The sequence below is a fragment of the Solea senegalensis genome, linkage group LG4, assembly GCF_019176455.1.
Source record: "Solea senegalensis isolate Sse05_10M linkage group LG4, IFAPA_SoseM_1, whole genome shotgun sequence".
Classification (NCBI taxonomy): Eukaryota; Metazoa; Chordata; class Actinopteri; order Pleuronectiformes; family Soleidae; genus Solea; species Solea senegalensis.
Genome location: NC_058024.1, coordinates 10,875,363 through 11,097,431, shown reverse-complemented (window position 1 = coordinate 11,097,431; position 222,069 = coordinate 10,875,363). Strand labels below are relative to the sequence as shown.

Genomic DNA, 222,069 nt, shown 5'->3' with positions numbered 1-222,069 from the left:
ACTTGTTTTATTCATTAAAATATAAATATAATATTTATAGCTATACTTGCCACACCATGTCTGTCATTGTTAAAGAGCATAATAAAAAGTATTTCACCATGAAAGCATGTATTTTTAATGTGTGACAGTGTCCTGTATCATAACTGCGTCTCTGCCGTTTTATTGAACCGAACCGCATAGAAATCGAGTTAAAACTCGGGGAGTTATTGTAGTTGGGTGACACCTTCCTCAGTAAAGATAAATGCACTGGGGGCGAACAAGAGACCCATCCAAGATGGCAGCCGCAGTATTCATCATATTTAAGGTTTACTAACATCTAAAGTGTTTTTTCAGCAAATGCAGAGCAGGGGGCCAGAGCAGCGGTCGAGCGAGTTGTCTTTCAACACGAAAAACATGCATATTTGGAGATTAGGCAAATTGGACAATCTAAATTGACCATACGTGTGAAAGTGGATGGTTGTTTGCCGACCTGTCCAGGGTGTCCTCCGCCTTTTGCCCCATGTCAGCTGGGATTGGCACCAGCGCCCCCCCACTTTACCCCGTTGTGGAGGATAAAGTGGTAGAAGATGAGACACACTGGAGCTTCCGTCTGCATGACACCTCCTCACCTGCTCCTACACTGCTGCCTTAGGTTTGCAAGCCAGATAAGATGGCTTTGTCCCACAGATTCATTTTCCCTTGAATCAGAATCAGAAAACTTTATTGTCATTGTCCAACTCGCATTGCAAAACAAAATTTGAAAAAAACATTCAGAAAAGCTCTGACACTTTATTTAAAATTCCTAAAGATGAGGAAATGAAATACAGAAGGAGATAAAGATGAGCAGACTCCTGCTGTGGGGGACAAAAGCAGATTCTTTTTTCTCTCCTTTGAACAGGAGCTTTGACAATGGAGCATTTCCTTTAGCATTCGTACAAACACTGACTTTCACCTGCCTATGGATGTGCGTCCTTCAGAGGACACGTCCGCATCATTTCAGAGCAGACGATGTGTAATTTCCCATGATTTGAATCCTCATTTTTTAAAAGCTTTTTAATTAAACATTTTTTAAATCATTCAAATTTGGCAAGATATCTTCTACCTTTTTTAGACTGACTTTAAGTGGCAATGCGAGGACATTTCCAAGAACACAACAGCAACACATGGTGTTCAGAAGACATGGCGTTCTCCTGCTGAAATTAGACACTTATCTGTAAATAATTCTTCACTTTGCCAGCGAGAATTGAGTATTGGACTCATGACTGTTGCTCTGGGAAATAATTGCAGACAAACATCAGAGGCTTCTTTGTGCAGAGAATTACTGCTTTTCCTTTTTTGAAGATTGATGTGTTTGTTGCAAAGAAAGTAAACATGTAGGAGCACTGCTGGCATGGTCCGCTGATAGATTAAGTCATAACAAGACTCTCCAACATCGTGGTAAAATTTTTATTTTTATATATTTTTTTTAAACAATACAAAACACATTTCAAGTTCTTCCCATCAATACCAGGATCAATGTTGCCTTCAAGTTAAAATTTCTAACTTCGGTGGCAAATACGTTCCCTTTTCATCTTCCACTTCACAATTCATGTCGTTGTGATTCTGTGCTGCGGTGTTTTGGGTGCCTCCCTCATGGGTGTTTTAAGTCTGGGATTCCATAATATGAAAATACTTACAGCTGACAAAACTAAAGAGTTTGATTTTACATAAATGTCACTGATTATGTGCTCTGTCGCAACTGTTCCCACACTAGTCTTTTGTAACTCCCACTTTAATTGCACCTATGTTTTGCTTGATTATTTTAATTCAAACGACTGAAGCGCACAATGCAATCTACTCATGACTTTCTATGTGCTCTCATAGCGCGGACACATTTGCAACATAATTAAGTGTGAATGCGCTTTTATAAGTTCACGTAACTGTTTTTTTTAATTTATTTTTTTTAACCATGATATATCTGATACAAAAAAAACTGACAAGTTAAACCTCACTAGAACAGAGCTTAGAGTATCGGCAAAGAGATACATCAGAAATAATCCGCTAATTCGCACTCCCAACACGAAAGCCAATAAATACTGCTGCTGCTGCTGCCACCTTGTGGTAATAGTTGCACCCCTATAGTCATCAGCTCATAGGGAAGTGGTGCTACAATACACTACATTTTTAAACAAATACGGCTAACATATAGAGTATAATACACAGCTATATCAATTTAAACCTTTACAAACTGATATAATCCCTTTATGATATGAGCTGTTTTATCTCGGCTGTAGGAAATGTAAGGTTAATGAATATCACATGCAGTTTTTTTTTGTCTATGGACCGAATTTCCCTGTGGAGATCTAGTATTGAGATTACATTTCATTTACTGTTTTATAGCCTTAAAATAATGCGTTTCCACCCTCGTTTTGCAAAAACAAAAAGGAGTTGGTGAAAATGAGGAACATATGATTCAGATCCAGAGGCTAAATGTCATTAGAAAAACCTCTAGACTTGCAGGAAATCTGCCCATTAACTGCTATGGATTCACAACGAGACACAGTATTATAATGAGTATCACAATGCAGTGGAGAAGAGCACCATGTTTTTTTCCCCTGGGTATAAATTTCTTGCAGATGTGTTTCTCACACTCGTATATTACTGTGCTCTGATGTTTTTGGATCAAACCTTCAGTTTGCTTGGTTTATGCTCCTCTCTCATCTTTTGTCCACCATTCACCATCTTTTTTTTACTGTATCTGTCGTTACTACTGTATCACACAAAAGTCATCACACAATCTAATGTTATATGTTCTTCATATATTCTTTTATTTTTAAACTTTAGCCTATAGACATCCATATATTGAGAAGGGTGTACTGGCAATTTGCTTTCTGTATTTGATTTCATGTAAGCCCAGTCATTCTCACAGTGCCTGCAGTTTGTCAAACATACCTCTTCAATATTTTACTTGACTCTATTTTCACTGATATTTTTTTTCTTTTGCACTCTGCAAACTTCTCTACCCTGGTGAGAAGTCTGGGGAGGTCCAAAAAAAAAAAAAAGATTCTCTGAACATGATTGCAATTGTTACTGATTTATACATCTTGCTGGATCACATTGTACATGAGGGACTATGCGTCAATATCAGTGGAAAATAACAGACTCCAACAGTCCTTGAACACTGCATGGAGACACAAGGCATTAGCTTAGACGAGGAGAAAGCTTCCTTGACTTGTTAAACAAATTGAAAGTTAAGTTCTTTCATTTGATGGTGGCTGACACTGGACTATCGGCTGCATTTGCTAAAGTCGTCGCCAGAAACACATCAATTGTGTCCGATTCTAATGTAAAAATACTTTTACTTTTGCCTCTGACGGCTCATAATGCGTGTCACTGCAAATTGCTGTTTTTACTATTGAAAACTATGATTGTTATTAGTTATTATTCTTGACAGTTTGGTCAAATTTCCTCAGGTGAAGCCATATTTTATTGCAATATTTCACGCATGCATGTATCAAGTCATATGTGGCAGCAAATGCTCTGATGGTAGTCTTGAGACATAAATACTACCTCAAGTGCCTTGTGGAATAAAGCTAGTGGGTGCAGAGTTCGTTTGATCTTTTGTAGCTTATGTTGCAAACAAGTCCATTGGTCATGTTGTTAAAGTAGCTGTTGTAGTAAGTTTGGTGTAGAAAGTGGTCATTATTCCAAATTACTGTGTAGTGAGTACTGTATGGATTGTAGTTAAAAAAAAATTGACGGGGTTTTCTAGGTTCCACCTGAAGTCAAATAGGAAGTGACAAAATCTATTGAAGAGAGAGACTTTGTTGGTTGGTACTGTATTTCTTTGGTAAAATTCCCCTAACTCTTTATGGATAACGTCAGAAAACCTTTTCCTGCAGAGATCATGGTTTCAGTTGCTAGTTTCAGGTCTTCAGTAGAGTATGATTTCAGTTTTGTAAATTGTGCTAAAAAAAACAAATAAAATGTGGCACATGAGTGGACACTTATTTTGACTATTTTGACACAATTCTCCTTTTCATTTGAATTACACATTTTAAATGAGTACAGTGTGACGTGAACACCAGATTTTGCATGTTAAATTTGAAATATAGTTTGAAGCATGTTTAAAATAACATTTGTTTGCCAAACATTTGCCAAAAAATGGCAACTATATACAACTATATACTTTTTCCAACTCTCTCCTCTCTGGTGACAGCATGAGTGAAATTACCTTAATAACCACATGTTGGTTTTGACTTGCAACTTCTCAGCTTTCAGAAACCACTGGAATTTTTCCGATAGGACAAACCGTGATAATAATTATTTATTAATTCTGATAATTATCACAATGACAATGTTACATTTTTCGACTACAGTTTGGGGAAATTTGCTCATGACTTCTTGGACACTACTGTAAACAGTGAAGTTAATCCACACCAAACAAAATGTATATAAGAGTTGAAATGCAGAGAATATAAAGTAGAGAATATATTCAGACGTTTGCATATTGTGGGGGATGCCAATGCAGCCATGGCAGTTTTCTTACCTCCTAGTACTTTGCCGGATTTGTCTACTGTACGTCTGAGATTGATCTCCAGCGGGATGTGAATAACTAAATGACAGTCTGTGGCTTTAACTGCCAGAGTTAGGCCTCGTAATTTCAAGAGTTATGCTGAACTGTGGATCAGTCAAGGGATGCTGTTTTTTTAATGACTTCCGCGTCTGATCTACAGTGAGGAAACTTTTCGGAGAATTTCAGATGGAGTTTGGCGTGCCGCTCGTTACTGTGACAGCACTTCCAGTTTGGAAAGTTGTGGAATTATGATGAATATACACTGTTCAGCTGTGTCTCAGTTCAGTGAGTGGGACCACACAGCTGGAGCTTCAGTCAAGTGATTGATAGGTTTTGTTTCCCGTTCATGAAAACCACTTAACTGCTTGGACTTGGAGCCTTGTAGAATTAATTACCACTTGTGGCTGCAGTTGCTCTAGCAAAACTGTGCTAATCAATTTATTTTAAAAGTCACCGACTATTGATGTACATGTGTCACCTGCCAAGACCTCTAAAAATGTTCTCCAAATCTGCGAGATATCATTTCCTCCCGGGTGTTGCAATCTCAACTTTGCAACTTGCTCCATTGATTGTGACCTTTCCACACATTTTACCAATTATCATAGTTTTCTGCAGATTTCTTCAATTACCCCAGCTCCCCCGTGTGACACGCTGAGCATTGTGAGCATAATACGTACATATTACCAAGTATTTCTTAAGGAGCTGTTTGAGGATTCAAACTGGGTTAATCATATAATGAGGTTAAATAATGCATGATGTTTAAAACACGTCCCCTAAATGCTACTGAAATTTTGAAGGGACTAATGTCATCATTTTTTTCTTTTACGACGTCAGGATTTTAAAAACACTGCAACAACAAAAAAATCCCTCACAAGAGATCAAATCATTTTATATCGATGGAGACAAAGAAGAAAGGGAAGAAAGTTGCCAGTCGTTAAACCAAAATGAACTAAGTAACTTTACCGTTTATTGGTCTCAACCTTCATTAATCAGGAGTTTTCTCTGACGCAATGACTTTAATGGCTTCCTGTCATATGTTGAGCATCTGTCTTGTAGCCTGTGGCCTTTAACAAGAAAGAAAGAAACTACTTTTATATTATATGAACTAATATTAATTCCCAGTAAATAATTTTGGCCTGACAACAATATTTTTGGTTTTATGTATTATAATTAAAACAAAGTTGTAACTGAGACATGGTAGCTAATTCTCCCATCATGGGGACATGAGGGAAAAACAGATTACAACCACAAACAAAAGGTCCACTCATATAAATAAAATCTACAATGTTTTAATAATCTGCTTTGTCTTGATCTTGCCTTTAGGTCGTCTTTAAAGTCTGGAAACTGAAGTTTGAGAGAAAATCAGCATATTTCTTTTGTTTAGCTTTTGCAGACTCAGGAGCTGCTGCCTTTGTTTGGCATGTTTGCATCATTTATGCAAATGCAGACAAAGGATTTCAAACACTAAAGTCACAAAATCACACATTTCAGCTTGTCGATGGAGGCATTAATGGACCTTTGTGCCGTGATGTAAAAATGCTGATTTTGGCCATAAACTTTGGTTTGGGGAGAGAGCAGTTTACAGCTCTAACACTAAGATAAAGTGGCCAACATATTTTTAATGACATTGTAGATTTAAGCAGGAGTAGGTTTTATTATGTTAGCCTTTCTTAAATTGCTGAATTTTTTATTTTTTTGTCTTGTGTCCCTGCTGGCGTCCATGTATTTAGTGAGTGCGAGTGTCCATGTCTTCTCTTTCGTCATCTTTGTCTCAAACAAGTCAGTGCCAATCATACTTGGCTGGTATATTTTAAATGAATGCTGTTGTTACAGGCACCATAATGTCATAACGTCTCATTTAAATGATAATTTAGTGTCCCTATGTATTGTGTGCCTATGCAGAGCAGGGACAGAAATATGGGTCATATAAAAAATGAACCATTTACATAACAAAAGACCCTCGCACTGGGACAACGCAACAGCTATATTCAGTTTTTGACTAATTGAAGTCCAAAGTCTTGCATCAGCTTTCGATTTGATGAATGAGGGAGCAGCATGGGCTGTGTACTCTGCTGTGTGCCGACATGCCAACAATGTGACAAATGGCTGTGGGCCTTGTGACTACAAAGCACAGTAAACAGAGCTGGAGCTGCTGCCGCTCCACACTGCAGCCCCGGCTTTCCACAGGGCTTCCTCACACATCGTTCATCTCCTTCATGGCTTGATGAAACTGTAGAGAACGTGCAATAAGGATGGCGTAATAGTTCATACTGTACGCTGGAAGACACAGTTGGTTTTTGGCCTCGTCTCTGAAATATGGCCCTTGTGCACTGCAGTTTCTTCCCTTGGATCACTTGTGGTATGAGGTTATGTTGTCTGATGTTGCAGATTTTAAAATGGAAATGGACACTTTCTGGCTGAAACTTTAAAACGGATTGCATAGTGTAATGGTGACCAAAAAAGCAGCACCATCTATGTTAATATCTGTTCCATGTGTGTATTGCTTTCACTCTTTACCACCAGGACGGTGTTTTTTTTGCAGAAAATCCATTTAGGAACTACCTTTTTTTTATTGGTTTTTCGAAAGAAGAAGATTGTTTCTTTGAAGATATTTGAACCTTTCCTCGTGCCCACTCAAACCTGACATTATTTATTATTACTCTTACAATTAGTCATGTGGTGTTTACCACTATTGGACGAAATGAGTGATAAACCTCAGGTGGAGCTAGAAGATAATGGGTAAGTCCGCACATATGGGGGCAATGGTAGGTCAATAATTTAGGTACAGGTAGAGCGAGTCATATTTCAACTTAAAGGTTTTGAGTTCAATTCCCGGCTTCCCGCTAGTCTACATGCCGATGTGTCCTTGGCCAAGACACTTAAAACCATTATGTTCATTATTGTTGTGTTGAGCCCAACATACTTCCAAACATCACTTTTCAGATGCTTTGGTGTCATGATTGTCCGCAGTTTAGCTTGTATACTCCATTTTCACAGTAAAACAACATAACTGTCTTATTTTTCTGCTCGGCTAAGAGGGCATTCAAAGTGGATCTAAGGAAATAGTTTTTTGTAGATAAGTTTGGTTGTTTAACGCATAGGACATGGTTTGAAGCTATAGGTGAATTTTTGTTTATCTTGATGCACTTTAATGTCGCTAGAGTAACTCTGAAAAGATTACTCGTGGAAGCCAATTTATGCTCTTGGTTTGGGTAATTAGTTGGGGTGCAATATTTTGCTCAATAATACTCAATGTATTGCAATATTGTGATAATATCATATTGTATCTGGCGATTCCCTGCCTTGTGGACCAACACAAAGTCAGAGCTCAATCCTACGTGCATTTAACTTCCATGTGTTGAGTTTAAGAGGATTATTTGACATGTTTGGGTGTGTTGACTGGCCACAACATTAAAACAAGAAACTTTTTTATTTCCCTGTCGGGTCTGTGTGTGTGGTTCGTAGTTGCTGTTCATGTTTACTTCACTAAAATACATGCAAAATGGCTGAGAAGCAGCGCGGCATGCTCGGACAAACACCCTGTATAAACACGGCATAAACAAATTTGACTTGACCGCAGCCATTGTTGCTAAGCAACAGGTTCCCTGCGTCGCTGTGTGTTTCGTCAAAACAGACAAACAGGCAAACAGATGTTTGACTGAAGCAAACCATGTAATATGAAAACAAACACGGGAACACGGGGAAGTGTTGTGTTTTCTCCAACATCGTCGCTCTCCAAATGAAACGCTCGCCAGGAGGCAAAGTCAAACTCAGCTAGTAACACAGATGTCGTCCATTCCACTAAACACAGTCGCCGATGCAGGGAGCACCAAACCCGCCGTGAAGCCAATCTCAAAATGGAGAGCTGGTGGTCCATCTCAGTGGGTGAGACGCTGTGACCCACACAAAGGTTGATTTTGCAACTTCCATTTCAGTTCCTACTTACTTTTACATCGACACAGTCCATCGATTAGAATGAGATCTGGCATATCTGTCAGAATAACAATTATTTCCATAACTGCGTCATTGCTTCAGCATCAGTGATAAGACATGATTTTGCCTTTATAAAATGCCTATTAAACCAGTGTATTCACCAAATTAGCCTGCAGGTTGAATAAAATTAGGCTAATTAGAAAAGCCACTGGAGACTGGAAATGGAGTTAAAAAAAACAACCCTAAACCTGTCATGTGCTGTGCGAGCTGAGGATAATATGAAGTGGACTGACTTTGGACAAATCGTGGGCTCATAAATTTGGTGGAACGTGATGGCTTGTGTTGGAATTCAGAACTTCAAAAGGAAGGTGAATGAAAAATGTGAGGAATGGTTGAGCAGCACTCTGCTGAAAAAAATCTTTTCTTTTCTTTCACCAAGTACTTCGACAAAAGGACAAAAATCTGTTGTTTGTTCTGAAGTGACAGACATGAGCATCCTTGCTGAGCTGGTGTCCTCTAAGATGACTAAATCGACACCAAATCCTCTTTGCTGAAGGTTAAATTGAAGAGAAACTGCACTGCAGTCGCAATGAACTAATGTATTGAAATAATTTTCAAGATGTTGGCATTTGATGTAGCCTGGAGGCCCTGATTTCTGCTCTGCAAGTCTTGATAAGACACATTTACACTAAACACAAAGTGATTTTGTGGTTATTTGTATTTAATCTATCCCTATCCTTCTTCACCTCTCTCTGGTGCACACATGTAATAACTGCTCTCTATTCATGACACAACACTTCAACACTGGAAGAAACTGACCTTAGGCTTGAGGTATAGACAATACACAATATTGGACTTTTTGCCGATAGTCAATATGGCAATATATCAGGAGTGCTTGGGCCGATAACTGATACTGATGCCGATATATATGCTTTTCCCTGCGCCCAACTGTTGAGGTTATTCAGTCTCTTCTGTAGCAAAATTAACGTGATTTTTTCATACACATGTCACAGCAGATGTAGATAAAAAAAACAAACAAAAACATTAGTTGTAGAGGACACTAGCACAGAAGTTAAGGAGGTGGCAACTTATTCAGCCTAATGTCATTAGTCATATCCGGCAGATCTTGGTGTGTAATACATTTTGAAGCGAACATTTGCCGATACCGATTTTGTACCGATAATATCGTGCATCACTACTGAGATATAGTGTGTATGAATCATGGTAACGTCCTTCTACCATTTGGTGTTTTCCTGGGCTCTGCGAAGCGGATCGGCACTTCCGTTTGCTGATGATGTCATCAGTAAACCTCACCACTCCTCTCACCACTCCTCTCACCACCGTAGCGCCTCCTGTCCTAGTCTGGGCACATCAGGTTGCGTACATTCAACCGCAGAAGAAGAACTACTCTCGTTGTGGCTGCTGAGATGCAGAGCATCCACCGTGCCAGAAGGGGAGCTGTGTATCTGAGAGCTGGCCTATCTATTACGTCACTTCCAGGTACCTGGCCAATCACAGGACAGTGTGAAAGCTCTCGTTGGCTGGCCAATCACAACACAGTCTGCATTCTGGGTGGGTGATTTTGGTCTGAAACAGCGCGGCTGACGAGAGCGTCAGTGAGGAGATATTTTGAGCTGCTCGTTTGCAGCGATTAGGAGGTTTTTAACCATGAAAACAAGTTAACATATGTAAGTAGACCTCCATAACCAGCATATATGTGCGATACAAGCATTCAATGTCACCTTTAATTCAAGGTGCAAGTGACTTTGTACCATGCACTTGCTACTCAGTATTTTACCTCAAACCGTTATGTATGACTTTAGACTTTTTGATTGTAGTAACATGGCCAACACAATATATGTGTCATCTGTTTGCTTCCTTCCTGTTCCTGTCTTTTGTGAGACATTTAAAACTTTTTTTATATATATCCATAGTGTACATACAGTATATAAGTAGGACATTTGAGGAAGAACATGGAGTAGATGGAATGTGAAAAGCTTTGTGTGCTATTGTCCCGAGTATAAAAGACACCATTCCTGGCTCTAAATGAACAATGCTCTGGAGTGAGCATGTCTATCTTTTGAGAACAAGGGCTCTGCTTCTCCACAGTGTCATTTTTCATTTTTCTTATCTTCTGCACCTTGAAGGCTGCTTCAGTGGAGAATTCTGCAGCAGAACGCTCCAGGAAGGCTTCAGTGGTCTCCTGAGAAAGAGCCTTCGTTTAGTATTGAACAGTTCAGTAACCATGTCTTTGAGCTGTGTCTGAGGCCTCTCCCTTTCTCACTAAAACTTCCAATTGTAAGCTTTCGTTGCCAGGGAAATAGTAAGGGCATTTTCCCCTGGATCTCTGTGGATATCAATGCTTTCGCTCATCAGAGCCTGGACCTGAAATTGCTCTCTCATAAATGTCACACAATTGAAATTCTCCAGGATGTGTTGACAGTCAATTTAACGGGCGGGGGAGAAAATGAAGAGGAAAAAGATTTGTCAGGGCTGTTTACTGTCTTTATGCGACTGACAGTGGAGAAATGGGAAATGCCTTCTACGCCGTGGGGCGGGATTTTGCTTTCCGCTGACAAATTTCACACTCAAGTTGCACACGTTTAAGTGAGCCTAAACCACTTGATAAAAACAGAGAAAGAGCTATTGCCAGCATCAACTGCAAAATGGGACTGGTTATATCGTCAGCTATTTCTTATCTACTGTATGTTTGCACACAGTTTATCTAACGCCGCCTTTTATCTCAGTATGAACTCCATATGTGGCTTCATCATATAAAACCTGTGTGTTTGTCCAGCTCATGTCTTGGCTGTTTATGTCCAGAGTGTGTATGTATAATGCCGCTTTTATATTTCAGCTGTGTCTGCTGAAAAGCCCCAGTGGCTTTCTGCATTTTAATGTGTCATCTCTGACCTGCTTTGAAATGGCAGAGGGTAAAGGACTGAGGAGAGAGGATCAAAGACAGTCACCCTGAACACCATTCTTTTGGGTGATTTTTTTTTAAGGAAGGAAATGTATTTTTAACATGTCTTTTAAAAAGAAAGGACAGATAAAGAGTTCAAGTCATCGTCGGATCTTCTGAGTAACCCGTTCCTTGAAGCAGACGGGGCAGCTTGGGCACCTTCAGATTACTTTTTCATAAAGTGACATTTTTAAAAGTGTGGAGTGACAGAAATGGAAAAATAAAAGTTGCTTGACAGGAAATGCGCAAAATAGGTCATGTTATATTACGTGTTACTATAGAAATTCAGAAATTCAGTCATCTAACTTTTAACCCCCAAAACTTGATTATTGTTAAGTTTAGCACAAGTTTTGTTGAGCGATAGTTATTATTACACTTAATTATCATTAAGTGTTGCATAATGGAGAATAAATCAGTCTTCAGAAACAAACTGCGTTTAGGCATTTGGACTAGATGTTCAACTTACCCACATCTGTGTTTTGTTTTTTTTATTAATTAGAAAGTGTATAATCCTACAATTCAAACATGAGCATTTTACAGTATAAAAATAGTCTAAAAACTTGCACTGCCAAAGTCACCTCAGTGATATATCATCACAGCGAGATTAACTGAGTGCCTCTGGGCCCCACATGTCAGACCTTCCATTCAGCACACCGTCCTGAAACCTGAGCATCACTGACCTTGATACTGTTCAACAAAAATGTTACACTGCGTTCATGATGTCAGCCAGAAATGTTTTGTGATGGAGTCTCCAGTGGTCGGTGGGGTCTGCTGCTGTGTCACGCCCAGACACTTACTCATTCCCTGCAGATTCTCAGATATCTTGAACATAATCTCATAATCCTATCATGGCAGCAGGGTTGGGCCTCTCTCGGCAGACGCGTGCATGGACAGCAGCTTAGCTGGCTCTCATACACTTCTGTGGAGTTGGTGGAGTGCATTTACGGCTGGTGCCCTACATAAATAGCAAATTGCAGACGTCATGTCTTTCCTGCGGAGGGCAGCATTGCACCTATCGGTGTGCAGGCTGCAGAAAATTATTAGAAGAAGATGTACACCCTTTTTACCCCTGGTGAAACCTGTGCCAAGCTAAACTTAATGGACCCTCACAAACTCACAAAGTATAATGCAAGCTCAAAACTGCAGGCATAGTCAATTAAATGATATCACATCGTTTTCAAACATTGTACATGAGCAGCATTTTTAAGCTTTTTAAATGAAGAGCTGGGATGAAGATGGGTGCGAAGAAGGCGTGGCTGGGGAGATGAGAGGATTAGAAGAACTGTGATAAAGGATTGTGATTAAAAACTTCAAACTGTGGAGGGCAGCATTACACCTCTCCTGCCAGTAATTATCATTATTATCATTATTATTATTATTATTATTAGAAGAAAGGCATTGTCCCCTTCTTGTACTGCACAATCTGTCAAAAAGTCTTGATCCGCACCATTTTATCTTTCCTTCACTATCGGGGGTCTGGCAGTGTCAGGTCTTCAAGTCAAAACCCCGACATGTACATTTAATTTTTTTGACATTTCTATAAAATGATTAACTGGCCCAATCTGTGCTTTTCTTCACAGACAAACAGAGACTGCATCAAACACTGTTCAGCTGTGGCAGTGAAAGAGACACAGGACCAGATGAGGAGACAGAGAGAGAGAGAAGATGGTAACGACGACAAGAGGAAGAGCAGGTACTGTCACTGTGCCCACAGTACATCAGCACAAACCTGATCACATTTTGTGTTGCTACAGCTGAACACGACTAATAGATTCATTGCACAAAGAGATTGTTGTGTAATATACTGTATATTCAGGGACAGTAAGGATTAGAAAATGCAGTTGGGGATAGTTGAGTGTTCTCACTGTGCGTGTCTGTCTTTCTCTGGTTTATTTCCTTTTAAATTCAGTAATGACTACTCATGCTTTTGCATTTGATGCGTGTGTAATAGACCTCGCCTGCCTTTGATCTGCCCTCTTCAGTTCATTTCCCAAAGTGAGAGACGTTGCTTAAATATTCCAATGAAAGCCCAAAAATTAAATTAATCTCTCACATTTGAAATGGTAGTGGGAATGTCCTAAAAAAATGAGTCATGACATTTTGTTATCCTGAGCGCCACAAGATTTGGAAATTGCACACACGTATTTATGTGCATAAAGTATGAAAAACACAGTTTTAAAAATCTCTCTCACAGCTCAGGTTTCTCTGATACTCGGCGAGTAAATAAACATGTGGTAGGGAGGCTGACTTCAGTGCACTTTAGATGGCAATGTAAAAAAATATATATAATAATGATAAAAATGTATGCCTGAAAGCATACATTTTCTTCAATATGAGCTATAAATTGAATGCTTGTGGTTAAAAAAAAAGATAATGAATACTCCTGCTATTGACTTTGATGTGTGTGCTGTCGACCATGTATGCTTTTGATCCGCCCTCTCGATTCATTTCCTATGGGTGTAAAAAAAAAAAAAAATGGATTTAAATAATTCAAAAACTATAAAAGTCAGGGAAAAAAAATGTTATAATTGCATGAATGAGCTGAGCGTTATGATGTGTGAGTTGTTGAAACGGGTTGAAAAGTTTCGTGGAGTAGATGGTGACCAGGTAATATTTCAGCACTGAATCAGCATTCCCAACTAATTAGTGTTATTGGTGTTATTTCCCTCTGAATAATAATGTGGCTCACTCATCGCTACATTCACCCTGATTTTCTACATGTGAAGTATTAAGTGTTTCCTTTCATATAAAGTTCTGTGAAGTTTCCTTCACACCCCCTACATTTTGGAGAGCTTATGAAACCTTTTCGCTGTTTTTATTCCATCATTCGTGGTTTGAACTGTGCTTTTGTTGGCTGGGGTTATTTTGCCTTTAAGTCAAAGTCCTAAATCTCTGTCACCTACTTGAACACGGCACTAAGATAATCATGAAAATGATCATTGAAAATGTGACAATAAAAGAAAGGGGTTAAGTTTAGTGGTATCCCTTAGTTGTGTATGTTAGTTTTACAAAACAGTATTCTTATCATTTATGATATATTATGTGATGAAATTCATCACATAAATACAGTGTGAAGTCAAGACTGAATCAAATATATCAAATCTACTTTGTCATAGTTAAAGAGTGAAGCTGGGTTTTCGTTGGTCACAGTGACCTTGACCTTTGACAAAACGTAATCACTGCTTCTTTAAATCCCAAGTGAACGTCTGTGCCAGATGTTATGAAATTGCCTCCAGGTATTCGGTTTAAAAATGAGCGCTTCCTCCTGTGCAGAGGCATCAGAATGTCTTTCTTTATATTTGTCACGCAAAAGCAATCCCGTCTCCCCCGTATTTCACTTTGCAGAAGCAGTTGATTGACTTCCATCCTTGCTATCACAACAACAGATGTTGTCATTTGTAAACACTGAAGTTAGTCACGACGCCATGAAATAAGGAGTGAACGGAGCACTTAAATAGCAAGCATTTCAATAAACACATTCAAGGCATCATTAGCAACCTCATTACACAACTCGTAACATGGTCAAACCACACATAGCTTCATCTTCTTTAATTAGTGTGATGAACCTTGTCATGTTAGTTTCAACTATGCGTGTATCGTGCAGTAAATACTTCTTAAAAAAATCAATGGAATAGTTTTCTCACCGAACAGATATAACTTGTGAGCCTGCAGTAATCCTTGTCATGGTCAAAATCAAACAAAGCTCCAATCCCCCTCTATGTTGTTGCACTTCATCCATCAGAGACCACAAATGTGTTCATTTATGGGGCGCCGAGAAGCCGAGCCCAAGGTGAGTTCTCACCATTTGAAGCAGTCTGACCCTAATCAATGATTTGTGGCCGCTACAGCGGCGGCCATTTCCCCTTCTCACTCCTCCGATTCGTGTAGAGGCCTTGAGTAGGCGTGCAGCGGGCACAGAGGATCTTACAAGGTGGTGACAGTGAGAGCGCGGCGCCGCTTGCCCATGATGGCAATTAATGAGTCTCGCAAAGGGTAATGACATTGCAAAGTTGTAACCGAGGGAAAGGCAGACAAAAGAAGGATTCCCAGGTAGACGCTGTCACATCGATGCCTCCGCGGAACCGAGCGGCGAAGCGCGCCTGAACTCTCAGCCGCCAGTGTGGATGGAGACGTGGCAGCTGTGTGATCTCATTTGTGGTGACTGAGACGCCCGCTTCTCCCAGTGGTGCAGGTTCGTGGCAAGAAAAGACATCTGCCATGCTGCCTGATCATTTCCTGTGAGGGGTTTTTATCAGAGAGCTGCGAAGAAAAAGAACAATCTTGTTACAGATTAATATATGAGATTCGGAAGAGCCACATTTGTCCATCTTAATGAAGAATCTGCTAAATATCTATTGTCGATTTTAACCCATTACTAAATGTTATTGTGTGTGTGTGTGTTGACACAGTGTGATGATGAATGGGTGTGTGCAGAAACAATGGTCATGACCTTTACATGTTGCATCATCAACGTATTAATAATGCATTCCGCAGCACTTTGCTCGGTGCCATTACTATGTTTCATATTGTGAGTGGAGAAACAACAACAGCTCGTTCTCCTGCTTCTGTTCACCAGCTTTGTCTGTCAACCAGACCTTAAGGGCCTGTTTAAAAATTAATGAGCAGTGCTTACACTGTAAATAACTGCTGGTAATGCACCAAGGGTTATTTGAAATGTAAAACCCACTGTCATGCCTTGATTATCTATGTATCTGCCCTGAGCACGGAAGCACTGTTCCATGCAGCCTGGTTCCTGGCTGACTTATTAAGGCTCGCTGTCACACGCAAAATTTGCTGAATGAGTTTCCCTTAAGTTGAAAAGCAGCGAGGGTTATTGCAACAGCGTTTTTTGAGGGCACTTCATGTACATACATAATGCGACATAGTTCAGAGGAGGTAATTATTTTCCCGACTCCGAGGACTTACTCGGGAAGTGTGTCATCGGCGCGTGGATTCTTTCTGAGAAAGCTGAAACATCCGTTCTTTCATTTTCATGGAAAACATTTCACCTATGGCTACGTTCATTCATTCTGCTCGCATCTGCTGATGCCGGTAAAGCTTTATCCAGACACATTCGCAGCAGAGAAGTACATGCAGGAGGGGCCAGACAAATAGCTCCAGGACTTTGCCATCAATCAGTGTGTCAGCTCTCATTAGTTTTCCCCTGGATGTACCCTTAAACAAGTCCAACCTTGTGTCTTTGCAATTGTGTGTCTAGTTCCAGAGACCCGGCTCCTGCGCGGTGAATAATTAATTTGGGTAAATTGTGCTGTTGTAATTTGGATTCCTGCTACACCCGTCTCGTGGTCACCCTTACTCTATATTGAACTGGAAGTCTATTTTCTGCCCCATATCAATTTTTCATAGGCAGCCATTTGTCCTTAGGGGACAAATGTCATCTCTACACTGGATACTGAGATTTCACCTGTCCCCACGGCTTTCTGCTGACATTTCCTGGACACTGAATGATGTGAGGGAAAAGACTTGGTTGTACTTATTCTTATGTAAACACTCGCCCTATTTCTTTCTGACACAGTCGCGCTGCTTTGAACCGTCTGGGCAGGGCGTTTTGAGTAGCGTACGTGTGACAGCCACAGAGCCCATAGTAATCACTATTTATATTCACGGTAGTGAAACTTTAAATTTTCAGCACCCTTTGATGACGTGATCCGCTTTACCTTCACTGCTACTGCAACGCGCCTGACTGTAATGAGCACCGACGAGTTACAGTGAACACACACTTAACTCTCCTATGACTCTCCTGTGCATTACACAGCTCGAGACGCACAACTTCAAGTTACCTGCGTGTTTTCAGTAAAGCACATATCAGTGTGCAACCGCAGGTGTTTGCTACTGCATACGGCTATAACGACCGGGGAAAGTCCCAGATGTAACACCGGCGGGAGGAAGAAAATATTTGCTACTACTAGTTAGCCTTTTCTTTTTGCATTTTATTGTGTGTATTTGTCACTAATGAATCACGTAGTCCATTGCTGGCTGCTGCGTTTTCTGCCACCGAAGTGCTCCCCGGGCAACAATTTCCCATCATTCCATGCTGCTGCTTCTTCTGTTATTACTTTGATTAAGAGACTCCTAGTGGCAGAAATTACATACTGTGCATTTATAGTGTGACGGAGCATTACAACTTAAGATATCACCAATATATATTTTATTTATCAAAAGCTGCAACTGCGTTCAATAAAGAAATGATACAAAATCACTAAGTATGCGATACTGTAAACATTGAAATAAGTAAATAAAAAGCTACTAAACTAGTAAAGTATAAACCTTCAGATGTGATTATTTATAACATCATACAGGTTTAACTTGTACAGCTATATTTGAATATAGAGTACTGATGTCATGATTTGTGAGTGTATGTGGCATTTCTAGTGTTAGCTGGTGATACAGTGTAGCTCTGGCTGAAAACAGTCAACAATGCATTTAATGATTAGGTGTCTGCCTCCTGCCGAGCCTCCTGTGAATTTGGTCGGTCTGTTTGCTACTGTATTTTGACATTTTGTCAAAACTTAAGAGTTCAACATTTTCTCAGGATGCAAACTTTAAGAAGTCATTTGTTTTCATCCTGTATACTTTCCATTTATTGTAAAGTAATGCCATAAGACATTAAATAATCAAAAATAGAGCAAATACATCTTGGCGATTTGCTAATTGCATTGATTCAAATTGCCATTTTGATTTGAAAATGATTACTCAAATGATTTAAAATCCTCAAAATCATGTTATGTTTTTTTTAGAGCACACTTTTCCTATGTATTGCATTTTTTTTCAATCTTGTTTGAAAGTGATACATTTCACCAGCAGCCTCAGTTGAGCCTTTACAGAGCAACACGAATGAGCTTCAGTGGCACCTGATTATCAACCTGCTTGATGAGTCTGGGCTCTGCCTCCCGCCCATACGCAGTTTGGAGGAAATAAATGAATGAGGTTTGCTCCAGATGGTCGTGCCCTTTAGAAGTCTCTCTCTTCCCTGCAATAGAGAGAGTTGGCTCCAACTCCCCAGGCAGAAAACTGGGATCAGTCCAGGCGGCTGCTGTTAATGAGCCTCGGTGATCTCTCCTCTGTCATGCCGTGGCGTCTGGCTCTCCGTGTACCTCACTTCTGTATCCTGCTATGTGTCTGTATTGGATCAGACGGGGGATTTCCAAGCACGTTAGCACCGTGTAACTAGCACATTCCACTCTGGCCCATTCATGCTATAACAACTTGCTCTAATTGCACCTGTACGCACGGTTCAACGGAAGAGCAGTCAATCTGTAAATTATATTCAAAACCTGCACAATTTTTATCGACGCTCACACACGTGCATTAATCAATACGTTTTTTTTTCTGGCCACCCAGTACTCACCTTTTAAGCTCTCACTGCAACTAATGATTATCCTCATTTTCAATTAGCCTGTGGATGGTTTTCTTGATTAATCAATTACTGGTTTGGTCCATTAAATGTCAGAAAATATCAGAAAATGTCGATTAGCGTCTCCCAAGCCTTTAGGTATCAACCAATGGGTTTGTCGTAAAGAAGCAAAGATGAATAAATAAATAAATGAAATGAATAAAAGAAAATGTTCATTTTAAAGAGGCTGGCATTTTTTGAAGAAAAATTAGTTGTTGATTTATTCAGTCGTCAGTTTCTAATTGATTCATTTATTGATTAATGTCCAATGATCCCTGAAAACGGCTTTGATGAGGGTAGTGAGACTGAATCAAAATGGTAATTACAGTAACCACATGCAACACCTTGTGGTATTTAGTGTTTTTGTAGTATTGGTAAAAATATGATGGCAATGATTTTGTAATTCAGAAATGTGTGGTTATAAGGAGGTAATATTCCAGTTATACTGTGTTATTTTTCCATATCGAGAATAGATTTTCCTTTCACATTACCAATCCTTTACTTACATTTACAGTAGAAACATGTTGGTATAACCATAATATTACTCCCCTTTACAAATTATAACCAAATTAATAACATCTTGAAAATTTTTAAAGTTTTATGATGCTGCAAGACAAAAACAAGTATTAACTCATAACAATAATAATAATAATTTACAGCTGTAACCTATGCCTGTATAACCTGTGGAAGACTGTGTTAACCATCTGTGGACATATTTGTCTCTCTCTGGGTTTTAGTATTTGACGTCGCCTGCATCACATCTCTGATTCCGGCAGTGAAGTAGTGACTTCTACAGAGTAATAAATTATTGACCATGTTGGAGTTCTGGGTCAGGTGTGCTGAATTAAAGTGGGGACATTTGTTCTTGTCTGTGTTGGGATCACTTCCTTTTTTTCCCTGTGGCTCTGTACTGTCCGTGACGTGACGTGTCCTGATCTTGGCTGTTATTGATTTGAATTTGCACCTCTGACTGCTCGAGGAAGTGCAGCGAGACTGCAGCGTGCCGCTCCATAGTGAAGAAAAGTTAAATGTATAAACAAATCTGCTGTGTTTAAATTTTACGCACTACAGCTTTAATGTCAGCCGATCAGCTCCACATGACTCTCTCTCTCTCTCTCTGTGTTTGTGAGTGTAGTGGTGTGTCGCCCAGCAGCATTCCCACACTGCACACAGGAAGTGATTTGTTTTGTGTCAAGATTGTTCCAGAAACATGACTGAAGCTTAGAGGGCTTAACACATATGATCCTCCCAAATATGAAATAAGTTACCTCTCCACATTAGGCAGGCCTCTTAACTGCCTGTTCCTAAATCTCTTAAAATGTGCCTGTTTTCCCTGGCTCTTAACACAAAGTGAGATGTTGTTTATTTTGCTTGTGTCTTATTGCTTTTCATGCTTTTTACTAGGGCTGTCCCTTTTAACCCTTAGTGTTCATGTGGCACAGATCTGTACACAACTCCTTATATGGACATCCTGGGGGTGTGTGTTTATAGGTCACATATTCAAGCTTTAAAAAATGCAGTGTTTTTGTGCTGTTGAGTCTAATTGTGCAGACGTCACAAAATAAACCATTTTGCTTTTCTTTTTATTCATAAAAACGAGCCAAGTGATTCTTGAAGTGTAACGTATTTCCAAATTTTCCAGGTTTTTAAAATGTTGGGTACTTTTTGCTCGGGTGTGTTTTTCTAGTTGGTAAAAATTAAATAAATATTTCATCAGATTGCCGATAGGTTGTGCTGAAAAAAAAGGATATGATAAACTCTATATTGTACATTCTTATAGCCTCTGTGTGTTCAAACATGTGATGGAGGAAAAAAAAAAGCCGAAATGCTCTGTGTTCTTAGAGTTCTAGTGGAACTCTGCAATATGTTTACCCTAATGTAACAGCTTCAGACTCATTGTGATGGTTAAATGGCTTGTTGTGGGGGACTTGTTTCCATATTTTAGTGGAAAACCAGCCTGATCGGGGCCGTCGGCCCTAATTCGGAGGTCTCGTGAAGTATCGAGTCTGGCGAGAAAACACAAATTGCTTTACGGCACGACACACATATGTCACACAGCCAGGTACCAGCTGTAAGATCAAGGCAGCGACAGCTTTATTGTTGCCGTTCATCGTGACGGGGCTGGCGAAAAAGAAGCAGACAAAACTGTTTTGGAATGACTGAGTGAGGGGCCACACAGGAGTAAACATCGGGACCGCCTTCTTCTGAATGGCGAAAATTGAAAAACACAGAAGCATACAGAACATAATATGCCGACTTGGCGTTTTGCTGTTGCAATTTGGGATAAACACTCTGTTCTCTATGTATTTATGTGTGCGCCGGCTCCGAGGAAAACAAATGTACATGGCCACGAGAGGGGAAGGGGAGTTTTACAACAGTGAGGATAAAGTGGTAGACACAACTCTTACCAGTGTACCTTGATTGGGACTTTTACATATATTTGATTATTTCAAATTAAAATAAGTCTAATAAGCTTGAGGTAAAACAGTGTCTACTTCAGAACTGTTGATGCAACAGCATTTGCAAAGATTCTTGTGAGTTAGTTGCCTTCTCTTTTCCACACTAAATGTATATTAGGGTTTTGCAGACAAATTAACCAAACGGCAGAGTTAGCGTATGCAAACGGTCTAAAATGATAAACATGGAGTGATTGTTTGACTCAGAAAAAAAATCTCTCAGCAGCTTTATTTTTTATTTTACTTCCTGACTAAGGGACTGGTTGTCAGTGTATTCTAGTATTGTTGTTTGCCTACACCATGCAATGATCGTCAGCTGTTTTTAAAAGTGTGACACTGCTCGACTCGGAGTATCCACTGATATGCTTCCGGGCGAAATCTCTCTTTCTCTCCCCGTGTGCTTGTTTCCCCATGCCCAGAGATGGCTCGCTGATACTCTGGGGGTGGCTAGTCAGACAGAGATAGCAGAGAGGCTGTCACCAGAGTAGTTTTTGGTGGTAAGAAATGATTCATTATCATCCACCTTTGAATCTGGAACAGCACATACTGCACTCCCCAACAAAGGTGGGGACTGTATATTGCGTCCCACTTGTCACTGCCTGTTCTGGCTTGGTTCACAGAAAACATGATGTCAGTATAAGACAGATTTACTGTAAGATTTATACTTCATGCAGAACGACAAATTGGGCACAAAAGAAAATTTATTGTGTGTTGATTTTTTTTAGTAAATCCATACTTTCTCGTTCCTTTGCAACCTTGTCCTTTGAGAATTGTCCAGCTGGTGTTAAGAGAGAGGCAGCACTGCACTATCCCTCACACCGTATTCTCCAGTTCACCTTATAATATGATCAGGTCTGTCTGAATAAATATCTGGGATATTTTCAGAAACATAGCTCGTCACCAGGGCTGATATCTTGCCTTCTTTGTTCACACACGTAGAGCCTTGCCCCTGAAACGACAGTTAGAGGGAGAAACATGTGTTGCCACAGCAAGCAAATACAATTTCAGAGACACAATAAGACAGATGTGTGACTTAAGGCAATAACAGAGGCCACACCGCAGACACATTACCGAGAGCTTCTCTGATTAAAGCTGCAAACGGCTATAATAATATGACAAATGCTAGTGAGGTTTCATACAATCAGGCTCATTATGCTCCTTTACATTTGCATTCCAGAGTATAGCGGGGGGAAAAAGCATGAATATGATCTTAAATATACATTTATTGTGTGGAGGAGGCAGAGTAAATGCAAAGGAAACGGCTTGAAGTTTACGTGTGGAAAAAAGCTCCGTAGGTTTCGTCCACCAGAAAAGGGAAGGCTCTCGTTTGGTCCCCTGTGAAGCAATTTGTTGAAACAGCACATAAATTACACAGCCAGGCTCGGTTGTCACTTATTACAGACGGGTCAGGTCCTGATTGAAAGGTCTGGATATAAAAAGCAACTCTGATTTGTCTCCTCCTTCTACCTTGTTACTCAACTGTGGTATGAATCATTATTAGCACTCTCTGTGTACAGTCTCTGTGTATATATGTATGTATATATGTATGTGTATATGTTTATATGTATACATATACATATATATACATAGGGTGCAACTCCATCGGTTGCAAAAAAAAAAGAACTCTTTCTGAATGTAAGTCTATAGGAAAATTAGCTTCTAATTCTAAATAACTACTAGATTTTTTTAGCATCAGTAAACCTTTTCCTGAGAAGTTGATGATCTCAGTCACTAGTTTCAGGTCTCCTTCAATGGCATGGATTGTTTTTAATTATGCTGAGATGCTGAAATTAATTTCTTTTAATTGTGACTCCTATATTGGTGTCATAACATTTTGATGTGGCAATGCTCCATCTTGGTGTTTAATCTATCACAGTGACTATTGAACAGCTAACTTAAAACTCCACTTCTGAGTAATTACCAAAACATTTAGGCCTCCCTGTGGCCTAGTTTTCTCCTTAGTCACACAAACACTCGCGCACATCCAGACGAGACAGAAAAGTGTTGCTGTCCGCTTTGAAATTTGCGTGACACTTTTGCTTCCATGGTAATTTGATAATTGATGTGTTGCTCATCTGTCTTTTACTGCAGCGTCACTTGTCCAGACTGTATCCAGGAAGCCATGTTGGTGCAGGAACAGGCAGATTGGCACATGCAGGCATTAAGCTATTTATTCATATTTCATATTCATATTTATTCATTAAAAGTTAAAAAACTACAGCTTTGATTCCAGACATAATGACTGTATACAAACCTGTTACACCTGCCACAGGACACACTCTCCAACGCACAACAAGACCCACAGTATGTAGTAGAAAGAGAAAATGCCACTAGCACTAGTTTGAAGGTGAAATATCCACAGGCCGATTATTGACACAGTGAGTTAATCACAGAAAAAACAACTCTCTTATTGATATGTTTGGAGATAAGTGAATCAACGAAAATGGAAATTGAAATGGAAACACTGACCAATGCAGCTTTGAGTGCCAGTGCATATATGTCATAAATTATTAACCCTCTTTGCTTGAAAGTTTCCTGCGATTAAACAGATGTTCAGTGTGAGACAACATGCATGACGACTACACATTTTTCTCAGCTGTCATCATGCAATCATTTACATTACATTACATTACATGTCATTTAGCAGACGCTTTTATCCAAAACGACTTACAATAAGTGCATTTAAACATTTGGGTACAAATAAGAGCTAGAAGTAAGTAAGAGCTTCAAGCAAGCCAAACTGAAGTGCTAGTCATAAGTGCGATGTATACGGTTTTTTTTCTCCCGTCGTCGTCGTCTTAGTCGAGGTAGAGTCGGAAGAAATGTGTCTTTAGTCGGCGGTGGAAGATGTGGATGCTTTCTGCTGTCTGGATGTTGATGGGGAGCTCGTTCCACCATTTGAGAGCTAGGACAGTGAACAGTCTCGAGTTCTGTGAATGCCTCTGCGATCCTCTCAGTGAGGGGGCAGCGAGCCGGTTTGCCGATGAAGAGCGGAGTGGGCGGGCTGGGGTGTAGGTTTTGAGCATGTCCTGGATGTAGGATGGACCGGATCCGTTTGTAGCATGGAACGCAAGCATAGACAAATGTCTACATGTAATATGCTTTTTGTTGTGAAATAGCGCAAAAAAAAAATAGAGTGCTGTGCTCTCAAACCATGTTAAAGTGGTTTGAGAGCACAGTTTTTTTTTTTGTTTTTTTTTAACCTTTCATGTTTCCAATTTAACTGTTGCTGAATGAATGCGATTATGCAAATGACAATAGGACATCAAAAGGTAGCTGTGTCATTCTCTCTTCACAGTCACAAGGTGACAATTTGGTTGAAATTCACGCCCAAACCGTCCTCTGTGTCATAAGTGCAGCGCATTTGACGACAAGCTCTGGCTCTTTGTCTGGAATACAATAGGTCCCAGAGCCAGTACTTGAAGAAAAGCTGACAAGGAGTCTTTCTGTCTTACACACACACACACACACAGAAATACACATTATTTCATACAGTACTTTGATTATTATGTTCCAGAGCAACTGAGACTAGCGTGTCGCAGGCTTTGTTGTGTTTTTTTTTTTCAAGTCAGCAATAGTAAGCTGCGGCTGATTGTACTGCACTCAGGCATCTAACAAAGGTGCATTTTGTAATGAGTGAGATCTTAATTTGCAACAAATTAGAAAACCTTCCTTGCTAAAATTAAGACATAGCTCATGAGAGGCCAAGATTTATTGTAATTATATCACAGCTAAAGTGTTGAACAGTCGTACAGGTACCTGCTATGTTTGCTGATGGTGCAGACATTGGTTACAGTTGACCATGCAGTCCTTATTTCTCATCTGAAACCTTGCATCGGTACTGTATATGTTCACCTCTTATTTGGCAAGCAGACGTTTCTTTGTTATGGTTGGCGACCTCTCATCATCGCACACTCCCTTATTGTGTGGGGTGCCACAGGGCTCTATTCTTGGCCCAACTCTCTTTTCTATTGTGCATGCTAACCTTTAGGGGCTGCAATTAGGAAGCACAATTCTTCTTTTCATTGTTATGCAGATGACTTGCAAATCTATTTGCAGATGAAAACAAGTGGCGATGATGCCCTCAACTCTCTGTGCAACTGTATCAGTGATGTTGTTGTATAGTTTGTTCGCCTCCAGCTGGCTCAAAATGCAGCTGTTATACCCCAAGGTGTGACCACATCAACCCTGTTTTATATGAACTTTATTGGCTGCCATTTCATCTTAGAATTGATTTTAAGATGTTACTCTTTGCTTTAAAAGCGATCAATGCCCTCGCTCCACCTTTATATAGCAGAGAGATTTTAGGGATACGTGAAAATGGCAGGGTTTATGCTCTTCTGTTCAGTGGCTGTCCCCAGGTCAAGATATAAATGGTGGGGTAACAGTTCCTTTGCTGTTGCTGATCCTAAGTTCTGGAACAGGTTACCCCCTGATTCACGTTCTATCACTGACATGGGCGTTTTTAGTAAACTCAATGCATAATTATTTAGAAAAAAAAATCTGTAGCGCGGTGACACTTTCCGTCTATTCTTAATTCTACATTTTCTAACTTTGATTGTTATTTTATTGGTTTTCCTTACTGTTGTATTACTCCTGCTAACTTAGTGAGTGTTTTATTGAGCACCTTGCAGATATTCTAATGTGCTACATAAATAGGCATTAATAAACATCGACTGATTGATTGATTGATAAAAACTACGATTATTTTGGTAGTAGGATCACCAAAGTTTTCATAAGTCATTGATTTACAAATATAGGTTATGTTAGAACTTATGTTGGCATGCTTAACCTTATCAACACTGAAAACCCATTTTCACATCCTGGATAACCAGTCAACCAACTGACCAACAAATTAGGCCTGTACAATATATAAAAAAATGTTCTGCCGTTACTATGGCAACATGTGCAATATACAGTTACCACAAAGACTGCTTGAACTGCGATGAATGCAGGTTCTTCCATGTGCTGGTTTAGTTTGACTAAGAACTGACAGTCGGGTACCATTATTATTATTTTATAATTTTCTCCTTAATTTGTGAGCCATTTGTTTCCTCCTGCTCGAATCATTGCTGTCTGTTGACAGGAAATTATCACTTACATGCAACAGCAGGGACAAACTCCGGTGTCTGTCTGTGCAGTCTTCTCTCAAACAAAGCTTGTCTCCTTGTGATGAACACCCCCATGTCAAGAAGATACAACACAAAATGCTCAATGTCCTCCATTGTTGCTCTTTGTTAACTGTTTCACATTCTTCTTCTTTGTGGAATGGATTGGCCGTGTTGCAGTTGTATGGCGTGACAAATATTACATTAGTAGTTACTTCATTTACGCCCACACACACTGCGTGGTTGAAACGCAACTCGGATCAGGGTGTACCATTCCAAACCGCACTGTGGTAAGCTGAACTGTACTGTGCCGCTTAGTGGAAACGAGGCTTTGATTTACACGGCCGTCTTACTGCATCTCTGAGCTTTCATTCAGAATAGCTCCGAGGATAAAACTAGGTTTTTGATTATATGCCAGAGTATATGAAGAAACTGCTAATTTAAGTCTGTAGTCCCTTGGCAGGTGACGGACGATGCATCCAAATTTTAAAACCACACACACAACACAAATTACAATACAGTTCACATGATACAACAATAATACATCATTTAATGGCTCGGTGCTGTCTGTTGGAATGGGCAACAACTGTGAGGCAAATGAAAAGTCTAATTTCTCACACACTGGTCAGTCCACTAATCCATTTATAGTTCACCATGGACGTCCATGTTCCACTCACTCAACTGATTGACAGCAGCTGCACGTCGTGGCTGTGAGAGTCTTACTTTGGTACCTATAGGTCCAAGATGTTTTCAGTGGTTTACAGTTATCATTTCAGTTATTTTAGCTGTTGTTTTTTACTCTTTTTGCACAATGACTCGGCCTAGACCAGGGTTTGTTTCTTCTGTGATGCGTGTGTGGTTAGATTTGTCCACCTTTTAGCCGTATCTTGTGTCAATAATCCAGTCTTTCCTTTCACTGAAGCAAAATCTTTGAGATTCTGTTGTGTGTTACAGATGCCTCGGCTTTTCTTAGAGATTTGGAGGGTATAAAAAATATGGATATGCAGCCTGTCAAAAAAAAACAAACAAAAAAAACACTCATTCCTGTGTTCTGGCTTTTGAGAGGGAGGGCAAGCAGAGAAAGTAGTGTTAGATGTTTGTTGCAAACAGTGATGTGAAAACTACGATTATTTTGTTATTGATATATGCATCTGAATGGAGCAGCCCCCCACTGAGTAAACCTGCAGCAATATGGGACGCCAAGAGCCACGTGCTATTGCGTTTACACAAGATGTCATTGTTCATGCAATGACTAAACCAAAAATATCAGCCGTCCATGTGAAGAAAAGGCACATTTCGAACAGCTGTCAAAACTTTAGTCATGAATACAAAGTTCAGTATTTGCAGACGTCATAGAGATATTAATCATCTGTTTTTTACAAAGACTGATTTACTTTATTTTAATTTACTTTTTTTTAGGTAAAATCCTGAAATGTTAAACACTTAATCAACAATGAGGATTTATTTAGCAAAAATTTGCAAGTATATTCATTTATAATTTCAACCACATTTCATCCACAGCATGTTCAATATTATTTTTATTTGTTTTACCTTTTTTGTTGCAAGTTCAAATTATTATTATTATTATTATTATTATTATTATTATTATTATTAGTGTTGTTGTTGTTGTTATTATTATTGTTATAATTGTTAATATTATTATTTTATGAAGTTATGAAGTGAAACACAGACTTTACCGATGTGCAAAGTTTTAGTTTTTATGCATGCAAAGTTGGATTTCCTCCAACGATAATAATAATCATAATAATAATACTAATACTACAGTAGGGCTTCTGCACCACTTGGTGATTTAGCCCTAATTACTGTGTTTTGTTCCCTCCCACTGCCAGTGAAGTTTCTTTTCTTGCCTTTTAAGGCGATAATTCTTCCAATAAACAAGATCCTACTGAGCTAATGTGATGTTTCTGAACGGCCTATAATTATGACGAAAATGAAAGCTCTGATTCCTTTCGGACCCTCTCTCCCTGTTAAGAAGGAGAAACACGCCTTCCCCAACCTTGTCACTGACAGGCAGTGACATACACCAAGTTTAAAAGTCACGTTCTTACCCGAGTGATTGAATCCATCTAATATTACCAACGCTTTCCCAGGTTGTTCAATATCAGGAAGTTCATAATGTAACACTTGGTGTCCCACCGGATTAGGCGGTAATTACATGAAATGAATACTTTAATTATGTAGACGCTTCTGATAACTGCATATTTGCCCTTGGTGGAGTTTGTATTCCTGGATCCTGGATCCACATTCTCCACAGATCATGAGACTGAAATCTAGTCTGCGCCACGTCCTTTCTATTTTGGGGGGGTTTGGAATCTCACAAGGGAGTGGACTATATTGATAATGATGTGCATACTGCAGGCGTACCTTCCTCTGGGATTTGTCCTTACATGAATGGGCCCTGGAGTTATTATCTGTAACGATAATGACTTCTCTCTCTTTGCGTTACTGGTCAAGGTCTTTAGAATGAGGCCAGAAACCATGTTCTTTCCTTCTATTATCTGGACAAAAGCTCTGCAAAATGTGTTACACCTCCAGCTTTTTATCACATTGGCACTAACATAATATTTATAATGTTGATGAATGTATGTGTGAATTAATACACTTTTGTTCGGGCAAAGTTAAGTAGTTAAAAGATCTGAATAAGACTAAAACAGAAAACAATCATCCTTTATTAGTCCCACAATTGGGACATTTATGGTTTTACAGCAGCAAAAAGAACAAAAAGTAAAAGGTAATAAAATAGTTAACATGTATTATTAACACTTATTCTTAAGGAATAAGAATATAGAAATTTCATTATTTTTTGAGCACCTCCGAGTCTTTGCGTCGTGTCGTTAAACTTAAATGCTAAACAAATGCATAATTCACTCAAAGCTCTTTTACACTGCAGTTTTCACCCATTCACACCCGTTCACTCACACTTTCACACAGCATATATATCTATGGTACATCTTTCATACCATACTGTCAGGAACACTGCAGGGTTAAGCGTCTCGCCCAGAGACAACCCCGCGCATGTCCACTTGCAGAGCCAGGAATCTGACCCGCAACCGTCCAGTCGAAAGACGACTTGCTCTACTGCTGAGCTACCTTCGGCCAATCGGAAAACCGTTACAAAAGAATTAAAATGAGAGTCGGAGTCAGGCGAGCTGCAGAGTACAGGATATGTACTTGTGTTGTTTTTAAACATCCATTTGAAGCGATTTAATGATGAATGCTACATGATTTCACATCATTATGGAGCTTATTGCCTAATTTGACTCCTGTGAGTTTATTACAGTGGTATTTGGTGTTAGTTTGCATTAATTTCTTTGTATAAGTTTATTTTTTAACTTGGTTTGATATTGATTTGGAGAATTGTTTGCTTACTTTTCAGTGGTAGTCTGTCGTTGTTAGCTTGTGCCGTTCTTTATGAAAGAGTGTTTTTAATTTGATGAAGAGTGGGTTAGCTGTGTCTTTAGAATTGGTTCTATGTTTAATGTTAATGTAATGTACACTGGAGTCCAGAATTACGGATATGTGATGCATTTCTCGATTCTACAAAAGATAATCTAAGCTAAGTATAGGATCCTAAACAAGAGACTTGCCAAACCAATGATGCTTCATTACTTTGAGCTGAAGCAAACAAATTGAGAAACAATTATTTTCCGCAGTGCAATCAATTCGCTTGTAATCTCTTCCACGAAGAGCCTAAATTTAACAGTTGTTTGCAAATCAGAACTCATCTTTTTTTTTCTTTTTTTTTAATGCTGGGTTCCAAGGACATATTTTCTTTGAGCATTTTCTTTGTGCAACTTAATTATCTCCAGTGCTTTTAATTTACTTTTATCTTTTACTGAGTATCTTTTCTTCTCAGAATTGTTTTTCTTTGCAGAGAACTCAATTAAAACAGGTATTTTAGGCGCAAAGTTATTATCTTGTTCAGATAAAGGAGAAATGCAAACAAATTAATTAAATTTGAGCCGAGGGCAGGACTCTGGTGACATCAGTGAATGAGGGGCAAGACCTTCATTTTTGTTTTGTTCCAGAGTGACAAGACTTTTAAATAAGTGAATAATAAGTATTTTCATAGAGGAAGAAAATAGTTTGATCAAACAAACCCTCACCTTTGGTTGAACCAGCTATGGTTTCCCTCTTATATCCAATTCTGCAGCAATGCCGCATATAAAAATGACTAGTTGGGTGTTTTTGTTTCTCCCTCCGGAGTGAAAACTGGACATTTCTGCAGTGTCCTTCAGAGTTTTTCACTATCTTGTGTCATATCAATAATCCAGTGTGTGACAGCTCTTCATGACAAACTGACACACAGTTTTACTTTGTCTATAGCAGCTTTGCCGCAGCAGCAAAAAAGAACACACCTTCACAAATCCTCCATCTTCTGAGCTCTTAGCTCACTCACCAAGAAACATGTCTCCATAAAAGCGGCTTTGTCAATATCCTGTCTCCTCTTGAAGAAAATAAAAGAAACCAAACTCTGCCAAAGTGCATTCATTTGATCCAAGAGAATTTGACCTTGTAAATGATTGCACGTTTCCAGCTATGGTAACTTGCGTTTTTTGGTCTCAGCAGACACACTCAGTATGTTGCTGTGCACAGTTAAGTCGCCATAGTTGCACTAATGCCGTTGTCTCTGTGTACATGCAATCTTGAAATCTTCCTACCATGCGTTCATTTTCAAGTATTCTTCATGATGACGGAGCACAAAGATGGTCTCCTCATTAGTCCAACAACACTACCAGCCTGGATTATTGTTTCCACATATTAGCTATGAGTAGGAACTGCTGTGCATGCGCAGAACATCCAGGCCAGCTTGAGTCCGACCATGGGTACACATGCAGGAGTAATTTGACTCGCTATCGCAATTACTGTGTGTTAGTCCAAAATTCAATTCAGTACAAAATCAGACTTTTATAACATGTTTTTTGAAAGTCCAATATCAGTCGGACTTTATACTGGGTTTATTTTTTTTAAAAAACCCTCATTTTATGATGCCCCCCTCCCCAGTTGTACACTAGTATTTTCTGACCCAGGGCAGGGATTTTGACATGTGTTGTCTGAAATCAAACAGCAGAATTTAAAGCTGCAGTGTGTCATTCATCTCTGCTGAGTTGTGTTGTTTACGATGTTTATTGTATGCTTCGTCCTTCACATGAAACGGTCAGGGGAAAAAAAGTGACGTAACAGATAGGCCAGCTCTCAGATACACAGCTCCCCCTCTGGCACGGTGGATGCTCTGCATCTCAGCAGCTACAACAAGAGTAGTTCTTCTTCTTCTGCGGTTGAATGTAGGAGGCCAGGAGGCGCTACGGTGATGAGGATTTCTGACGACGACATCAAATTAAGGAAGTGCCGATCCGCTTCGCAGAGCCCATGAAAACAATAAAACCCTATTTTCTCAGCAGTGGCTGAACTGTTTGTTCTGAAACTTTAGTAATGACGCAGATACACACACAAACGCAGCGTTAATTGGAGCTTCCGGTCTATGCTAACCGGCTAACCGGTCATTGAAAACTTTAAGTGTTTTCAATGACTGTGGTTAAGGCTGCAGTGCATGAGTGATTTTGGTTTTATATTTGATTATAATATGATACAATAACCAAACAGAGGCAAAACAATTGCCAGTGACAACAACACATATCACCAAACGCTGCACACTGCAGCTTTGAGTGTGTTTCCATTTTGTCTTCTTCTGACTTGTCATCAAACTTCTGTGTGCACATGACAGATAACAAACACACACAAAAACACAACAGCACTTTACTGAGATGCACATGATTGTGTGGAGCTTAAGCAGCATTATGTGAACTCACCTGTCGATGATTTGAATCTGACAGACATTTGCTTTTATTTAAATGTTACTGAAGTATATGAACTAAGAAGAACACGTTAACACAGCTAATGTTTAATACATAAACATATTGAAGATTTACATTAATAAGTAAACATGAGACAAGAGGGTCTCGGACACATGACAAGTCAGACCATACGTTAGGCATCCTGTATAGGACAGGAAGCTTGAGGGTCTGTCTAGGACATGGTTAGTTAGGAAAATAGATGTCTCTTGTTTGACTAAATGGTGATATTGTCCAAGGTAAAGATCATGGGACAGTATGGTATATCTGGACCCGACTTGTTATTCAAGTTGTTGCATTATGGAAACAGGAGAAAGGCGGGGGTCGAAACATGTGATGCCTGCAAATAGGAATGCTAGAGAATCTACATAATGTTAGTTTTGCTCTTCTGAGGCAGAATTGTTTGGAGATTCGGCAACAACATATTCTCCCGAGTTGCTGCAGCAGCTTGGTTCTGACGCCTGACTTGTAACTAAATAAAATTCCTTTGTTCGGTACAAGTCCTGTGTCAGTGGGGTCTTTTTCTGCATCATCAACTCATCACCTATCATTCATAAGAAGAAGGAAGCCTGACAAAAATGACATTACACATTTCAGTTTCAAATGCTTTTTTTCACTTTTTGAGAGTTGAAAACATTGATTGAAAACAGGTTGTAAAAAGCGACCACGTTTTACAGATTAAAAATATAAATAAATCATTCCATATTACACACAAATCGCCAATTTAATGCCATAACATGTTGTTACGAATGTTGGTAGTGATGAGAGGAAAACACTTGAAAATGTTTTGACAAGGGGGGAGTGGTCTGAGTCACGCTGTCCTTTATTGGCGTGGAGAGAAAAAAAAAAAACACGCACGCACACTCACTTTGGAGTTGAGTGCTGGGACGCCGATAGCAGCCCTTTCATCCACCACAGTGCAGATTTGTGTGGCTCCTCAGCCTGACTCCTCTTCCTCCTCTTCCTCCTCTGCCCACTGTCGTGTCTCCTCCTCTGCTGAACAGGTAACGCATCACTCTAAGTAATTGTGCCACGCAATAGAGTGCGATCTTTGTGGAGTTCAGCGTGTGTGTGTGTGTGTGTCTCCTGCCTGCCCGCACCTTTCAGATCGCTCAATACAATTTTTTTTTTTACCTCATAGGTACTGTGTAACTATGCAGAAGGAGATTAGCCTCTTGAATTGCCTTTTATACGTTCACATAGTCTTTATTTTAATATTTGACCATTTAAATGAAGTTCAAGCTCCAGTTTATTCCCTGCGCCGGTGGAACGTCGTGATCCGTTGCGCATTCCATCAGGCTGCTGCGCGCAGTGGAAAATAAACCCAGGTTATTGGGTTGTTGTCGTTGGGTTGTTGTCTTGTCTTTGTATCTTGCTTGTTGGGGAGAGGTTAATGCTGGTGTGCACGTTCATGCGAGGATAAGTCAGCGGTCGAGACGCACAGGAGGTGTGCACGCGGCATTTCCAGAAGAAAGGGGGTAAATGGAGAAGTGAAGCGCGTCTTTACCCGGACTTAACACGCATTCCATTACTGTGTAGATGACGGGACTGAAGCGCAGGAGACACCTGCAGCAGGACATCACAGAGAATCGCCTCCATGTGTTTATCACTTACAGTCTTTATATACGGGAACGATTATTCGCAGGTGTCATAATTAGAGGCAGGACTGTAGTGACAAGTGAGGTGTTGTATGCACGAGGCGCTCTCATGACAGACGAACTACAGCCTTATACTGATTTGAAAGTTTAGAAACATGGATTGGAAAGACAATTATCAAGGTGCATAGAGTCATGTGAAGCTCCAGTACAGCTGCTGTGCTGACTGTGTGTGTGTGTGTGTGTGTGTGAGAGAGAGACACAAGGTCAGTGTTTTCTGGCATAAACACCGGTCTTGTCAGGACTTAATGGAGACTAAAACATGGTCCCAATGAGACAGAACCTCATTTCCGAGAAACTGTGTAAGTTTAGGGCTGAGATTTGAATTCTGGTTAGGTTATGGATAGGGTTAGGCATGTATTGGTTGTGGTTAAGGTTATTGATAAAGCTTAATTTAGACTGTCCAAAGGAAAATAATAGGTGTGTGTGTGTGTGTGTGTCTGTGTTTCCTGCGCTGAAGAATGTTTGAGTACCTCACTTCTGTTTTCAAATGTTTTCAGCCATTCATGTTACTGTATTTGTTGTGTGTGTGTGTGTGTGTGTGTGTGTGTGATATACAAGGATGACAAAACAACAAAAATACCCTCAAACCATGAAAATGTTTTTTTAAAAGCCCCTGCCATTGCATTTGAAGTGTGTTCCTGAATTCCTACCCTCCTACTTCAACACATATCGGTGTAGGGCTAAGTGGTAGGAGCAAGTGGTGATATGAGATTGAGCCGGTAAGTCCAACCCAAAAGTGTCATACCGATTCATTCCCACACTGACACCCACGTTGCTTACAGGAGTATAATGGATGTAGCCCTCACTCACTCATTCGTTCATTCACTCTGTCCTGCCCACAAGGGCACTGAAGCACAATAAATGCGTCATTAAGCCATTTCCATTCAAATACCATGCCCACTCCAGTTGCATTTGCTGATCACACTTCTTCGTCACTTTGTCAAGTAAAATGATGATTAATATGCCTCTTTGTGGCTTAATTTCCATGCACCGACTTAATAAACCTGCCACGTTCATGTAGCCCCGTCTATTACTCCCAGGAGGGTGATCAGGAGCGCTCATACTAGCCCCCTCACATTCTCACTGCCACATAATGGCAGAGGCGAGCAGACTTCAGCCACCAGGTTCCTTTTATTCACAATGCGGTGCATAAACAAGTCACATCATCAGTGTGCTCTTTATTCTTGTTTCACAAGAAGGCCATTGTAGTTTAGTCTGCATAAAAAAATTTAAAAGGGAAACTGCTGATGCACCCACATAAAAATCCATCTGTCTTCTGCTATTTGCATTTTCAGCGTCTGCAAAAATGAACACAGTGTACACGTATGTAATGTTTCCTAATGTAAGGTCGAGAGGAACCTCCAGGTATTCTTCTGTAGTCTGATTCTGGCAAACCAGAGCAAAGTGACGACTCTGTTAACCCCTGGCATTTTATTTCACCAGAATGCTGTTTCTTTAATCAAACACTTCAGGGAGGGAAAATACTCATGTGTACACAGCAGATACTCACAGTTTGTCAGTAGTGTTTGTCAGTCCCTACCTAGCAGTGTTTGCCCAGATTAAAATTGTCTATCCGAAATGACAGAAATGTCGGAAAAAGTGTCTGTGAGAGCGACACATTTAGCAGCTTTGCTCACTTAAAGGTCCAATATGCAACATTCTGCATCACAAGATATCACAAAAAAAAATAGGAAACTATGGCCAGGAAACTATGGTGGCCTTTTTATACCATAAAGGGTGGCATTCTTCTTGAAATGCACACTGTCGCTAATTTTAAATATGGAGTTTTGACCAGTACAGTCACCATAGCTTAATAACTGCCGTTAGCATTGATCAGTTTTGTTTTGGTCTGACACGTGACTCTGATGACCAGTAACAATCAAGTCTTGCCCCACCGTACATTTAAATGAACGATAGATGCATAGATGGCCCTTGGTCGAGGGATCAGTCTGCTGTGAGGCAACAACACTAGCCACCACAGCACCGTGTTACCCTATATGCTGATACGGTGCATTCAAATAAACACATAAATAATGCTTAAATATGTGCCCACTGTGTCATGTGAAATTACAATCCATTTCCCCAAATTCTAAAATGCTTTGACAGCGCCTCTCCTGCTATTTATGTGTGAGAAGCGAGAACGTTGTACACTTTGAACTTTGAAACCGGTTTGAGTTCACCACAGTAACGCTGCACTGCATGGTATGTTGCCAGTGTGAACACGACATTTCTTCCCTTACTGGGAGAAGTAAATATTGCTACAGTCACTTTATCTACGTGATTAAGTTGCACCTTATTATCCTTCTGTGGCGACACAGAGTTTAGGTTTTACAGCCGCACATGGAAATACACATAAAGGGTCAGTTTATTTGAGCAAATATTTGAAAGTTAGGTCGATCTTTTTGCCAAACATGTTAATGTAAACCTGACACAGCACCTGATGATCTGTAACAATGCATTTTTATTCATTTGAATTATGCAAGGCCATAGTAAAAACTCTTACTGTACACTTGGAAATAAAACAACACAAAGTATATTTTCTGGATTTAGTTTGAAGAAGGAAGCCAGTGTGAGCTTGTCAGCACATCCTTACACATTCTCGGAGCAGCAACCATGTTTTCCTGGGTTATCACTTCATGTTGACTGGGCTCTTCTGGGTTTTGTGCTTAACCGTAGCAGCAGCAGCAGCAGCAGTCTGAACAGGTATGTTGTGTGAGTGGCTAATCTTCACAGGGGTGATAGAGATAACAGTGATGTATGGAGCAGATGGGGTGGTTTAACACCCAGAGCTGACTGTTGTCTAGCGAGGTCAGGTATGTGATACCAGAGTAGTGCTTCAGCCAGCGCCTCTCATGCCTGGGATTTGGCAGTCATGATAGCTGCAGGTGGATACGAGCAGAGGCGGCCTCTGCATTCACAGCTTGCTGATGCCTTGATAAATGTTGCGCTGCTGCTCATGCATCTGTCAGTTGCTTCTGCTCTCCAAGTAAAATACATCCTTGGCCCACAGCCACACAGACAGCCACTTCATACTGTAACACGGTTAGGTTGCATCTTACTGTTATGTCTCACAGAGGAAGTGATGGCTGTGTTATTTTTTATTTAGATGCCGCACCTGGCTCAAATTAATACCTACGGAGCCCCAGACATGACATGGATGAAAAAAATAATAATTTGTGGCTACTAAATAGGTATAACGTGTGCACAAAATACTAATTTGTGGACACAAAATACTAATTTGTTCCCACAAAATAGGTATAATGTCCATCCATCTTGTACTGCTTTATCCTCCACATGAGGGTCAGGGGGTGGGGGCATAGGGCGATAGGTGGGGTACACTCTGGCCAGGTTGCCAGTCCATATAGGGACACATATAGAGACAAACAACCATCCACTCTCACATTCACACCTACAATCAATTTTAGAGTGTCCAATTTACCTAATGTAGTTGATATTTAATCATTTTAATGATATGGAAAAAAAAACAGGATGGAGCATCGCTAACACATAACTCTGATCACCAGTATTGCTCTGCATGCAGGCTAATGTTTTTTTATATGTATATATATATACTGTATTTATATTTTGAAATATTTATCTGAGTTGGCCGTATGGTGTTTGTAGCGACGTCAGATTGTTTATTTGTCATACACCGGACAGAAGATAGGACTGGAGATAAGGATTTCAATTAAATTGGACTGACCACACCTGTGGGACTCCACAGGCTCGGTATTAAAGAAATTGTAATTTCTCTTTATTAAGAGTCATCTCTTGGCCGTGGAGGCTGTGGTTACTTAATGGAAAAAATACAGAACATACACTGGAGACGCCATACATCATTTGTTAGCTGTCGCGTAATTTGATTGTTGTCGCTTCAAGATGTGTCGAGACAGGAAGTGTGATTTTTTTTTCTTCTAAGGTGTGATTATTGATTGGCTGCTGCCTGTCAGGGGAGTCAACTGTGTTGAGAAGGAAATTAGTCACTTTGAAGGAATTTAATAACTTGATTTAAAAGTGACAACGTCAAAACACCAGATGGGCCAGTCTGTTGATGACACTGATATACAGTATACTCTGTATATACATTGATGCTGTGTTTGTAGTGATTTACACGGACACCGTAAAAGAGGCCCATTATATAAATGTCAGATATAATTCCATTCTCAGTTTTGTGATGTTTTCACTGCTGTTTATTGATATTTCAGGTCACATCGACTGCACCAACCGATTTTTTTAATTGGTGACAATGGAAAATATTTGGCCTTTTTCTTTGACTCTGATGACAGATTGTGTTGAATGACTAACTGATGAATGGACTTAATTAGATTCTGACCACAGCTGTCTTGACCAGCGTTTTCACCCACACCCTGTTCCTTTTCACAGAATGACTTCTATATCTAATTATTTTGTTTTTGCCTTGGAGAATGTCCAACAGTGAAACACACCGATTAGAATTCACTGTCGATACATTTTGGCCATTCATTTTATTTTTGAAAAAAAAGCAAAACCCACTTTAATGGGCTTTTTTGTAAACCAGGCAAAGTTTAATTAAGGATATAAAAAAAAAAAAAACAACAACAACTAAATAATACACAAGAATATTAAACAATCCTGTTCAATCTCATGTATTGATATTTTAAAGGCCAGTTTTGCACTTATTGGCTACCTTATCATAATTAAGTTCACTTAGATAAAGGCCATGTTCTGATGTTCAGCCACAGTCGTCACCAGAGATTCAGGCGGAGGCTGAAGGTGCAGCGTGAGGACATGTGGCCGGGCTGCAGGAGGGCAGCTAAGCAGGACAGAGTGGTGACCTTCACTCCCTGATAGGCACTGACACAAGCTTGATGGAGGCTGCGCAGCCAAGAAGAATGTTGAATTATTCCTGACATGGAGCTGCAAAGCCTGATAGGAGCAATAACACACTATAGTGTTGGAATTAAAGGTGCAGGGTGTAACATTTAAGAGTTTCAGTGGCAGAAATGCAATATACTATGTTGCATGTTTATTATATAATCACTTCAGAATAAATCTTGTTTGGTTTGCATAGCCTTAAAATAAGTACATTAAATAATGGCAGTGAGCCATCATTTCTGCACTGGCATGTTTCTACAGGCAGCACAAACAGACAAATCAGCCATCAGACTTTTTGTCATTGGACATTTTCTGCTCATTTCTTTCATACGGAACCTCTGCTTGTTGACTGTTGACTTCAGCAGCTGGAGAATAACAAGTGAACCCGTGCCATGCAGCACATGAAGTGTTCACAGCAGAAGTTTGATTTGTTTTTATCTGTAATTTGCTTTTCTCAGCAGAAACTTTACCTCTCTGTGATCTGCCTTTGTTTAACAATTCCTGGAAGAGGAATCCCAGCTTATGAATAAATCAAAGCCCTCACTTTCACTGCTTTGTATGATAGCGATTACATGGTACTCTACCATGTACTGATACATTCACTGCTGGAAACTGCTTTCATCTTTCATTTGCCACCTAAGAATAGTCAAGCTCCAACAAAGTGTTGGATGTAAACTTATAGACGACTCCATAAATAATTCCTCTGTTGTAGTTTTCCACCAGGAATGTTTTTTTTTTTTTTTAAATCAATTATTCATGTAAACCTGGATATGTACCCATCACTTATTGTATCAGGATTTTCCACAGACAGAGATGAGAGTTGCTTATCTCTTATGTAAGATGGCCACATTCACTCACTGGCCACCCATGAGTTAATGCTAATCTGAGCCACACAGTATATTTCTCCTTGGAAAACAGCTGTTTTTTTCTGTTTGAATATGTACCAATAAATATATCATCTGATTATTTTGATTGCTATTTTTTATTAGAAAGCTGATTGCAACTGTAGTAGACTTAGTTTTTTTTTTTTTGTATTTTTGCACCTCTGTTCCAGTCTCAGTATCGTGAATTTAGATTTTTATAGTAAAATATGAGTTTATAGCTGCAGTCGTGAACAGGATTACCCAAGCAATATTGAAAGTAAACAACTGCATGCTTTGCAATAGTCATTTCAGGGAAAACAGTTTTGTCTGCAGCCCAAACACAAGTAACACACACTCTGACTCCACATATAACATCAATATGCCAAAGTTTGGAAATTTACAGACAGTTTTTTTCAGTCTGAGGTGTGAGGAAAGATGTTTGAGGATAATACCTCAAACAGGAGGAGCTGCATGGGCTTAGTTTCACCCAATAAAATCTCTGTTGGGCCGGCATGGCCAACACATTAGAAATGGTGCACGTTTGTAAACACAGACTTGGCTTTAACTCGAGCAACAGCTGCACAGCACTGATATGAAGCATGCAATATGAACCTACACATAAACTCACTGCAAACTCTTAAACAGATGCTATTCAAAACATGCAGAGTATCGGCTCACCATGAGAATGAAATTCCAAAATAAGTATTTTGGCTGGTATTTTTTATGTCCTTTTTAAGTCCTCTTCAGTCGGTAGATGTGTGAGATTGGCAGTCGGTGAGTCTGATAATACAGTACCTTGCCCTTGCATGAAGTGTTGGTTTATCCTGGCTGATTGGTGCTGAGTCCTGTGCAGCTATTTGCCTTAGAGCCATGTATGGATTTTACTATTTGGAATAGGAAACCTGTCTGCCATCGGCATGTACATATCTTATCTTCTGCCTTCACATCATTTTCCTGCCAATGTGTGCAGCTAGTAGTTGCCCATGCGGAATGTGAATCAAACCACATTTACAGGGGCCAAGTGACTTAAGAACAGCCATGACCCATAGGTGGGAAAGACATTTGTAATAAAAGCTTGGTTTTAAATGGGTGTGTTAAGTTTGGCTTTACATATTGTGCTAAAAGACAAATTTCTCACTCAGTGCATTTACAAAAGACCAGACCTTTTGTTATATCCCAGTGGAAAGTTAAAAAAAGTAAGATGATTTTTGGCTGCTTGTATAGTTGTATGTATAGCTGCACGTATTACAGGATATAGATTTGTTAGCTTTATTTTTTTTGAAAAGGAGTAGCCATAAGAGGATGGGGACTATCCAATGTGTCTGCTGTGCAAAAGCTCACAAATAATCACTTTGTCTGGGTTGTAAAATTCCCCAAATTTACCAGAGAGCACGGCTGAGCAGCTAACATTAACATACGCTCAGCTCTATAATCAAATCACACAAAATACGAATCTCTGGCATCGGTTTGACTGCAACCCTCCTAAAGAATGTGCATTTTTCTACATTTTATGATGATGTCCAAGAAGTTGGGAAGAGCACTGTTTCATTTTTGGCTGCTCCAACAGTAATGATAACATTTTGTAAAGGTTCCTGGGTGAGCAGGGGACCAACATGTTCGCCCTTCTTTAATTCATGTATCTGCTATGTAATGTCAGTTAATGTTCTTGATATTATGTTCCGTTTCACTGTATTTTATTTGCTGAAATAAAGTGTTGAAGCATCCTTTTTCAGCACTTCCTGCCTATTGTCACAACAGTTGGCTATTATTTAAAATTTCAATAACGTTATGTGATAGTCATTCATAATGTAACACTATCGGTAACAAGGGACGTCATTGGCAGCAACAGAGGGTGAGTCACTTTGACCTGTCTTTGCACTAAGGGCGGCTTCACTAGACGGTGTACACAAATCAGTCTTTGGATTTACTCATTTATTCATTGAGTAAATAATTACCAGTTTAATTGACATACAAATAAATCCTTCACAATACCTCTTTCCTATCCATGTGTGGGTCATGTAAGTCCACAGAGTAATGTAATATTAAATGCTCCTTGGCTTGAGAAGTATCAGTTACAGAAATAAGGAGGAAGTGTGGCCACACTTGCTTGCAGCAGCATTGTTTAATCCATTCCTTACTCATGTTGGCCTCTTGCCCTGGTAATACATATCACAAATGTATACTTCAGTATGTCCTCTGTAGCAACCAGCTCAGCTTTCTTGCACCTCCTCATATCCACAGTAACAATAATAATTTAGTAGAAATTACTTTTCCTTTGGCATCCCCATCCATCAAATCCTGCTTTTAGTCATATCTGATGGTGACAAATCATGTAAGTGTGTCTGTGATGTTTCATGGTACCATGTGCTCCTTAATGCTTGACGCACGTAGCGTTGCTATTTTTAATGTACACGTATTCAGTGCTGGGCCTCTGCTTCATTGGAAATGGGGCTGTTTTGATCGAGTTTGACATTCACTAAATGATTGTGATGGCTTCTGACAATCAGCTGCTTTCTTTGTACCGGTCTTCAAATGAAAAAATATTAATCTAATAAGTAGCTGTAGACTGGGGTATGTGTGTGTGTGTGTGTGTGTGTGGGATGAGGTATGAATGTGTGTGCTATTTTTACATCTGGGTTAATTCACCTAACCCTTTTTGCAATGCAATCTTATGTTGTGATGTCAGTAACTGCACATCAGCGTTGAATGCAATGTCAGAACTCCACTCAGTGCTGATGTGCAAGGAGGAGGTAATTGAGAAAGGGAACGATGGTTGGGATTGAGAATCTCATAATGATATCTACACTACTGTACTGCAAGCCATTTCCACAAATGGTCCCTAATATACCTTTAAACTATGTGAACACAATGCTTAGCTTGCAGAGAGCCTGAATCGTACATACAGGTGTATAGGGCTGCTATGTTGTGTCAGCATAATCAGTGGTGTCAATTATAAGAACATTGATGCTGGATTTTAATGTTGACATTTGTATTATTGTGAAAGAACAGCTGTGCACTACAGGAAGTATCACTTCCATTGTCTGCCATGACTGAAACATGGAAAGGCTGCACATTTCACCCAAAGTCTGGGAACATTTAACCAAAATAAAGCAAGTTAAGTTAAAATACAATACTTTCTTTTAATAAACATCCTGTTATCTTTTCAGCTTCTACCTGTGGCTGTGAACCGTGGCAATAAAGTGCTATGCATATGAGATAAGTTAACGTAGCACTGAATGATGCTACTTTACCTTAGCTCATCAATATTCTATTACTGTAGTGCTTTTATTGTCAAATGTGGAGAACACACACGTCCATTTTTCTGCTCTCTAACTGTTTTGAAGATGAATGAGAGACTTGAGGTATACGTCCTTAAACTGTTCTCTCTGCAATTGTAGCTAACAACAACAACAACACCACAACACATTACCCAGAATTCCTCACAACGAGACTCCTTAAAGGAACAGGCCTAACACTCGTGTGGGGTGTAACTGAGTTATTTTTGTAGTTACGTCTACATCCTTATGATGCATGCGGAGATGTCTTGTGCTATGCTACATGTGCATAACATAGCTTACACACTGTGGCTTTCTTTTTGGAAGAGTGTTTTGAGTTTGTGTTTCGCAAATCAGCATGGTTACTATTTGTTAGCTCCCACTAATCCACTTTGTGTTAGTGGGAGGAGATAATGTGTAATCATGCTACAATGACTACAACCAAAACACTGATTTTTTTCTCCTCTGCCACGCCTGCAGGATGTCACACTGGGCACGTGGCTAAATCCTCGTTTTCACCGATGCTTTCGAAAGGTCGATATTGTGATGCCGTTTTGATCAATATTTTTGTTTTTTTAACAAATGGTGCTAGGTGACTACCAGAAAAATACAATGTTGCAGCCCCAGTGAGAAAATAATCACTTTCGATAGATTGACAGTTTCAAATATAATTGTTTGGGACAGCCCTACAGGTGTGTTGCAGATTCTGTGCACGTATTGTGTCAAACCTCTTTGACCATGTACATAATCCCACACACAACAATGCGAGAGTGAATGAATTCATCGAGCACAATGAGCACTTCCATTCTATCAAGCAGGATTTCCAATACCCGCTCTCATGTAATCTACCAAGTAGCATAAATGGTGAAACCTTGGCAGCCCACAGCATGATTAATGCACTGCACACTAAATGGATTTGCAATGAGCCAATAGTGTGATGAGCTGCTTATACTCACAATAAACCAGTACCTCGACATGAGTATGGCTCTCCCTGCTCTTTTATGTGTGTATTTGCATGGTGAAAATATCCCCCGTGGACTCATTCTTGTGGATGTGTTTGACCAGAATGAGTCACCCGTCGCAAATGCAGTTCCTGGCTTTCTCTTCTTTTTAGACCATGTGCGACACTCCTCAATCTCTCGAGCAGGTCACAGCGGTCAAAAGGCCTGTTAGTCCTCTGTCGGGTGTCTGTCCCCACAGCCTGGCAGCATTGACTTTGTCGTCCGTGGCGCTGTCAGTCATCTGGCGCCGTGACCTGTATGGCTTCACGGTGACTTATGCAGGCTGTTGTTCCAGCCCTGACCCGTAGCTCAGCACGGCTCTATTCGAGACATTACATTTTCCTAGATGCCTCATATCGTTTCCATGGTGAAAGATAGCTCCTGACATCTGTGATTATTCTAAACCTTTAAACTGTCTTTTCCTATTACACTTACTGAGTTGTGATAGATTAAGCTTTATCTTCATGGCCACATTGCACCTTGCTTTTTTCTTTGTACTGGGTTGTTTATGTTTTTGTCGGTCCAGAAAAAGCCTGCCCTTGCAGGAATTTATCAGCGTGCTCTGTTCTAATATGGAGGCAGAGTAAAAATCATCTGGGAGCTCTAATAGATCAAGATCTCTGCCATCCTTCAAGCCCAACGCTGATTGTGCATGGTGATTTCATTACCCCAGGAATGTTCTTATACTTTCGTCTCGGAGCAAAACTGTGTTCAACTTAAATAGCCTTTTCCTCTTAATAGAAAATGTGTCCTGAAGATACAAGGGTATTATTACCGTGTATCTATGCTCTGCTGACATACCTTTATCAACAAATATAGATTGTAACCTGGCTAAACAATAACTGGACCTCAGATGCATGTGCAATTTGTAGTAGAATTTAAGCCTCAAGTGAAATAGCAGCCCTGAATGGAAAAGTCATAACGTTTCTTATTGGAATGCTGTTGGTGGACTTGACCTGCACGGCTTTGATTGGATTAGATGCGGGATTCCTGTCAGATGCTTTTGTTGGTGGTTTGCAGGGTGGGGGGAGTGGACTGTGCTTGTCGTGAGTGAAGCCACTGCCCTGCGTGGCTGCAGAGGATGGATGGCCTCAGTGCACAAGGTCCAGGAGAGATGTGGCCGCCGTGCCGTCGGGGATAGGGGAGGGGACAATTCATTTTCAGCATCACTTCACCCAGGATGATCTCATTACTTTGTGTGAGTGGACAGTCACAGCAAAGAGAGCTGCGAGGATCTGCAGAGCCTGAGAGGTGTGTCATAACAGGCATTACAAAATATTAAATATTAAATTGATTTTCCATGGTGTCCTTTTTAGATAATTTCATGACTATAAAGTCGGGCTGTCATAACATGAATTTTCTTTTAATCATGACTGATGCGGCTTAATTTATCTAGTTATTTCACTCGCTAATTAAGTGATTGTTCTCGAGTTTTTTCCTGATGTTTGTCTTACAGTGTTTTAGTTGCATATGCCACACAAAGATCATCAGCTGTTTTTTTTTTTTCTCTGAGCAACTCCCCCATCTGCTTTTGATATATATTTAACACAATTTGATATTTGTAAATCACTTTGCAAAAAAAGTAGCACAACGTTGAAGTAACCAGATGGTATTTCACACTTTGTTTTGCCCAAAAAAAAAAAGAAATCCATTCCTCATCAACTGCTTCATCGTCCACATGAGGATCACAGGGCCGCTGACCGCAGCCAATCCCAGCTGATAAAGGGCGTAAGGCAGGATACACCCTGGACAGGTCACCAGTCCATAGAGACACACAGAATTTGTCTCTATGGACTCTCACAGAGTGTCCAGTTAACCTCTGCATGTTTTTGGACTGTGGGAAGAAACTGAAGTACCCAGAGACAACCAATGCTAGATGGAGAGAACGTGCAAACTCCATGCAGAAAGACCCTTGTGTATGTTTGTCGGAAGAAAAGAATATGTTCCAATGGCACAGTTTTTACAGCCCAGTCTTTGGCCTACCAGCAATACCTCTAAGGTCCACCATTGGGCTGTGGCCAGCAGAATATAAAACTGTTACATTTTAAGTTGCATTTACAAGCGTATAAATGGTTGATTTCCTAAGTGAGTGTGAAACATGGCACTTTTAATTGCTTTATTTATCAGTTTGTTATAATGCAATTGTGTTGTCCGCCGGAGAGAATACCAGTTAGAAAGGACTTAGGATAAGGATTGTGGCTTGGAGAAATCCCCCCTTACACCTTGGCCTGAGTCCCTGTGTCCTGAAATTTCACTGTTCATTAACGAAGGAGCCACCATCTCTGTGGCAAGAGGCTACTTTAAAAAAAAAAGATGAATTTGCTTGGAGATAGTGCCCTCCCCTGATGCTAAAATTAAAAGTCTGATTGGGAGGAAGAGCACAGTCTTCTGTGGAGGGCACAGTATATATGTTTAATGATGAGGTAATGATAAGATAATATAAGATGATATAAGATAATGTCTTCTGCACACAAGTGTATAAGCTGTGTAGTATTAGGTAGGTAAAGTGATTTTGGTGTGTTTTAGAGCTATTTTAAGACTTTTACAGTGTTTTTTTTTTAATACTATTGTGATTGGCTATTGTTTTGATCCGGATAAGGCTGTGATGAAATTGTCCCATTATGTATTTCTTCTGTTCAACGTGCACATTACAGTTATCTTGAGTAAAGATGCATAGTCTGAGGGTATGAGAGTGGAGTTCAGCGGCATTTTATCGTTTCCCCAGATTATTAATCAACTCACCATTTGACATCACCTTTTCTCATCGTGGTATAAATATGACATTAAGAAAAAAGAAATCTGAGAACCTGGAGGTGTCTTTAATTTACAGAGTCTTTTGAAAATGTGTGTGTGTGGTGGGGAAACATATCCCACCTCACTGATTAAAAACAAGACGCAGCTTAATCTCTGTATCGTATGGTGAAGTGCCCTGTGTTATAGCAGTGTGTGTTGAGGCTCGAGTTGCACCATGCCTTGTTAACTGAAAACAGAAAGATCAAACACACGCACACACTCTGTTTATGTTACAGAGCATTTTAATGACCCCTACTGAAGCCCAATGGAAACTCACAGGGTGGAGAAGGAGGTCACTGGTCTTCACAGTTTAATTAGGATGTTGCTTGTTCAGTGAAGTGAGGAACCCATGGTTCTCCTTAATTCTCAAATGAAGGTAAAAGTAGAAACGCCACACATAGTTTTGTATTCCATTAGAAGAAAGCAGTGCAGAATTTGAAATTTTTGTAATTACTATCACCAAACTATAAATTAGTAAGAGGACTAAGAGTTCCCACTGTGCCTCAGCTTTATGTTATTACAATTATTTATTTTTTTAGGACTAAACCTTAGGCAGCTCTTATTTATTGCCACTATTTACATTGTTACACTGTTGGCCAGTTAATAAGTGACAAGGCATCACATTCCATGCAGCCTCCATGTGGAAAATGTTTGCCTGCCTAGTAACTTGTAACATAAGCCGTTAAACCAATGCACTCATGTGAGAACAATACTTCCCTCTGAAACAGTTGAAAATTAGAGTATACCGTATGTGTTATATACAGTACAATATACTGTATAATTAAACACATGCTAAATGTCAGTTGTACGTGTGTTTGTGTGATGCACAGGGACCACATTCCGTTTTTATGAGTTGCAGTGTTTTACTAGTGTTGAACTCCAGGTTGACCAGTCTATAAATGATATATATTTTTTTAAAGAATCTCATTAGTTTTGGTTTTAAAACAGATTCCCAAAGTACCAAAGCCAGTTCGCCAAGAGATGAATCTCACAAGCAGAAACATGACCAGTGTGGTTTGTTTTATCTCCATTGAGCCAGAAAATGCCTTTTCTCAGTCTGTGCTTGTGGCCTGTGTTTAATGGAGGCTCCATATTGTTTTTGTGTTGCTCACTGGTCTTATTGTTAAGCTTTAATTGTGTTGAATTTTAATATACTAGTTTTAAATGTGTCTCTCTGTGGCAATGCGTTCGGGCTTACAGTGTTATTCTTTCATGAATATAAGACTTTATCATTTCATTTTTTTAACTGCGTCGCACACAGTTGTTCATTGGTTTAATTTTGTTGCACCGCTTTTATCACCTGTGTGTGAATTTGAATCAGAAACTCACCCAGTAAAGTGGCTGCGAGTTTGATAACGGGTGCATAGATGTGAAGAAGTGGAGCAGTGATGTGCCTGTGCATCTGAAACTCGGAGAACAGTTCAAGGTCCTTCTACGTAAGTTGTAATTAACAGTTAATAAGCCACTTAAAGGGCCTTATGAGAGTACATTTTAGTGTTAATAAAGGATCTAATTAACACATTCATAATTGCTTTAAATGCACTTATGGGCGCAGCATTTGGTCATTACAGCTTATTACAAGGACCTCTTGTTTTCAAAACATTTAGCAAATTAAATCTGCTAAATCCAACATGCTTTGACGAGGCATTTGTGTGGACATGTTTTTGTCATAAATGTCTAGAGATAGAGAGAGAGACTATTTTACTTTTTGCAAAAATCAAAACATTTAGAGAGAAATGGAAAGATGTAACTGCTGAATACAAGTTTTCACAAAAACACAATTAAGCATGCAGGCTATCTGCTTTTCTCTAATTTCCTTCCTTCCTTTTTTTGGTTGTATTCTTTGCTTTTTTTTGTCCAAATGTTTAGTGATTAATTAAAAATTAAAGGCTCAGGAGGGAACAAGAGAGAAACGTGACCTTGCAGCACAGAGCAGCCAGATGGTTAAGTGAACTAAACTACACAGGGTCAGAACAGTTTGAGACCTCGACCACATGGTGCAGTGGATACTTTAAACACAGGAATAATGAGAAAAGGACAGTGTCGCTGTTTTTGGTGCTGACATGTGAAAAACTTACCATTTTCGGTCAGGGTCATGTTGGTGGACAGTCATGTAGGGTCAAACACGTATAAACAAAATGATACAAAAATAAATATGCACTGACATTAGCTGATGAGGATAGTTGTAGTCGTAATTGTGGGTTTTTTTTTTTCTCACTTGCTTTAGTCAGAGGTGGCAAAAGTACCTTAAGGTAAGCGTATGGGAGCGGAAAACATTAAGTCAGTGTTTTTAAAAACAGCTGATTGCTGTGTTGCGTATGCATGTTGAAAAAAAGTGGTGAAAGCTGCATTACAAAGTGACTCGGTGAAAAAGGCACGGGTCAATTGTTTTAAAACCCACACCCGCCCATACCCATGAAGCTCCGTCACCCTGTTACACAGCCTTTTTGTGGGTCACACGTATGCATCCTGAATATACAAGGGCATTAGGACTCACACCGTTCCCTGACGTCATCAAACGTCTTTTGTCATGGTTTTGATTGAGATGTGGCAGAAATTACATACCATGTATGTAAGTAACATGTTATGTAAGATGTAAGTTTTCTTCTTACTCTACACCTGTATCTCTGCAGTTGACCTTCCCTCTCTGTTTTGTTTTGTATTGGATGTGGAGTGTGTGGAACGTTCTTGAGAACTTAAGGAATCGGAAAGCACATATGTGTGTTCAAATGTAGGAAGTAAAAGTAAAACGTCATCAGAAAAGAAATACTCAAGTAAAGATAGCTGAAAGATCTATTTAGATGTAGTACTAATGTATTTATACTTGGTTAGCTGCCACCTCTGGCTGTGGCACAACTGTGAGCAGAGCTAAAAGAGTGTCTGTCAGCTCTTGTTTGCAGGTTGAATCAGCGGAGCAGCTGAGAGATGTTGACTTTGTCAAGGTTGACCTTAATGCATGTATGGTTTGATAGCGATGACACGCTCTTTGCTGACATCACATCTCATCAGATGTCTTTTAAATTGACATGAACTCGGAGGCAAGACTCAGCAGCCTCCACACTGACACTGTTAACATAAGACCGTCCTCTCTTAAAGAGACCCTCCACCATTTTTGATCTTACCTCAATGTATAAGTGGCACAATTCCTGCGGTGAACCTCAGAATTGATCTTTTTCACAGTGACAAACCAAGTGGTCGTAATTATGTTATCATGATGTGAACTAATATGATGATATGAAAAATAGCACCTTTCATCAAAGAGGCAATTCAAAGTGACTAATATACACTGTAGATCCAGTGTTTTATGTGACAAAAAGATCCCATCTTCTTTCCAGTACAAATGTGGTAAATATTTTAGTCTAAGTCCCACTTAATTCATGCTCTGACATTTTTTTGGGTTGTCTTACATACATGTACTGTAGCTTCCTCAATGGTACAATGGGCAGATTTATTGTGTATATGTGGTTATTAATCAATAATTTCATAAGAGCCCTTCAGCGTAATGTAAAATAAAAACTGAGAGAGGAAATGACACCTCTGCACCTTCTCTGGGCTCTGTTTACAGTCGCAGAGCAGGTCATTGCGAGAGAGGGTGCTCTTATTTGCTGTTAAACATAAACAACTGCCTATGCTAACAAGAGACCTAAAATCAGGAAAGTGTTGAAAAGACGGTCAGGTAAAACGTGTGTCAGCATCAGCATAGAGTTTCAGCGATGGACAGATTGCCTTATCACATATAAAATTTGTTTGTCTGTTCATCTTATGAGAGAAGATTAGTTCCAATCTGCTGTGAAAGTTATTTCAATAACCAATTTTACCCGCTGCAGCTTTAATATCGCACATATGTACTGTATTTGTCAGGGAAATGTGAGGGCTGTTCCAAAAATGTCTTATTTATGGTGGATTTTTTGAGATTTTTTCTCTTTCTGTCCTGTTGTGGAGACCAGTGTCTATTCAGCATCATTTTTCATGACTGACTGCAAGGCACTTGGATATTCAGTGGAATTTGTTCTCTCCTCTATTTGTGCAGTGTGTCCTGTGCCGCTGGCTGCCATACAACCCCTAGAGCATTACATTTCAATTCCCATGATTAAAACTTTCCAAAGGCAGGGTTACTACTGACCTAGCAGGGTGCCTAAGCCTTTGCACTTGCCCCATGCTTTCAATTATTTTCTGTTTCTGTGCAGTCCATGAAATAAATTTAGTGGCGCATTAACATTTGAAGAACTTCCTTTACATGTGCATTTGCTGCAAGGGGTGCAGCCTCTTTATTTATTTTCACCTCAAAAGGAAAAAAAACCCAAAATGTTAATTTTGCTCAGGGGTGCCCCAACTTTAGCAACTTTATAGATTATGAGAACCAAATAAAATAAAAGACAGTGTCGGAAAACAAACTTTTAAACCTCCACCGCTTTTTTCTTTAATCCATTATTTGCCTTGACAATCACAATGAAGTGGTCTGAGAGACCAGTGCAACATTGAAATAGGTACTGTAGCTAGTGACTCCAACACTGTTTAAATATACACTATTTTGCAGGCTCCATTTAGCATACATTTCATTTTTTTGTAAGGCTTGCTTTTTCTAGCCTAAGTCATAACTTACCTTCAGACTGCGTGTCTGCAAAATCACTGTAAGAAGCAGCTTCCTTGTGCAACTGTACCCTATACTAACCTGGCATTATTATCTGTCCTGAGTGATCCAATAACATGCAGATCATTTTCACGGCTGAACACTCCCAATCTGTCCTCAGTGTAGTCACAGGAGATGCATCCAGGATGCATTTTAATTCCAGGAGTCGACAGTCCCACTTAAGGCTGTCCGCATGCGATTGGATTGGAACAATAATACCACATCATCTATCCACAATTCATCACTCTACACTTAAGCATTATGCATGTGAGGAAGATGTCAATTCAAATAGTTATCTGACCCAATCTATGGTACAGTAGTGCATCAGTCATGGGCAAATAACTCAAGTGAGAACTAGACAGCTAAAATACATGAGGTATGACTATAGCAGCCTTTGCTGTTATCTAGCATATGAAAACAATATGATAACAACCAACATAGTCTTCCGGTTTGCTGGTGAAGCTAATCAGGAAGTATGAATATACTGAATAGCCACTGGGGACAGCTCTGCTGATTGCAAAAATAACTAAGTATAAGTGTATTTGACTTCTACCCTCACCTGATTTATAACATGTAAACATTTTCTTGAGTAGTTTATGGTGCAGGCCAAATTATGATTCCCAAATCTTCGAACAGGAAGGCTGACATAACAACTGGTTCCCACTTGGCAGCCACATGAATACACAAGTACAGACAAATTATTTTATACTGCACACTTTTTATGGCCTTGACCTGGACTTAGTTTTTACTGCATAGAGGTTTGCATAACACATATCGGCATGCAAGTTCAACTTGATATAACAATAGTGTCTGATTTAAGATATGCTTCCTTTGTGTTGACACTAGATTCATCCATTCATTCCATGTCTACCACTTTATCCACGACATAAGGGTTGCGGGGCAGCTGACACAGGGCAGGGTACACAATGGACATGTCGTCATTACAGGAATTCACATTCAGAGACGAAACCATTCACTCACTCTCAATAAAGAGTTCTGCAATTAACCTCTGCAGACACGCATGTGTGGCCTTGGCACTAGATATTATTTTCAATTCTATGTAATTACCATTCAAATGGTGTGATGGCATCACTGTTGGCCTCTGACACAAAGTCATGTTGGATAAATAGCCTGATATGTTTAATTTGAGTATTCTTAAGTTAAGTGAAGTTATATGACCTCAGGTCAGTAAGGCCATTAATAGCAAATAGAAGCTAAAATAAAATATTATCAGCACATAAGTGATTAACATGAAACAAAGACAACAGTAGAGTTTGCTATGGATGGGAATGATTTTTGAATACTTACAAGACATGGACTATTAGTACGGGTGTCACAATTCTCCAAATCCTTAATTAGATTTTTGATTTTAAGGTCATGATTCGATTCAATCTTGTTTTCTTTCTCTTAGCGCAGATGGGTCTACCATTTTTAGACTTGTCTAGTTCTAGTAGTCTAGGATCATTGGTTTTATGTCCAATAAAACCAATGATAACTAACTTTTATGAGATTATAAGAAACTGAATGGATATTCCTTTTAAGTATGAAAATGATCATCACGCCACAATTGTGTCTCGGTATGTCCAGTTTCCAGTATCGCTGAGCTTTTTGGCAGTTTTGACACATTTAGTTCAACTCTGATGTTAAGTGCGTTCATCCATCTCCAATCAGCCCAAAGCTAATTAGCTAAATGTGACTTTAGCTGCTAATTGGTTGACGTTTTTGTAATTATCACAAAGTGAAAGTACTGCTGTGATCTACTTTGTCTCATTACTAAACTAATGAGTCAGAGATGGATATGACAGATGTACAGATGCTAAGCCCAGCGCAAATATTGGAAGCGGCATAAACAACTAGTCGAGCCGTGTGATGAACCCTCATCGCCCACTTTATTAGGTGCACGGGGTTATAGAGTGTCATGAGTGGTTATCAGTGTGGTCTTCTCCTGATGTAGCCCAACGTTTGACATGTGTGTTCAGAGATGGTCTTCTTCATAACTTCATTATGAGGAGTGGTTATTTGAGTTACTGTTGTCTTTCTATCATCTCGAACCAGTCTGGTCATGCTCCTCTGACCTTTGACATCAGCAAGGCGTCATCCAGAGAACTGCCTCTGACTGGATATTTTCTTTTATTGAGCCATGTGTAAACCCTAAAGATTGTGAGTGGGAATCCTGATAACCATGCCACATTATAAGTCACTTAAAGATATAATTATGTATAATTTCTGCATTAAAGTAGATGAAAGTGACAGGACTAACATTATGTATGTACACGTGACACCTACTGCAAGTTTGTCTGTCCTGAGAGAGGGGTCCCTCGTCTGTGGCTCTGCGTTAAGTTTCTTCCATGTTTCCTCTGTACGAGGGTTTAGTGTAGAGTTTGTTTTTTTTATCCCTCGATGTGAGGGTCTAAGGACAGAGGGTGATACTTGCAGAGTACAGGCTGTAAAGGTCTTTGAGGCAAAATGTGTTTGTGATGTTGGGCTACATCAATAAAATTGACTTCTTTTGTTGAGTGCTGCTCTTATAGCACCAGTCAAAAGTTGGGACACACTTTTGAGTGATACTGTACTCACTCTTTCGTGCCATCCCCTTTATCTGTCTTGGCAAACCTCCTTTGAAGCATCCTATTGAGCAAGGACACATTCTGTACTTCTAGTTAGCCAGTGTGTTGTCTATGTTTTGTTTTGTTTTCCATTTTATTGTCAAATCGAACTAGGTTTTTTTGTTATTACTTAGATGTAGAGACTCCTGGAGGTAGAATGTTTCTGATGATCAGTTTGAACTTCATCAGCTTTTCTTGATCTTGTCTGTATGCTTAAATGGTTTGAGCTGGTGAGATATTTGCATTAATAAGCAGTAATAAAGTAGCCAGTGTGGCCATTTGCTATCTTGTATTCTTTCAGATTGTTTGGTGCAAGCATGAAACTTAAAATGTTCATCAAATTAATACTGGCACATTATCATAATAATTGCCTGTTACACACGACACTGACAACCATGTGTTTGTTGAGCGACATGTTTTTAGTTGTTTTTGTATTCACAGAACCTAGTTTGAGATTGATGCTTCTACTCTGTTTTCATTCAAAACCATGATCTTCTCCCAAAGTGTCAGAATTTAGAAGATCGTAAAGATTATTGGTGCCTGTCATTACAGTTTGTTTTGTTTGTCTGCTCCGTGCTCATGAAAATGTATGTGTTGTTCAATTGTGGAAGAAGATCCCTCAGTGGGGACATTCATCATATTTGAGTGTCTTCCACAGGGGCTTTTTGTGTGTGCATCACGACGACTGTGTCATTCTGTCCACGTCACACACTCGCAGCTGAAACTACTGCTCCACCTTAAAGTAGCTCAGGAAATCAAATATCAGTCAAGAAAGAGATGTGACAGCAAATGTCTGGTTCATATTTGGACATCCTCATTCTGGATCTTTATTTTTATGAATGCTCGTGGCCATTATTGTGGTCTTTTAATAGTGTGTCACAAACACAGACATTTCAGTGAATCATATGTGATAGTATTAATACAAATCAACCATAAAATAGAGTGTAAGACAGATATCATAAGGTGGATTCACGGTTGTGATGCCATTCCCGCTCCCTGCCACATATACTCACAGCAGCATTAAGCAAACAGCTTTACGGTAGTGACACAGTGACTTTTGACGCACAGAATTCTTTCTCACTGTATTTCATTAGACCTTTTATTAGATCTTCCCGGTTATGTGATTGATTCCTCGTGTTTTTTTGCAAAGTTTATTAACATTTTAATTTGTATATCACTTCCTGTGTGCAGCGTGGATATATTTCCGGGTGAGAGGGGATCTAAATACAGCCACACGGAGACACACAGAGAGTTGTGTGGACCTGATAGGCTTAATCAGCATTGTGTGAGGGTCTTTCACAGTGGATTTAATCAAACACACTTTTGCCGATATTTAAAAGTTGCGTACAGCAGTTTTAAAATCATGGCCCATTGTCCGCCGGGTCATACCTTAAATCGAATGAAAGTTTCAGATCGCTGTCTCCTCCGTCATGCTGACTTGGTGCCTCAGTATAAGTGAGGAATTTATTAGACAGTTCCGGTGTATTAAGTAATTAATTAAAAATAAAAAATAAAATTGAAATGGTAGTTGTTGAGTTGTGGATGAAGTTTGTTGTGGCAGGTTTTGTTAGAGGACAGACTCCATTGATGGACTTAGCCAGCATGCAAACTTGCATTTGAACTTCATTGCAGTCTCCAAGCAGGGAACCATAAGCAACGTTTTCATCAACTGGAAAATAAACGACCATGAGATTCTGTCTCTGACTTTTTCTCCCATGTCTCAACAAGAAGAGAATTGTCTGTTTTTCTGTCAGCAACAATTTTCAGCCATCGCTCTCACAATCATCTGATGATCAATATCGGTACTTTACTTTAAAAAAAAAGAAAAAAAGAAAAGTGTTGAAAAGAGAAACATAATCACCGCTGCATCTCAGATTTGCACAGTCCTGCAAATCTTCCCTGACACCTCTGTCTGTGCAACTCATCAAAGAGTGCGTGCTATGGACGTCGACTGACATCCTCAATTCTACATGAGTCAGTGGTACATGACTCAACACTGTGTGACGTGCTTCGGAGTGTGGCGCTTCCAATTCCCACTCCTATTGACATCACATTTTGAAGTCAGTGAAGGCTGAATAGAGGACATCAAAACAGCAGAATGTCTCAGATTCATTGACTGTCTTTGAAAAGTCGACACAGTCTTCCAATTTGCAGCGTGAGTCCAACAAGGAAAAAAAAAAATGAATAGCCAACGGGGGGATACCACTGGTTGCAAAAAGAACAGTTTGATGGTTTAAGGGAAAAGGTGCCTTTTTCTTACCCGAGTTATAAAGTCAGTTAACATTTTCCAATCACCAATTTCAGTTCTTCAACAGCGCATGATGTCAGTGAGTGGACACCATTGTAATTAACAGCTGTTTGGTCCAGTAGGATCCCGCCGCTGATGTTTGTTTTGCAACAGGAAGACTATGTCCATGTTTTTGCAATCCATGCTCATATTAGAACTTTAATCTCTTTCCCCTCTTTTCTTATTGGCTGAAAAGAAAGCATTTGTGACCCTTTGCTGTGTTGGTCTCGGCTTAGCCAGCACCTGGACGACGACGCACCCCCCCACCATACACGCTGAGCTCTGGTGGCAGAAACAGACGGTACATGTGAGCTGTGATAGCGGAGGCATCTTTGACTGTTGGCCTATCAGAGGCAGACTGGCTGCAGGAGCTGGATGGGATTTGCAGACCTGGCACTTCATTAATCATATTCAAATCAGCATCCTACTGAACGCCTCCTGTCAGCTCCTTACTTCTCACTCCAGCTTATCTTAATATGGACAGATGAAGCCACTGTGGTGTTTGTCATTTCTATAGTCACTGTAATCATGCCTCCATCGTTCATTATTGATGATGTCAAGCGTCTTGATGACTTGAAGATGTGCATTTTGTTTACAAACAGTCCATCAAATTTGAGCACTTTGCAATCAGCTCTGGCTTTACCCTAATTTGCATAATATATGATTTTTAAATGAGCCGCCATGATTGTTGTTTTGTTGTGAATACTGCACCTCGTTTGTACCATCAAATTATCTAAATTAATAACACGAGATGATTTCGAGCAAGTCTCTCTTGTGTGTCATTCTGGAGTCAGACTGTGCTCAGTTCAGCATTTGTTGAAAATGACAAGCAGGTTTCATTGATCTCTCTCAAATGTTCAGCTGGTTTAAGAACTAATACAACTGAGATCTGTGCATGTTTTGAGCGATAAGAATTTCATTATGCTCTCAAGGACTATAAAAGTCGAACGGGAATTTGTCTTTGATGCTTTGTCTCTGTCTGCATCTCAATGATATCTGGCATTACACGGAGCTCTAAAGGTATTTGCCTCTTGTTTCTGTGTGAACAATTGTTCTGGATGAAAACTAATATCCAAAAGACTAATGCAGACCACATCCAAATGAATCCTGACCTTCAGTGCTACACATGCTGTATGAACAGGTTGCTGTGTCTGTTTGAATGTCCTGTGTGGTTTATTTGACCTTAATGAAGCCTGATGACGTAAAGTCCAAACTCATTACTATTCCTCATCTGTAATTCATTCATGTGTTTGTTGTCATTTCTGAGAATTATTTGCACTTGTTTGTGACGACTGCAGAAAATGATGTGTTCCACGTTGCATAAATATGAACACAAAGACCCACTGATACAATCATTCTGCTTGACACTCATCTTGAAATTTCATGAATTATGTTCTATGCTAATGATAATATAATATAATTATTGTTTTTTTTTTATCTCCAAGTGTAAATACACTTTGATTAAGCTGTTTACGTGTGTTCCAGACAATGCTAATTGGTTTAATATTCCCATTTTCATGTGACACGTCATTCCCTAATTGTTGACTGATAAAACCACGGAAATTAAATACTGTCAAGCACACTGTTAATAAAACGTTTGTAAAAAAAGTCCTTCATGGGCAAACGTGATTCTTTATGAATCCTGTAACAAGTAAGTCTCACACTGTTCTCACACCTGTTGAAGCCAACATAATAATTGATGCTCTTGTTTGTTGTTGCTGTGCGGTTAAATTTATACTTCCTGTGATGGAAGAATGAATACACCTTTATATTCACCTCTCGAGAGCAAAACTCAGGTTTCAGTGTTTAAACTACGTGTTTTCCACACACTTTTTAATACATTTTATGTTATGTTAAAAGTTGAGTATGTGTGCAAAAAATTATAAAGAATGTCTGTTCAATCTTCAGTTCAGGATTTTTTGAGGCATGTCAACAACTATTACTTGATGACACTCCACAGTACACAGTAGTGATATAAAAAACCTGCAGCACACTTTATCCGCTTTTTACCCATTCACTCTCAAGTAATTGCACCTGCTCCTACACGACTGTCCTTGGTTTGCTTACGAGCTGAGGTGTCTTTGTGCTGAGAATATTTTTTCTGCTTTGCAAGAATGCACAGGCTGCAGGTGAGAGAACTGTCTCTAAACCAGCTCTGTGTTTGTGTACAGTATGTCGATAAACTCTGACCAAAATGGTGAAAATTGTTGCTTCTCTGAGATGTTTGTTTAACAAATAGTTTGATACCGGAGCATTTACATTTAAAGCCCACATAGACCGGAAGCTCCAATTAACGCTGCGTTTGTGTGTGTATCTGCGTCATTACCTCGTTTATGAAACCCTAAAGTTTCAAAACAAACAGTTCAGCCACTGCTGAGAAAATAGGATGTTATTGTTTTCCTGGGCTCTGCGAAGCGGATCGGTACTTCCGCAGGTTGATGTCGTCATCATTATACCTCACCACTCCTCTCACCACTGTAGCGCCTCCTGGTGCAGGCACTAGTCCGGTCACATCCGGTTGCGTACATTCAACCGCAGAAGACGAAGAGCTACTCTCGTTGTAGCTGCTGAGACGCAGAGCATCCACCGTGCCAGAGGGGGAGCTGTGTATCTGAGAGCTGGCCTATCTATTACGTCACTTCCAGGTACCTGGCCAATCACAGGACAGTGGGAAAGCTCTCGTTGGCTGGCCAATCACAACACAGTCCACGTTCTGGGGGTGTGATTTTGGTCTGAAGCAGCGCGGCTGACGAGAGCGTCAGTTAGGAGATATTTTGATCGGCTCGTTTGCAGCGACTAGGAGGTTTTTAACCATGAAAACAAGTTAATATATGTAAGTAGACCTCCATAACTAACATATATGTGTGATACGAGCATTCGATGTCACATTTAAAGTAAAGTCTGCAGCATCGCAGGCATCCACTGATGATCCTTTCTGTGATGTAGCTGGATCTCTGCTAATTTGCCGGTTGAAATCCACTTGTTTCTAAGATCTTGCGGTATTGCACGGTAACGTGGTTTTGGATATCTGCAGTATAGTTCTTCAAGTCGTTTCAGCCATCGCTCTAGACGCCAGTGTGACATATGCTTTCAGCAATTTAGAATGGAGCACAAAAGGATGTTAAAAAAACATGGAAATGGCCCACTGCAGGACAAAGGTTCTCTATTCTTCTTCATAGAAATTATGGGCAGGTTTTGTACTTTAATTCACTCTTGAGGAAGTGGTAAATAATGAAGGGGAGTTCACTGCCAGGAACACAGAGCAGTGAAGCAGTATTACTCCAAGACCTCCACTAGGTGATGGCTCCAGCACTGCATGGTGGATAACCTTTTGAAAAGGCTACAGGGTACATAACCTTTTGAAACATTTAAACATTCATGCGGTGGCCATTAAGTGTGATGCATGTTAAATCCTCCAGAGCTGTGAGTGGTAGCGGCTGGTATTTTCAGCCACTGGACAGGCTTTAATAATTAATTTTGCGAGTATCCCCAGAAATCCCTGAATACATATTCAAGATTTTAGAGCGGAACCTTGGAGGATAAACCTGAAGTGACTCTTTATGTTTCCAATCTTGCATTGTGAATAAGTCATTGATTTGAGATAATTGACAAGTAAACACCTGTTATCTTTTTTGTCCTTTATTCCGCTGTCAGTTGTCAGTCACACACAGACAAGTTCCGAGTTAACAATTTACTGAACTCGCCTCTCAAGTGAGTTGTCATCATACCTGTCATCCAACTGTCTGAGGACTTAAAGGTGTCAGAGGTTACAAGAGCCTCAGTTTAAACAAGCTGTCTCGCAGCAAAGGTCACAGATACCTCGGCGCTACCAAATCCAATTACAGCATTGGACTAGCACTGGAATCTTAAAACAACCTGCACCTGCTGTTTGGAAGCAACACTGTTTGATCAAGGTAATTTCCACAGTGAGGGTGTGTTTGTCTCGCTGCGATTGCTTGGAGGAGAAAGCCGCTCTTCTCCATCTCATTTGCTTCCAGTTTATTTACAGGGTATATCAGGATTTGTCTGCATATTGTTTTGAATAACATCATCTCTGCTTGTTGTGAATGTGTAGCTGAGTGGATGTGTGTAGTATTACCCCTTAATTCCCACTGGTGACCACACACATGGTTTCACTCAGGGGTGTCCAAAGGGCCAGATTTGATAATGTGAAGATTCCTAGGGGCCAATGGTCCCTTCAGAACAGTAAAAATTACTTACAAATGCACTGATTTATTGTCATTTTATTTTTCATTCGATTTTCTGTCCCAGTCCATTCCTGGCCATAAATAATACATTATAAAACTGAATCTGACCGAGCGCCGTGATTGGTCCACGGGCCAGACTTTGGTTATCTGACTGGGCCGTCAATTTGAATATCAGTTTGTATTATGTGGGATATCTTCAACTTTGAACCTTAAAATTCTTCTCTATTCCTTTCTAGTTCAAAATATACATCCTACGTGCATCAGATCATGGTCCAGCAGGTGGCGCTATGGGCACAGTTTGTACTAGGATCAACTTAATGAGGCAGTGGAATATGCTTCACAATGATCGACCGCACGTGACTGATAGTACGAGTATTAATACATAATATTGTCAGTTTCCTGTCACATCATTTTTATTTCAGCTTGATATATAGTGTATCAGGAGTTGAATAAACCCCCCCGAAAATCCAAGGAAAGTAGTGATCAGTGATTTGATTTATTAAGCTGCTTAGTGTGGAGGATATAATGAGGTCTTGAAGCAGTAAGATGCAAAAACAAACAGAATATGTATCCTGCGGGAAAGATGTAAAATCCATCAGATTACACCAAACACTGGAGGAAGGTGGACCAGTGTACAAGACGCAAGGAACGTAATACTTCAAATCTCGTTTATTCTCGCCACAGTGAGTCTGGTCCAAGGCTGTTTGCGCCAGAAGTTACGTCATCAGCACTGGCATGTTTGGCGCGAGGGCTCCAAAAGCTGTTGCGGCGCTAACTTGTGCACCTCCGAATATTTGTGTGAATTGGCGTATGCAGCTCTACAGACCAGAGAGACAAACCCATGGTTCAGGAATCTTGCAGAGGAGTTTTTATGGACTAATTTACGAAGCACCACAGGGAGATAGTCACACGTAAGCGCAGTTTGTGACACAGACCTCCCACATCTATCACACATCCCTTTTACTACTTTAATGCAACTTGTGAGATGGGGAAAAAAAAACTCCAACGTGTAGTGTTGAAATCCTCTCGTGGAATATGATAAAAACGTCCAGAGCAGGTCTGCTTTCGGTTCGAGGACTGTTCCCCGGCGTGGGGGTTTGGAATCCCTGCCCCACATGACTCCACAGAAAGAATATATAATTTATATCACATTGTATAAAACTATATTAGCCATGTGGTAGACTGGCAGACCTATTGCCAGATTGATTGACTCCAGCTCCTGGAGACTCTGATCAAGGTAATGGGGTATTGAAGTACTGCAGTGAATCGCTGAAGCAATGCACTGCCCCATAAAACAACATTGTCCTTTTTTTTTTTGTCAGCCAGATATTTAATGTACCCTGCTTCCATCCTCTGACCACCTGTGCATTACAGGCCTGCATGTTTGTGAACCCTGGACTCTGTTCCTTGTATATACATACAACGATATATACTTTTATTCATTTTATTTTATTTATTAAGTAAATGGTCCTTTTTGTCTGTCAATTCAGCAGGCTATATAACCTGCATGCAGTAGCTAATAAATGATGGGCTAACCCTCTAACACCAAGTGTATCTCAGGCGACACGTTTGCATTACTGTAATTACGGGACGGTTTATGCTATCGGAAAAGTTCCAGCGGTTTCTGAATGCTGAGAAGTTGCACGTCAAAACCAACATGTGGTTATTACGGTGATTTCACCCGCACTGTTGCATGAAGCCGGCGAATCAGCGCCTTTGTCACCAGAGAGGAGAGAGTTGGAGAGTTGGAGAGAGTTTGGCCTGTTTTTGGAAAATTGAGTCAAGACTCAAACAAGTGTTATTTTAAATGTGTTATACTGTTCAAATTTCAAATCTGGTGTTCCTGTACAACTATAACTATAGTATTATTTCTAAATAAAATGTTAATACACTATTTCAAAATGCAGTAAATTGTAAATAACTATTGAAAGTTATGGTGGAAAAAAATAGCAAAAGGACATTTTCTGGCCCTTTTATGGTTAAAATAAGCAAAAAGAAAAATGTAGTCCCGACAAACATCTTGAGGCTTCGGTGTTACAGGGTTAAATTAAGTGATGTTGGGGTGGAGTGGCTCAGTGGTTAAGACTGGTACCCTGTGTGCAAAAGACATCATGGTCGCTAGTTCGACTCCAGCCCTGGCTGATTGTAGTCAATTACCTTGTAAGTCGCTTTGGATAAAATCGTTTGCTAAATGACATGTAATGTCAAAATCAAATATCCTTTAACCAGCTCTATTCTTTAAGTGAAATTTATGCCCATATCACTGAATTAAAATACATCTAAACTGTGCTTTTCCTGTATGTACGGAAAATGGATGGATGGTAAAGGTTGTGTTACTGTGTTCGTGGTGGTTTTGTTGATACGTGTCATTATTTGATCGTCTCATGTGGCACATTCTCATTGCTGAGCATGAGCAGACTGCATATAGCAGTAAAGCTCTTTATGGTGAGGCAGCCGTGTGAGTCAACCTTGTTTCACTTCTTCCTTGACGCTGTGCGACATGTGTTTGATTGACATTCCTTTTTACCGGGAACTGCTTTTGCTCTTGTTCTGCATCACGGCTGTTCCATTCCAATAAGCCCTGCCACCAAACTAATTGGGCTTGGTGTGAAACCTTAAATTGCTCAACAGGCTCTGACAGGCAAAGAGAAAACAGCCACTGGTGGAGTTGCATGTGCTTCAGAAAAAAATGTGTGTGGCACCGTTGATATTATGGGTAACAAAAAAAAAAAAAAAAATGTCAATCACTCCTCCTGTTTTTGACAGCTAGGAGATGTACCTGTGTTTTTCATCGTTCACCCAAAAGCAGAATGAATAAAGCACACAACAGTACATCACACAACACATCACACACAATACACATTTTGCATCATTATCAAGTTCAATGACTTAGATCTGCAGTAGGCAGGACTGCAAGAAAAAAAGGAAATGGAAATGTGTTGCTTCAGTGTTCTCTGTCCTGAGCTCTTCTCATCACAGGAGAATTATTCTCAAATATAAAATCGCAATTCAAAAATGATACAACTCGCCAGTTACAAAGGCGGAAAAAATCTTGTTTTTCTCTTTGATTGTTCCTAGATTCATTTGAGATACCAGTTTATATACCTAATTTGGGCAGTACGTTAATTCTGGTTGTAAATATATTTGCATATAAATCAATTCATTCCAAAAATTACATTTTTTATAATCTCTTATGAACTGATATCGTGATAGTACTTTTTATCCTTGTTTTAGAGTACGGGTTAATAGTGTGATGATGTCTCATGTTTTAAATTGAGTAGATATTCAACTTAAAGTATATAAAAAAAAAAATCATGATGTATTCCAACATAAAATTTTAGCGCAAACTAAATCACCGTCACAATTTCTGCAAAAACTACAGCAAGATAATTTTGTCAAATCATCCAGCCTCACTTCAGTCACATTATACTCAACAGTTGTTATGGAATTATTGATCCATTCAACCAAAAATGTCCCTGCAGTTGTACTTCAGGCTGAATTTAAAAACGGTAATTAATAAAAGTGACAAAAGCTACGCATACTTTTGATTTGTGGAACTTTTCTAGCTATTCCCCAACAAATACGACATTCAGTCATTGCTTTAAATATTGTTGCACAATCTCGCTCTTGAATGAATCCAGAATGTGATCCGTGTTGTTCTTTATCCGTTAGATTTGAAACCATGTTCAACCAATTATCCAATGACAATTGTGCATTTGGTCTAGGTTGATTGATTGTAATTGCTTGCCTCGTGTCTTTGTCCATTTGGAGGCTGATGGAGACAGGAGTGCTGTGGTATTTCCTCACTTAATGGCTGTGAATTCATCGGTGCGCTCAGGTGCCTTTTGTCCTCTGGTAGTCTCTTTGTCCTCGGGCTAAGACGCACCTGATTCGGCCACATTTTGCAGGAAGATGGTTGATATGTGTTTGAACCCTGTTTTTATTTGATAATAATATCTATTTGATCTCCTCCTGGCCCGACTCTGCTGCACTTGGGTTGATACAACAGACGCCGTCAACCTCTTGTGGATCATATCTCGTTTTCTCTGCCGTGCAATTGATCTCAGGCTGTGGAAAGGAAACCTGCCAGCTTTACATAATTGGATTGCAAAAGATTGCTTCTCTCTTTGAGGCTCACATAAATCTCTGCACCTATTAGAAGGAATGAAGTAAATCTTATTGTCATTTCAATTGTCTTTTATTGAAGGTATGCGTCAGAGTTGTGCGCCCTATATGTCATGCTCCCTGGTATTACAGGCTAGTCCTAAAAAAGAGTCACCAAATTTCACAGAATCTCAAACAGTGACTGATTGTGTCCGTATGCTGCAAGGCAGCATATGCACTGTCCTGTCTATAATTTGAAATAATAATAATTAGGGCTGTCAAAGTCAGCGTGTTAATTGTTGCAGTTAATACAGCCAAGATTAACGCGATAAAGTAATTTAACGCAGGTTTGTTTACTTCTGGTGTGCGCTGACCTCTGACATGAAAGCCGGAAATGATCCGCATGAAACAGTCACAGGGATTATTGGGTGCGAGGTTTCATTTTAAGAAGCTGAGCGACGGAACCATCAACACAACTAAAGTTACCTGGGTGTCTTGGCACAATTTATCGACAATGACTGGAATCCTGGAATCCTGGAATCCTTTGTCTTAACTGTCAAAAAAAAAGCAAATCCATGACTAATTGCTGAGACCTGCGCAGAGGAATTCCTCCACATCGCCAACGAGTGGAAAGTAAGTGGCAAACTAACCACTCTAGGCCCTGATAGTGTCCGTAATATACTGGCAGCTGCCTGGCGACTCAATTTGGATGACTAGACTTGGATGACTGATCAATGTGTGGCTGATCCTCTCTCTCTCTCTCACTTTATATGACAAACGTGAATGTCTACATTTCTAAGGACATTCTCAACAGTCAACAGTCGTGTCTGAAATGCACACTGTGATTACACATTCATTTAGTCATTAGAAGAAAAGCAAACTTACTCTACATGAATGAATTTCAAAATGTGAGATTAATTAGGATTTTTTTTTTTTTCTCATCTATTGACAGCCCCAATAATAATAGTAACAAGGCTAAAACCTGCGGTTAATGCGACTGCCTGTGACCTTTTCTTTTTCAGTTTCAGCAATACCTTTCAAGCTGTTTTGAGGAATCTTGAGTTTTTAACTCCATTTACTTGATACATCAATTCATCCACTGACGCCATTTTGGTCAGTCTCAGCTGTGGAGACATTGGTACCGACGGCTCCATTTATAGTCTTTTAGATCATTATTTCTGCTTTTTCAATTGTATTGTTTCTATGTATTGTTTTTATTTTGAACTATGAGCGCACAATAAAGACTTAAGTGTATTTATAGTGTGACAGCATTCTTTGTCAATTTGCTCAGTGAACGGGAAGTATTAGCACTCTAACGATACATAAATTGACTATGAATATGCACAATTTTAAAAGTAAGTCGGTCGACATTACAGAATAGGAAGATTAAGATGATACCGTTTACATTTTAGAATGAGCATGTTAAACTAAAATTACGAGTGTTGTCGCGCGGTGATTTACAGCACGTTGGTTTTAGTGCTGGAAAGGCTATAAAAGCTGCACAAGCTGAAACACAAACAAGAATGTGGAAATTGTTGATGATTTATTGGCTATCAGGCTGGAATAAGATGGCTTCTCTGGTACGGATCTGTACCATGTTCTGACCTCTGAGCTACAGTGCATCCTCCAACATTGACTCACGTAATGTTGACCACTGTATCGGTATTTATGAAGGTCTTGGGGTTCTGGTGGGGTACACTGGAGTTGACAGTCAATGGCCAATTCATCTCTGCATGTTTTTGGTCCGTGGGAAGAAGAGTACCCGTAGAGAACAGAGGAGCCCACTGGGAAAACATGCAAGCTGGGTTTTGAACCTGTGACCTTTTTGATGTGAGGTACCTTTTCTAGCTACTACTCCACTGTGTGCTCCATAGTACATTAAAAAACGACCTCTAATGAATGCATCAGCTTTGTAGAAGACTAAACTACTTGTGATAAAATTAGAAAGAAGAATGAGAAGCTGGAGAATGCACAAATGTGGCTTTTCAGATTAAAGAACTGAAAAAAAAAAATAAAAACCTCTGCTGCCCCTAAGCCTGTTTCCACCTTTGAAATAATTTCACTGCACTTTCCGCAGAGAGAGTTGTGATCATTCCCAGTTTCAGTGTGGTTGATGAGGCCTCGCTTAGTTCATTACAGTTTGTCACAGGCTACAAACACCGTGCTCAGTGGACAAAAGCTTTGCATACTAATTTCAGCCACATACATTTTCCTCCTCCTGCTGCTGCTGCTGCTGCTGCTGCTGCTGCTGCTGCTGCTGCTGCATCCCATTATCAAATGCTTAACGCTTGTCCTCGTACAAAAAGATGAAAGCACAGCATTTAACTAGCCTCTGTCTTTGACAAGGACAGTTTTTATTAAAGCGCACAGGTGGGGTGTGTGGGTGGCGAGGATCAAAGTAAAGAGTCAAAGAGGTATTTTTTTATTAAAGTGCAGTATTTATAGTGGGCATTTGTTTTGATCATTTAACTCCACACAAGGGGGGTTAAACATGCACACTGGCCTCTGCTAGACCATTGGAGTCGGAGGAGACTCAGCCTTCCCAGGTTTAATAAAGTATTACAGAAATATAAATTTAACACTGCATTTACTCTTATATGTGAACACAATTTTGTAAAATCTTCATGGATAAAATCTTCAAATCATTTAAGAGCATGATTATTGCACAGGCCACTACACCTTTAGAAGACACTGAACTAAAGCTTCACATTTTTTTAAGGTGGAGCAGAAAATCAGTATCTGGTTTGACCACCATTTGCCTCTCACAGTTCAACTTATCTGCTTCACATAGATTTGTATCAAGTTTTTGATCACGGCCTGTGGAATACCGGTCCACTCTGCGGTCGCACCCGTCGATCCGAAGCATGAGCTTTGCTTGGCTGAGCTTCCCTCAGATGGATTCCCTGGAATTAAACCAACTGTTTGATCAGCCGTGTGGGTGGCTGATCTCAGCCGATGTCTCACGTGACGACACCTGATGTGGACGGAGCGGTGACATGAGGCCTGTAGGATGAACTCTGAAAGGATGTTGTAGGAGGCTTGTGTTGGTGAAATGATCGTTCATTTCTTCGGCAACAGTTTTGGTGGACATCCCTGGAGTGAGCATTACAACGGCACACTCCGTCATACAAACTGATATAATGGTTTGTATGCTGGCTGTCAGTTTCCTGCTACTTGATAAGCTATTAGCAAATTGTTAAGGAGATGCTTAAAAGGAAAGCCGTTGTTTTCATTGTTGTGAACCACATTTACTGTCGGAGACAAACAAAGGACGGCGGAGGGCAAAGCATTAACTGTCAATCAATCAAGTTTAATAAGCATGGCGCTTGTCATACACATAAAATGTACACAAAAACCACATGAAGACAAGAGTTTTTCATGAAGAATGAAAAAAACACACACACAAAGGTATATTGACACATTAACATATAAAAAATCATATGGACAAAGAAATTTGAATTAATAACAAATATGAGATAATCATGAAATAAGGAAAAATACTATCCGCATTATGCAATGTAACCATATTTGTTTATTTTCCTGGGAACTGTGTACTTATGTCAACCTGTTCACTTCACCGTGTGGAAATGCATGAAAATGATAAATCTGCGAACATCAGAGCTCGTTTCCACTGGTCTTTTCTCTCCTGTGTGAAGGGATTTCCTCCTAAAACAGATGGGTTGCTTGTCACTCAGAGACAGACGGCAGCGAGGTAGGCGCAGGGAAAGGTAGGCAGGGAGGGAAGGGCAGAGAAAATAGGTCATTAATTCATCAAAAAGGATGAAGCTTACAGTCTTTGCTTTGCCTTTCAAAGGAACAGGGATTCATTTAATTGCAGTTTAATGACCCTAATAAGCTGTCATATACTGTTTGCGTCCATGGCAACCCTGAAACCCCCGAATCCCCGGCTTATCATTAACCTCCTCCCAATCTAATCTGGCACTGAAAAAGAATCATACAATTTTGTTATGGGAATTTTTAAAAAGGGATAAACAAACAAAACATTGTACTACATTGTTAGAACCTCTTTAAGATCTCATCCTTGTACTTATAAAACAATATACAGTGTATGACAGTGCAAAACATTAATGGTGTCATGTAATAATGCTCTACTTTGTTTTAAAAGTGAATATTTCACTAAGGCTTGACTTAAAATTGCACCACGTTCCCTGATGTAGACGTAGTGCTCAAGCATCCAGACCTAAGACATACTTTTGGCTGTAGAGTTGGGAGGTGAGGTGGTGATGATGGGTATTTACACTTCACTGGGTCTCGTTTTGATAGTATTTTCTAAGTCTGTCTGGCCGGCAAAATTATTTTCAAGACTATTCAACTTGTCTGGTTAAGGAGAGTGCATGGGGCAGAAAGATTCCAAATTTCTATTAAAGAGACTACATTACAAAGTATAGGCAAAACTTTTCCTCTGTGGTTTGTGGTGAAAGTTTAAAATCCAAAGTGTGTTCCTCTCGTGCACTGCCATTCATGTATCACCTTCCAACTGCACATTACCAAACTAAGTAAGCAGCTCACTGTGTTAGACTAACTTTATTTATCTGTTTGACTGGGACCACTTATTCACAATGAACGCTTCATTTATTATTCTCCGGGTAGAAAATCCACATTTATTGAAAAGTCCTGGCTGTGTGCATTTCCTCCAAGTAGAGACACAGATCCTGGTATCAGATTTATTACTTCAGATTATAAATCCAATTCATTTGGTTTGTCCATTTTCCTTCAATTGATGGTGGTGCCCCTCTTATAAAGTGTACTGGAAGCTGACGTATTCCTAGATAATTATCTTTGAATTTTTAAACAGCTGTTTGTCGAATAATTTCTGCCCAGAACACTGTTTGTCAATAGCTGAATTATAACTTAGTCCCTTGACAACTATTGGCGCTCTTACAACTCAGCTCTACTCTACTCAGTTTGGTATCAAGTACGTTGTTTTCCTGTACGGAATCATTAGAATCAGTTAACTCTAAAGTACTTGCTTCAGTACTTGCTGCACGACCTGAGCCAGTCTCCATCTGACAAGGTCACAGAACTTAAATAAGGCTGAACGGGTCGGGATTCGGCTAAATACACCAAACTCCACTTCCTTGCTCAATGTTGGAGGATTTTTAAGTCTTTTTACATACAGGTCCACATTTGTGCTCATGTGACACTTTAGTTTCGGCTGAAACCAGGTACCAAGTACTGTCCCTCATGGAGAAGCAAAAAAAACGAGTAGAGCCAAGCAGAGTAGTACTAAAACTGTATAATGAAAATGCACCATATGACTGCAGAGTAGGTGAAATTATTTGTAGTTACCCCAGAATATGGTGATTGCACACTAAGAATTAAGTTCATTGTTTTGTTTTTTTTTTCTATCAATTTAATATAATATAATATCATATAATAATATAGGATTCTAGGATTCTTTGCGACCAGTGAAGTGCCCAGCAGGTTGTTGTTCTGTGTAAGTGGCTCTTCTTCTAGCTGAAAAAGCTCTCGATTCAAGTGAGTCATGCGTCATAGAAACACAATGATACCATCTAGGTTTAGTGTCCTTTGTAGAACTGGACCTTGTCTTCAAAAAGGGACCTGAATGGAAACACGGTCCAAAATATCCAAATTGGATTTTCCTTTCCTATTTTATGTATTTAATGGTTTATAGCTGACACAAATCGCTGTATATTTTACTTGTTTGAAGTGTTGGCTATTTCAAAATGATTTATTTGCCCATGTGAGGAAAGAGCCGTTTGACTTAACATGCCACTAAATCTCACATGTCGTCCTCCAGGTGATCTGCTGTGAGGTTCATTAAGAATAAAGACATAATGAGGCCAACTACTGTACAGCAAATGACCAAAAATAAAATGCCTAGGGCTGCGGTCATAATCATTTTCATTTATTTCTTGACTTACACTTTGCCAACAAGTGCAGTTTTGGACTCCGGACTGCGAAAGTCTCTCGTAACAAATGAAGGGCTGAATAATGAATGGTTTTTGCAATTCTAATTTTCAAAATCGAGTTGACATTTTATTGGTTTATATTTGTTTTTTCTATGTACAACGCTAAGAAAAAAAAAAAATACATACAGTATACTGGAGACACTTGAACACAACACAAAGGTCCAGTAATTGTTAGGTTTTCATTATTTCTTTATTTTCGTATCCTCTTCATGACGTGTCCATGTCTGCTATGGGATCCAGGTGGTTGCAGTTTGTATGAATCTTCAACCTCTGATGGCACTAAACCTAAACTACACGCTGGTCCTGTCTCATGGAAATGCTTTATCAAAGTTTGAATCAGTTAGAAAACAAATGATAAACTGAAACTAAATTGTTAGTATAAGTAATTGCTTTAAGATTAAAAATTGTAGGGATGCACAATATCATCAGCACGTTATCGCTATCAGCAGATATTGGCTGTATATCGGCAAACATCCTGCTCCCTCCTTGACTTCTATACTAGTGCCCCCTACAGCTTTTATTTATTTTGCACAGTAAAGATATTTTATATCCACTGCTGCGACATATGTATGAAAAATATGATTTTAATTTCACTACAGAAGAAACTAAATGACCTTTGCAGTTGGGCAAAGGGAAAGGTGTGTGTATATATATCGGTATCGGTTATCAGCACTCACGGCATATCAGGATATCGGCAAAAAGTGCAATATCATGTTTGTTGTAAAAATGATCTTGTTGTATGTACTTTAAGGAGGACTAGCTTTTCAGAACCCGCCGTCTCGTGCTGACAGCTGGAACCAGAGCGTGTGTTTTGAAGTGGAAACTTACTACACAAAAGAAGAAAAGTGACCTTTCCCGTTAATTCAGTCACCGTACCTGTCATCGCTATTCTCACCAAATGATTCAGTCTTCCATAAAGATAATGAAAAAAGTATCCAGAATTTTTAACGACCCAAACTACATTTGTCAGTGACATGTGACATTTTTGTCAAATAAAAATGTATTTGCTGGGACAAATCGACAACGTAAATATAGAACTGGAACAAAGCAAACGTTACCGCTGTGTTTGCAGGATCACACCCAAGCAGCTTACTTCCCACATTGTCACAATGACTCAGATTAGAGAGAATATAGACAAATACTTTCAGAGGAAATTGGCATACAGTAAAATGTACAAACAACTGATTTCACTGCTTACACAATCGACTTTACCCTGGTCCAGGTTATGTCTGCTCACGTTATGTCTGTGTGCTTTCACGCTGTATTTTTGTTCCCACTGCTGGAGTTCCTGCTGCGTTGCTGGAAGCCCTGCATGCAATCAAGCTTTGACTTGTAAACTCAGCAGCCGTCTGCCTCTGAAATGTAAAACAGCCTTTGTGGGATATTGGACAAGTTTGCAGTGCACTTATTACTTTTACGGGATGTTTTTCAAGACGTCTTGCTATTTATTTATTTTTTTCTTCTTTTTTTTTTTCATATTACTTTGTGCACACTTTAGACGACTCTGGAGGTTTAGCAACTCTGTGAAATACAGAATGAATGCTAAACTTTAATTTAACAGAGCAAAGTGTTACGGTGAGGCTTTATTTGTGAGTCAAGTCCATATCCTCACCTCCTTCTGCTGACTCAGATTCAGGAACAAATGAGGTGGCACAGGAAAATAAACAAGTATGTCTATACAATGCCCCTGGACTATAGCCAGAAAGTATGTCGGTGCAACCACAAGGCAAATGGTAAAGCTTTGACATCTAAATTGACTGTATTGGTATTTGATTTAAGAGTGTGCAATTGGTATTGATGAGGAAAGACTTCCAAAAGTCAAAATGGGTAGGTATAATAATAATAATAATAACAATAATTATAATAATGATATATAAACATGGGAAATTGTTAGTTGTTAGTGTTTCAGCACAATGAAGTAAATATATTTATAGAGCGTTTTTGGTGGATTATTCTAGTTTTACATACAGTTCTGTTGTCTTGTGTGTATTTATCTTTTGTAACGTGGATAACAATAAAAGTGCATAACGCATGTAGTGCTTCAAATTCACTCAAATGGCCGAGAGAAACACAAATAAAGACTGCGGTAAGATATTTTGAAGTGCATATTTCAGTCCTGGGCTGTAATCAACAGCACTTATTTTGCTATGAACAGATAAAAGCGACTAAGTAATGCATCACAAGTGCAAGACAAGAAAACAAAGCAAAAAAAGAAAAAGAAAAACATGATTGCTGCTCACTACACTGTAGATTCTTTTTAATTGTTGAAAATGTCAACCTCCGTTTAGATGCAGTTCTGCAAATAAACCTATGATCCAAAGTGATACATTATTTTTGCTGTTTATGTGGGATGAGCCGTCCTGTTGCCATGAAACTGAAACAGTGCACTGCATGGTTAATGTGACAGAAGGAAATGTGTCTTCTTTTTTTAAAACCAAACGAGTCTCCCAGTTTTCGCTCTAATTTGTCACAGAGAGGGACTTGGCAGGCATGTGTGCAGTTGGAACACATTCAGGGGAGCCGCTTTATGCCTTAGAGAGGCTCACGGAGTGTGTGACCTTACAAACCCAGCGTGTCGACCTGGCTGTAAAAGCACACAAAGGCCACCAAAGTCCTGGATCCACTGTGTTTCGCTGCGGCTGCCAAAAGAGTCACAAAACACCAACATCCAACTCGCTGTGTCCAACCCCGTCTCTTAGGACTGTAGAGAGGGAAAGAAGCTCAGGCTATTGCAATTATTTGGCCTTTCCGGAGCAAAGAAAACACATTAATACAGCAGTGTACAATATAAATCTTTTGAAATTGCTTTTAAATTCACACGTAATTCGCTTTGCTGTACGATTTGATTTTTCTACTCCTGTTCATATTTTGGAACGCAAAGATTTTTTACACATCTGACCTTTACTGGTGCATCCAGTGAAGCCAAAGTTGACAGTCATTTGAAAGAGTGGAAGGAAGCGGTCTCCCCCTCATGTTTAAAATAACTCCGTATTGGCAGTCAATCTCTTGAAATAATGGATTATTCCCATTCACAGGAAGGTCACAATCGAATTATCGTGACTTCCTTTTAGTAAAATGTGATAATATTGTATCTGTCTTAGTGGGGTGAGCTTCTGTAATGATCAATCGCATTGGTTCCTCTAGTCTCTTGTATAAGCAGCAAGCAGTGACCCGGACAGGGAGGGGCCGATGTGTCCGAGAGAGATTAAAACAAAATGAAAAGAACACACGGAGAACCAAATGTGCTTGCAGTGGTCGAATTTACAGGCGTTTTGTGTGCGGTGGTTTAGCAGTTGTTGGATTGTCAGAAGGGTTGTTGCAGTCGTACAAACAATCGGTAGGAATGTGAGGAATAAAGGTGTTTAATCGGCTCGACTGGAAAGCCCTGGCATTCTCGAAGTTGTTGTGGGCAGCTCACTTATCACATTGAACAACAGTATTGATTTTTTTTTTTTCTTCCTGCAGAACTCCACATCACAGGATCACGCTCCTGTGGATGATATCGTTAGTGATCCTTTTTTTATTCTGTTCATTTAAAAAAAAATGTAACCTTGATGCATATACAAATCGTCGCTCATTTGACACCACAGAGGAGTGTTTAGTTTGTTTTTTGGAAAATGTGTTTGTGTGTGTCAGAGCCCTCGGTCCCTATACGCAGAGTACGCACCCGTAGGGGCCCAAGTACCTGGTGGGGGGCCCCAATATTAAGGTTAATCAAAAATATCACGATAAGCATTACATTATTTTATAAAAAAAAAAATGTTTTTTTTAATTAGTACCCTATTCCTGAATTTGGGCAAATTAAATGTTTTTACCTAATAAGTAAAAATAGGGCCCCCCCACCCCTTCCCCAAAGTGGTACAGTCTTCAAAATGATCGTCTTTTTGCAACAGAGTTATCTCCAGTTCTCTGGTAGTAGCCTGAAGTTTCCCATATTTCTTTATCAAGCTGTTTTTGAATGGTGAACCTGGCATAATGGTAACGTTGCAAGTAAGAGATATGACTCTGGCGATTAAAAAAAACATAAGAAAACAAAACTGCGAGATGACGCCCGTGCACGCCTTGCTGGTAAGTGCCGCACTGATGTTGACATGTCAGTCCGGAGCCACCTCTCCGAGTGTACACGCCAATTATGCCCCCAAAAGCTTAGCAGCGGGTCTGGTGTGTGTACTTGTATGTGTTACCACCTCTTTTCTGGCATTTCTGCCTTGTCAGGACCAGGACGCCTCATGGGAACCAGAACCTGGTGCTAATAAGGCAGGGCATCTTTTCTGAAGGACTAAATTAGTTAAGAGCAAAGATTGACTTGTGGCAAGGTTAAGGTTGGGAATTAACTGGTTATAGTAAAGATTAGGGATAACTGTGTGTGTGTAAAAGTGTGCCGATGAAAGTAACTAAAAGTGCCCTGCTTTTGCTGTAAGAGGTTGTCTGAACAGCCTCTTAACACACATGCAATTTCGTGCGAGAATGAGCACTAAAATTGCACCGCGCTGCCTAATTAGCATAAACACAGCCTCAGCTGCGCCTCTCCTCCCACCTCAGTGTTTGGGGCAGGAAATTAAACAACAGGTGAATTTTCTGGAGCCTCTGATAGAAAATAAAAATTAAACTTCAGCCTGAGCACTGACATTATGCCCACAGAGGAACACAGTCCTCACTCTGAGCCTTTTGTAAGGTTTTGAGATTGCTCATTTTGCAGACACTGTGGTATCACGGTGATGCCGGCTGTTAGACGCCCACCTAACGACACACTCTTGCAAGGCAAGATGAAAACACACCTCAGCATCAAAGATTCTTCCTTGGTAAAAAAAGACCTAACATTTCCTTGATATTTGCGGATTTAAAACCTGCAAAGATGGTCCTGCAAAGATCACAAATGAGTAGTTTTCAACCCTGCTGTGAAGCCAGTGTCGATTAATGCACAGCTTGTTGTGATATGGCATCATTAGGACAGACGCCATACTACACTCGTGATGTGAGAAATGTATTGTATTAAAACATAAAATGACTGTGATGTTCTAACACAGATTCAGGAAACATGTTAAAATACTGGCTTCACTGAAGTGATGTATACTATATATTCACAAAATCAGTTTTCATTTGCGGGCCACAGATTAGTAACTACATTAATGTGTAATACAATAACAACCCTACTTTTGAACACAAATACTCCCAAGATTTTACTATCATGTTTTTCCGTTTGGTAAAAAAAAAGGGTTTGAGCTAGAACACTCCAAAAAGAGCAAATTATCTGACATTTTTTTTAATATACTTTTGCCGTACAGCTCCAATTTCAGTGGATAAATGATTCATTTATTCTTATAAAGATAATAACACTGTTTTTTCATCCCCTTGTTGTTGCTATTACTATGATGTCTGTTATGTTTTTGCCATTAAAATAATATCACAATTAATAATAGCTTTGGGGAAAATCCTGCATGCATTAGCATTAATTGAGGTAAGAAGATTAACCCAAACAAACCGGCTCAGCCGATGATAAACGAGTTGAAACCTCTCCGCGCGCAGCCACCTGCAGTCACGGGTGCTCCAATGTTGTTAATGATCACCAGTGGCAATTTTGCTATCAATTAAATTGACGAGAGGATGTTAAAGGTGTCTCCACAGGAAGTGTGTTCTACTGTGTCAAAGCACTGACAGGGAAGTGAAAATGGGGCTCGTGAAATGCTGACTGCAGCCACATCGCTCCCCTGTATGTGCCAGATAGTGCCGCTGCAATTAAGAGGCCAGCTTGTCTAATGGGGCAGCAACATGAAGAATATGTCGAGGCCACCTTTGTGAAACGCTCGGAAGTCTGAGCTGCACATCAAAGTCGTACTGTTTTTATGAACTGGCAGGAGCAGGTTCGTAAAATTATTAATGAGTTTTTATAATTTTGGGGCAACACTCTTGATTTGGGGAGTAAAATCTAACTGTATATACAGTCCCTGATTGGTGTTAATAATCTGTTTTGTTTGACAAGTGGAGAGCAATGGAGCAACAATCCAGCTGTAATCACAGGGAGGATGCACGTATATTCAAAAACAAAAAACAGCAACTGCCTTAAGCACAGCAACATTAACCGACAATCAGTATCCGCCTTAATTAACAAACATCTGTTCACCAGACATGACAATGTGAAGACGGGGAACGCGGTTATGAGCGCAAACGTGCGAGTGTGTGGAGAGACATCGAGGGAAGATGATGAACAAGGTCACCTCACGACGATGAGGCAGACTTTGATTTGAGACAGTTGTAGAGAGTGTGTGTGTGTGTGTGTGATTCATGGACGTGGATGGATAAATGAGAGAGACAGAGAGAAGCACAGTAAACTATCCTTGTGCAGGTAAAGAAGAGCTCTTCAAGCCTGTCACTGGTCCTTTAATGTTCCACAGTGTAACAATTAGTGACATCGAATGATGAGACTGCAGATTAGAATACAAAGGAGTCTCTGTTCACCCCCTTCCTCACTCAAGTGCATCAGGGAACCACAGTGGCGTTGGCATATGAGAGGATTTTTTTTGTACTTCTTTGTTTGTGTAGTAGGGGCTGGTTTATTCATTTGGGCGACTGTGGAAACATTGCACTTAATGGCTGCCTCCGTTGAGTTGGGGCCTTTGCCTAAAGAACATGTAAAAAGCATTTTCAAATGCTATAAAAAAACATTTTTTTTTATTTTAAAGCTATTATCTAACTTCTAACCATCCTAAATATCACACTCTGGTTTGTCAAAAACGAAATGATCACAAGATACAGCAGTCACAACAATAATAGTGGTGGTTCAAATTGTAACACACTCCACTCAACAGTTAACGTCTTTCCCAGCTGTGCCATTGTGTTCAATGCTTTAATATAGTTAATTTTTACACTATTATTTTAAATTTGAATTGTTCTCTATGATTTTATGGCTTGACGGAGGCAGAAACGCACTGATCAGCCCCAAACTTAAAACCAGTTACTTGTTTTAATGATAGCGACCTGGTAGCTGGTCCTTTTTATGCTCCGGCGAGATTCCAAGGGAGCTGAGCCGATACCATGCGTGACGTCGTCAGACTGTCGGCCACTGATTGGTCAGCGTGTCGTCCCACACAAGGATCAAAGAGAACAATGCCGAACTGTAGAACCTAAAAACGTGAGTTAATCTCCAGCAATTACCAAGGAAATGTCTAAGCCTTCATCATTTAACAGAGGAGTCTGGTGTACGTAGCGACAGCACTGCCGTAAGTGGCGATCGCGACCGTTGAGCCGCATCACAGTTTAGTCACTGTGTCAGACAGAGTCTGTGCTCCGGTCATGGAAGAAGAACTGAACAAATCTTTTTTTTTTAATTAACTGATCTTAATGATGACGTTGAGGAGGTATTGTAATGGAAAACCTGCCGTGCCGTGCCGTGCCGTGCCGTTCCGAGGCGAGCTGGGAACATGTTGTTTTTGTCTGAGATGCAAAATCTAGTTCCACTAAATATTGTGTTACATTATAATATTGTAGCATTGAAAACACAATTACAGTTTGATCAAATGAACGCTGAATGCGGGAGGAGGACCTCACTGTAGCTGTCCGTATAATCTTCATGAAACCTTTGCCACGTCCTCTTATACTATGGTCTTTGCTGTCATTTTGTTTATACCCACAGTGTGGGATTTTTCCTTTTAAAACATTCTTTCACCTTCATACTTACTGCTTGGCCCATACTGTATGTGTTCCTTGTTTAATTGACAGGTAGGTGGCTTGTTAGTGTCTGACAAAGTATCCAGGTGGCTCGCTAACCAAATATAGACCAATCACCCAGAAGTGCAAGGACACTTTTCTGCAACCTTCAGCACGCCTCCATGCTCATGGTGTTCTTTGTCTGTACTACACACCATGTGCACGTTTATCTGTTTTCCTCCAGCTGCATTTCCAGTTTTCCAGTTTTCCAGCAAATGAAAAATATCACAGTGGATCTTACATTAGGAACACCGATGTCTGTGCGCACACACACACACACACAAACAGACACACTCATCCATTAAAATCACTTACTGATAAATCACATAATTAATGTAAATGTAAAATTAATGCAAAGAAAGCATTATTTCTGCTTCTGCGTATGCAGTTTTGTTCTCATTTACACCATTTTACAATAGATTTTGTAAAGAGATCACTTTTTTCACTAACACACTGAACATTCAACTGAAGCTTAACTGTAAAGATATATAAATCCATGTTTTGCAAATCAAATCACAATATATATATATATATAGAAAAAAAAATGCAATTAGACATTTTCCCCAAGTCTTTCAAGCCGAAATAGTTTATAGCTAGTAACCGCAGAGTGCAGGAACATTTCCTCCTTCAGCTGTATGGTCTAAATGGAGTCTGAGACCTGGCAGTAATGGGTGTCTTGTCTCTTGGGGTGATATTCTCAGGTTGAGACTCGGTGAGAGACAAATTAATTGATGCCACTGAGGAAATGGGGAGTGAGTTCGGGGTGCATGAGAGGGCAGGGGTAAAGGGGACTTTTGGGGATCCTGCTTTTTTGGGCTTGTGATTTAATATAGAACCATTCAACCCCTTATGATGGGTTGAATGGCTACTGAGCTACTGTGGTTACTTTCCAGCTTCCTTAATTGGAAAAATGCTGTATAGTTGTTTTTGCACATTGAGACAAAGACTCAAAACATTGTTATTGTAAATATGTTTTATACTTTCTAAAATTCTAATTAAAATGCAAAATCTGGTGTTTGTGTACACAAATGGCAAGTGTTTTTTTTCCCCTTCCCATTTTCCATTTTTTGTTTGTTATTTATTGTTAATGCACTATTTTAACATGCAGTACATTGTAAATAACTGCCAGATATTCAAAGTTATTCTGAAAACATTGTCAAATAATCACTTTTTAAGAGGACATTTTTCTGGCACTTGTGTGTTTAAAATAAGACACTTTAAGGCTTAGGTATTAAAGGGTTAAAGAATCAGAAAGTTGTATTGACCAATTACCGAGTTTTGAGAAATGACGGGCACAACACAATCAATTGATTGATCAGATGTGTTCTGTGTCAATACTCCTGTCTATGTACGTAGATGGACAGAGTATTATTTCCACCCCTATAATGTGCACATTGCATTGAACGTTGCCATTGAATGGCTGTAGTACACAAGTGCAATAAGCCGACACGATAAGATGTCCCTTTGGAGCTGCACATTTTACTTTTTTACTTTTAGTGGGTTGATTATTAACAGTCTGTTCAACCAGCAACAAAAATTGATTGAAACACAATTGTTTTTTTCTCTCAGTTTACATTTTAAATATTGAACATGACTGGCAAATCAGGTATTGAAAGAATTCTACCCTTGTAAAACAATAAGGCACTTACTTGAAAAGCAACTCATATTAGCTTATTGTTAAAGTTCAAGTGTATTAGATTTAGATGTGTTTATTTTCAGAAATTGAATGTAGTACCTATAAGTATTGTATGTGTGCATTAGGGTGTTATTACTTTAAAACTAATGTTTTCGACAGCAGCCCAAATGGACAAACCAGTCCGAGTGTGTGTATATACAGTATATTGCGATTTAAAGTGGAAGCTTATCAGGCAAACGGCTTGCTACCTTACATTACAGTGACCTAAAGTTTTAAACAGTAAACAAACTCAGCAGCACTCATTGAGGAGGCCAACATGGTTCCCTCATCACAGCATTTACGGTGATTACGATAGCACTTTGGTTGATGTGTATCTTCCTCTGGTATTAATACACAGCATGTGAGATCCGAATGGAAAAGGACAGAAAAAACCCCCCACCAAAAATTCACATTATCATTTGAATATACACGGCAGAGATGATATGTAAATAATCTCTCTCATCTTTTTCTTCTCTTTCAGACAAATCTTTAACATGCATCTTGCTTTTGTTTGGGTAAATGATACAGAGCTTTTATTGAGTGTTTTGGAAATCCATTTTTTGTTGATGTTTGCAGTGCACGACCCTTTAGCAGCAGCAAGTCCCAAGACATTTACATTCTGAAATTGAAAAGTCTCAGTTTTCAAAACAGGTTCCTTCTGTGGGTATTTGTTCACCCACTTTGTATAGTCACAGTGGGACCGTGTTGTTAGATTTTCAATATATGACATTTTCTGTGATCTATCTATCATCAGATCAGCCGAGGTTTGACTTTTCTTTTTTCTTACGTCTCAAATGTGTACTCCTCACGTTGCTGACAGCAAACTTGGGCACACGTTATATAGCTTATTATGTTATAATTATACATATTATTCTTCATGTTATGCAATGAGACGTTATGATGAGCTTCAATAATGGGAAATCACACTGCCAATGAGCCAGTCAATATTAATGTAAATGGAATCTGTGTTTCTCATGGGGACGAACGGGTGGCAGCAGAGACAATCTCTCCCCAAGGTGCACAAACTGAAGTCTGTTCCACATTATGACAGAACAGTAATGGAAACGAGATAATAATATATACCCCATTACCTAATTTCATTATCTAATTTCCCATGGAGATCAATATCAGTGTTTGATCTAATCTATCTTAACGTCTAATCAAGGTTCTAGGGAAGTAAGTGAATATAAATGTTTTTTTTGTTGCCTTACAGCTGATTAAATACAGTACATTTCCATAATTTAGATGTATTTTTGGGGGGCAAGGTGGCTGGAGGCGCTGCAAGCTTTAAGTGCCATTTATTATCTACAAACAGAAGCTTCCATTGTGCATTGTGCAAAATAACCTTGAAGGTGCCATGAGATTAGGGGAGGGTCAAAATATCGATTTGGTGATATATGTCGTCGCTTCCTTGTGCACTATGGTAATCGATTTGCCAGGGCAAATTAAGGCACTTTTAAATAATCAGTCCCTGCCAGTTTCACTTGCCAGGCGTCACTACTTGATGTCTCCTCGAGGTGGCGCTGCTCAAAGGAATAAGCTCCACAAGTATGATCTCTTCAATTGGAACGGCAGCGTACTTCCATGTCCTGCTGTTTGAATGGCGGGTGGTTGAGTGCTTAAGCCTCATTACCGCCACCTACAGTGTTGATAAATGAACATATGAAATACTTTTAATAAATGCATATATATGTTGTTATTATTTTCACATTTTAAATATTTAACTTAATTTATTATAGCTCAACTTTAAGATTCTATACGTCTTAAATCATGCCACCCATTACAATCCAAAGCTCTGATGTAACAATCTAGAATCTTTTACTTTTACATTACTCAATTTGAAAATGAATCTTAGAACTTTGACATTTTTAACTATTTGAACTATTATTTGAGATTTTTAACCTCACATGGTCCAACTTTCCAGATTTGTTGACGTTATATTCTTGTAATGTACTGCATTCTAGATCTCTAGGGTGACAGGTTTCTAGATTTAACTACTGTGGACGGCTGTGAGCTAACGTTCAAGAATTCTAAAATGTAGATTCTTGGACTTCTTATGCTTGAAAGAAAACTGTGACTCAACGTTTCTAAACTCTGGTTTAACATTCTCGTATCTCCATTTTAGACATTACATGACTCTGGCACTGACACACGATACAGAATTCTACCCATAAATCTGATACGGCAATCTCGTATCCTGATTATAGGATGAACAATTTCAGTGTAATCAAATTTTGATCGTCAGTGTTTCTTTAGTTTGAATAGATTGATTTTGCACAGTTTTACACGGGACTGTTGCGTTCTGTGAAATGACATCGTAACACAGCTGTCACCTCCCTCACATGGGATTCTAACAGCAAATCCTTTTCCTGTGAGACACAAGTGCTGACCCAGAACTCCATCAGTGAATATATATATATATATGTTATAATTTAAATCATAATGATTATTAATATTATTTTTTAATCACAATTCAGAAAGGACTGGGTTTGTGATTTAATAATTTAGGTCCAACATATTGAACATAGCGGACATGAACTCGACTTTATTCTGTAATCCACAAGTGATGTTGTTTTTAGATGTTGTTTTTTCTTCGTGTCAATCGCAAAGCTCGGTGCTTCACCTTATATTTCGTTCGCTCCATATTATTATTTTACCTACATACAATTTAAAATGTTCAACCTGGACCTCCAGTGTTTGTGGCAAGTCAATTTGTAAGAAAAAATAAATAAATAAATAACAACACATGTCAGATTTATTAGCTACAGCCTCAGAAACTGTGTTGTTTTGGATGATAGACAGCATTTTAATACACACACAGAGGTTCAAGGTTGGGAGAAGAAATAGATTTTTTTCCTGTGTGTTCTCCAACTTACAGTCCTTGTTCCGTGTGTGTGAGAGACAGACACACTGACTCTCCGTCCCTGTCACACTCATACCTGTGACGTGTCTCCCGCCATGTCTTTGTTTTCTCCTCAGATTCAGTCACTTGTCCTCTCGTTTCGCCTGCAGCTGTCCCTCACACACTCAGGCCGCTGCTTCACCACAGCTGCCTCACTTCAGACATCCTGTGAAATTACACGGTGAGAACCTCGAAAGTGTTTGGCCATTTGTTGTTAAAGGTTTCTACACAACATTCACGAACTCCCAAGCTCCCAACCTGCTGTAGTTAAAGATTTAAAAGTGATGCAGTGGTTTTTAAACAGCAAACACGCTACCTTTTTGGTTATTAAAAGATTATAAACTACTTTCAGTTGTAGCTTTGGTCAAAATATGACAAGTTTTTCTGCTTTTTCTTTTCTTTTCGGTAACTGACAGCTGCTTGACACATGTCTGTTTTTTCACCTCTGTGCCCGGGGACAGCCAGTGACCAGAGGCAAAACATTCAGTGGGACAGGGTCCAAAACTCATTCTCTCCTCACTCTATCATGGACTACATATTGACTTTACTTTGGTTGCGCTGTCTGAATGTTTAAAGTTTAAAGTAGATGGATAAGGTACTAGACGCTTTTCCACTATGCAGTTGCAGCATGGCTCGGCACGGCTGGACTCTACTTCCATAGGTGATAGTACCTGGTACCTTGTGCTTTTTTAGTACCTGCTCTGGCGAGGTTTCAAGCGAGCTGAGCTGATACTGAATGTGACATCGACAGACTGCGGCCACGGATTGGCAGAGACCGTAATATCACTGGGAGAGTCATGAGCAGGAATCAAACCGAACAATGCCGAGCTTTAAATCAGTTAAAAATCCAGAAAGTGTGTTAATCTCCATCATTTAGCAAGGAAATTCTAATATCTCAATATTTAACAAAGCCGGCGATCGTGAGCCACGTCGCGACCCCCTCCGCCATATTTCAGTTCAGACTTTGTCAGATGGAGTCTGTGCTCCGGTCATGCAGGAAGTACTGAACAAATCTTTTTCGAATGATTCAGTACACGGACAAAATTGCTGTGCTCATCACTAGTTTGTGTCACGCCGTTTTCTTGCAGCTGTGGTATGGCGACTCCGCCCACGTTCAGGAGGTTCTAAATGACCCAAACCTTGTCGAGTCAAGCCTTGCCGTGCTATAACTGTATTGTGGAAAAACTGCAAAAGTCAGCACTCAGTGCACCCCTAAACCAAGAACTCGTTTGAGCCAGGAACACTAGCTCTCCCTGAAAACATGCCCGTCAGTGGGGGCACAAGGGAAAACTTGTGATTTTAGTTTAGACAAGCCTCATTTAATGAAATCTGCACGAGACACCAACAGCGATAGACATTGTGGGGCTATGGCTGAAGTTTGTGTGACTTATGCGAGTATGGATGAAGGATTACAAAACAACACATTTACATTTAGTGGTGAAGGTAGCAGTGGACAAACAGCTTTTGTGTAACTATTATTATTTTGTTATTATTATAACTTCAGTTAAGGCTTGTGCGTGATAAAGTGGTGAACATACTGTGGAATATTGTAGAATAAAGCAGATTTGATTACATGAGCTGATAAATGGCTAAAAAATAGACACCTGTTTAGTAAGGAGTATATTTGTGCCTCAACAACCTTTCCACTACACTGAAAGACAAAAAACAACAAACAATAAACAATAAAATTACATTTTAGTAGCACAATTATTTCATATCATTATTACGTGATTGCAATTGCATTTTTATTATGCAATTTGTGTCATTTTTTTATGTTTATTATACTATATTTCAATTAGAATTTACCAAACATACATTAAAATTAAATGTACATAATTTAGTATGATGTACATTGTTTAGTTGCCAACTGATCAATTAGTCACTGATATGAAAAGCAACGCAAAATTCATCAAACACAGGACACTTAACACAAATTTGCACTTCAACCCTTTTATTAATTCAACTAAAAAAATATATCTTTAGAACAGTGCAAAAAGTTGATAAAGTTGAATTTCATCAACTTGAACGGTCATTAACTATTAACTGAGCATTGACAAAATCTAACATTTCGGTGTCTTATATCAGCAACTTTTCAAAGATGCTCTAAGCCTTTTAAAGTGCTCTCCAAGACGCCCTAAAACAAGACCTAAAATCAGTGGCTATCTATTTTGGGACTTTTTTTGGGAAACAGAAATGTAAACAGAGCAAGGTACCGCATAAACCCACTCTCAAAAAAAAGAGGAAAACAAAGGAACCCGACTTTACAAGGTTATTATTACAGTCCCAGGCAATCTCTGTATGCTGCTCTTTAAAAAAAAGAGAAAACTAAGGCAACGCGAGAGACTTAGGCGCTCTCATAAACATATATAACAAAATTTGCAAAACAGAAAACTATGACATTTTCTAAGATACCATCTGTATTCAAAGAGTTGGATTTTCAGGGCCTGAGCCCTTTTTGACAGCACTTTGCCTTCCAACTCCATTACAACTTTCTGTACCACCTCAAAGGTGTATCTGAGTTGAGGAGAGTAGTCCAGGTTTAAGTTGTAAATAGGGCCAAACAGCATGGCAACCGCCACTCCAACACTTGGTAGGTCGACCAATATGGCCTGGCCTTCAAGGACCACAAGGATGTCCTCTACCTCACTACCGCCATTTTGCCTTATGAGGAAAATTCCCACCGTGGTGTCCCCGATTCCGTCCTGGATTGCAGCATGGTCTTCACTCTACAGGACAGACAATAATTTCAATTAAGTTTTATAGGAGCAAAATATGACCAATCACCACCTGAAGGGGAAGTAGAAAGGTTTCAAAGCATTGTTACACACACATTCACAACAAGCATTGTTACACACACAGCCGGGACTCAAATTATCAACTCAAATAATCAACAAAACACTTGTCCTTGTAAAGTAATCTAAATTCTGCTGTCAATGATACATTAGTTGGACTCACCTCATATTCCATGAACAGGTGTGCTGGGTCCTCGTGAAGATATACGCACAGTCCCTTTATGATTAGTTCTCTTACAACCTCAGTGTCCTCACTCTGGAAAGAGACAGTTACTTTATTAACAGGTTTATGCAGATTTTCCAAATCAATTTGACTCAACGAGGCCAAGGATCAAACCTATTAGGTTTCTTTATGACAGTATGGAGTGTCAAATCACAGGTACGTGTGTAAAGTGAAGTATTCACAATATATGTTGTGAAGTTTAAATAAAATGTGTGTAGATTACACTACTCACTGTAATCTGGCGGACACTGGAAGGAAAGGAGTCTGGAGTACATAGGAGAGGCAATTATGAGAATTCACATGCAAACTTCAGAACAAATATGAATCTTTACTATGTGTTAATTGGCTCACAGATAAATGTTTATGGTTATTGGGTTAACAGAATTATACTGTTTTTAAAACCAGATAGACACCTCTGGTCAATTTGACCCAAACCATCTTAAGGATAAACATGTTACCAGGGGTTAACAGAGGTAGTGGGATAACTGTTCAAACTCTATATTATATTACATTTATCATTCTATCATAGTTACTCACACCGTTTACCTGACACCCACGCTTTATTTCTCCACTTTGACTTTCAGAGCACTGGCGATGCTTTGTTTTAATTAAACAGTCGGATTCCACTAGTCCACACCAGTTCTAAGTTAGTTGCTAGACGCTACCTGAGGCGACCCGACGGCAGCGACGCGCGAACGGGGACCTGACGCCGACCGCCGTTACCTGTTCCCCTCGACCGGCTCACCTTCATTCCGGACACCGCCACGCCGAACACCGCGGCCGACCGGTTTACACAATAGTCTCCGGGGCTGCAGCTGGATGGATGCTACTCGGTTTATAGCCCACAGGCTGCAATGTGCCGGGCGCGTGACAAAAATGACGTCATATACTGTGTCGGGCCGGGCGCGTCAGGTCCAAGCTCTGAATTTTTGAAACTTTGTCGGATGCGGCGCGCGCAAACTCGGATGCATGGACGTGGAAAAAGTCTTCTGTACATACAATGTCTGTGCGTGGGGCTTATTTAACAGCAAACACCACAGATTCACTTTTACTATATGTCAAACTCCCATTATAAATTACAAAAAGTAATTGATATACCGCACATTTCACACTACACAAAAACACGGTGTGCACACATTTCAATGAATATCGTGAGAAAGCATATACAGTTCTGTTCCAGGCATTAGCATAGCACTAGCTCGCGGTAGCTAACGCTAGCATTAACTTTGACTTGCTCGATGTTAATAGCAGATTAAAACGTCCTGCTTAGTGAAAACAACGATTCTGAAGTGATGTCTCCCACTTCCTAACGATAATTTATTAGAGTGAATTAAATTTACCTTAAGCAGATGACTCGTTGGTGCTTGCAGCATCAGTGGTGAAATGGCAGACCCCAAAATATTCCCTCGTTGAAAGTTTCTCGATAGATGGGGTTTCCTTCCACTGCTCCAAGGGGGCGGAGGAAAACCATAACTATTTCATTTGGTATTAACATGATTTAGATATGTAGATGTAACACCGCTGAAAATTAAGTGTGATCTTCAAGATTGGCATATGTTTTGAAGGGAAACAGAAATATTTCATGTTATTTATACAAGCTTAATATTTGTAAATTGAACAACTCCACTTTTCCCCTTTTTTCAGTGTACACGTAACTTTCTGTAACCCCGTAAAAACACAATCTTTCAAGCAGCGGTAAATGGAAAAGCTTTGATTAAAAGGACTGAACGCTGTAACAGACACTAGTTATTTATTTATGTGTTCAGTCATGCTCAGTATGTATATTTACTACACCATTGCAAGCGCTTAATTACGTGTCCACAGGCATATGCTGATGTTGGCGGACGCTGAAACCACGCATCGCCCCGCGCGTCGTTTCTCACATTTTTTTCTATGTCTGTGTTTTTGTTTCTGAGGCAAGACGACGTCAATCAAGGCTCATTGTGAGACCTCCTGCCGCCAGCACTGTGAAATGCACTGCAAAGTTGAATAGAGTGAACTTTAAAACTGAGTAATTTGATAATTTATACAATCTTAACTGTACTATGTATCATAATCCTTTCAGTACTGTATGTCTCCTCATATCTTCTTCTCTGTAAAAATTGGTTTGTGTGGGTGGAAGAGGTGGGTTAAGCAGAAGGATTACTATTAATTGATATTGTCTGTCTCATGGAGCCACACATAGATGGCCTTTGTTGTGTTAAAAAGCTTTGAAGGCCTCTTCATCCTCGCAAATTGAGTTTTGTCTGTGTCATTGAGCATAGGTCAGGCGCTTTAATCTCACTGATCCCTCTTTCACACTCTTTCTCTCAACAAGCAGCACACACGCGTTAATTGCAGCTACATTCTGCTTTGAATGCACTTGACGAATCCAAATATTTCCTCCAGTGTTTGGTCTAATCTGACAGATTTCTGAAATATTGTATTTGTCATGTTATCCTCCACACTATTCATCGGAGTAATAAAAATTGCTGATCACAGTTCATGGTCAAAGATGACCGCCATAGCAACTGAATGTGTAAAACTACTGTTTATCCAACGGATGGGAACATTCCTATGCAGACCGCCACTCACCCACACATCCACGAGGTAAGACGTGAGATAAGTTCAAATACACTCGGTCACGTTAGACTGTAAACACTGGAAGGTTCAAGGAACACTGGAGGAAGGTGAAAGTGTATGAATCGGACAAACTCCTGTGAGCTCAAAAGTACAGGGCACACATTGTGCCTGCGTGTTTTAAATCTTTTGAGAGCCGAGAACAGACTTCTCTCTTTATTAAGCTCCTTCCAAGAAAAGCTGCCACCCTAACCACTGAGGAGATTCAACCGTGGCCGCAACAAAATGCCATGAATTTTTTATGTAGCAGTTGTATTATGGGGCTTCTTCTTATGTTCTGCCGCATCTCCCCATGCAGTCCTGACAGTGTGAGGCTCCCGGCCAGAGCAAACGTGCTGTAAGCTCACACCCTTGTTGTGTCAGGGGGATAATCAGACAGCAATGAACCTGATTTTCCTCCATAGTGATGCTCGGTCAAAGCCTTGTCGAGAAATGCAGTTGCTGTTTATCCTCCACCTTTACCACAATTCACAGTCATTTGCTGTGTAACCTACCGGAGGGGAGATGATAAATTCCCCTCCCCCCATGCTGAAATACCACGGCTGTCTCCCACATTACTCAGGTGACTGACAGCTACAATTGCCCAGCCAGCAAGACGAGCAGCAAGTGTCGACAGAAGCCTGAGTAGCTGTGAGGATGCTGTGCGGTGCCATGATGCTGATGTTACAGAAGCAGCAACAATTTATGATTCTCTTTTTTTTTTTTTTCCTTTGCAGAATTTATTTTCGTGTTTTTTTTATGTCACAAACAGAGCTGTCATTGCATCGCAGTTGAAAACTATAATTTTCTGTGGTTGCTTTTTCCTCCCGAGGAAGCTTTGATTATTTCAGGGATAACATAATGTCTTTTGCATGCCGCATGTAGTCAACCTAGATGGGCTGATGGGTTTCGGTGACATTGCTTTTCAGTTTTTCCCCCCTTCTCTAATTACTTGACTTTTAAAACACTAAAAGTGTTGCAATCCAGTAGTCCTTAAAGTAAAAATGAATGTTTACAAAGCTGTCCTCAGATGTGTGTCAGGCAGAGAGATGCGGCACAGGGAATTTTATCAACAAATAGCTGATGGTCAGTGAAGCCTCACTGACTTTATCTGATTCTTATAAAATCAGATAAAGCATTTTTCCACACAGTTTGTTTTTAGATTTGAGACCCTGCAGGGCAGAGGAACAAGTGGTAATTAAAAACATTAGCTTTTTCAGCACTTAATGAGGCTGCAGTGAACTCGTTAGCATGCATCCACTGGGCAACATAAGCATTCATGGGCAGTCATGTCTCTGGTCACCTGGTTAATGGACGTAATGGAAGTTTCAATGGGGATACCTTAAGTGAATTGTGTGATTCTGAACCCGAAAAAGACAACTTTTTGCAAAATAAAAAAAATAATTGACTTGTAGAGTCTAATGGTGAATAAAAAATAAACAACTATATCCTTATATATTACTCTTATTTTACTCTTTTATTTAGGCTACCTGGACATGACTCTCCTTTAGCCCTTCTACAACAGCAATAGTGCCAGACCAAGTTTTGAACCAGCTGGCATGTTCACACTGAAAGTTAATTGGTTAGGGACCTGAATAGTTGGTTCCTAGTGTGAGCCACAAACTTGTTTTTGCTTGAGAACCAAATGCTTTCAGCCATCTTCCTTAAAGTGGAGTTGTATGCGACGAGATTTTATGTGAAAAATGGAATGTCATGAGACTAGATCTTATGAGAATTGGGGCTCTTACGCAAAACACCCTTCAATGGAAACATCTGCAAGTAGCAATTGTACTTTTTTTTTAGAAATATCGCTTTTATTTCGCAAAAAAAATGTAATGGAAACAACTACTGTAAGCACTAGACCAGAGAATGAAGAAAAGAACATTTGGGCATCCTCTGAATTCCAGCTTGCGAATGCTCAATGTAATTTTGCCATATACTGTGATGTTTGCGTCTGCCTTTGTTGTGCCTTGACCAACATCACGTAGGGTTGCGTAACTTTGGGCTGGTTCACTGAGAGGCTCAAGGTCCTAACAGAACTGGAGCCTGAACAGAAACTGTGATCAATGGGCTATTTACTACACAAAGGAAACTGCCTCACTCATTCTGGAGCCAAAACATGTTAGTGCATAGCATTCTCCTGGTATCTTTCACCAGTGAAGTAAATTGCAGATGCTGGAATTCAACCTTGCAAGAGAAAGAGAATATTGTTGATTGAGGGACAAGAGCAGGAGAACGGGAGCAATAGAAAAATAGATTAAACAATACCTCTCAGTGTACAGCCCGACGGAAATGAATAGAAGAAGAACAGTCAACCTTGGATGGGAATTCACTCTGTGGAGAAAACGCAGAGACATGAAAGGCTTAAAAACAAAATACAGTTTATCTTTTTTTCGACTCCATCACAAGTATTACTATTCAAATCAGGCTTATTTGTTGAAATTGGGATTTTTACAGCTGTTAAATGTGTCCTGCCACTTCTGCATCTCTTATGGCTCTGTGGTATTGTGTCAGCACAATTAGTTTATAATAAGTAATATGTCAAATGATTGAATTGCACTGATATCTGCATTGGCAGATACTTAAGTGGTGGTATCTTTATCAGTGCCAGACAGAAAAAAAAAGTGGTATGGAGCCATCCCTAATCACAGCCGGTGCCTTGGGTTGTCAGAAGGTGTTCTGGGAAACGGAAATTACTTACTGAGGTTATTTCACGATCCTTGAAAGTCTCATTCATTCAGTTTCACTGCTGTGAACATTATGAGTTTATATTAAATACATTTCCCAACCAGGTATTGCCAATTAAAAAATGAAAACATTAATACACAAGCTTCTCAGGACATTGGTTTTTAATCAGGGTTCAAAAGTCATATTTCTGCAGACCAGAAGATAACAATGTTTTCTTGTTCCAGATAGAAACTATCAGACAGTTTCTCTTTTGTGTGGGTGTTTGACTCCTATGGGCGATACAGTATAGAGTGGGAACAACACAAATTCATAATTTTGCTGTAGTTCTTGACAATTGAGACAAATAACCTCCTTATTTAGGTCGTACCAATAGGCACTGCACAGATACGTGTCATTCATCAAGGACTCTCGGAACTACTTTCGTCTTATTTGCTCTGTTACTTCAGCTGTCATCATTTTCACAGAAATGTGAGGCTCTTCCAGTGAATGAACTGCAGATCTCAGACCAGCTAATATATCACTCATATCACCGGATTCAATCTGCCGGAGAGGAAAGGCCCGAGACGACAAGGTTGATTCTTTTTTTTTAAAAAGCCTGAAATTTGAAACCATGCATTATTCATTTGTAGCACTTTTATGTGTGAGAGGAGAGTTTCCCTATCATTCATAATCTGTACAGCTGTTGTAATGTGACTCCATTGCTGTGGGCACTTAGTGGGCTTTCAAGTTGGCAATTGAAATAACTGTTCAGTGCATGAAAAGTTATAGAAAAAAGACAGAGATAATGCTATTTCCTAAAAAAAAAATTGTTATATCAAGGCCAGTGATAATATTCTTATCATTGAGATTGTCATCTCCCTCTTTAAAATACAAATACATGTGTTTCTATCCCTTACATAAGTAATCTTCAACCATTCAAGTGTATTACTGTGCTTATTTGAGTATACTTGATAAATGAATTTATTGACTGAAGTGTGTCTACCTCCACTACACCAGGTGGCGATATGCTGCTTTTTGGCTTGTGGTTAGTTGTTAGCATGCTGACGATCATTCTTAGTCTTCCTGCCATCCGTCACCTGTAAAATATTCAGTTATTTAAGCGGAGCATAAGCTCAGTCTCCTCATCAGTCCAAGCCATTGCACCCCCGTCGTTCACCATGTTTTCATCACTGTAAGCCTTATTCTTCTTTGTACCTGCTTCTTCTGTTATTTTCAGTGACTTCAGAGTCTGGTAAAGTCATGTTTTCAAAATTCAAATGTCAGTGTTTTAATGTCAGTGTTTCTCAATATCAAGTCAACTAGCCTGTGTGAAATCCAAAAATATTTGTTTTGTGGCATTGTCTGACTTGAGCAGTGCAGTGGACCGGTTTGCAATATTTTTGGACACGAGAAAGGACACAAACAAATGAAGAGTTATACTTTATGCTCTGTATCACAATAGCATTACTTCAAAATAATAGCCAAAAATAATCTGTGTCTAGTTGAAATATTGATTCAGTCATTCAATATCAACTATTTCCTCATTTGTTTCTGACTTCACAATAGGTCAAATCTCTATCACGCTGCATTCAAGGACAGAGATGATGTGGTTTTATTTCGGTTCAAGCTGTAAGTGTGTCATAGCAGAATGCTGCACACCCTTAGTGGTAAATGGGGAAGTAGGGAGAAGTTCGGGGGAGCGGTGACAGAGTCAGTAAACACAACAACTTTATAAATGATCGCACAGCAGCTTTTAGCAGCAGTGTAATTTAACCCTGACCTCTGGACTCTCAAGTGTGATGCACTGGGACTTCAGACATAAATTTAGAACACACCCAGAGAGGTTACACACACATGCAATGTGAGCGTATGCGAGTGAGGAAGATGGGAATAAAAAGGCAATAAACCTGCTTGCAGTAAAGTGAAGCTAAGAAACAAATGCCAGAATGTGATGGTGAAGAAACGGCTAAAGTATGGTTTATTTATCAAATAAAGTATTGAAGTCTCCGATCACGTATCATGTACAATATGATTGTTATTTATTATTGAAATGATGTCTTCTTTCAGTCTTGTAGCACGACCTTATGGTCCAGTCCCCCTTCTGTCCGATGTCCTTACATTGTTGGTGATGATTGTTTGCGTTGGGTCCCACCGTGTTGTCAGTCATCTGTAAGTCAAGTCATGGTATGAATTTAAGGCCATTGTGACCCTTGTAACAGACAAAATTAATCATGTAGTCTGACCTCTGCATTAGATGCATCGCAAGATGCTCTCGCTTTTACTGCGGCATGTTTTAGGTCAGAAATATGGCTATGAGTGAACCAAAGCCACAGGGTGTTTGTTGCTTGTTGTCGATAGTTAACTGCAGTAGCCAGCAGAGCAGTTTGCTGCTGGAGGAGAGGAACGGGGTGCACTAAGCTTTCATCTTGAGCCTATAGCTGTAGAATGGGAAGATTCCTACATAAATACACAATCAAAAGTAGTGAGTGTAGAAAAGCATTTTTGATTCAGTTTCTTCAAGTGGTAGCTTTGTTATTAAAATTATAGAAACTTGTACTTTTGAAATTTTAAATCTAGTATTTTAAAGGTATTTCTGAGGCTGTTGCACAGCCCAGGTGTTCATTGATGTTATACTCGCAAGAAACAGGTGCAGAGAACATTTGTTCATGTGTGAGGCTTATTTATATTTCATAGTAAGGTCATTGGCAATAAAAATGGTTTCTGGTGAGGCACAAAATCACTGATGTTGTAGAGGAAAAAGTGTAGTATAATGTTCTGTATGAGCAGTTGTGAACTGATATAGGCTGGTATGAAAAGTATGATAACCCCTGGGCTGAAAATGAGTCCAACTGCAGCTCAGTATGAAGCACGCCAAATATAGGATAAAATGAGCCCAATTTTTTTTTTTTTTTTAAAGTTCCCAGTTGTCTTTTAGTCATTGACAAGGACTTCAGACACTGGGTGCAGAATCCTAAGTATGATTACTGTATTTCAGGAGCAAAGCTGAAGACCTTGTGTTTCTGTGACAGGTAAAAAAAAAAAAAAAATGCTCTAGGTAGGTTAGCCTACTTTTTTTTATATTGCAGACGTTATTCAGAAAGTTCTGTGGGCTGTGGTTTAGACTCGCTTTCCCATCTCTCTGGAGTCGTCTCGTTAGGCACAAAGCCCTAAAATGCAGACCGGGAGCTGAACTAGATGAAGAGGGAATTAATGTGATTGATCCCTTTTAAATTAACAGCATGCAACGGCTTTAAAGTCAACTTTGTCAGCTCTAATTTATTTATATGAAAATGCCATTGATTATTTCATTTTTTTTTTTTTTAAGTCTCATGTAATTTCAAATTAAAATGTACTTAATCTGTGCAACACAAATTGACATTAGGGGAGATACAGGCCTTGAACTAAATCTTCTCTAGAGTCTTCTTCGAGATGGTCTTCCACACAAACATCTGCTTTTACAAACCTTAATGAAGATGGATTTGCTGTGGCTCAGGAGGTAAAGCGGAATGTCCCCAATAGCTGAGATCAATGGTTTGATCCCTGGTTCCTCCAGTTCCTGTGTTGAGGTGTCCTTGCACAAGATAGTCAAGGACTCTGCCATCAGAGTGTGAATGAAATGTGCTTTATGAAGAAGTCCAGCACTTATATTTCATTATGTTTCACTGTAGTTGATGCAGTGGCTTCAAATGTTATCCTGTTTGGGAAACTGGTTATTGCTTGTTGTGTCACTGTCTGGGATAGTGTAGCATGAGAACACTGCAGTATAACAAGGTTTCAGAGTAGCACTTAGTCCATCCATCTATCCATTGTCTACCCTCACCCCTCGAGGGCCACTGGAGAGCCAATCCCAGCTGACACAGGGTGAAAGCGGGGTGAACCCTGGACAGGTTGCCAGTAGTATACTCACTTTATCAAATTTCCTCGGGTGCATTACCAAGACTTCCCTGGTCTGGACAAAGGTTTGTCCACATTTCATAATTTTTCAACAAACTCAGATGAATTAAGTCAGATTTGGGATAGAGATGAGTGATCTTGGTCAAAATCAGAACAATAAAAACATGAACTCAAAAAAACCCTCAATATCACATGAATGTCGGAAGCTGCAATGCGTAATCTTTGGTCATTTTTGTTGCTGCTGTTGATGTCATTGTTCTGCTTCTGTTTGGTCTTCATGCACAGAGATGATGTTGCATTTTTTGTATGTGGACTGTAGTCAATGTTGCCACCATTTTTTTGGACATAAAATAACTTCCTGCGTGCAGCATGCCAATGTCGCTGGGTGACACATGCGCACACACACACACACACACACACACACACACACACACACACTGAGAAAAACAGTGAGAGTTGTGTGGAGCTGATAGACTTAATCAGCATTGTGTGAACTCAATGTTTGAATGTAAGAACCATTTGTTTGAAAGCTAAATATAAACACTAACATTTTTATTATATGTTTTTTTCCCCAATTTGGAAAAGTGTGAGTTTTACAGTCTTATCCTTTTGAATTTGGTGTCGCAGATAAAGTGAATGACTAGATCGGAGCTGGTTATTTTTGGCCGTGTTACATCTTGTTAACACCAAGTCAGAGGACACTGCATCATGTCAGAGGCAGAAGTGAATATATGTTTACACCTTTCCCCCCTTCTTCTATTTAGAATGATGTTCACACAGACTCAGTCCACTCCTTAAGCAATAAACTGTATGTCTAGCATGCACAAAGTCCTTGAAAATGAATGTTGTGTTATCACAGTATCGGCTCTGATGTACTTGGTATTAAAGCTGTGGTCACATCAGAACTGAACCAAGGGTGAGAGTGCAAAAATAACTTGACCTGGACCCAAAGCAGTTCATGTAAGCTGAGTTTGTGTTAACCTGTCCCTTTTCATTCAGTCATCACCATGGTTATTGCTTGTTTTCTCTTGCTTGACATCGAAATGATTACATACATACTGTAACTATATAAAAAGGTTTGTGTCAAGTATTCACACTCTAATTTGAATGAGCCAACATTCAAATAAACTCGACGTCATGGAGCCCTTTTCTTTAACGTCCACTTTTTTTTTGAATGTGTTTCAAAGTGGATTCAGTTTTGTAGTTTTTCATCAACTTTTATTTATTTATTAAAACCAACACATCTTGATTCATCGAGGAGCTCAAGACTCGAGATTGGACTTTCCTTTTAATCTCCAATAAATGATGCACTTAAAATACAAATACAGTCCAAAGGAACAGTGTGGATTAAACTGAGAAAATGTTTAAATTAGTCTCTGTAATTTATGCAGATATATCCTTTTATTTAGAGTTTATTATCTAAACAGACAAGAAGTCTCTTTTATATCTTTGTAAGCCCGAGTGTTTCAGCTCCTCATGCTCTAAGCACAGTTTATGGTTTGGACCTCCGTTCATTGAGAACAAATTGCATGTTTTGCCCTGTTTAATGTTCTTGAGTGATGTGTTGGTCATGGCCATTGAATTTTTTGGTTAATGGAACCTCTAAATCTCTCCCTCTCCCTCCCGTGCCTGACTCGCTTGGTCTCAAGTAGGTTCCATAGTTTTATGTGCTCTGAGGTTTTGACATGACCAGTGCTGCTGTTTCAGCAATTCCACGGAGATGGCTGGAATTTCATTTGTGCTCCTCACAACACAGCAAAATTACATTTGAAGGGTCCAACACCATCATGTCTGTCCAAAAACACAGTGTTCTGATTACTCTGTGTAATCCAGACCTCTATGTCCAGCATTTCTACAGGGACAACCAGAGTTTCAATAAAACATGTACAGAGAGAGAGATATCCAAAGAAACCTCATGTAATCTCCCGACTCTACATAGCTTTCTATCAGCTTTGGCTTCAGTCAGCATTACTGATCTTAATGTTTCCAACATGCAACAGCGTTCAATTTTTATCAATCCATCATTTGGTGAAAGTGAAAAATTGATTGAAAGAGGAATAATATAAAATAGTGGCCATTGTATTGTCATTAATCTCAGTTGTGTAATTATTGTTTCCTTCTCCCCCTGACACGTTGTGTTTTCAGCACATTTGTGTTGACACAGTTCAACCAGGGGTCATTCATGGATGAAAAACAAAACAACACAACAAAAAAAACACCACAGCATGGACCAACCACTGGCAATCTGAGGGGTTTTCATGGGTTCATGGGTGGTTATTCAGCTAAATTCATAAATTAGAGTATACAGTAATTTTAGTGGAAAAGAAGGTTAATATGGGGAAATTAGTTGAATGTATCAGTTAAAACATTAGCATTCATGTGTACACTCAAAAAACTTTACAAGTGGTACGCATTTGGAAAAGGTTCCTTTCACTAGTGCAGTGTTTCCAGAAATGTACCTTTCGATGATGACAAAGAGAATTCAATCAAAAGAAGGAACACATTTATACAGTTTTTACCTGCTGCACGTACAAATTTTTTTTTTATTTCAAAAAGTTCCTTAGAAAAGTTATGTCCATTCAAATTGTAAACTGGTACATTTTGATAAGGTGCAAAAACGCTTCCTAATGGGCTTTTACTAATGGGTACAAAATTGTCTTTCAAAAAGGCCCCTAGCTACAACCCTATTAGGTTCACATTAGTACTTGAATGGGGTTCTACTTATTGATCTACCTTCTAAACGTAATTTTCATTATTAGCCTGCACATGTGTTTTTCTTCTCCTCCAATTATGAAAACCCAGATGCTCAACATTCATCCTCTAATTGCTGGTTAGTTGTGTACACTGCATATGGTTAAGCAGAAAGTGTCCGCTGAGGTCGGTTGCCTGCTTTTGGAGGTTGTTGGAAGCTGTGAGACTCACAAACCCATGAGAATGTTACTAATGAACACCTTATCATTCACTTCGGATTGGGGGATGGTGTGCATTGTGTTGTGTTGAACTGCTTAGTTCGATTGCAAAACAAACATGTTTGCAGTTACTGCTCCAATATTACAGTTCAGATCTTATTTTGTGCTACAGCAGTGGGAGTAGAGCTTTGATTCACTCAGCTCCTCCTGTTTCTTTCTTCTCACTTGCACACTCACACAGACTTGACAGCCACTCGGTGCACATTCCAGTACGGTGTTGCCATTCAGCCATTTATCCACACACATTCATACAGTGCATTTACCTGTATTTGAATCACATATCACATAAACACTGCCAGCACTGAGCAGAGGCACTTAGAGGTTCAATTCACTTTGCTGCACACATTGAACCACTGGAGGATCCACTTGACCTCCTAAGCCCATTATCATGCCCCTCAAAAGTGTTAAAACAAAAACGTGCGAGTTCTGTGAAACAGTTTACCATAAAACTAAAACAATATGGTAAAATAGGCTAAAATAACTGTCAGAGATTAAGCATTAGGTGGTAATGTCTGTGGCAGTCGTATGCCAGTTCACTCTTTAAGAGAAACAATTACCCATACATATATTATTGAACAAATTGTTTGTCATTCACACACTAAATCATTTTGTAGAATAGAGTTGCATGTATAACTGAAGAATCAACAATGTTAAGATTGAGAATATATTGTATTTTACCATTTAACTATGAAGAGATGGATCGTCTTAGCATTTTTCAAGATCGGGCATTTTTCAAGATGTTCACACTCTTTATAATGTTTCATATTTGATGCAGATGTTTCAACAGTGATCTGAGATTTTATAAATGCAACATTTGTTTCACATTTCCTGATTTGTGGAGCTTTACCATGAAACATTAAATAGAAATTACATGAGCCTGTCTGAAGAGCTGAAAACTGCAGGCGCATGGAAAATTATGAACAATCAAGTTAGTGTAGTTTCCAAATATGACAAACAGGGCTGTGGCCTGCCTGCGTAACTCAGTTAAGTCATGACAGCACTGACAAATTAACATTTGCTTATGCAGAACATTCAATTTTTGAAGAAGGCCTGGTCTTGAATTTCAATAAATTCCCGTTGCTGAAAAGTTTCCCAAACTAATTCTCATAACACGCTGTTTATATCAGGGTTCTGTTTTCCTCAAGCACAGTTCTTGCATCATACCTGAGATGCATGTTGAAAGAATCCTCTTTGGTGTAAAAATGCTTCATCAAGGAAAAACAAGTTTACTCTGATATGCAAACTTTTTCATACACACACACACACAGTATACAGTGATCAGAACAAGTGGGCTTTTTGTGTTCAGAAGTACATATTTGTGACCTGCCTTTTTTTTTGCTTCATGAATTTTACAATTTATCTTCAGAAACGTGGCACTGCTTTTTTATGTTTGTCCTTATGTGTTATTATAATCTATACAATCGTTATTTCGGGTTAGCCTTTGCATAAATCTCATTAGGGGAGGATATAGTCGCTTAGCACTGCCTTTTGTCACACTGTGTGACGGTTACATCTTTGCACTCCTCCTCCTCCTCCATTGATGGACGATGCGCCTGAAATGGGCCCTAGTTGCTGACACAATGAATTGCAGTAAAAAAGGTGTGATGCTAAATGAGTTGGTAGAAATCATTATGAAGCCAATAGTGCTCATTTAATCATTGGTATTTCAATTGTAGTGGAGTTGCCATTTAAGCCATCCAGTTAAGCCTGCTGAGTTTCACAGAATTTGATCACAGTGAATATAACCAAGAAATGAAGCCTGGTTTAATATGCCTTGAGCATTAATTCCCATTGTTATATTTAAAAGTTATTTTCCCTGTCACTACATGGTCGGGTATAGCATCACTGTTGTTTGGAATTACCATCCCTAAATGTGTACCACATTTGAGTAGCCAACATTTTTGTTCAGCAGTTCATTTTAAGGGTATTTGCTTTTAATGCAGCAACAAAAAGGCCACAGAGGGACTTCTACCTTTTTCTAACAGGATTTACATTGGCAACACGTTACAATTATGTATGGAATGTTAGAAATAATGAGAATGTTACAACTTTCCCCCCATAACTTTTTAAATTAAGCTTATGTAAAGCTTCTCATTTCACATGAACAGCAATGCAAAGCGATTAAGGGGACAGTTCAGGTTTTTGTGGAGTATTGACACATAGTCGGTGCTGAATGTGCTGAGCTCCCGGCTCAACCCCTGTCGCAGGAAGCCAGCTTAAGGCACTGACACTTGCTTTCACTGAAGACATAGCTGCAAGCAGGGACACAAGGAAATACATATTTATAAGGGAAGCACACTTGGTAAAATGATGTCTACGGTTAAGTGTAAAATATCTTATGTCTGTGACTTTATCTCATCTCCATCGAACAGTCATTTCTGACTGGAAACTGAAAGTTGTGTTGCTCACTCTCTCACACCAAAGTCCAATCAGTAGTTTTACATCACATACTAGTTGTTGATCTGCTAGTTTACCAATGTGACCAACTGTGACAAATGAGGCAGCAGTACACTGGCTGTTCTTGTGTCACCACAGGCTTAAATTGCTGCACTTTTGGAATTTAGTGCAGGAGAATGGGTTACAAACATCAGTTCCCAGTTGGAGGCTGTCTAGCAGCAAACACTCTAAGGGTATTCAAATATGACGTCTGTCATGAATTCTGCCTAATATGTACCACACAATTAAAGCCAGTTTTTCTGTCTCAATTAAAGAGTAACGAAACCCCTAAACCACTTTTTTCAGGTTAAAACTAGTGTATATCGTTATCTAGTAATATTATTGACTGATCCAGGTCCAACGCTTGGTAGTTTTGTGTAAAGTATTTGAATTAGGTATTTTGTGTTAAAAATGGGTGTATGTACTGCCTTCTCTGGATAAACACCTCCCATTACATTTTTTGTATCAGCTGGCTCTTCCCATGTTGTCGTCACTGTCCCGCTTCGCCGTCACTAACCGTCCTCCTCTAGCCACGCCCCCAGAGGCACAGCAGTGGGGGGGGATGAACGAGTGGAAGAGGAAGTATGAAAACAAAACATCCGGTTTACTTTTCAGAATAAAATATCCCGTGATGACACCACATCGAGCTCAACATGCTCCTGTTTATTCGCTCGGTAGAAATACTGCTCCGTTTGTTGTGTTTACAACATTTACAGTGGATTTCTGTGGGAGAAGTACCCCAAAAACACCTAGTCTCTGACTCCAGCTGCCTTGATTGTAGTTCCTCTTTAAAAGTGCACAAGTACCTGCTTTAATGGCATTATTGCTATATAGGCTACCATATAATCCATATTGCATGATTATACTATAAGATAAGAGAGATTATTTCTCATCATTGAATGAGCCCACAAGTGTTGCATTTGGTTGTTGCCTGCAGTGAGGCCATCATTTTCATGAAATATAATCAAAAATGTGCCCTACACTGTTGGTGGTGCATTGCTGAACATTCATCTACAAGGTTTGACACTTTTAGTATGTTTACCTCCAGATTCATCTTCCGCATAAACTGTTTAAATATTCAGTATGTAACAGATACTTGTGTTGAAGTGGCAACCCAACCCACCAGGTGCATCTTGCATCTTATGTCCCTCTTGTTACTGAACTATGATTGGTTTAGTCTTTTTGTCTTGAAATCATTGTTTCAAAATACGCAATACTTTTCTCATGTCTCCTCTGTTCTCTCTTTTTCTCTCTCAGCTGACCAAAGGGCTGATTTTGTGTTGGCTGTAGAAGAAGTGCGAGCAGACTCCACTTACTCGGTGAGCACTCAATCCTGGGAAACATGCCTCTCTGTTGGGCTGTTTTATTTATTAAACGACTGCAACCATAGCTGTTTTTTTTTAGGTACAGGAACGGTCATACCATGTCGTCATCCCCTGTTCTTTGAAATGTGTGTGGGGGCAGATATGTATCTGCACATGTCCTGTACCATTAATTCAAAACCGATTGTTTGTTATTGTGGTCATTGCTATATGCTGTGTGCTGACCTTCTGGTTATTCTGAGCACAATTGGCTAAATCATCCAGCATTTTAATTATATAGTAAGTTGTTAATATAAAATAAGTGACAAGATACACATATACTACAGGAAGAGTAGCTGCTACCTTAGTGGCAGCTAAAGGTGATCCAAATGGAGGATAAGAATGAGGCCAATGATAAAGTTGTTTGTGTTTATACATGGCAAGAAGCATTTATTTATCCCATTAAACTGCTGAACTGGGTTTTTTTTGGGCAGTAGAATTCACGTCTGAAACTTTCCATCGTCACAGGGCATTAACTGAGTGATATTAGATCTAACACTCTTAAAAAAAAAAGGGGGAAGACATTATAAGAATTATAATAAAAATAAACATTAAATAAATAAATAATAAAAAAAATATATGCAATTATTGGGTTGTGTAAATTATTTCCTCTTGAAGTGTAGAACGCCATCTAGGTAGCTACCAGTTTATTGAGCTAGCACTCTGCAGCACTGATTCACAGTTTACACCCTCAATTAATGGGAAGGCATAGGTTTGGATGTATTGTAGCTTCCTCCAAAGAGGGTTTTCATGTTTGTTTGTGGGCAGCACAATGTAAAGAACAGATTATGATCAAATTTTCTCGGCTTGTAGGTTAAGGTCAGTGGGAGAAATGATTAGATGTTGGTAGTGATACGCTACAGAAACTTAGCGGCCTTGGCAGAGGTTTGTGCTTTCTGAGTTTAAATTTGAATGAGTTGGATATCCTGAGTGTTGGACATGTTTGAATTGACAAATGTAATCAACTAGTCAGTATGCGCTTGAAAAACTGCGTCGAGTAGGAAACATTTTCTCTGCCAGCACCTAATTTAAAGGGATGCCCTTAAAACATATAACCCTTGTAATCTGTGGTAAATTAAATTTACAGCTTGCTCAACTCAAAAGCTCATCATAAATCCTGACCCAGAAGCTCTCTCTCTCTTAAAAAAAACAAAATCTGTCCAAAAAAACAAATCCGTTGTTTTTGTTTGTCAGATCTTCTTTCTTTGCATGTTTATAATACAATAATATATTCACTTCACATCTACAATCTCTCCAAGCCCAGGCTTCATGTGAGTTTCTGTTTGCTGAGTCTATACTGAAGTGACAGTGTGTTAGCTTTCAATATTCTTCTCCTCCTCTTCATAGTCAGCGGGTAATATGCACTTGCACAGTGAATGGCAGGTCTGTAATCTGAGCTGCAGAGGTGCTCGGGCTCCCTTGTGGATTGAAGATGAACTGTAACCTGAGAGCAGCAGGCTTTTCTTGCGATTTATATTATGGCACCTTTTGTGATGACACAGATTAATGAACCAATGAGCCTGTACAGATTTTAAGTTAGCATTTTATTTAATTGCTATTAGAGGTTGACCGATTAATCTTTGTAGCTGATTAATTGGCTCCAATAGGACATTTACAACCTTTTGGCATCGGCTGTACCCAGAAGTGTCCGATGACTACACAGTGCATGAGAGCTAGTTTAAGTAATGCAGGGTCCACACCATGAGTTTAGAGAAGTGGTTAGGAGGTGCTTTCAGTGATCCTGCAAATGATGCATTCAAGGAAATCTGTACATTTCAGTATGCCTGCGTACACACATGCTATCCACTCACCACCAACGTTAGCTGTTTCTGCCATGTTTTATAATGCATTACGCCATTAGTAGTCATTCAGTTATTGGACAAGTATTCACTGATTAAACATTTGGTCTTTTGAATATTGTGAAAGATCCTGTTATTGCAGATTTTCTTAGAAATACTTTTTTTATTGACGATTTCTCCTTTGGGAATGGCAGTAAGGGGCTATCGGCCAGTTAATCTGCTAGCATCTTTTTTGTGCACTGTCATTCTCTCAGTATTTGAAACTCCTCTTCTGGTCGCCCTCTAATGACTGTAATGAGCAAGGATATGTGTTTTGTGTTGGACATTCTGGCCATGATAATGTGACATGTGGCTGATGTTTCTAATGGGGCCTTGTGTAATGTTCAATGTCACTTTTATCATTGAGAGGCAAAAAAAAAGGGGATTAATTACCTCTTGCAAGGCAGTTGAAGTTAATTTCTACAGTCACATGTTCAACAAATTACTCAGATGATAACGGTGTGACGTATGGTTCATCAGAGTTCACAAGACATCCTCCACTCTCATTTAATTCTTAGCGCAGTTTGGCTAGGTTATACTCTCTAAACATTACACTGGGCAAAACTTCCCTCATGATTATATACATTTATACTGTAAGTGTCAATATCCATAACACATTTAATCATTTCTCCACAATGATCTTAATATCGTGGGCTTTCGAGACAGGCGGGGCAAGCACATTATCTAAGCCAGGGTGTTACAGTATTAGGGATTATCTCTGACAGATAGTTTCCCTTCCAGGCACCATTAGCTTGGCCTCATCCCATTTGGTATTTCCGACACCTGCGACCACCATCCGCCGGGCACAAGAAATATTACCATTGTATTTTTTTTCTAGGGTATATAAATTAATCATGGGAATCACAAGCAACTACTTTAAATTTCTGGACTGTGACCAAGGAACACATCCTCCCCAAGGATGCCAAGGACCTATGCATCATTAAAACAGAGTTGTGCTATCTGACAGGGGGAGCAGTGCTAGTTCCCTCTCTTATATACCTTACAGAACTGTGGCCTCTGCATGTGTTTCCACATTATGCAACAGCTACTGTCTCTTGGCTAAATGCAATCAGGTTCCCCAAGTCTGACTCTGAATGCAAAATGAACAAAGGACACATGTCTGTGAGTATAGAGGAAATAAAGTTGATCAGCTTGACAGTGAAAGTGGATAGCTGACTGCAACAGACACAAATTAACATCGATCATTGGGCACAGCATGTGCACTAATGACTCATGGCTGCAGGGGCTTGTTAGACAACCTCAACCTCCTGCAGTGGACGCTAATCTTTTCCCATATACTCACAATCCACTACATACCAATGGCTGCAATTCCTCATTGAGGGTCCCCATATTGGCAAATGATCAGTCTTCTATTCACATGCATGAGACTAAAATGTTAATGATATGACATTAGCAATTAAGGGAAGATATTTAATTGAAAATACTAGCTTCACTGCAGCCAGTATATTTATGATTTCAATTTTAATTTACAGCCCACACCGCCACCCACCCACCTTTTGAAAAAAGCCTAACATTAATGGACCTAAAGAGACTCAAATTAAAGATGTAGACGTTTGTAAGTGGAAATTTGAAGACGGATACTTCTTGGAGCCGGCACACTTGCACTTCCAATCGCCACTTTCTGTGAAAAGGGTCTATCACACCGGGTTTATTCAAGTTGTGCTTGAGCATTACATAGACATGTTGTACGAGTTAAACTCATTGACAGCCTGCTAATGTGTACAACCGACTTTCAGTCACATCCTTCCCATTGGAATGCCATTGATCACAGAATTTGACAGACGTAAAAACAACAGACTTTTGCAGAATACTGTATGTCAAATAGTGCCATTAGCAACAGAGCTCTCACATTTAAGCTGTAGCTCAGAAAAATCGACTTGATCAATATTAGCACACTCGTACTTTTTCCACATGTAATGATATAAAGGGCATCTCGTTGTAACTGTCAGTCATAAATATGAGAGCGCTCACTAAGTGCAGCTCTTTTTTCTGTTTTTATTTGAATGTAATTTGACTCGTTCTGAGGCTCTGTCCTCACAGGGCACTTGGCAAGCATGTCTGCATTTAAAACATATTGATTTGGAATTAGTTACAGGTGCAGGCCTATAACAGTATCGATTGCAGATAGGCGTTTTGACAAAATGTCTGGAAAACATTTTGCATCGATTTAAAGTTTCTCATGCAGAGCCTATATATATATAATAACTGCATCTAATTGCCATATGCAGCTTCGTGTCATCCACTTAGCACCTATTCACCCAACACATAATTACCTCTGACTCTAAAGGAAGCTGAGAATAGCACGAGGTAAAACACTTTCTTGGGGAAATATTTCTCTAAGTCGGTCAGAAGGATTTGGCTTCATATTGTTCGATGTATAAAGTTTCTTCATCAGGTTTCTCCTGAACAAGGGAATATATCAACCCAGTGACTCTCATAAGGAAAGATATCAACCAAAGCACCCATTATTGATTAATCCTTCCATATGTGATTGAGACCCGTGGCAAGACTGTGGGCAGCATCCCAAACATAATGGCAGTCCGTTAAAAACAAATGCCAATATTCTTCAAACCAAATCATTGAGGTTGACTGACATGATGAAAGTCAGATGATAAGCATTGTTCCCTCTACGAGTAAATAATGGAGAGCAGAGTAAAGCTGCCTCACTTCCTACACATTGGTGTGATTTGTGGTTCGCCCTGTTTTGCCACATTCATCTGTCGCCAACGATTTACTAAAAAGAAAAAAAAAATGTAGCAAAGGAGAAAAGGACAAAGAAAAGCTAAGGAAAGCTAATGTGATGTTTTTAGAAGGATTTGTAGGCAAAGTTTGTCCACATATCTGCGCTCAGAAACCATTTGTCTCAAATGGTAATAGGAGTCTTATTCAGTAAGTGAGCTCTTTTGGTCCACAGAAAGAAAATTCAATTCACTTTTATTTGTATTACGCCAATTCATAACATACATTATCTCAAGGCTCTTTACATGCAATTATTGTTGCTCCTCATGTGACGCTGTAGATGAAGGATGGATCTACGTTTTTGGGTCATGGCTTATTTTGAGGTCATTTTTGGCACTGATGAAACTTGTGAACCCTCCTTTATTTGTTATGAAAATGATGAATTAAATAGGAACACAAAGGCATGACAATCATCTTTCTAGACTCCGTGAGACTTAACAGCTTATGAGTATCATTATTAATGATGTCCTCAGTGAGCAGCTCCTCACAAATCTCCTTAGAGATTAACCTAATGAGAAATTTTAAATTAATGAGAAAAGCATGCTCCTTATAAGTCTGTGATGTACGCAATAAAGTTGAATGCTGGAGTTCTTTCTGTGGCACAGACCTGAAAACAGGCAGTGTCGGCCTGCTCAGGCTTTCACATAAGTGCCATTCACCCTCATATCAAAATAATAATTATTTGAAGGTTGTGATCCCACATTTGTCTTACTTACCGTGTTGTTTCTTTATCAATTTATAGTGTGATTGGTTACATGAATTTCACATAAGTAATATGACACAATTGTCCCCCAAAGCATTATGGCAGCATTTGCTGCAAATTGTAGTTCATGATTTTGCCAAGTAAGACAAAAAAGAGAGCTTGAGACGGAAAGATTCAGTACACATTTATTAGTTCTTTTCAGAGGTACGTTGACAGCAAATGTCAGAGAAGCAGCCACCGAGTAATACAATTTAAAAAAAATCATTAGTATGATTTCTTTTTTTATGTTCCATACATTATGTACAGTATATCCTGGCATGACTGAGGAACTCCTTTGTTCCTCAGTCTGTGAAACTACTAAATGAGGCCGGGTTTAAGTAGGTTTAGGGAGACACTGTGAGCAGTGTCGTACCGCATGTTGCGTTAGATGTCATATACTGTAGGTTATGTGGCAGTTTGGATGTTCCATGTTGGGTTAGGGTTGATGTCATGTTATGTTAAAGGTGTGGTTTATGTTTGTGTGGAACGTTGGACATCTTGGGACAAAAGACACATTTCAGAGTCATCTGATAAAGTAGTATAACCTAATCTAACATAATACTCGACAGCCACTTTATTAGGTACACTTATTTCATTGATTGCTAGCGTTGATGTCACATGGCATCAACTAGCAGATGACAACTGACTGATGTGGTGTGTAGAAGACCATCCACAGAAGCATGACATATCAAACCTTAAAGCAGATGCTACAGCAACAGTTGACTACTTTATTTGGTAATAGTAATACATAATACAGTAATAGAGTGACAAGAATGGTCAGTGAGTTTATTTGGCATACTCAAGAGCCAGGATGGTTCAGAATACCATGGTGTGTATGTTTTTTACAACTGTGATTCTGTGGTGGAGAGGATTTATGTTATTGTCATTCTACTTTGGTAAAGCTTATAGAAGATTTAACTCAGGAGTCCAGATTTACTGTATTAAAAACTGTAGTAAAACTTGTACTTTTTTCTGTCAGGAATCAATGTCATTGTAGTTGTCAGCATCATGATATGTGAACAATGTGCTGTCTTAATGCTTTGAACAGGGTTATTTTTTTTTCTTTTCTTCACTTCAGTGTGTGTGCTTCATTCCTTAGAATCCCCTGCGATGCTGTGTATGCCTTGCACTTAACACATCACACACTTTGCTAGAGTAAAGATGTTGAACCAACAGTTTTTAGAAAGCTTAACATTGCCATTGGCAGAATGCTCTGCTCATCTGTTGCAGATGCTGTGAGACTTTTTTTTTCTTTTCCATACTCATGGGAGATGCTATACTAAAGAAAAGCCCCTAGTATCAACTGCTATCTAGTTCTTCAGCATGGTGTCTTGGCTCTGCTTATTTTGGTGTAATGAATTATTAATGCTTCACCAATTTTCCACAAGTTCCAGCCTTTTTTTTTTCTTTTTCCCCAAAAGGCTCGTTGTAATCTGCATCACCTACTTTCCACAGTGCTCATATGTCCTCCTATGTTTCCTTTTTTTTCAGGGCCAAAGGAAGTAAGGAGTTAGGAAACAGGAAACAATTCCTCACTCTTTTGGCAACTGGATGGGAAGAAGAATCTTTGACCTTGGAAAATGAAGATGATGTTGCCATGGGAACTGTTAATCCTTCTGTCACTCAAACAGTGCCTTGCTGGTAAGATGCCAAGTCAAGTTGCCTTTTATGACACACCTGCATCTCTTAGAGGGAAATAGGTTGCTTATTTTCCGTGCATGATATTGCTGTTATGAAAGGGACAAATATGTATTATTATAATAAAAATAGTAATAATAATTGTGTTCGCAGAAGTAGGGCTGGGCAATATGGCAAAATGGCAAAATATCACAATATATTTCCTCACACTGACGGACACACTAGGTGTTCAATCAAACGGTTTCAAGAGATTCCAGGGATTTGGTATATGATGACTTCATAATATAAACAGACATGGAGGCAGACTGTCATAGTCGGTTAATAGCTGTGGATGAAGTCATGGCTGAGAAGATGGAATCAGCTTGGGTTGTTCAAGTGAACGTTCTAAACAACAGTGCACAACATCCGTTTCCCAGTCAACTCGCTCTCACTGGATATTGCAGGGTTCTGCTCACGGCCCAATCACTGTTAATTCTGTAAAAATCACATCTGTGTGATTTGAAATCGGGAAGATGCTGGTGTGTCCTATGACGTTAAATTCTCATCTGTTAGTCCCTCACACTGCAGGATAATTTAGTCAGATCTGTTCAAATCAGCCTGAAATCGGAATACAACCAGAATTGTTGGAAGGACCAGATCGGGACTGAAATCTGGCCAATTATCTTTTAGTGTGCGGTTGTGGTTCTCTGCCCGGGGATGATGATGATGATGATGTCCTATAGCATGCGGTGTGTTCTCGGAAACAGATTTGTTGCTCTTGTTGGTGTAAGCACAATTAAACAGAGGCATTGTTCTTGGCTCTCCAACAGTACAAATATGCAAAAGAACATATTTAAGCCTATACACCTCAGTTGCTACGTTGGTAGCAGAGAAGGAATCATCTGATAAAGAAGATTTAACGCTTTCCATTGATGACGTGTTTTCGACTGCACATTAGAAAGAGAATAAAAGACGCAAAAGAAGAAGTATGCTGTACTAATGCCGGTCGGTGGTTGGAATGTGGTTGGAACATCCGTGTGGTGTGTGTGCACTACCCGACCCGTACCAGAAACTTGGCTGGCTGAATTCCTAGAATTCCCTGCCCTGTCTTAATCTACTAATCTATTTTGCGCTGTCCGAACCAGTTCCACACGAACGACATTTTGTTACCTTTTTTGTTTAGTTCCCTTTAATGTCCACCATCACTTTAGTTGCTCTTGACAACAAACTATGATTACAATAGGAAGTGTGAGTATCCAGCATACACGCAGAAAAAAACAGACTCTGTCATACGTATATATTTCAGATGTATTATCCAGTAAATATGCCCAGCGCTTATGATCTTTATTGACCTGAATTTTATCACATTGCTATCATGCAGCACTACTCTGCAAACAGTATATCCAGAAATAAACAAATCTGTTTTAAAGAGCTCAGCAAAGCATCTCAGGATAAACACGAGCCGAAGAGACAGAATTGAGTGGTGTTGTTTTTGCTAGTTATCACAAGGTAAACTGAAATGGCCTTGTGTCATGAGAATGGTTATAATGAGACATTTTGAAGTTGTCTTATCAGAGCAGCATCATTGTTAAATGTGACTCTCTGTTGGATTTACATCTGCGGATAAACTATTCCGTGGGAAAGAATTTGCCCTCGCTGGTATTTTTATGCCTCTTTGTTTTATTATGCAATTGTCTTGCTTTATGTCCAACCGCTGCCGCTTACATGAGGTGTCGCCAGACACTATAAAAAAAAACCTACATACTCTTTTCTCAACTTTAATTTATTCTGTACTCTGCTCTCCCAAATACATACATCCATGGAGTGAAAGGAAAAATCCGAATAACATTAGCGCTCAGTCTCCTAATACCTGCATGAGCTACAGCTGAGGAGTTCAAATCTCACTGAGCACCAGCGCTTTATGATATGGGAAAATGTGTAGCCTCCATCACCTAGTCAGATTTAGATTTTCAGATTTTCTGTGTACTGAGCTCAATTGAGCATTTTTCAAGTCACCAAACAAATACATCTTAATTTATGTAGTAGCATATGGGGTGGCCTCTATTGTATTGTTATTTATGATTTAATTTCCATTGATTTAGCATCTTATTTCTCGGGCAGCAGTCCCGCTGTGGTACATATGTGCAGCCCGCAAACACAGTCAGAGAATGTAGGGGAATGTGTACGGCATTGCTTGTGGTCTTGTACGTACATATCCCCGCTTTCAGCTCACATTTGTATGCATTCCCATGAAACCTAATTAAGTGTAATGTGTGTGTGTGTGCGTATGTATGCCAGTGGTCAGTCCAGTTGGTGTGTTTATAGGGTAGCATACGCGCAAGCCACCCGATCATTTCCCAGGTGAAATGGCCTGACTATTAAAGGTTCATTAATTTGTTTAATTTAAAGGACATTGCAACCAAGGTAAAAATGAAGCACCGCCCTCAGAGGCTTGGAAAACAAGGCCCTTTCCTGAGGCAAAGACTCCCACTCTCATTAGGAGGATGATGATGATGATAAGGGAGGGAGAACTCTCTGTCCTCATCAAGGTTAGAGACGTTTTATAAAAAGAAAACGGCATTCAATCCTCTCAAGTGCACAAAAAGAGAAATGAGATATTTTTTTGGAGAGCAACGCTGGTGTGCAGCTTGGTGTAACATATGTGGTGTCAGAGGGAAGGAAGGGTGGACAGCAGTGTGTGTGTGTGCATCTATTGAAATTTCACAGGAGTGATTAGTGCAACATCTTTTAATTACTCCTGTGTATTGAAAGTGTGTCTGGAGCTAACCAGAACAACAGACTCATACTCTAACCTGCCTATGGACAACAGCTTTACACGCTTTCTAATAATTGCATTATGACCAAAGTAAGGCAATACTCTGATGATTACAGCGCTCATTTAAACACCATAACCAAGTAATCCCACTGTTATTGTGATCAGAATGAAATAATTAACAAATAAACTAATCAGTTCAGGTAATTGCACATCCCTCTAACATAATTCACCCTGAACTCCAACCCATGTTGTTTGGATGCATAGAGCCCTATTTAAAGGATCTATAGTGTGTATTGTGGTATACATTTCGTGGCATGAGTGCCTCGGGGTATGCTGAACTCCATGTTTGATATTTGCACAGCATGTAATAGAGCCACAAAGTGAGGTGCAAGGAGCAAAGGATTTTTATTTAGTGCATAAATTATATGTAGGTGTGTTTTGGGCATAAAATCCATTTAGTCAATCAGAGTTTTGCTTGTCTTTTCCTTATCTGCAGTTCCCGGTGGGTCAGGCTGTTTGGGCATTGAGCAATGTGGACAGATGTGAAAAGCAGGAGAGACGGGATGAGAATAAAAATAACAGAATAAAGAAACTTGAAAACCTGATTCAACCTGAAAAAGCAGTTTTTTTTCAAGCTTTCTTTCCTAACTTAAAAAATGAACGTGTTATTTTGAACCAACCTAGGCATATCTAATGGGCCTTTTAAATACACATAAAAATACAGTGCCATTAACTTTTTGAGGGGTGTTTTCACTACCTACTGCTTATCTCAATGAACTATCCCCCAATATTCCCTTAACAGCAGTGGATGGAATCACACATAGATTCATACATAGATTATAATTAGCAAATTAAATGGAAAACTCGATATTGCCTCAGGCCATTTGTCTCATATGAAGTGAATGCGACTGTCTGGGCTCATCTAGTGGGAGGGGCTTAGGTGATATAACCTTCTTCCCAAAAACATAAGCATTACATGACTTGATGGTTAGACTCCTCTTTTGCCTACTACAGCTTTAAATTGAAGTCTTGTTTGTTGTAGTTTAAATGCAAAACAGCAATTGGAAAACTGCACAGTCTGAGTTTCAAAGGTAATTTAATTGTTCTTACTGTGTGTGATAATGTTTGAAACAAAATTCACAATTAACAGTGCACTCTTTTCCTCCAATACCACAAGGATGTTATGTTTTTTTTTGAAGAGGTGATCCTTAACTCATCTGTATTTTTTTACACTCGTACAGCGACCTCTGTGCTTGTAAGCGCTCTGACACTGAGGGGGGAAAAAAACAAAAAGACACATGCTATTGGGTTATCGTAAGTTAATTGCTCTCTCATCACTGTGCATTATCTGCCTTGTGACATGTGCATGAGAGGGTTGATTAAATGCAGAATGAACTCCAAGAGCCCTGTTGGCAGCTAATTACATGGTTGTAGAGTTTATATACAGAGATGAGTGATTTATTTTTGCATTAATTCAGTGTCACTGGCTCTGCACCATTGTACAGCTAATGTGCGTTTTTTTGTTTTTTTTTCTCTCTTTTCTTCAATGCAGAGAATATGCGCCACGGTCCTGTCTTTTCTCAGGAGCCCAGTGACAGTGTTTTCCCTCTGAGCACTGATGATAAGCAGGTCTTTATTAACTGCAAGGCAAAGGGGAACCCGCTTCCACATTACAGGTGAGTGTTCAGCCGGCCATTTGACTGTCTATACCGTGATTAAGAGTGTGAAACATGTGCTTTATACATGTAGAGCATTTAATGTTGGCGTGCTGCCTTGAAAGTATTTTTCTTTATTAACATTTTGCAGTTTTTCCCCATTTTATACACGCACGACAAAATGCAAGTATGCACACAATTCTGAAAACACGAAGCTCGTGTATTAACAACCTAAACTCTAAATCAGCTAATTGGATCTGCATGCATACTCTAATTTGTTCACGGAGAAATGGTAACCTTTAAAATACAACGCCGTGGAAACTTTGATAATGTGTTGTAGTATAAAAGAGGCCACCGTTTTCTATAACTTACATACTTGAAATAGCACACAGTTAGTGAAACCTGGCATGCAAAAGGAGGAAAAAAAAAAACTATAAGCACATTCTCTGTGACACACCTTTTGCAAAAACACTACACACATTTCTCTACATCAAACCCAGAAATATAACATGAAATGATTTGCCATTTCAAAGCGTTGCCTTTAAAAACACCTCACCTGTGATCCGACTCATAGAACACTCCTGTCGGACACTTAAACTCACAAATCACTATAAAAAAACCACTATAAAAAGGCAACAGGTGAGTTTATCTGTCTTCAACGAAAATGGAGAGCAATGTTACAATACGAGGTAGACCTGGAGAAGGCCTGTGACAAAAGTGATGCAGGGTCTTCCCTCACTGTCTTGACAGACAGGAAATAGCCTGCTGTGGCGATGAAGGGCTATGGCCAAATTCAGCTAGGTGAAGAAATTATGAGGTTGTTTTTTTCTGCTTTTTCTAATTCATAGTTTTTTTGTTTTTTTTTTCATCTCCACAAAAGTTGGCTGTTTTCATGCGCTACAGTAAAGTCTGTTTAGAATAAGTTCTGTAATGTATTGACTGATATCACAATGTGAGAGAAATCCAGTGTCTAATTTCTATTCTAATTCTGGTCTTGTGTGTTTGTTCAGTATATTCTTGAACTCGAACACTGACTATATCATTGGAAAAGCAGAAATATTAAGTGTTCAATTGAGCACAGCAGTGTGTAACTCTTTTAAACATATCAATCATGTGTAAATGAGTCATGTGTATGCCATATTTAGACTAGAAAATGCAATTTTGTTGCAATTTGCTCAGCAACAGAACAGGGTTTAATGGTGTCGTATGGTGACATAATTGTGCCTTTATAAATTACTATACTATGTTTAATTTTGTAAAAGATATGAGTTGTGTGGAGTGTGTGATTGTGTGAGCTGTGTGTAGTGTTTTGACAAAGGGAGCCCTGATTTCAAATCATTCTTAAGCCATCAAAAAACTTGATGAACATTGATTATCTGTGTAGCAATTCTCGTTGTGTTTAGGTACAGTAAGATGTTTGCTATATGCTATGTGAAATAGGTATTATTTGAGTTGCATGTATGAATATAAATGTCATTTATAAAGACACGGAACCCTACACTTTATTTAAAATAAAAGTTTGACACACTACTACGCTCCATGGGCTCATGAATTCAAAAAGTACATCAACACTTCTGATGTTAGTGTTTTGAATTTATTGCATCAGTGTTCATTTGAGAAAAACCGTAAGTGTAGTCTTTAATTAGATATAAGACAGGCAGAGAACATTTGAACTGCCTTCTGACATGTTTCTCTCCCAAATGATGGTTTTTTCGACTTATCTCATTGACAGGTGGAAGGTGGATGGCAGAGACATAAACACAGACTCGGATCCAAACTTCAGCCTCATCGAGGGGAACCTGTTGATCAACAACCCTCATGTCATCAATCATGGAGGCGTTTATCAGTGCATCGCCACCAACACCTTTGGGACCGTTGTCAGCAGGGAGGCAAAAATCCAGTTTGCATGTGAGCAAATGATTTATTCAGTTATGTTTGATTTGATGCTGTGGGATAGAATACTGCTCCAGCTCATCATCATATATGAAACCGTTGGCTTTAGTCTGCACATATTTCATTTTAGTCAGACTAACAATCGAATGTTCAAAGGCGTTCACTTTATTTTGTAGATTTTCAAAGGAAAATGTTATAACATGATGTAACACATTTCATCACAGTGCATGCTTTTGACTAGCTCCTAAATGGATAAAGTGTTGTGGGATTCTCCTAGAGTTACAGTCAGAAGCCTGAGACATTGAGTTAATACTCTTCTTTATATCAGTTATTGCCGTCAGAATATAAAGCTATTTCTTTTTTTTGTTACTTATTTTTTTTATTTTATATATTCTTCAGCTCTCCTTTTACATTCCATTACAAACAATATCATTTACAGGGGGTCATAACACTCGCATGCTCTTCCATATTGTCCACAGGGCAATATGTCCAGAGGTACAAAGAAGATAAGAAACAAAAAAAAATATTTCACCTTTCAATGAAAAGTTCCCTCTGCAATCTCAGTGAATATGTAATTTTTTCCATAGTGTAAATATTTCTTAAAATTTTTAGTCATTCAGCTTGGTTTGGTGACTCCTTTTAAGCCATTTTATTGTAAATGTTTTCTTTGCTGCTACCAGTAATATCTGTAATAGATACATCTTTTTCCTACAGGGTATCACAGCTGGTTTCATCCCTAGAATTGCTGTCAGAGGGTCTCTTATCAATTCAACATTAAATATCTTGTTAATGTATGTACAAATTGATAAATTGTTAAAGCTATTTCTAGTGTGCCTATAGTGTGTCATATTTTGTAGGATGTATTGGCACAAATTGCCATAAGTATGTTTGCATTAGCGATCAAATACCTTATGCAACAGAACAGCATTTTCCTCCATGTACCACCAGAGGAAGCTTGCGTGTCTCTGGTGGTGCTCGTACTACACATACCACAGTTTGTGAACCATGGCATTAGTCCATAATGGCTTTAAAATAAAATGTGTTTGTTTTTTAATTTTAACCTTAGAAATAAGCCTTTTATACTGTACGTGCTTCAGACAAGGGCATTTTATGGTTTGAAGTGAAAACCTATACACGTAAACATGGAATACATTCAATACATGACCCAAGAAAGAAGAAGAGAGGGGAGAGAGTTGTGAAAGAGTGTTTACATCATGTTCTTGTTGCAATCTGCAGTCTCACATTAGACGCTTCTAATTATGTGGAAGGAACAAAGTGTTTAAACCGCACAGAGATGGGATTGTGGCTACGTCGCTAACAATTTCAGCTTATTGTTCGATTGTCAAAAAAAATTGCTGTTGTTTCAGGTTTTTCCCTGTTTCAATCTACCGCTTCCTCTGAAACAGCCATGCAGCACCATTCAGACAGTGTAATTTAACAGACATAGTCATTTGACTGTGTTATTTGAGGGAATACTCAAAATACCTTGTCAAGTACGAATCACAGCCTTCATTTCACATCATGTGGGATGTTTTCTTTTCTTGCTATTCGAACAACGTCTCAGTGCTGATGAACCGCGCTCAAAAACAGGCCTCGCTGCCAATTTCCTCATGCTTGAAATTCCTGAATTTAGTCATTTGCGGAATCTGAGATGACTGTGCCATCTACCACCAGTAGAACAGTGAAGGAATGGGGATTTCACTGTGTCTTGATTTAGGGGCATTTTTAATCTAGTTAGTACTGATTTGACCACTTCTGATATTTGCCAGATCCCTCCTGGGACTTGGCTGCCATTTCTATAGACATTTGGACTGATATGTCTTTAATCTGCTTACTCTCTCACATGGCACACCAGCATTTAATTAAAGGTGGGAGTAATCCCATAAGCTTGATTGGTGCATCCTATGTCTGCCTGATCTGCCGCACATGTTGTGATAAATAACCGGGGAAATCCCGGCTTTGAATTGTGCAAGGCAGAGACATATTCTGAAGAATGAAATGTCCTTCTTGGGATGTCACCAGAAATTGTTAAATCTGTCAAACCCTGACGAGTTGGAGTTTTGGAGACAGTATTTTAGATTCATTTTTTCCCCCCCCCCTCCCTTTTATTTCAACAGTTCTGCAGAACTTCAGCAAGAAGTCGAGGAACATGGTGTCCGTGAGAGAGGGTCAAGCTGTGGTTCTGCTCTGTGGCCCTCCACCCCATTACGGAGGTACAGCAAGTCTGTCCTAACTCTTCTGCATAGTCTGCTGTCATTTCAAACTCCTGCTTGCCTCAGCAGTCCTAATGCTTGCTCACTCCATTTCTTATTAAACCCATGTAACACCACTGTGTCTCTTTTGTTTTCACACCTTACCAACTTCCCTTTCTGCCGCTCTCCCTTTTTTTTTTTTTCCCTTATCTGTCGGGTGAGGAACTTTTTCTTTTATGACCAGCCACCACTCTACCTGCTCAGACCCTTGCCTTCACATCTATACTTCATCACATCGCACTTCTTAACCTTAAGCTCACTTTTCTCACCTATACGATCTGTGACAAGGCTGTCATCTATAAAGTCTGCGCTGCTCCACTTCCCCAACTGTCATTTTTTCCCCACCACCCTCAATGTGGACAGGTTATCTGTGGGTAATAAAGCCTGCTGTGGCTGGGGGAGCATTTATCCTGTGGCACAGCTGTGAGTTGACTTGTGTCTGCGTGCTGCTGATTAGCAGGCCCCCTCAAATAGTCCGCACTCCTGCAGCTGTTCGTTGCCCACCAGCACAATTTCACGCCAGCGTACCAACGTTTCTCCACTCTCTGTTTCCAGCCGAATCCTGCGGCCACATGGGATTCCACACTTTAGCGATTTGCCCTCCAGCCTTCCCTCCATCACCCTCTAAAAAGCCTCCATCTCTGTATTTTTCCCCTTAAACAGAGTATAGTCACACATTTGATGGGATTTGCACTATATAACCGTGTGAGCTTGAGGTGTTTTGAAATTGAAAAACAGTTCTAAAATGTTTCAAACGATGCCAAAGCTTCTTCGATGCCTGTCGATGCACTTCTTGAGGAACACAGGGATACACCTTATTAAAGGAAGAATCATCTGAAGCTCCTTACAGCAATCAATAGGTAAGTGGTCCAAAAGGAGCCAGGCTGAGGACATGAGATTATGTGCCTGCAAGTCTTTTGTTGCTGTGATGTTCACCAACTATATAAACTATGTAGAAACAGAAATAAAAATATGGGGAATTATCTCAAAGATAATTTAATGACCAAGTATTCCTTTCTGTACAAGACAATAGTGTATTCGTCTGTCAGTCTAGTGTTCTGCACTTGTGTACTCAATCTCACGTTCTATGTGACCACTTAGTTGTACTTAAGTAGAAAATAGAGATGGAACATTTTATTTTTAAACCTGCTCAGTGCAATAAAGAAGAAAAACAAGCTAACATTAAAAAAAAATATGAAAAACTAAAAATATCCATACAAATAGAAAGAAAAAGATAGACAGACACAACGTACAGTATATGTTAACCATGTTATCTACAAAAGGTAGGCTGCCGCGGATGAAATAAATAGTGAATGAACACATATTCTGCACATTGTGAGCACAGGTGATGGTCAACGGTTTGAGTTTCCTGTTCTGGCCCTGTGAGGGAAACTGTCCCTAAATCTGAAAGTATAACCTGGGCTTAAAATGGTGATGGAATTTTCTCTGTCACTGGCCCAGAAACTCCGGAAATAGTCTTCCATCCCATATCACATCCTCCATTATTATTGATGCTTTTATATTCCAGTTTAAAATGAAACCTTTTAAATCCTACTTTTAATCCTGATGCTGTCTTAGAGTACGTTGCTGCTTTAAACTTGTCTGAACACTTTTGTAAAGCACTTTGTTCGTTGATTTTAATCCATCCATCCATCGTTCCCTTTTCTATCGCTTTATCCTCCACATGAGGGTCGCAGAAGGTGCCAATCACAGCTGACATAGGGCGACAGGCGGGGTACACCCTGCACAGTTCGCCAGTCTATCGCAGGGCCACATATAAAGACAAACAACCATTCACTCTCACATCTACGGTCAATGACCAATTTACGTAATCCCCATATTGCATGTTTTTAAAATGTGGGAGGAAGCCGGAGAACCCGCAAAAAAACCCCACACACATGGGGAGAACATGCAAACTCCATGCAGAAAGGCCCTCGTTCCAACCGGGGCTCCAACCGGGGCTCCAACCCAGGTCTTCTCTGCCAAGTGTAACGGTCTAATCAAAGATGGCTGTGGCTGAGGGTCTCCACAGAGACAGAAACAACTTGCAGTTTTCACACAGTCACAGTGTCAGTGGTTAGAACCTACCAACACTGGCCTGAGGAGTGACAAAAGTCAAACTGGCTTTTTTTTTTGAAAGGGATGTTCTGTAACACCTCTGATCCTTCACAGCTCGAACTCGCAACTTACAGGACTTAAACGGATCTGCTGCTAACACAGTGGAGCCTGGTACCACTAGGCTCCTTCGGAGGTCGTGTAGAGGCCATACCTTACATCAAACAATAACACCGAATGAAGCAGGGGTGGCCATAGTATTTTAGCTCATAAGTGTCTTGTATAGACAAGATACACAGCAAGCTGAAAGAAACACACACACACAAGTAACTACACTTGTTGTTTTCTTATGGGGTTTGATTTAAAAAAATAAACATATAGAATATCACAAGCCTTTTCCTTTTAAGTCACCTTATATATACAGGATATATTTCTGGCATAGAGACATAGAAAATCTATTTGTAATGATACCTCTTTTTTTTCTGTGTGGACGTTTTTGCTGCCCAGGTCATTTTTGGAAAAGTCACTGGAAAGCACATCTTGTTTAATCACGTATCCCTCGTGTGTTTTTTCAGAGATCAAATATTCGTGGGTTTTCAATGGACAGCGCAACTTTCTGCAACAGGATGCTCGCCGCTTTGTCTCCCAGAGGACGGGCAACCTGTACATCGCCAAAGTTGAGGCCCTGGATGTGGGGAACTACACTTGTGCTGTGAGGAACATGATGACCAACGCGACAGTGTTCAGCTCCCCAACCCCTGTGGTGGTGCGGAGGGATGGTAAGCAATCCTCGGTTCGCCTCTGCCGCCTCCTGGTTATCTCACGCCGGCTGTTGGAGTGAGGGTGAGCCAGGGAGATGAATGGCTTCGTCTTGAGCGTGACTCTGTGTTTTGCCTTCGCTTACGAGGAAGGCTTTTGCACCGTCCCAGTGCCTGTGAACCAAACTACCCAGGGTCATGCATGCGAGAAAACCCTCTGTCTGCATGAGGACACATATTTACATAAACAGAAAAACACACAAACACAGAGGAAGGGGCTTGCCACACATACTAAATCCCCATCAGAAGCTTTTATGTGAGCCACTTCAGATTTAAACTGAGACAGATTTGTAATCTGCTCAACCATGTGCTAAGCCAAATGCTGTTGAATGTGCCATCAACACACATGCGCGCTCTCTGCCAGTGTCATCCACATCATGGCTCTCTCATCCAATATGAATTACAAGAAACTGCGTGTCCATGTTTTAGTGTTTATGACTGATGCGATTTGCTTGTATCCCCCTCCCGTGCAGTAGTGATGGGCGAATACGAGCCAAAGATAGAGGTTCAGTTCCCTGACACCCTACGTGTCTCCAAAGGATCATCTGTGAAGCTCGAGTGCTTTGCCTTAGGAAAGTAAGTGTCAGAAACATCAGAACTCTTAGGCTCCTGCCAACTGCATTTTCAAAATCTGTCGCTGGACACAACACAACAGACGGACAAACGTGGCAGCAGTCCCTCCGGTCCGTGTGAGCAGGAGCATGTGGCCAGCGTGACATTTTGTGTGTGTGTGACCTCCACAGCCCTGTGCCTTCCATCTCCTGGAGAAGAGCGGATGGAAGTCCACTTCCTGGAAAGATTAAAATCAATCATGCCAGCGGGGTTCTGGAAATTCCATATTTTCGCCCAGAGGATGCCGGTGTGTATGAGTGCATAGCCGAAAACAGCAGAGGACGAAATGTTGCCAGAGGGCAACTTATATTCCACAGTAAGAAACATGTAAACTTTTTTCTTTCTCTGTCTCTCTTTCTCTTTTAGTGCCGTTTAATTTCCTTCACTTCACTTTATAGTCACGTGCATTTGTTAGAAAAAAAAAAGAGATTTATTGTTTCTTTCTTCTTCATCTTCTTCTTTCGGCCGCTCCTGATTCGATGTTGCGACAGCGAGATAGTTATATGGTGGCCGTGAAGGTCAATTCAATACAGCGGTGCAGAAAACAAAACACCATTTCACAAAAGAAAAGATTAGGGGAAAGCACTGCAACATTGTTGAAATAAAAAAATAAAAAAAACACATTTCAAAGATTATAGAAAGAGTAGGGACCAACAGACCAAACCCTTGAGTGTGATTGGACAGAATTGGGGGCAAGGCTAATATGTACAATCACCCTTCTTTCTTTCTTTCTTTCTTTCTTTCACAATAACCTATAGACCATACAGCAGTTCAAGTTGTTTTCTTTTTTCTTTCACGCATTCATTTGTGTGCATTTCAACTCTGAAAGTTTTTGCACTCGTTTAGCCACAAGTGACACTGTTTTACAGTGTTACACAAATTTGAATCCAATTTAGTCTATATGCCTATAATGCTGTGATATGGAGCATAACAGGTAGCCTTATCAGGCAGTTTTATGCTCAACCGTGCTGGAATTGGCAATTTGTAATGAGTCTGTCCTACAGATAATTTATTTCTTGTTTGTTTCTATTTTTCTAAAACTGATAAGAGCTGATTTTATTTCAGAGAAAGAGCTGCAAGCACACACTGTGACTGGCTAATTTAATCCCTGTGTGAAGTGAACCTATAGGGGACGGTTGCAGCTCGGTGTGCAAGAACTTTGTGATTTTTATTTATTTATTTTTTCATTTGTACTACTGCAAACACGTGCAAAATTAATATGTAAATGAGGCAGTGATGATAGGCTTCGTCTGGATTGACTGAAACAGACACCAGTTATTCTTGCCTCTGTAAAATGTAATAAGGTTCATTATTTCATGTTTTTATGACATTGGATGTGAAGCTTTAAGAGGAGATTAGATGAACCAGCGTGAATGGCTTTGGTTATGACCAACACACCCACAGACAATGTGACAATTAATTCTTTATAAGCCCAGTCGCATTTCCGTATGTGCCCCCACTTGACTGCACCTTGTACAAATGTATTGCCCATACAGAAGATGCTCCAGTGAATTTGTTTGCCAAAAATATCTTAATTCATTTACACGACACAAGTAGGAATAAAGAAAACAGGCCAGCGATATGACAAAGAAAGAACAATCTCTTATATTATTTTTAAAGAATAAATAAATAAGGAGGAGGAAGGATTTTTGAGCTTGTTCTCATTAAGCTTGAACCTGCAGTCGGTAAAGTGTAAAATCCCAGCGGGAAGCAACTGTTTTTGGTTTTTAGGACATTTGCAGTTTGAATTTGGCTTCATTTACTTGTTGTAGTCAGGCATCAACCATCATCCACGGCATTCTCCTCTTTCCTGCTGCACTTGCTTTTCTCTTCTCCCTCCTTTTGCTTCACCTGAGCAGCCTTTTCTCCTTGTGTTGTATTTTCTTCTCGTCTACTTTGTTTGACCCCTGTTGTTTTAATATTACAAGAGGGTCTTCAAATCACGATGAGTTGTTATTTTTCTTTCTTTCTCTTTTTTTTCTTTGCTGACTGTCTGGCATACTAACTTTGTAGTGAGCTGCGGCCATAGTAACTCAGGTGCTAATTACACACAGGCAGCAAATGCAAGAGGTGCAAATTTGCCACAGCCTTACATGTATGTAAATCTTGTCAAAGCAAAAGTGAAATATTCTTCATGTTTTTAAATAAACGTTCACATTGTTTGGAAAAAAGAGTGGTGACATTATATACAGTACATAGCGTCAAAAAAAGCACATGCAGTTTATCTGTTATCTGTCTTTTTTGTCTGAAATATTCATAATCTTTGATCTTTTCCACAGATGTCGAACATCTGCACTGGATGCAGACACTGAAAGATGCTCATATGGCGATAGATGCTAATCTGCAGTGGGAGTGCAAGGCCATCGGTAAGCCGAGGCCAACATACAGATGGTTGAAGAATGGTCAGTCGCTAGCGGCGGAGGTGAGATTCAGACACTTTATTTTCCACTTAACACACAAATGAAACAAAGTTTTCGGACTGAACAACAACCAAAATAACAAAGTTGTAGTATTGTACGTTCTCAAAGAAAACCTTTCAAACACTGTGTTAAACAACCTAGCAAAAAAATGTAGATTTGATGCATCATTTGACTCTATGCCCACACAAAATGGACCAATCCTGGAACCACATACAGTCCTTCAGTCAAGTGGATGATTTCATACAAGCCATCATATTAGAGGCAGAGCTTCTCTTGCTGTCATAGAGCAACCACCTCTGATTGCAAAGTCAGTAATCCTGCTTAGTATTATGTCCCTCTGGCCTGTCTCCATCCAGGAGCTGGAAACTGCCACTATTTGAAAGCCAGCTTGTCAGGGAAGCCTTCACTTAGCTGTGGACAGCTCCCCAGGCCACACCCACAGACCTAACCTAGAGGAAGAGACCTGAAAGGGATTCATGACTCAGCAACTGAGCACCCACTCATGCTCAGGCGAATAAAAACAAGGGCCAGGGCCATAACAATATTTTTTAGAATTGCAATATATCTCTTCTTGTTTGAAGGGGAGGATTCAAGTCGAAGCTGGAAAACTGACCATATCCAGGATCAGCCTTTCAGACTCTGGGATGTACCAGTGTGTGTCAGAGAATGAACATGGAGCTGTATATGCCAGTGCTGAGCTTAAGGTTGTAGGTAAGCACTTTTGTTTACCTTGTATCACTGACTGAGCTGAGCTGTTTCTAATCCTGAAGTTTTTTTTTTCAATTCAGGCAAGTGTGTACATTTTAACATGATGAATGCCACATATATGTCATTTTTGAAATGTATAACTTTAAAGTTCAAAGACTTTTCATTTGTTAAAATCATCTTGTTTCATTTATTTGATCTTTAAAAAAATGGGAGATCACCAGTTGAGAATGATGAAAAAATGTTATGATATTCACCAAAATAATAATATTAATCTTTTAGCTGTGCTTTCAGCTGTGCTCTTCCTTTTACTCGTTCTACTTCATCAATTTCTGTATCCCATTTCCTCCAGTTTCTTTTCAATTCATCTTCTCTATTTCTACATTTGTGTGTAATCATTTCCCTTTCGTGATGTCTTCCACTGTCTGTCTCTAATTACAAGTAGCATCTTACTGCATAAAGTTGCTTTTTTTTTCCCCTCCTCTTCCGAGTTCTGGCAGACATTTGTGAACTCAAATTAAAGGACACTGCAGTTTTCTTGAAGTATGTCCGTATGAGGCACGGATACTACTGATACTGAGCTGCCAGTGTGAACACTAGGAAAAACTAATTTTAGCATCTTGGAAAGAAATATATAGTTTCCCATGATATTATATCAATATGTCCCCCTGTTTGCCATTAAATTGCCTTTTTTCAACTGGAAACTGAAATTTGCTCACTCTACTGCTCCAAAGTCCATTGAGAAAATCACAATTTTTAGCAGGAACTGCTGCTGCCTTGTTTGGTAAGTTTTCAAACATGGAAGTCGCAAAGTAAAACTTTTGAAAAAAAAAGAAGCTTTGTAATGGCAAGTTTTAAGTGATGAAGATTTTCTAAATATAATACACATAAGTGGGTGTAGAAATTATTAAGTGAGCCTTTGTTAAATAACTAAATAACTGTTTTTCCTTGTGCCCATGTTCACGTCGCAAGTTGGTTGGTTGTGTGTCAGTACCTCTGACAGTCACACCTGAAGTTTCCTTTAAGAATACATCTGTTTATACCAATTATTATTGGATTATTATTATTGCACATTTTGTGTAGGAAGAAACACACCTGAGAGTAAATGAATAAAACAGGCTGAACTGGCTCCTCAGTGAACCGTGGCCTTGTTCTTTTCATTTCCATAATTATTTCTCACAATAAGCCTGTCTGGTGTTACAACGTGACTTACAACTTAAACTTTTTTTTGGCTAATGCAAAGCAGTGAGGAAAAATTACCTTAACATGTGTCTGCTCCTCAGCCTCTCCACCTGACTTCACCCGCCGCTCAGTGAAGAAATCCACAGTGATCCAGAAGGGGGGTGAGGTCATGTTAGAGTGTCGCCCCCACGCATCCCCACGGGCCACAATCTCCTGGTGGAGAGGAGGCGAACTGCTGAAGGACGGCAAGAGGTAGGGATTTGTACTGCATGCACCGTTGCCTGTGCCACTGATGGCCTCTGCTTTAAGGGTTTACTCTTGTGGCCATGTTCATTTCTAGGACACATTGTTATTTATGCTTTGGCTTAAAGGGAATTAAGAAGCCAGGGTTTCATTAAAACTGAAGTCTATAACTTTTAAATATAAACAAATGATTCAAACTATTGTCAAATGAGTTCACATATAGTGCTGATGAAGCCTATCAGCTCCAAATGACTCTCTCTGTATTACTATTACTCTGTGTTTAGAGTCTGTGTTGCCCAGCAACATCACCGTGCTGTTCACAGAAAGGGAGTTGTTTTTTTTTCAGCAGATTCTACTGCTCAGTTTAATGGAATATATGCACACATGCTGCCTCAATCAGGTCTGATAGCAACAAATAATGTTACATTATATTTGTCCATAAAGACCAAGCAGAGGAAAAATAATAATAACAACAACAAAAGTGCACTGCAGCTTTAAATAGCCGTGTTTGGAGCAAGGAAGTCATCTTTTTCAGACAGGTGCCTCCATCTTCACACATAAAGATGTTTTTCGGCTGATGCATGGAAGCTGTGACTGATGCCTTTTTGCTGGACATGACAGTGAGGCCACAACCCCGCTCGTCAGCTTTATACAAAGAACACAGTACGGTTTAGCTTTAGTTTGAAAGTTCAGAGAACTTGGCGTCCCCACAGCTCCACAGCTCTTCAAAGCAGTCAGAGTGCTGAATGTAGAACAGACGCCCGGTAAGGACACAGTTTGTGAGAAAGCCACAGAGGAAAAACAATCTTGCTACAGCTGTCAGAGAAACTCTGGCTTCAGCAACAGGAGAGGCCACACCGTGTCATGCTGTAAGGTGTGAGGCAACACTTAGAAACTGAAAGAAACAGCTTGGTGCTGTTGTGCCTTTGCACACAAGCTAATGCAATACAATAATAGCCAGTGGTAGCACGATGTGAAAGCTGCATTTCAGCAGATGTTTTTTGGAAAATGAAATAATAAGAATAAGTGTTAGTTTAGAATCAGAAAGCCAAAATGGCTTGGAAAGCATAACCAAATACCGATAGTTCCTATGTTGGATAACGTTAGTTTGAAGCATGAAAAAATAAAACAATCAGAAGTCATGGTATTCCAAGAAAATTGCAAAAACAATATTAAAGAGATACTCCTGAGCAAAGTTTTATCAATAATTGCTTTAAAAAGAAATTAAGTGTATTTTTATATTTTTCCAATAACCAATGACTACCTTAATTGTAGTGCATCTGTGACCACAAGGTGGAAGATCATATTTGGTCAGTAGACTTTATGTCTCTTTGCAGTAGTGTTGTCATTTCTGACGGTCACTGAATGCACCTCATAGCACCTCACTAGCTTGAATGCACTGGAGTTTATTTATGTTTGTGGAGATTTGGATTCTTACCCACAAATCTCTTTCGGTTTCAGATATAGAAACCTAAAGTCAATCATGTCAATTTGGCTGGAGCACTTTTTATCTCCCTCATTAAGATCGTAAAAACCGTTCTGAACGAGTCATGGTGTGGAATATCCCACTTGAAACTAACTCCGCGTGCTGTTTGAATTCCAGTGGTGTTTCGTGGAGTTAAACAGTTGTTTTGGTTTTTAGGAGAAAATCACACTGTGTAGGGCTGCACAATATTAGGAAATCATAATGCAATAACTGAATATTGCAATAAAGAACTTTCAGAAAATTAAGAGATACAAATAAACAAAGTGTTTGATGTGTTACGTAATGATATACAGTTAACAAAAAGATGAAGATGACTTGTAACAAAACCAAAAGAAATTTGAGGAACGTTATTGGTATTTTAATGTCATGTATAATAAAGGATGTTTCACAGATGTAGCCTCTGCTGCAGCAGCGCTGTGTTACCCGGTGCATGGGGGAGACGAGTGATAGTTTAACCTAGTTTTGAGAAACATTCAATTCATCATTTACCTGAGTCATCTTTCACTCCACTTTGAGTGAGACACAACTGGGCAGGAAGAAAGCAGAGGAGAGAAATGATGGAGACACATGCTAAAAACACACTCTGACCTGAAATAAAACAGGCATTGTTCCAAATGAATGGCGGAGGAAACACTGAGTCCATCGATGTTAATGATCGCATGACGGTCTAGGAGCAAGGTGATGGCGATAGATTTACAGTATATACCTTGCAGTCCTCGTGTAAACACATTCCAGCAAAAGAAGCCTTTAAATAAGAAACCTGTACTTGGCAGCATTGATCTGCTAATACTGATAGCTTGTAAAATATCCCATAAAAGCTACCCAGTTCTCCCAGTGTTGATATCACTTATGCCTAATGTCATAATTTTGTTTAATATAGATAGTTTGTTCAAGGAGAGTTGGACAACATTGGCACGTCTGGCATTTTCCCCTTAAAGCCATTGTCAAGCACATTCAGTTGAGAGCTTGTCTTTTGTGTAAAACACCATCAGGGAGGCCTTGTCAGTTCAGAGCAGTGTAATTAACATAACTGCATCAGTTTTCTCTGAGAGCCTTGGCTGTTTGTTCTCTTCAGGCAGCGATGGGGGTAATAGGACTGAGGAGATGAGACAAGCTTTGTATCAGGCCAGACTCTGAAAGGACTTGGGTTATGGAATCAGTTCAATGGTTTACTCAAAACGCAGCCAGTTCACAGGAAAACAGTCCCAAGCAGCAAAGAAATCCAAATAAAGTGCAAGAACAGTGTGGTCTGATATCTATTGCCTCTGAAATGTTTACCTCTAGTGATTCCCCTCCCCCATTTTCAAAACAGCAAACTGTTTATTTTCTTGTGTTATTTTTTATTTTTTTTCCTTTTTAACGTGTCCTTGATTTTTTTTAAGTGAACGTTTCCCTTTGTTCACGAAGAAACCATTCTTAAGAGAACATCTTTCAGAAATACAGGGACAGTTTTAAAATAGCTCTGAAAAACCATAATACACATAATCAGCACTGACTGACGCAAGACTTTACCACTGAGGAGACGAAGAAAAACAAAACGCTAACCAAATCGAAATATACACCTGCTTAAATCTTCAATTTCTTAAGAATATTTTGTGTTCTTCCTTAAACCGTTCGCTCCCAGCATCAAAGTCCACAGAGAAAATCCGATTTCACATCACAGCGCAGGGGAGTTGTCGATCCACTGCTGTTTCCGTGTGTTTGAAATCCTTTGTTTTGATTCACTAAACTTATTCAACAAATGAGCAATAGATCAGCATCTCCTGTGTCCATGTTGCCAAGAAACACTTATTTTTTTCTATATGGAAGTATTGCTTTACCTTCAGTGTTTTATTTTCCTCTATTTACTGCTCCCATTTTGGACACGCTGATTTCAAAGAAAACAAACAAGAAACAATCTTTAATATTACAGCCGGACTAATTAAAGAATAATCTCTGCCTTGAGCTATTCAGCTTCACGCGGCAGTGGATTATGTCTGCATGGGATTCGTTTTCTCATTTAATAACTCTATTGTGACTTCATTTTTCTCCAGTAGAACGGCCACTTCTCACACCACTCGAGATTAAGCCATCAAGTACAGAAGTGCATTGTGATAAAACGGTAGCAATATTTAGGTGAAAACACTGTGCTAATTTCACCGTTAATGTCATTTTTATTCCATATTTGATTCTGCTTCTTTTTCTGAATGTTGATAATTTGCTCCACCAAATACCAAAAAACAAAAAAAAATGTTTTATCAACGGTGCTTGATGTTTCATTAAGTTCCCTTCTTCAAATGCAAATGCTCTCAGTTTTGCTGGGAATTCATTAATTGGAGTCCATTGTGTGAATCCAGGAAGATAAACCTGAGGAGGTCACATGCAGTGCCTTTGCTGGCAGGAGTATTGAGGAAAGTTTTCAATAATAATCTTTTGTTTAACGCAGTTTCATTCATTTATTTTACTGGCAAGACATGAGCGAATGATCACAAACACGTTATCATTAAAAAAAAAAAGTGAGTTTATAAAAATTGGCTTCAACTGGAAGATAAAAAGGAACCTCACTCATTCAATTATGATTATCTCACTCGACTGCAAAAGCTGCTCTATCTTGAAAGAGCTTTCTCTTCTCTTTGGGAAACCACTATCAGATGTAACCAGTGAACTACTTTGTTGCTAAATTTACTGTACAGTGTTTTCTGGGCCAAATTATAGATGCTTTTATTGCACACTGGTTCAGTTTGCGTACTGTACAAATAGTGTGCAGAGATGCCTCCCTGCTGTGATGTTCATTTTTGTTCCACTTCTGGTCTCGGATCAATGTGTGCAGCCAGTTTTTTTATAGATGTTTTGTAACTCGCAGGACCTGCGTCAAGATGTGTCCAACGGGATTGATTAGTTATCATTTTTCCCATTGGCTGGTCATGAGGAAAGAGAGAAAAATTACCCAGGCATTACTCAGGCATGGAGTGCATTTGGACAAGAATAGAAAATCACAGTGTGGAACGGAGTTTGTCTACAAAGCAGATAGTTCTTCATGTTTGTATTTGTTTTGCAGCTCATTGCCCCCCAGGTCATGTTCTCGGTGCTCCTCCATCACTCAGGCTTTGATATTTTTGTCAATAAATCAGTGCAAAGCACCCCGTGTCAGACATGCTCTCTGGGTCTCAGCTCAGCCCAAGTGAATACATATTTATTTTCAGGAACCAACATGAAAATGTTTGTTTCTTTTGTGCTGGCTGCTCGTTGTATTTCTGTTTGATTTATTGAATCCAAAGGTCGCAGGTCATTAGCATTTATTCTAATGTTTACGGGCGCACCCATCTTCCTGTTCAGAACTGAAGCACCAACAGAACCATTCAGTGCTAAAGAGTGAAGTGAAGAAACTGTGTGTGTTGGACTTGCTCCTCTCACTTTATCAGTCTCACAGATTCTGCTTGATTTTCCACTTGAAGGTCTAGTGTGTAAACATTTGTGACATCTAATGGTGCCTCCGCTCACCCCTTCCTTTACTGAGCATATCGAGGAACTACAGATGTTTTTTTTATAGTCTTCTGGGCTGCTGTGGTGGTGTCTAAAAACATTTTAGCGCTATTAAACTATTTTATTTTACAAGCAATTACAGATCTATACACCAATTTATGGATTGTGTCCGTGGGGTTCCAAGTTGAGCCTTTCAATTCTGGCATATGGCCCTTTAACCTCATCTCGCTCCCTATTTTGAGCTTCCTGTGTCGCATTAATAAATGTTAAAATGTTAAAATATTCAAGGCAAATTTCCCATAGGCAGCTGAAAATACTGCTTTTTGAAATCTAACAAAGACAAATTGCTGTTGCATAATGATAATCTGTGTTTAAATAAAATAAATCCTTTACTAGTTCCACAGCAGGGCATGTTGCAAGTTGATTTTTTCCAAGCGCACGCAGACTCCAAGTTTATTTCTCCCGTGAGACCAGCCTCACATCTTTTTTTTTCCCCAAGTCCAATGCGTCTACGTGCACCTTTCAACATCCATGTTCCCGCTTCTCAGAAACGGATTATAGTGTGTTGATAGGATCTGCCACGTGTTGTAGAGAGATAATGCTTCAGGTGCAGATCCCATTCAGATCTCTCTTTAGTGCTGCTTTCCCCCTCCTCCTCCTCCTCCTCCTCCTCTCACCACCCTTCCCAGCTCTGGTGGCTTGTTGTGTGTCCAATTAATATGTGCATTTGAGCTGATGAATATGTGCCGTCAATACAGTGCTGACCCTACAGCAAACCTGTTCTGCCTCAGCTAAGATAATTGTTATCTTCTGATGCGTGCAAAGAGACTTTCGGAGTCGATTCTGAAGCCTTTGTTCAAAACAAAAACAAATAGGGGATGAAAGGAAGAAAAAACTTCAAACTGCTTGAAAGATTAGACCTCATATCTCAACTGGGAAGTAGTGCATTTGCTCCTTATCATTGCTTCTTATTTAATTAACAACCATTGAACTGATTAGAGAATGAGCGATGAGAGCTTGTGATTTCAGTGTTGTTCCTCTCCTCAGGCAGACTATCATGGAGGACGGGACTCTCCGAATGACCAACATCTCCAAGTCAGATGCAGGCAGGTACACGTGTGTGGCCAGAAACCATTTTGGAACATCCAGCAGCACAGGAACCCTGCTGGTGAAAGGTATTTCTACTTGTTTTCTTTTTCTCCTGAAGTTTCCACCGCTGCACCTTCTAAGCCGGGGGTTTAAACTTTTGTTAAGGGAAAAGAAATATATCAGCTCAAGCATGAAATTGATAATGAAATATATAGCCGTTTTATGTTGCCAGCAGCTTGACAGACGTATAAGTCATCTGTGGTTTTGTCAGCTGTGAGTTATTGTTCATGAAGCAGAGTGGGGCCAAACCACCAGAGTCCACACGGCTGCGAGTGAAGAATATTTGCTCAACAACATTTAATTTAAGAAAAAAAAAAGCTGCTGTACAATTTTTTTTTAATAATTACAATTATAGATATACTGTTACATTTTCTTTTCTCTCTAGTTGACAGTCTGATTGCAGTGCGTTTAATTATTCATTATTGAGTTATGAGAGGCGCTGGCTCCCTAAGTGAAGTTATTTAAAGTCATTTAATTACACTGATAGAGCAGAATCTGTCTCACTATTCTTGGAAAATTAAGCTTTATTATCTCCTCCATTTGGCAGGATTTTGTCAAGATACAGTAACAAATGACTCCCTCCCCTTCCTTCCCCCCCACACCTCTTTTCCCATAATACTGTAGAACCCACCAAGATCGTAGTTCCACCATTGAGTCTGGACGCCACCGCGGGACAGAGCCTCGTGTTGCCATGTGAGGTGTCCAGCGATTCGACCCTGACCCCCATCTACAAGTGGTTTTTCAACGGCAAAGCCATTGATTTCAGCAGACAGGAGCACTTTGAAATGATCGGAGGGGTATGTATAATACGGTTGAACACATTATTTGATATTAGGCCAAGGACGTGACCTACATCATTTTCTACAAGCCAGACCTGATATTGAGGCTCTTGAGAGCTACATTTCAGACAGTTTATTTATTTGGCAATGTGTGTGTGATAGAGCTGAGATGAAGGATGGTTTCTTTGTGTGTGTGTGAAATCCCCCGCATGTTTCTCAACCATCTAATTCTTCATCAAATCCTGTATAAAAAATATTGACTTAGATGGTAACAGACCATGATAAAAAGAGACTTACTGCAGCTATCCAATAGCAGATTTAAAGTTTGAATGGTAAACACTGGACGCCCTGAAAAGCAGAAGTCTTCAAGGGATAGTTTGATGATATCTTAAGAAATGTGCTTATTTTCTTTTTCTTTGCCAAATGTTTGATGATGTCACATCTGTGCAAGTACGCAGAGCAAGAGTTTGTTTGCAAGTGGCAACCAGTCGTGACATCACCCATGAGAGTCTGAAGTCCCGTTTTGAAGCCTCAAGATTCGCAATTAGGATGGCTGCGTGTTGAAGTTCACAAACATCACCTGCAACCAGGCTCCCATTGGATTATACCAGCTGTCAATCACACCATGTCCACAGTGTCACCTATTTTCCTCTAAATGGGAACAGAATTTAGAAAATCGACATTATGCTATCATTATTATTATTATGATAACAGATACTAGCAATTTAGATCATTAACTCCACCGAAAAATGTTTGCCAAAGTTAGTCAAGTGAGATATATATAGTATATTTTCTTATCTTCTTCTGCACAGCAACTCATCTGCCTCCATCTTCTGCCTCCCTTGTGTCTTATTCTGTTACACCAAATGTCCTCATGTCCTCCTTCACAACATCCATAAACCTTCACTGTGGCGTTTCTTTTTTTTTCCTCCAGCACAGCAGCTCCATCTTCAACATCCTTTGTCCAGTATAATCACTATCCGTCCTCTACATGGGCCCGAACCATCTCAGCCTTGCCTCTCATTCTTTATTTCCAAACCATTCAACCTGAGCTCTCCCTCGAATATGCTCATTTATAATCCTGTCCACGGTCACTCCCAGCGAAGAACCTCGGCATCTGCAGCTCTACCACTGGACTAATACAGTGCTTTATACAAACCTTTTTTCTTTTAATCCAAACCAGAAATACATACAACATACAACATTTTGGCTTTGTCTTGTAAATATGAAATAAGTTATTGTAAGTTTAATGGTGAGAGAAATAACATGACATCATCTGCACTTGTATTGTTCCCCTATAAGTTTTGCCTCCACGATGTTATTCTCCTGGCTAATGGGACGCAGTTTTAGCAGGCAGATGAGGACTGGGTTTACAGCACAAAAGAACAGCATTATTCCTTAAGCAAAACAATGAAAAGAATAGAATCTCCACATTAGTGTTGATAACTTTCTCAGGATTCAGTGTTGTGCCATAAAATCCACCCCGGATATGAAAAACATCCCTGGTGCAAGAATTGCAAGTTAAAAAAGAGAACTATAAAGGTGCTTATGAGTCTATTTTTGCCTCCGGTCTTTATGCAAAATTATGCTAATTGCCTCTTAGCCTCTCTAACTCCATACTGCACAGACGTACAGTGAGGACTGTGTTTTTACTTCCCCCTAAAATGTCAAACTGCTCCTTTAAGTATAGTTTGAAGCGATTATATGAGAACATAAAAGCACCGGGGAAATTTTTGTTTTTGAGGACGGCATTTTGCCTTTGAGCCCATGTGTCAGGATCGCACTCCCTTAATTCAGGGATGCCAGCAGATGTTGCTGTGTGTTGTATCTAAAGGGAAAACTTGTAACCTGGATGATATTTCTCCTGCCCTGAGGTGATCTCACTGTAAGAGAAAATCAATCAACTTCTTCCCACTTAAAAAAGAAAAAAAAGGAAAGGGGGAAAAAAAAAAGGGGGGGAAGCTTATATTTGTGTGATTACAACGTCTGAGTTCCCTCTGGCTGAGAGGACCAGGCTCACCAAAGTCACTGTGCAGCTCTGGCATTTCCACAGTGTGCATCATCACTACAGCTGTTCAACTCACCTTTGATTATTACACAAACTACTGATTTTGTATCAGCATGTGTCTGTGTGTACATTCTGCAGTGAAAAGTGTAAAAAGTAGCTTTAAAAATCTCGACGAGCCGCTCCTCTTGATGGTAATGGTTGAGCCGATATGACACTTGGTATCTGTATGACTCTGATCACTGGATAGGACTGATATCAGTTTTGTTATCGGTATCTACACACAACAGTGGTATCAAGCCGTCATAATTACTGGATTGGATACGGACATGATATGATACGATATATTATACACAACAAAGGATAACAATGTGTCACGTCAGTTTTATTTCTATAACCCAGCATCACAAACACAATTTGCCTCGAAAGCCTTAACAGTCTGTACAGTGAGTGACACCCTCTGTCCTTGGACCGTCACATCTTTCTGCAACTGACAGAAAGAAAAAAAAAAGAAAAGAAAAAAGTCACACATACACATAAAAAAGGCTAGAGCCCAATGCCTATTTTTGCTCTTTCCATGCAATCCATGTGATATCTAAAAATATCAGCAGTGTAAGAAAGAGGAAAGGAGAACATAACACAGACATTCCTCTCAAAAATACATATTTGACATTTTAAAGCTCATTTATTCCACAGTTTAACACGCTTCTCACGTTATGTGCTTCTTTGTAACGCAACCCTGTCTTCTTTTCTCCTTCAAAAAAAAAAAGTTTTGATACAGTCCTTCACAATCCACAATCACATAAAGACCAGGGTTTGAGAGCTGCACTCGTTTGGCACTTTGTTGGAATGTGGAATGGCTTAGAAACAGCTGAGTTGTGTTAAATGGGTTACACAATAATGACTAATGATAACATGTAGACACAGCAAACTCTGATTCAGCGGACACAACTGTAAAGTCAATTTCTGCAGCTTTCGTCACAATATGAAAGGGAGTTGCTGCGTACTGTTCACCAGTTGTTTTTGTTGTTGTTGTTTTCTTGGTGGTCCTGTGGTGAATCCGTCCAAGCTTCTTATGTGGGGGGATTTGCAGCAGCTGACTGAGAAAATAATTTCATGTTTTTCCATAACTCTGCTTTCGGCTTTGCTTTACTTCTTTGTGCATTTTTTTTTTAATTTCTTTCTCCATCTTCTTCTTCTTTTTCACATTTGTTATGTGCATGTGTGTTTTTCATTAGGGATTTGTAGGTGACCTGATGGTGAGGAACATTCAGTTGAAGCATTCTGGGAAGTATGTGTGTATGGTGCAAACGGAGGTCGACACAGTCTCAGCAGCGGCAGACCTAATTGTCAGAGGTATGTCTTTTCTTTTTCCTCTCTCTCCTCACTTACACTGTTTGTCATTTTGTATCACACTCTTCACTTCATGACACACATACTTAATCTCAGCGCTGTCAGATAACAGATGTTTCTCTGCGATGTCAGATTCCACAGAAGTCAGAAGGCGGTCACATCATGGACCCTGAGGTTTTTTTTTAGTTTTTTTTCCTTAAATTAAAATGTTTTTCTGCTTTAAACCTTTGGAATCGATGATCACTTTACATAACATCACATTTCGAACACCCTGTCATTGCTGCCAAAGCGTATGCATATCTGCGATGTCCACATATTTTGTGCAAAGCAGCTAAACTGCTGAATTTCATGTATCATTGAAATTCTGTGTTTTTAAGTCTTATATACTGCTAATTGCCCTCTGCACACCCCCCCGTGTTGGGAAGCAGCGGGAGACGAGCTTAGTGAAAACATGGCCGCCAGTTGGGACACCAGGAAAAACAAAGTTTAGCCACTCACCAAGAGGATTACCTAATAAAACATAATGCCAGCTTAAGTGTATGCTATCTCAAGAACATGGTCATTACTTTATCTTGCTGTTAGTCAACTGGAAAATTAACTTTGTGTCACATTATAAAAGCACTTACTCACGCGCTGAAGCCCATTGAGAAAATCAGCGATTTTACATCGCCACACAAAGCAGTTGTTGATCCACTGCCAGCCTCCGTCAGCAAGTTCAGATGTGTTCATTTGTGACCTTTGAATCCTTCGTTCAGATTCACCTAAGTACCACAAACGGACACAGATGAGGCAACAATTGACCAGCAGCTCCTCTGCCCTGTGAGCAAACATCGCTGATTGTTTTCTAATAGCTTTTGGTGTGAGAGAAAGTGAGCGGTTTCCAAAGTCACACACATTTGAGTTGCCTACAACACTGCAAACAAATTCTTAAGATAGCATACACGCAAGCTGATGTAGATTTGATTACGTGGCTAAAATCTGTTTTGTTTTGGTTTGGTTTTTTTCCTGCCTCCATTTGCTGCCATGTTCTCTCTCCATTTCCCCAGAGTCTGCTCATTTTCCCCAGCTGCTCTCAGCACAGTGTGCGTGACTACACGCACGTGAGTACCTCATGCAAGGCCACTCACTTAAAAATAACCAGAACTATCCCTTTAATTCACAAATTGTAGGTACAGTACATGCAAAGTATCATGTGAATCCAAGAACCTCAGGTTACTTTTGATTTTGAAGCCCTTTTTATTTCATTCATCATTATGGACTTTAGTTTAGTAGTAGGGTTTTAGTAAATAAAAGCAAAGTCATAAAAATCTTCCTGGCAACGCTTGCCATCAATAATCTGTATCTTAAGACAGATGGTGCACCTTTTACATACAGATTGGACTGTGGGTTTGTGTGTGTATTATGTAAAACAAAGCATTGTTGACAGCCAGTGGTATTCTTTCAACAGCAGGTAGTCCCACTGAGGCCTCAGTGCTTCTGTTGCAGATTTTCCGGGATTAGGAGGAAATCTCAGTTCTCCAAGTCCCGGCCTCTTTGTTTGATCTCATGTTGCTGCTTGTCATCATTTCAGTGGGATCACCAGTTAACACCCTGCCTTGTTTTCCCCAAATCCCTGGTTATTACAGTTGTGCCATATTAATCACATTAAAGCTGGAATACACGCGTCGTTGCCTTAAAGGGATAGTCCAGCTTTTTTGAAGTGGGGTTGTATGAGCTATTGACATATTATCAACTTCGCAGAGCAAGCTGCCCAGCGTCAGCCAGGAAAAGCAGACTTTTGCCGCCAAAATCTACAATGTTGTGACAATAGTTTTGCCACCCTTTTTTTGTTTTTCAGCATTTTCCAACATCTAAGTTTGAAAACCACTTACTCGCCCACACTCTTTAGATAAAATATCAATTTTAAATTGCAGCTTGTTAATCCACTCCTGCGTCCATTATTATGTTCATATACATTAATATAAGTTATTTACAAAGATTTTCTCAAAAGCCTGGCATTGCAAGGACTCATTATTAGCGAGAGGCATTTGAGCAGAATAGTAAGAGCAAGGTTACTTTACAGTTAGCAACGTGCCCCTGCCTCCGCCTCGCTGAATGCATGCATGCTCCAAATTCTGTCGGGGGATAACTACCTTGGCACGACACTTGCAATGCCAGCCTTTTGAGAATATCTTTGTAACTCATTCCCAGCCTAAAATAAAACTCAATCACACTATCTCTGTCCATCCCAAAGCTTTACTTGTGCAGCTCTCCAGGTAATTCATGAGAATGTTAGTATTATTAATTTCATGCACACATTATGCCTATTTTGTGGGAACAAATTAGTATTATATCACTTTTTTTTACCCCATGTCATGTCTGAGGCTCTGGAGAAATCCTTCAAATGAACTCACCCAAGTGACACAAACTTACTAAACGAGGCAACAGTCGACCAACAGTTTCAAATACAGATTTTCTCAGTGGACTTTGGTGTGGTATATTGAGCTGTTTACAAACGTCACTTTCCAGCCAGAAAAGACCGTCTAAAAGTGAGATAAACTGGCAAACATATTTCGAAGATGTCATAAACTTGAATGGGCCTGGATTTTATTCGGTGAACCTTTTGTTTGGCCAAAATCTGTTTGTTTTTTTTCCCATCTGTCCCTGCAAGCAGCCATTTCAGACCCTGGTCCCAGACTGGTTCAGTCTGTGTTGAAAACCTCGTACAACCAAACTTGGAGAACAAAAAAAAAAAAAAACTGAACGATCTCATCAAAATTGTTATTATGATGTGAAAACTGATTGTGTGCACAGTGTAATGGTGATAGGAAAAACGGCGCCATCTGTGTTTCTATTGGTCTATATGATGATAATATAAGCTTTTTGACTCGATATGCAGGCTGCTGCCTTTTTCTGCTTAAATGTAGCTCTCACACCAAGCCCGCTATGTTATATCATTTAAAGGGTTGTTGATAAATTAGTGAGGAGCAGGTGTTATAGGTGCCATTATAAGCAACCCTGCTGTGAACATCACCACCGCTGTGTGAATGCACACTTTCTTCACGTGAGTAAAGGAGGTACTTTTGCATTAGTTCTTATGATTCTCAGGAATTGTTTGTCTACTCACATCTTGCAACTGCTGCTTCTTTACAGCAGTGACCAAATATAAATATCACCTGGAGCCACTAGTTAGGGACAGATTTATCTCTGTTGTTACCTCTTTTTTTCTGTCTGGTTGAAGCACAAATGTTTTCATCTCGAAATTTGACAGATCACAACGCCTCTTTTTTACTCATTAGTTTTTTTTTCTCTATCACTGAGGAATTTAGTATGTCATATTCCATTTAATTTTTTATAAACACCCTTAGTGTTTTGTGCCTGCAAATGAAAAGCTAAATAGTGAATAAACATCATTGTTATTTCAATTTCAAAGTTCCCTTAAATGTCCAGTGAGTAAAATTCCATCTGATGTGGTCTCATTGTGTCATTGCAAGTGATTTCATTTGTTGTGACTGTTACCGTGCAGTGAGGCTGATTCAGGTTTCTGTCTGTTTCTGGGTTATTGCAGGACCACCTGGTGCCCCCGAGGGCCTGCAGGTGACTGACATCACTGACACCACTGTGCAACTGTCCTGGGGCCCTGGGTCTGACAACCACAGTCCTGTTACCATGTACATGGTGCAGGCAAGGACCCCCTTCTCCATAGGCTGGCAGACTGTGACAACAGGTAGCACCTGCTACACCAAATCATACTTAAGATAATGTAGCATTAGGAATAACACTGTAATTCTCAAATCTCAAATTAGTCTCATAATTGAATAGAGCTGGACTGTTTTTAATCGGTCCCACTTTGTTGTTTCTCATCCTTTGAGAAAAAGGATGCCAGGTTTTCAGCACACTTCCTAGTTATTTGTTTTGTATAGTAACAACTGAATATTCCATTTGTGCTTCCCCACATCTGCTGTTTACATAAGTCAAGCTGCAGCTGTGGAAACATTTCTGTGCATGCACAGCATCTTTATAGAATACAGTATATACGTGATATACTGTGTATTTTGGAAGAATTGTGAAACTGGCGGGACCAAAGTTTGAGCAGCTGAAAGAGTCAAATTACATTTATCTTCAGAGGTACAGTATCTGCCTGAAGCACTTGTTCCTTCACTTACAGTAAAACAGGCTTTTTAATACTTTTCATACTGAGACTTGCTTTTTTTAAGATGAAATATTATTGTCACCCATTTCAAAAATATCAATCATAAAAGAGCACAATATAACATTCTACTTCCAATTACATAACAGCGAATACAATTTTAAATAGAATAGGTAAACCAGCCGTTCTCCAGGGATGCGTGTTTGATAACTGAATCAACTTTAATCCAATGCATGTCATTCGAAACAGAAGCACACAAATCTTGAGAATCTTTTTTTTTGTGCCTATTTGTGAAATGTTTGCTCAATGACAAATGAGAATAATAACATTTTTAAAAAAAACGACATCAAAGCACATCTCAATTCTAAATTCTTTAATCCTAGTTCCTGATTCTGTGCCTGGACAGATGATGCATGCGACAGTGAAAGATTTGAACCCCTGGGTGGATTACGAATTCAGGGTGGTGGCAATCAACGGTGTTGGTGTGGGAGAACCCAGCACGCCATCAAAACAGATTCGAACCAAAGCAGCAGGTATTCTCTCTATTTGTGATTTCTCATCATACAAGAAAACTACAAATAAATAATCAGTCCCACTTAGAAAAATGTGATTTACCAGTTTAATGACTTTTTGCTTTCCTTCATTGCTTCATGTCACTGTGGTGCTTTGATTCACACACACAAAAAAAATGTTGAGATTGAATTTAATTACACTTTTAGTTATCAGCTCTCAGCTTGTGTGTGTGTGTGTGTGTGTGTGTCAGCACTCTGGGACTTAATATCATGATTATTTAACAATTACATCAACAGATGATATGACTGAACCGCACGTGCCACGAGGCAACGACAGGAGAAGTGTCAATTTGGAGCCAGTTAGCTGAGTAATTCGCGCCTGCGAGTTTGACTAACACGGGAACAAGCTTCCCGTTGTGCCTCACACATGGGGCTGACATACGGCGGCGGTCTAATAACGTTGCCGTACACGGACGCTAATGCCACTGTCAACACAAGAAAAACCTAATTCCTCTGCTGCGTGATGAACCTGCTCTGTGTAAATAAGAGCCTCTGCAGAGCGACTGTTGTGATCACCGCGTTCAAAGCTGTGTATTAGCACAATCCTTTACACCTGCCTGAGACATAACAGTCCAGACCATCGGGGTGATTACGTTTCCTTTGTGCCTCTTCAGTTCCCAAGGTTGCACCAGTTAATGTGAGTGGTGGCGGAGGAGCTCAAGGAGAACTTGTCATCATTTGGGAGGTAAGAGGATCATGGGTGTTTTTCTTTTTTTCTTTTTCCTGTCTACTGTTGTGAGTGAGTCCTCGTTGTGAGAGAGTTTTCTCTGATTCTCTGGATGAGAATGGACTTCTGGCATAGTGAGCATGTTTGCTCTGTTGTGACTTTGAATTGAGAGTGTCTCTTTTCGGATTTGCTGCCTGTCGACTTTCCTTGTTGTATAAATCGAAACCAGAACACGGAGTAGGGGGGGAAGGGGGGGATTTACAAAATCTCAATCCAAAAAACTCTAAATCTCAAATTCTCTGATGACTTTTCGCTTTTTGGATGCAGGTCAATGTAGGACCACCTTTTAAGAAAAACATTGCAATCTGTGTGTTTCATCTAAGAAACACAAATTGTACGGTGTGTAAAGGACAGGGTAGGCGAGAATGTTTGAGAAATTGAGAATATAGACAACTTATAAAAATAAATAAATGCCCCTTACATTCAAAGCTTTGTTTAAATGAATCCCCACAATGCCACTCGTCACAATTCTCTCAGTGTTTCACAGTATAGCGGTGTTTAGGTCCTGTCACCTACATCCATGCTGCACACAGAAATTGATTAGTATTGTATCCAGACAGCGAGACGCAACCGCAACATGTGGCCTAGTAAAGCAAGACGAATGTAAACCAGTTGGAGTTTGACTCAATACGCAACGGAGTGTCCATGAAAAGCTTCAGCAGTAAATTCTACTCTTGCTCAACAAACTTGTTGTTCAGCAGTTTAACGGAAGAAACGTTTCTTGTCCCTGACCACCCCTGCACTGATTCTGGGTACATTACGCTCCCTCAGTCAGGTCTGATAGTGTTGCTTGACAGAGCCTGTTTGCAAAAAGGCTGAAGTCGCCGGGCAGCTCCCATCATGTTCCAGACACTATCAGTGCCTCGAGTGGTTAGTTTGCCACTTATTTTCCACTCATTGGCGATGTCGAGGAATTCCTCTGCGCAGGTCTCGGCAATTAGTTGTGCGTCGGACGGTTTTTTAACTATCTCTCAGTCTCTCCTACAGTATCTGACTGACTGCAAGTAAAACGAGCTTGCATCAAATAATTAACTAACATTAAATAACAGCGCTAATGCTTCTTCTTCTTATTATTTACGACATCAGCCAGTACCAGAGGAGCATCAGAGTGGAGAGGAGTTTGGCTATATCGTGGCTTTCCGCCTGCCTGGCAGCAGCACCTGGATCCAGACGGTGCTGGTATCACCTGATATGTCCAGATACATTTACAGAAATGACAGCATCACAGCCCTGTCCCTGTTTGAAGTGAGAGTGGGAGTGTACAACAGCCTGGGAGAGGGGCCGTTCAGCCCTGTGGTGAAAGTGTTATCTGCAGAGGAAGGTATTGTTGATTCACCTGTGCATGCTATAGACGTGATTGTGTTAATTCAAAATACATGCATTCGCTCTTAATTTGCAGACATGAATAATTCATCCCTTTTTAGAGCCCTCTAAGGCACCATCAAGAGTCGCGGGACGCACTTTGTCAGCCTCTGAAATTGAAGTGCACTGGGAACCGGTTCCCTGGAGGGCCAGAACTGGGAAGATCATTGCATATGAGGTATGTAAAAGAGGAGTTGATGAATGGAATTGTGCTACGTGGAAAATTCCAAAAAATTATGCAATAAATGAATCCCAGAATGAGCGGGTTTAATCTATGGGACGGAGCAGTCTGGTGGCAGCTGTTCCTCAATAGCTAGCACTGCTATTAAAGAAATAATAAATAAATAAAAGAAAGTGTGAACATCATACATCACTCTCCCCCCACAACAACAAACACTCTCCTGGGATTTGGTGAAAAACCTAGATAAAAAAAGCCGTTCTGTCTTAAACCCCAGATTCTTACACAGTGAAGTATCCCCCAGTGGCCTGAAGCTTTGAGGTCATCGCCAGTGTTTGGTTCACACATTGTTATTATAAGACAAGGGATTCAAGCACCACGGTGACGCTTGGGAGCAGAGAGAGCAGCAGCGGTGAGAGTATCGTCAACATTGTACATGTTTTGATTCTATGTGTACAGCTTATTAGCAATATGCATGTGTTTAAATGTTTAATGATAATTCACAATCAGTGTGTTGCTGCGTTTTAGAGCAGCACCAAGGTTGTGTTAAAGGTCCAGTGTATAGGAATTAGTGGAGACTCCAGATTGCAACAAATGGAGGACTCCTCTGCTCACTCTTCCCTTTCTAAAGCATTCAGGGAAGTATGATAGTTAAAGAGCAGACACAAATCTAACCAGTCCTGCAGTCTCTCACTATTTCTACCATTTCTTCATTCTTTCTTTTTTTTTTTTTTTATGCAACAGGTTCATGGGGTGATGCCCTTCATCCCTTTTGTTGTGGAGTTTCTGCTTCAAAAGGCAAAAAGTACAGCATTTATGGCCTCTCTAGGAACATAACAGCACCAGATGACACCCTCTGTAAAGCAAGGCCCTTGCCTAGAGTATATATAAAATCCTTATTTTAAGGCTAAGAAAACCAAAACGTTTTTCTTTAAAGCAGGATTATTTCAATCCTGATGCAGGAGATCCATGGCATGTTTTAGATGTTTCCCTACTCCAATACACCGGATTTATATGAATTGGTCTTTATCAGGCTTTTGCACAGCTTGGTGATCTGCTGACCCATTAAATTAGGTTTGTTAGAGAAGGTTAACATGTAAAACATGCTGGGCAAACACTCCTAAATGTCACACACTAGACCCTTTTTTATTGTTTTCTCTGTATATGTATGTATGTTGAAAAGGAAGACATATTCTATGTTATTGAAAATAAATATAAAGTATTATTTAAGTCGGGAAATCCCAGCTAGCTATCTTTGCCAATATTGAGCACAGCCACGGTTTTACCCTTTAAGGAGCTGCCAGAGGATGGCATCAAATAATCTGTCAGAATCAACGTTTTCAGCTGTAACAAATGTGTCTCTATCCTGCAGCTCTTCAGGAAATGCACATATTCTTTTTTTCTCTCTCGTGTCAAAACACCTTTGTAATGTACAATAACAAATACTGTGTACGTTTTCTTTTTCCCCGCACTGGGCAGGATGAGTCTAATAACACTCTGCTCCACAATCGGTGTCAGACCATGCAGTATCAATTTGAGGCATGTCACATTTTGCAATGAATGCCTGGTGAGCCACAACTCTACAGCGTAAACAGAAAGGAAAATGTTTGAAAAACAATAAACGGTAGTAGAAGTTGATCACCAGTCGGTCACCATAACCTTGAATTGACCACTGATGAATTTGTCTCACAGTGTGATCTTGGATCAGTGTTCGGTCTCACAGTCTCTTGGACTGTGTCTCAGTGATCACCTGTAACAAAACACGTTAAAACAATAACAACAAGATACTGCATACTGCATACTGCAAATACTGCACACAACAAAAGTGTTTTAAAAGTAAGCACGGACCATGGGGAGAAGATAAATTCCATAGAGATTAACTCAGTTTGTTTGCTGAGTTTGCAATATTTGACAAAACATACAGTCCTATGATGGCTACTACGCATAAGTAGCAGGTGTAGCATGTATATGCAATATCTGTGCACCACAAGTTGCGCACATCATACCTAGAGAAAAGAGATCGTGGCAGCTAATGGCCGTAAACTGTCATGCCTATTCTAGCCAGTCACCAATGAATGTGTTCTATAACGTAATGATATGTAGCATCAAAATACTTTCTACAATCCAGGAGTAGAAAGACTAGCTCTAGACTAGAGTTATTTAGTCCTCTCACACCTCGTACAGCCCTTCATCATTGAAACGTCAGATCAGTATCAACCCTGGTCTCATTTCTCTCCTCGTATGAAGTCTTTTTAGCCAAAGAATGAGTTTTTCTTTGGGAGAAAATATGGAGAGTCGCCTTCAGCTGAAAGCTTTCATCTTCTCTCTGTCACTACAGAGCACCTTGCTACTTGCTGCGTCTATTGTTGCGTTTCAGTGGAACTTGTCAACATGAAATCATGACATGCACATCATACAAAGGACACTGCAAGCTCTTAGAGTTGACATAAGAGTTACCAGGTCATGAATATTATGGTGGAGTTTTCAACTGCGTTTCTCCTGTGAACAGGGTTAAAAAAAAAAGGGAACATATTATACACTGGCTGTGGTAGTTTCTGTGGCACCTGATGTCAGTATTCTTCTATAGTGTATTTACATGGCTAGTGTGGTGGTAATGTTGCATATTGCACCTCTAAATTGTAAAGATTAGTGTTCAAACCATAGATCATATGTTAATCCAAAAAGTGGCTTGACAGTTATACAGCACATACAGCCTGACGTTTGACTGGTAAATATAATGACAATATGTTAGCTTTGTATTGATTGTGGCATCGTATTATTGCACACACAACCTTTGCACCTTAACTACCTATAATCAGTAGGTGATTTACAAGGACGCCATCATCCTTGTTAGCAGAATGACCAGTATGGCACCCCCCCGTCTGTTATCCTGCCACCTCTCCTATCAATCACATAGTCTCTGAGCGACTGCAGGGGCAGAGGGAGATGCTTGGTTAAATATGTAAATCTAGTCGACTTGACACATTGATGTATCTGACTGCAATTTGAGCAAGTCCTGATCCATCCACGGAGCTGTCCTTGGTGCTGAAGTAGCAATCATATACTGCACTTACACTGACTGTTTTCTCTCAGCACTGCCCTTCTTCTATCACAGCATGTTGGAGAGCGCGCAAAGCAATAATAAATTAGGTTTCAAAGCATGCAAAATTTAGCAACATTCGCTGTTCTGAAAGACTTGTCTGCTGTTGAACCTAAACACACACACATACATATACTGTGCTGTGATATAAATGTGCTGTATCGTTTGGCCATTTACGTTTGTTATACACTGCAAATAAAAGCATGTCATACAGTATATATATACTCGACGCATTGCTGTTCATCAACTTAAAACAAACTCATTGGTAATCAGGGGCCACATACAGAGCACTCTGATCTCAAGTGGGCCGAACAAGTAAAATAATAGCATAATAACTTATAAACAACAAGAACTCTGTTCAATGTTTTCCCTTTTTTTTACATTTAATTGATCTTTTTTACAAAATAATATAGTATTCCTACATAGATGTGTTCCTCGGTGATACATTAGGAATTACTCTATGTATGACTACACAATTATAGTTGATTATCTTCAGTGTGGTGTTAACTTTCCTGCTCTGCTGCTGGATAGTGGTCGGGGAAGCGCAGGGGAGATATTACTGCTGGGGCCGGAACTGTGGCTGCTCCAGGTGAACACCCGTACTTCTACAGATAGATAGGGGATGAACAGGCGGACACTCAGGTTACCTGGAAGAGTCTGAGCGTTTATTTCTCTCAACAGGCTTGGAACACAACAGATATTTGCCCCACTTCATAGAAACGAATGCTAACTCTGCCCATATGCCGGCTTCTCTCTCTTCACACACATATACACAGCGCTGCTCGCTCACTCTCTCCTGCACGTACACTTGCCTGGTTCTTAAAGGGGCCACAGTGTTTTTATAACATGTTGTTTATATAAATTCATCTTGCAGGCTGGATTGGACTTTCTGGTGGGCTCTTTCTGGCCTGTAGGCTGTACGTTTGACACCCCTGACTTAAACACTCCTGCATGAACACTTGTGTTCAACAAACACCTATTCAAACATATCTCCACTTATTATTCATTACTTCATTTCTACCTAATATTTGTATCATTATATTTGTTTTGTGGCACATTATTAATATAAGCCATCCATCCATCCAGCTGACATAGAGCAATAGGTGGGGTACACCCTGGACAGATAGCCTGTCCATTCACCATTCACTCTCACACTTACTGTACAGTCAATTTAGAGTGTCCAATTTGCCTAATCCCCAAATCTGCATGTCTTTGGACTGTAGGGGGAAACCGGAAAACCCAGAGAAAACCCGCACACAAACACAAACACAGAAGGAACATGCAAACTCCATGCAGAAAGACCCTTGTTCCGACCGGGTCGCTTATTAACATTATCTTGTAATATATATATATATATATATATATATATATATATATATATATATATATATATATATATATATGCATATATGTTTAAATCAACTTTATTCTCATCACATTAAATGTCTTCCTTCAAATATGCTGATTGTAATGCATCGATCAAGATCAGGGTTATGGTGGCAGCAGTCTTTTGCCCTCACCCTCTTCCTCCACTTCCTCCTGGGGCATACAAAGGTGTTTCCAGGTTAAATGAGATAATTAACCTCTCCATCTTGTTCTGGGTCTGGCTCTCAGTTGGTCGTGTCTGGAAAAACCTCCGCATAGAGGTATTCAGAGGTTTAGTTCAAATTCACAGTGGAGAGATTTCAGGAAGGTTTCCCACGCAGGTGTGTTTTCCGTCATGCCTCTGTTAATTGGAGGTAGGCTTTCTATCTTTGTGGTTTCATTTGTGTGTGTTTGTAGTCTCACCTTGGTCTCCAGATGTGTAGCTGGAGAGACGAATCCTCCTGTGGTCATGTCCTGATCTTGATGCTTGTTGGACTTGTGCCATCTGTCTTTGATGAAGTACACTGCAGGATATGCAGTTCTCACATCATGTCCCAAAACTCCTGACCACACATTTCTTTTTAACTCCAGTGAAATAGAATCAAATGGGATAATAATGACAAAATTTTAATTAATATCAAGTGGTTTGCTGAGTAGTAAACGTATATACTTTTATATATAAAGTTGTATATACTGTATTATATACTTGTAAAAGTGCATCCTTAGGAATAGGAGGACACATTTGTGACCATATTTCCTACAAATGGCAAATTGGTGGAGGCACACACCTGCCACATGATATTTGTTCTGCGAGTCCTTAGCACTTACTTTGATACTGACTATCACACCTCAGTCATGTGAGACTTCACACTAGATGCAGCTGCAGCCATCTTGCTTTTGAAGCGTCTACTACCTAACACTGTGTGTGTCGCCATTTAAAATCACGTGTTAAGTAGGGTGTCCCACAGAGGTCAAGATCAGGACCAGTTTTATTTTGTCTTCTCTTTGGCAAACAGAAGGCAAAGTTGTTGCCTTGATGCTCTTTTTGAATATTAATGAAATCTTTAATGTCTGTTAAAAGTAAAAAGTAAACTTAAGTTTTTTTGCAGGTGGTTGGACTAGCAACATGTGAACAATTATGCAGTTCACAAACATTCACAATAGATGTTTCACTGTTTATTTAATTTACACATGTAACATATCAATATAAACTTAAACCACCCCATGACCCATTTATTTTATATAATTTAAGTGTGTTGAAGCAAGGAAACTTGCAGGGCAGTGGGTCCCCAGGACCAGGATTCACCTGTTCTTGCAGATAGTTTGAATTATCTCTGTGCAATTTGCACAAAGTGCACTGTAAAGGACCTTGGTCCATAGCAAATGCAAAATTGATTTGAATTTCAAACATCATATTCCAGATGACCCTACTTTCAGAGAATGATTTATTTTATATTTGGCCCTGAATACAAATACAAAGATCTTACATGAAATCACACATGAAGGTTAGATAGAGAAAACTAACGGTCTCTATATTGATCGGGTCCTATGGAGAAACAGCTGAACTAAGATAAATGGATGAACCCTATAATTAGTGACGGCATCCAACAGGATTTGGGGATTTTTTGACATCTTTTCTATGACATCTTTAACTATGATATTATAATCCCTAAAACATTATTTTGGATACTGATTATAGAGTTAGATTTAGATAGTGCTGCTATTTATGACAGTTTTTTTTTAAATAAAATAGCAGACACTGTCATCCAATCAGAATAGCCAATCAAACTTTATATGGGTAACTTTGTTCAGGACTGAAAGGCAGTACTCGAAAGGTAGTACTTATAAATCAAATACAGCATTTAACATAATAATAGTGTTTCTATAAAACAGCTACTGAGAGATGCTTTAGGATGTCAGAGATAATTTTTCGGTGACAAGGTAAAATATCCAAATTAAAAGGCAAATCAAATAAAACACCATTATGAAATTCGGAAATAAAAAGCATCAGAGATATATTTTACCAAGAGTGACAATTTGGCTGGTTCCACTGCAATTACACTAGAGAGGAAATTAAGTGGGGGTACACCAGTGAGCTGATGAGGCGGCATAACACCGCTACAAATGTGCAGATCCTGAAAACTGATCTGGAACGGCTCATTGACTAGTGGTCACTTGGACTTGAATAGACCAAAGCCGTTCTGCTAATGTGCTTCTGTAACTACGCAGCTTGGGTTGACATACTGTACAGTCATACACTTTTGTCTGTCGGGACTCCTTTTCTTTTATATGATTGTAAACTGTAATGGCATTGGGAAATGACTCAACTAAACACTCCCCGGGCTGGGCTATTAGAATGAGAACATTTAGAATAGGACTACAGCGGCTCTAACATATGAATCTGCATCTTTGAAAGACATGAGGGCCAATAGAAATATTCATGGTAAGTGAAGGCACTCTCACTGACAGTGGATCTGAGATGCATTGAATTAGGTGTCCTTCAAACACTAAACTGGTGTGTGACAGTGGCGATTGCTCTACGACAGCAAGGGAATCTTCCTCTATAATGCCGGCAAATATGTACGATCGAATCCCGCATCGGACGGTCCCCCTCTCTGCACTGAACTATCGATTAAAGGCATTACAAAGCCCAAGAAAATAAAATAAAATAAAATATGTACTGTGTTGTAATTACATTTTTAATACTAAACATGTGCTAGAACGAGATTAGAACGTATCACTAGTTCATTCAGAATCAACAGTGTATCTAAGATGACGGATCGTCTTACGTGATTTTCGTATTCCCGTAGCAGCTCAGCTTCAACTGTGTGACGGCACGGATAGGCACTTCCATGGAAGCTCAGCTTCTATGACAGTGGATGGGGTGGTGGGCGGAGCCTTTTCTGCCTCAGTCCTGCATGGATTTTTGAGGGAAGTTTGTAGAAAATTAGCTTGTCGTAGCCCATTTTCCTGTGTTATATACTGTAAATAGAAACACTCTTATAGCATTTCAGTTCTACCAGCAACCACTACGGGTGTATGTTTACATGAGGTATTGACTTATTAATAAGTTTGACTTTGCCTGGTGTGACACTGCCTTTGTGGACCCACCTGGGCAGGGACAGAAGAAAAAAGCAACTTCAAAACAGCCCCCAGATACTCCTACTGCTATGGTTTAATGTTTGAACCACTCATATACACATCAACAGTGCCAGCATGGCTGAAAGAATTGTAATGACAACTAAGTGCAAGTTAGAATGTTGACTACAAATGTGACTGATTCCCTGTGTGACATGTCACTTTGTCTTCAACTGGGTCCCAACAGCAGCAAATCCTTTAGATTTCATTGTGTATAATTCTGATGGTGAAGCAACATCAGTCACACTGTGTCTTTCACACATTTCAAGGTGTCACTGAGGAGAGACAAAGCCTAAAAGAAGGAAGCTGTGGCGGTTCCCCCCCCTTTTCTAGTTCAAACCTGACCCGCCACATGAAGACGACATATTGGAGAACACTTCAGTTGAAAACAAAGGCTCTAACACTTATGCCTAAATGGTATTCATTGGCCAGTGTGCATGAGATGCACTTTGCAGTTGAGCTGTCCTGCTGTGACAGACTGGCAGAGTCCTGGGAAACACTTTCCTGGCTCTCTCAACCACAGCAGGTTGCCTTGCATCTGAGGATGGCATGGAAAACATGTTCTCATTGCAGATATCAGTATTGCTTCCAATTAGAAACATCATTTCTATTTATTCCTGTTCATTAACGTCAATAGAATATCACATTAGTACTTCTTTTTTTCTACCACTTACACTGTTCAGGGTTATTCAACCCAAAACCGGCAGTCATAGTGTGAAATGTGGGGTACACATTGGACAGACATCATCCATGGCAGGACTAATATACCAACCCCCAACCCTATTTCTTTTACATGTTCACTTGTAGGCATAGGATGTCCTTTTGCTTTTAAATGGGAGATTTTTTTCATTTCAACGAGACGTGAAATTGGGCTGGAGTATTTGCAGAGAGTCTACGCACACACAGAAACAACATGCATCCTCCACACATTAAAGCCTTCTGTCAAACAGGTTTCCAACTGGTTACTTTTGTACTGTGAGGCAGTGGTGCTTATCACTATTCCACCATGTGATCCTGACATTATTGAGTGGTAGCTTGTCAGACACAAATATTTATTTACTGAAGTGAATGCAGAATACCTATATATCCAGTAGCAACATCCTAAGAACAGAGAACTAACAAAATACTATGATCTGTTTGATGAAAGAACCCTGTTAGCATTTCCTCTTTCTTGTGACTCAAGTCTTTCGCTGTTTATAAACATATTAGACCCCGGGAGACACACATTATGCAGTCAAGTCACTACATCAGAAGAATTAGAACATAAGACAAGTGTCTCTTAGTTAGTTGTGTTGTTTGTTTGTTTTTTGAAGTGTGGTCCACATCTGTCCTCCTTAACTTTAGACATTGTGTGAGTTTTGTTTTGTTTTACACTTTGAATGTGAGACATGCTCTGTATGTATGTTTTTTTTTTTAAATAATTAGCTTTATTGCTATAGAGCTTTTTGGTCAACTGTGTTTTAAACATGCTTTTTAATAAATTGGATTGGTTGTATGAGGGGGGCCACACGGTTGGTGTAGTGGTTAGCACTTTTGCAGCAAGGAGACCTGGGTTTGTGACCCGGTCTGAACAAGTGAGTGGGTTTCCTCCAGTTTCCTCCCACAGTCAAAAAAAAAGCAGGTTCGGGGATGTGGCAAATTGGACACTCTAAAGTGAGAGTGAATGGTTGTTTGTCTCTATGTGGCCCTGTGATGGACTGGCGATCTGTCCAGTGTGAACCCTGTCTATTGCCCTATATCAGCCGAGATTGGCTAGATGGATAGTTGTATGAGGTGTTTATATGAACACTGACCTCGACGAGCATGGCACTGCATGCCCTCGTGACGAGAACCTGCATGAAATATGGCTGCCAGTGACAACTGGAAGATATTTTAGCCACTTAACATAAAATTACTGACATAATGAAACGTGTGCCAGCTTAAGTGTGTGGTGTCTTATTTGGTTGTTAGTGGTGGCAGTTGGCAGCAGTTGGCATCTGTAATGCTGTAAAACTCCTCCTCGGTAATGTTTGTCTTCTTCAATTTTCTAAGGATGTAATGTAATGGCGCATTATTTTATTCCTCTTCCCTTCCCTTTTCCTCTCACCATTAGACACCAAAACAGTTGAACTATCACTGAGGAATACTGGTCCATACATGTTCATATCACAAATAGCTAACACAAACACGTACAACATGTACACACACACACATAGTGGAGGTGAGAAGAAATACCTGCTTTGCTGTTGCATGGCTAAATTCCATTTAGTGGATTCAGTCTTTGCCAAATGGCAAATGATTGTAGTGAGAAAAGGCCTTAATCACTATATTCAACAGGTTTCTGTGCCACACTCGAGCGCCGTAATTTCATTAAACACACCTGAAGAACTCTATAAACTGAAATAGACTGACTGACTGGCAATACTGAAAAGCCTGGTGAGGAGCTCTACCTGTGACGGTTACTCATGCAGACTTTAAAGCTGCAATAGGCAGAATGGCTTGAAAAAGAAGAGATTGTTGTCTTTCTCTCTCTCTCTCTCGCCCCCTCTGTGGGCGTGTCATTGTCTACCGTGATTGGACAGAATTTGCAAAAGCTATAAACAGTGCCCAGACCAGGTGCAGAAATGTTATTCGAGCTCCACAGTTCCCTATGATCTAGATCAAACCTGGTGCTCACATTCGTAGCGAGTGATCTTATCAGTAAGTTCAGGTCTGAACGGTCCCAGTCCGTAATGTATGCATCCTCAGGTCTGTATCCTTGGTATGGATTAGAGATTACCTCCTCAGTTGATCCACAACAGTTCCAGTTTTTTGGTTTTTTTCCACTCATCAGCAAGCCGCCAACACGATGTTAACATTGATGACGATATGATTTATTTTTTTCTCGTGCTGAAAACCCAAGTCATGTTACAGCAGCGTGTGTAGAGCTTTGATTCACTAAAGCTCCGCTCCCCTTTTTTAAGGGGGGGATTCTGAAGGTGGCCAAAACAGTATCATTGCCAGACGTGTCCGCAGAGCAAAATCAAATCACTGGCTGACTCGGCTGGGTTCACCCAGGATACCACAACAAACAGGAGTTGTTGATTCACTGTTGCCTCTATCACGAAGTCCAAATGTGGTATTTTGTGATTTTGGAGTTTGAAATCTTCCGTTTCAATTTACTTAATTGACACATTCGGACCAAATGAGGCAGCAATAGACCAGCAGTTGCCTGGTCCGAGTGAGTTAAGAGAACTTTATGGACTTTGGTGCGATAGAGTCAGCAGTTCTCAAATTTCCAGTCAGAAAACTCTATCTAATAGTGAGATAAAGCAGCAAATACATTATTAAGATGTTGTAAACAAAAGCAGGCAAGGGTTTTATCTGGTGAGATTTTTGGTAAGTTGCTAAATCTTTTTTTTTTTTCTTTCTTGTATCCAAGTTAGAAGCCATGGTTTCAGTCAGAACTGAATATGTTAGTACCTTAACTGCAGGTTAAAGTAATTTTAACTAGGCATACCTAATACATTTGCAATTATTCCAATTATCCATCCATCTGTCCATCTTCTGCCGCTTTATCCTCACGGGGGGTGCTGTGCCAATCTAAGCTTACTATCGCAATTATTTGGTGTTCAATTTAATAATCAAAAAATGGGGCCATTAACTGAAATCAAATCAAAGACCACAGGATGTCTGATGTTTAGACTTTGATTGCTGCAATAGTCATAGTCATGCACCGCCATTCTCCCCCGAACCTTTCACCACTCCAGACATTAACAGAACACACATAATATTACATAACATGTATGTAGCATGTAAAACTGCACACTCAAGTAGCAGTGTTGCTAAAACACAGTACTGGTGATTGGATGCACTTTAATGCCTCTGTCCCTCTCAGACATTATGGTGCGGTTTGACAGCTAAAGCACCTTGATCCCACTTTTTCATCCATCTTTGAGTATGTGCTTAGATTATCAGAGGTGGTGGGGGGAAAAAAAAGAAAACCATAACTTCTGCTGAAGCATTGGAGATATTTTCCCAAGTGCAAAAATTAAACTGCTAGTGGGGGAAAAAAACACACACACAGATGCATCTGTTATCAGCAACTCCAGGCCTTGTTGCGACTCTCAAGCAAGGTCCCTACAAACCTGCATGCTGCCAATTGAATCAGTACCCAGGCTACTCTCAAACCATCTGTTTGACATTTTCCTGTCTGCTTTTTCTGTCTCGTGTTCTCAGGTCATGAATGATCTCACTGTGAATACAGATCATGAACAAGCCCCTTATCCTAGAACTCCTCATTCCCAGTGCTGCTTATGTTCCTGCTGATTGTCAGATACCGTGTCACTGCGTAGTGTAAAAACAGCTTCAGGACCTACAGTATCTGAACTAATGTGCTCTTCACATTTAGGTCCTGTAGAATTGTGGTTTACTATATTAAAGCCCTGAAATGAGCATAAATGTGTGTCTTTCCTGCCATATTCTGTGCATACGCTGGCTCAGCTGTGCAGACAGAAGGAGGCTCATTCCTTAAAGCACATTGTGATGTTCTCATGTCGGAAATTTGCCAAAATAAATATTTTGACTCGACTCAGCTGCCACAAAAAGCAGTTTTAATAGTGAAAATGTACAAAGGCAGGCAATAGTGTTGGAACTCTCTCTTAAATGTGTTTCTTTGGGCTAGGTTCTGTTTTGGGAGGAAGGATCTCAGCAGAGTGAGGCAGAAAGAGTGAAGGTTATCAACACCTCAGCTCTGCTGTCTGGCTTAAAGGGCAGTACAGTCTATCTGATCTCAGTCAGAGCCCAGAACAGTGCTGGACATGGACCCTGCAGCCCTGCAATAAACATCACCACCAAGAAACCACGTAAGTCTACACCCACAACACAACACAAACATAGAGTATGATTCATATTGTGTGTGTCATGTATTCCCCTTTAACATACAGGAAGGAGTAGTGATCTTCCGGCAGACCCGAAAGATGTCATTTTGTTAATATAGATTCTTTGCTGTTTTGGTCTTGTCCCGTCATAGCAGTGTGTTCCTTTGTTCCAGGTCTGGTGAGAACTGTGTGCGTGACTCCCTGTCCCATCACATTCACAGCCAAAAAGAAAAAGGCACACACTTACATATTTGGATTATTACCTACCATTCAAGCCTCTCGGGCAGTGTTATGATTTGACATCGCTTCAGTTGGTCAGGTCTGGGTCCAACAGAGTTTTGGGCATATCTCAAGATTTTTTAATTGGGCTCAACTTGTGAAAGAATGCTTCAGGAAGCATGACTCATCATTTTCACATATGGATTGGCCACCACAAGTTCAGACCTTAACTACATTGCAGGAGAAGACATTGCATGAGCTTTAAATGTATATAATGCCAATGGTTGAATGTGTGTCATCAAGCTAAAGACAGGCAAAATATTCAGGTGTGTGACCTTTTTGGCTTGGCAGTGTTTAACCCATTATTCATCCGATGACAGTCACCAGGTGTCCCAAATATCACAAAATATCTGTAAACTAAAGTGGGACATGCCGATGATGAACATAAACGGCTTTTATGTTGTGCGTTGCCATTGGAAAGCGTTTAATAGCAGGCCTCAGGTTTTTTAACCTTACAGTCGGCGCTGTCATCAAAGCTCTGTCTGACTTACAGACAGAAAATAAGTGTCACTCCGTTCTTTCTTGTAGCGCACCTGTGAAATCTTTATATGTCACGGACACTGTCATATTTTGTCATGCAGTGCGATTGGAAATCACGTCTCCATTTCGATTTTCAACTGTTGGACCAAAACATATTCTTTCTGTTGCTCTCATGAGTGTTTAACCTCTCTTTCTCACGCTTTCTGTCGTCCTCTCAGTCATCACTGCACGGCTGCATGAAACCGCCGTGACTTTGTTTTACACACGACCTACGCAGACTTGTGACTTGTAAAGCAGTTGTTTTCAGTGTAACTGAATTACAATCAGCTTAAAGATTAAAGACTTAAAGGCACTGAACTGAAATACAGCGGCAGGGTCGCCCGACTCCTCTGTTAAATGATGAGATTTTAGACATTTCCTTGGTAATTGATGATTATCCCACGTTTTTAGGATCGTTAACTGATCGGCATTGCTCGGCTTGATTCTTGTATTGGACATCTTGCTCATGCCTCTTCCAATGATGGCACTCTGACCAATCAGTGGTCGGCAGTCTGACAACATCAAGCATAGTATCAGCTCAACTCGCTTGGAACCTCGCCAGAGCAGGTACTAAGTACCAGGTGCTATCGCTAATGGAAATGCAAAACGTACCATACAGCGTCGAGGCAAGGTGAGGTGTGCCAAACTAGTGGAAAGGGGGCTTATGTTTGAGTGATGTTGCAGTCATGTGGTTTTCAAATGTCATCCGTTATTTGCTGAATTTGTATCCATCGCACCTATTTGACTCAGCTCAAATTCATTTACAGAGCACATTTAAAAGCAACCAAGAATGACCAAAGTGCTGTACAGAATGCCGCCAATAAAAATAAATCAAAAAAGTAGTATAAAAACATAAAATATTCAAAATGTTACAGAGCATAATAAAAGCACAAAAAGCAAACAAACAAGAAACCAAGATTTATTTCTTTGTTGCCATCAATGTTTTTTTTTTAGGCTGCCTTTTTTCTGCGACTTACTTGCTAAATTCTTACGATTGTGTGTGTGTGTTTCAAAAACAGACAGACTCTAGCTTCAAGAGTCTTTCCTACAGGGCATATTCATATTCTTATTTTTAATACAAAACTCACACGCCACGTGTTGAAAGCTACTGGTGACTGCGTTCATGCTGGCCAAAGAGAGGACAGTGTGACACTTAGGTCTCCATTAATAATTCAGATACTTTTCGGTGCCAAGTAACACGACGAGAAGCATGTGAACTGCCTTCAGCTGCTACACACTAACCCACCTGTCATACTAATTCTTGTCAAGTGCAAGTAATTAACTTAAGCTGACATTTTAATGGCTGTCACAGAACACGGGCAGAACCTCCATACTGTCATTCGAGTGACTAACACTTTCTTTCGGACTATTTCTGACCAAAGTTTGGTACAATTTTTTCCATCTACGGCGGTGAAATAAATCTTATTTTTCCTGTGATTTCACTTGAAGTGATTTCCAACTTGAATACTTGATTTATAATCTTGGTTTGCTTTAAAGGGGACATATTATGCAAAATCAACTTTTTAACCATTTCAATACTTATATTTGGGACTCTGGAGGGCCTACCATTCGCCAAAGTGTTGAAAAGGAATACAGTAATGTTTTCGTGGTCCCCCTTAGTGTAAGTATAGGCAATAAAACACGCGTTGTTGAATTCCCTGCGCTTATGACGGCAGCATTTCACCGCGAATGTTACCGCCCCACCAGTTTACTTCGAGAGCTCCACCTCAGCTCCGCCTTGTCCCTGCGAGAGTGCAGGCAAGGGAGGAAGAGCGGTATTATGTCAACGCGGAGGGACAAGTGTGCTGTTGGTGGCTGCACAGTGGAGCACAGTGTTTTACACAAACTTCCAGCCTCAGAGGAGGCTAATGTGAAGCTAATGTGCGATCAGCAGTGCTGTCCCCAAGTGTTTTTAACTGATTTACAGTTCGGCACTGTTTGGCTCGATCCTTATGTAGGACGTCTCTTCCTGTGACGGCCTCTCGCTGTTTTCTGCGCACGCTGCCATGCTGATATTGTCAGAGAACTAGAGGAGGGAGGGGGAGACGAATGGAGCAGAGGGAACAGAAGCTGAGCGAGTGAGCGCTGTAAAGAGGACAAATAAGAAACACCCTGGAAGTAGTGGGTGTGTGTTTGCCTGTGTCTCATTTGCATATAAAGGGACCATGCACGAAAACCGAGCGTTCTGAAAGGGGCGGGTTTATCAGGGTTATTGAACTGCTATGATGCTTCATCCTTATAGTATTTTGACCAAAGCATGTCACTGACATGTTCATTAGGACACCAGGGAACTATTTTAATGGGGGAAATAGGGTATAATATGTTAGTTTGAAGTGACTACTATATGTAGAAAAGCACTCTCTTTCTTGCTTTGAAACTGGAAAATCATGTTTAAAACGCTGCAGAGTTTTTTTTTTTTTTTTATTTGCGCATTTGAAAAAAGGCATTCTGAACTTAAACAGTTTAAATAAACTTTTTGTTTCTCATGTTAGAAATATAATTGTTTTATTTTTTTCTTAATGTCAAATTCAATTCCTCTGATGAAACGTAACTTGACAGGAATCAACAGAAAAGTAACTGAGTTGCTTCATTGTAAAAGTAACTGGTTACCAAGGAAAGAAACTATTGAATTACATTTTTTAAAATGTTAAAATATGATTTTTACCCCCTTTAATTAAACTTTAAATGCTCAATTATCTTTAGTAAAACTGAATATTAAATATGCTTAATGGACAGAAGTTAGTTAAGTCACCTGTCACTGAAAACTCATATCATTGCCACTTAAATTAGGTGTTGTAATTAGGTAACAAAAAGACTGAAACTTTTTTTTATGTTATCAAAACTCTTAACACTGGTTTCTAAAATTAAATATTGTAAAACGAAAATTCCCAAACAAGAAAGTGGCGTTTTTCAGCTTATCGTCCCGAGTTAAACTGTGTTTTTTGACTTTGACTGATACAAATAAATGTTTTGCCGTCACATTGGCCTCAGTGAGTGTAAAATATTTTAGTGCCATTGACAGTTACATTTCGTTTTGGTAACCCGTCAGTAAATTGCAACTCTTTTGTTCCCTGAAGAAATTGTTTTCCCACCTTATATTCACTCCCATTCCTTCAGCACGACTGCTATTGCTTCTATTTGCCAGTGTTTGCATCTGCAAGTTTTTCACACTGTAAATGAATCTCAACTGAACCACATTTCTCTTCATTAGGGACAGTTCTGAAAATCTGCTCTCAGTTCCTGCTCTATGCTTGTGTTAAGTACTATTTTAACCTTGTTTTTATTGCAGATGTGCATGAAATGAAGCAGAACTATCACAAAACAACAGTCAGGTTCCCATGTGAACGCTGAAATATTGTTAGGTTTCTTGCCTAATGCCCTGTAGCAAATGGAGGAGATCTTTGAATGGAAAATAGAGTAGATGTGCTAAAATGAAAAGAAAAGATAATCGTTTATTAGTCATATAACGGGGAAGTTTGCAGCTTACAGCATCACAGGTAGTAAAACAAAAAGTAAAGGTAATAAATAGTGCAGTGAAAATCGACGCTCACATACACACCTACAGTCGATTTAGAGTCTCTAATTTACTTAAACCTCAATCTGCAAATGTTTGGACTGTGGGAGGAAGCTGGAGTCTGTCCATATACGCTCATCCCAGTTTCGGATACACAGTATCCCATCTTCAGGAATAACTATTGAACGGTATTCAAATTTTAACATGTGTTACTGTGACTAATTACAAGATGACATCACTCTGGCTCAGAGGGATTTCCAAAATAAATGATAATCAAACATCAAAAAAAGGAAAAAAAAGGTAACAATAGATTGCATATCAACATAGAGAGAATGTTTATTATTTATATTTTGACAATTTACCAACAGTCCACCCTCTCTGCTCCTGCTCACTCCTTGTGATGTCGACAGAAGACAGAGGCTTATCTTTATTTATTTATTTATTTATTTATTTATTTATTTATTTATTTATTTATTTATTTATTATTTTGGAGATGCATGTCTCCGTCCTTTACTCTAAACTCTGACTTCTCACAACCAAAGCATGTTTGTCACTCTTGTGTCCTCTCTGCACTAGGATTCCAGCTTAAATTCACTATAATTGGATAACTTTTTCCAGTAAACAAACATCCAGCAGGTGTTTTCTTCCGGGCTGACTCACTCGATGTGTTACTTTTTTTTTTTTTTACTTTACTTAGCCCTTTTCGTCTAAGGACAGGTGGTCCTGTGATGACTTCACATCCATGAACTTTATTAAATGTCATCTCCCAAATCAACAGTCGAGGAAAATACACTAGAGAAATTGAAAACTCAGCCACACAGACACATGGGTTGGACAAACAATCTTTATTTAGGTATTAAATAAGGTATATATACGGTGTATATATAATATTAAACTAGGAAAGGTGATTTCTGGAGAAACTGCAGTGGAATTGCTGCCTTCTGCCTGAGCTGACGTCAATCTGACATGATGAATTCAAGTTTCTAACGGAAGGTTTCAATCGAATAAAGTTGGAAATTAGTCGTTTTCTTGGACAGTAATGAAACTAATATGTGGCTATTTTTTAGATACCGCAGGATATATCTGCATCATATTATTACCCAAATATGTTTATTTGACAACTCATGAGTTCATGCGATGCTGAATAAGGCAATCAGCTCCACACGACTCTCAGTTTAGTGGTGTTTTAGATCTCGTGTAGTCCAGTGACATTCTCTCACTGCTCACAGGAAGTGACAAAACCGACGCAGGCAACAGCAAATATGTCCTAGTAAAGTGAGACATACGTGCGAGGATGAATGAAAACACAATTTGAATTGTGAATTCTCCTGCGACCCTTGTCCCCGCCCATCCCTGTGCTGCTGCTGCAAACACATAAAAGCTCCCTCAGTCAGGTCTGATGTGGCGTGTTTAGCGTGACTCCACTATACTCGGCACGGCACGGCATGCTTCTTTTGCTTTTCCATGAGCGATAGTACCTGGTACCTTTTTTTCCCAAGTGAGCTAAGCCGATACTTTGCGTGACATCATCAGACTGCCGGCCACTGATAAACAAAGTCACGGCAGTTTCATGCAGCCGCTGTGATAACCCCGCCCACGTTGAGGAGGTACTATATTGTAATGGAAAACCAACCAAACTGTGAAGGGCCAAGGCGAGCCGAGGTGGAAACACGGCAATAGCATTGCTCGACAGAGCAAATTCTCAGACGGCAATTGCAACATACAAATAATGTTACAGCAATTATGTTCACAAAGACCAAACAGAGGCAGAATATTCACATATGCATTGTACTGCACTGCAGCTTTAAAGTGAATTGAATCTGGTGGTTAAGGTTAAAATAATGTTGCACTCACACTGAACACATTTTCGCAGGAAGGCATAGAGAAAAAAAACACGCTGAGGTGTTTACTTCGATTCAAGGATGAATACATTTTTTGTGGTTAAACGGCAAGGTTGCTGTAATGATAGTCATGTTTTTACCCATTCGGCTGACATGACTGACATTTACATATTTTGGGGGAGGCAAAGGAGGCACAAAGCACTAATTCCAGTTCTCAACAAGACCAAAGCAGCAGGAACATCTACTGAAAGCTGCTCTCAACGAGTGAATTCAGCAGCTGAGTGAATGCAGTAAAGACTTTTGTGCTGCTTCAGGGTGAACTTTTCATTTCATCCCTATTAGCCGGGTTTTCACACACATCAATGAAAGGGTAATCAAAGAGAGTGTGCTTTCGGTTTGTGTTGACCTCTGTTTTTTCTTCAGTTCTTCTTCCCCCCTGAAGTTTGAAGGGTTTATTGTGTAAAATACATTCTGCTGTGGAAGATGATCAATTCAAGGCTGACTGCGATGTTAGTTTAAAGAGCAAGACATTGTTAATGCATTCATTTGCAAGACTTGTGTCTCGCAGCTCCGAGTCAGCCACCGGGGAATATTGAATGGAACCTGACGAACTCTAAGATCTTTCTAAACTGGGAACACGTCAAGGCGATGGAAAATGAGTCGGAGGTGACGGGATACAAGGTGAGTTTGTCAGTGTAATAAAAGAAACTCTACAACTGGGGAAACAAATGGAGGCCCAGCAGCTGTCATCTCAATAAATGGCTTTCTTATTGCAGTGGAAAGATAGAGCTCAGCACTCCAGTGTTACATTATGGATTGGCCCTGTCTGCCCTTTCAAAATTAAAAGATCCCTTCCAGGTGATAAAATGAAAGATGTCATGCCAGAGTGGGGATTTCACTTCTTGAAACCAGTACAACAATGACTCATATTTGATCCTCTTTGCATATTTGCAGTACAATATGCACCACCAGCAGCACATTTTACTAGCGATGAGCATTTCAAGACGAAATGCTATTTTTTTTAGTCACTGAAGATTATCCAAGGAATATTCATATGCACACACACACACACACACACACCGCCCTGCTGCTACACACAGGCCAAAGATAGACAGTCATTGATTATTTCTCCTCCACAAGACAGTTAATTTGAAACGGGCCATACAGCACAGTGTGCGTGAATACTACAACATGGTACTTTGAAGGCCTGTGAAGGAAGTTTCAAGTTGGCTATTCCACACATTGACTCTTTCAGATCCAGCCGTGTGTGTTCTTGCTCCAAACTAACTCTTCCAGGGTTCTTACGAGGGAGGAAAAAGGTGTCAGTGCTCCGGCCAAGCCTAAACAACAGACTTGTTATCAGAAGTCGAGAAAAGCAAACAACAAATCCCAGTGCACGAGAGCCAGTTTGAGCAGCTAAAAAGATGCGTTCAGTGAACCTAGTAAATGCCTTCACATTTACAAGGTCCACAGCGTATTGAGCTTAGCCTGGAGCTGCTTCAAGGAGCATTCAAGTAACCTCGTAAAATGTCATCACTTCTGCGATCACACATGAAGGCCAGTATCTAAATGCCTGCTGTTGCTGTTGATGAGGTAGTCATTAGAGAACATCTACCCCTAAATGTTAATGAAACACCCTGTGTGTTTTCTTAACTAACTACATTTTTCTGAAGGTTGATTTGTACATATTTTGTTCCTCCATGCTGAATCTCCAGGCCAAAGCAGCACCACAATATGCATTTTCAATTATTTATCGTGTCCAGAGAGGGACTGTACAGGTGGAATGTGGCTGCATGTGTTTTCCCTTCTTTTGGGACTTGGATTTATTTTTCACACACTGGTTTAATATGTTGAATAAAGTCATACATTTGTCTGAGGTCATAAATAAAAGTTTCAATTCACACCGTTACCGCTGAGAAAGTATTTGTTCACATGCTCTCTGCTTCTAGGTTGTATATCGTCAGACCTGGCGAGACAGGACTACTGTAGTGGAAACCAATAAGACCAGCGTGGAGCTGCAGATCCCTTCTGGGGACGACTACCTCATTGAGATCAAAGCTCTGACCAAAGGGGGCGAAGGTGCCAGCAGTGGTCCCATCCGCATACCAAAGATGTCCAGTAAGTTTCCAACACTCAGCAGCATAATTGAGCAGTGGGACTGGGTGCACTGTGTGTAACTAATCCCCAGTGTGACTCTTACTCTCCATATCACCATTGCTCTGGCTTGAACAAGGCTTTCATAACACACATATACATTCTAATAAGACTGCAATGTATGCGGGGAGGAGAAGAAGTCATCTGTTTCAGTCGTCTCTCTCTGTTAACTAGCAGGGTGTTGCAAACTTAATGGCAGCATTGTGAACGTCCAAATACAGCTCGGTTCATGCGGATTAAAAGTAAGAATTTTGCATATATTTCTTACAGTGTTTCAAACGAGCAGCTCTAGGTTATTTTATCTTTAATAGAACCTCCTCCTATCTAATAACCTGCAGCCAATACTCATTACAACTGGCAAATTCCTAATTTAAATGAGTTACTTTCAATCAGGGATAGGGATAGGTACAATACTGGTCAAAAAGTAGAAGACAAAATGTGAAAGTGGAGTCGATCCAAACCGCTAAATATCACATGAGTGGTTCATCAAGCACAGGATGAAAAGTGAGACCTGCGTCATGTGACCAGAATGTAAGTGAGCCATGTGGACTTATTTTAAGATAAAAGAAGAGAAGAGTAAAATAAACAAGTCAAATGTATATATAAAAAAGACATCAGACATGAAAAAAGTGGTATCAAGCCATCCCTACATTTTTATTGAAGGTCTCCCACAGAGTCCATGTTTGTAAGAGATCTGCAACCATATGAAAATATGGAAATAAATTCCTGCCTGGTGTGGAGATTAAAGCCAAACAAGTAAGAGCCTAGAAGCTGTAGTCTATTGATTGGTCTCCATTGTCTGTAAAAAGATGTCCGTTTGGACAAACACATACAGTGTTGTGTCAATTTCGAGAAATGCGGCCCCATTTAGAGTCAAATACATGGTAAAACATGCCATGTATTGGGAAATAGACACTGCTGTGAATGACAGCAAGTACCATTCAGTGCATGCTTGGATGCAGGTGGAGGTGTACAGGAAGTGGGCAAGCTCTCAGTCAGGAGCAACCGTGCATTTCTAAATATGGCGTCCAAACAGCATGTCACTGGCCAAAACATTCAATTTGAGGCTTCAAAACGGGAGTTTACAATCACGTGGATGGTGTCACAGGAGTCTCCTTGTCATGCTAACAATTATCAACCACTACTATCACGACTGTGATCACAGCTACATTGCTTTGTGTGAGATATATACCCAAATTGTAATTGTCTTTTGCCTGCGCACGGGAAATGTTTTAGTCAAAAACTACAAAATAAGACGAGTCAAAACTGGATGATTGAAGTCAGATTGCACTAGAAATAAATCGAGGGTCCAGGGTCGTGACATAAGAGGATCACTTTACATCTACCGAACATAAAAGTGATTTCACGCTTGATTGTTTATGAACAGTATGTCTGCTTTTATCTAGTGCCATGGTTCTCAAACTGTGGTACATGTGCCACCGATGGTACACAAGCTTCCTCTGGGGAGGTACTCGGAGAAAAATACTGAAATACTGTTCTACCGGGGTATGAGATCGCAGCGGAGCTAGGTGAGGAATTTTGACCGGTGTGCGTAGAAAATGAAACAAATAACAATAAATGAAATAATAATAATTAGAGTCACTTTATCTCTCGCTCCATCATAATCTAATTTCACGATACCAGTGTGTGAAGTGTATGTGAGGAAGAGGAGGATGATGAGAGTAAATGATCTTATACCACTGTATTTTATTTTATTTTACTTCAAGAGTTCAATGTTGTCTTGTGTGGTACTTGGTATAAAAAAGTTTGAGAACCACTGATACTTGGGATACTTTATTTTATTTTGTATTCATACTTGTCTCTCATTTGTTGATTACACCTGTTCACTTTATATTCTCCTTGCCCGATTGTCTTGTTTGTTACTCCCTGTGATTTTTGGCTCTTTGTTCCTGACTTTGCCCTTGAGCCCTTTGTTTTTACATTATTTTCCTTTGTGTTATTGCCTTTTGTTTTCTTTCCCCTCTGTGGCCTCATTAAATTTGGATTTTGACCTGCAACTCACTCCCCTGAGTGGCTGTCCGGCGCTCAGGTCCTACGTTTCAGTTTTGCGCGCTGTATTTCTGAGCTGTTTCTTGGTGACGTTTTCCCCTGCATGCAATTTATTAAACCAGTCATCACTCGCACAATGAAAGCTGAAAATGTATGTATTTGTTTTTAACACACTGAACTTTTCCCTATCGTGAATCTTGGTGGGCAAAATACTATTTTTAATCTTAGGAAGAGCCCTTAATTTTGTTTTGAAAAAAATGTCAATATGTTGCCATTAGTTCTTGTATATTCTTAATTCTGTTCACATTATTCTTCCATATACTATAAAATTGAATTATTTATGAATTGCCAACATGTTTTCATTTTGATGACAGGAACTGGAGGATCAGTGTAAAGGGAGTGTAAAGGGAGAAACCACTCTTCAGCTGTAATGAACCGAGTTTGATGTTTAATCAATGCTATAATCTTACCTGGTGTATTCTTAACAACAAATATGTTTTATTCTTTCATGAGATAGAGTTCACAAAATGAATGTGACTCCTAATATAATGAGGTATTTCTTTTTTTTCTCCAGGTCTTAACTCGAAAGGGTGTGTGTTCCCAGCTTCAGTCAAGATTTGCTCTTTCATTATGTTTTTTTTTTCTTTCATATTTTCTACGTTGATTTTGTAGCTTTTGATGCCTTTATATTCAACTCTGGACATTACAGTGAATTCAGATGATGATTCTCCTCCTCGACGTGTCAGATATGTGGAATATATCTGACAAGCATCTCCAACGTTGGGTTGCAAATTCAAACTGAGTGATTGGAATCATTTTGACAGCTTGTCAAATGCCCAGTAACCCGTGGATGGACTATTACTTATAGGCACCGGTACAGTTACGACACATTTTCATCTGCTGTCTTTTCTGGACTGCTGCCATCCTCCAGGATGCACACATTTGATAAACATGGAACGATGGTTTCCTTATCTTTATTTGTAAATTGAACATGAGCACATGTTCATGTCTGTTTCCACCTCAACTTCTAAGTTATTTTTGACATAATGTGACCCCCATGAATGTTATAGACCAAGGGTAGCAAATGAATTTTAGTTCAGGCGCACATACTGCACAATTTGACCTTAAGTGGACCAGACCAGTAAAATAATGGCATAATAGCCCTCTTTGTTTTACATTTATTGAAGTATCTTTTTACAAAACATATTGTGAACAACCTGAAATTTCTTGATTTCAACAACATTATGCCTAAGACAGAGTTGATAGTGGTCGGTCCAAAGTCTCTCCTCAGATCTGGACCTCTCTATCAATGACATCACCACTTCACTGTCCACAGAGGTTTGCAACCTGGGTGTTGTTATGGATTCTGTCGCTGAAACCCTCATCCATTCCTTCATTACATCACGCCTGGACTACTGTAATGGCGTCTTGTTTGGGGTCCCGAAGAAAACCCTGGCAAACCTTGGCAACCCATCACCCCCACGCTGAAACAACTGCACCAGCTCCCCGTCAAGTTCCGGATGACTTCTCCTCCTTTGCTAGAAGTCTCTCCATTCACTTGCTCCACATTATCTGTCCGACCTCCTCCATGTGCAACGTCCCTCCCGGAACCTGCGGTCTGCTGACCTCGGTCTCCTCTCCGTTCCCCGCACCTGCAGGCAAAGCTTTGGCAACAGGGCCTTCAGTGTCACTGCTCCAACCCTCTGGAACTCACTCCCTCTGGCTATTCGCCAGGCCCCAACTCTGGAGTCATTTCAATGACTGCTGAAGCGACACTTGTTCTTGCACGTTTTTGCCACCTGATTGTTTGTTTGTTAGTGTTTGTGTTTTTGGATCTGTCCTCTGTTTTCAACTGTACCGCGACCTTGGGTTTCGTGAAAGGCGCTTTATAAATCTAAGTTGTTATTATTTATTACTATTAAGTTTACCGTCTGGAACTGAAAAATATAATATTTTAGAATCTAATCGTGATGTGAATTTTCCCAAATTCATCCTGGGGACCGGATTGGACCCACTGGTGGATCGGTTCTGGCCCGCGGGCTGTATATTTCACACCCCTGTTATAGACTAAGAGGTTTCAAGTTTCACATCCTATCCTATCATATGCATACGTGAGAGTGAAGTTAATCTCTGTTTGGAGTTTTAGTGTTAATCCTTGCTTTAATACAGTCAAAGATACCCCTCAAATTAAATAATTAAATAGTCCTTCTCTTTCCTGTCTTTGTGCTGAACTAAGCCATTTGATTCTCAGGTCTCGCACCAAAGTTAAAATAGACATAGCTGGTATTGGTTTTCTAACAAAACCAAGCAAATACATATGTATATATACATATATATATATATATGTATATGTATATACATATATATATATGTATATATGTATATATGTATATATGTATATATATATATATATATATATATATATATATATGAAAGATAATGTCCTCTACAGGTACAGAATATGCCTGCAGGAAATGATCCATACACCCAATGTCCTGTGCTTGTGTTGACTGTGTTAGTCAACTAGTCACAAACAGTGGTTTATCCATCCAGTCAGAGAAGACTGTCTAATGATCAGATAAAGCAAGATATTTACGCAAACCTAGATTTTATTGGATGAGCCCTGGCAAAGTCAGTGTTGATAATTTGTTCAGCTAACACTGAATTGTCCCTATTTGACTTATGTGGAGAAAAACTCATTTGTGCATGTGTTTTGGTATAGATCCATGTCAGAGGGATGCATCAATGTGTCCCATATTGAACGACAGCCTAAAAGAGGGAGGTTTGATTGACCAGTTGCTTTTGTGACTAAATATATAAATGTTCACCATCCTTAGAAACCTGGTTTCAGCGATCCTGTCTGCAAATGCCTTTACTTTGATGGTGCAGTTTTGTGGAAGTACAGCTAACACTGTCACCCTGTGATTAATGAATGTGGCCAAGACTGAGTGTTTGACATTTATTTACAGTGTCAGTTGTTAATTAGTGACAGATGATCGGAGAGAAACACACCGATGGCTTTGGATGTAAAATTGTCACGCCGCCATGCTCGTAACTTTCCAGTAAATTAGAAACATGAGTACAGCATCCTGCGTGACTGATCAATACCACTGATTATTAGTCAGGAGTGACACTCTGTCTATACTTCACTCATCTCTGATATGGGATTTTGCATTATTTAACATATCCGCTATATTATCTCCTGTGTCTGGCAGCAGGCTTTTCTTATCGGCTCATGTTACAGATATAATATCACAGCTCTTTCTGTGTGGCATGTTAAAAGCAAACTGAGGCTAATTTGTTGTTTTACTCCCGACACAATCACCGTCACAACGCTCTTCCTGTGTCGCTAATGCCGTCCAAAGCCGTTGATGATTTTCAAAAGCTTCTCTAGTCATATCACAGCCATTAGCTGCTGCTTATTACTCGAATATGCATGTCAGCAGCCAGAGTTGTGTATAAAAGGTCGACAGGGATGTGCATATACACTTATAAGCTTTGAACTTTTCTCGTGAAAGCACTCAGAGTGTGCAAACCTCTTGGAAAAAAGCACTCACTTTCGCCACCTAAATCTAATCATTTCTTCATTGGGCCATTAACTAAATCCACAGAAACCCTTTTTTTTTTTAACCCTTCTGTTACCATTTGGCATGCGTACTTCTCATTACAGTTACTCCGAGACTGCAACTGCACCATTGATTGCTTTTAAATGGGAAACTCATCCATTCTGAAACGAGCTCCAACATGAGGTTAATAATGAAGCAACATTTATTAAAAGAGTTAATCCTGAATGATGGTTAACCCTGTAATGTTATAAGAATTGTTTTAGTCCCAACTCCCACACTAGCCTTCCCTTGTCAAAAGCTGAACGTACAGCTGAAACATTACCCACAATTCAACCCAGTTTACACTAATAATGTGTGACTAAATCTATCAAGACAAACAATCTTAAGGATTAACACTTTAACACCAGCCTGTCAATCATCCACTTCGATTTTTTCTGTGTTATGTTGTCATGCCCTCTTATATTTGAAGTGTTGCCTCGTTCGTTAACCTTTGACCCTTCCAACTTGCTGTTGACCCATAAGAAAGACTCTGTAGAAGGACTAACGTATCATTCATACGCCGTGTAATCATATTTATTTTTGGTTTTATTTGTAACACACTATATATTATGATATTTTGGGGGGCATAATGAAGTCACAGGAGGTCAAACGGAAATGAATGAATGTTGAGTTTCAGGTTACATGTTGTTGAAAGACTAGTTTTGGAATGGAGGCTCTCTGTCCTGAGCCACTCCCACCAGATGAGCACGGCTAAATGTACACTTTCTGAGCGATAATCTGAGGTCATCTGCTGATATTTACACACTTTATATTGCATTTATTGTCTTCTAGGTTGTTTTTCTTTCCTTTTATTTCAGGTGCCTTTGTGGGACAGGCAGTTTTCTGTTCACTTTCCGCTTAGTTGACGAGTACTGCGTGACAAAATATTAGTATCAGAGAAGATTCTTTCTAATTTCAGCATAAATGGCTGTTTCCTGAGATGTAGAAAAGCATATGACATTTTTATTAATACATGGACATCTTTAAAGTAAAATAAAAAAAAAGTGTTTTGACTAAAAACAATTAGGAAAAAAAAGTACTTATTTGTACATGTCTTTCTTTTTTCTTTAATTCATTTATTTTTCTTAGTCTTTATTTATTTTCTAGTTTCTCCTTTGTATTGTATTGTGAGTGCAGATCTTGTTGGAGGTTGTTTTTAATGTACTCGCTGCCTTCGCTTATGAATGGTAAAATATATGGACGAGGTTACAGTGACGCTATCTTTAGGAAAATGTGCGGAAGTGCTTGTGTAAATGTGAGATTTCAGATGTGTTCACTATGCACATGCTTTTATTCTTATTTTTCGATCATATGATGCCTTTATTTACACAGTAAATGAGTACGTGGGTTTGTTATTTCAACATGACGCGTTGTTGGGAAAATAGACATTACAACTAATAATAACATCATTAAATTAAGTACAATTCCGTTATAAGTTTAAAAGTTTCATAATTTATATGATTAGATTACATAAATGATTTCCCTTGAGTTAAAAGGACTCACAGTTGTTTTTTCCTTGTAAATATTTCTGTGCTTTATTCCTTATTTTTCTTAATCTTAAGAGCTACAAATATTTATTTTATATTTTTTTCTATATGCAAATAGTGTGCAACTATAAATCCATGGCCTATAAAATCTATATCAGTCCTTCGTGATTGTGCTGTTATAGATGAACTAAAACCTGAAAAGCTATTAAATTTGCCTCATTAATGGTTTTATGTCCTTTTGTAATATCTAATAATGATACAAAAAAAAAAAAGTACCCTTTTCTTTTTATTACCAACATGCATTAACTGAATCTGCAGTTTGTTCCTTCGGTAATGTAATACCATTGTATTGATGTGATATCTCTGGGAGATGAATCAATAAATTTTTCATATTGAAATGCTTTTGAAATAGAGTTTTAATGGTCAGAAATGAAACTCCTTTATGGTTTCAACTGTGCTATAACGTGCAGTGAAGTTAACCAGCACATGTAGTGAAACGGTTGCATTTGTTACTACTAATAATAATTTCTTAGTAATTTGGGGATTTTTGGAAACTGTAGGGCTGCAACGACAAAATTAGTCAACGACTGATTTAGTAGTCGACCAGTCGTTAGTGACGTCATTGTCTGTATCCCATGGCACGCAAAACAACAGCATGGAGACGGCCGAAGCGAGACTACATTTTGTATGTGACACACCTAAGAAAACTTTTTGTTAGAAGTTTGAATGTATATTCGAACGTGGGATTCAAAGTTTGTGTTGGAACTAATTACGTGTTCGAATGCGATGTATGCATATGTATTAAATAGCAGTGGCAGCTTCCATGGAGAAGCAAGTAAACATTGCGTGAGCCGTCTCATAAATAACTATTAAAATAGTCATTAGTTGCAGCCCTATTGCAAATACTTACACAACATTCACAATCCTCTAAACTTATATTTGCGCTCATAATTTTAGACTTTATTAAATACACATGAAATAAAATCACTTCTTATCAGAAAGTTGAATCAAGTGATGTGCTTACTCATACAAAATTGATATCGCAGCCAAAGATCCTGGTTGAGCCAATTAAATGTAAGATGGATTATGATGATTGGAGTTTATCCCGTAGTCATTTATCTAGGAAGATAAAAATCTTCACTTCATAATCTCTGTGTCAAAAACAAACTGCACTGTAACAGTGCAGCATTAGGGGGATTATTTTGGCTTTCATGAGGCCAAACAAGTTACAGAGGGAGACATTTTGCAATTCAAAGCTGTCGTGTGCAACTTTGAAACATACTGTATATACTGTAAATGTCAAATGATTACACCCAATGTTGATCAGGTCTATCAGCTCCACACAACCCTCGCTGTCTGAGCCAGCAGATCATTTCAACACGACAGACCGAGGCAGACCACGTTGCTGACAAACTATAAATATTATATAATAACTTATTTCCAGCCTCAAGTGATCTTAAAACTGCATTCTGGGACACAGAAAAATATTTACTTGTTTATTTCTTTTCTCTGCTGCAATGTTCTGGCAAAATGAATTCTGGGGGACACAGCTTTCTCAAGTTTTTTGTGTTTTCACCATGAATTAGAATGTTTATGCAGTTAATGAGTCTCTGGGTATTAACTGGATGTGGTGTCTTGCGCAAGGCTGTGACTGTCAAAATAAAAGTCACTTCCTGCTTTAATTACCTACCCACTTCTTATGATCGCTAACTGCAAGTCAAGCGGGCCTCAATGTATACCAAGCATTTACTCGCGTTTTAACAGGAAATCCAGGCATTGTTATATCAGGTTTTCATTATCGATGCGGATACGAACCGATATCATAATAATAGGCTAATATCGGGCCAATATTATTGGTGGGCCGATATTAACACAAAAAAAGGTAATTAAAGTCATTCCGACGGTATGACAGCATAAATGTTTTTTGTCTCTGCCCGCCCCTGCGCTGCCCCTGTGTACACACAAACGCTCCCTGAGTCATAGTGTTTGACTGAGCCTGTTTTCAGGTGGACACAGCATACAAACAATTTTATTGTTTTCTGTTCACAGACAACAACAACAAGAAAATCACAAACAGTTACAAACTGCCCTGTTAAGGTCACAAAATAAAATGTAACCCTGTGACATGCAGGTTTAGCTCAACTGGTTTGATACATTATGTAAACTGGAGACGTACACGTAAAGAGGCGTAAAGAGGTATATTAAGAATTTCAGGAACTAATGATGATAAAAAATGTCATAAAAACACAAAATAAAGTTTACATCAAGACAACATTGATATAAAGTGAACTAAGACACTTGAAAGCACACTCGTAAAAACATACATCAATATATTCCTGCAAGACTCATCCCCACTTTAGAGAACTGCTGCACAGACTTCTATAAATCTAAGCTCACTATTCTGCTGGTTTGGGTCTTAAATATGTAAAGTATCCACAAGAGCCAGAGTTTGACTCACAGCTGGCAGCAATTCTTTTATTCATGGCAATCTTCTGAGAATGGCAGCGCTCATGGAGCGGCGTCTCTGCCTTCACTGGGGCTGTGCACGCATGGTGTTGCTTTGAATCCCCCTCCGATCATTATTATCAACAACGTGACGCCGCGTGTGAGGCAATCTGATTTGAGTGCTTGGGTCACACGTTAAGCACGGCGGGTTTCTCTGTCATGAGCCAAACCCAAAGCTCTTAATTTATTCTCAAATATGGTTTCATCTCCATCACACGCACACACACACACACACGCGCACGCACGCACGCACACACTCAAACAGACACAACACCTTGTGTGGCCATGCTGTTGAGAATTGGTGTGGTGAGGCAGGAGGGAAGCTTCTACATCCAGTTTGAAAATATGATTTGTTGTTCATAGTTGGAGCTGAGGCTGCGGAGGAGCTGACAATATTTTCTGGTATTGTTGAGGTGTAGGCTGCGCGATGTGTCAGAAAAGTGACAGTGTGTGGACCTGAGCTGAGCTCTGAAGTCGGGATAAAGTGGTGTGATGGACAGAAGATTGGCTGGGAATTAAAAAACGACCATGAGCCTTCTCCAAGCACCATGGGACAGCTGACAGACAGCTCGCAGAGCTCTTCTCACAGGTTCACAGGGAAAAAGTCCTGTGTGTGCGTGCGTGTGTGTGTGTGCGCGCGCGTGCATGTGCCTGCATGTGTGTATGCGTGTGTCTGCACGTGGGTGTGGAAGATCACTGCTGAAGGCTTAGACTAACACTGACTGGACTCATCACTTTGATTCGGGGTTGCCAGGTCTGCAGTTTTGCTGCAGAGTTGGGCAACATTGGAAGGGTTTTTGACTTGAATTTTATCAATAATGATATTTATGATTAGAAAATACTTATTTTTAAAGGTCCTGTATAGAAACTTCCATCGCCCTCTGTGGACTTCTGAGTGATCACCGAAACACTGCCAGATGCCACCACTCCACCCCTCCTCACTCTCTCTCTCACAAGGCAGTTTAGTTTTATGTGTCTTTGTTTTTTGTTTTTTTTGGTTTGGTAAGTTATGTGTTGTATATCTGTCTTAACATACGGGAACATTAATCGTCCTGATTCATTCAGGAAACCTGGAGCTGCTTGATGCAGAAACAGCAGCAGCTGTGATTGGACATGCTCACATCTGATAATCAATGTTTGTGAGAAACCAAAATTATAATTCCTACGAATACCCAGGTTTTTTAATAGCAGTAGAATCAACTTCTGAAACTGTTCACTGGGGCTTTCTGGTATTTTTTTTTTCCATAGTTCAGCTCTATACAGTCTTCTCCTTTTACTAGCACATAATGTGAAATGAATCAACTCTTTTTATAAAACAGATGCAAATATGTTGCATTATGTTTCTTCTCAGTTTAATATATAGGAATTAAATATTTGCAATGTCATTCAGTTTCACCGAACTGTAGTGTTTTGTGAAGTTGTTATACTTTGTGTAAAAATTGTATTTGTGTATTATTGTTATATACACTGCCTGGCCAAACTAACTGATGAGGTTATGCACCCATCATGCCTATTGCCTACTGCACAAGCCTGTAGGGGCAGTGCTATGATCTGGGGTTGCTGCAGTTGGTTCAGCAACATTATGTGCCCAAAGAATGAGGTCAGCTGACTACCTGAATATACTGAATGACCATATTATTATGGATTTTTTCTTCCCTGATGTGCATGGGCATATTCCAAGACGACAATGCCAGAATTCATCGGGCTAAAATTGTGAAAGAGTGGTTCATGGAGCATGAGACATCATTTTCACACATGGATCGGCCAACACAGAGTCCAGACCTTAACCCCATAGAGAATCTTTGGGATGTGCTGGAGAAGGCTTTTCGCAGAGGTCCGACTCTCCCATCATCAATACAAGATCTTGGTGAAAAATGAATGCAACACTGGACGGAAATAAATCTTGTGACATTGCAGAAGCTTATCGAAACAATGCCACAGCGAATGAGTGCCGTAATCAAAGCTGAAGGCGGACCAATGAAATATTAGAGTGTGTGACCCTTTGTTTTAGGCCAGGCAGTGTATTGTTGACATTTAATTTGAATACAAATATGAACCTTTAAATCTTCAACAAAGCTTAATAGGGAAATAAAAATGTCAAACACGATTGTCTGAGAAAAATTTAAATGACACAATGTTTTACTCTGTTTTTATTGACTTTAGCTCATACTGTCAATCACTCTTTTTAAATGTTTTTATAATCAAAGCTGTAACGCAAAGGTGATGACATGACTGTACAGGTTAATTCAACTACAATCCTTAAATGAGTATTTAGCACATTTTATTTTATTAAGCACGGTGTCTGCAGAAAGTCACTGTCCTTGGACCTATAGTAAAGCAGAGGAGGACTAATTTAATTCTTGCAATATTGTGTGTGTGTGTGCACATGCATGTGTCTACAAAGGTCCAACTGACCCCGAACATTGTATGAAGAACAAGAATGTGTGAAGTCATTGTAGCATGCCTACTTAAAAAAAAAAAGAAAAAAAGAAAGTAATATGCCAGGTTCATGTTGAGAAATGTGTCCATGTATACTTTTTTCTTTCAGTAAAAAAAATGAAATGGGTCAATTTGACCGGAAGGCAGGTGTTTGGTTCATTATGATTTAGTTTTAGCGACGTTGTACACAGCAAAGGAGTAAAGGAACATGGTGACATAGACACAGTGAGAGTGTGAAATAAAAAAAATGAGGTGCTTAGACTGCAGACTGACCATTTTATTTTGAGGATAAAATTCAAAAGTGAGTTTAGCAGAATGAAGTTTTAATATCATTATACCCATACCACAGAAAACAACTCTACACAGCTGTAAAATATACAACAGCTCAAAGTAAATCCTTCTCTTCAAAAGGTTGATTAATTGTTGCAACTATCTACTTGTTGAATTGTCCTCTTCTAAATAAGTCATGTATGACCTTGTAAGTTCAAGCTACTGTATGTAAGTTAGGAAAAGCAAAAACTAGCATCTGAGACTACTTTGCTAAGTGGGGACGACTGGTGGTTGATACAGTACACAATATGTGTCTCTCCTTTTTTTAAATACAATGTTAATGTTTTGTTGTGCCCTGTCCCTGTCTAAATAAAATTAAATTACATTACTGTTATTTATTTTTTATAATTATTACAACTTATTTCTTTAAGTTGCCGTTAAATGTTCCCCCAAGTTGTAATTAGACATAGTATGTGCTTTGAGCTAAATGCTAACATTGGAGTAGCCTAAGGCTTATGTGCTCATGTTGATTATTAGCAGATGGGATAGTTAACATTTACAACATTAGCTTAATGTGTTACCATGCTAACTTTTTTTGTTAATTAGTCCTAATTACAGCTTTGGCAGATGGGTACACTGTGATCTTAATGTTGGAGGTTTGAAGATTAAACATCAGGCAACTGTCAAGTTATTGCACTTAAGCCGGAAATGACTGAACTTTCAGCTCATCTACTATTGTTGATTTATGGACCACACTGAGCGATCTACTACCTGTCTGACCGAAATATGAATTTGTGCATCTCAAGTTTGTTGGTGCTATTATATACCAATGTGCTATCATTTACAACCCTGTGTGAGGCATTATTAATCTGAGAAAGCAGTTTGTTCCTTTGTTCCTATGGAAGCTTGGTTGAGTTAAAATCCCCCGTATCCTGAAGTACAGTGGTAAAAACACAGCAGAGAAGAATTGGAATTGGTGGCTTGACTGATATTCAGGTAGCAGCCTCAATTCATGTCAAAAAAAAAAAATAGAGGGCATACCAAAACCAGGATGGATTCAAAACAAGCCTCAGAAAAGTGGCGTCCTTTGTAACTGTCACTCTCCATACTAGTCTTTTCAACATGGCTGTCAGTTCATATTGGTGTCAGATGTGGGTTTACGTCCTAGAATAGATATGAAGTAAACATCCTCAAAAGTCAGACACGAGCAGCAATTCAGAGCCCTGTATGGAGGTCTGCATTGTGAATGTGGCCTAGTTCAGTTAAAAGACAAATACACACACACTCTGGTTTCCATGACTTCAAATGAAATTGCTTTGACTTACATTCATTTCCTGTAGACTTACTTTAACCATAACCATATTTACTACTAGCCTAATCCTAATCCTGAACCCTAACCTCAGCCTAACTTTAAAACATGCTTGAATTGTGTCCCAATAAGGAAGCAAAGTCCCCATAATGTGACTGGGTAAACCAACACAGTAGGTTGGTATCGTTTTATTGACAGCTGTTTACTGTAGCAGTGGTGCCATATATTACTGTGAATGAACAGTATTTTCAGATAAAAGATTCTGTATTTTACTGTAACGTCTCAATAGTAACACGAGCCAAGATCTTTTATGTAAATAAGTATTATTGATACCAAAAGATGTTGAGTTTGTTCAACATCAGGTGATCAGGTGAAAAAAAACAAAAAACAAACGCACTGGGCCTTTAACGCGATCAAAATGATGTAATTTATTGTGACATTTTGAGTTAAAATCTATCAAATGTATTGTCCAATCGGCTGTCACATACAGTGGAGTATTGCAGTGTGTCTTCTCTGAACTGTTTATACAATCCTGGTAAGTATATTCAGAAGTGAGTGTGTCAGGCTTCCATTATTGATTACCGACTCGAGAGCTGTAACAGCATGGAATCATCTCATGAATCGACCTTCAAAAAAAAAGGTTTTCTTCTACTCAAGGCAAATTTCACCTTTTGTACTCACGAGTGATGCTGTTTCTTGTCTTTAATTTGACCTGCGTCAACCTCGCTGCTCTGTAAACACACAGTCACCCTTGTTACTCGGGTCAGAAACAATGATGCCTTCTTATCTGTTATACCCTGTCAAGGGACCTCTAGTATTTCAGCCTATTAGCGCATGTATGCCATTAACCTTGGGAATCCCCCTGAGATTTGGCTGTTGCCATGTCGATCACTGCTTTATAAATTATTGATAAGCGAAACGTGGGCTTCACCCTGTATCCCGTCTCATTTGTACAACAGGGTTGTAAAAAAAAGGGATAAACAGATTCATTAAAACATGGTTTCTGTTAATCGTTGATTGTTCTTATCCAAGGCCAAGTCACAACACAGTGACCACAGTGCATTACACACTGAATGTAATTTGGTTCAGGGTATGCAGTATTATGATAATGTGAGAACAGCATGACAACATCTTTTTGTGGATTCTTGTCACAATTGCACACGTGAACGACTCTGTAAATTGGGAGATACCATTTTAATGAGACACCATTCTGAAGATAAAAATTCAAAGAGGACTTAACTTGACTGTTAATTTAATATTTATGGTGACACTAATGTGTGTGTGTGTGTGTGTGAAAGAGAGAGTGAGTGTGAAAGCACAAAACACAAACAGGAAATACCATCTTCAAATTCTAGACATGTGTAAGGCCATGTTAACATGTTACAGCCCACAACCGGACATTTACATTGCAATAAATTGCTTGCTGAAGGCCAGAAGCAGACATGATAACTTACACAGATATGGATTAGTTCACCAATGCTTGAAAAAGTGGAACGTTAACATGGATTTTGTTAATAATAAAATGATATATCAAATGCAAGTCTGGATCACAGCAGTCACATTAGCTATGATTCAGTAAAAAATATTTTAACCAAATGATCAGAAAATACATATTTATGTGTGTCTCTATCCACTGCTGTTACAGGGAGATAATTCAACAGGATAAGCATAGGGGGCCACAAAATCTGGGTCATCACAGGAGGAGAAGAAGACTCAACTTGATGCTGTAAAGAAAGCACCAGTAGCTGTTAATAAATGGCTGTGTTAGTTTGCTGCTCTCATATATTATCAGAGTAACATTTCTTGCTTTGTGCACTCCTTGGTGCACACATTTTCTCCTCTTGTATGTAGTTTATTCTGTTCATACTAGGGTTTATTCTCTGAATCTGATTTAATTGCAATTATTTGTTTCCTTTTGAATTTTTATTTCATGCACAAACATAAATGAGCATAAAAGTACTTACTAATTATCCAACTTTTCCAAAAGCCTTTTACATAAAAGGAAGCAAATGTTTTATTCTAGTTTAGTCGAGTATTTTACCCTGAATGGCCATCAGGGTCATGTTGAATATACATTCCTGACCACAGCCCTTGAAGACGCATGTCACTGCTAATATCGTCTTCATCCTATAACCTCAGTTTAGCTCAGAGCTACGACACACTCAAGAAGGATGTTACGCCCCTGAGAGCTCGCGGATGAGGGAGAGTCTAAAGAAAAATGTGTTTATTTACAAAAGCAAATGAATCAGCCAGAACCATGCTTCTTCTAAAGGAAGCGGCTGATCTGTATGCAGCAACACAAAGGGAGAGAGGATATTAGTGCATGAAGTAAAACCAGTGATTAATGTTAAAGAAAAACATGCTTCTTGCTGGAGAAGCTTCACCTTTTCAGCTCATGCAGCACGCTCTGCCACACTGGTCACACGCCACCCTTGAGTGACGTTCCCTGCAGCACGTATCCCTCTGGTCCCTAATTGGTAACCAGCCTAAGGCGGCGAGATCTAGGAAAGACCTGAAGGAGGTGGAGGCAGAGGGAACACACACACACACGCACACACACGCACACGCACACACATGCACACAAGAATACAACCAACACAGTACAACTTACGGCCGTAAACAAAAAACGAACCAAACAAATAAAAATGGAATCAAAAAGGAGAATGAACGTGACAGAGTCTGAGTGATGACTGCAGGTCTGTCGGAGGATGACATGACAGTCGTTTCTAGAGAGCGAGTCGGCGATCACCACAGGCAAAAATAAATAAATAAATAAACAAGCTGACAACCGTCATCCAGTTGGTTTGTCTTGGATAGCATTGTTAGGAAATGCTTCATAAATCAGATAAAAAGAAGAAATCAATACATCAAAAAGATGCATTAAACAATCCCCATGTCCCACCCCCTCATCTACAGTTACATCAACTCAAAAAAAGAATATATACATACATGTAGCCTTGTATATTGTATTTCATGGAGATCCTGAATTAGCTAATACATTTACATGATGTGTCCTGGTGGTTGATCACCCGTTTTAACTTTACAGACAAGTCCAATGGAATACAATATTCTGGCAGTTGGAGTAATAAGGCAGTTATGAATAATGTTCCTGTTATTTGTGTCATTTTCAAACACTGGAACACTAGAGGTTATCGAGCATTTGATTATAATGTGTGTGTGTGTGTGCGGATCCCAGTAGAATAAAAAGAACTAATGAAGTCCAGTGTTGTTTTCCTATCTACTAAGTTAAAATAAAACCCCTTTCTAAAGTCTTGGTGAGATGTTACATTTGGAGCATGTATAGTGCCTACCTTAAGTTACACTAAGGATAAAGGACACTTCTCAAATGGTCCACATGGTCGGATAGGCTGCACTTGTCAATATTTTCTTATATATATGATAGATCTGGTGAGTGTGTTTATTATGAAAGGAGGTCATGCATGCTGAATAATCCACCGTTAATTATCACCTGACTTTGCATATTACCTCCACGGAACGCTTCAATGTCTTTCAGTTTATTGTTTTGGTTTTATGGCCCGCAACTTTATAGTTCAGCCTCAGTGGTTCAGTCTTAATGCTCTGTTTAACCTTGACTCCAGCGCCAGGCAACTGTTTTCAGAAGGAAGAATAATCCTCTGATCGTCGCGCTGCCCATCAAAATCTGGCTGATGGACACGAACTGAATGAAGAAATGATCAGCATGATAGACAGACTCAGACTTATTTGTCCGGATTTGCCGAAGAGTAAACAATATCCAGCAGCAAAGTGAATATTTGATTTACGTTCATACTCAGAAAACACATTTGTGAGCCTTGTCGAGCACACCGGCGTGCACGTTAGTGCTTCAGTGGATCCATCAGGGAGCAGGACACTTCACTCTCACTGTCTGCAGAGACAAAAGGACAAACAGATGTTTGCCTCTTAACAAAACGCTCACCTAATAAACACAAGTCAGACAGTGCCAGGTCGGTGAGTAAGATTCACGTGGGCAACATTTCAAAGCCACATTTTGGCTTTATTCCACCTTCTAGTCCATATTTTTTCATTCCCCCCGATTTATTTTCAAAGGATGTCACTTGCAAAGAAACTGTGTCAAAAAATTGCTATTGCAGCAGCGTCAGCAAACCAACCAACCAGAGCGCGCTCTTCCTGTTTTGAAGAAATGTTACAATCTGCTGTCTCAACATTAGATGTCACTAATTCTTACACACTGGACCTTTGAGCCAGACAAGCCACCCTGAAGCCAGAGTTTAAATTTGAAATAGTCAACTCCGTACCCTGTTTCATTTGTTGATTCCGGACTGCCCTTAAGGTTACTGCCTCTATTAAAACTGCATCATTCAATCTGACGATGGATAACACAACAATTCATTTGAATATGTATTCTAATTAGTCAGTGTATCTATGTTGCCGCTATACCTGAATTTAGTTTTGTAGATCCGTGAGGTTGTTTAAGGTGTTCCATTACTCGCCAACACTGGTGACAGGGCCACACTGATAACTCTTTCCCACTGTTATCGATACACTTTTCCTCCTCTCATCTGTCAGCAGTGAGTCCATACTTCCTTAATCACCCTGTCGCAGCGTCTCACACTTTTAATTACAAAACGGAGATTGGCATTTGTGGTCTCTGTGAAGCAGTTGTCTTCAAAGATGCAGTTACTGACACAAGCAATTGCCTCAACATCATTAGGCTGCATGGATAACGGCGAGAAAAGATTGTTCGCTACATAACCTGACTATTTGTTAAATGATGAGGAAAATAAATTAACTTTGTGATGTTGCTCAGACTCAATGAATGGAGCTATCGTACCTGACAAGTTAAAAAAAAAAAGTCTTTTCCCCTAAAGGCCCTGTCTTACTTCACTACTTGTCTTATCTTACGTCGTTCAGCTTTGATCTGAGCTGGGTTTTCCTCTGGCAGAGGCATTTATTTTCATTGCTGATCACCGTTAGTGCTGTGTAGATATCTGGATGCTGTCAGCAGTGGCTCTGTTGCTAACTGTTCATCTACTGTAACTTAAAACTAGTCGGATGTTTCAATATTAAAAATGTCCCTTACATTCCAACCATTGTCAAATGAGTTCACACAGTGCGGGTTAAGCCTATCAGCTCCACTGGATTCTTTCTGTGTTTCTCAGTATCCGGGTGCTCTCTGATATTAATGAAATTGATTTGGGGGCCACATGTGGCGTTTGAGACCACTGCTTTAGATCCTTCTCTAAATGTCTTTCATTTCCTCAAAGTGACAATAATCAAGGGGTTTTGTTTGGTGGCGTTTTGGCACGACAAGCCCATTTAAATGTAATGTATTAATAAATAAGTCAACATGAAACAAGTCATTTATGTGTAGAGGCCTCTTTTGAAGGTAACCTCATGTTCTGGCCCTCAGTACGATGTAGCACTAACCATATGGCGAACATAAACCAGTGAAATATCTTCCTAAACCATTAGGGAGTTTGTAGCTCTTATGAGCTGGATTCATTAGCCCCAAACGAACTTTGAAGGTGAGCGGGAACGGTGGGAAAAGACTGCAGCTGTACATACGGTGTGATTTGTGTGTGTTACGCGGTGTTGCAACCGTCATTATCATGGAATTGAATAATTGTTTTTCTAATTATAGATGTTGTGAAACCACAGTTAAGGCCACAGTCTGTTCCTGGCTCCTTGGAGAAAATGGAGTAATCGAGTGTAGCGCACAACAGATTAACGACATGGTGTTTGCAACTTGGCAACTAGTACTTATTACTCCTGGCAATGGAGGATTGCTACATATTGTGTGTAAACACAGATATGATTTGATTAAATGATCCCAGTTTTCCCTCTTTACTGCAAATCCCTCGGGGAAAAAAATGGTTTATTTCTCAGTGTCTCTAATCATCCGGTGGGCAAATAACACTGAAAAGAGCAGATGTCCCAGGGATGAGACCTGAATTATTTGTCATCGTCCCTGATTAAGTAGTACTCAACCTTTGTTGACCATAAACATCTAAAAAATCTGTCTTTCATCCTCACCCAGTGTGTTTTTGTCAGCACTTCACCAGCAGCTGTTCAATTTAGTGATACATGAAGGACTGAGCGTGAAGTCCATCTCGGCGAGCCGCAACTTCTCTGATATTTCATTTATTCATTTTTATTTTGTGCTAACTAGACTGCTTAAATCAGAGGTCGTTGTATTTAGACGGCACATGCTATTGATTTGCCTTCAAAGCTGCTCAAAAATCATTCTCAGGCTACTCAATAAACTGCTGCTCTTGCACCTCTAAAGGCCTGAAGGAGTCTTACACTGCATTCACCTTTTAATTTATGAGCACCTCAACAAAGACACACACATAGACACGCACACACAGCTGCCAACACTCACCGAAATGAATGTTTACACTCCTGCCGTTAAGACACTCTTCTCTAATTTCCCCAACCTTGGCTCGGAGCTGCATTTTTTTTTTTTTAAAAGCTGGCATGGGAATCCCAGCTGTGAGTGTCATGTGAAAATCTTTTTATGAATAACTCGAGTGTCAAAGAGTGACTCAGTCTGAGTACAGAATTGAGAAAATAAGCACGGCCAGTGACTGTTCAGTTTTTCTTGCATAACTGCATTAGAATGGAGCGCAGGACCGAGTGGCAACCGGTTGTGACCTCACCCTATTAGAATCCTCCATTTTGAAGCCTCAAGAATCGTGATCTGACTGACACGGTGGTGATGTTTTGTAACCAGGCTTCATCATCTATTTTCTTATCAATGACTTCTTGTGCTGTTTAAGACGACCAAACCAAGCAATTGAGACAATTATCCCAACCCAGAGACTACTATTAGTCTATTTTTAAGTCACATGAAGTCACAGGACACATTTTTTCTGACCAAAATCAACCAATCCTGACCCAGACCAGACACAGTCATGTCCTCTATTCTCATTTTGGACAATATTATACCTGAGGTTGTATTTGATATGTAGAAACATTGGAAAATTTAAATAAATGAGCTGCACATTTTACAGTCCGTGAAGTTTAAAAACATTCCCTCACTCATTTACAGCGAGTGGTGGTCAAGAGACGTATTTCCAGTTCCTTTAGGGCGCACAAATCTTTATCACAGACTCTCGCTATAATGACAATGCACACAGACTGTCCACAGCCGAGCAGACTGGCCCAGATAACTGGATATAATCTTACTCCGGTAACTCCCGGGAGTCCATGCTCTTGTGCGCAGCTGCAGATCTGTCAGTGTCAGTGTGGACACATAGCTTCTCCACAGCAGGTGAGACATGTGATGACTGATTCAATTTATGTCTTTATAAAGTTTTGTGAAAGTCAAACTAGTTTGACTGCCACAGCAAGAGGCCACACCCCATGTGTCTCTCTCCACTGTCTGATCTCCAATCGATCGCTGTTATTTTTCTTCTGATACATGTAGTGCTTTTTTTTTTCTCTTTTCATTAAAGGTGACATAGAATGCTTGTATCACACATATATGTTAGTTACTACTTACATATATATATTATATATATATTAACTTGTTTTCATGATTAAAAACCTCCTAATCACTGCAAACGAGCCGATCAAAATATCTCCTCACTGACGCTCTCGTCGGCTGCGCTGTTTCAGACCAAAACCACACCCCTAGAATGTGGACTGTGTTGTGATTGGCCAGCCAACGAGAGCTTTCCCACTGTCCTGTGATTGGCCAGGTACCTGGAAGTGACGTAATAGATAGGCCAGGTCTCAGATACACAGCTCCCCCTCTGGCACGGTGGATGCTCTGCATCTCAGCAGCTACAACGAGAGTAGTTCTTCTTCTTCTGCGGTTGAATGTACGCAACCGGATGTGCCCGGACTAGTGCCCGCACCAGGAGGCGCTACGGTGGTGAGAGGAGTGATGAGGATTTTTGATGACGACATCAAATTAAGGAAGTGCCGATCCGCTTCGCAGAGCCCAGGAAAACAATACGACACTACCCCCAAAAAAATTGAACACCAGTGCACCAATGATATAGAGTGAGGAACGCGTCGGAACAATGTCTGGGTGAGACGTGTTCACAACAGCAATCTCTGAGGGATTCAAGCAAGGGCTGACACCTGGCTCGAATACTTAAAATAGGGACATTGCACATTAATGAACATCAACATGTAAACATGCCAGATTGTAGCCAGTGACTAATTTACATGCTGTTGTCCCTATAGGCAGGTTGATGGTACAGAACCAATTTAACAAGTATACCCATGTGACACCATGAGGAAAACTCTACATCAACAGACACCCAGTTAACAAAGACAAATGATAATATAAAATAATATAAAAACAGGGACTTCTGTAGGTTTGAAGGCTTGTGCATAACTTTTAGAAATAAATGTTTATTAGATTAGTTGCCGGATGAGTTGACACATTGCTGAGTAAGCAGCTGCACAGGACTCGCTCTGTGTTTCTCTGTGTAGCAGAGTGGTCAGATCTTGTGTTGCTCGGCGACATTCCCACTCTGCACACAGGAAGTGATTCATTTAATGTCAGGACAGATGGAGGCAACAGCAGCATTGCGCTGGTAAAGCCACATTGACTGTAAACAGAAATAAGTGCATACAAAAAGTTTCAGAAGTTATTCTATTATATTCTCATAAATCCAGGTGATTCAGCAGATTATTGGGATAAATGCTTCTTGTTCCTGCCCTGGTGTTGTACACAGTCAGATTTGACAATATTGCTTGATACAGCCCATTTTCAGATGAAGGACACGGCATATAAATAATGTTATATAATTTCTGCTCATGAAGACTGAAACAGAAGCAGAATTATGACATCAACAAAAGAATAACCAGAAGTCACATGCTGCAGTTTTAAGTTATTTTCTTTCTTTCTGTCTTTTCTTTTATTTTTTTGGAAAATCTTCATAACAGAGGTAGCAATGTGCACATTCAGTACAAATCATAGAGTTACAATGGCCACATTTATGGAAGATATGTAAGGTTGAAATATACTGGACATTAAAATAGCCATTTCCCAAGTAGAGAACTGCCTGCAGGATTTAAAGTTTTGATTATTGGGTGGGGGCTCGGTGTTTCTGTCTCGGTGTAAGTCTGAACAAAACTAAACCTGTGAAATGACTTGAAAGATTTATGGACTTTTATTGTTCTCCCAGGACATAGCCACCATGCAGCTCTATGCCAAGAAACTGGACCACAAGGATTTCTACGGCAAGTCTTAACCCTTTCCTTGTCTTTCACTGGAGCAATGAGGATGGGGCATACATGTGTAGTTTTACAATTGTTTATTTAGCTTGTAGGTTTTTGTTCGTAGATGCTTAACTGTACAGTGGAACTTTCATCCACTCTATTCAAGATTAAAGCCCTTTATGACCGTTTATGAATGATTTCTGCAGTGTCATTCTTAGCTGGCCTTTTTTGAACAGTGTTTCTTTCCGAGTGTTACTCAGCGGGGTATGTATTTGACCCTGTAAGCTACATTTGAATATATTCCCAAATAGATACATACTCACACATGTCCTGAACTTATGCTACTTGTACTTGTACAACCATTGTGTTGCCTTGCTTGTATTTCACAAGTTCTCAAGAATAACGCTTACCATCATCGCTATTCAAGAGCCTTGTAAGACCATGACAGGTGATTGTCAAGCGCTCATTAAACTGTGCTTAATTTAACATTTCTATGAGTTACAGACATTAAACACTGTGACACATAATATTAATTTGAACAGGTAAACTACACATTATGTCTCATAAGAAACTCAGAATGTCATTACATGCACATGTTATGTAAAAAGTGATATACTCTATGACAATGCAAACATCAAAAGTTGTTTTGGCAGACCGATCGAGTCCGAGCCCTTTCACTTGTAGCTTTCCCTGAAGTCTTCTCCACTCAAACTGCATTGTTTTTAGGGACATAATTGAATTCTCTTTTTTTTTCCAATCTTCTTTTATTGTCTGTGACTCTTCCTTTTTTGCTCTCGTTCACATGTACGGTCCCTCCACACAATCTCCGGAGAATCTCTAGAGTTCAGTGCACATCTAAAAGCAGCCATGGACAGTAGATCCATCACTTTTATTGATTTAAGTAACATGTCGAAGAGGCTAGGCCAGCTAATGTGACAAAACTCAACCAGAAGCAGAATATAATTTTAAAACTTTTGTCCAATCCTTGGCGGGTATCTGCCCTCTGCCACTTGGAAAGTTGCACAGCACAAGGATCATTTATTTTATGAGATTCAAATGTTTCTTTGGGGTTGATTGAAAATGGATAACGTGGCAATGGCTCCATGACAGGCTTTGATTGGCAAATGTTCCGCAGAGGCATCTGTCTCCCAAGACTGACTGCTCAGTGGTCAGGAGAGTCGCTTGGTGGCTTGACTTAAAGATGATCGATGATGCCAGTGGGACAAGTGTACCTCATGGATCAAACATAAAGAAATGTGACATTTAAAAATAGCTTTGACTGAAAAGTGTCATTTGATCGAAATGGTCCTAAATTAGTGTCATCATGTCTCTCATCATGTCTCTCATGGATGGAAAAGCTCAGAGTTTGTACATGACTGATTTTTTTGACTTCACAAAGATTCAGGGATGCAAAATGCTGAAAGAAGCTCATACTGTTCTGTTTTTCTTTTTTATCCTTGGGGCAGAATCCACTTTTTTTTTGCAATAACTTAAATGCATTTACTCTTCCTCTCGAGTATTCAAAATTCTGCATGAACCACGTCTTTTCTTGTTCATATTTGTAAGGTCGGTAAAATAAATAACACTTCTCCCACTGTGATATTTGTAATACTAACACAACTGAAGGCAACTTACTGGGCTACAGTTAAAAGCAGCTCAGACACAACTATTCCTCCAGGCTATCGGAGAGTAGCCGCCTGTGAGGGGAGTAAATGCTATTGAAGCATCACTGAGCAAATACATCCAAGACGGAGCTATTTTATTCCAGGAAATACAGTCCATGCTTCACCGACATCCCAGCAGTATACACAGTGGATCTGTGAAAAGCTTTAAAAAACAGTAAGGTGACGATATGTCCTTGCTACTGACTGTTTTCTCAGAAAGTGTAGCTCTGTTATCACCTGATCCCTGACATTTATGTTGATTTTTTGCTTTACAAAACGCATTTCATCATATCTAAAAAATCACATTACCTGTTTGGTGATGTGAATAGTCTGTGTGATATTGTGCTCCTAGACAGCAGCAAAAGAAAAAAAAAGTCATTTTCAGTTGACCAAATAATTAATCAGGGATGTAGACTTACATGTAAGACGTGATATCAAGAGATTTCCATGAATGAATGGAAATACATTGATAAATTAAAGATAAATAATCAAGTGAAGGTCAAACTAATGCCAAAAGACACAATCCATTCAGGATTTGTGCCTGGTGGAACAACTTTTTTTGTGTGTTTTACTTGCGCCCTTAATTTGAAATACATACCTTTCTAGATTAACTTCCTGTTTTCTTGTTTCCTGCTTTTAAGGTTGTCTGCACCACCCCTAATGAGTTTCACCTGTGCCTGATTATGCCAGCTGGGTGTGAGTGTGTGAGTGTGTTTGTTTGCCAGTGTTTCCACTATGTTTTTGTTTAGTGATGAGTTTTTAACCAGCGGTTTCTTCATTTTTAAATTTGGATAAAGAGCGTTTGGGATTTCCTGATTTCTGTTTGTCTGCTTGAACTTCTGCCCATCTGAAGGTAAGCCATTTTAGCTTATCGAAGTGAAACTCATCCACTGCACCAACCTACAGTACATCATCCATCATTTACCTTCTTGGTCCTCGAAGTCATACATCACTGAGTTAGGCGTGAGTAAAGTGAGTTAGGCCTTTAATTAATATGAGATGAATCATGAGCAGCAGCAGCAGCAGCTTCAGTGATGTCTACACATGATGTGTTCAGGTATCCATACTGAGTGTCAGTAATTCCTGTTTGCGTTTGATATTTTGATATCTTTCCAACATTGCTGAACGTTTGAATGTTCTTAAAATATCAGTAATTATGAAGGAAAATGATCTTAATCACGTGATGTGATGCTAAGACCCATGAGGCAAAAAAGGGTGTTTATTGAATAATAAAGTAAAACAATTACATTACCTTATTTAGTTATTAATCTCTTTCCTTGTAGCTGAATTAAATTATGTTCATCATCAATGCATTTGTTACACAATCACAGTGACATTTTAACCAAACATGTTGTGACAGCTTGTCCACTGATGGGTCATTGTGTCACATGTGTAAATGTACTATTTAGAATATTCCATATTTATTTTTTAAATATACAATCCTGAGACGGGGTGTACCCCGCCTATCGCCTGATGTAGCTGAGATTGGCACAGCACCCCCCGCGACCCTCTGGTGGAGGATAAAGCGGTAGATGATGACTGACTGACTGACAATCCTGAGACACTTTTCACTTTTAAAGACACAGTTCAGGATTGTGTAGAGCTGAATGTATGTTGTATTTGCACAATGTCAGTAGTAACTGTGCTTGAAATTCCCATTGTGCATTTTTTGACAATTTGTTTATTCATTTATTGACTAGAATTCACTCTTATAAATGACTCACTCTCCCATACAAAAGTCCATAGAGAAAATCAGTGATTCAGTACATTCAAATATTTTAAATACTTCTTTTGAATATATCCAAGTGACCCAAAAGGTCTTAGTGACTTGTGTATCGGATCCACTTGGATTGCACTGAAGCTGACGTAGAAGCAGAGTCACTTCTTGAACGAAGTGCCTGCTGTGCCGATCGCCAAGGTTTTCAAAGGTTTTTTTTTTTCTTTAACGCCACAAACTAGAGGTTTGAGGCTTAAAAAAACCAAAGATTAAATCCCAAGACTTTATTATTGCTAGAATACTAACCAAGGCCATCCTGGCTGCCCTTCATAGTTGCCATTGGGATTGATTTAAACGGTTTATAGCTGACTTTTAAAACACTGCACAGCACTCTACAAGACGATTTAAGTGAACTGAAAAGCTTTTTTAATAATTTTGTGTAATATGTGAACTTACTTGTTCCTTTCAGTGCAGTTTGTTTTATTTTTTTATTCGTAGTAGTTTAACTCTTAATGCACCTCTGCACAGTTTCCCCCCACTGTTTATTTTTGGCACTTTCTATTTGTGTTTGGAAATGCGCTATGCAATTAAAGCTCATTATTATTGTTATTACACTTTTCAATTTCAATTTTACTAAAATTAATTGATCAAAAAATATCTGCCTGTTTCCTGTCATGTATTTTTTCTGAGGTGCAAATTCACAATAAAAGCCAAGCTATGGGTTTGCACACACTTCCAATATGATTAATACATTTAATTAAATATTTTAAATTCTCACTGCACCATGTAAGCATTTGAATTGCCTACAACTTTTTTTTTTTTTTTTTTACCCTCAGGGGTTGAGAAATCACGCATTTCAGAGAACATTTCAGATTTGGGCAGCAGCTTCCAAACAGTGCTTGTATTGTTTAGGTCAAATTGGGTTAAACAATAATGGCCTCAGTGGAAAATGTAACTTGCTGACCAGCACCATCAGGTCAAAGTTTTTGGCAAAAGTGGGTGGAGTGGGAGTGGGTTGAGGCAGAATTGTCTTCAGCAGCATTATCATTACATCTCCAGCAGTAGAGAACAGCTTCTCCCACTGCAGCATTAATGGCAGATGAAGCCGTCATTATCCAAACACAGTATTGGTTTCAGGCCTTTTTTGTAAAATGCAGAGTTGCTCAGCATGTCTTGTTTCCTTCGTTGCTGGAGTTCAATGCTTGACTCCTGTATAACACAAGCTGTTCTGCTGGTGATGGGGCACAGAGTATTCACAAAATAAACCTAACTTTTGACATGCAATGCCAATAATCAAGATATTATACTACTTTTGTTATTTTATTCATTCATACCATAACTTTATCAAAAGACACGTTATAACCCTTGTTGGCGCTTGGATGTTAACCCTCCTTCATACATACTGGCTGTGAAAGTATAGGTCAATCTTAAAATGCATTACATCTGATTTGAATGTTATAAAGACCACTTCAACATACCCTTATTATTGCCCTTGCAGCCAATGAAATACTTTGTTTTAATGGTAAAACCTTTTTTGTGCATGCAGTTTTTTATGTAAATTGTAGCTTTAGTGTTTGTTTTTCTTTGAAGAATCCACTTGTGCTGGTGTTCACATATTAAACCATACTCTAGCTGTTTGCAGCTTTCTTTACTCTAATTGTTGTTGTTCTTCAGACAGCAAGGAAAGTGTTGTATTTACATTTCAATAGTAAATGTGCGCTAGAACGCGATTGCAACGTGTCACTAGTTTATTCATAATCAGCAGTTTATTCTGAATGAATCATGTGGGTGATTCTCTATGGGAACGACACCAAATAGGGTTTTTTTTCACTGCGCTGAGCTATGCTTATTGGACAAATGTGGCAAAAATGTCACTTCCGCAGAAGCTTAGCTTCTCTGGGAGTCAATGGAGCAGTGGGTGGGCACAGACACTGGGCTTCTGCATGATGAGTGGAGGAACTGTCTGAAAGGTGGAACCAGTTTTTGATTGACAGTGTTGCAAACATGAACGACAGCCGAGCCTCAGTCCTGTGTGGTATTTGCGAGGGAAGTCTTTCGACAAATAGCTGGTCATTGTGTTATTTTCTTGGCGATATAGACTATTTTCATACACTGTAAATAAAAACACTATTATAGCATTTACATTTTACATAATTGTGACGTTTCTTTAGTCTAGGGGTTTGTTTGCAGAGTTTATGTATGGGCACATTAAGGGAATCTTGTCCAAACTTGCAGACATCTGTCATTTATGTGAGGTGATGCCGCTGTCTCATTTAGGTTTTCACTTGGTAGATTTTCAGATGTGCAAACACATGATATCACAAATTGAAGCTTTAAAGTTTAAGGAACATCTCTCCCTTGTTAATTGGAGCCCCATGGATGAATCACATTTCAATCAAATTAATTCTTGTGCGTGAGTGCTGACGGGAAAGAAAGAATGTCTCTCTGCAGAGTTGCACATGAAAGGGTTTCTTCACATTCAACATCAGCAATGTATAAGATTTGCTCTATGGAGGATGAAGTTTAGTAATGACTGCTAGAACTGCAGAGACTTTTAAACATTTAAAAACATTCCTACTGATGTTTTTAAACCAAAAACCAACTGGAGTTCCCTAACCACATTTAATTCCAAAATTGCTTTAATATCTATTCAGAGACATATTTTTGACCACTGTAATAATTAATTGTGGTGAAAATTGAGTCAAGGTTAATGCTCTGTTTGTGCAGTACTGTAAAACAAACAGTGAAACAAAAACACAAATTTGCGACAAAAAATGCAAGTCTGCTCGTCAAAGCTACAAACAATTTAATATGTGACCTTTTTAGTGTAAGAAAACTCAAGATGCAAAGGGATCTGCTTATTATTATTACTTTGTTATTATTATTATTATTGTTACATTTGATTGTTCATTCACTGAAACGTGCTCATATAGCGGTATAGTATTATATTTACAGGCAAGACTACTCAAGTGCCCTTAAGCTGCATACATCAAATTTCCTTTTTCATATAATTTACACCAATTATATGATCAACTTGGGCTGTAAGCAGCACTAAATGCACGCCCCATGCATGTTGGGGCCATTGTGTGACCATAGAGGCCACCAATAATTTGTTATAACAAGTGTATACTAAATCAAAGATGTTAGTTATTGAAGGTGAAGGCAGTGTCTGTCTGGGTGGAAGCACACTGTGTGGCTAGTGGCAAAGAAAATTGTGAAAATGTGTTTTTAACTATAATTCCTGCAAATTCATCGGATCACAATAAAACAATGGTTAGATCGCAGTTTTTTGCAGGTGATGTGCACAGCAAGTATGGTGGATTTTCATAAATGGCAATTATGTCTGGGCCCAAATTATGTTTTGATTATTGCTGCAGCTGTTATTATTAACATAATTCTATTGTGTCATTTCAGCAACAGTACTAAATACAACTGCATCTTACAACAGCACGATGGCTGAAAATGCCAAGAAGCACCAATGAAAGGCTTTAGAAGTGGATTCTAATGTTCACTATTTTGGCCTCTTGTGAACGTGATCATTCGATATTGAAAATGTGTACTCTGCCAACAGAACACAAAGCAAATCAAGCCCTCTCCAGTACGTGCCAAGCATAGAAATGCTGCTGCTGCTGTTCACCGCAACATGCAGCTCCAAGTTTCCTGGACGAAGTGCGGACATGCAATGTTAAAAGACAGATATACAAAATATAACTCGCTGCAGCACCATAGAAAGACAAGGCTAACCTATGAGCTGCATCTGTGCATGTGTGTGAGAGAGGAGGAGCAGTTGGGAGAGAGAAGCCACAGCGATTTTGCATTAAAAGTAACACATCGCAGCTTAAAGTCTGCAAACGGCTGCACTTGTTACAGTGGCTTACTATGTGATCCTGCATAAGAAAATAATACATTGAAAAAAAATCATCTAGTTGACTGGACTGGTTTCCTTAACTGAGGCTCCATTTCAGAGGAGTGTGACGTCACTCCCTGCTTAGACCTTACTTCTCTACTATACTACATATTCAAATAGGTCATATTTGTCACCTGATATCTTGTGAGGAAGAATGTTGCACAAAATACCTTAACTATATCTGATATTTATCACTCAATGCAGCAAAAAAAGAGACTTTTTCCTCTTCTAGATCAATAGCACAGGCTGACACATATGACACCAGAACAGGCAAACTCTATATATAACGACATATACAGTAATCAGTAAGCTGCACCTACAGTGGTCTATGTGACCTTCACCTGCTCATGGACGGTTGTCTTGTATAGCAAGTGACAGTGATATGTTCACAAGTATGAGGCAGGAGGTCTGAGGGTAGAGTGAGGACAGGTCAGGTCAGGACTTGGCCTGGAGACAGCGCTTCCTTTTGTCTGCCAGGCTTTTATTCACACATTCTCTTGCCACTGACTGAGATGAAATGAGTGAGACTTATTCTCTCTCCTTTCGGGTCACACTCTACAGGGCAATGTTGGTCTGTCCACCGCTTTCATTCTGCGGTGTCACCAGGTGATGTACCTTTTACATGTGATCATGCCTGTTCATTCATTTTAATTATTTATCTTTTTTTTTATGTTGAGAGCATTTTGGCAATTTCTTTTTGTATGACTGAGGACTCTTGGGGAAGCAACTGTTTATGTTTGCAGTGGAAGTGTCAAAGACATGCTTTTCATTCACTTTGAATAGAGCAGCATGAAGTCTTGAACTGTATTGTGGATCTATTGCTTTTCTTTGCTTGCATTGCATAAGATGTTGAGAAATGCTCAACTTTCCAAGCGGCAGCACTTTCATCGGCCAGTCAGTTCATATCTATGTGATTATGTTAATCACTATGGCAACATTAGCAAAGAGGGAGACCACACCCTCAAGTTAATTAAAAAGTCAACGCAAATTGCTTACAAGTAAAGCATTTCATTCATAATATTGAATATATCACACACCAAGAGTCTTGCATACGTGTTATTTCACTGAAAACAAGAAAATCTGCAAACTCCTGGGTGAGGTGTCGGGGTATCATGTTAATGAGCCGTTGATAGTTGTTTGTCAAGTGCCCAAACATGGGGAAAAATAGAAGGTCAAAGCCATCAGGTGCACAATCTTGTCCGTCCAGGGCGTCACACAAGCCAGTACCAAAACCAACTCTTTTACCTTGGTAATCTCCTAGTTTTAATATTTTTAAATTTTTATTTAGTTGCCATATTTGTTTTATTCCATTGCTATATTTCTGCATTATTTGCCATACATTTTGTATTGTAGTTTTGCACAAACAGTGTTTCATGAATACATTTGGATTCATTTCTAATCCGCCTCATTTCTTTCTTTCTTTCTTTCTTTATTTATTTTTACCGTTAAATACCTACAGTTAGATGAGGCAAAGATAACTTCCCAGTCCCCTCACACCCTCCTGTTTAATTTAATCAGTAACTATTCTGTTATTTGCCCCATAGCACTTTAACTGGCCCAGTTTCCAAGTCATCCCTCTCCAGTTTACACATCCACGCTCAGTTTCGAAAATTAGTCTTTGCCCATTCCCTCATTTCTCCTGTGCCTGCCGACTGAGTGAAAATGTTATTGATGACTTATAACAAATATGAGGTGGGAACATCTTATCTGACTGCAACTCAATATTCCACTCTAATACACTCATGTATCATGCAGCGACTCCAGGTCCCGTTTGGTCACACTGTTCTAGACGGAACAGTTTCAGTTGTTCCGAAATGATTTTCTCATAATTGCTCGCCTGGACTACAACTCCCACCACCCCATTCCACACACACACACACGTGCACACACACACCTGCTGGTTGGATAATTTAATTATTAACCTCTGAGATTCAGAGTGATGTGTTTTGAACCGTGCTAGTTTTCAGACATGTGACAAATAATGACCTTTTGCTTTTAATTTCCCTTTTGTTTTTTTTCCAACCATGTTGATCCGCTGACTCATATACTCAACTGTTTTTATTGATGCTTTTTTATTGATTGTAGTCTTTTGGAAACCAGTTACATAGTACAGCTTTATACTCTTTCATGTATCTTGTATATTACACCGAAAATGTATGAATACTCGGCAAATATTTACCCACATGTAGCACTGAGTGTGCATTGTGTTGAAGTGGATTTGATATCATTCAGACATGTAATGTTTTGCTTTCAGTTCTGTTTATTGTGATTGACTGATATGTTTAATTGGTAATGATGGTAACAATTAACTGCAACTAATGAGTATTTACATAGAGAGTAATCTGTTTATTTTCTCAATTCATTTGTTTCTCAAACCTGATGTTTTCAGGTGTCTTCTTTTGTCCACAAACCAAAATTGTATTTAGTTTTAATCATTTTTTTATGTATCAAAGAAATATTCACGTTTAAGAAGCTGAAACATTAGAGCTTGACGTAATTAATTAAAAAGAACACCTCTGATACCCATTATAATTGGATAATTGGAGCCTTAATGATTTGTATGGATCTATAAAGGACCAGTATAAGTACCATATAAAGCGATATAACTTATTTTACCTTATGTCCTGTTACAGAGGTCAGGAGCAAAACAAAGGTGAGCTACCATGACATGCACCTTGTGTGGTTCAATCTTGAAATAAAAACTTGTTTGATTATATGAATTAGCGCAGTTTACTGTACTCAATAAATGCAATTAGCTTCAATCAATACATTATTTAACCCTTTAACACCTAAGCCTCAAAATGGCTATCTGGACTTTCTTCTTTTGCTCATTTTAACCATAAAAGGCCCAGAAAATGTTATGTGATTAAGTACAGTAACCACATTTGATGTGCATCTTCTCAGCTTTTAGAAACCGTTGGAATTTTTCCGATAGCACTATCTGTTGTGTAATTTAATTACAGTGATGCAAATGTGTTATGATACGCTCAGTGTTAAAGTGAATCTTTGTGTTTCCTTGGTATTTACCCATTGGGCTTCTATCTGAGCATACACTGGTAATTAATTGGCTACTTAATTCTCAATTTAGCAAAGTTGCATTTGTTGGAAAACTATTTTTCAGTGTTTGATAGAGGAGGAACAAAAGCAAAAGGTTGCACCCTAACCCTAGCTAGTGAAAACGGGGTAAAACTTGGAATTAGTAACAGCAGGATCATCTGTAACAACCAGTTCTGTGCTGCATGTCTTTACTTGAGTTTCACACACTTGCATGAAGCAAAACTGCAAATGAATCCAGAATGCGTGCACGTGCCCTCATTATGTCATTAGAATCCCACAGTTTGAGTGCTCCTCTGGCGTCCTTCAGGGCATCTATCTGGTTTTATTTGGGCGTCTCTCTTTGCGTTCCCACACAGGGAGCCATCACTTTAGTTTGTGAGCATCACAGCCCATCGTCAGACTTCCAACCAGGGAGCCATCACGCCTCCACACGGCCTCGCTGTCTGATGCGCGAAAGAGCCAAACACTGGGCAGAGGATGCAGGGGGTAATTCTGTGAGATGTAGCTCTCAGAAGAAATATACGCGTCTACTGCCACGGGGCTGGAGCGAAAGCATTTTTATTCACCTTAACACCTTGCAGAGTGTTGTAGCCTAATGTTGCTGAGGCATGTGTTTTCTTTGCCCAGTGATTGCATTAAGTGCTGTTGTGAGCCTGTTGTATCTCTCATGGCAGTGAACGAGATGTGGATGGAGGGATTGCAGAGTCTGTCTGAATGAAGGCCAGGGAGGTTAAAAAATAAAATTGACAGCAGGCACCTTACTGAACCATGACTTGAATGTTTAAAGACTGGCAGCGTTTTTTTTTTTTTTCTTTGTTAGAGACGAGGGAAATCTCTTGCTCGCAGGTGTAGCGAGGTACACCATCTCCTCACTAGGTATAAATATGAAATAGGCAGCTCCCTTTGGAGGGGCTCTACGTGGAATTACGTGATGTTGTTTCTGTCAGAGGTGTGCAGGATGTGGAGGCTGGGTTGTTTTTTTTGCTTTGTTTTGTTGTTTTTTTCTTTCTTGTTTTTGCAGACACATTTGCTGAGAATATGCTGATTTTGAGGATAAATTTCCATTGCTCAAACCACAGCTTGGCTTCAGCAGTAAAGGCTCTACAGAATTGTGACTCCAAAGAATGGAAAGAGGGGGAAACTGCATCGGAATCAAAGCATAATGAGTCATAAGCCAGAGACACACTTAGGTTTACTCTGCTGTTTTTTTTTTTTCAGTTCTCATTTTTGAGTGTGTCATGATGGATAGACTTATCTCAAACAAATAACTGCAATGTCAAAAACTTGTGATGTACAATATGTAGGCGGGTCTCAAATTACTTGTGTAAATCAATACTTATCAAATCCTGTTATCACCTTGAGACCCCATATAAAATGTGTGCGTGTGTGTGTGTGAGTGTCATCAAATGCAGAGTGAATCTGCTGCAGGGGCACATTTCAGTGCAGGAATTTTTATTTAGAGGACACACCGGGCTGCTTGTTTCCATCAACAACAGCGCCTGCGGCCACCAGGTCAGTATTGGCATGGACCGTGTTTGGAGGAAATACCTCTATGCGGTTTTTAATGTTGCAGTCAAGAGTTAAGCCTGTATATTTTTAATTCTAACACGGCTTTCCCTGCTTCACTGCGACATCTGCAAAGCAATGAAACGCCCTCCCTCAGGGATCCATAACTCCCCTGCTTACAATTAGTCTCTGAGGTACATTTGTAACTGGAGGAATATACATGCATTTTAGAAATATAGAATGATATCAAGTATAAATAAGCGACTTGTTAATATTGTATATTCTAATGTGTATAATTATGCATATTCTTATTAGTTGTAATAATATTAATGCTAAAGCTACTTTATGTAGTATGTACTTAAATAGTTTCCATTTTTGGGCTTGTTTTTGCACATTTCTAAATAAACCTTTTGTTTTTCTTTATTTTAAATGGTTAAAACACTATTTTAATAGGCTGTATATTGTCAATAACTGCCAGATATTGCATGTTATTCTGGAAAAATGGACAAAAGCATTTAGTCAAAGGACATTTTCTGGTCCTTTTTTATGGATGGCCACAAAGTGATTCTTCATAAGCTGGTAAAAACATGATGTACTTTTTAGTTTGTGAAAGATCTAAATAATCAAACTCACATAAATCACATCATGTTGAATCTCACAACATATTGTACGGTTGGTCCCTGCATATGTGTCTCTAAATTCTGTGTCTTCAAAGGGACACTACTTTAATACGCACTTGCACATGATCATGGCCTCAATCATACTAAAAATCAAAGTCCATGTCAAGGCTTGCGTTCTGCACAATCATACTCAATCTTGCATTCCACGATTTAATGTCACCATTTTGCTCCAATTTGTATGTCCTTGTGTTGAATGAACAATGGGTTGTACATGTTTGGGTACTGGCGGACATCCTCGCATTACCTCGAGCAAGCGTCATGGGCTATGTCTTCTTCGTTGTGTCTTTTGACCAAATGTGTGTGAGTGTACCACCAGATGGAGCGGAAAGAGTTATGCCTCAGTCGGTGTGTACAGTCTGCGCGGTGACAAGTGTGGAAGTGCTCGGGTTAAATGAAGCTCTAGCCTCAGAGCTTCATTTAACGGATAAGGAGGACTTATCTGCTACATGCTGCAATCATAATGGCATTCACACACTTCCTGGTTTCATCTCCTCACATTTTGTGCACTGTAACTACTCAAGTGTTATTTTCCTGTGTGTCTGCCCAATAGGACTGTGATGCACCTGATTTGTTAGCCAATGGTTTTAGTCACACTCGTACCACTAAGCACAAAAAAATGTGTTTTTTTAAAAGCAAGCCTTAAAAATATTGTACATTATTATATACTCTACTTTAATTGAGCTTATTATTTTTCACCTACATCAGACCTAATTATTGATATCAAAAATTCATACATTTTTAAAGATTTTAACCCTTCGAATGCCAGTTTTTTTGTCATGATGCCATCATGTATTTAGATGGAAAAAATAACAGATGTTCATTATGTTCAATATACTACATGCAAAGTAAATGTTTTTGAATTTAATTGTTTCAACCTGGGGAGGGAGAGATTGTGACAGTGCCACCTAGTGGAAATAGCATGTGTTTTTTTACTTCCAAGGCAAAACCCCAGATTAACACCCAGATTATAAAATGCATGTGTTTATGCTCTAATCGACGTGAGATCAAAAGCTGCAGTTTGAATCTTGCCAAAATTCATGCCATAATGCATGAACACCAAAATTATCCAAAGAGCGTAAAATGCGCACAACCTGGTAATCTGATCCATCATTGTTTACCTTCATCAGTCTCACCATGTCACCCAAACAACCATGACCACCAGTGTCTTGTCCCTCATTATGTTTCCTTAGTTGCTGCTCGTGAGTCTCAGAAATCTCCTCCCTTGTGTCCAAACCCCAAAGACTCTTTAAAGGCCATCAACAGATGATTTTGTTCAGTCTGTAATTAACTGATTTCCTTTCACTAGTATCGATCGAACTTACATGTAGAGCATTGTATGCATGCGTGTGGATGTACTCTGATTGTTCCATGCAGCACATGTTGTTTGTTTACCCTCCTTCTCCTGGGGCCATAATTGGCATCTCCTCTCCCCTCGTCTCCTCCAGCTGCAGCCCCAGGTGGATTGGGACATGTTTTATCCTCCTGAGCAGGTTTCTAACGTGCTGTAGCGGCAGCTGTGAGAGGAGGGGGATTATGAATGCCTTCACCAGTTGAGCTCAGGAACACCCTCCTCTTGTTTCTGCTCATCAGGAATGTCAGGTCGGGTTGATCTGCCTTCATATCAGCAAGCTATCATATGAGGACACATCAGTGATGTTATGGTTGTTGACCAGGAGCCTGCAGGCAGTCATCCCCCTTGCAGCTGTAGGGTCCAATTGCCTCATCCAGGTTTGTCCATGCTCATGTGTCTGTAATCCAGGAGGACGACTGGCTTCCTGTCCCCTGACAGTTACTGACCTGAGCTGTTCTCTGCAGTGTGTTGAGGAGGACTGCAAGGCAAAGTTGTTTCTATTGTTCGACTTTGGTGATTTTCCTCTTCAGCTGCATGTAGGACCAAAACTGCCAAAATAATAAATACATAAATGAATAAATGACTCAGTAAGTGGCTTATCATGAATAAACAATAAGGAGAAATAAATTAATGGAGAATTACAGGAATTCCTGAATGTGTTTAGATTGTAGAAATGTATAATTAAAGTAGTAAATGCTAAAAAAACTTTATTCTCCGCCAGCGTCAACATTCGCCTTCGTCTCACATAAACACAACACGCAGTTAAGAAAAGAGATGCTCATCAAAAGAAGAGATAGAAATGAGAGAGAATGAGACAATAGACATAAGAAAGGGGATAACAATTGTAATAAACCAATAAAACTGGCTTGATGAATATATAAGTGCTTGTATGTAATCTTTTAAAAAGAAAAAAATTTAACTATTTATACCCTTTACTCAAATAGTTTTAATTTGTCTTACATGGTCATCACTTACTGAAACTGTTGCGTTTCTATTTAAACTACGTGACTACATGTCACACACGCACAGCAATAACATATGTTAGAAATGCAGGATAGTGAATCTAATATAACTGCATGAAACACCTGAGGTTTTAAAATAGTTTTTCTAAGACGTTGAGTCGTGTGTGTGTGTGTAAATGTGTCTAATTTGCTGTATTATAATTTAAGGGAAAAGTCATTAAACATAAAAGGAAAAGGAAAAAAAAAGGTGCAAAATGCAAATCGTAGCATCCGTCATGTCAGAGCAAAACAAATATGATCGAAATTGCTTGCACGTCAGCCATGTCGATAGGAAAACAGACCGTGAAAACACACATTTAATATTATGTTAATATTATGTATTGCATTGAGTTACATACAAGTCCAGTGGGAATGGAGAGAAAAAAAAACACTACTACTTTCTGCCAATTCTCTGGAAGATACAAACCCTGAACTCATAGCTCTCAGGAAATGAGTTAACAGGTGGAGAATAAGACAGAAGTGTGTTCAAATGTGTTTATCTTGTAAACGTAGCAAACAATCACATTTGAACACAACACACTGTAAAGAGGGTCCAGCATTTCCAACGGGACTCAAATGCAACAGACAGACAGTCCTGATAACAATGACGAAAAGAGAAGGAAGCTTTATTAAACCAACTCTGTGTGCTCAATGTGAACAAAAATAACATTTAAAGCAGCAATACTTTAAAGTCCATGCAGTGTTTTTATACATCAGTATAATTTGTTGCCTGATATTTTGTTGGGCTGCATATTGCACTTTTAGAGCAGCTCCTTTACTGTTTATTTAAATAGTCGGAGGTTATTACTGATCCATGCAGGTAGAATAATGTTGAAGAAAGGTGGGACTGTAGGTCAGCAATTTATACCAGTGAACATTTTAAAAGTTAAATCTCTGTGCCAAATAACCAGTTCAAAATTAAGGCCACTCAACAACAAACTCAAATCCTCGAATTAAAACTTTTTACGGTGATAGAAACTGTGTATGCGTAGGCATATTTTCTTAGAAATGATTATGCAATAACAAACTTTTAGTTCTCACATAAAGCACAATTGCCTGTCCAATTAATTAATGTCAACTTTATTTTCGAAAATGTGCCGCATTAACAAAACACATGTATTTCAGTCTCTGTGCTGTGACATTTTCAGCTGTGATGAGTGATTTTCATGTTTAAAACTTGTATTAGAAATGTAGTGCCTTGATGTCTTTGTTCCAACATGCAGAGCAAGAGTGAGGTTAGTGAATGTGGGGATTGCAGACACATGAACATTTACGGAGCTGCTAGAGACTGGGCATATTTAAAAAGACCTATATGTTCCGTCTTTTCAAAGGACGCCAGAGGTCAAAGTAGTCTTCCTTTTAAAATCATCTACCGCCACCCGCACCCCCTCTCTTTTTGATACCATTAAATGATTAGTACGTAGTGTCACAGCCCACTTACACTGTCAGCTCATGGGATATGCTCCAATAACTCCTCAGTAGGAAATGGGTGAGTCCTGTTCATTCTGACCACCTCTGCTTTTCTTCCTGTGTTCAAAAAAAGAACACACTAATTTGGAAATATGAGCTCACAGCATACCCTCTTTGGGATTTTTTGCTTCAGGGCAATTGAAAGCCTGGAAATGGATCCATGCAACTTTAGGTCATTTATTTGATTGACACAATACAGGCACACGCGTGTACTATTTCAACAAAAATGAAATTTCATCCATGTTTGCAAGTTTATATAATCCAGTTTTAGCGGACGTAAGTGGCGGAAGAAAGCACTTCTGTTAAAGAGAGTCAATAACTTGCATAAGAGCTATTGCACCTTGGGGTAATATCACACCACCTGAAAAAAATCATAAGTGGATATTTATTGAGTAGCTGTCACCAGCTCATATTTTTATTGAAAGTGTAATGAAAAGAGCATTAAAAAGGAAAAAAAAAAAAACAGCATGAAAATGGCTTGCAGATATGTATCGGTCCCAAACGGACTGCTTGTGGAGTTTGAGCAAACATTAGGGTCATAACTTTCTTTTTCAAGTATTTGACCTTAATGAGTGAAAGCAATAAAAATTTGAAGGCTGCACACACACACACACACACAAACTGCATGCATTTGGACAGAAACCAGATTTCCGTGGGGAGCTGATTAGATGAGAGTTGAGAGAAGAGTTGCTCACCTGGCTCACCATTTGGGGGGGTGGACACTCACTCTGGTCAAAACGAAATAGAGCTGGATGGGATATTTGAATGTCATCTCAACCTCCTGAGACACTTCCAATTTGCCACTGTGTAATAATAATGTCAGGGAAGAGCCATGAACTTGAAGTGTGTTAACACAAAGAAAGGTAGCGTGGGGTTATTCTACATCTCCGGGGCAAAAGAGAATGATTGAGTGAGAGGACTAAAGACTTTCTCTTTTTTTTCTTTTTTTGTTACGGCCAAGAAAGTGTCAAATACTATGATTTAAAACAAAAAAGAAGAAGCTATAACTTAAAGCAGCTGTATGTAAAATATGTAAAAATGCAGCCACTAGTGTTTACATTAGTGTTTATATGCAGCACTTTTTGTTGCCATGTCCCTGTTTTCAAGATGAAAATAGCACCCTTTTTTTCAGTGCAGTGACGTTTTCGTTTAATTCATTCATTCTTTCAGTGAAGCTGAAGCGACTTCAGTCGATTCCAATACAAAAACACTGTCGGTTGCAAGTAGCTACACATGCCACATATGCATGCATAAGTCTGTTTTATTTTTATAAACATCAAAACTATTTATTTATTATTTTTTTTTAACAGGCAGCGATTGAGAAATGAAAGTGCGTCTTCCCCGAGCAGCAGCGGAGTCACAGCAGTGGAGAACGATTAGACATAAACAACAATATTTGATTAGATAAGATCAGATTAGACTTTATTGATCCTACACCAGGGAAATCCACTTGTTACAGCCCCAAAAAGGGGGGAAGACAGACAAGTGAGAAGTTGAGGAATAGTTCCAAAATACAATTTTGCATTTTGACAGTTAAACAGGTGACGGTACTGACAGGCTCTCAGGGCCATACGGTGGGTTTAGTGGTTTGCACTTTTGCCTTTGGAGCAAGAAGACCTGGGTTCAAGCCCTGGTTGGAACAAGGGCTTTTCTGCATGGAGTTTGCATGTTCTCCCCATGTGTGCATGGGTTTTCTCTGTGTTCTCCGGCTTCCTCCCATAGCCCAAAAACATGCAATATGGGGTTTAGGTAAATTGGACACTCTGTAGATGTGAGACTGAGAATGAATGGTTGAATGGTTGTTTCTCTCTATATGTGGCTCTGCGATGGACTGGTGAACTGTCGGTGTACCCCGCCTAACGCCCTATGTCAGCTGAGATTGGCACAGCTCCCCACCGCGACCCTCCTGCGGAGGATAAAGTTGATGGATGTAGGCTGTTAAAGTCAGATTTTTTTTATACAGTTATTTGGTAAAATACCTGTTGCCTTTCAACCATCCAGGAGCTGCATAGTACAGGAACAGCAGCAGGCAAGGAGTCGGACGGTTATTGTTGTTATTATTATTTATCATTTTTGTGGAGCACACATTTTCTATATTGGATTATGACATTCACGAGGAGCCAAAATCGTGATTGTTAAAAAAAGTACAATTGTGCAGCCCTACTGAGTATCCAGGTTTCTTTTTAGCCACATTCTCTTCTAAAACTTCTCGTGGCTGCTCATTGGTGTTTTCAGCCATAGTCCAGCTGCATGCAGCTGTCTTGCTTTATTAGTGCTATGTAGCTGCTGCGCTGCCGCCTTGCCTGCATCAGTTGTAATGTGAAATAGATCCTTCTGCGTGCAGTGTGGGAATGTGTCTGTGACATGAAAAAATAAACATGTCTATATACTGAGAAACGTAGCGAGTCGATTGTGGCTGTTTGGCTCAATCAGCGCTGTATATATTAATTTGACAATGGTTTAGATGATTTAGGGAAATATTCAAGAGTACAAACCCGGCTTTTAAAGTCCTTAATAATCTCATATTTGTATTGTTTCCCATGAGGAGTGTAGTCTGTGCACCTCTGTGGCATTATGTTTGCTTCTGCTTCGCTGTCAGGAAAGGCATCATTGGTAGTCAGGCAGTCTATGGTCAAAGATATCATTATGAATCCTCTTTAGAGTCCTGACAAGTCCTCTATTATAGATTTCAGCCCCCTGCAGCTGAGAAGAATATGGCCCTGTCACCTGAGGCCAATCTTGCAGCCGCTCGACACTTAAGTCCATGTCACAGTGCAGCATTGACATGGTAATGGCTTTTCTACTCGTGTATAGAATGTGGGAAGGCCCGTTAACAATATGACATCTGGACGGCCTTTCTCTTTTTTGTTTTTTTTTCCAGATTCAAAAACACAATTACACATGTTTGCCTCATGATTCCGATTATCCTGCAGAATGAACGTACCCAAATGCATTAAAGCAGGACCAAACTCGACCTGAGGTGGGTTATGGATGAAGCTGTACATGGATGAAGTTATTTCATCTTTTCACAAGCTAAAAAAAAGTCCCGCAGCATGTGACTGCCTGAGTCTCCCACTGCACATTGCTCACCCATGCTGGTTGGCAGGTCAGGGCAGTGTGATCTATTACCGAGCTGTCTCGTGGAAAACTCAGCTCGGTCCTCAAGAATGTTACTGCACCATACTGTACCCAGCGAAAGAGGAAGTTAAAAAGATATATTTTACAGTGTGTGGGCGCTTGTCCATGCAACTACATTCCTCCGATTTTGCTGGTAATTGTTATTGTTGAGGGAGATCACAAGTTTATTGTGTGCGTGGAATATGCTGCTGTGTTCTTTATCTATGTGATCAATGAGGTGATAAAACCAAGTCACCTACACTGTAATAGTGGCACCAAAGAAAAACAATTGGAAAGGAGGGATACGATACTATACTATGCTTAACAAGTTTACCTGAATTCACCTTTTTATACACCAGTCTGAGCCGACTCACTGAGAAATTAACATGACATTCAACCACTAAAACCCATTTTTCTGTTCAGTAATGCAAGTAAATAAGTAGAATTTGACGTCTTCATCAAGAAATAATAATGTGCGTTGCTATTTTTTAAACTTGAAAATTCATGGATGACAATGATAATTATGTTTTTAGCATTAAAAATCTAATTTTGATTAAAGAGCTTCTACATACTGGTGTATTAACCGTCACAGAGACATAAAAATGATTTTGATAATTACTAATGCTGGTAATTTAGGGCAGTTGGTGGTGCTCTAATAAAACTGTTAAGCACTGCACTACACTATACCATATCATATTATATTATTGTCACAAGGGCTTTCCTCACAATTCCATGTTATCATGATAATTGATTTGTATTGCAATTCTCAAAGCAGTTTTGACTTTCTTTTCCTCCTTAAGCTGCACTTTACAAGTCCGTGTACATCATCAGACAAGGAACAGTGGTACATAACAACAGGATTGTTTTTTTAGCTGTTTCTGTTGAAATGTCACAATTCTAGGTGGAGAGAACTATTTTAAAAATGTATCTTCTATCTAAAAAATCATAATATTTAAAATTAGTTTCAGTTTTGTTTTTTTTCCCCATCAGCCCTGATTGTTGAATCCACAGGCTACAATCCCTCTCTCCCTTCTCTGATTGGTCTGCTGCATGTCATGGCCACTGACTGGTGAATCATCAACTGCTACACATTTCCCGCCTGCTTGTACACAGTCGCAATCAAATCCATACTAAAACGAGGGTCCGTGACAGTCTTGCGTTCAGTGCATGCATACTTGATCTCATATTCCCTTCCAGTTGAGGCACTTTCTTGCAAGTAAATTGCCCACATTTGTATATCCTTGTATTTATTTATTTTTCATAGCAATGGGTTGTACATGTGTGGGCATCTCCTTGCATAATCTCAAGCAAGCAAGCATCCATGGTCACAGTCTTGTCATAATAGAACGTGTAGTACTATAGAGAGCATCTGCAATCAGTGCAATTGTGTTACACAATGTAGAGATGTGTAGATATGGGTAGATTATTTATTTTTATCCAAAGAGGAAGACCACAGGGAAGGTTCATAGGTGTTAACCCTTAGTGCTCGAGGGTCATGGATCTGTGCAGGTTGGGGGTTCCCGGCTCCACATGCCGATGTGTCCTTGGGCAAACACCACGTTGCTCCTGGTGGCTTTGCTGACAGTGTGTGAATGGGTATGAAAGATGAATGATAGAATGTGCTGCACATATGAACGTGTGGATGAATGGCAAAAACTGTAGTTTAAAGCAACTTTGAGTGGTCACCAAACTATATAAATACAGACCATTTACCATGGTCAATTGCCATGGGAATAATACACTAATACACGAAGTACCAATAACTGTGCAGAAGTCACACAACTTCTTTTTTCTTTGTAAAAACAAGCCAAGTGAACTATACAAGACTACACTGAAAGTAAACATATAGGGGACCAATATAAATATTAATTGTGTTGCTTTTCTCTCACTCTTACTTTCATAATGACAAGTTCAAGATGAAGGCTATTTCAGCTTTAATGCTTTAGTGCTATCCTCTTTTTTTTTCCATCTGAATAAAACTGAAATAACTTGTCTGTCACGTTTGAAAAGTTTGCACACACGAAATATGTTTAATAGAAGATGCACCAACAGTGATCTACCTGTGAAACTCGAGCTCCATAAATACCTTACAATCTCGACAGCCCTACATACCAAGCATAGCTGCACATGTGTTAAAATGTGTTAAAATCAAATCAATCTTAGAGCTGTGACTTTTTAATTTAAACAAATGTCACCTCCATTGAAACCACTGTCAAATGAGTTCACATGGTGCTAATTAAACTAATTTGCTCCACACAACTCTGACTGTCCGTCTCTCCCCTGTGCTGCACACAGAGCGATCTCACAAGTATTACAAGATGCCTTCATACAGCAACACAAAAACTCCAAGATGTGTCCATAAACAGTTTCAGAAGTTAATTTTACAGATAAAAAATTAGATCTGCATATTCAGTGGGACTTCAAAATCATATTTGATTCACAAACAAAATGTGGCCACTCATAAGTACGATTGTCCACCAATAGCAATTACATGCTCCCTGAACAGCTGCATGTGCCTGCAAGTTCTAGCATAGCTGCTGCTGTTCACATCACCATGCAGCTCCAATTAGGTTTCCTGGATGCAGTGTGGACAAGTAACACTATGATAAAAAGACTGATATATTACATATACAGTAATTTACCAAAGTAGAAACAATATCTGAAGACTGCATCACTTCTTTCCCCTCCCTCTATCTCACTCTGTTCTGTGTGTGTGTGAGAGCTTAAAATAGTTTATGTGCATATATATGTATATATGTATGTATATGTATATATATATGTATGTATAGCACAGTGACAAACAAATATATTAATGTTCAGATTACAAATGTGATAGAAAATACACACACACAGAATCATAAACTTTTTAATGCTTACTATGAGTGAGCAAATTAAATGATGATGATATAATAATAACAATAATAATAATCATAAAAAATATTCCTTGTATTATTATTATTATTATTATTGTTATTATTACTATTGATAGTAACAATAATACTACTACTACTACTACTACTACTAATAATAATAAATGTCAGTTGCATGTCCATCGTATAAGTTAGTACAGCGTGTATAAGAGAAGGACTTACATGTACTTAAGGCAAGGGTGTTGCTGCTGTGTTCATATTTCTTGTCTTATTTTAAGACAAATGTAAAAATCTTTTACAATTATTGGTTTTCTTAACTTATCTGCCTCAGTGTTTATTGATCCTGAGACTTCTTTAATATTCTTGGTCTGTTTCTGATATGTGAATGTTTACCTTTTGAACAAAGGTGCACTAACACTCAAATGTACAGTGTCTGTGTGAGTCCAGTGGAGGAGTTTCAGTAGAGTAACTACAGTCTCTAACCAAACCGAGCAGCGAGTAAAACAATACCACTCACACGGTGAAAAACAAGCACTTGGCTTCAAGCTGAACTGCAGCAACTCAAGAAAACACTGCATGGAGAATTATCGACGAAGCAGAAAGCCGCTGCTTTCAAGATATGCCACCCCACAACAACTGCCTGTTGTCAACATATTCGATATGAGATAAGGGCCTATCTCTGCACAGCAGATACACAGGTAATTTAGACTATGAAGGAGGAGGTAAAAGAGATTTCTTTGCCACCAGATCATTTAGTTAGAGTGTGGGGGGAGGGGGAAACAAAGAATGGCAAAGCTTTTATTCTCGAGGCTGTTTCAGAGTGTAGTGGAACAAAGTCTTGAGATTTTGTGAGATGTTACTCAGTTATACCATTATTAATAAGGGCTTTTTTAAAAACATTCTTTTGGTCAATAGAGGCTCTTGCAACCTTTGTAGAACATTTGTGTTCCTATCAAAGAGCATCACTCTGGATCATTTATTTCTTTAGAAAAATGTGGATCTGATCTTTGTTTTTCCCTTGTGTCACTGATTTCGAACGTGGGGATATTGTACGTCAGACAAAGGTAGGGCTGATGTGGGTGCAGCCCAGCCATGAGCTTAACATCTGCATTCACTCTGCACTGACTCATTGCTTTTTGATATCACAATACTGAAGGTATAAAATGGTGAGTGGGTCATGCTGGGTTTCACATTAACACCACCGGCTTTTTGTTAAACAGCAATTTTTTCATTTCAATTTTTCATCTCTTTTTTTCAATGGAATGTGAGACAGCCTTGTGTTGCAGATTCATGTGCATGAACTCTGTGGTTCCAGGGTAGCTTTTACTTTTTTCTTTCAGTGTTTGGCATTGACAAAGAGGAAAAATAAAATACAAACCATTACAGCTGCATCACAGGAAGAACATCGACATCCGCAAACGCAGAACACAGATCAGAAATGTAGGCCCTACAAATGTACAATTATCATGGATTAGACATGTATTGATATGTGAAAGTTGGCATGTTGGTTAAAATGACACGCAGTCACATGATGAGACAAGAGGCCAATGTTTTTTCTTTTTCAAAACCACTTTATTCAGAGGTAAGAAATGGGGGGGGAAAAGTGTGACTTTCACCACATACACCCTTGCATGTTGTGGCCATCTGACAGTGCATGACTGATAGTGTAATTACCTGAGTGAGGACTAGAGTGCCTCACTAAGACAGTGTGACATGCTGTTAAATGTATGGTGCTCTGTTGAGGTTAAAATGATTTAAATGTGTAAACTTTCAATCTTGGATGTTCCTAGATATAAGAGTATATACATGGAAGATACATTTGTTAAAGAAAACTAAGAAATGAATATGACAAACCTTTATTTGGTGGATGTATTTAAATGGGAAATTGAGTTGACACTTCATCTTTGAGTGCAGGGGGTGGAGAGACTGGTTTCCCTCAGTGTAAATGTTCATTTAGCAGGTTGTCGAGAATATAGATCAGTACCACGAGTAACAAAGTCATCTTTACTGCGGTGGCATCTCCTCACAATTTCAATCCCCTAAATATATATATAGTGTTCAACTTGCACCTGTTGTTGTTGTTGTGTGTAACATGGTTTAGCTTTGCTTTTAAATTGCAGTTAGATATCACACGACTTGTTCCAATGAAGGCTCCAAACCAAGTCCTTAATAACATAAGAATTGAACAATCACTGGCTCCCTTTGGTAGCGTATACTTGACAGTTTAAGCTCAAGGACACTTGTTTCAAATTTAAACCCTGTTCATATGTAACGTACGCATTGGCAAATCTGTTTCTCAGTATAGACTCACAGCTGTGAACAGAGCCTGTCTTGTTTTCTTTGCTTCAACACAAATGATCATTTAGGCTGCATCTTTGGATGTGCAAAGACAATTAGCTACGGAACATTAGCTTTTTGTAAAGCTTTTAAAGGACCGTATAGTCTGCTGCAGCGTACCTGCACAGTAATGAGGAAGGACAATTCATATGGGCTACTTCAGTGACTGATGAAGGTCTGATTTGAAGGTTTAGACGCTGTAAAGAAACAGCCACGTTCATAGAAGTATTTATTCAGGCTGTCACTTGAACAAAATGAATCAAGGAATCTGCTGCTGTAATTAATCACAATGAATTGTATCACCGTCTTAATAATGAATCCTGTTGTAAGGAATCACTTGTATGCACTTGCACAGTTAGTACACTTCTACACATATCCAGCAAAACAAAAATCCAAGCTAAACCAAAAAGCCATCAAAGCTGTTAAATGTTTATAGAGTAAATCATGTCTTATGTGTGCACATATTACTATGGTGCTGCTGTTTCAATTTACTCTCACTTTATGCAAACAACTGCAGTTTCCAGTATTTAAAACTGTAGTGCATCACTTTTCAACATAAAACAAATGTCTGTTGCATTCAAACAACTGTCATTAGTTCACACGATGCCGATTTTCCGAGTGAAGATCCCAGTAGGTTTTCTATAATACTCAACCCAACAACCATGGTCAAAGTCATTTCACACCCTTTCTGCCTCCTTCTGATGCTCCGATTGAACTTCTAATTAGATATCTGAGACCCTAAAACAGATGGATAAAGACGTAGCCATTGACTGTAACAAGTATGCTAGAAACAGTCCAATAAAACCTCTGCTTTGCCAGTTAGCCCAGCATCACTGGTTTTAAGTCAAAACCAATGTGTAAGTTACCATAGAAATCTGGAGCGAACACAGTTGACGTTTTATAGAATCAAAAACACCGTATTTAAACAATCTAGTAAGTGCAGTGTCCAACTCCAAATTTTGCTTGTTGCACAGTGGGTAATCTAGGCGCAAAGTGAGGCACAAGGCACAAAGGGCTTGTATTTAGTGTCTGAATTATTCATAGGTGTTTTGGACGTAACATCAATTTAGCCAGAGTTTGTCTTGTCTTTCCCTTTAAAAGCCAGGTGTGCGAATGCAGGAGAGTGGAGCAATGAGCATATCCGTCTCCTCTGCTGAGGAGACGGATATGCTTGTGTGTGAGGTGGAGGCTTGTGAGCAGATCATCTACGGTCGCAGCAAGAACTATTCACTGAGGGATAGGTACGTGGTCCCTGGCTGGTGGACCTTCTGCCTCTGTGAGACTGCACAGGATAAAGAACCGCACCAATATAATGCATATAATGATGAGAAAGGGGAGGAGGAGGAGGAAGAGGAGGAGGAGTGCATCCCTGTGTGTGCAACAAGCAGATTGCCCATGCATTGTGAACCCACCTATGAAAGGCCTATCTAATGTGGTGTTTGAATAAAACAATGTCACAGTGGCTTTCTGCTGCCTCGAGATAGCAATGTATTCACAAAACCTGACCACACCTCATTTTAACACCAGCACACCCATCAGGGGCTCTGATGGGTGAGAGAAACTTTTCAGTAATTCTATCGTATCATAATTCCTTACTCCACCTTTTTGTATTTTTTTCACATGTTCTCAGCCATTACTTTCTGTGTTTTATGTGTGAAATAATAATAAAAAAAAAACATAACAAATACTGTTTTAGATTGTTGTTGAGCAGCTTCCCTATTGGGTTTAATTTGCAGGATAGGATATATTTAACATCTCCACTGAGCACTCTTCACACAAGCAGCTGTCTAAATTAAAACAGACTACAATTCAAACAGGTGAGGAATAAAACAATAGTTGCCTGGTATTAAAAAAACCGTAAAGTTTGGACAGTTAGAAAGTATTTGATATGTGAGCGTGGAAATAATACAGATGTCTACAAGGGCGTTTATATGACTACAGACACTTTCTTTTATTTAAACCGTGCAGTCTTAATGGGTGTCATTTCAGTAACTGTTGAGTAGACACCATTTGCTGCTTTTTCAGCATCATCATTGGAAATGGAACACATTGTTCCTGTTTTTAACTGGTTTTGAGGAGCTGGAGAACAGACATCAAACGTCTCACACTTGTATTTTTTTGTTGTTTTTTTCATCTTAATTTATTTGGTGTTGCATCTGTGTGGACTCCTGCGTTCTCCAATGCACTCTGAAGCACAGCTTTGTGTGTTTAACTTTTTTTTTATAAGTACTTTAGTAGCACAGCATTTTGATTTCATCTTTTTGTGAGTTAATGGCTGTGCCCTTTGAAAATTCCAGGAAAATTATAGCTCTTTCATTTGTGTTAAATTATTTTATTGCACACTAACACTCTCGACAGAGTCACCGTGCTCATCATGTTGATTTTGGTTTTAGCACTGGTAAGTGTTCCGTTAATTGTTTTTGTTGGGACATGATTATCATTAGGCCTCTGATTTGTGTACCTCTAGGGTCTTGTTGTGGATTAAGCTTGGTGGCAACTGGCTGTAACATCACCCATAAGAATATGAACTTTTGAAGCTTTGGGATTTGCCTGGTGCCATGTTAATGTTCAGGTGTTACCTGCAAACAGCCACCTATTGGTCAATAGCAGCTGTCAATCACATACTGTATGTGCCATGGAACAAAGGAACATATGTTCTATTGGAGAAGACCCTTAACTACAGCAATAATTAAGGATTATTATGGAATTATTGATCATTAAAAAAAGAAGAGTGTATGTGTATGTATATATTTATATATATGTATGTATGTATATATATTACACCTTCATTTTTTATTTTCATTTTACTTTCATTTAACCCTTAGAACACAGAGCATGTTGGCTGCTTTTTTCCATGACTATGTTTAAACATACAATATACAGAGGTAATATTTTTTTCAGCACAACCTAGGCAATTTGATGAAAAAAAAAGGATTTTCACCAACTATATAAACAAACCTGAGCAAAAAGTACTATAAATGTTTAAAATCTAATTGAATTTTTGAAATTTGGAAATACAAACAAAGTTCACCTAGCTTGTTTGTATGTGTCTATCTATTTTGTGATTTCTGCACAGTTATTGCTACTTAATATCACTACTAAGAATGCAATATGAAATGAATCATAACTATGACTCATCAACACATAAGAAGACAAAAAAGGGTTAACCAGATAAAAAACCCATTGAGATCAAAATCTCTTTTTCAAGGGTGACCTGGCCAAGAGGTCAGCAGCACACATCATAATAAATATTAGATGAGATATAGGAGACATGTTACAAACAAGAATTTTGACAAAAACAGTAATGTAACAGTCCAAGATCCTACCTACTGCACCTTTAATAGCCACTGGGACCTTATGCTTCTTGTACAAAGTGCATGAAGATCAATCAAACAGAATAACCCCCAGCTGCCATGCCCCAGGAGCTCAGCCGCCCAGCAAGGACACTACCTAACCCCAGACACCACTGCTATATGTTGCTTGGACCCTGCATGCAGCCACCAATTTAGATTTCTAGAAAGTTGAGTTCTGGAGCAGCCGAAGGTGTGAGATTGCTAAAATGGTCACTTTATTGGTAAAGTAATTGTCATTTGTTAAAGGAATACTTCACCAATTTGCATGTGGTTTTGCAGAATACTGCTAGAATAACAGTAGTATTTTTAAAAAAAAATGTGCTTCCCTCCCTCAGTTTTCCACTGAGTTGTAAAAAAAAATTGTTTTTTCCATTTTCAAATTTTCTACACTGAGTCAAATGACACCAATCATGTCGTTCGAAACTGTAACGCCAGTTCCGCACCTCCCTCACCCACAGGGCGACGAGACTTCATTCCCAGAATGTAAACACGGTGTCCGCCGTCTTTGCTAACAGTTATGCTAACCGGCTCTTGCTCTGCAGCATGGATGTATTATAAGAACCGGATAGAGCACCGCCCCCTCTGCCTTGAAGACAATTTTGTCATGGTGGCCACTTCCGCGTACTGCAACAAAAAATACACATGGCATGTATAGATCTTTATGTTCTATATTTTTAGTTCATGGAGTTTCATATTTGAAAAACCTTCGGTTGCTCTGTCCAGTTCTTATAAGTGACTCTCGCGGGGCAATGCGCACTGTGCATTCTGGGAGTTGTTGTCATTCATCTACATGAGCATTTCTACTACATAGATGACCCAGTTTTAATAGACATTCATCTTTCCAACAGTGAAATATTCCTTTAACTGTCACAATGCAAACTATTTTTTCAAATCATTTATTCCTCTTTCTTTTCCAGGTTTCTGTTTTAGCTCTCTGGCTCATTAAAGACAGAACAGGTTCCCTCACACATCGAGTGTCACACAGGCGCTCTTCGTGTATTGTAGGAACTCGAGAAGACAGACAGAGCAACACGTTTTCATCCATCAGTGACAAAAACTGTCGCTTGCTCTCGTTCGTGATCAAACTCCTGGCTGTGAGACTATTTTGAAACCATTTCCATAAATGTCATCATTTAAACCCACAGGTGACACAGTATTATCAGCAATGCTTTAGATAACTTGAGGCACTGTTGAACCTGAGGATCCATAAAAGCAGGACTTCTATCTCTATCTCTCTTTTCATGAATGAACACCCCAATCCTGACATATGGAAGTGTAGCCTTATATGGTTTTATTAGGGTGTTACTAAAGGTAATTTACTTGTTTATTTTGTAGGAGTTAGATGGTGAATTTGACGTGTTCGTACAAGCCCATCGTTAGGAAAAAAAACATTAAGACTATTAAGAAGACATACAAAAACACTCTTGCATGAGGACCATTGTCTTTGTTTTACGTCAGATATGCATTTATGAATCTGGTGTTTCTTGTCAGCTCCCATCCTTTCACCATCGTGTCACTTTCACTGTGGATTGTCAAATAAAGCAGAATATCTATAAAAATAACTTCTCAAAAGAAGCATCTCCCTGAGTGCTAGGGGCATTCCTGAGGCAGAAGGCACTTGTGGGATTTTTTAAAATATTGTTTTGAAGAATGACACAGATACTCTTCCAACACAGAAAAATATCTTGTTTGTAAGTTTAATTTGTGTGACATCCAGTCCCACTTGGCGGCTTGGAACCATGTTTATACGAAATATGGATAAAGCAATGTAAAAATGTACTTAACATTAATTGTTGGGCATTTACTGGACTTTTTTTTCCAAATGTAAATGTGAATTGCTTCACTTTCAATACTGATATCAGAAGCTTGACAGTGTTGGTGCTCTCATTTGCATGATGATCACTGTTTTCACGTCATGTCAGATTGAACTGTGTTTCATTTTTTCCCTATATCTTATCCAGTGATATATCAGACTTTTAGTCATACTGGTTAAATGTTAGTGTTGAGTAACTGAGCAGGTTGGAGATGCACTTGACAAAAATTCCACGGCATGGTTTAAGTAGCATTTCCACAAGAATAGTACCTGGCACCAGGTACTATTTTTAGTGCCTTTAGTTCCAAAAGTGTGTTTTTTTAAAAAGCGAGTACTATGCGATGATTGGTCAGACTGCTGGCCACTGACTGGCCAGAGTGCCGTCACATGAAGAGATGTCCCACACACAAATCAAGCTGAACAGCGCCAAACTCTAGATCACTTAAAACTACTTAATAATCCTAAAAACATGGGTTAATCTCCAACAACTACCAGGGAAACCTCTATATTTAACAGAGGAGTCTGGCGTATTTAGGGACAGCGCCAGCGATCGCGAGCGGCATCACAGACTTCTGTCTGTGGAGTAGGAGTCTGTGCTCCGGAGACGTGGGGACAGAAATCAAGCCGAACAGTGCCGAACTGTACATCAGTTAAAACGACTTAACAATCCTAAAAACGTGGGTTAAACACCAACAACTACAGGAGTCTGGTGTAAAGTCACTGGTCACTTGTGATGACTCTGCCCGCGGTTAAGTAGGTACTTTTTTTGTAGTGGAGACGCAACCTAATCGTGCCGAGGCGAGTAGAGCCGGTGGAAATACGCCATTGGTTAGATCACAAACATGAATACAGTCAATTTACTTTTACAAGGTGGCATGAGCACACTGCACTCAAATCGGATGTGAAGCTGTGAAGATTCAGTGTTTTTTTCTCTAATTACTTTACACTTGAGCTCCTTTTTTTGGAGAATTGTATTTTTTTAGGACTGAAGACACTGTAGACCATATTTACAATGGGTAATTGAAGGTGATTTATAGAGAGACACATGCAGACTATGTATTTGTTTATGGCCATACTTTATTTTGTCAAGTACACCTTTGGGGCTATGTAGTATCAGGAGTGTGTCTGTCCTTGATACAAGACATTTTGCTTCTCTGACATTATAAATAATAGAGTGACATATTACAGCTGACAAATTGTCATTCTTTTCTTTCTTCCTGTTACAGTTATATTCATTGTCCATAAAATGTAACGGTGAAAAGCTTCAGAACATTTTTAATGACTGTATTGTACTGTTCCACATTTAGCGACGAGGTCAACACATCGTGGATTTATAAAAGGCTGATAGAATAACAATTCATTAGAGCTCTAATGCTTTTTCATCCGTTGTGGTGGGATTTTGCTGTCAGCTTCTCAAGAAAATAAACAAACATGATCAAATGACTGGTGCTATAAAGTGTAAAGTACTCACAATCTTTACAAAGTCAAACGGGAACACCACAAGCAGAGTTCTCCTTTAACTCAGCATGTTTCAAAAGCGACACGACATGACACGACACGAGCTATGACAATGAAGAACGTGGGTCACGTGACTTCTAAAGCCTGCTTAAAGTATCTATATTAAAGCGGAAGTTGGAATTGTCCGGGTTTGAGTGGCTGGCGGCGGTGTGATTTAACAGCGGGTGAGTGATGTGGTTCGTGTTTGAAACAGATGAACGGCAGAGACTCAAAGTGTGCGCCCAACGGACGCGATAATTGCAGAGGTATGATTTGTTTCTACCTGTTTACCGACGAATACGGAGGTAAATAAAAATAGAAAGAGAGAGGGGGCGAAAGTGTGGCGTTTCGCTTGTCGGCACTGGAGGTCTGCGCGCGCACTCGCTCCCTCGTTCTGTGTGTGTGTGTGTTTGTGTGTGTGTTTGCGCGCGCGCTGCCCGCAGTCAGTGATGAATTTGCTTGTCACGTCCCTCATAAAGACAGCCGTGAAATTACTGTAAAGATAAGACCACCATTAGATCTGAAAGATTCACTGCGTGTGATATCCAGTTTAAACTTCTCAGTTAAGTTACCGTTTTACTTTGAGTGGCATGAAGTGGCATATTTAAGCACTTGTTTTTGTTATTTACCATCAGGAGAATTCATCTTTAAATCAGCAAATATATCCCAGGTGTGGTCCGTTCAGGGCCGGCCCAAGCCTTTATGGGGCCCTGAGCAGAATTTGATTTTGGGCCCCGGTGCTTGACTCTTATTGATACACATGTAACACTATGAATTGCATTATTTATAGTTTTATTATTACACCAGTGTAAATTGTGTTATTTACAAACTAGTGCCACTTTTGTTTTGTTTTAACATTAGAGGGCAGTAAAATCACAAAAGTGGCCCAATATTGATTTGCACTTTCATATTCAAAGTGAAGCACTAAGTGTGATGATACTGAACTTGAATCTAATGACTTCTGAGCTAACTATTTCTGGTTTCATTTCCTTTTGATTGTGGGAGTGCTCCCTGAAGGTTCCCCCCTTAGGTTGTGCGGTGGTTGAAAGTTTTTTTTAACGTTTGGTTCCCAGAATGTCCCCTAACATAACGTTTGTCACAACCTTCATACAACATGAGTTTGGTTATATTACAAATGTGTTGTTTTTTTAAACTGGGAACGGATATGCAAATGTAAGCTGAGTGAGCGAATCTTCAACTACAATATAAAACCAAATAACTCGAAAATAACTTTTAAGATATCTAAAAATGTCTACAATTGTTTTTCAAAAAGTTGAATGCCTGTTGAATGAACTCCAACTTGGATTTCCAATTCGGCAAATGTAAGATGGATGCTTCTCATACAAACACTCGTACGCGTAGTACTGTTTTACTTATTTTGTCCATTTTATTTGTGGATATGTTGCTATTGTTTGTGTGTGCAAAATACAGGGTTGTTATCGAGTGACAATTGGGTTTTTCTGACTTCTCCACTGAACTGAACGTGTCCCTCCCAGGTCAGGCTTTTGACCTCCACATAAATGGAACTTGGCAATAATTTGTGCGGGGTGTGCCACCAGCCAGTAGCAACCATGCATGTGGAGTCTTCTTTAGAGGAGGGATCTGTGTCTTTACATAACGGGCAGAGGCAACACAGCCATAGGCTACTATCAGAGCCAGGGTCCACCGAAAATGTCCCATTGCACTAAAATGATAAATCAGTTGACCTCTAATGTTGAGGACATATTGAATAGTAGATGCCTGCCAGGCTCTTTCTAAACCTCCCCATAGTTCCTCTGATAATCACCGTTTACATTAAAACCCCCACAATTTGTCAGTATACATGACAAAGGTCAAAGGCACACACTTGCAAAATCTTTATACCAAAATAAAAATAAAATAAATAGAAGTTTCAGCTTGTGCTAGACTTTGCCATGACTTTGCTCCACAAAGACAATCTTAGTGTGAGAGCAATGTCCTCTTGGCTATAGAGATAGATGCATTTTTGATTTGGTGGTTATTGAGTTGGAATCTCTATATTATTGAGTGGTTTTGGGGCAGACTTCCATTTTTCTCCTGTTTGAGGAAGATTTGTCTTTGCCCTTTCTCTTTTTTTCTGCTCTGCTTATGTTTATAGATGATCCTTGTTGAGACATTGCCCATCTTTGTACTTGCCTCCCTCCTCCATTAACGATTGGAAATATTGCCTTACCGGACATATAAGGGTCCCACTCTTCACAACTAAAAGCACACAATAAACGGAGAGCCTTCAGTAGGAATCGACTGTGTCAACAAATTCATGCACACAGTAATACATAACGGAGCAAAAGGGTGTCTTATTTGTTAACTGCTTGAGTAGCTCCTCTTTAATATCACAGTAGTACACACTCCCAGTAATTTAAAAGTGATTGTTTTCCTGGATCCCTGCATGACTGCAGTTAATGTACAGTTAACTCTACAGCAGGAGCCAATTTTGTGATGTGCAAATGCTGTTATTAGTGGTATGCCTTTTTTTTTTTTTTTAAATAGGGTAGCCTCAGATTGTTTTAGTAAACAAAGACCTCTGCAAAACAACACCTAATGAGGCAGCATTGTTTATCTGACTTTGCCAATCCAAGCATATACTGATTCCTATTATTGTATTTTCTTTATCTTTCTTTCTTCCTGTACTTGCATTTCCATATTATACATTTTAATAGACAAAAAACGAATGATTAGAATGTGGCAAGGGCACAGTTAAATTTCATTTCCTCCTCAGCAACAGTAATGCCTACCATAGTGTCTGGTAGATAGGGTGTTGGTGTATGGGAGATTTCAACTTTAAATTGTCTCCATGGAACATTCAGTGGTGTGTGTTTAATGGACCATGATTACAGTCACTTATCATGCTCAGCAGACACTTGTGATATGTTTAAAATAGGTATCCAGTGATGTAGGGAGTCTGCGTCTCCTCTGAGTAAGCATTTTACAGAGATAACAAAACACTGCTTCTATATACTGGAGCCTGTAGATACTGTATGTCCTATCTGGATTATTGCAGTCTAATATACAAGGAAGAAAGGCACATTCGGGGTTGCTTTCATCATACATTACTGCAATTAAAAATTCCATTAAGGGTGTAAGAAAATAGTGAACCACTTAGATTTTGCAGTATTTCATGGTGCAATAGTGTATTGATTATTTGAAATGTTGTATTAATATGGAAATTCTCTGAGCAATAGTTTTGTGTTGTAGTTAAGCCTCCGACCACTAGTTGGTAGCAGGCTTTTGACCATTTTTTGTAAATGAATGTCAAAACCAACGATAGTGAATACAGTAAATTATGCTACCAGAATAATACAGGAAAAGTATAATGACGTAATTACAGGTTAAAACTATAAATTTAATGGTTCATTTGATTGATCGTGAATATTAGTTTATATGTGTTGTTACAGGAATTATGCTGTTTTCTTGGACACTATTTGCTTGATTTTCAATTCACTGATATACTGTATGCTAATCATCAAAAATGTTGTAAAATACAAAATATTGCTGTCACAGAACGCAGGGAGTTTTTTTATATTATTGTCCACGAAAATAATGACAACATTAAGTATTTTTATGATGATTTAAACAAAATTCCACTGAATATTAACCATGAATATGATTTTTGGTCTCACTGCTATCCTTTATATTTTGCTAACTTATCGTTATAATTACAATGTATGGTAAATATAATAGATAAAATAAAGTCAGGCCAGAAAACCTGCAGACTCATGATCATATTATTAAGAACAATAACAACATGTTAAAAGTAGTTTTATAAATCCAGATTCTTTCACTCTAATCCATGTGTTCATCACATTTATCAGTAACTTTATGAACAGATAGTGACGATAAGACATCAGTGGTGAAGTGAGCGCAGGTCTCAGTGCATCACACCGTCATCTGCCCCTTGTTCATGATGTCAGTATGAATCCACACAGCAGTTCGTTAAAACATCCATAATAAGTTTGAAAATAACTTCTAATGAGCGACGAATAAATAACTAAAACCTGTTTTGTCGTAATATTTTAAAAATTGTAAAAGAAAACCCCTCATTGCCTTCCTTTATTCACATTTCTCATAAAGAGACAGTACGGTTCCCTGACAGTAGTGCCGTTCCCGAAACGCCACATGGCCGCGCTTTGCTGTGCTCGTACACACCTGTGACGTCACTCTAGGAAATAAGATTTTTCAAAGCTTTTTATGGCCTTTAGGAAGTTTTTACAAATGTGAATTTAAAATATAGAATATAAAGATCTATACATGCCTGTGTCCATGTCACGAGGTGTTCTGTGGATAGTTTTACAGGCATCTCTTGTACTATTGTGGTCAATGGGAAAATTGCTTTTTGCGCATTCAACTACATGTTTTTTTTTTTTTTAAAGAACTCTTTGAAAGGAAGTAATTTTAACCAATTCTGAAAGGCAGCTTCTGATGATCAAAGTTACAATTTCATTTCATTTCACTAGTCATTTTGTTTTTCATTCTAGCTTTAGCTTTGTGAAATTTAAACACAAAAGGAGCTGCATTACATGCCTTTTTATATGGTTTGGGACTTATTTCATGATCATGATGAATGAAATATTTTACCCATTGGTAACAAACAAAGACTTAACTGTTAGAACATTGTCTAAATGTATGTATTTAATGAAAAACTGGTGAAATGTGACATAGGACCAGATTTGTA

At 39.4% G+C, this 222,069-nt stretch overlaps 1 protein-coding gene across 1 annotated transcript; it reads left to right on the top strand.

Moving 5' to 3' along the window:
* Positions 1-13,091: 13,091 nt before the first annotated feature.
* LOC122768820 (contactin-4) lies at positions 13,092-163,813 on the top strand. Its single transcript, XM_044025068.1, has 23 exons — positions 13,092-13,122; positions 101,631-101,692; positions 108,566-108,715; positions 113,020-113,143; positions 114,855-115,030; positions 117,133-117,228; positions 119,898-120,101; positions 120,614-120,716; positions 120,884-121,068; positions 123,032-123,174; positions 123,754-123,883; positions 125,161-125,311; positions 131,298-131,425; positions 132,024-132,196; positions 135,422-135,539; positions 139,084-139,242; positions 140,049-140,198; positions 140,852-140,922; positions 142,051-142,285; positions 142,389-142,504; positions 154,750-154,930; positions 161,667-161,779; positions 163,048-163,813. Exons 3-23 carry the CDS (start codon positions 108,655-108,657, stop codon positions 163,273-163,275), a joined length of 3,045 nt encoding a protein of 1,014 aa, XP_043881003.1. The 5' UTR covers positions 13,092-13,122; positions 101,631-101,692; positions 108,566-108,654; the 3' UTR covers positions 163,276-163,813.
* The last annotated feature ends 58,256 nt before the right edge of the window (positions 163,814-222,069 follow it).

Excerpts from the sequence above, each read along its gene's own strand:
- LOC122768820 (XM_044025068.1), top strand. The coding sequence starts at position 108,655 with ATGAAGATGATGTTGCCATGGGAACTGTTAATCCTTCTGTCACTCAAA. Across the intron at positions 121,069-123,031 it reads AGGGCAACTTATATTCCACA|ATGTCGAACATCTGCACTGG; the intron begins GTAAGAAACATG and ends TCTTTTCCACAG. Across the intron at positions 140,199-140,851 it reads GATTCGAACCAAAGCAGCAG|TTCCCAAGGTTGCACCAGTT; the intron begins GTATTCTCTCTA and ends GTGCCTCTTCAG.